Source organism: Sorghum bicolor, chromosome 3, assembly GCF_000003195.3.
Source record: "Sorghum bicolor cultivar BTx623 chromosome 3, Sorghum_bicolor_NCBIv3, whole genome shotgun sequence".
NCBI lineage: Eukaryota > Viridiplantae > Streptophyta > Magnoliopsida > Poales > Poaceae > Sorghum > Sorghum bicolor.
In genome coordinates, this window is record NC_012872.2 from 57,096,236 (window position 1) to 57,375,397 (window position 279,162).

The 279,162-nt window shown below is 44.2% G+C and overlaps 31 protein-coding genes, 2 long non-coding RNA genes and 1 pseudogene across 46 annotated transcripts in view; 21 read left to right on the top strand and 13 right to left on the bottom strand.

The window, feature by feature from the left end:
- LOC8058206 (protein RADIALIS-like 3) lies at window positions 13,108–14,618 on the top strand. Its single transcript, XM_021457808.1, has 2 exons — window positions 13,108–13,484; window positions 14,308–14,618. Exons 1-2 carry the CDS (start codon window positions 13,226–13,228, stop codon window positions 14,310–14,312), a joined length of 264 nt encoding a protein of 87 aa, XP_021313483.1. The 5' UTR covers window positions 13,108–13,225; the 3' UTR covers window positions 14,313–14,618.
- Window positions 25,835–26,678, top strand: LOC8058207 (protein RADIALIS-like 3). The gene is made up of 2 exons (XM_021456633.1): window positions 25,835–26,218; window positions 26,364–26,678. Exons 1-2 carry the CDS (start codon window positions 25,962–25,964, stop codon window positions 26,383–26,385), a joined length of 279 nt encoding a protein of 92 aa, XP_021312308.1. The 5' UTR covers window positions 25,835–25,961; the 3' UTR covers window positions 26,386–26,678.
- On the top strand, window positions 29,525–40,624 carry LOC8058208 (protein RAE1). Its single transcript, XM_002455976.2, has 11 exons — window positions 29,525–29,738; window positions 29,842–29,928; window positions 30,032–30,100; window positions 30,239–30,432; window positions 30,805–30,946; window positions 37,393–37,473; window positions 38,243–38,371; window positions 38,591–38,668; window positions 39,596–39,667; window positions 39,912–39,992; window positions 40,260–40,624. Exons 1-11 carry the CDS (start codon window positions 29,676–29,678, stop codon window positions 40,296–40,298), a joined length of 1,035 nt encoding a protein of 344 aa, XP_002456021.1. The 5' UTR covers window positions 29,525–29,675; the 3' UTR covers window positions 40,299–40,624.
- Window positions 34,349–35,357, bottom strand: LOC110433841. Its single transcript, XM_021456632.1, has 2 exons — window positions 34,775–35,357; window positions 34,349–34,523 (listed from the first exon to the last, which is right to left on the bottom strand). Exons 1-2 carry the CDS (start codon window positions 35,346–35,348, stop codon window positions 34,480–34,482), a joined length of 618 nt encoding a protein of 205 aa, XP_021312307.1. The 5' UTR covers window positions 35,349–35,357; the 3' UTR covers window positions 34,349–34,479.
- On the bottom strand, window positions 46,232–49,165 carry LOC110433840 (loricrin-like). Its single transcript, XM_021456631.1, has 3 exons — window positions 48,960–49,165; window positions 48,339–48,829; window positions 46,232–47,974 (listed from the first exon to the last, which is right to left on the bottom strand). Exons 1-3 carry the CDS (start codon window positions 49,100–49,102, stop codon window positions 46,503–46,505), a joined length of 2,106 nt encoding a protein of 701 aa, XP_021312306.1. The 5' UTR covers window positions 49,103–49,165; the 3' UTR covers window positions 46,232–46,502.
- Window positions 50,003–52,320, bottom strand: LOC8058209 (long-chain-fatty-acid--AMP ligase FadD26). Its single transcript, XM_002458163.2, has one exon. It carries the CDS (start codon window positions 52,266–52,268, stop codon window positions 50,193–50,195), a length of 2,076 nt encoding a protein of 691 aa, XP_002458208.1. The 5' UTR covers window positions 52,269–52,320; the 3' UTR covers window positions 50,003–50,192.
- LOC8054931 (epoxide hydrolase 3) lies at window positions 62,885–65,672 on the bottom strand. The gene is made up of 5 exons (XM_002458166.2): window positions 65,159–65,672; window positions 64,648–65,058; window positions 64,431–64,520; window positions 63,324–63,391; window positions 62,885–63,228 (listed from the first exon to the last, which is right to left on the bottom strand). Exons 1-5 carry the CDS (start codon window positions 65,420–65,422, stop codon window positions 63,090–63,092), a joined length of 972 nt encoding a protein of 323 aa, XP_002458211.1. The 5' UTR covers window positions 65,423–65,672; the 3' UTR covers window positions 62,885–63,089.
- Window positions 76,380–80,513, top strand: LOC8054932 (polygalacturonase At1g48100). The gene is made up of 7 exons (XM_002455977.2): window positions 76,380–77,109; window positions 78,346–78,477; window positions 78,656–78,832; window positions 78,926–78,967; window positions 79,046–79,253; window positions 79,546–79,736; window positions 79,963–80,513. Exons 1-7 carry the CDS (start codon window positions 76,657–76,659, stop codon window positions 80,356–80,358), a joined length of 1,599 nt encoding a protein of 532 aa, XP_002456022.1. The 5' UTR covers window positions 76,380–76,656; the 3' UTR covers window positions 80,359–80,513.
- LOC110433842 lies at window positions 77,417–80,301 on the bottom strand. The gene is made up of 5 exons (XR_002451225.1): window positions 80,171–80,301; window positions 79,408–79,456; window positions 79,037–79,204; window positions 78,907–78,962; window positions 77,417–77,765 (listed from the first exon to the last, which is right to left on the bottom strand). It is a non-coding gene; the product is annotated as an uncharacterized LOC110433842 (long non-coding RNA).
- Window positions 82,007–85,468, bottom strand: LOC8058210 (peptide deformylase 1B, chloroplastic). Its single transcript, XM_002458167.2, has 7 exons — window positions 85,178–85,468; window positions 84,911–85,049; window positions 84,378–84,570; window positions 83,992–84,102; window positions 82,825–82,887; window positions 82,409–82,519; window positions 82,007–82,316 (listed from the first exon to the last, which is right to left on the bottom strand). Exons 1-6 carry the CDS (start codon window positions 85,365–85,367, stop codon window positions 82,421–82,423), a joined length of 795 nt encoding a protein of 264 aa, XP_002458212.1. The 5' UTR covers window positions 85,368–85,468; the 3' UTR covers window positions 82,007–82,316; window positions 82,409–82,420.
- LOC8054933 (myb-related protein 305) lies at window positions 92,026–93,305 on the top strand. The gene is made up of 2 exons (XM_002455978.2): window positions 92,026–92,245; window positions 92,401–93,305. Exons 1-2 carry the CDS (start codon window positions 92,083–92,085, stop codon window positions 93,117–93,119), a joined length of 882 nt encoding a protein of 293 aa, XP_002456023.1. The 5' UTR covers window positions 92,026–92,082; the 3' UTR covers window positions 93,120–93,305.
- On the top strand, window positions 96,263–98,179 carry LOC8058211 (anthocyanin 3'-O-beta-glucosyltransferase). Its single transcript, XM_002455979.2, has one exon. It carries the CDS (start codon window positions 96,511–96,513, stop codon window positions 97,984–97,986), a length of 1,476 nt encoding a protein of 491 aa, XP_002456024.1. The 5' UTR covers window positions 96,263–96,510; the 3' UTR covers window positions 97,987–98,179.
- LOC8054934 (scopoletin glucosyltransferase) lies at window positions 110,560–112,371 on the top strand. Its single transcript, XM_002455980.2, has one exon. It carries the CDS (start codon window positions 110,677–110,679, stop codon window positions 112,150–112,152), a length of 1,476 nt encoding a protein of 491 aa, XP_002456025.1. The 5' UTR covers window positions 110,560–110,676; the 3' UTR covers window positions 112,153–112,371.
- LOC8058213 (scopoletin glucosyltransferase) lies at window positions 113,362–119,337 on the top strand. 6 transcript variants are annotated; one of them, XM_021455019.1, is made up of 2 exons: window positions 113,362–115,200; window positions 119,320–119,337. In XM_021455019.1, the coding sequence occupies exon 1, from the start codon at window positions 113,721–113,723 to the stop codon at window positions 115,194–115,196; it is 1,476 nt and encodes a 491-aa protein (XP_021310694.1). In that variant the 5' UTR covers window positions 113,362–113,720; the 3' UTR covers window positions 115,197–115,200; window positions 119,320–119,337. The 6 variants fall into 6 exon arrangements, with proteins under 6 accessions (XP_021310694.1, XP_021310693.1, XP_021310691.1 ...); XM_021455018.1 differs by lacking the exon at window positions 119,320–119,337 and adding an exon at window positions 118,165–118,183; XM_021455016.1 differs by lacking the exon at window positions 119,320–119,337 and adding an exon at window positions 115,493–118,163.
- Window positions 119,102–120,059, top strand: LOC8058214. The gene is made up of 2 exons (XM_002455982.2): window positions 119,102–119,194; window positions 119,317–120,059. The coding sequence occupies exon 2, from the start codon at window positions 119,422–119,424 to the stop codon at window positions 119,962–119,964; it is 543 nt and encodes a 180-aa protein (XP_002456027.1). The 5' UTR covers window positions 119,102–119,194; window positions 119,317–119,421; the 3' UTR covers window positions 119,965–120,059.
- LOC8058215 (cinnamoyl-CoA reductase-like SNL6) lies at window positions 120,072–128,281 on the bottom strand. The gene is made up of 5 exons (XM_002458169.2): window positions 127,269–128,281; window positions 124,463–124,638; window positions 121,120–121,320; window positions 120,816–120,969; window positions 120,072–120,725 (listed from the first exon to the last, which is right to left on the bottom strand). Exons 1-5 carry the CDS (start codon window positions 127,558–127,560, stop codon window positions 120,403–120,405), a joined length of 1,146 nt encoding a protein of 381 aa, XP_002458214.1. The 5' UTR covers window positions 127,561–128,281; the 3' UTR covers window positions 120,072–120,402.
- Window positions 136,091–147,333, top strand: LOC8054935 (MAG2-interacting protein 2). Of its 3 annotated transcripts, XM_021457269.1 has the most exons (11): window positions 136,091–136,474; window positions 136,854–136,938; window positions 137,036–137,224; window positions 138,253–138,448; window positions 138,555–138,781; window positions 138,897–139,857; window positions 140,407–141,595; window positions 142,428–142,787; window positions 142,874–144,092; window positions 144,242–144,507; window positions 144,620–147,333. In XM_021457269.1, the coding sequence occupies exons 1-11, from the start codon at window positions 136,403–136,405 to the stop codon at window positions 147,200–147,202; spliced, it is 7,347 nt and encodes a 2,448-aa protein (XP_021312944.1). In that variant the 5' UTR covers window positions 136,091–136,402; the 3' UTR covers window positions 147,203–147,333. The 3 variants fall into 3 exon arrangements, with proteins under 3 accessions (XP_021312944.1, XP_021312945.1, XP_021312946.1); XM_021457270.1 differs by lacking the exons at window positions 136,091–136,474; window positions 136,854–136,938 and having other exon boundaries at window positions 137,046–137,228; XM_021457271.1 differs by lacking the exons at window positions 136,091–136,474; window positions 136,854–136,938; window positions 137,036–137,224 and having other exon boundaries at window positions 138,278–138,448; window positions 138,560–138,781.
- Window positions 149,799–153,345, top strand: LOC8058216 (adenylate kinase 4). The gene is made up of 6 exons (XM_002455984.2): window positions 149,799–150,066; window positions 151,251–151,396; window positions 151,479–151,598; window positions 151,717–151,884; window positions 152,504–152,593; window positions 153,008–153,345. The coding sequence occupies exons 1-6, from the start codon at window positions 149,964–149,966 to the stop codon at window positions 153,104–153,106; spliced, it is 726 nt and encodes a 241-aa protein (XP_002456029.1). The 5' UTR covers window positions 149,799–149,963; the 3' UTR covers window positions 153,107–153,345.
- Window positions 153,824–158,418, bottom strand: LOC8058217 (probable aspartyl aminopeptidase). 2 transcript variants are annotated; one of them, XM_002458170.2, is made up of 12 exons: window positions 158,268–158,418; window positions 158,037–158,141; window positions 157,805–157,943; window positions 157,559–157,637; window positions 157,160–157,362; window positions 156,893–156,965; window positions 156,659–156,745; window positions 156,364–156,519; window positions 155,374–155,550; window positions 155,161–155,235; window positions 154,940–155,080; window positions 153,824–154,266 (listed from the first exon to the last, which is right to left on the bottom strand). In XM_002458170.2, exons 2-12 carry the CDS (start codon window positions 158,110–158,112, stop codon window positions 154,045–154,047), a joined length of 1,428 nt encoding a protein of 475 aa, XP_002458215.1. In that variant the 5' UTR covers window positions 158,113–158,141; window positions 158,268–158,418; the 3' UTR covers window positions 153,824–154,044. The 2 variants fall into 2 exon arrangements, with proteins under 2 accessions (XP_002458215.1, XP_021312467.1); XM_021456792.1 differs by lacking the exon at window positions 158,268–158,418 and having other exon boundaries at window positions 158,037–158,218.
- Window positions 160,900–166,656, top strand: LOC8054936 (fructose-bisphosphate aldolase-lysine N-methyltransferase, chloroplastic). The gene is made up of 13 exons (XM_002455985.2): window positions 160,900–161,373; window positions 161,462–161,537; window positions 162,551–162,756; window positions 162,879–162,965; window positions 163,053–163,145; window positions 164,075–164,229; window positions 164,368–164,452; window positions 164,527–164,613; window positions 164,687–164,806; window positions 165,546–165,647; window positions 165,736–165,904; window positions 165,982–166,153; window positions 166,272–166,656. The coding sequence occupies exons 1-11, from the start codon at window positions 161,014–161,016 to the stop codon at window positions 165,901–165,903; spliced, it is 1,539 nt and encodes a 512-aa protein (XP_002456030.1). The 5' UTR covers window positions 160,900–161,013; the 3' UTR covers window position 165,904; window positions 165,982–166,153; window positions 166,272–166,656.
- Window positions 169,958–173,428, bottom strand: LOC8058218 (proline-rich receptor-like protein kinase PERK12). Its single transcript, XM_021457020.1, has 8 exons — window positions 172,192–173,428; window positions 171,707–172,084; window positions 171,472–171,558; window positions 171,283–171,353; window positions 171,116–171,192; window positions 170,885–171,032; window positions 170,631–170,792; window positions 169,958–170,504 (listed from the first exon to the last, which is right to left on the bottom strand). Exons 1-8 carry the CDS (start codon window positions 173,138–173,140, stop codon window positions 170,277–170,279), a joined length of 2,100 nt encoding a protein of 699 aa, XP_021312695.1. The 5' UTR covers window positions 173,141–173,428; the 3' UTR covers window positions 169,958–170,276.
- LOC110433919 lies at window positions 187,091–189,809 on the bottom strand. The gene is made up of 7 exons (XR_002451353.1): window positions 189,204–189,809; window positions 188,764–188,811; window positions 188,562–188,675; window positions 187,880–188,041; window positions 187,500–187,686; window positions 187,280–187,396; window positions 187,091–187,203 (listed from the first exon to the last, which is right to left on the bottom strand). It is a non-coding gene; the product is annotated as an uncharacterized LOC110433919 (long non-coding RNA).
- On the top strand, window positions 191,153–192,704 carry LOC8058219. Its single transcript, XM_002455987.2, has one exon. It carries the CDS (start codon window positions 191,281–191,283, stop codon window positions 192,112–192,114), a length of 834 nt encoding a protein of 277 aa, XP_002456032.1. The 5' UTR covers window positions 191,153–191,280; the 3' UTR covers window positions 192,115–192,704.
- On the top strand, window positions 201,747–212,048 carry LOC110433917 (carbonic anhydrase, chloroplastic-like). Of its 2 annotated transcripts, XM_021457024.1 has the most exons (14): window positions 201,750–201,938; window positions 204,627–204,866; window positions 205,272–205,333; window positions 205,476–205,524; window positions 207,591–207,707; window positions 207,813–207,952; window positions 208,172–208,277; window positions 208,370–208,501; window positions 209,837–209,898; window positions 210,044–210,092; window positions 210,873–210,989; window positions 211,129–211,268; window positions 211,391–211,496; window positions 211,594–212,048. In XM_021457024.1, the coding sequence occupies exons 2-14, from the start codon at window positions 204,735–204,737 to the stop codon at window positions 211,726–211,728; spliced, it is 1,347 nt and encodes a 448-aa protein (XP_021312699.1). In that variant the 5' UTR covers window positions 201,750–201,938; window positions 204,627–204,734; the 3' UTR covers window positions 211,729–212,048. The 2 variants fall into 2 exon arrangements, with proteins under 2 accessions (XP_021312698.1, XP_021312699.1); XM_021457023.1 differs by lacking the exon at window positions 204,627–204,866 and having other exon boundaries at window positions 201,747–201,938.
- LOC110433918 lies at window positions 216,263–225,675 on the top strand (annotated as a pseudogene). The gene is made up of 13 exons (XR_002451352.1): window positions 216,263–216,416; window positions 216,805–216,869; window positions 217,034–217,082; window positions 219,541–219,657; window positions 219,769–219,908; window positions 220,043–220,148; window positions 220,247–220,383; window positions 223,247–223,303; window positions 223,431–223,479; window positions 224,452–224,568; window positions 224,654–224,793; window positions 224,963–225,068; window positions 225,238–225,675. The product of XR_002451352.1 is annotated as a carbonic anhydrase-like (transcript).
- Window positions 227,757–231,712, top strand: LOC8058220 (carbonic anhydrase, chloroplastic). The gene is made up of 8 exons (XM_002455988.2): window positions 227,757–228,189; window positions 228,287–228,348; window positions 228,440–228,488; window positions 229,811–229,927; window positions 230,039–230,092; window positions 230,555–230,640; window positions 230,887–230,992; window positions 231,145–231,712. Exons 1-8 carry the CDS (start codon window positions 228,028–228,030, stop codon window positions 231,277–231,279), a joined length of 771 nt encoding a protein of 256 aa, XP_002456033.2. The 5' UTR covers window positions 227,757–228,027; the 3' UTR covers window positions 231,280–231,712.
- Window positions 237,285–239,946, top strand: LOC8058221 (probable glycosyltransferase At5g03795). Of its 2 annotated transcripts, none has more exons than XM_021457021.1 (4): window positions 237,285–238,155; window positions 238,248–238,378; window positions 238,724–239,026; window positions 239,140–239,946. In XM_021457021.1, exons 1-4 carry the CDS (start codon window positions 237,510–237,512, stop codon window positions 239,824–239,826), a joined length of 1,767 nt encoding a protein of 588 aa, XP_021312696.1. In that variant the 5' UTR covers window positions 237,285–237,509; the 3' UTR covers window positions 239,827–239,946. The 2 variants fall into 2 exon arrangements, with proteins under 2 accessions (XP_021312696.1, XP_021312697.1); XM_021457022.1 differs by having other exon boundaries at window positions 237,825–238,155; window positions 238,678–239,026.
- Window positions 242,586–244,756, bottom strand: LOC8058222 (CASP-like protein 4U1). Its single transcript, XM_002458172.2, has 2 exons — window positions 243,333–244,756; window positions 242,586–243,141 (listed from the first exon to the last, which is right to left on the bottom strand). The coding sequence occupies exons 1-2, from the start codon at window positions 244,391–244,393 to the stop codon at window positions 242,817–242,819; spliced, it is 1,386 nt and encodes a 461-aa protein (XP_002458217.1). The 5' UTR covers window positions 244,394–244,756; the 3' UTR covers window positions 242,586–242,816.
- Window positions 246,597–250,195, bottom strand: LOC8054938 (dual-specificity RNA methyltransferase RlmN). Its single transcript, XM_002458173.2, has 8 exons — window positions 249,938–250,195; window positions 249,739–249,841; window positions 248,904–249,001; window positions 248,697–248,827; window positions 248,507–248,615; window positions 247,740–247,931; window positions 247,529–247,665; window positions 246,597–247,153 (listed from the first exon to the last, which is right to left on the bottom strand). The coding sequence occupies exons 1-8, from the start codon at window positions 250,112–250,114 to the stop codon at window positions 246,877–246,879; spliced, it is 1,224 nt and encodes a 407-aa protein (XP_002458218.1). The 5' UTR covers window positions 250,115–250,195; the 3' UTR covers window positions 246,597–246,876.
- Window positions 252,987–257,185, top strand: LOC8054939 (serine/threonine-protein kinase STY8). Its single transcript, XM_002455990.2, has 6 exons — window positions 252,987–253,299; window positions 254,664–254,785; window positions 255,446–255,642; window positions 255,753–255,927; window positions 256,365–256,499; window positions 256,591–257,185. Exons 1-6 carry the CDS (start codon window positions 252,987–252,989, stop codon window positions 256,798–256,800), a joined length of 1,152 nt encoding a protein of 383 aa, XP_002456035.1. The 3' UTR covers window positions 256,801–257,185.
- LOC8058223 (HD domain-containing protein 2 homolog) lies at window positions 257,351–260,897 on the top strand. The gene is made up of 8 exons (XM_002455991.2): window positions 257,351–257,786; window positions 258,079–258,203; window positions 258,308–258,345; window positions 258,528–258,638; window positions 258,734–258,813; window positions 259,524–259,560; window positions 260,331–260,372; window positions 260,474–260,897. The coding sequence occupies exons 1-8, from the start codon at window positions 257,523–257,525 to the stop codon at window positions 260,554–260,556; spliced, it is 780 nt and encodes a 259-aa protein (XP_002456036.1). The 5' UTR covers window positions 257,351–257,522; the 3' UTR covers window positions 260,557–260,897.
- Window positions 262,348–267,764, bottom strand: LOC8058224 (transmembrane protein 33 homolog). Of its 2 annotated transcripts, none has more exons than XM_002458174.2 (9): window positions 267,500–267,764; window positions 265,550–265,661; window positions 265,395–265,477; window positions 264,533–264,658; window positions 264,305–264,425; window positions 264,124–264,208; window positions 263,424–263,537; window positions 263,295–263,334; window positions 262,348–262,834 (listed from the first exon to the last, which is right to left on the bottom strand). In XM_002458174.2, the coding sequence occupies exons 1-9, from the start codon at window positions 267,671–267,673 to the stop codon at window positions 262,682–262,684; spliced, it is 1,008 nt and encodes a 335-aa protein (XP_002458219.1). In that variant the 5' UTR covers window positions 267,674–267,764; the 3' UTR covers window positions 262,348–262,681. The 2 variants fall into 2 exon arrangements, with proteins under 2 accessions (XP_002458219.1, XP_021312977.1); XM_021457302.1 differs by lacking the exon at window positions 267,500–267,764 and adding an exon at window positions 266,751–267,172.
- On the top strand, window positions 271,042–273,870 carry LOC8054940 (AAA-ATPase At3g50940). Its single transcript, XM_002455992.2, has 2 exons — window positions 271,042–272,420; window positions 273,115–273,870. Exons 1-2 carry the CDS (start codon window positions 271,443–271,445, stop codon window positions 273,640–273,642), a joined length of 1,506 nt encoding a protein of 501 aa, XP_002456037.1. The 5' UTR covers window positions 271,042–271,442; the 3' UTR covers window positions 273,643–273,870.
- The window catches only part of LOC8058225 (probable isoprenylcysteine alpha-carbonyl methylesterase ICMEL2), a 7,127-nt gene continuing 6,112 nt past the window's right edge, over window positions 278,148–279,162 (top strand). For both annotated transcript variants that reach the window (XM_002455993.2, XM_021457599.1), the window contains exon 1: window positions 278,148–278,748. In XM_002455993.2, coding sequence (XP_002456038.2) covers window positions 278,534–278,748 — 215 coding nt within the window. In that variant the 5' untranslated portion in view covers window positions 278,148–278,533. The remainder of the gene's footprint in view (window positions 278,749–279,162) is intronic.

The following is a 279,162-nucleotide window of genomic DNA, read 5'->3' on the forward strand; positions in this document are numbered from 1 at the left end:
GGGCAAATTTAATATTAATGCATCTCTTGTGGTACTAAGCAAATGCAGAAACCAAAGTAAAGGCGGAGGTCAGAAGCGGAGAAGGAATAAACCTTCAAATCCTCCCGCAATGAAGGATGGCTGAAGGAATGACGGAGGAGCGCCTGCGCCAGGGAACCTCCGGCGTGGCCGAGCCTAAGAACCTTCGGCGTAGAAGCGTCGAAGGTTCAGCAGCCTGGCGAAGAATTCAAGCCTTCAACAAGCTGAAGCCCTAGGCGAGGAGTGCGCGAGGAGCTCGTAGTGTGAAATTACATAAATGGCTTAGGGTTAGTAGACTGTAACATAAGAATATGTCGGGATATTTCTCCAACGTCACGGGACATTTTTGTAATTACCTCAGGTCGGTTTCCGAGCCCTATATAAAGGGAGTGAAGCCACCATTAAGTGAGGAGAGCATTTATTGTTTCCACCTACTGTTCAACTCACTGTTCGCTGTTGATTGAGTCTCTCACTGCATCGTGTGAGAAGGTTCTCAGTACATTGTGTCGCTGGGGAGTGCAGTGTGCATTTTCCAACAAAGGCCAATTTGCGTAGTGTTGTTTTTGGGAAAAAAAAAAAGATGGCCACTCCATTTAAAGACTGGGATCAGTGACGGACGGTGGAGGCATATGTTCTGAATTCCACTTGTGTTTTGGTGCATGCATGTGTTTTTCCTCAATCTAGGAGCCGGGTTTGACAAGTCGTCTAATGGAAAGGCAGGTCCAGTTTCATTTTACAATTCACCTGATAGGCTGAGACTAGATCTACAAAGTGTGCTGATGCTGTTCTTTGTGGTACAGAGGGTTTTTTTATATAAAAAAACTTAGCAAGAGATTTGCCGAACAACTTTATTAACTACTCCCTCCGTCACTATTTAGAAGGCGTAACTGTTGTTTCTAAGGCCTTATATAGATTCAAAAAGTTTTGGACTTTGACACAGTAGCACTTTTATTTTTATTTAACAAACATTGTCTAATTATGGAGTAACTAGGCTTAAAAAATTCGTCTCGCGATTTATAGTCAAACTGTGCAACTACTTTTGTTTTTATCTATATTAATGCTCTATACATATGCCGCAAGATTCGATGTGACGGAAAATCTTGAAAAGTTTAACTAAACAAGGCCTAAGTGTCCTGGCATACAGGGCGTCTCGCATGCAACATGCAGTGAATGACGCCGGCTGGACTCATGGTTGCCTTGTATGCAGCTACTACTCCAGGCACGGACCAGTACTAGTGCAACGCATTGGCTTGTACTCTTTGTTTACAACATGCAACTACTTTTTGCCACGATAAATGATGAGCCTATACTCATATTAAATGAGCTCCTTGGTCTCTGTCTTATATGGGAGTTGCGCCTTCTAAACTAGAACAGAAGAAGTATACTCACTAAGTGTGGAGCGCAAATTGACACTTTACACCTCGGAGAGATAGGCAAGAGTACATAATTTAATTTTAAAAGATATCATTTTTTAGGATTATTAAGACTATTTTTTGCATGGCCTAGGTACACTTTATTTTTGAACATGAAAGCATTATTTTATCTTCGTTCTCTCAACCCAAGTGGCATGGTGCTTTTTAACGACTCTCATTCACTCCTCTTTTGATCGCCATTTATGACCCTTCAAATATCCTCCTTGATCAAGAGCTTGAGTTATAGAGGTTGCAAGGAAGTGTGTTGAAATATCCTCTGGTTATGCTCTTTCTACACATTCCACCAAAAATAGATCATTGTGTCGTCAAAATCATCCTTTTGTGTTTCTTTCTACACCATGTCTCTCCCTTTCCTTCAATATTTATAGATGGAGCCCTTTCCTCCAACACTTATAGATGGAGCGTCAATAGATCCATGTGTTTGCAAATGCCTTAATCAAACCAAGAGAGAATTAGGTCAAGTGTGGTAGGGCTCTCTCTGTCTCTGGCTACCATGCTACCATATGAAAGAAGTCAAAGCTAGAGGAGCCACAAAATGTTGCTTCTTCGATCTCCCAGATTATAGAGAAAAAATAGCTCCTATGAACTGTTGTAGGTCAGGATGGCAACGGGGCCTCGATCCCCGATCCCTGCTGTGAATTTCATCCATTAGGGAATGAATTTGGGGTAAATTTGTCCCCCGTGGGGATGTTAATGGCTAAAAACAATACCCGTCGGGTGAGCCGGGGATGGGATCGTTCCCCACCTCCCCGTCCCCGTTATCCGCTAACACCCCTGAGTCCCTTAACATGCTTATAAGGCCCAAGGAGTCCAATTCAGCCTAGCCCATTACACTAACACATATAAGCTGCGAGTAACCATAGCCGCAATACCCAATTCCCCATCCCCATCTGTCATCCCATCCGCCTGTCCGCCGCTGCTCACACCGCTCCCACACTCAGCACTCCGCCACTCCCGCTCGGGCTCAGTGGCTTGGCCGCTCGCCCGAAGCCCTGGACACCCGTTCCGCAGGCCGCACCCACACCCGCATGTGGCTCCCAAACTCGCCGCACCTACCGTCACACCGCACAGACGCACACGCACCGCATTCCCACTCCCACGCGCACGTAGGCCATCAACGCGCAGCCACAGCCGCATGCCGCTGCTCACGGCGGCTCTGCGCCTCTGGACAGTGGACTCCAGTCCTCTGTGTCTGGTCCATGGGATGGCGTCAGAATTCGCTGATGTTATCGGCCAGTGAAGATCTCCTTCATCCTTCAACCTTAACCATCTTTTTGCAGTTTTCTGTGATCTATGCCTCTACTGACTGTGCATGTGCCACCCAAGAGACGCCGAAGACAACGCCTCCAAGCCACCGCAACCAGATCAAGCTAGATCAATCAAGGCTGCTACCAGACCGTGCGCACCAGTAGCTGCTGCTCCTCTGCCTGAGAAGAAGAAAGCTTCGCTGACATCATCCACCAAAGCCATCGTAGTAGCTGGTGACCTGAAGCGCCTTCCCCGACCACCTGGAGACAAAGGATCCAACCCAAAACGTCATTGCCCGAAGGGTGGACATGGACGCAACAATCTTCGATCTATTGGGTAAGTGCATAGAACACTTAAGTTTTGTTCTGTTTTCTTGGTTTGTTTCATTGCAGCTAGATGTTAGGTTTAGATGCATATATGTTCTAGAATCTAGATTTGTCATATACTAGCAGATTTGTGGTTGGCTTGTTGCTCAGATGAATAGAATATTTGAAGCTTTATTAGTAGATCTATACACTCTATTTTGAGTAGTATATTTTGTATTTACAAGTATATGGCAGCAGTATATTGCAAGTCTCTATTTTTAGTGATCTACAATTATATTACTTGGATAGGTTGCAAAAGATGTCTAGTGCAAGCAGTAGCCAAGCTCCAGCGTCTCATGGCTCATAGCCTGATTCTAAGTCACTCCCAGAATCTATTAATGAATCCGTTGCAATTGAAATAGAGGATGACGAAGAGGTGATTGAGGCACAAGAAGAGGAAGAAGATGGTGTTGAGGTAGGCTCAAAGAGGAAGCTTACATCGGTTGTTTGAAAGGAGTTTAAGAGAGTCATGTGGAATGGGCAAGTAAAGGCAAAATGCATGTACTGCTTTACCAAGCTTGGAGGAGAAACAAAAAGTGGAACTAAACACCTTCATGATCACTTGAAGAGTTGTTCACTTAGAAAAATCAAGTTGTCAAGAAACAAGACAATGTCACAGGCTTATTTAAGGTTTGCTGCCCTAGAAAAAGGCAAAGTGTCAGTGGAGAACTATACCTTTGACCAAGATATAGCTAGAAATGAACTTGGGGCTATGATGGTGCTGCATGAGTATCCTTTAAGCATGGTTGACCACGCTGGTTTTCGCAGATTTGTACATGCACTGCAGCCATTGTTCAGGATTGGCACCAGAAACACTCTAAGGTATATGGTGTGTATTGTACTATTATTTCCCTTGTTGTGTGCCATTAAATTCAGTTCTGAATTGTTGTTATATCATTGTAGGAAGCACATCATTGACCAATATGAGTTGGAGAAGAAGAAAGCCATTGAACACATGGCTGGAATTAAATATAGGGTGGCTATCACAAGTGACATGTGGACATCAGACAACCAAAAGAGAGGATATATGGCTGTCACAACTCACTTTATTGATGAATCATGGAACCTTAGGAACATTATCATGAGGTAGCAACTTATAGGTTATAACTTATGGATCAAGTGTTATTTGTGTCATATTGACTGCATTTATTATTGTCTGGTCTTAACATTTCCTATTCTTGTACACGATTATTTATGTTCCAAGTACTCATACTCATGAAGTCATTGGTGATGAACTTTATGAGGTACTAGTCGATTGGAATCTTGATGAGAAGGTATCTACTATCACTCTTGACAGCTGCACCACAAATGACTCAAAAATTCCTTATCTTATGAGAGATTGGCAAAACCAAGCTCATGTCTGGTGGAAAATTCTTGCATATGCGTTGTTGTGCTCATATCCTTAATTTGATAGTAAGGATGGATTAGAAAACCTAAAAGATGCTATTGAAAACCTTCATGATAGTGTAAGTTATTGGACAGCCACACCAAAAAGATATGAGAAGTTTGAGAAAATAGCTAAGTATGTAAATGTTACCATTACAAAGAAGATAGCACTTGATTGAAAAACAAGATGGAACTCAACTTATAAAATCCTTAGTACTGCATTGCCCTACAAATCTATTTTCATGAGAGCAAGTCGTGTAGATAAACAATACACTTGCTGCCCTACTGAGGAAGAATGGAATTTTGCTGCTGATGTTGTAGAAAGGCTTAAGATGTTTAGTGACATATCTGACATATTCTCTAGGACTGATTATGTGACTTCAAATATATTCTTCTACAAAGTTTGTGAGATTAGATGTAACATTAGGGAATGGTCAACCTGTGGTAACCCCTTGATAGAGGCAATGTCTTATGACATGGAAGCCTAGTTTAAGAAATACTAGACTGATATTCAGGGGCTGATGGGTATTGCTACTTTGCTTGAAACTCGATTCAAATATTACATGTTGCTTCATTGCTTTGAGGTGTTACTTGGTACAACTAGATCAGACTGTGAGTATGAGGTTGCAAAAGTAAAGGACTGTTTAAGTGATCTAATGAGTTAGTATCATTCTAATGAGGAGAAGGTAGCACTAGTAGCAGCAAAGCAACTACAGTACTCAATTCAAGTTTCTTGTCCTCCTTTAGTGCCCGTGTTGCAAGTACTGTATCATCAGCCATGAGGTTTAGGTCTGAATTAGATCAGTACTTAGAGGATGAGATGGTTGACATTCAAACCAAGGGATTTGATATCTTGGACTGGTGGAAGGTTGCTGGAACACGATATCCAACATTGAGAATGATAGCAAGGGATATTTTTGCAATTCCCATAACCACTGTTGCCTCTGAATCTGCATTCAACACCAGTGGTTGGGTCCTCAGTGAACATCGCAGCAAGCTGACTTAATTGTTGGAAGCTTTAATGTGCTCGTAGGACTGGATCCGCAACAGATACAAAGGTATAACTCATATGCAATTCATAGTTCATATTTCATACTTCACTCCAAATTTTAGCCAAAAATAATACTTCAAAAATGTAGGCATGGTTACTAATGAAGGGCGACCTGCAAGCTTCTGGTCTGCTCTCCAAGAAGTTCAAGAAGGCCTTCAGGTGAGTTATCGAACACCTAAACAGAGTTTAGATTTTGCTTTTGCCTTGTCACATAACAACAAATTTCTTATTTGTGTATCTATGTAGGAACTTACAATTTAGGAGTGCAGACTGTTAGCTGACTAGGATCAAGATGGCATGCTTGTGTAATGTGCTCATAACTCACTCAACATTAAATATTAACATAAATATTAACTATTTATGTAACCTTCTATTGTAATGATTGATGTGTGGTGACACCACTACCCTACTTTTGCTGATTTTGTCAGCTTGCTAGAAGCCGAGGCCGCCATAAATTTGATGTCGATTTCAAATCGTTGCTGGTTATTTTGTAGGACTGTAAAGTTCTAATCTATAGACTTTAGTGGTTCTAGAGAATTGAGGCCCTTGTTGTGAAGCCTGTGAATCTGTGATGTTACTGGAGATTTATGAACTAGCTAAACTATTAATTTGTAATGATTGAAGGTGAACTCTATTAATCTGCACTTGTGATGTGCTGCTGGAGAATTGAGACTATTTATTTGCTATTTATTTGTGTAGAATTTACATCTTAAAATGTACAATTCATGTTATACTTCTTGTTTAATTGTTGTTAGCTATATGTTTATTGGGGATTTATCGGGGATGGGAAACCCGACAGGTACAAATCCCCGTTGAGGACGGGGACAGGGATGGGGAACGGGGAGTTTTGAATCAGCCGGGGAGGAGAACGTTCCTTCAAAAGCCGGCGGGGATAGCCCCGTTGCCAATTTGAGTTGTAGCAGGAGCTAGAGCCATAAGAAGATGTACCAAAAAGATCTTTAATGTTCACACCGCTTTAGTATAAGACAAATTCTTGCACAGGTGTATGAGCAATACTTGTGGTGCAACTTGACTATCACATTTTTAGCTAATTGTTCTTTCGAGTTTCAATGGTAGATATTGTTGGTTGTTAGTGTTCTTAGAGGGAGTACTCAAAATTGAGTGTGCATGGGACACTTGAGCATCTATGTCCTTTTTCTCTCTATCTAAAATGGTTATAACGTCATCATCTATCCTCCACTTGGAGCTCACGCGGGTCCACCTCCTATCCGATTTTGATATGAAGATCGGATCCACGTGTTCGCATCTGAAAAGTCCTCTGAACTCACGCGTCTTCATCCGAAGGTTCACTCCAAGATGATGAGAGCCTCTCATGTCGTCTTCTTCGACAATCAATTTAGTAAGGTCTCATCCTTGTGAAACTATATCAATTTTTAAAAATTGATGATTAAAGTTAGAAATATTTAACTTTACTAACTAAAGTAAAAAGAAGGCGGATTTCGAAATAGTTTAGAGTTCTCAATATAAAATTATTTATTAGTTTTTTATTATTTTCTGCAAATCCTTTGTTATAGGCGTGGACAGAATTTTGTGACCCAGTGCAACGCACACAGACATATAACTAGTAGTTCTGAAAAAAAAATAAGAGGAGGAGAATTACTGGATTCCAGTGCGTAATTTTCTATGAAATCTGCAGTAGGGAAAAAAGAACTCCGTTACACATCAACTTGTGTCCTCCACACTCTCCCTTGATTGGGTGGGGGTGAAAGGAGAATCTAACAAATTCTATTGCATCAAGTTGTGTGTTTTCTAGCGAAAGGCAAGCATGCTAAAGTTTTGTCGTGTTAGCTAATCACGCCATTAGGTTAGGAATTTCTGGTGGAGCCCCCTGGCTGAGGGCAGGCAGGAACCCTTTCAAGTAGCCAGCTCTCGGAATCCCGAATTTCCGATACCTCGCGCACGCACACACGCTTTCCCTGATGCAATGCAAGGATTCGCTGCAGATGAGATTCTCGATCGCGGGGCGCCGGCCGCCTTTCTCCCCTGTCCCCGGAAGACACAGCTCTGTTCGCCGGTGGGCCGCAAAGAACCATTTCCACCACCAAGTTGGGCGTGGCATCTACCATCCGCGCAGTCCGCAGGACGGCGTCCAGGCCTTTTGAGGGGATTCCGATTTACCATATCTACCTGACTTGGAAAGCAGATGTATCCACTTGTGTGTCTTGTGTCTCCTAATAATGGATGAAAATCGTAATGGCATCTTGTGAGCGCAACAAGTTCACTGTGGAAATACTATACTTAATTCTCTCGGGAATTCGAAAAAGGAAAGAGTTGAGATGTAGTGACTGGGTAGTTTTTTTTGATAAGGGTAGTGAATGGATAGTTGGATATCATCCAATCCAACAACTAGAGCAGTGAACACTCTTCCTAGCAACAGTGGGCATGCAAGCTAACAAATGAAAGCATTCATGATTAGGCCACATATAATAGAATCGAAGAACTAATCCAAACTATTGAAAAGAATTATCTAGAAAGATTTCTAGAGAATTCAATTGAATCATGAAAATATGCCAAAAAAAGAAAAAAGTTCCAAAAAAATTAATGTAATTAAGATCAGAACTAAAGTAAACAAATAACCTCTATTAAGAGTATCTCCAAGAGTATCCTATTTTCTCCCGAAAAACACATTTAGTTTTGCAACTCCTAAAAAGGTATTGGGAGGAAAAAAGAAGATCATCTCCAAGAGTTTCCAATAATCCATTCCTAAAATATAGAAGATAATTTTACATCAAGAATCATATACTATTTCTAAATTATCATAACCACTTTTATATATTCTTTCTCTCTCGTACATTTGCATCAGGAACCCTTTCCTACTCTCTATTCTTTCTCACACCCTTTCACCTTTAGATTGACCAAAAAGACAACGTGAGGAGGAGCAATGCGCACAAGAAAGGCCACACATATTTTTACACACGATGCCGACCTATTTGCCAATTGCCAAAAGATGGGGAAGGGATATGAGTTACTCTTAGAGATGAATTTTTCTCTTTTTTCCCCCAAAAACATGGATGGAGAAGGGATATGGGGTACTCTTGGAGATGCTCTAATGTTGTCATTAGGACAAAAGAATTAAACTTAATCAAGGGAATATTTTTTAGATACCGACAAAAGATCTATAAAATCATGAGAATATATTAATCCTAGCATGCTAGAATATAAAAGGCCTATATGTATTATTTAAACCCATTACATCTGTTTACATAGCTCTAGAAGGCTAGAATATATCATAAGTCTTTTTGCAACTCACAAGGTCTATGTGATCTCACAAGGTCTATGTGATGAAATATCTATATATCTAGCTATTGTATAGTAAGACTATTGTTCAATTTAAGTCATTTTCAATGTGCAACCCATACCCTTTGTATTTTTTTAGTGTTTTTAACAGAAAAGGAGGGGTTGAAATGAAATAAACCATAAGAAAAACAATACAATAGAAATAACAATGGTTAAGACCTTCAAGCAACAAAGAAAGAACAAAAAGATGAACTTAGTTGGTTCTCACTTTAGATATTTCTATAATTTTTGTAGTGAAGATTTCATGAGTAAATGAGCAGTGCATGCAATGATGTTGCATAACATATTTTGTTGTGCACACGGTTTAATTAGTTTTCCTAGTTGTGCACATAGTTTATTTCTCTAGATCCAAGACATTCATGTGACCTTATTTGCATTCATAGTAATACATACTATTTGTATAGAGAAAATGTATTAATGGGGGAGAAATATCGTACCTTGGTTCCATCAGGGCAACTCTACTACTCCAATATGTTTGATGTGCTGAAGATGAAGAGAGAAAAAGTGAGTGAGATGCAATGTGGTGCAAAGGTACTATAGCTAGAATTGCTATGAAACTATGGTTTGTTTGGGCATCAGTGCAAAGAAGAAAAAAGTAACTGATATCAAAGTACGTAGTCAAGGTGGAGGAATGCTAAAAGTTAAGAAATGTAGGAGAGAGTTTTTTCTCTCACAACAAATTAGCATCAGCAGCGGCAACCGAAATTCAGCGAGATATTTCCATGCAAGCGGCCAGAACTTGTCCAATAGTTTGTGTTGGTTATAAAATTAGCTCCATATGTCTTTGCCACTAATGTTGTTTGGTAGTACCTCTCAGTGCTTCTAGTACTAGTTGTGTGCTATCCATTTGGACAGTTATATTTATAGATAAAGAAATTTTGCCAAAAAACAATTTTGCATATCCTTATGTAACCTAGCTAACTCATTATTCTCTAGCAAAACTAGTGACATGGCATCAATTTATGAGGGGAGAGAAGAGTTAGTGTTCATCAAGATGAAACCTGGTGTACACAATTACCAAGACTATAAAAACTAGAATGAAACTCTACTGAGAGCAACTTATTTCATCTCTAAACCTTTTTCATTGAACATCACTAACTTTAAATGTTTTTGGCTAGTCTATAAAACTATGAAATGAAATTTTTCATTGAGAGAGGTCATTTCTTTATTCATCATTATAAACCTCTAAAAATGATGTAGCAGTAGAAACCATGTCAAGAAACCCTCCACTCTCGTCTCATGATTACCAAATAGACAAGTTCATTTATTAGCATTATTGCACCAATTTTTCATAATTTACATTGTATGTATAGGGGATGAATAGGTTCAAATAGATTGAAGTTTCGAGAATATGAGCACAGATTATTGATTAAGAAGGCTCTAACTCAGTACCATATACTCCACTACTCCATCTTGATATGTTTGCATTTTCTAATCCCAGTGGTAATATCATACGCAACAAATGACTGGCACATAGGAATATTAGCTTACACAACAATCAAGTAATGTGGACAGAGAGAAAAATGTTATATCCTGGTTGTGATACAATTTGGGTATGAAATAATCAACCATTGGAAAACCGCATAGCAGCATTTGGGTTGAGTTGTTGCATTTGATACTATATTTAGGTCCATTTTTCATAGACACAACACATACAATAAATAGCTATCATGGTATCCTAAGAAACTACATCAAGACACTATGCATTGAAAGAATAGTATCATTTGTATACTCATATATGACATGGCGGCTTTAGAGAAAATGACATGTTACAAAAAAATAGAATTATAGCTTAAGAAATGTAAAGGTTATTTCTCATTGCTGCACATATACTAGAAGTTACGGTTCAAATGGGAGGCTGCCCCCAATGCTCCGTTCAATACACATCAGCTAAACCCGAAAAATATTAGCTATAAAATACAATCATCTTTGTGTGATGCGGTGGCATACGACTTTCTATGACGAATATTCCATGAGTGTACAGGTATACTAGTTGTACCCATAGTTGTCAAATATCGATTCTATGTGTGCGGTTTAGAATCTATAGTTTTACAATTCTAGTAGTTATCTATACCTAATAATAAATTGTGAAAATTTCAGTCTACCATATCTTTATATGTTCACTAGGCCTTTCATCAGTGTCCGTATTTATATGACTATATAGGACTATGTTTCTCTTTTTGGATCTGGTTTCTTATTATTTTTAACTTATTTTTTGTTTATGGCACAAGAACTTCTGGTCCCATAGGGTTAGCGGGAAAAAAAGAAAGTTATAAGCTGAATCTAACTCGGAAGCCTAACACGAGTTTAAACCAATTTTAAACCGAAACAAGCGAATAGTTAGACTCAACTAAAATCCAAAACAGAGTTCGACCAAAATTATCTTTATTCTTATAAGAAAAGATATAATTACTTCAAAGAAAAAAAAGTCACGGACACCACCGGGGGAGGGGGAGCGACTCTTTTAGACCCAAGGTACGCAACACCTATGAGCCGGAGAGAAAAAATAAAGTAAAGACAAAAACAAAAATAAAGATCCAATCCAAACTAAGGTAATCATGCTGAACTCGGACAGAACACTGGTGATTGGAAAAAAAAAGTGAAGACGAAAAAAAAGATCCAATCTAAACTCAGGCAATTATGGTGAACTCGGAGAGAACACTGGTGATTGGCCGCACGAAAAAAAATTAGGTGCCATAAATTTTGGCTTTCTATTATTAAGGAGGAATAGATTACGAATCTAGAGTTCAGTTCCTGATTCAATATGTTTTGGAATCGAACTCTATATCATGCTAGACAAAAGCTATTCTAACTTGTCGAAGTATGGGCTATATATATAAGTCTGGATAGAAGAAACTCTTCATTGTCCGGTAGCTAAAGAGAGACGTGCCAAAAAAAGATGGACGAAAAAAAACTTGAAATTTTGGTTCTTTATTATTAGGTATAGATATAAGAAGAAGAAGGAACTACAGATTAAGACTTTGATTTTTTTTGCCTCCGATTCACATCTAACTAAATAAAGAAAGCGGAGCAAAATAAAAAACACAATTCTTATCCTTTTCTATTTAACTATTAAGAGTTCTTTTTAAAATACTTAGTATGTGAGGAATCTATTTATATTGAGACTCCTACTCCATAATGGTTTAGACGCAAGTTATTCTAAGTTGTATGAGCACGGGTTATATATATAAGTTTAGATAAAAGAAACTCTCCATCGTTCGGTAGTTAGAGAAAGACAAACAAAAAAATAGATGGACAAAAAAAGCATAAATTTTTGCCTATTTATTATTAGATATAGATTATATATAATTAGATAATAGAGATATAAATATAGGTTTGATAGTTTTTTTTTCTCCCGTTGCAACGCACAGGCATTTTTGCTAGTAATTCTATAATTTTTGATACCATCATTCGAGTTCTGATCCAATTTAGGATCATGACTTTAACAACTTTGGTTCCACCATAAATAATCTCTTTTTTATTACACAGTACGCACAACACAGGTGTGCACACTTACCCTTATGAACGCACATACCATTATTGGTTTAGGATTGAGAAGATGTTTTCTCCAATTTTATTGCAACTATGTGTGTGCTCTCTTAAATTACCTAAACTACCTTTGACAATTTGGTTGTTAAACCTCCGGTCAAAAGAGCATTTATGACACTACTCTTTATACGGTTATAACGTTACAAAGATATAAATGACAGCCAAAGTGATATATACTATTTGAGGGCATGTTTTTTGGTGAATAGAGTGTAGATGTATCACGTACCATTATCGAAGAACAATACCTTTAGTTAAAAAAAACGAGCACACCAAGTCAATAAAGTATACCTAACCAATGGATGATCTATACTCAATTCACAATTATTAGTATTTTATATTGAAAAGAATATGAATATATTTATGCGTTCGACATGCATAGACTAACTTGTGGCTATTTTTTTTATAATATTTTTAATTTGCATTATTATATGGAATTTTAAAATAGAAGGGATACATTTACGCTGGATATAACAAGTCGACAAGCTGGTCCAAACAACAGTTATGACTTACAGTTAAGACAGTACAAAAATACAAATTAAAGACGTGTGACGGGTCAAAGTGACATATACTCTTTTCCTACGTAGTATATACTACGTCAAGGGGTCAGAAGGCCACCCTGACCATCCTTTGGAATGGTTAATTCCTTTGGCGCCAGTTGGAGACTGAAGAAGGCCACCTGGCGTTCTTAATTAAACCCAGCTCACGGATCCTATAAATTGGAACCCTCGCGGCTCGGTAGTGCTCCCACCGCAAACCATTTCAAAACCTTCCTTATTTCCTTGCGCCGGCCGGTTACATCATCACTCTTGACGCACAAACCGTCCGATCCGCCGTTCCAAACGCAAACAAACAGCGCCATGTCGTCCAACTCGTCGGCGTCGTCGTCTGAGTGGACGAAGCCGCAGCACAAGCTGTTCGAGCGCGCCCTGGCGGTGTACGACGCGGACACCCCGGACCGGTGGCACAACGTGGCGCGCTACATGGGCGGCGGCACGTCCGTCGAGGAGGTGCGCCGCCACTACCAGCAGCTCGTCGTCGACGTCGCGCGGATCGAGTCCGACGGAGTGCCCTTCCACTGGTACGCCACCGCCCCGCCGCCGTCGACGCTGCATCGAGGTATGCATGTAGTAACGACTGAACACTGCCGGCGTCGTCGTCCTCCCGTTAATTTCTTGCCCTTATTCGGCTATTAAGTACTCTTATTAGTTTTGGAGCATGCGACATGGCGTAATAAATTTAATCATTCATGACGTCAACTAGATGGACGCAGAGCAGTAGCTGCTGTGTGCCACTACCCACATGAGATCTGATCCTTGGACAGGAGTACAGGACAGATAGTTCGTGTGTGTGCATGCTTGAAACGGCAAAGTACCATGAGATTAGTCCTAATCAATTCGCGTTGCCTGCTTAAAAGACTCTGCATTGTGTCTGTCATCATGCATGCCACTGGCGTTGCTGCGATAATGTTTAAATACTGTTTAGATAACCGACCATGCTGTTAATTCCGATGGTAGATTGGTACGACATGTCAAGTTGCATTGGCAACTTTGGCTTTAAATTTGGCTGCTATAATTGACTAGATAGTACGTACTCATTACGCGTAAGTAGTAGATCCTGCCTCGACAGTCGGCAGACACATTTATTCCTGGTATATTTGGTAGTACTTCACAGAATATACAATGTTATCACCAGTCATCATGCTGGAAAATATGCATACTCGATTCAGTACTAGATTCGGTACGTTGTTCAATACAGAGACGCAAAATATGCATAAAGTTCCCTCGAAAAGAATATGAATATACTCCATGTGTTCATGAAAAATAAAAAGTTATGCGTAAGAAGACTGCTTTTTATGTACTGACTGAAGACAAAATGAGATTATGTATGCAAAGGAGAAGTGATCGAAATAATTCTCATGTCCCCTATAACTTGGTTGTAGGTTGAAATATCTGAATGAAGCTTCAATGAAGGGAAGGGTTAAACAGTGGCTAGCTGTGCTCTTTGAAGAAGATCTATAAATCATGCATGTAAATGTGCATGTGTGTATGCTGATTGCAAAATGTTATACCAAGAATCCAAGTTAAATACTGCAGCCTGCTGGTCTTTGATCTTGTATACCAAGTAGTTAGCTTTTCGAGATCTATGGAGCGATATGAATGCTTCATGTATAAGTTCTGGTCATGTACTGCTATCGAAATACTGTGAATCAACTAAGGAATTATTCCCATGAATCTCTCAGCATTTGCAAACTCCAAGAATGCCATATATACACTGTTTCAAACATTCCCCAATCCGGCCGCATTCTACTACGAATATATGGTGACTCTGGCAGGCTGGCGTATCGTGCCAACGATGTGGGGCCGAAAGCACCATTGCCAACACATAACCTCGCGTCCTCGCCTATTGCACCAACCAGATGAAAGCATTGAATACTTTTTTATTCTAGAGCTAGAGAGGCACCTAAACTAGAACTTACACTACTGAAAAAAAACTATGCTCTCTAAATTGTGCTCCCTATCTTTGCACAGGAGGTTCAAATTCCGGGCTGTGCTGATTATACGGCGAAGGCCGCCGGTCAAATGCCACATGTGTGGAAATGGAGTTCTTCCATATAGGCAATTCCTTAAGATATCCACCTGTGGTAACTCGCTGATAAGAATGACGACCTTAGTAAAGATCTGAGTATGATCAAGCTAGGAGAGAGGGAGTGAATTCAGTTACTGATGATAATTTTTCTACACTAGATAAATAAAATTACCAAATTAGTAAGATGTGCACCGAGGGTTTATAACACACAACCCAAAGCATAAGTGCAAACACATGGTGGATATGTGCCCATATGTGATTGTCAAGGTGGATCAAAGTTTTGGTTTAGTGTACGTGAGACTAACTATGGTATGAGTAAATTATTGTGTATGCAACATGTCTCTTTGGTATGTGATGTGCAGGTGTTGACCGTGAGACAGTCGCAGCAATAGAAGGTCAAGACATGAGTCCGTGCACGTTAGACTAGGAGCGGTCAAGGGGCGAACACGGTGGCTTGGACTGAGGGACCTAGGACTGGAGGATGGACCATGAATGACTATCACTTGGACACATAGATAAGCAAGTGTACGTGAAGGTATGGTGATGGAGACGATGTTGGCCAAAGTCAAGAAGACGACCAAACCAAGTCAAGGCAGACGCATTTGGTGATGGGATGGTTGAGGATGAGTAGGAGACACTTCCACATCGTGGAGAAGGCCTAGCGGCCAAGAGACTCCACATGGGTTTGGCAGTTTGGGCCTCAAAATAGCGGGTGACAGGTTTGCTAGGTTTGGGTCTCAAAACCCAAGGAGGATCTTGGGGCGGCATATGGCATCATGGCAGAGCTTGCATCAGGACAAAACAACTTCATGAAGCACACAGTCGTTCCCATGCTTGAAAACTAAATTGGACCATTTCATCGGTGACAAAGTGGCTTAAGACTAAACCTAAGGACACTCTTGAAATTGTATTTAATTGTCTTATAAATAAGGATAGTGGCTAAGTGGTTGAAGACTAAACCTAGGGGAGACTATGATTGGACAACATTTTCTATTTTCTTATCTTTTAAATTATTATGTCAGGGTCGTGACTTGGGTGGTCACCGGCGGCAGTGCTGGGGGCGGTGGCGCAGGGGAGCAGGGGCGGCGGTGTGTGACTAGGGCAGGGGTAGGAGCGGCGGCACGAGAGAGAGAGAGAGAGAGGAAGAGCTTTCACTCATTTATTTCTTGATTGATGCGGTTACATGTCCTTTATTTTTTATAATCCCTATTGGACTTGGCTCACAAGCAAAACAAGGAGATCCTTATCGAATATAGATTCTCCTTTTCATCAATCAACTCTTATACTTTCTATCTTAATAATCTATTTCTAAAATCAACTAAGACTAGATATGGCAACCGAACATGATACGGAAGGAAACAGCGGCAACGGCAGCGGTGGCAGCGCCTTGCCTAGGGCAGGCCACCAGGTCCCCAATGGCGCCATCAAGGGTGGTGGTGCCCCTTGTGGGTCTCTTATGGCCCGTTCTTGCCATTGACAGTCACAACCCGTATTGGGTGTGTGACATGACTCCCCCCTTGTCCACTCAGCGCGTCCTCATGGCAAAATACGACCTGGTCATCAACTCCATCAAGTGGCAGAGCTCCTTGGCCTAGATGAGGCATACGATGCTTCTAACGAGTGGATTGGCAAGGATTATATTTTCCCTTGTCTTGAGCAGTGCAAATTCGAAGGAGTACTGGAGGTTGTCGATATACAAGGTGGTAGCCAATTGTGCCCATATCAGAGCCTGTGTGAGAGTCCATGTGTGCAGCAAGTAGAAGAGGACATGGTACCGATGCAGTTATGTCAAGATGGAAAATCAATCATGGAGGAGCCATGAAGTTGTGAATGTGGTTGTTGATGTCATGGTTGATGGAGAATTGAATGTGGTGCCAAATAGTTGTCTCTGAGAGAGCTGGAGGAGAGGTCGTGAGATTGAGCATTGAGCCAAAGATGAAAGTTCCCAAATTGAAAGTGTCTGGTGACAACCGTTGAACGTCTATTCATGGAAGGAGGCCAATGTCGATGTTGTCAATATGGCTAAACAGATAGTGAAAGGTCCTAATATGGCTAGAAGGGGGTGAATAGCCTATTAAAAAAATCTACAAAGCACTAGAGCAAAGATTAGTACATCAAAAGGCATAATGGAATTTTGCTCTAGCTCTACAAGGGTTGCAAGCCACCTATCCAACAATTATAGTTTCTAAAATCACTAGGCACACAAGAGTTAGGTTACTAAAAGCTAAACTAGTGAACTAAGCTACACAAAGAAAAGTAAGCAATTAAAACTAATTACACTACTTTGTGGGAATGTAAGAGGAGAGGATGTGATCTTTATACTGTCTTGTAGGGGATGAACCAATCATCGATATGTGAACAAACAATCACCGGGAGAATGCCAATCAATGACAATTAAGACACCAACTTTTTCTTCTAAGGTTCATGTGTTTGCCGGCACGCTAGTCCCCATTGTCTCAAACAACACCTCGTGGTTCGACGGCTAATTGGGAATCCACACCCAAGCTCTCCAAGAGCATCGCAAGAACCTAACGCAAGTGAGGTAGTTCAATGACACAAGCAATTTACTAGAGTTGGTGCTTCGTCGGGGAAGGCACAAGAACCCCTCATGATCATCGGGAGATAGCCACGAACAATCACCAACTCATACCAATGCTCCTCCACTGCTCCAAGCCATCTAGGTGGCGGCAACCACCAAGAGTAACAAGAAAACCATAGCTCAAACGATCCCCAAGTGTCACTAAATGCAATCGCTCAAGCAAATGCATATGGAATCACTCCCAATCTCACAAAGATGGTTAATCTATGAAGGAGATGAGTGAGAGGTGTTTGCTTAGGCTCACAAGGATGTCAAGTATATCAAAGTGCCAAGAGGCACACCCAAGAGCTGGCCAACTAGTATTTGTAAGCCCTCTCTACTAGAGCCATTGGGCTCCTGAGGCTTGCCCTATTAGGGGCATCAGACATGGCCTCAGCATCCGACGGTCTCCTAATAGGCTCACTAATTGCTGCCACATGTCCTACGATGAATGTGACCCGTTGATCTCCAAGGTCACTTAAATATTTGAGTTCTCAGGTATAACATGTTGGATGCGTTAGGTGCAACACACTGGACGTGTCACTTACACACCGAACGCTACTCAGGGAGCCTTACAAATGTGTAGGGGTGTTGAGCGCATCCGACAGTCACTCATCGAACGCTCCTCAGCGTCCAACACGCTTAGTCAAAAACAGCTCTCTCACGCGCTCGGTGATGTCACCTACTATAGTGCGAGTACCGGAGTGTCCGATGGCAGAGCATCGAACGCTCTGACGCATGGTCCACTCACACACTGCGGCACTTGAATGCACCAGACGCTGGGTCAGCATCTAACGCTATCTAGTCTAGCATCTAGTGAGTGTTTCGCAGCGAGTTACTCTCGCAAATTCTCCGAGACTTTCCTTCGGCGCAATAGAAAATATGCATTTTATTTTCTCAAAAGTGTTGAATCCCTCTCTATCCTTCAAACTCCACCTCCTTCTCAAGGTGTGCCAACACCCTACCATGTGTGTACCAATGTGTGCACATGTGTTGGCATTTTCACAATCATTTTCTTCGAAGGAGTTAATTTAGCTCATTAGGTTCTAAATGCATACACATAAACGTCACCTAATGGCACTCGATAACCACTTAGCCAAAGATTTCCCCTCTTTATAGTATGACTATCTATCCTAAATATGACCACACCCTCCATGGTGTCTTGATTATCTAAACCAAAACCCTAAGCAAAACTTTTTTCTTGATCTCCATAGAGTTTTGTTTTTCTCTTTCTTCTTTTTCAAGTTGAGCACGTGATCATCTTGTGGTCGTCACCATGATCATCTCTACCAGCCTTATCTAATCTACACACTTAGCATGAAGGTTAGTACTTTGGCTTCATCAATTATCCATAATCAAACTTAGACTTTTAGATAGCCGAGGTTGTCAAGGAAGACTACTATGGCACTTGTAATGGATTGATGAAGTAACCATGGGTAGCCCATCAGGATGTGCATGGGCATCCCGTTGAGCTATCCTTTAGCTGATTGGGGACTATGCGCTCCCACAGCTAACAGCTCTATGTTGGCCAACCTACCGCATCGAAGACCTTGTAGAAGATCTAGAAGCTATGGTGACGCTGCTGGTAGGTAGAAACAATTCGTCGAAGAAGATAAGATCCCTCTACATGGACCAATCCTTGGTGGCCTGACCTTGTCCAATAGCTGTGGTGATGACACAGAGGTCGTGGTGATCCCTAACACCCTAATGCATATAGGTGAAGATGATGTCACCTAGGTTATCGATGTTGTCAAGGGCATTGGGTAGGTGAGCACATTGAGCCCTGTTCATCACAGTATGTGGAACATGTGTTGTAGATGTCCAGGATATACGTAGCATTGGTTGATGTGTTGGAAGTGCTAGGATTGTTGTCGGTGCTTGTCGACGAGGCATTGTGTGTAGTCTGTAGGGGTGCCCATTGCGGAAGTAGAGTAGCTCCATGGTGGTGAAGTCCCAAGTAATGCACCCAAGGCTAGTTAGCCAAGGCATGCTGAGCATGACGTAGAAGTTGTTGCCAATGTCAAGAAGGAGGACATCAATACGGAAGATGTCATTGCCAATGTGTATCGATATATTGAAAGAAGCACTATGACATGGTACCTCGTTCCCACTATCGACGATGAAGGTGGTGTAAATCTCATGCTCCTGGAGGCCATTGGAGTGAGCAAAATTGGTACCGATGATGTTGTACCAGTATGAGGATGCCTTCACCATGGAGCATCCTATCTAGATAGAAGGGTGGGGTGCCCTGTACCCCTGACTACTGCTTGCCAATGATCATCATGTACATTTGTTGTCAGATGGTGCCACAACATCTGCTGCTAGTAAGGGTGACGTCGATAGTGGTGGTGGAGGAAGGTTTGTTAATGTCAAGATAGCCATCTTGCTAGTCTCGATGATGTCTATCAGCCTCCGTTCGTATCCAACGCTTGATGAAGTCGCAACTGGCTTTCTCCATGGTGGCTCGTGTAGATATCTCTAGACTCGCAGTGAGGAGCTCCTTCTCTCATATCACTACAAGAAATTCTCTTATACATGACAGTTTACTTTCGTCACGGACAAGCAAAAATGCGTCATAGTTAACTCGTGATGACGATCGCAAAAAACGTCATGTATCCCGCGTCATACATTTTCAGGACCGAATCAAACCGTCACAGGTTGGTATTTCTATTCGTCATGGAATAACTGGTCAATGACAATAGATCTAGGCTATAGTGACGAAAAAGAACATCACAGACTAGTGCAAATCATCACTGCTTAACATACATCATGGCTCATAAGATACATCAGTCATATAAACAAACATTGATCATTCATGTATTAGCAAGCTCACTGTTGTACATTGTCACATTTTATGAAACAACAAACTGGCCTGGCACGGCTCACAATCATTTATCAAACAATGAACTAATTTAACTCATAACAACTAAGTTTGAACTTTATGACAATCATCTCTAGGGAGTCTAAAATAACTAAACATTCGTATCGCCGAGCACTTCAATTGGCTTGTTGTCCATAAGATGTGCTACGTGAAAGTCAAAATGCATATAAGATAAATCAGTTTTCAGCAAAAATTCTAAAGCAGTCCAATGCATATATTTTTAGAGCCCAATTAGTAGAGCACGAGAGTCTAAATATCAATTCATAACTAAGTTCATATTTATCAAAGGCTGCAGCTTACTGGTGCCTACAGCATGGTCGATTTGACAAGAGAAAGCACTGTGTAGTTCTATCAGTCCTCACCATCATTAATTTATGCAATTCAAATAACTGATTCCTCTGCATCGAAATCATACAACACAAAAAAGAAAAAATATCCAAGTGCTGCTGATGTTGTACCCTGTATTGTATCCTGACAAACTGACGTTGAACAAGCAGAATATGAGATTAGGAACACACTGCATGCATCATATACAAACCGTCATAGATTAGGACTTTCTATGACAGTTTTTTAAAACGTCATCCCTAAACCGTCACGTATAATGATTTTTCTTGCAGTGTATGATTTCCATGGTGGTGTCGAGCATCTAGCGATCCTCCACAAATTTGGAGAGGCGAGTGTTGATGTTAGTGAGCTTGTTGTAGACGTTGTTGAACTTGGAGTGGACATCCTCGAAGAAGTCATTGAAGAGCCGACGGATCTCCGTAGCGTTAGTCATGGCAATGATGAGTGAATCGAACTGGTCTCCGGATACTAGGTGTCAGGGCCGTGACCGGGATGGTCACCGGCGACGGTGCTCGGGGCGGTGGCGCTGACAAGGGGGTGGCGACGCAAGGTAACAGGGGCGGCGACGCGCGGCTAGGGTAGGGGCAGGGGGCAGTGACGGTAGGAGAGAGGGAGAGGAAGAGCTTTTGCCCGTTTATTTCTTGATGCGGTTACATGTCCCTTATTTTTATAGTTCATATTAGACTTGACTCACAAGCAAAACAAAGAGATCATTATCAAACACAGATTCTCCTTTCCATCAATCAACTCTTCTACTTTATATCTTAATAATCTATTTTCAAAATCAACTAAGACTAAATATGGCAACCGAAGATGATACGGAAGGAAATGGCAGTAACAGCGGCAGCAGTGACGGCGCCCTCCTGGTGGCCCCCCTGCCTAGGGCAAGCCATTAGACCCCCCAATGGCGCCATCAAGGGTGTTGGTGCCTCTCTTCCAGCCTGCTCTTGCCATCGACGGTCACAATCCATATTGGGTGTGTGATATATTTTCTTTTCAAAATTAAGGGCTCAGATTTATTAAGGTCTTACCAAGCAATCGGAGTACCATAGCAAATGAGAACACATGTAATGCGCAGCTGTTGATGGACGCAGTGCAGACACCAACAACACTAACCACAAATGATTATGATGCAATTGTAGTGGATGTTTTTTAATTGCAGAGATAAAGTCAGTGTGGTCTTGTTTTATTAGTTTTGAGTGCTCTTTTACGAGTAGGCGTTGTAACAAAGCCGCTTATGATCTGGCTGTGTTGGGTCATTTGTGTAATCCTGGCCTTAGGGAAGAACAAGTCACGAATCCCATCCCTAAAGTGTCCATGTAATTGTTGCTATCAATTTGTTAGCCGATGATAACGCAACTTGGCCTAAAAAAATGGAAAATGGAATAGAATCTGCAATTCTCATGGTCCATCGCATGGCCGCTCGCCCGCTCCAAGGATCATCAGGGCTCTGGACTGGACTGGCCGGCAGCAAGTTGTAACAAGCATTTGCCCCCAGGATTTTTGTTTATTTGTAGTGCCTTTCTCATAACTCGAGGCCCTATATGTACATTGGGTAAGGATCTAATAAGCTGATGATGTACATGTAGATGAAGCAAAAAATCTCTATGGCCATTTTCAGAAACGGTCATGATTAAAGCAAACCATTATACAGATGCGGATGAGCACCCAACCTCTAAAAATTGTTTTTGGCCACCTTTTCTGTAAAAAGATTTTCATAGTAGTGTCTACTAGCATGTAATGGGTAGAAATAAAAATGTTGATGTGTATAATGAATTGTCCGCATTCTGTCATTTTTAGCTTTTGTATTGAATTAGTCAATGCATGTGGCTAAATATGGTATCGGAGACAGAGGTATCTTGAATTCGATATATATAATTATAATAAGTTCTATTTGTACATTTTAGGTCTAAATGATGAGTGTCCTTGTACATTTTAGGTTTATCAAGCCCACATGAGTTCGATTTCCTTTGCTTAATTTTGAATAGTCTAAAAGGGAGAAATGGACACTATATTAGATTCAGGATAGCAGCGTAGAATCTAGAATACCGAGCTGAAAGTTTGGAAAAGGGTCAAAGAAAAAATTAAAACACCCGAATCCCTGATGGGCCTTCAATAGATATTATTCTATTTTGGACATAAAAAAGCAAGATATAGATTCTAATACACAAGAGCCCACTTTCTGGTTATGGAATATACTGTTCTGCAACTTGCTGTTTGGCCGGAGATTATTCCAACTCAGTGCATGGTGGACGGAATAATTAAAAATGTAGTTAAGTTAGTATAGCTATACATCTGTACGTGTTATCACACATTCACACGCCATAAGTGTGTGGTTGCGCACTCTAAACCTTGTACATATGCTCTACTGCTATGAAAAAGGCTGTTTTTTTCGTTGCCATTGATATCTACAGATTGTCACTACCAGAAAACTAAGTATCCTTGAGGGCCAGCAATTTCCTTGAGGGGTGAAATTAAACCCCCAAGGATATACAATTACCTTGAGGGTTGTATAAAACCTCCAAGAAAATACATATTATTGAGTGCTAAATCAAACCACCAAGTTAAATCTGTATTTCCTTATGTGCTAGTTGAAACCGCCAAGGTAATTCTATGTTTCCTTGAGTGTTATTATAAACCACCAAAGATAATTCACATTTCCTTGGGTGTAACTAGAAACCGCCAAGGAAGTTCTAGTTTCTTTAGGTGTAAACCCTCAAATAAATTATTGTAGCTGCCAAGAAAAAAACAATTTATAGTCATATTTCTCTTAACTACCGATATAGTGAACTCATTGCATTCTTGTTAGTTAGACATTGCATTTTATAGACATAAATGCTCCATTGACATGTTTGGAAAATGATATATATTTGTTGTTAGTAAATTAATCCAATAAAAGTTATAATTTTGTGTTGTTATGCATTAGAGAATGCATATACTAGCACTTAGCTTGAGATGCCTGCTTATTTTAAAGCTAAAATGTAACATACTAATATTGTATGGAGGCAAAGTTTATATCAAAGTATAGAGCCCGAAGAGATATACAACTTCTTAGTTGATGAAATTTTCATTTGAAATTATTTGAGGTCCATAAAATATGTTTTAAATTATTAGAATTTTGAACTTTAAATTTTTTGAATCTTTCAAATGACCTCAGATAGAGATACAACCTAAACCAAAGTTATAGTACTCGATGAGATACAAAACTTTATAATTCAAACTTTTTTCATTTGAAGTCATTTAGGTTCTCAAATATTTATTACAAGATCCACTAAAGTGAAAACAAAAAGAAAGAAACATTCACTTGGTCACAAAAGACTATGTGGTGTAGTGGTAAGTTAGTTTCACCTGGAATCTCAAGTCATGAGTTTGAATCTCAGCTACAACAAATATGAAATTGTTTCTCTTTTTTTTCCATGCATATCCTTGAGGGTTATCGGCACTCAAGAAAATATCTATCCTTGGTTGTTTTTACATTTTATTGGGTGCCATCAGCATTCAAGGAAACTTATATCCTTGGGTGTTCTTACATTTTCTTGAGTGTTATTGGCACTCAAGGAAACCTATATCCTTGGTTGCCGTTACATTTTCTTGATGATGCTAAAAATTTGACCACTGATTTATTTTTTTGACGGTTTAACCCTCAAGGAATTGATTTGTGGCGGCCGGCACTCAAGAAAATAGTATTTCCTTGTCTCTCTACCCTTGGCGGCCATTCCTTAAGTGCTAGCTGCCAATATTGATTTTCTTAGCGGTTTTAGAGGTTTTCTTGAGGGTTTTTGACCCCTATTCAGTTTTGTGTTAGTGGTTGGCATCGCATCCATCAAGAAAAGTCACTTGGACTAACTTGTATGGTAGTCTCGCTATCAATCTATCGTCAATACTAGTATCTATCTAAGAGAAGTACACACACGGCCGGCCAAATGGCCTTATATCTCAATATTCTCATGTTCAAAATTTGAGAGTCCATCACCACTAGTGGAAATTCACTCTAAATGGAAGTTATAGAAAACTAATCCAATTAGAAGTATCAATATGGGTAACACCTTTTCCCCGCCACGGCGTAGTGAGCGACTGGCGGCAAAGAGCAATAGCCGTGCATCCAACCCAACGGTGCAAGCACAAAACGTGTGACGATGTTGAAGTGAGGGTTCGATCAATCAGCGACCTGGCCAGGACGCTGCCGGAGACGATGATGCCTTCGATCGAGGAGTATCAGTCGTTGTTTGGAGCTAGCCCCCTGTCGGCGTCTAAACGCGAAGCCATTAGGAACCTATTCGCCGCTGGTACTGGGCTGGACAACATGGTGCTCGTCGATGGGGTGGAAGAGGAGCTTTAGTAGACAACCCTACATTCGCTCTTGTCTGCGCTATATAGTTTGTTTGCTATGTTCTTTTTGTTTTTGCGCTTGTCCTTCGTTTTTTCCCCCTGTGGTTTTGCTCCGGCTCTGGGCAACCTTTGGTTACCTATGAGCAGGACCATTTGTTGTTTGACTGTGATTGTCTACTCTCTCTTTAATGAAATATGTGCCCTCACGAAAAAAAATGGGTATGGTGATGCACCTCTAAAATGGATTTGGAATCCTGAACATTTCGTGGTTGTTTGGTTGGAGTCGGGGGCGACCTGCGGGAGTAGTTGATTAAACTAATTCCAGCGAGTATATTTCATTTTGTGATCAGCTACCTCGACGCTAGCCGGTCTGCAGAGGACTGAGGACCTCATGTCTATACACATGACTCTACACGAGTACGTGCCCTGACCAGAGAGACCAGTCACAAGTTGCCATGGATTTCAGTACAGTTGGGCAGGGGTTGGGTCACGACGTGACACGACCTGACTGTCCGGTGTCCAGTAGCCATCCATCCATGCATCTGCCTGGAAGAGATGAGGAGATATAAAGGACACAGATCTTTGTTCCTTGGCGACACTCGTTCTGGCTCTCCACGCTCCGGCTCACCGATGCCTTATTCTCCCTGCCCTGCTGCTTTTCCATGGCCCCACAGGGAACCTGGCACCGGCTGGGCGCATGACATTCACCGGCAGGGCCCCTATAAGTAGCGCTGCATCTCACGGTTCTCTTCTCAGAATGCAAACCAGAAACAAAGCCCCATAGCCAGCTGCAACAATCAAGAGCGAGCGAGGCTCCCTTCTTGTCCCCAGCACTCGCTAACAAAGCCAAGCCAAGCCGAGACAGACGACAGAGATGGCAACGATGTCGCTGAGCTCGACGAGGGCGCAGTGGACGGCGAAGCAGAACAAGCTGTTCGAGCAGGCGCTGGCGGTGTACGACAGGGACACGCCGGACCGGTGGCACAACATCGCGCGCGCCGTCGGGGGCGGCAAGTCGGCGGACGAGGTCAGGCGCTACTACGAGCTGCTGGTGAAGGACGTGGAGCACATCGAGGCCGGCAAGGTGCCCTTCCCGGCCTACAGGTGCCCCGCCGGCTACGACGCCGACAGGTACCCATTATTCCATTGGTTTTTCGCGTTACGACCACATCATTTCCAGTTAATTTGTACACTACTACTAGAATCGATCGATCTCCTGCGTAAGAGTTCTCAATCTGCATGTAGCTAGCTAATCCGGACTGTGCTTTCTCTGCAGGCTGAAGCACCTGAAGATCTAGGCGGCAAGAATCTCATGAGAACGACTGAACGAGTCCTACACCGCGCACCATGCATGTGAGTGTAGCAACGTGTGTGGCTACAAAAGGAAGGAAGCCAAGCAAGTGGGTCGGAGCATCTGTTCATGCACGCATGTGAATAACAACTACTAGCTAGCTATAGCCTATAGGATGTAGATCAATCGATCTCCCGCGTATTGTACTGTGTTCACCTTGTGTAAAATCTCAGTATTTGTAGCATATATATTTGGGAGAAGTGAAATAAAATATTCACTAGTTTGTGGTGTGGACCTTTATTTTTCATATTAAAGCTAGTTCAAATCTTAAAAGATATTCGCCTTGTTTTTCACTAACAATAAATCAGTATAAGCCAAAATTTAGCAAAGTAAATAAGATACCCTCTGACCAAGATTGTTTAGATATATTTTAATATATCCGAAAAAAATTAGATATCAAATACAAATATGGATATTTATTGCGAATACCAAATATAGTTTTAATTTAACCACTATCTGCCCCATATCTCATATCTGACAATTTAGTTGGATATATACGACCAATATCAAAAAAAAAATCTGACTAACATTATCTCGAACAAATATTATACATTATACAAGTACTAACATACAAATAGTTGTATTTAATAACCTACTATTGGTTTTTGTTTCATCGGCCAAGCTCTTTAGAGAAAAGAAATATCAAGTTTACGAATAGATATAGTCATACTACAAAGAGAGAAACTATTTGGCTAATATGGTTGTCTAAGTGCCACCGGAGCTTATTTTCTCCTATTCCTGTCGCTTCAATCATATTTGTTTCACTATTGACAATTATCAGAAAAGTTCGACGGTCTCTTATATAGCAATTGTTTTCCATATTAGGAGTATGATAAATTATTTGTTAGGGATGCTCTAAGGAAGCCCAACACACGCACACTAGAGATGAATACTACGACGTGCTGTATTCCTCCAATCCGTCTACTAGCTAGTCGGTCCACCGTCAACTTTTACATCTATGTTTATCTTTTTTTGTGACAATATATATAGTGTGACAAATTTAGACATTATTTGAAACAAAAACAATAAGATACTCATCGCAATATGTACATATGTAATCTTGTGTGTCAAATGACTAATAATGCTACTTTCATGTTAACGAACTTAATGATAGTATAAAAAGCAAAACAACATGAAAGGCTATAGAAGTACACCTATAGAAGAGAAGCATTGCTTCCACAGTTCAATATAGTGGGATGTTCGGTACAGCAATACAACACTTGACACAGTGTAGAAAAGATGTCGTATAGACATTCCACCAAAAGTGTTTTCTCGCCGTGTATCCGAACATCCATCAAATCTCTAGAAATGGGAATCATGAGAAGTCACGCCGAGCTCTCTCCAAAACCTAATCACACACTTACCTATGCAGCTGTCATAGTGGACGACTGGAGGCCCGTTCTTCCAAACACTTGTGCACATGGGAGCTTGGAATGGGAACACAGAAAGTGTAACAACAATAGAGAGTATTACTTAGCTTCATGGAAGTGATGGAGCTTATGTCCTCTTTGGTAGAGATTCTAGGAGCTCCAGCTCCTACTACAACATTTAATACAGCGTGACTGTTCACTAAGATTGATTTCCTCTCTCTTCCTTCTCCCTCTCACAGAGCTGATAGGAGCAAGTGAAGCTAAAATTTTTGGCTCCAATAGCTCTTGCGTGTTAGTGAGAGAGAAGAAGAGGAGAGAGAAAAATGGATTTCGTCTACAGTAATTCTACAATAGTAGTGTCAGTAGGAGCCAAATCCATGAAAATCCATACCGAATGAGCCCTTCGTCTCGCAACAAAAACCAAAAGGTGTAAGGTTGGTAGTAGGGCGAGTTCGGGGCGGATATCCGAAGATTTCAGGTCTACTGGTTTTGGTTTCGAGAAGAATTTTGCACCTACGATTTTTTGGGTTTAGATATCCAAGTAGAATTAGGTTTGGGCAAATCTGAGTTTCTCTCTCCCGAATCACTGTCAGATCTTCCAAATCATTAAGCCCACTAGCAGCCCATCTAATAACCTCAGAAATTCAACCCTCATACCCTCTCGCTCACCCCACCCAATTAGCCAACACCCACCCCATTCACTACACAACTCCGTGTCTGCCTGTCAGCCGCCAGCAGCAACAGAGCGTATGGGCTCGTGCCACCCACTAGACCCGCTCTCTCATTGGCGCACTCAACAAAGTTCGACATAGCTTACCAAATTTGCACTATAGTTCTACCAAAGAGGAGCAACTGAGCAAGGGGTTGAGACCAGTGCACTTAGTAGAGTCATGTGCCAGGGTTGTGGCTTCGTGCGTGCCCAGCAACAATAGGCGCCAGTTGCCAAGGGCTAAGCCAGGCTGGTGGCATGTCGCCTCGAGGCCTGAGCCGCAACACAGTTCGGCAAGACCAAGACCAAATGAAACGAGCAGGGTTGGGTGGTTGGCCGCCGACGCCACCCCACCGAGCGGGCAAGAGCTTCCTACCTACTCTCTCTGTCCCTAAATGTATTTTACATTTTTTGAATAACTTTGACTGAATATATTTAAAAATATTAATATATATGATATATAATTAGTATTATTGGAAAGATTTTAACTTTAATATTTTGATAAATTTATTATTTAGAAATATAAATATTGTATATATTTTTATATAAATCGAGTTAAATTTATAACATGTACATCGACGATGATTATTTAGGCCTTGTTTAGTTTGAGAAAAATTTTGGATTTATCTACTGTAGCACTTTCGTTTGTTTGTGGTAAATATTATCCAATCATAGACTAACTAGGATCAAAAGATTCGTCTCGCGATTTACAGGTAAACTACGTAATTAGTTTTTGTTTTCGTCTATATTTAATGCTTAATGCATGTGCCGCAAAATTCGATGTGACGGGAAATCTTGAAAAATTTTGGGAACTAAACAAGGCCTTAGTGACACAGGGAGTACGGATGAATCACACGCCATAGGCCTTAGCATAGTCCTACGTTCCCACCAGGCCCGCGACGTCCACTGCCAACCAGAGGCCCAACCGCTCTTCACACACACACAGCGTCCATCCCACGCGACCTGCTTTTGGCCCGCGGGCTGGCGCAGCCGCGCGGGGCGTCGATCTCACGCGACTCCGCCCCAAAACCCTCTCCCAAAACCTCCCAAATCCCCGCCTCCCCTCTCCACTCCCTCCCTCGCTCCCTCCTCCCGCCTCTCCGCTCCCAAATTCGTCGAACGCCACCCCACCCTACCCCACCCCACCTGCCGACCGCAATGGCGACCTTCGGTACCGCCGGCGCCAGCGCCGCCAACCAGAACCCCAACAAATCCGTCGAGGTGCGTGCGCGCGCTCCTGCGGCCGCCTTGCCGGGTTAAAAAAAAAAACAAAATACCCAGGGGTTCGATTTGACCGGGTGGTGGCTTCCGTTGTCTGTTACAGGTGACTCCGGCGCCCGGGGACTCGGTGTCCAGCCTCAGCTTCAGCCCCAAGGCGAACCACCTCGTTTCAACCTCATGGGACAACCAGGTGAGGTCGCCGCTGCTGTCAGAAGCCTGTATATGCGGAAATATACTTATTTTTAGTTATTATAAATGCGGTTGGCCTCTTTGGTGTTGGGACTTGGGCGCAGGTTCTGTGCTGGGAGGTCATGGCTGGTGGGGCATGCCAAGCGAAGGCCTCCATTTCGCACGATCAACCGGTATTGTGATTGTCCTGGCACCTTTTTCCCCAGAAGTGATTCGTCTTAGCATTTGCTTATATTAGCTGATTATGAATCTAGAGGTCTTAGTTCTGGGCCCTCTGTATGTGACCTACAGGCTGGTTTTGTTTCGTGCAGGTGCTGTGCTCGGCTTGGAAGGATGATGGGATGACTGTTTTCTCAGGAGGCTGTGATAAGCAGGTTAAAATGTGGCCTCTGCTCTCAGGTGGCCAGCCCACGGTTTTCTCAGGGCATGAGGCACCTATTAAAGAGCTCGCTTGGGTGCCACAGATGAATCTTCTTGTCAGTGGGAGCTGGGACAAGACTTTGAGGTGTGGGATTTTGACAAAAAAAAAAAACACTAGATTCATCCACATTTTCTTTCTTGAAATTTGGTATTCCTCTAGCTTGTGCATTAACATCTAGTCCTGTCCAATGTTTTATTGCTGGTGAATGGTGATATATTGCATAATAATAGAGGAGTGGTAATGCAATTTCTTCATAGATAATTTGCAGAGAACCTTAGCATTCGGCTTATCACCAAGAGCCACATAGTGTCGTAGGACTTGTAGTTGTAGGTCGGTAGTTTGTTTTTCCTAATTGCTTACATAATTACAAATGCAAAGAACCTTCTTGTCAGTCTGTCATTATCATAATGTTGGTCCTCATTTTTTGTCAACCATTTTTTTTTTTCATTTGCTAAGGTACTGGGACATTAGGCAACCCCAACCAGTGCATGTTCAGCAACTTCCTGACCGCTGCTATGCTCTATCGCTTTCTTATCCTCTCATGGTGGTTGGCACTGCTGATCGCAACGTAGTAGTCTTCAATCTGCAGAATCCACAGGTAATATTGCTCTCTTCTCCTGTGTGTCCCTTTAGATGTTTTGCCTTTATAAACTAGTCAAATATGTGACCAGGCCTTCTTTCATGAATACTGATTTATTATCTGTTAGGGTTACTGATGTATGAGAGCATAATTATAACTCAGGATTCGTTCTTGAGAATTTTGACTTTAAACTATCTGAAATTCTGAATATATCACGTTACAGTGAGACCAATTCATTAGTATAGTTTTACCTTGGTCAGAAGATAACAATTATAACCAAAGTTTTAAATAGCGGGTTAAGCCTTTTAGTGGCTGGCTTTCTCAAAAGCTAAGAAAGCGGGCTAAGCCATTTAGCGGCTGAGCAAAGCAATATAGAGCATTAAGTAATTTTACACGTTTCTAAAAAAAAGGTAATTTTACACATAATAAACATAGAAGACAAATACATTACAAATACCAATTACCATCTAACTAGTGATAGATAGTAATGTTACTAACCTTGGGATATGAGAGCATAACTATTCCAGAGGTAGAGCTCTAATTATATAGAGGCTAGAGAGCCTATATTTAGAATACTGGAGTTCCAGGAGACTAGCTCCAGGAGACTGGGCCATAAAGGCCTAATATAGAAGTCTTCATATCTTTAACACCCCCCTTCAAACTCAAGGTGGAAGCGGAGGATTGGAAGCATTGAGTTTGAGTAAGTGAAGCCGATGCTGCTCTCGAGTTTGTGGTTTAGTGAAGAAGTCAGCCAATTGCAACTCTGATGGCACATACTTGAGAGCTATAGTTTTCTGATTACAGTGAGACCGAGTAAAGAAAGCATCTACACCGATATGCTTTGTAAGTTCATGCTTCACATGATCATGAGCAATCTGTATGGCTCCAGTGCTATCACACAGAAGGGGTGTGGCGACATCACAAGAAATCCCAAAATCAGCCAACAACCATCGAAGCCATATAATTTCTGCAGTAGTAGTGGCAAGAGCTCGAAGCTCGGCTTCTGCACTAGAACGAGACACAGCAGCCTGTTTCTTGGACTTCCAAGCAATAGGGGAAGAACCCAGAAGAATACAATACCCTGTTATGGACTGACGATCTGTCGGGTCACTCGCCCAGGTGGAGTCTGAGTAAGCATGAAGCTGAAGCGGACTATTATGCGCATAGAATAAACTTTGAGATGATGTCCCCCGTAAGTAGCGTAGAACACGAAGTAAATGTCCAAAATGAACAGAAGTTGGGGCACAAACAAACTGGCTCAAAACATGAACTGCATGTGCAATATCGGGCCTGGTGACAGTGAGGTAAACAAGGCTGCCAACAATATGTCGATATCGAGAGGGATCCTTAAGAGGTACTCCATTAGTGGGACGAAGCTGCAAGTGAAGATCCATGGGTGTGGCAGCAGTTCGATTATCAGTGATGCCTGAACGAGCGATGAGGCTGTGTATGTACTTAGACTGAGAAATATAGTATCCCTCACTAGATTGCTTGACCTCAATGCCTAAGAAATAACTGAGAGGACCCAAATCAGACATCTGAAATTCAGCACTGAGTTGTTGCTTCACATGAGAAATGTGATCCTTATCATCACCCGTAATCAGCATATCATCAACATATAGGAGAAGCAAGGTACGACCACGCGGTGACAAATGTACAAATAAGGCCGGATCATGATCACTAGGTGAAAAGCCAGCAGCCCGTATCATAGACACAAAACGCTCATGCCAAGCACGAGGAGCCTGTTTAAGGCCGTATAGAGCACGACGAAGACGACAGACATATCCGGGAGGAGCAACAACACCGGAGGGTGGTTGCATATATACTTCTTCAGTCAAATCACCATTAAGAAAAGCATTCTTAACATCCAGTTGAGAGATGGACCAAGAGGAAGAAGCAGCCACTGCAAGTAAAGTGCGAACCGTTGTCATATGAGCAACAGGTGCAAATGTCTCATCATAATCTATACCTTGGGTCTGCTGAAAACCTCTAGCAACAAGACGAGCTTTATATCTCTCTATAGAGCCATCTGACTTGGTCTTAACCTTGTATACCCATTTAGATGTGATAGGCACAGCATGAGACGGTAATGGAACAAGATCCCATGTTCCTTGACGATCAAGGGCAGCAAGCTCCTCAGACATAGCCAACTGCCATTCTGGAATACCACATGCTTCTTGATAAGTGGATGGCTCAACAACAGTAGCATTCACCTGAGGAAAACCATACTTTTCTTCAGGATGGATAGTGCTGCGATCACGAAGATTATATCGCGGACCAACCTGTAACTCATTAGAAATAATAGGTGACTCATCATTAGTATTATTCGAATCATCAACAGGGAGGTCATCAGGACCGGCCAAAGTGGGAGAAGTAGGTGGAAGAGTATTTGGGTCTTTTGGACGACGGCAGAAGACTTGTGTGATAGGTGGTTTGGAAAAAGAATGAGATGGTGGAGGCGGCGGAGTAGGAATGGGTGTAACAGTAGGAGAAGGCGTGGGGATGTTATCATCTATAGAAATAGGAGGAAGACCCAAAAAGGATGTGGACTCTGTAGGTGAATATGATGGTTGAGTAGAGGGGTTGTAAAAGAAAGGACGATCCTCAACAAAGGTCACATCACGAGATATACGTATGCGACGAGAAGATGGATCATAACACCGATAACCTTTATGCTCAAGACTATACCCCAAAAAAACACACTCAACAGACTGTGCAGTCAACTTAGTACGCTCACGAGGTGCAAGTAAAACATAGCATGTGCACCCAAAAACTCGAAGATGATCATAGCAGGGAGGTGTACCAAAAAGTACCTCACCAGGACATTTGCCACACAGTTTGGAAGATGGTTGTCTATTGATGAGATAGACTGCAGTAGAAACAGCTTCACCCCAAAAATGAGAAGGAACAAAGGATGAAATCAATAGTGTGCGAGCTGTCTCTAGAAGATGACGGTGTTTACGTTCAGCAACACCGTTCTGAGCATGAGCGCCAGGACAAGAAAGCTGAGGAAGAGTACCTTCAAAAGACAAAAACTGGCGAAAAGCATCAGATAAATACTCACCACCAGAGTCTGAACGAAAAACTTTTATAGGAGTAGAAAATTGCGTGTGAACCATGCGAACAAAAGATTGGTAAATGGAACACAACTGGGAACGATGTTTCATAAAGTAGACCCACGTATAACGAGAATGATCATCAATAAAAATAACATAATATTTATGACCACCTTTTGAAGTGCAGGACCCCATACATCAGAATGAATAAGATCAAAAGGTCTAGCAGAAGAAGAAGCACTAGATAAATATGGAAGTTGTATTTGTTTTCCAAGTTTACATCCCTTACAGTGAAAGCTAGACTCAATAGATGTAGGACCTAAACACCCTTGATTTATTAATGAAGACAAATGTGATCCACAGAGATGACCAAGACGATGATGCCATTTAGCGAAGGAAGATGCAGATGACAATGTAGCAGATGACACAGAAGCTGGAGACCCAACAGAGGAAGGAAGGCACAAGGTGTCCAAAACGTAGAGGCTAGAAGCACCTTTACGGCGATGGCCAGTCCCAATCACTTGTCCGCTGCGACGGTCCTGAATAAAACAAGATGAGTCATCAAAACCAACAAAACAATTTTGGTCGGTAACCTGACCAACCGAAAGGAGATTCATAGACAACTGTGGCACATAAGAAACATTGGGTACAGCAAAATGAGTATTGCAAAGTGACCCTTTGTGAGTGATAGGACAAGATGTACCATCAGCTGTCTGAACACAAGCACCATCTGTGACAGGTTTGCAAGAAACCAAGCTAGAAGAATCAGATGTCACATGAAAAGATGCACCTGAATCAAGCACCCAAGACGACGAAGGAGCTGTAGTAGATGATGTAGCAGCAACAGAAACTGATCCAACAGATCCTGAACCTCCTGAACCTCGAGGAGTGGAAGAGGTACCACGACCACGAGCAGCACGGCGGGCACGAAATTCAGCCAATTTCTCTGGATACTTAGCAAAACAAGCATCTGAACTATGAGTGTTCTTGCCACAATGCTGACAGGGTTCTCTGGTGGTACTGGTCTTCCTACGAGAAGTGACCAAGACACTGTGAGGCTGAGACACAGAAGAGGACAGGGACTGTAGACGTGTCTCTTCAGCAAGTAATTCTGACAATGCTTGTGCCATAGTCAGAGTAGAAGAAGTATGAAGCAGCCTTGTACGGATAGAATCGAACTCTGCCCTAAGTCCCATGACAAATCTGTAAGTGAGAAACTGCTCAATAAAAGAAAGTGTTGTACAAGTCTGACCAGCTGTACATTGAGGTACCATGGAGATCAAAGAACCCATCAACCGATCAAAGGCAGAATAATAGTCATCAATAGACATGTCCCTCTGTTCAATGACATGAAGTTGCTGCATAAGAGTGTGCTGAAGAGCACCACTGTCCTGAACATAGCGTCCCTTCAAATAAGACTACATGGGTTTAGCCTGTCTAAACTTACGCAGACTCATGATCATGGTGGGTTTAACGCTGTTAACCATAGCAGCCATGACTTTACCATCACTGATTTCCCAGCTTTTGACTGCAGCAGCATTACTACCATCAGACTTGAGAGTTGGTGGATCATCAGTTAAGTGAGAATAAAGACCAACACCTCTCAATGCAGTTTCAACACAAAAGGACCATTCCAAATAATTCGGACCATCAAGAGTAATATTGATGACAATTGCATTAATCTTCTCAGACTGAGACATTGTTGATGTTAAAAAGAAGAGTTACCACCAGCACAGAGGATTGATGAAGATTTGCAGTCCCGGAGCACCACAAGTATCCTCTGTTTCCTGACAGAGGAGAATGACCAGCAGCAGAAGCAGGCAGACCCGAGCAGGAGCAGGAACAGAGGACCGGCGGCTGGGAGTTGTCGATCCGCTGGACTCCCGCGGAGGAAGAAGTGGCGCGTGATGTTCCGCGCGTGAAGACCCGTAGGCGCGCGTGTAGACCGATCGACGCGTGACGAACCGCCCGCGGGTGAAGTAGCGGACGGGAACGGCGCGGCGCGCGGTCGGTCGACAGGCCACCCGCGGATGCGGAACGAGGACGATCCACTGGAATCCCGACGCGCGGATCACAGGCGGACGGCGGACGGAGAAGGGCGCGGTGATGGGCCGCACGGAGGGACGGCGCGGCGACGGGCCACGCGAAGATGAAGTGGCGACGGGCCACGGGATGAATGGGCGGCAACGGCCGCAACGAAGAACAGCGGACGAATCCCAAGTAAAAAAAAAATGGATCGTGGGTGATTTAGAGGAGGCTAAACCTAACCCTAATCCATGGCTCTGGTACCATGTTACTAACCTTGGGATATGAGAGCATAACTATTCCAGAGGTAGAGCTCTAATTATATAGAGGCTAGAGAGCCTATATTTAGAATACTGGAGTTCCAGGAGACTAGCTCCAGGAGACTGGGCCATAAAGGCCTAATATAGAAGTCTTCATATCTTTAACAAGTAAGTCTTACTAACACATCAGAGCTTCATAGTTCGTACATGTCCAGACATTACACTTTACAAGTATTAAAAAAAGTAAAGAATAGAGAATGAACGGAACTTGGAAGCCACGCATGCAGCTGGAAAAGAAAGAAGCTAGCAACCAGCCAACCACCGTCGTTCATGGTCATCTGCCCGCTAGCACCTTTCTTCGCGACATTTGGAGAGGAATGGATAGGGTTACCCGCCACTGGCTCTATACAGCGTTGTGATGGACTGAATCCTTGCGATTTTGGGCCATGGGAGTTCGCACGAGCTGATTTGACCCAATAGCGGTGCTAAATAGAGGTCAGTTTAGTGGATTTAACGCACTATTAGCGGCTGAAAGATTCTAGCGCTAGAAACGTGAAAGCCTAGCGCCAGCCCTGCTCAGACGCTAAATCCTGCTAAAGCGTACGCTAAATCCCGCTATTTTGAACATAGATTATAACTCTTGGCCTTGCATTCAGTGCTTCAATCCATTTTATTTTTCAGTCAATTCAATTGTACTCCCTCCATTCCAAGTTATAAGTCATTTTGTATTTTTAGGTATAAGCTTTTGCTGTGCAACTAGATATATATTATGTCCAGATACATAGCAAAAACTATGTACCTAGAAAAGCCAAAACGAATTATAATTTGGAACAGAGGGAGTATATGAAACTGTCGAAGAAATTAGTCTGCCACTTGTTTGCTGAAAATTTTGTTAGTGCAAAACAGGAAAGTAATATATTCAATCTTAGTTAGTTTTTTTAATCACTAATGTGTTATGTTTTTTTTTAAAGCATGAGGATACATTTTCTGTTGGCAAAGATAAGCAAGTAATAAACTGATGTTGCCTTGTTTCATGTGACTGAAGTATGCAGGTTTATCCAATAAAATATTTTACTTATGTACATCTCGATCGTATTTGCACTTTTGACATTCTCTAACCTAGGCTGAATTCAAGAGGATTACATCACCTTTGAAGCTCCAGACAAGGTGTCTTGCTGCATTTCCTGATCAACAAGGTTTTTTGGTAATTCCCTACATTTGCATTTCTGCGTACATCTCTGCAATATGGTTTGACAAAATGAGAGCACAAAAATTACTATAATCTTAAGGAGGTAAATATTGAACGGTGTATTGTGGTTGTTCCGTAAAACAAGATACAAGTTACCATTGTAGGCATCACAACTAGTTTTTAATGGTGACTCCTGTGTTGATTTTTCATCATGCAATCCCAGAGTGCAAGGTCACTATTGCCATGCCATTGTTTTCTTTTAAAAAGTGTTGCAAAGAGATATTTATGTCCATCCTTTAGAATTGTTTAACACAAGGGCCATTAGAGCTTCTGTTGGTCGCCTCTTGAAACATATTCTCGGGCGCGCTTATATCCTAAGGATCAGAGTTAGGGGGGGGGGGGGGGGGTGAGTGTGTGTTTGTGCTGGGGGTGTGTTGTTTGGGTACTTCCCTATTTTTTCACTTAATAGAATTATGCACAGCTCTCCTGCGTTTTTCGAGAAAAAAAGGACCATTAGAAATTCATTTATTTTCTCATCAGTATGGTCTTTCAAATCCTTGTTGAAACAGTTTCTCCCAATGTGTCCGCCATGAATATAGCTTATTAACTCTGTGATCTATACATTATCCTTGTTCTTGTTTGTCTGTGCCTGTTGACTGTTATCGTCCTTTCTTTACTGTTTTAGTCTGGTATTGGAGTGATTGGATCCGTGATTTGTGGCAGAAGGAAAATGGTCAAATATTTTGCACATCTGATTGACCCTTAAACTTGTTTTGATTTGAAGATTGGGTCGATAGAAGGACGAGTTGGTGTTCATCACGTGGATGACTCTCAGCAAGGAAAAAACTTCACATTCAAGTGTCACCGTGATGGCAATGATATATACTCTGTTAACTCATTGAACTTCCATCCTGTAAGACCTCTTCCTTCTACAATATGTTATTCAAATGTCTTGTTTTAATCTGTTTATCATATTGAATAAAGTTTTGTGGGTAGAAACTTCACAATTCCTTGGATGTTCATGTAAACTATAACTACTGAATACTTGCTAACCAACTGAAGATCAGTTAACAACTACTTCATTGTCCATTCAAAGCAATTCTAATTGTCATGGTATGCATTCTACCCACAGGTGCATGGTACATTCGCTACTACAGGCTCTGATGGAGGTTTCAACTTTTGGGACAAGGACAGTAAGCAAAGGCTGAAGGTCGTGTTTCCCTTAATATTCTTCAAAAATACATTTGACACATTTTATATTGATCTGAGTACTTTTATTGTCATGTTTTTAACATATATATTTTTTAATGTAAACTCATTTTATGAAATTGAATAGGTAAATAATAATATAGGGTGACAATCACACAATGTGGCTGTTGTTCTTTTTGAGTTACTCCATCTAGTCAATTAACTTTTATCTTAGAATGCATGCTGTTAAACATTTTGTCTTTGACTATCTCACCAACATACTTTATGCATTTCTGGGAAGTGTTACATTGGAAACCCAAAATGATGCTCCCTCCATTCCAATTTATAGGTTGTTTTGGCCTTTTCTAGATACACAACTTTTATTATATATCTTGACATAGTATTAGGTGCATAGCAAAAACTATGTACCTAGAAAAGCCAAAATGACCTATGATCTGGGACAGAGGGTGGTGTATATTTGCGAAGTAAAATCAGTTTCCTGAAGCAATATCCATTTTTGGAATGTTGGCATTTGTTGAAAAGTCAGATTTACCTTATCAGAAAACATTTGAAGTTTTCCAGACTGAAGTTCTTTGTTCATGACAGTCAGCTGTAAAACTGCTCATGCCTGTCAAGGGTACTTTATTTTGTAACGAGTAGCAAAAAACCCACTAACACTCCATGAAATTCCTATTCTACTATGCTGTGTCTTCCTTTGTGCTTATTATTATGTTTATATTTCATTGCCTGGTGTTAAATATTACTGGCAAATAATGCACACCATTAAAAGATTGTTTTTAGTACTGTGTATCTGTATCATAGTGATTGGTCATTTAGAGGGAAAACGTGTGCCGATAATTGATATTGCCAAACAATTCAGAACCTTATTAAGGAAATTTCTATGCATTTGTTTAAAGATGTACCTCTGATGTGCCATTTTCTTTTACAGGCTTTTAATAAGTGTCCAGCACCCATCACATGCAGTACATTCAATCATGATGGCTCTATATTTGCTTATGCGGTAGGTCATTTGTTGTTGTCAGCATCTGTATACTGAGTGAAAATAACTTATCAGATACGCCTAGTTGCTTTTGGTGTTTTTGTTGTATAGGTAGAATTATAATCAGGAGTTGTCAACAAAAAAAAATACATGGCTTGAATTTTATTAGTCTGAAAATTTAATGATTTTTCATGCTTTAGTTTATTTCCTCTTGCTGAGACAGGTGGACTAGAAATCCAAATTTGCTGATCTCTCATTTGTTTAGGTATGCTATGATTGGAGCAAGGGTGCTGAGAAGCATAATCCTTCTGCTGCAAAGACAAATATCTTTCTACATAGTGTACAGGTTTGTTTTTTTTTACTAAATGCCTTGTATAATTTTATACGCTTATTTTCATCTGATTTTGTTTAGATAGTGCTATTGGATGATTAGAAGTTTTCGTTGGTTAATCTCTTGTGGATTTAGGTGTTTATAGTTAGATGTAAGAAAGGATATCTGTAGAATGTGTAAATTTAAAATATTACATATCCAGGCAGCCTTTATTCTTGGATGACGTTTGCTATCCTTTTGTCTAACAGTTTCTCCTTATATTGTCATTGTCTTCGTTCATAGGAATCTGATGTGAAAGGAAAGCCTCGTGGAAAGAAGTAGACATAGCAATGATAAGTTGGTGACTGGTGATCGTAGACAGATAGCAAATCAGCTCGCTGCTGCTGGTTACTTGCATGAGTGGTTCTTCTGATAGTTAGGGTATTTCTTGATACACTAGATCAAAAGCATGTCCTTTATCACAACAACTACATTTGCGTCGTTTGGCTGTAAGTAATTTCGGTGGCAGTGCACTAACGGCGGGTTATTTCTAAAATGGTTCTTTTAGTAGGTTTGTGAAAGTTATACGTAACAATGTTGTTCCTGTCTGGTCCAAATCTTTTTGGTCCTTTGGTAAACCACCTGAGCTAAACTGGGCATCTTCTGCACTAGGACCTGTTTGCTTCTAAGTTCTAACCCTCGTGCCTGGGCCAGGCAGCTCTCGGCTGGATCAACCTTCCTGGGTGAGCGCTACCACGCCACGCTGTGAACCATAACCTGGGCTGGGGGCATTGCTGCTCTTTGGAGCCGAGTCGCCTGATTGTTGATCTACCCGTCGCTTTTGAAGCTTTGGTTAGTCAATTTCTCGTCGTGCTCTCTTGTTGCTTGACTATCCGTCGAAACCTCCTTTGATTGTGGTGCAAGGTCATGTCCCTCCATGTATAATGTATTGGTGATTTGGCGTCTCCTTGCGCTTCGAGGCCCTCATCGAGGTTGCGTCGTTGTACTGTTGCTGCTTGCAACAATCATTTGTCTTTCCTCTTAATAAAATATAAAATATATGCTCGGGCATGTTCTCGAAAAATGTTTCTGGGTTATATGAACAAATTCCAGTCGTGCTGAGATGGGTAGTACAGTGAGCTAATGATCTCTATTGTTTTAGACAAGACTCCTTTTATCTGAGACATTTGACTTTTTAACCTCAAGTTTGATCATTTGTCTTATTCAAAAACTTTATGCAAACATACTCAAATTTAAGTTACTCTTGTTGAACTTTTATTAATAAACCAAGTCACGACAAAAAAATATTTTACAGAATTTTTTGAATAAGATGAGTGAGCAAACTTGGTGTTAAAAATATATTATAATTTGGAATGGATTGAGTATTAGCTATTGATCAAAGTAAAATTGGTTTTGCTAGCGTGCGGACGTCCGGACGGACGCACGTGTTCGGACGCTAGGTCTGCACTACATCTTTCCACGTGCGTCTGCATCCCGCACCCGCCCACATGGGCCCGCGCCGCTACATCTTTCCCCGTGCGTTTGCATCCCGCGCCCGCCCACATGGGCTCGCACTGCTTAGACCCAACCTTACTGCCCCGACTGCACCCCGGAGAGTCCTCGCTTCCACCACCTCCGTTGCTCACGCGCATGCACACGACTAGCAGCTACGACGGGTAGCTGCGGCAGGTGGCTAAGCCAGCATCCAGAGGAGGGGGAGAGGTGGCAGATGCCCAGTCAGTGCCAAAAGGATAGAAAGAGACAGAAGGTGAGGAAGGAAAAAAGCGAAGACACAATGCAACACCCGATCTACTTTTGAAACATTCGGATACAACATTTGCAACATACATCTGAACGCAGATAAAACATATGAAACATGCATCAAACACAGTATCTGCAACACTAGATATATTTTTGAAACATCTAGATGAAACATTTGCAATACAGCTAAAACACTCAAAACATACTTATGAAACACTTCAAAAAACACCATGCAGTATACAGCTCAAAACGTTTGCAACATGTTTGGAAAACAAATGAAACAATTTGGACAAATGTTTGCAACATATGACATGTGCAACATCCCACGATCTATTTTTGCAACATCCATATGAAAATTATTACAACATGCCTCTGAAACGTCTGAAACAATTGAAGCGTACGTTTGCAACATAGGGGGGAGACGCCTAGGCTGGTCGATTCCGACCTATGGGGTGGGAGCCAGCAGCGAGCGCACACGCCAGCGCCACCACCACCACCACTAACGGCACTGCCTTGGTTCGGCGACGATGGGGTGAGGGATGGGAGCGGGCAGCACCATGGCCACCGGGGTGGGGGAGCTCGGGCACCTCCATGGATCTCGCTCGTGCTCCATAGATCTCGCCGGGGTGAGGGAGAATGACACCAGATCCGCGGTCCTGGTGGGTGAGGACGTCGGGATCGAGGAAGGGCGTCGCTGGGTAGAGGGGAGAATCAGCCGCGCGGGGTGGGGGAGGAGGCCACTGGGCTCGAGGAGGTGGACACCAGGGTGGAGGAGGGACGCCACCGCTAGCCAGGGAGGCAGCCACGGCCGCATCGGGGTGGGATGAGACGCGAGAGCGGAAGAGATATGAATGGGGAGAAGAAAGGGAGGACGATTAGTGCGTGCGGCAGTGAGCGGTGGGAGGCCATCCGAATACCGATTAAACTATTTTGTTTGGGGCCACTCATGGGGAGTCGCGTCGGGATGTCCTCACACAAGCATTACCCAAGTAAAATAGTGCCACTAAATCCTCGGTGGCAACATTGGACTCTTGATTAATATACTGCTGCAGATAATTTCTTAGTTTGGGTACACAAATAGAAGACCATTCTCCCTTTGTACAGTTGCGCCTTGTCTCAAGTTTATCTTGATGAGCAACTTCAAAAGTAGCTTTCAAAACTAACCTTTTTTTTATTAAGCACTCTCCTTTTTAAGGTTCTATTTTCTGGGCTGCACTCCCGTGGTGAACCTTTTTTTTGAAACATAGTTATAGACGTAGATGCTTACAAACACGAGCACACACTCACCCATATGAACACACATATGCACATCCTATCCCTATGAGCACCTCCGAAGAACTAAGTTGGACCGATAAATCTCGAGATTGACGAAATCACCATAGACGTCTCGCTGTCGACGGGCACGCCACTTACCACTGAAAACATAGTGTCGTTAAATCTAGGAATAAATGTAGAAAAATGTGAGCACCCGTGTCAAGTCGGGGACTTGAACCCGGATGGATAGATTTCACCACTAGGAATCCAACCAGCTCATCTATGTTCAATTTGCCCGTAGTGACCCTTAAAATACAGGTCTCAAATTTATTTAAATGGAGAATGATAACAGGGACTTGCTTATCATTGACTTTCTCGGGGCAAATTGTGCACCTCGTTGGGAGAGGCTAAAACATTGTGAATTAGAGGAGTAAGAGCATCGGCTCATGCGCCTCATCGAGAGAGGGATGAAAATTGTCTCGTCGGGAGAGGGAAGGGGTTGTGCAAGGAAGGAATTCGTGCGTGGGAGATGCGGCGAGATATGGATTGCATGCTAATGATTGGGAAATCTAGGACTGCTTGTGGGGAGGGGAAGAAAGGGCGGGGTGGAATGATGGGGACCAAGCTCAACCATAATGGTGATTTCAGGGCCGACACAAGAGCCCTAGGAATGAGCACTAAAGGGGATATGAGGGACCTCTAGTTTTTATCTCAAGTACTAAATTTGAATTTGAGGGTTTAAGTAAAGATCCTACTAAAGTTGCTCAGGCTATTGTGGACCTTGTCTCCTCCTATTGTTAGTGCTACTACTATGGCGATCCGTTGCCTTCACCTTATTGTGCCTCCGTGAGTCTGTTCCGTGCACTGAGCGTCTAGTGCGTGCAGAACTAGATTGCATGTTCCTTCAAGAAGGCAAGCCGAACTTTCAGGAAACTAAAGACCCACTAAGCAGACGCATGGGCACTCGAGGTAATGCTCTAGTGGGCTTGAGGCCTAATTATGGAGTGAGGAGCCAATGCCTCTGTTGTTGGAATAGCAATGTCGTCCAGACCCCCACGCACTCAATTATGTGTGTGGAATAAGACGACACTGGCATCCCACTATATATATATATATATATATATATATATATATATATATGGTAAATTTTCTCTACTCCCTAGGAGTAGTTACTCTCACCACTAAACCAGATACATAAGGGTGTCGCACTCTCTTAGCGGGTCAGAAGTCGAACCCGCTAAATCACATATACGGTGGACCACATCATGTATTTCACCCACCGAGGAATTCTTTTTTAATCATTATTCATCTACGTGATCTTTATCCCGTGAAATATTCTCCATTCAACAAACCATATACCTCGTGCTCATCTATCCACAATTGCTTGCACAAGTCGACGAGCTGGCCCTTTGCACGGCACAGCGGCAGGGCGGCACGGCTGCTGGACACGCCTTTGTCCTACGGCGTTGGGCTTCATTGTGCAGTAGCTACGGCAGAGGAGAGATGCAGGTTTATTTTGTTGATTGAGAATTTGTATGTGTTAAGTATTGATCTCATTAGGTAGATCATGACTTGTTGCCTGTCTTCTACCCCCCGCCCCCTCAGTCCCCGGTGAGTAGGCCAGCAAGAGTTCTTTCATATGCATGGGCTCCCTCTCCTAGCGGTTTGAGCTCTCCTCCACGCAACAGACATCCTCTGTGCCGCGGTGGTGATGCGCTCTCCATGGCTGGATGACACTGGATCCCTTGGGTGACGGATGGTGGATCTCTTTTTTTTTATTCTTGATCTTTTGGTTCCAATCTACATATGCTAGTTTAATTTTTGAATTGAACTAACATGATTTTTTCCATGCATTTCTCGAGCTTCTTGTCTGGTGCCGGCGGCTCCGATGACGCACAGTGGTGAGTATCCAGTGATGCCTTCGACGGCGGACGTATCTATCCTGGCATGCATTCTCCATGGCATGAGCATCGAGCAGAGGAGAACAAATTGCCACATGCAGTAGAAAGGAATCTATGCGGATAGGGTGCCAGAATTGGCAACGAAGGCTTGTTGTATTATCTTTAGATTTTTATTAGTAATGCTTTGTTTTCTTGGTGTGAGTATTATATTGGTGTAGTTTTGTCAACATAAGTATATACACATACTCCATTCTTATAGAAGTATGCACATATATTTTATTCCCAAACAAAAAATATGAATACATACTCTCGTTCTTATATCTCCGTACGTGTTGTTTAAGTATGTATACATACTAGCTAAATCTGGGTGTATATATGCATACTAGAAAAGCTAGTATGTATACATACTTTTTTAAAAAAAGTATGAATAAATAATCCTCTCAAAAAGTATGTATATGTACTCTTATGCAAAAAGTATATGTGTTCATACTTTATTCATATACAAAAGCATACGTATATATAACAGGCCAAAGACGTACGTCCAAACATGCCTAATATATACACAAGCGATCCATTAAAAACCTTATCCATTTTTCACGGGAGTTATCCGGCCATCATTTTTCTAAAATAAAAATCACTTATATACGTCCAGATGAATACTACTCTATCCACCTCGAACTAAACGGATCGTGTTTGTCAACCCGTTAAACATCACCTAACTAGCTAGACACCAGGCGCTCTTCGTACTCTTGATGGAGTAATTACTCCTGGGAGTATAAAAAACCCATATATATATATATATATATATATATATATATATATATATATATATATATATATATATATATATATATATATATATATATATATATAGCTTGCCAGTTTCATCCTTGTTATGAGATCACATGGGTGGCCTTGATCATATTGCAGCAGTACAACATAGATCATTTTTCTAAAGACACAACCCCTTGTTGATATTCGGTGGTCGATTCTTACGTGCTTACCTATTGCTTCATCTAGAAGGCTGGTTGTATTCTTGCCAAGTTGGTAGTACCGTAGTACCCCCACCCATGTTTTTTTCCTTACGGTACTACATTCTTTTTCTTCTCTTAACTTGGTCCAAGTGAGGAACTCAAATTTTGTAGTATGCTAGGTTCTCTAATACAATACACTTAGTTGCTTTTCACACGATATATATATATATATATATATATATATATATATATATATATATATATAGAGAGAGAGAGAGAGAGAGAGAGAGAGAGAGTCTATCTGACTTTTTCGAGGTGGTGCGTTTGGGGTGATTGAAGAGGGTAGACGTTAGAAAACAATATCAACAAGAAAGCAATACCAAGATGAAGCCATGAAATTAGAAATGTCATATTTCTCATGAGAATCAGCCTCTCAGGCTGTTCTGGTTTACATGACAATGTCAATTAATAAGCAAAGAAAAATATACAAAAGGTTATTGGTATTGTCCAGTCAAGGGGAGTTACCATATTGCCTCCACACTATTGACCGGTGCATGGTAAAACAACACTTGGTTACAAAAATAATAGGAATAAATTCTTTGGGACCGAGCATACTGAATGCATCATTCTTACGGTGGCCAAAATTCCTTGCTCATCTATAATTCCTTGCTCGATGCACCATAGCCAAAATCCGACCCACCCCCAGATGATTTGCTCCCTCCAGCCTTAGCTTCTGCAGAAGTACTTGCAGCGGCATCACCACTTCCTCCTGCATCTCCTTTGACGCCACCACCAATTTTGGCGCCTCCGGAGACACCACCACCCACGGTACCACCAATATCAGCTTTGGCGCCACCAGACCCTCCACCGGAAACACTTGCATCCCCATCAGTTCCAGTATAGGCCTTGTCACTCCCTCCAGCATCTCCTTTGACGCCACCGCTAACTTTGGCACCTCCGGAGACACCACCACTCACGGCAGCATCGGCGCCACCAGATCCTCCACCGGAAACACTTGCATCGCCATCAGTTCCGGTATAGGCCTTGCCACTCCCTCCTGCATCTCCTTTGACGCCACCGCTAACTTTGGCACCTCCGGAGACACCACCACTCACGGCAGCATCGGCGCCACCGGATCCTCCACCGGAAACACTTGCATCGGCATCAGTTCCGGTATAGGCCTCGCCACTCCCTCCTGCATCTCCTTTGACGCCACCGCTAACTTTGGCACCTCCGGCGACACCACCACTCACGGTAGCATCGGCGCCGCCAGATCCTCCACCGGAAACACTTGCATCGGCACTAGTTCCAGCACTGCCTCCTGCATCTCCCTTGACGCCACCACCAATTTTGGCACCTCCAGAGACACCACCACCCACGGTACCACCAATATCAGCTTTGGCACCACCAGATCCTCCACCTGAAACACCTCCACCGGCGTCAGCTCCAGTATATGCCTTTTCTGCAGCGCCACCGCTAACTTTGGCGCCTCCAGAGACACCACCACCGACAGTAGCATCACCACCAGCCTTGGCACCAGCTTCAGCTTTGCCACTCGCATCAACATTTCCTGCAGTTTCTCCACCTACTGCAGCAGCACTCTTTGAGGTACTGCCACCAGCGGTAGCTTTAGCTTTGCCGCTTCCACCAGCTTTTCCTTTAACGCCACCACCAATTCTAGCACCTGCGGAGAAGTGGATGCCACCACTAATTTTAGCACCCCCTGAAGCACTAGCCTTTGCACTTCCAGCTGCTTTACCCTTAGCAACAGTTTTGGCTTTGGCATTGCCACCAGCTCCAGCTCCGGCACTGGCATCAGCTCCAGCACTGGCATCACCGCCGATTTTTGCACCTCCAGAAACACCACCAGAAACGCTCGCATCGCCACCAACTCCAGCATCTACTTTGCCGCTGCCCCCTGCCTTAGCACCACCAGAAGTTTTGCCACCTACATATCCTCCCGCACCGCCTTTAGTTTTTGCTGCAGCCGCAGCAACGACTTCATCTTCAGCTTTGTCCATAGCTTGAGCATCGGCAACGGCTTCAGCTTCTACTTTAGCCAGAGCTTTAGCCTCAACATCAGCACGAACTTTGATGTCGACACCAACTACTACCCGACCAGAAATTCCTACAATGTAAGCAAAAACATTATGTTACACATTTCATCATATGTACTTAAAAATCTGTAAACGTTAGTGGTGGGTGGTGTATTTGTAGCCATGCAAAAATGTGCTCAAGCACGATCGCAAAAAAAATTGTAGCCATGTTGCTCGCTTAATTGTGCCTGTTTGCATCCTCTATTTGTTTTTTTTTTTTGCTGTATAGATATGGTTAGGAGTATGTTATAGCAGTGTAATCAAGGCATGATTTATATTGATATAGTGTACCTTTCTCAGCTGATGTATTTCCATTTACTAGGACGGAGGCTATATCTAAACCTTGAGTTGACTATTGACAAGAGGCTGTATTAATTAAACATTATTATTAGTTACCTGCTGCACCCTCAGCTAGCGATGACATGCTGATGGCTATGTCTCCTGCAACGGCGCAGAGGTCCTTCGCCACGCCGTTGAGCATCTCAATCTTGGCCTTCTGTGCCATTGCAGCATCGGTGGCCGCAGCCTTGCAACGTTCCGTGGTCTTTTTAAGAACGTCCTGCTGAAGCCTGAGCGCTTTAATGGTGTCTTCGGCGGCAACAGTAGGGTGATGCTTGCAAACTAGTGTCATCTGCTCCGCGACCTGCCCGGCCATGGTCATCATGAACTCCGCCGACTTGATCAGCAGCATCACTTTCAGATGGAACGCGAATTTCACGTTTGCGACGATGCCCTCGATGTGCTTCACCATGCGCTTCGACATTTCTTGCTTGGCCTTGAGCAAAAGTGTAGCCTCACCTGCCGCCTTGACAAATTCCGGATCTGGCTTTGTTGGCGCGCTTGGCTTGTTCTCAGGCGTCGTGCTTGCCTTGTTCTCAGGCTTCACCCTGATCAATTCAACCCCGACAAAGAAAAAATGACAAGATTAGTTACTGCATATCTGAAGCAGAGACCAATGCCAGAGCAAAATCTACATGCATGGCAATGGCAATGGGGGGATTGATGGAGAATACGTACCGGCGTCCGGTGCTGGGTCCGTAGTCTAGCCCCGGCTCATCGGCTGGCTTGGTCGGCTTGGCATGGGACATCACCGGCGTCGTCCTCCATGCTGCGATGAGCAGCATTAGGAGAACCACGGCACTATTAGAAACCTTCGCCATTGCTGATCGATCTTTCGAGCTCCCCTCGGCGCTCTCCTGACTTATTGAGGATGTGATTGCTGTTGAATGAATATGATCGATGGAGCGGTTTCATTTATATAGGACGGACTTGCCTCCTATTTTGAGTTCTCTTTGACAAATATGAACGGATGGAATGGTTGTGGACGAGAACATTGGTCGGAGCAAGCGGGGAGTTGTCTTGCGCATCATGTGGACAAGCCATGCCATGCATCCATTCATCTGCCTGCCTTTCTTTATGAATGGACAGTAAAAATCGAAGCTGTAGCACAATTACTTTATTAACATACTTAAGAGCACCTCCAATGGTTTGGCAATTTTGGTTTGGCATTTGTTATTGTTTGCCAACTCCCAATTGCAAATGCAAAGGAAAAAATATGGCTATCCCCAATGGTTTGGCATTTTGGACTTGACAATTACCTAGTGGACCCAGCCAAATCTTTGTGCGCGTCTTTCTGTCGCACGCGCGTGTTTCCCTTCGCGCGAAGGGAGGCGCCGCCGCTCGCAGTCGCAGGTTCGTGTCCGTCGTCGCCTTCATCTTTCTCGTGATGCATACCGTTCCTAGTGGAAGTAGCCGCTACATGGACCTCATCCCCAGCTGCTGCCCATGTTCGCAGTCGCGTTCAGGGAGGAACGACGTAGCAGACTCGATCTGCGTCTTTGAGTCGCGGCAAACCAATGGCGGCGCGGACTCTATTTGGCGCGAGGACTCCCACCGACTAAGGAAACGGCGCCAAAGAGACCAGGCCGCGCACGGAATTGACGCAGGAAAACCGGCTGCAAGCATTTGCCAATCCAAAAGCCAACTCCCAAATATGCCAAGGGGAGCCTCTCAAATACCAAGTTTACTAAAATGGCAAACCCGTTTGCAAAACCGTTGGATGAGTAATTTTTAGCTTTTTGCCAAATAACACAAATGTCAAACTAGAATGACAAACCGTTCTCTGAGATTTTTCTACGCCGCATGCAAGAAAGCAAAAGGGTAAAATTAAAATGGCCGCACAATTCACATAGGACTACAGTCTCGTCAGTTGCTGCACAAGCAACTAAGCAAGCTAATGAGCTTCAGAGTTCAGAGAGATGATTGCAGACGCAGGCGGTGACTTGCATCCCCTGATCTGGCCATGATGACCATGCCTGCGGTGTCCCCTCCGGCGGCCTCTTCCGGCACCCAACTAGTGGTGCTCGTTCCACCCACCTCCGTCTCCTTGTCGTCGCCGCCCCGCCGTACCCACGTGGCGCGGCCATTGTTGGCATATTCGTCATAGTAGAGCACCTCGAAAACCTTGGGGATCATCGACAGTTTGCCGGCGAGCATATCCCTCGCGGAGCCTCGTCGGAGCTTCCCTGACGTAGTCTTGGGCACGCCACCGCTCTCGGCCAGCACGACGCACCCGACCTTCACACCTTCTTCTTTCCACACGGCTCGTCTGATGCCGTCGCAGATGCTACGAAGATGCACGTTGCCGCCGCCGCGTCTCCCCTTTTGCAGCTCTGCCACGACGACCACCACCACGGACGAGGAAGGCGACGGCGTCACGGCAAAGGCGGCGATGCAGCCACCTCGCAGCGAACCCGGCGAGCTGCCGAAAGCCGCCGTCTCAACGTAGTGCGCGTGCACGCGCCGCCGTTGCCCGTCGACGGCAATGGCGTCCGCGGTCCGGCCCAGTACGTACAGATACCGCTCCGTTCCGCGCACCACGCCGCAGTCGCCCGTGCGCACGAAGCTCTTGCCGGCGGCTCTCCCTGGCAACCTCGCGCGGAACACGTCGCGGCTCGCCGACGACGACGGGTGCCCAAGGTAGCCCGACGCGTTGCTCGGCGAGGAAACCCATATCTCCCCCTCGACGCCGTCCTCCACAGGCTCTCCGGTGTGTCCATCGACAATGACGATGTCAATCTCCGTCTCCTCGCTGGAACTGGAAGAAAGCCTCGCGGATGGCAGTAGCTTCTTGTACGACGGGAGGCTCAGCCGTCCACCGCCGCAAAGTTTCGGCTCCGTTCCGCGCCATGCGGTGGACACGAACGTGCAGTTCTCGGCCAGTCCGTACGACGGCGAGATGGACGACGCGTCCAGGCCGGCGCGGCCAAACTCTTCCACGAACTCGTCAACCGATGACTTGTAGATGGGTTCGTTTACGAGGATAAGGTTCCGTAGGCTCCCGAGCTCGAGTGGCCGCGTGCCGTGCTCGGAGCCGACCCCGCGCCCGCGCTTGAGCACCAGCGGCAGCGCGAAGGACGGGACGGGGGTGCACGTGGCCTGAAACTCGGCGACGAGCTCGAGCCAGAGGCGCGGGCGCCTGAGGAAGGCCGCGGGCGAGGCGAGCACGCAGGTGGCGCCGGCGACGACGGTGAGGAGGAGGAACATGAGGCCGCAGTCGTGGTACTGCGGCACCCACGACGCGATGACGCTGGCCGGGTGGAGCGCGTACGCCTTCCTGGCCGCGCGCACGTTGTGCGCCGCGGCGCCCGCGGTGACCACGACGGGCCTCGGGGCGCCGGTCGCGCCCGACGTGTACTGGATCAGGTACGTCTCGCCGGGCGCGCAGCCCCTATACGCCGCCGTCCGTGTCCGTGTCCGTCCCGGCGGCTCATCGTCGGCGGCCACGTCATCACCCGAAGAACCACGGCTCTCGCTCTCCCTCTCCAAGTGGGCGACCGACACCCACCGCAGACGCTTCAGCGCGGCGACCGGCGACGACTCCATGACCTTGGCAATGTACCCCGCGTCGGCGACAGCCGCGGCCGGCCTCGTCTGCGACACGGCGCGCAGAAGATGGCCGTGTGCGGTCGTGCCGAGCTTGGACGGGTCGGGCGGCACGATGGGCACGGCGACGAGGCCGGCGCGCTGGCACGCGAAGATGAGCTTGACGAGGCGGAGGCCCGGCGACCCGAGCAGGAGGACGGTGTCGCCCCTGCGTACGGTCTCGAGGAGGCCGAGAGCCATGCGTTGCACGGCGGCGTTCAGCTCGGAGTATGTCAGCGCGGTGTACGACGGCGTGCCACCACCGCCGGCACGCCGGTCATCGTCGTCGGCCCAGATGAAGGCGGGCTTGGGGCCGAACGCCGGCTGCCTGGCCCATACCGGGAGGTACTGGTCGACCACCGGCTGGTCGGGGTAGCAGGGGTCGTAGTTCTCCGTGGACATGGCCTCACACTCGCCGGACTGCTGGCGGTGTGCTTGTTGTTCGGGAGCATGTGTGATGATGGCTGTGGATGAGCCAATGCATCTCTGTCCTGTATTTATAGAGTTCAACATGATCGTGAGGAAAGCTGCACCGAAACTACCGTCGATACCTGTCAACTGTGTGATGCTGCCATTCAGAAGTGAACCAAAATATTGAACCGGAATTTCCGTGGGTAAAAAGTAGAGTGCCTTGCTCCACATTACATTACACCGTGGAAGCTGGCCACGTCATTAGTGCTGTGGGTGTACTACTACTGTAGGACACCGAGAACGTCACTCTTGATTGGACTTTAGGGGCGGATACGTGTTCAGCACAGCGAAAGGTCGCGTGGCAGCCTCACTCACAACGGTAAAATCTGTGAAGCCATAAAAAATGGCACCCTGCGTGCTCCTTTTTTTTTTTACTGAGGTGGAGAAAAGCGAGGGGGGAAGAAATTGACCTGCGCGGGACGAGGCAAAAAGTCCTCGTGTGGAACGAAGCTAACGGTGGACATTGAGGCGCATATCCGCAAGATGCCGTGTCATCAACGCTCGCTATGCATGATAGTGACAGCGCAGAGATGACGTCATGAGTCGAGTCTGAGCAGCGTGAACGAACTTGCTATTCCAAAGAAGAAGGATTTGTTAATTGGGTGTGTGTGCTCTGGATTGGTGATATTAGTGATGTGCTTTTGCTGGTGGGTAGCGTTTGAAAGATGTGTCAACGTTGATGCCGAGGGAAACGATGGTTAAATTAGTGGCCAAAAACGCTGGAAAAAAACAGTATTATTCCTGGAGGGCATCTAATGTTGGAGTGTGCTTGTGCTGTGTATGTAAAGACAAATGGGAGTGGCTGCGATAACGACCACAACCTCGTATGTGCTAACTTCTAAGCATATTCGTGGATCCAGCACGACATTCCTGATGGGTAGAACACATGCACTAGGCGTACGGCTCTAGTTCTTTTCTAAGAAAAAAAATGATCATGCTTGAAAATTTTACTCTATTGACTAGCGTACATGATCACGTACATGATCGCGTGGCACAGATATTATACGATTTTAATATGCATCATTAGCTAGATATCTTGTTGGATTTAAATGGGCTTGTCCAACCTTAACTCCTACTCCCTCCGTCTTCGTCATGGGTGGTTATGTTGAAGCATGTAGCTTTGTTATTCCACCTCATGTATCTTGTTTGTTGGTTTGTGTTTTCTTGTGTTGTGCTTGCGCCTACTATGTACCTTAGGGGATTGTCCCGTTTCAGGTGGGGGAGTATTGTCCCACTTGTTAAAAACAAAACCCCATCCCCTCTGTCATCGAGTATAAGAGCAACTCCAACAGATATGTTATCCATGTTATCTAGACTATTTTTACATTTTTAAAGTGAAAATTAAAGCCCAATAGGTATGGTATCCGGTTTGCTAGAATAACAAGTTTGCTATCTCTAAACTTTCGCTTGTCATATATAGCATGTCGTTCTCACTAGCTATCCAATGTAAAGGCTGTTGTGGAACTCTTTGTTTTGAGTGAGTTTTTTATTTTATACAATGGCTAAATCTTGTAGTTTAGAATATAATTTGACTTAGTCTCTTGGAGATGCTCTAAGGAATCCAAAGTTTAAAAATTGTAACAAAACCCCACTTTCTCTGTGCATGGGCACGTGACGGCGTGAGGGGAGGGGCTTGGCGGCGTCCGGGCGTCGGCGATCCAGCAGCAGAAAGCGAGCAGCAAGGGCCCTCACGTGATCAGTAGATCCTGATCGGCTGATCCGTAAGTTCCTCTTCCAATTTCTATCATCCCCGTTCGACTTTGCTGGCTTCTGGAGTTCAGTGAGGCGCCAGATAGGAATCTAAAATTTAGTTACTAATTGACTAATTATTTCTCAGAGATGTATCTTTCTAGCAATGATAAAAGAAAGAAGAAAAAGCGAATAGATGATTTGGTAGAATCAGATAGAGGGTTTTTTCATAAATTTTTTAAAAGTAATACAAATACTTTTAAAAAATCCAGATGCATTGGCAATAGTTGTTGTGGAAGAACTAACTAATGCTAATCTAGAAGATCAAGCCATATGGAAGACAATGTTGACAACGACATGGATGAACATAATGTGAGGTAATTTAATATGTATATAAATTATTTCTGATGAATAATGCTTTCGCATTCAGAGTAATGTTTTGTATATGTGTGTTTATATACTACCAATAGGTAGTACTAGTAATATTATCATGTTTATATAAGAAGTTCTAAAATTTTAGGTTAGTTCCAGATCCATAAATACGACCGCCCTGCATCTCGCGTTGCTTGCATGCGCGGCTGTGCCCATCTGGCCTCCACCGCCACTAAGGGCCTGTTTATCCAAAATCTTTACGTCCCAAAACTTTTGGCTGTAAACTTTACATTCAAGTAGGTGTTTAGATGCTTCCCAAATTTTTTGGTCTGCAAGACACATGACACGGGTCCCCAAGTAAGTTTACACGGTTTTGGAGCTCTAAGGTCCCAAATTCCAAATCTTTACAGCTAAGTTTACAAGCCCCTGTTTAGATCCATTCTTCCAAAAAGTGCTCATTTCTCCAAAAGTTTTGGTTGTTTGGCTGCATCTAAACAGGCCCTAAGAGAAGGAATTCATTGATAGAGATAGTGTTTTTTTTTCGAAAGATCCGTTACCGGCTTTCATTGATAAGAGCGATGGGAGAATATGTACATAGAGTTTAAAGATTACAACCTAGCTATTTACAGAACTAGGCACAAAGGAGTAAAAGGAAACAGCAAGCCACCAGCGAAACAAACTAGCTAAGGTTAAAAACTAAAAAACTATACAGAAGAATTAAGGGGCAGCAGGAACGCCCAAACTGGAAACCGAAGTCGCCATCTGGAGCAACTCAGCCAGCCCCTTGTTTCCTGCTCTGATCCACACCAAGGCCTCCTCCTGAATGGCCCGGAAGACCTGCACACATGAAGTATATTTTCGATTGAAAACCCGGTTGTTTCTCTCCTTCCAGATTTCCCATGAGGCCAGCATTATCACAGAGCGAACACCCTCACGCCTTAACGGCGATGCACCCCTGGATAGGTCAAGATACCAGAGTCTGAGCTCATGCGTCGTTCTCCAGTTCGCTGGTGCCATCAACGGCTCCCTAATCCAGGTGGCTACCCTATCCCAAACTTGTAAGGAGAAGTTGCATTCCATGAACAGGTGGTCTGCCGTTTCCAGGTTTCGAATACAAAGGGAGCAGAAGTAGTCATTTGGCCATCCTCTGATCTGTAGGCGAGCCGCTGTCCATATCCTATTCTGTAGCAGTAGCCAGGTGAAGAATCTGCACTTTGGGGGGGCTTTAGTGGACCAAGTACACTTGGCTGTCGGATCATCTGTCATTCCCACAAACTGCAACTTGTAGGCTGACCGCGCTGAATACTGACCATCCGCCGTGTGATTCCAAGTGATCTTGTCTTCCACCGCAGGCCTGAGGACAGTGCCCTGCAATCGCACCCAGCAAGCCGTGAACTCACATATGATCTGCTCAGTCATGCTGTAGTCAATATCAGCTATCCAGTTGTTGTCAGTGATTGCCTCTTTTACCGATCTGTTCTTCCTTTTTGAATGCTTGTAAAGGGCCAGGTAGGCTACTGCTAGGGCTTGCCCCTGATGCCACCGAGACAACCAGAAACTAGCCCGTTCGCTATTCCCCACAGACACAGAGGTCGCTGCATTGAAAAGTGCGATATCATCTTTGTCAACTGGAAGCTGTAGTCGTGCCCATGGCCTAGCTCTGCTGTCCCAAGCGTGCCAAAGCCAGCGAAGTCTGAGTGCTCGGCCAAATCTTTGTAGCTCAATAATACCTAGCCCTCCATTGGCGGTCGGCTTGCAGACATTGGTCCAAGCCACTTTACATTTTCCTCCTGTCAGCTCTTTGTCTCCTGCCCAGAGGAACCTTCTACGGAGTTTATCTAAGTCTATTAGGAACTTCTTTGGCAGTTTTAAGGCTGTCATGGCATAAACTGGGAGAGAGGTTAGAACAGATCTCACTAGTTCCCGCCTTCCTGCCATGTTTAGAAGACGACCCTGCCAGCCTGCAGTCCGCCCCTTTGCTCTGTCTTGGATGTACTGCAGGTGTACAGCCTTTTATCTTCCTAGCGTTAGCGGTAGCCCCAGGTACTGAGTTGGGAAATTTACTCGCGGTCCAGGGAAGTCTTGTAACACTTCATCCAAATCTATTCCTTGGCATCTGATCGGCGCTATGGAGCTTTTGTGGATGTTGATCTGCAGCCCCGAGGCATCACCGAAAGCTTTCATGATTGCCAAAATGCATGATATGTCCTCTCTTTTTGGATTTGTGAACACTACCGCATCATCAGCATACATCGAGATGCGTAGGCTGGCCTGCCTACCTCTGAGCGGAGTTAAGAACCCTTGTTCAGTTGCGAGGTTGAATATGTTATTTAGGGCGTCGATGGCAAGGATGAAGAGATACGGTGATAATGGGTCTCCTTGGCGAAGGCCTCTTCGGTGAGTTATGCTCTGTCCCGGGCATCCATTTAGCAAGATGGACAAAGAAGATGACCGGAGTAGGATTGCTAGCCAGTCATTCCATTTCTGCGGGAAACCTCTAATGGTGAGCAACTGCAGTATGTATTCCCAGGACACAGAGTCAAAGGCCTTAGTTATATCGAATTTGATGAGGCAGGCCGGTGTTTTTGATCGGTGGTAGTGCCTTGCCAATCCTCTGACATATAAGAAGTTATCCTGGATACACCTCCTCCGTATGAACGCACTCTGCGCCGAGGAAATAAGCTTGTCAATGTAAACAGATAGACGCCTCGCCAACACCTTGGTCAGTAGCTTAGCGAAAGAGTGAATAAGGCTAATTGGTCGATAGTCTTTTGGTTCAGTAGCCACTTCAAGCTTCGGGATGAGCACTATCTGCGCCCGATTTAGGCAGTCCAAAGCCCCGCAATGTTGGTTGTAAAAAGCTCAGAAAGCGCTGAGGACGTCATGTTTAATAATCGGCCAGCAGCTTTTATAGAAATCATTTGTGAATCCGTCTGGCCCCGGAGCCTTTTCATTAGGCAGGCTCTGAACTGCTTGTTCGATCTCCCCTTCAGTGAATTCTCTATCTAATTCCAGGCCCGGTATCTGCTGTAACGTTTTAGGTTGGATCTGCGGCCAGTTGAGATTCCGTGTTCTGGTGACCTTTTTGCCAAGTAAATTTTCAAAGAAGGACTGCATAATCTGTTGCTTGCCGTCATGGTCCCAAACCACGGATCCATCACTGTCGCGGAGCATTGGGATCTACTGTCTACGCTTTCTGGCCGCCATTTTCAGATGGAAAAACTTTGTACATGCATCCCCCGCTCGAATATAATTTATTCTTGCAGCCTGGCGTCTCCGGCTTCGTTCCAGAGCTGCAAGGCCAAGGATCCTTATCTTCAGGTCCAGCCTAAGGGTCGACTCTGGTGGTGACAATTGCCTGCAATCTTGGGCCATATCCAATCTGAGGATGATCTCATTTGCAATATGAAGTTGCAGCCTAGCATTGCTAAATAGCGGTTTACTCCAATCCCGCAGGGCACGCGCTGTCTCAGCTAATTTCTTGCTGAGAACAGTATGCGCCGACCCTGTCTGAGGCTTTCCCAGGCCGACAGGACTGTCTCCTTGAAACCATCAATCTTCAGCCAGTGGTTCTCAAATTTGAAACATTTCTTTCGAATCCTTCTGTCCTGCTGGTGAAGGAAGAGGGGGCAGTGATCAGAAGCTCCAGTTGACAGGGCGCTAAGGGCGAAATTTGGGAAGGAGACCTCCCATTCAGCATTGCAGAAAACACGGTCCAGCCTAACCAGAGTTGGGTTTGACCTCTCATTTGACCAGGTATACCTTCTGTTCTGCAAGGTGAGCTCAAACAGTTCACAGTCATCCAAAGCTCTTCTAAACTTGCCCATCATTCTCCTGTTTAGATTGAGGTTGTTTTTGTCATCAGCCTGATATATTAGGTTAAAGTCTCCAGCTATTAGCCAGGGAGATTGCGGCCCCGGGTTGCACTCGAGCAGTTCTGCAAGGAAGTCCTCTTTTCGTCCATCATCAGCAGGTCCATAGCAAGTAGTCAACAGGAAGGAGGTGCTGGATGATGGGACAGAGACGGTTGCTGATATAGTGAAGACTCGGCTTACAGGGTTTGAGATTGAGATCATATCCTTATTCCAGGCTAGCAGGATGCCTCCCCGGGTCCCCTGCGCCCCTAGCTCAGCGTAAGTGTTCAGCTGTTGGCCTACAGTTTGTGTTACCAGATTTGTTTTTATATGGGAGATCTTTGTCTCTTGGAGGCAGACAATTGTAGGCCTTGAGCAGGCAACCGTTTCTCGGACCAGCTCTCTGTGCGCCGCGTCGTTCAGACCACGGACATTCCAACACAAAACTGACAGACCAGAGCTATCCATAAGGGTACCCAGTTTCAACAACAAGGAAGGCCAGGATTACTAGAAGAAGGTGAAGATTACACGCAGCCATCCATACACAAGCATGGCGAAGGTACATCTTATAATCGACTGAGATCACCTTGCCACAAATTGGGATCCACAACAACATCTTGCTCATCCATTGAGCACTGGGTTCAACTAACACCTGAACTACCTGGGACTCCATGCAAGCACGGTCCTTGATTGACATGACACCATGACACTTGATGGTGGGGATGAAACCCCGAGCACACACACCGGGCAACACCAACACTAAGTAGCTACCACCAACCATAGAGAAACTTGATCATGCTGGCCACCCTGGACCCCACTATCACACTGCTGCTTGATCCATCTCTTCAGCCCCCACAGCGGCCGCCATCTGCGCCGAAGCTGCCATGATGCTTTCGCTGTCCAGGGAGGTGAGCTGCCTGACTGCCTCAATCTGCGCTGAGGTCATAGGGGTGTCAAAGGACTTTGCGAAGGCTGCAAGGGCCTCTTCTCCTATCGGCTCATTGGAGCCCACCATCCCGAAGGCCTTGATCAGACGATGTGTTGCTCTTTTGGAGACAGGCACCGAGCAGACCTTGGCCATCTGCCTAGTGCTCCTTCTCAGGGACACAGTTGCACCCTTAGCTGGCTTGGAGCGGCCTGTGCACTTGGTCTGTTGCTCCTGGACAGGAGTCCCCAGGATCGGCTGCTCACAGGGGACGAAGAGGCTGTCCACGACGCTGTTCCTGCGTTCCTCAAGAATCATTTCAGCAACTTGCTCAGTGATGGCCGTTGCGGCGGCTTGAGCTCCAAGGCCTTGCTGCACCCCCGGTCCAAAGTGGATGACTCCACTGCAGCCCAGGGCTGCCGCCTCTTCATTGAGTTCCGCAAGCTTGTCCCAGTTGGGGGTGTAGACCGGGGACTGCCTGATTGTCTCTCTGGGGGATCCGGCAGGGGAGAAGGAGAGGGGTCTGGTTACTGCCGCTGCACAAGCTGTCCATGCCTCCTCCACCATTGGGTCATACCCCCCGGCACTGGCTGAGAGGCCTGTCCAGATGTCGCCTGTGTACAGGCCCTTGTAGAGGTCCATCATTGGGTCAGGGTGCCCCGTCTGCAGCTGGGGAACCCCTGTAGGCGCTTGGACGCCACGTTCCCCCACGGCCCCCGGCGATCAGGACCGGCGGCGCTCCCAGTCCGAATGTTCGAGGCGCATTGGATCACGCCGGCGCGGTGAGGGGGTGTCTCTGGAGAGGCGCCTGCCCCTGTCTTCATTCCCCGTGCCGTCAACGGGCACGGAAGTCTCCCAGCGTCTGGAGGTCGAGGGAGAGCGGGAGCGGCACCTTGGCCCCACATTGCCGGAGGAGCCGGCGGCGCTCCTGATAGAGGCGAACGCCTGCTTGCCCCGCACCAGGAGGCTCCGCGGTGGCGGGCGGGGGGCATCATCATCTGGGCCGTGGTCGTCACGGTGCCCTGCGCGTGGATGAGGACGGCAGGTCTCCGGTGGCGGCCTATGGAGCTGGCGCACACCGTCCATCACCCCCGGCGTCCAGTCGCTGAAGTTGTAGATCCTGGGTAGTTCATCCTCCTCTGAAAAGACAGAGGATGGCACCCCACTTTGGCCAGTGCTTGGAGTGCGTTCCCGGGCCGGACTCCAGTCTTCAACGATGTCGAGGTGGATGAGGACGTTGTGGGAGTGGCCCAGAGGGGGCGGGGCCGCCTCGCGCGGGAGCGCAGAAGCAAGCAGAGGCGAAGCCTGGCCCGCACCCGGTCTGAAGAAGGTCACTGTCTTCGCCCGTGGAAGGAGATCAGGGAACCACATCCACGCCCAACAGTAGATGATGTCGGAGGCCTGCTGGCGAAACGTGGCACGGTCGATCTTGTCAATGAGGCAAACCTCCCCCAGCACTTCCTTGAGCGCTTCGAGGTTCCATGCGTGCGACGGGAGGTTCTCAATCGCCACGCGAACGTGGTACCACCAATGGACCTCCCCTCCATGGCTGTGCTCTGTCCAGGGGGTGATGGCGAAGGAGACCCCCTTGACTCGCACAGCACCGACACGGAGGGCGAGCGTCCTCTGCTGCGGGGAGTCAAAGATGATCATGAAGTCCTCAGGGCGGTGACGCGTCGTCCGCATCTCATTGGGCGGCATTCGGACGCACCCTGCAACGACGCGGCTGACGTCTCCAATGCCGATGTCGACGTGCTGCGGCCTGCCCCGCGCCACAAGCAGCACAGCACGCGTGCGCAGCCTGGTTGCCTCCTCAGCCATGGCGATGGACGAGATCACCACGGCACTGCCAGATGCTGGCCTGTTCTCCGGCATCCCCGGGTACCAGGTCATCTCCTTTTCTTGACTTGTCTCTTTGGGATCCGGGAGCGGCGGGAAGGTCAGCCGACTATGAATTGGAGGGGCTGAGGATTTGGGGGAGGCGAGGCGGGAGTGAATGGAGGTCTTGGGGAAATTGAGGCGGGAGTGTATTCCTGGGCGGCGAGCCCCTGCCCGCTTCTCTGGGCAATGGCGTGCCAAATGACCACTACGTCGGCAGGCCAGGCAGCACAGAGGGTCTCGGCACTCTGCTAGCTTGTGGTCGGTTGCTAGGCAGCGAAAGCAGCGGCCGGCGAATGGCGTTTTATAGACGGCCGGGGTTGCTTGGTTGCCACCAAGGAGCAAGGGTCGCCACTGCGCGCGTCTTCGAGGGGCATAAGGTCGAGCAGTTGGCGGGCGCGAGCGCGCGACCTCGCAATAACTACGTCCCTCCCGCACCTTGGCCCGAATCGGAACGTTCGGCGCCTTGGGATGGTAAAGCTCAGAGGCGAGGGAGGCATGCTTGGAGGGGTTTCGCCGTACCTTAGTAATGGCGTGGATGCGCGTGTACGCGTCTGTGTCCGCGCCTGCTGCCGGAGCGGCAGGCGAGTAACTACGCCTGGCCCGAGAGCCAGCCGCAGCAGCCACCACATCTCCCCGGCTAACCTCCTGCGTCGCAAAGGGTGCCGCCTGGGCCTTGGCGGCGTCGTGAAGCCGCTTTGGTGAAACCGGGGAAGCCGCCGGCAGCAGCACAGCGTCGCTCTGGTTACGCGTTCCGTCTTCGTCGTTGGGCGTCGCCGAGGCGCCACCCGCACCGCCTGAGAGCTCCCCCTCCCTAGGCGGAAAGAGAGGGTCAGATCTGAGCGGCAGGGAGGCAGCCCGCACTGCATCGCCATTGATGACATTGCCCCTTCCTGCTTCCTGGAGGTCTGGTGAAAACGGCACCCCCTCTTCAATCGTAGCAGCAGCGGTACTGAGTTGGCCGAAGGCACCATCCTCGTCGTGGATCGAGCCCCAATCCAGTTGCTCCATCGTGGGGTCGTCATTAGATTGGATCTCACCATTCGAGGTGGCCAGCGACGCAACAGGTTTGGGGGGCAGGGGGCAGATGAGGTGGGGTTGCGGGGTCTGGGCTTGGGTAGCGAGAGCTTGCCCCGGGGGGGTGGACGGCGGCGCCGTGGAGGGCGCCGGCGGCGGGTGGGGGTGGGGGGCGCGTTCGCCTGGTGCGTCTGGCCGCATGGTGGAACCCATTCCTAAAATATCTAACCGCATTGATAGATATAGTGGGCAAGCCGGATAGTTGTGAATAAGGCAGGGTTATTCAATCATTTCCTCTCCCATTCTTGTTTCATTATTTTTTATTTTAAAATTTAATATTTAAAGTTGCTCCATTATCTTGTATTACCCATGTGAAAATTGGCTGGAGATTGACCCATGACAGCCTTGGCTTCCAATTTTAGATTTTAGATCACAATTCCTCGAATAATCAAATCAATTATGAATGCAGGAAGAGAGATATTAAACACCTAGATGGTGATAGATCAGATATTATATTAGAGCATGTTTGGTAGAACTTAGGCTTTGTTTAGATCTTTTTTTGAATTTTGGTACTATAGTACTTTCGTTTGTGTTTGGCAATTATTATCTAACAATGAACTAAGTACGCTCAAAAGATTTATCTCGTAAATTAATTAGTTGTTATTTATTTATCTATATTTAAAGCTCTATACATGTTCCGCAAGATGTGATGAAAAATCTTGATTTTTTTTTTAAATTTTGAGTGCAACTAAACAAGGCCTAAAACAGCTAGGCTGAACTGCTGAACTCATAATTCTGCCGACAGTAGTATGTTGATCCTGAGCGACAAGACAGGGAGAAGCGTTGATTCTTGCTAGAAAAAATCTTTCTCAAACAACAATAGTACAATAGACATATTGGGTGGTGGCAGCCCGTTCTCTCTCGTTTTATTTCGACAGAGCAGAGCAGAGCAGAGTTGTGTTGATATTCATCAGAATTCGTGGCAAATGTAGGCGGCCAACTCGGCTCCAATTCCAGTCAATCCTTGGTGGTTTCAGCAGCCGTGACGGACGCCAGGAACTCCTTGAGGAGACGGTTGTAGACGCAGGGCCTCTCCAGGTGCACCAGGTGGCCTGCCTTGCTTATGCTCTGCAGCATCGTCTTCTCGCCGAGCTGCCTGAAAATGCAGATCCGGAGATGTTTCAGTCATCTTCGCTCATATATGATGTGCGCGCGGTTTGTTTGGTGGAATAATTATGGGTTCAGACTTACTCTTTCATGGTCTTGGCGAGCTCAATGTTGAAAATGTTGTCGTTCTCTCCCCACAGCAGAAGTATTTTCTGCAGAGCAAGCGGAGATTTCATCTTGTGACTTTGCGAGGGAGAAGTGGACAAAATGAAAAAGAAACTCGGATGTACTCTCCCCATTCCCATTCTTAGAATCTTGAAGATCTCAAATTTGACCAAATTTATATAATAAAATAATAATATTTATGGTACCAACTAAGCATCATTAGAATCTTAATAATTAATTATATTTTTATAGTATACCTATTTGATGTTATAAATCTTTTTAATATTTTATATAAATTTGGTCAAACTCGAGATGTTTGACCCTCTAAAATTATTAGAATGATTTATAGTTTAAAATGTAGGAAGTAACTTGGTGAAACGTAATTTGTCAACAAAAAATAACTTGGTGAAACGTAAACCACTTTAGATAGCGATTCATAATTGTATTTTTTTAAAAAAAACGGATGGAGTATATATAGGTCATTAATTTCTACTCCTGGCATGCCACTTGCAAGGAGTGATTGGGTCCGCTCGTTTCATGCCATCGCGAATCTGATTGCTTGGCAAGTGCAGTGCAGCCGAGGCCGGCGCAGTAGCCTTTCCAGATCTGTAGCAATCACTTCACTTGCGCAAATAAGGAAGGCACGCGGAAGCCATATTGGCGTTTACGCCGCAGACTGCACCGTGCACTTGCTGAGGAAAACTCCACTGTTCCGCGTACAGGGATTCGTTGGACACAATCAATGCTTACTTGATGAGCCTAGCCACTCGTAACTGCTGGCTACTTCCTTCATCCCATAAAGAAGGCAACTCTCGCATTCTTTTAGTTGTTAATACAAATTGCTAAAATTTGGTCAAACTTTAGCAAATTTGACTGGCACAAATCCTTTTTGGGACAGAGAGAGTACAAGCTAATCAAATGTTTTTCACTGTTCAGGCTAAGATTGTTAATGGAAACCCATGACCAATGCCATGAGTAGGGCATCCATGTTCCACCAATTTCGTGGAAAATATGACCGACGATGCGGGCGACATGGCCACACCCAGAGAGAGGTTAGTAGTAGTAGAACGGGAGCGGTGGCCAAACCTGAGACAGGACGGGCACGGTGGCGTCTTTGTTGCTGACCACCAAACCTTCCAGCAGCTCGGCTCTCTCCTTGCGGTTGGTGAACATCACCTGCGACGCCGATGCCGATGCGTGCACAAACCACCGCAGATACGATCGATCAGAGGCACAGCTTCACTACGTCACTCGCTGATCCGGGTGATTAATATAATCTCGGACACGACAAGAGTATATATACCTCGAGGAAATCCCTGTGAAGGCGGTCGGGGAACCAGAGCTTGCGGTAGGCAGCGACGGAGAGCAGCGCCTTGAGCCCCTTGACGGACTCCGGCAGCAGCAGCTCGGCCGACGACTTGACGCCGATCGCCTCCAGCGTGGTCTCGCTGAGGGAGTCGGTCATGGCGAGCACGGAGCCCGACACCACGAGCGACCGGACCAGGTCCGGGTGCGCCTCCGCCATCTTGAACGACACCATCCCGCCGTAGCTGAACCCGACCACCGTGCACGGGCCCACGCCCAGCTTCCGGAGCGCCGTCGCCAGGCACTCCGCCTGGAACCCCGGTGACCGGTCCGTCGACGGCGACGTCGACCCACCGAAGAAGAGCAGGTCCGGCACGTACACGTCGTAGTGCTTCGCCAGCACGCCCACCTGCGCATCGCATCGCATGCATGTATTGATGATTTTTGCAGTTTTGCACACAGCACGAATACAATGAACGCGAACAACGTAATGTACAGTAGTAGCGAACCTGGAACTGCCAGGTGACGATGCCCTCGGCGGCGAAGCCATGCACGAGCACGACGGCGGGCCTGCTGCCCTCCTTGGCCGCCGCCGGAGCCGCGGGCGTCTTGATGTCCTGCACGGTGCCCTTCTCCTTGGGGACCTTGTCCTTGGGCACCCAGAAGGTGATCACCGTGCCGGCGCCGTCGACGTCGACGGTGTGCTGCCGCAGCCCGGCCATCCTGACCAGGAAGTGCAGCAGCGGTTTCTGCGCCGCCACCAGGTTCACCATTGTAGTCCTTGACCTTGCAAGCTCGAACAATCGCAAGATCGTTCGAGAAGGGACGCTACCGGGGCGCAATCTCTTTGTGCGTGAAAACACAGAAAAATCTCTTGGGTCTTGGCAGAATGCTGCGCTGTGGTGTAGTATGTATGTGCCGGTGGCGATGTTGTTATATAGGCTAGGCTAGCTGCTTGGTGAGTGGGTGTCTGCGTCGGTGGACATGGCGAGGGAATGCTGCCGCCTGCCCGCCGCCCGCGTACTAGGATCAAGGGAGGAGTATTGAATTGTTCCGGGTGGTAGTTGCGAGTTGTTCAGCTCAGCTCTTCTACCGTTCCGTTTGAGCGGGAGAGTAAACATTTTCTATTTTTCTGCGTGCGGAACGTGAGCCTAAGGTCTAGCACTCGTAGCCTAGTTTGACTTTGACTACCGTGTTTAGTTGGCTTAAAAGTCACGACAGAAAGTTAATTTAGTGTGAGAGAAAAATATTATTAAATAACTAATAGCAAATTCGGTAGATAAACTCAAGAGATAATATCTAACATACAAGTTAACCTCTTCAATAATCTTACTCTATATCATCCTGTTATGGGTCTCAATCTTCTTTTTCCCTCCTACACAGCACATGCCCTACCACGGAGAAGGGAGAGAGAGAGGACAAGTGGGGACCATGCATGACCATGTAGTCTATGCGAGACTAGCACCACATGAAGAGATAGACTTTTCTGTCTTCTATCTTCTCTCTCCTCCACATAGGCAAAATGATGACATAGATTGCTATGAGTTAGCTGAAGTGGCACTGTTGGAGACGCCCTAAGGGCGCTCACAATGGTGTTTAAATCACTAGCTATTTGATCTCTAGAAAGAATGTTATTGGCTCTCAATGGCAATTTGCAAATAGCTAGCTTAAAAAGTCGCTAGCTATTAGAAAGTCACTAGCTATTGTGGAGAGTATTGTGAGAGAGTTATTTCTAGAAGATCGTGCTAGAGCTATTTATGAGTCGCTAGCTATTTGATCTCTCTCCTCGATAGCCAATGAGAGTGCTACTTTTTTATTATTTTTATACGTCATCTCGCTAGCTATTTGTAAAGTGCTATTGAGAGCCAATAGAATTCCTCCTAGCTAGCTATTTGATAACCATTGCGGATGACCTAAGAGTCGGCTACTAGATCTAAGCCAACTTCTTTAATAGTGTTAGCTTTTAGCAATGACTCATAGTATGATTAGGTCCACATGACACTCTCACATGTTCTTAAAATGTGTGTATGAGGCTAGCTCCTACTCAAGAGCTAGCTTTTCTCTCTCTTCTATTAAAATATAAAAAAAAGTTTAGAGCTAGCTTAGGAGTCACCTATTGCGGATGCCCTAAGTGTGATGGGGGTGCACGTCTAGCATATCAGTTGAGTACAAAAAAAACTGCTAAGTCGTCAGTATTAATTGGACAATGAGTGCTAACATGAGAGAAACAATGGCACAAGACTTGCACCTATTAATCATGGGGATTGTTTTGGATGGATTAGATAGCCCTTTAAACAAGTTTTTTAAAATATCTAAGATCATCAAAATCGAAGTTCAGATCTACGAGTTATGGTGTTTTAATTTCGTATAGTGGCCTATGTTGTTTTCAAAGCTATGGAAGTTTCGTGGCAAAGTTCCGCACTCTATAAGTCATAACGGCTAGTTTTTTAGTTCAAAAGGCTAATGTTCATGAGGTGGGTATATATATTCATTCCACACCTCTTCAAGATGTTGTTGGTGTGCTAGTGATCAAAGAGACGTTCTAAGCCATGTGAGAGCTCTATATAATCCTCTCTTTGTAAGAGAGAGAGTGATTAGCGTGTTATCTGAATGTTGAGTTAAGAGATTAAGAGTTAGAGAGCAATTGAGAGCAAGTCAAATATTGAGCACTTGCTGGGCTGTCATACTTCGTGAAGCATTTGTTACTCTTGGAGGGCCGGGGAAACCTCTTAAACGGCTAGGCGTCGCTCTGCAAGCTCCCGAGCTTGTGATGAGCTGCAAAAAAGTTTATGGGATCTGTGATTTTGTATCTGCAAGGGAAAAGTTTATATAGTAGAGATTAGTATAGTAGTCGAGAGGCCCAATGCAGCATAAGCTTTGTGAGTTGCTCACAGCCACCTCAATGGGGATGTAGGGTTTATGTGAGAACCGGAACTTCGGTAAAACAAACCTCTTGTCTCTCTTTGTGTTTTTTAATTGAAATATTTTCTTTTCACTTGATCTTTTTGGTTGTGTGTGTTTGTGAGTGGAGGTACTTCATAGACTTGCTACTAGACACCCTCAAACACATCTAAATGTTTGGTTTGAACTTGATAGTTCTATGTGTAGTTAACTTCGTTCTCTCTAATGATACTAATTATATATGATAAATACTAAATTTTTCTGTATATATTTAGTCAAAATTGAGTACATCTCTAGTTAAAAAGGGGTGGAGGGAGTATATATGTCCTATGTTTCAAAAGTATAGAAAAGAAACGGAGGAAAAACTTCGGCTTAGATCGATCAACATAGGAGGCTCATCCACCTCTTTCCTCTTCTTCCTATTCTTCTTCTTCAACCTCCCTCTTTTCTTTCTTTAATTTCTTCTACTTCACCTTTGTCTTAGGAGGTCTCGTTTGTATTTTATGCAGTTAGGGGAGCTGGAGCCCACCATGCATCCTCTAAATCTGCCGACGTACCGCCCCTTAACTTGGATGCCTATGTCACTGCATGCATCCTTAATAACAAAAAAAAAAGGCCATCTTTGGCATCATGGTACGTAAGATCCATGATCTCACAGCGTTGGAAGATTTCGACAGATGGATCGGTAAACTAACCACGCTCATGCATGAGGTCACATTCGCAACGAGTACACATGGGAATTCTGTGGGGGACTGCTGCCGGAAAGGAACGCGAGCAAGTTGTCCAGCTTAAAATTCCCCCACTGATATATCTATAATCCATGGACACAATAACGAGATTGGAGTGTATCATTGGACATGGAGTTTGGACTCGACTGCTGATGACTCAAGTTTTGTATACTGTCAAAAAGCTCAAAAGAATTTGTTTGGTAGCGCTAGCTAGCTACTACTGCTATCTGGCCGATAAATCGGGACACAGCTTCCACGTAGCATCAATCACGTCGTTGTGTCGTGTTATATTAGTAGTAGTAGTAGAGAATTAGTACTATAATTCAACCGTTGTGTGTCGAGTTAGATGAGCAGCTCCTGCCTACCCAAAAACTACCACTGGAACCGAGTGCTCACACGCCATCTCGGTAGCCTTTGCGTGCACTACTGAGCGCGTCCCCAGATAGAAAAAGGCCACGTCTCCGGCGGCACAAGGCAACCCTCGCGCGACATGGGTTTCAGGACCCTCCGGAGCTGACTCTCGGCGAGTGCGAGTAGATTATGGGTTTCAGGACCCTCCGGAGCTGATGACATGGATCTCCGGACCCTCCTCCGGTGGCGGATAACCGAGCCATATGAATTTTATAGAGATGAAACTCCTCTCTCATCTGATAAAACTTCTTTATTTAATGTCTCTACCAAGTCAGCAATTTTGTTTATGTGACACCCTATTTAATGTGCATGACACTCTCATGAAACATGCATTGAGACTGGTCTTACCATGTCGCAGTGAGGCCACAAATTAAACCTTCTAACTCTTCAAGTTCAAGGCGTTCAGGCCACAAAATTAAACCTTCCAACTCTTCAAGTTCAAGGCGTTCGAGCAGTTTTATTAGGTGTTTGGTTGGGGATGGTACTGTAGCATTTGTCTTATTTGGTAATTATTATCCAATCATGAACTAATTAAGTTTAAAAGATTTGTCTCACAAATTATTTTCTAGCTGTGTTTTTAGTTTCGTAAATAGTCTATATTTAGTACTCCATACATGTGTTCAAACATTCGATATGACGAGAGTTAAACTTTACTAGCACCATCCAAACCAAACATGTCAGCAGGAAGTCCGAAGAAGAACACGTCTGATCGGGGCTACGCGCGAGCCAGGTTAAGGCCTTGTTTAGTTCACCTCAAAAACAAAAAACTTTTCAAAATTCTCCGTCACATCGAATCTTATGGCACATGCATGAAGCATTAAATATAGATGAAAACAAAACTAATTATACAGTTTGTCTGTAAATCGCGAGACGAATCTTTTAAGCCTAATTACTCCATGATTGGACAATATTTGTCAAATAAAAACGAAAGAGCTAGAGTAGAGAGAGTTTTATGAAAATAAAACTCTTTTGCGCTGTTTTCAAAATACGGATATGTTGGAAACTGAATCATAAAACTCCCATTAAAAATAGCGTAATGATCAAGAGAAATAATATTTGTTTTTTGCACATAGAAATAATTCCTAATTAACAATAGAAAACTGTAAACTGTACCTGAGTGGCAACGCTACAATAAAATTTAACCGAGGCGTATAGGAAAAGGGCTTAGAGGTGGGCGGACATTTGAATCGCCTCGATTCATGCTTGTGATTTCACTGAGGTTGGAGGACATTTGAACCGCCTTGGTTCAAGCCTGGGATTCACGGAGGCTGTCATTTTTATTAACCGAGGTAATTAAAATCAACCGTCTCACAAAATCATTTACGCAACCATCTCCTGAGGTACGTCTGGAAAAATAGGGCTATTTTCAAAGGCGAACCTCTTAAGAGAGGCTCGCCTCTGTTAATAAGACTGAGCCCAATAGAAGCTCATCTTGACCCGGATATAAAGAGATGAAACCCTAGCTCTCTCACTCAGCCTCTCTCTCCCTCGCTCAGCCATCTCTCTCCCTCCCTTTCTCCCTAAGCACGACGTGGGCGAGGAGAGGCGGGCCACGCCGTGGCTGTGGATAGGGGCCCAGCCGAGGTGGTAGCTCCACTCGTCCTTTAGCGCTCCTACTCCACCTCTTCATCGACCCCGACGTTGGGAGGGGCAGATCCGGTGGGCGACAACGCTCCTCCTCCGGCGTTGTACTCCACCTCTTCGTCAACTCCGACATTGGGAGGGCAGATCCAATGGCAACGAGGCTAGATCCAGTGGTTGGGAGGCCGGGTCTAGCGAGCGATGATGGCGATGATGTTTGGATGGGCTCGGCGGGTCCGTGAGTGGGCTTGCTGAGCTTGTCCACGGGGTTTCAATTTTTTGTTTTTTATTTGATTTATCAAGGCAAGACCAATCACTTCTGTTAAGGTCGGATTAATCATAACCTTTGTGTGGAGGCGGATGAGATGCTTACCTCGGTTATCATTTTTTGCCTGTCTCGGTTAAGTTTAATGTAGTAGTAGTACAGATTAAGCTTTTTATGGAGTATGTATATGAGTGCGCAACTATGGTTTGTTAAAAAAAGTAACCAATTATTATATCATTTATCCAAAAAAGAAAACACAACTCATGTATGCTACTTCTTTTTTTCTAGAGAAATTATGTATGTTACTTCTTTATTTTTCTTGGAGACAGATTTGTGGAAAACACCCCCGCCCTCTTGCAAAAATGTACAGGAAAACGGCATCTGTATTTTCTGGCCAAATTCAAAGGGGACGCTGCTGCTCTCTCCGGTCCGTTGTTTTCTACTGTGCTTTAGTTTGGGTTGGACCGAAATCCCAGCCCGCCTAACTTTAACGGCCTGCATGCTAACTACTCGGAACTGGATTGGAATTTGGCCATTTGGGGGTTGGTAGAAGAATGGAGGACGGTGAGAGAAAGGGTCTTTGTTGTACAAACTTAAAATGCTTGTCCAGTTAAGTCACAAAAAACACAAACAAAAAAAAAAGCTTGTCGAGTTGTCCTCCACTCTTGTCCCCAATATATTCCCCTCCAGGCTCCAGCTAGTACTAACACACTGTGTTGTCACAAGGAAAGGGCTGAATTCATTCTGGACCTGAGAAACGCACATTGCTGGACCTGGGCCTTGATGTCCCTTCGTGGCCCATCTTTCGCCGAGCACATCATCATCGGTGTCCACCGTTTTGCGCCTGCTGGTAACAAACACTGCAATCGACAAAAAAAAAGACCATCAACCCACAACTAGTGCATTGTACAGTGACTTTGGCATGTCGCATGCCGTACGTAACAGCAGGATAAATAACGTTTTAATTAAAAGCTAATCGAGATCACGAACAGTCATCGAGGTCACACTGGGCTGCAAGAGACAAATTAAAGGGGTTAGTGCTGGTGACATCACACCGCTAGGCGTAGCAGCGCCATACCGCCGGCCAATCGAGACCAAAATGTGCTGCATCATATGTGCCGACGAGGGCCAGGACGACGACGTACGTGGGAATGAAGAGGACATAAAGCAAACGGGATCGAGCACGAGCAGAGCACGGCCGGCCGGGCCGGGCCGGGCCCCCTTGGGGCTTGGGCTTTTGAGGATCGAGTTCGTCACGAGCGTCCCTCTGCCGGTTCACGAGTGCGCGCAAGCGGACAGCGCTAGCTAACTAGGTGGAGCGGAGGCTTCACGCTAGACCACCACGCGCGCGCGCCCTTTTTTTTTTTTTCTCCTTCGATCTACTGGTAATCACCATCCCCAGAGGCCAGAGCAGCAACAGCGTTTTCCGTGTGGTTGCAATTTGCAAAGCACCAACAGCGCGCAGCAGCACCACGGGCCACGGGGGTCCAAGTTGCCTGCGCAGGGCTCGTGGCCGGCTATGCGTGAGGATGATGGAAGCTCTTTGTGATGATGAATGCATGAACTAGCTAGAGCGGACGACGTCTAGCTTTCAGCTTTCGCGGGTATGTGCTATACTCTTGTGTGACGAGCAGCTGGGGTATGCTAATCAGTGAGTGGCCCCGAGCCCGGAGAATGATACAAATATTTTTTGACTGTATTTGAGACCGAATTTGTTTAGAGAGATTCAGATTTATCCGTATCCGAGTCCAAATATTCAACATCCGATATCGTATCCATATCCGAATACTTAAATCTCATATTATGATGTCAACAGCCAATCGTATCTTATTTGACATAATTGACATTATTCGTATTCGAATACGACCAGAAATATGAAAACAAATATAATATCGGTGATATCCATCCGTATCCGATCTGTTTTTATCTCTAGCTGAAAGTATTATTCACTGATTTTTTATAAAAGAAGAACACTGCTATAAACAGGCTCAATATGGACTTATGGAGTGCTATAGTGAGAAAGGCTGTGACGACCAAACCACGGTAAGGAGATAAACATGCTGTCCACCTGCTCTTGATAACACACCTACGCTACACCGTAGATATCACGCGCTTTTGTGTGTACTTGTAGCAGGCGATTAATGTCAATGTCTTTGGAACAGATATGACATGAATACCTGTCGCTACTAGGGTCAAGGGAGATACTCCCCGTTTTAGGTTTTCATACCACGAGTTTGATCTAATTTGTAAAAAATACGTGTAATATTTGTATCTCTAAATAAATTTGTTAAAAAATTAGAGTCAAAGATCTTTCAAATGGCACTAATTATGTACAATAAGTATTAATATTTTGTAATATATATTTAGTCAAAGTTATTTCTCAGAAAACGCAAACAACACTTATTTAGGACGGATGGGGTACATTTTAGAGATGTTGTAGATGCTTTTTTAGAGGTGGATGTTATACCTATGTTACTAGAAATTAAATAAGCGATTAAAAGAGACAGTTGTCTCAACAAATCATTTTCTAAATCATAGAAACAAAAACCTAGCAAAAATATAATTTGTAAATTTGGAGATACCCTCCCCAGACAACACATATGATTTTTCGCTCCACGATAATGTCACTTGTGACTAGGCAAAAACATTTAAGGTCATTTGGAGAATTCAAATATCAATTGTAAAAAAAATCAAACATAATTTCTCTTCGGTAAATAATTTCAATAAAAAATTGCTACAAAAGGGAAAACAAATGGGTTGCTATATATAGGTGTCAACCCCTACTTTTGTGTTTGCTTCCTTCTAAGGTGGAACACTCCCCCCTCTACCGATGTGGTTTTGGCAGATCGCTTACCCTCATTCATCCTCGGCGCAACAGTGAGCTGTTACCGCTCTTTAAAGGGTGGTTGTATATGACTTATTTTCTCGCAAAAAAAATCATCAGGTACAGTAGAAATATAAGGTTGATCGAGAGAAAAATAAAATACTAGACACCTGTCTAGCGCCCGACAAGAATTGCATGCTGCAGCGCTGTCGAAGAAACCAGAATACGACGACACACGCGTGTCCAAATGGACAAAGTGGTGAGGCCGTGTCGTCTTATGATCTCTGCATTAATTCACATATAACTACGAGTCACATGCTAAAGCTGGTCACCATACGCCAAGGGCCTTAACCACCACCACACATTTTACGACCTAGATTTGGGGCCCCAAGCGATCTACCCGGCCGGACAGACTGACTGACACAAACGACGGGTTGGAGCCGCATCTGCATGCATGTTTTTGCTTGCCTAGTTGTATCTCACGACTACTGTCAGATTGATCCCAGTTGGAGGCATCCATGCATGCGCATGCGCTCGTGAGGCCTCGACAGACAGCTACCGAAACAACAGGGCGTAGAAGCGTACGTATACGTACGTACATAGTACTAGTGACCCTTGCAGATCGCGCTAGGCGGATCGTAGCAATTATTATGGAGTACGTACGTGCCAGTTGCGTTACTGCCTGTAGAAGCAAAAAATGTTCCTATCTGCCATGCCCTCAATTAATCCTTCGGACCTGTCGGTGTACTTGTTGCCTTTAATTTCACCGAGCAGATGCTGCTGCAACATGCCAATCTATTGTGACATTGTCAAATGCATAAGCTTGGATGGATCTCACAGTCACAGCAAGCATCTCGTGAGTGAAGCAGAGCATTATTTGTCGGACACACACAGTGCATATGTCTAAGGAGTATACTAGTGCCGAATGACAGCATTGTGTACTCGCAATATATATACTATCTGATTACTGCTGCATTCATGCACTTTTAAGACTTGTGACGGCACCTGATAACGAGTATAAAAAAAAAGCGATTATATCTTGCCGGATGCAATCATGCAGAAATAGTGGACCAACATGTTATGTGATGTACCACTACCACCGCGGGAGGAAGAAGCAGCAAAGTGTGGCTCAGCACGTACGTACGTACGTGTCAGCCTCTGCGACTGCGAGCAGGAGCATAGCTCTGCATCGCTTTTGTACTGCGCTGGCGTTTCAAGCTCTGACCTACGAACAGAACAGCGAGCTGGGTCCAGAGCCTCTTGATTTGGTCCCTGTCTCCTATCGTCACAAGACATTTACAATTCCTCGAACCTCGGTTCTGTTCCAGCATTCAAACGCCAATCATCATTTTCTTTTTTTTAAAAAAAAAAACTTATATCTCTTGTTTTGGCCGTAGCAGATCTGATCCTGGGAGTCTGAAGAGGTCGCGGTAGAATCTGAAGCCGCCCTCGATCTCCGGCGCAGCAGCAGCCACCCGTGTCTTGCGAGCCGTGACCGATGGAGTCAGGCTAGAACCGAGCGCCCGCCCTGCCTGATCTCATCTCATCTGGAACAAGGACGGTGACGACGGCGCGTGCAGGGCATGGGCGCATGGCCAGCCGCAGCCGGCCGGGCCGGCGGGGAGGCCGCCGCGCCTCCCGTGTCCCGTGGACGGACGGACGGACGGAGAGATTGGGGGGATCGACATCGATTCCAAGCGGATGGATGGGTGATTGGACGACGACCGGAGGACGCAGACTTGCAGAGCAGAGCGGGGTGGTGGCGTGGGGGCCCGGCGGGCTAGTCCGGTTGCGGCAGTTGGGTCCTCCGGCCGAGGTGCGGACAAGCACGACGCTTCCGCCCGTGACCGTTGCCATGTGACCCCGGGAGAGCACACATGCGGACACGCGTGATGCCCTCCCAGCATCGCCGGCCGGCCGGCCGGCCCCCGCGCGTGGACGCTTTGCTGGCTTTTGGCAAAATGACTGTCTGCCAGAGGTGCCAGGACTGACGGCAACGCATGCATGCGCCCATGCCGATGCCGATGCCGCTGCCACCGTGGTGGTGCGTGTGGTCATTCCTGGCCACGTATGAATGTGCCTGGCTTGCCGCGGGTATTCCACGCTCCGTCACTTCTTTCTAGCCACACATGCTCCCGGCTGCTGCATCAAACTGAGTTTTGCCTAGTGTATGTCATTCCACACATGAGCATTTTCAGTGACAGCGCCTAAAAAGCTCATAAACTGAGTTTTGCCTCGGTCATGCCATGGCCCAGGCTCACGGAGTCATGGACACAGTGAATAATCGAATCGGTCGCCCACATGCCTGCCTTTATTTGGTTCCTGCAACAAGATTGTGCGCTGGCCACATAGGCATGGCTGTACTGTACACGGTACAGCGTAGCCATGGCAATGCCAGGAGCGCAGTAATGCTCCTTACAATTGAAAAGAAAAGGCAGTGCTGGATGACCTATCTTGCGACCTCTGTACGGAGAATCATGCAAAGTAGTAGTAGTCCGTATATAACTATTGTAACATGGCACGTCTGCACATGCCAATGGATGCTAGTCCAGGGCTCCAGGCAACGTTACCCATGAGCCAGGCACCACTTGGACACCAGTAATTGTGGTCTTTCAAAGAATAAAAGATACCGGTAGTTGTAATTTGATTCGGTTTACCTCCTGTTTTGTTGGTGAACTCCACGAACTCCTCGTTCGGAAGTTGTAATAATCTCCTGGCTCTCAATGAAATTTCTACAGAGCCTCAATAGCCAGAAGTTCAGTACTCCTCCCGCACACTGCTTGTGGTACGCCATGCAAACACTGCAGTGGATAAGTGTGTACAATTATTTTGTTCTGGCTAACCTCTAACTACAATTTCAAACAAATGATCATCAATGCTACAAACAGGAATGTCCATAAAAAGAATGCCGGGCTAATCCCTCACCTAAAGGAAAAAGGCCACCGGCAGATTCTCGTGTAATAGCACAACAAAGGAAATAAAACAGCGCTACAAATGACTATGGTGATGAAGAAAAAGGTGAACACTGCAACTTCACTGTGCAGATGTAAGACTGATACACATGTCTCCCTTGCGTGCACGTGAGTTGGGGCCACATATCCCAATCATTTTCCATTTCACTTTCACCTAAAATCCTGACAAACGGGAGCATGGCCGGCTCTGGGGTTTGCTATTTAAAACCCCTTTCTCTCTTTCCCTCCTCACAATCACAGGCCTCCCGCTCTGTGTTCTCTATCTACTACCCAGCACACAATACACACTCTAATCTCCACACAGCCAGTAGATACGGACAGAAGGATGAAGCTGAGAGCAAAAGGCCTCGGCCTCCTGCTTCTCCTTGTCCTGCTTGCTATTTGCTCCACCATTGAAGTCAGCGAGGCGAGAAGAGGCAAGCATTGGCGGTCGTCGAGGAGCTCACCAGGCTCCTCTCAGCTCAAGAAAGGCAAAGGAAAGAAGAGCAGCTCCCGCCGGCAACACGGCAGCAACCGGCCAAGTCCGAAGCCACCGGTCAGCTCCACGCCAAGCTCTGGTGCTGGTAAAGGAAATCAGAATCCATACCAACCAAGCCCGAATGCCCCTCCAAGCCCTGCCAATGGCAGTAGGCATTCCACTCCCAAGCTGCCGCCGACTTCAAGCTGTGGGAAGGGTCATCAACAGCCATCGCAGCCGCCACCAGCAACCTCGCAGGGTGCAGTATTCAATGTGGTTGATTTTGGAGCCAAGGGTGACGGAGTTACAGATGATACTAAGGTCAATAGCTTCTTTGCCCTGCAAATGCTCTGTTTCAAACAAAATTCCATTATAAAATTGTCAAGCATCATGCACTATCTGAGCCAGAAATCTCAAAATTGCAATTTCTTCCGTGAGTTTGCGATTTAGATGCTCTGTTTCAAACTGATCTTTGCATGACTTTCATGAGGACACAATGATGTCGATCACCTCCATCCAGGGGAAATGTCGTCCCAATGACATCTTGAGATTTGAATTTGCCATGCATATTTTCCTCTCCCGAATGCTTAGAAATTGGAATTTAGCATGTAATGCTAGCCTGAATTCATTTTGCCATAATCACCACAGCTTATGATGGTGAGCTTTTCAATGTGCCTACGATCATACCAGTTTTACTCTCACTGTCTCACATGATCTGCAGTACAGAGCCTGAAAAGTTGTCACCAGCGCCCTATTTTTCTGGAGTCTTATTTGCATGTTTGCATGTGTTTCGATCTGTTCCCTGTTTGGCTTGTTCTTTCCTTCTCACATGATTGTTGCATATAGCAGCATAATCAGATCCATTTACACATCTAGCTGGCCAAGTTTTTTTTTAAGTCATGGTAGAGAACAAAGTACACCAAGCAAGTCAGGATATACAAATGCAGAACCTTTTCCACAGCTCTTACAAGACGTTTCTGTGTACAGAGAAAACAAACAAAACCAATTGTAATATGAGATACCCAGGCTTTACAAGATAAGAGAATAGCGAACTTTCTCTCTATGGCATTAACAGAGCACAATTTTCTTACTTTTGCAAGAACACACTGCATGAACCAATAACACCATTTTTTTTGTTTTTATTACAAAGCCAAAAAAACAAAAAAAACAAAAACTCATGGAAATTTTGTACCGGGTTAATAACAAGAAAATAAGCCATACTTAACAAAGTTTTCCAATATGCACCGTCTCATTGTCTGAAAGCTCTATCGATCCTATATAATTTTTTATATTTTGAGTAACTTCAATTTTTTTGAAAGGAAAATAACTTCATTTTTTACAGTTTATTTTGTTTTTGTGTGGTCATAAACTGGTTCTTGTTTTGGCACAGTGACCAAAAAGAAATAAGACATAGTGCAACAGCTGACTACCCTGCTTAGGGATCTGGATTACTGTGTTTTTACCCCCCCCTTCTCAGTTAATTTTGTGATGCTAGATTCCAGAGGACCGTCTTTTCAGAAATCTAGAGCTAATAATTGTACGTGCATTTGCATACAGGCTTTTGAAGGAGCGTGGGCTGCTGCCTGCAACCAGGGGGCATCTACAGTTCTCGTACCACCAGAACTAGAGTTCCTTGTTGGGCCAATCTCGTTCTCTGGACCTTACTGCAAACCGAATATTGTCTTTCAGGTAATCATGCTCTCCCAAATGATAAGATACTCAAAAGGGCTTTCTCAACATAGCTTGAATTGACCAACAAAAAGGTCAAAAAGTAGGACAGGACTGTATTTAATCTAATTTGAGATGCGCACCAATGGAAGACTAAGTTCATTGAGTAATGTCGTTTAATGTTGTACTCACTTTGCAGCTGGAAGGAACAATCCTAGCTCCAACCAGTGCTAAATCCTGGGGTTCTGGCTTGCTCCAGTGGCTGGAGTTCACCAAACTAAATGGAATAGTTATTCAAGGGAACGGCATTATAAATGGGAGAGGGCAACAGTGGTGGACCTACTTAGACCCAGAGGATGAGGATGATGATGACACGGTGAGAGCTGGCCACCAAGTGTATAATTTTCTATTAAGTACTCAAAAGAAAAGTTGGTCATGTTAAGTGCTTACTTTGGATGCTTTCCTGCAGTACGATGTGGAGTTTGAAAGAATGCCACAGATTAAACCTACAGTAAGAATCACTAATGCACACTATTATCATACCATACTGAAATGAAGTAATGAAACTCTGATTTCATACCTGATGCAGGCATTGAGGTTTTATGGTAGTTTCAACGTTGTAGTAGCTGGTATCACTATTGTCAACAGCTCACAGTGCCATCTTAAGTTTGACAACTGTCAAGGAGTGATGGTCCATGACGTGACTATATCCTCCCCTGAGAACAGTCTCAACACTGACGGAATACACCTGCAGAACTCCAAAGATGTCAGCATTCATCATACAAACCTGGCTTGTGGTAATTCCTTAAAACTTACTGTATATCTCAATTCAAGAGGCATCTAGGCTATATTCATGAAACTCAAAAGTTTTGTTTTGCAAAGCTTTGCAACAAAGACACATTTCCATCAAGAACACTAAATAAATAAGACAAAAAAAATACAAAGAATTACCTAGGGTCAACCGAAAGCCTGCATCTCAGTTCTGTTTCGCCTGTATACTCTGCACGTCAAAGGACATGTTTCAGAGTTAAAGAGTACACTGAAAAACTTCTGTAAAGTAGCATAATCCTTTTGTCCTATTCGATACAGGTGACGACTGCATCTCCATCCAGACAGGATGCAGCAACATAAATATACACAACGTGAATTGTGGACCAGGCCATGGAATCAGCATAGGTGGACTAGGTCGAGACAACACAAAAGCATGTGTATCAAATGTTACAGTAAGAGACGTCAACATGTTCAGAACCATGAATGGTGTCAGAATCAAGACCTGGCAGGTAAGCTTGAGAACATAAGTACAAAAAAAATTCTTATTCAACATCAGACATTAGTACATAATAATATCACAATAGAAAAAACTGAAAAAGGAAAGAATATGTATATGTCACCATTTGATATCTATACAAGCAATAACCTTGGAAAGTTCCAAGAAGAAAAATGATGATGCCAGCCAAAACAACAATTCCTACTGAGCTAAACAAAGTGAAATCTCATTTCTCGCAGGGTGGTGTAGGATTGGTTCAAGACATAAGGTTCTCAAATATACAAGTCTCAGAGGTTCAAACACCCATTATCATAGATCAGTTTTATTGTGACAGAAGCACTTGCAGAAATCAAACATCAGCAGTGGCAGTATCAGGAGTTCAATATGAGAATATCAGAGGAACATTTACAATCAAGCCTGTCCATTTTGCATGCAGTGACAGCTTACCTTGTTCAGGAATCTCTCTTACCGGTGTGCAACTCAGACCAGTGCAAGTACCCCACTACCACCTGAATAACCCATTCTGCTGGCAAGCTTTTGGGGAGCTCTACACTCCAACCGTCCCTCCCATAGCTTGCTTGCAGATTGGAAAACCTGCTGGCAATAACTTACAGTCATATGACGACATATGCTGAAAGTGCCTTTGTCTGTTGATTGGTGCTTATCCATGAGTGGTCGTTGTGATACATGCGACCCCATTTGCACCATTGCTTGTTGATGTGCACATATACAGATATTTTGAGGTCATCTTATTACAACATTTTAACTTTTTCATCAAAGTAAACATAAATATATTCATCCAAAATGGTCATATAGCAAGAGTATGTACTTGAGTTCTCCACAATGAGTAAACACAATGACAAAGATTGTTTGTTTAAATAAGTGTAAACAGGGCTACAGCAAAGGGCCGAAAGATAATTGATAAACAACAGTAAACTGCAGCCGTACATCTACAATATTGATACCTAATCCTGAAGAGTGAGATTAATAATTAGAAGTCGATTCCTAAAGGATACCAACCAGAAAAATCTCTTGGATCAAATACGAAAAGAAAATGATTGCTTGAAGAAACTAGAGAATGGTTAGAAAAATGAGTAAATGTAATATAGCCAGTTTCTAGTTAACCAATATGACATATTGCAATGCACAAATATGATATACCACTGTTAACACTTAGCAAAGGGGGTATTGATGGGTATAGCTGAAATAATTATGAAAAATGGAGATAAAAATGTTCTATAAATATGCAGAAAGAGGAAATAACTAATAAAAACGTGGTATTTAGAAATTAATTCTGATGTAGATAACATGCATATGCATACATATTCTTTGCTTTGTTTTCTAGAACCTCAGCTAAATAATAAAACAAATCAGTGTAAAAACAGTAAATATGTAAGGTCCTGCAATGGATTACTAACTTCACCATTCATTGACACATAATGAGGAAAAAGGAAACTGAAAGCAGCATTTAGAATTGTTAAATATATTATACCAGTTAAATAAAAGATAAACATAGCATATGTCTTTGATTTTCTTAAATTTTTTCAACTAAACATGGTATATCCTATGTGTCACCAGCTGTCTATTATCAGGAAAAAGTATGAATTGGTGGAGAATTTTCCTTCTATCAGACATATTATTGTCTCCATTCACACTGGTTGCAAAAATTCTTGAAGCTCTAATACATAAATCAATATTTAAAACTTAGATAATCATAGGTCTAGTGATCGAAGCGTTCCTATTGATTAATCTAAGATCACATTTGTTACGTGGAAGTTCTATATACCTTAAACTCCATAATTCAAAAGTTTTGGGAAGCTGGTGATGACCATTTGTTAATGAACTACACCATCTGCAGTCCATATTGCCCTTGCATGCTTGTCCAACAGTCAACCAGCCAATAAAATAGATGTGGCGTATGAAGATTATATCATACATACAAAAGTGTAACTGATCAGGTACAAAAATGCAAGCTCTCGGGATGAACTGGAACATGAAAATAAACCACATCCATTAACTATGATTCTGGGATACTAGAAATGCCAGTTTCACAAAGAACGTCACCCGCTGTTTGCATCCCATTAATCAAACAGATAATAAATCTTTATATGTTGATCCCAGGGAGGGGTGGGGTGATTTACCCTAGGTACACCCCCAGTAAAAGATGCAGCCTAACTAATCCAGTCACTGATACATGATGCATTGGCATGTTGTAAGGGCCAGCTACAGATTTATCTCACTGTTAGAAATTCTGCATGTCTCTGTGATACGTTTATTAAGAAATTTGGGAGACAAAGAACTCATTATATTATTAAAAATGGATAAAACAGGCGGTACACTATGTCCTTATCCTAAGAGTCACAAATATGAGAAAATATTATAGACATAAGCACCACACACAAAACCTCATTTGTAACTAATAAATTTGTTGTCTCTAGTTCCATTGATATTGCAAGAAATTAGAAATAGCAAGACTGCCAACACTGCAACTAAAGTATTGGGTGTGGTACTGGTATAACCAGCTGTCCCAGAAACTCTTCAGTCTAATGCTCAGCTAGATGATCTGTTCCAATATTTGCAAAATTTCCCGAGTCTGTCCACAAAACGGAAAAGAAATTTTTCTTAGAATCACCAAATAGAGCATGCAAAGTCAACAAAGTACAAAGGTATTGAGATGAAACAAACCTGCTACAGCCATCATCTTGAAAAACTAAAGACATCTTTTGCACCCTCGTAGTTCTCAACAGTTTCAGGACTCGCTAGTCCTGTTCTTTCCTCGTATTTCTTCTCTAGGTTCTTTTTTTGGTTAAAAAGAAAGTAAGTAAAAAGGAAAGAGCTATGAATTAATGTACCAAAATTTGTAAAATAAATATGAATTTTTGGTTATACGAAAGGCAGCTTAAGCTGACGTCATAATGAAATGGATGAGGTATACATGCAGACTAGGAATCTTATGAGTATTAGGTTGAAGGTTCAAAATCATGCACTTACATCCAAGGGGAATGATATATGCTAAAAATGTAAATTAGAACCCACAATGATAACAGCTAATACAAAATTAAAAAAACAACAACTTAAATGCACTCAAAACCACTGCTAACCTTCAGTTCCTCACGTACGGTTTCAAGAACATCCATTGTCATTCTATCAAAGAAAAGAATCCCCTGCAAATCCCAAACAATCATTAAGAATCATGGTGATAACCCACCGGTCAAATAGGCATAGCTTGATGACATATTCCCTTCATTTTGTTAATCTGCAATTACAGTATTGGCCCTTGCATGCAAGTTACAACTTAAACCACTAACTTCTATCATATTAAACCTATCATATTTTTGAACTTCCTTCTATGGCCCTCAAACGAACTTTCATTCATTCTATGGCCTTCCGTCCGATTTCAGCACTTAACGGTGTTAAGTGGAGGCTAAAAAGACCATAATGCCCCTGGCGTGAAAAAAAAATCGCAAACTTTGGTTTGTTTCTTGTATCTTTTGAGTAATAGTAAACAAATAAATTGACAATTTAGACATTATAACAGTACATATTTGGATCACAGTAAATATTTGGACAGCATAATAGTACAGTATGTGCTAAAAAATTTCATTTATACAAGAAACAAACAAAACTTTTGCGAAAAAAATTCACGCCAGGGGCATTACGGTCTTTTTACCCTCCACTTAACACCGTTAAGTGCTGAAAACGGACGGAAGGTCATAGAAGGAATGAAAATTCGTTTGAGGGCCATAGAAGGAAGTTAACAAAAAGGGCCATACAAGGAAGAGCCATTTTTTTTAGGGCCATACAAGTAAATCTCTCTATTAGATATTACAAAGCAACAGAAAAAATAAATTTCAGTAATATCAATTTTGCATGCCCAATCTAGGCGTCTTTTGTGTAATGCTGGTTAAATCTGAAAGTACCTGACAGGAAGGAACTCTAGGATGACTTAAATTTGCATCCAGAGTTAGTATGTAACAGCAAATGAAAATTAGCATATATGAATATCACAAGGATGTATTTCTTAAAAAACGTGTAGATTGATTATGATATTAAGTGTACTTCCATATTTCCGTTTGGCATCAACTAAAAGTCCATTGGGTTCTCATTTAAACAGAATGAACATATCCCTCCATCATGACAATCAACAAATCATGAATCATCAGTTTGTTGTGGACCATTGCATATGCTAGAGACAAAAGGATACCCTAACTCAAAGCGTTGCTGGAAAACCTATGTGCATGGACCTGACAATTCGCTCAGATACATACCAGCAAATGATCAAACTCATGCTGGAAAACTCTTGCAGGTAGACCAGATAATTTTACTTTGATCTTAGCCCCTGTAACATCTTGAGCTTCAATTTTCACGCTTTCTGGTCTCTGCAAGAGCACAATGGCCACTAAGTTAGCTTTGTTCATCAATTGTGCACTCTTCGGTTGGCATATATACGGAGGCTGACAATTGCAATACAAATTACCCAAATCACATACTAAGTTAGCATGTCAAAACCATGTAACAAGTGGCGAAATAAATCATAAATGTGACACAAATTACGCAAAATATTATTATAGTAAGCATCACACTAAGGTCAAATAAAGAACAGTTAAGGTCTTATACAATGTATAAAAGAATTTGTACGGCAAACTATTCTTACCAGCACATTGCCATATATTCCAGGAAACGATAAGCACCCTTCTTCAAACACAAGCAATCGTTTCGCGGACTTGTATACCACTGGGTTGACAAGAACAATCTCCTCTCCTTCCCCCTTCACCCCAGCAGGATTGAATACCATAAGCTGCACATTTACTCCAACTTGTGGTGCTGAGAGACCAATGCCATCGGTCCTGTACAAAATCCAACTATTTAACTGAACCAGTACAGCTTCTAATAAGTCCGGCATAGTTATATCTCAAATCACCACAGGCAGCCATATTATTGGGTGTCAATCGGCTTTTCATTAAATAAAGTTCTCATCAACGTAGCAACTACCCACCATTTCCTTACCCTCAATTCTCTAGTCATATGGGAATTCAGTGAAAATAACCCCTAGCTGAGTAAATTATAGCATGCATCCAATGAAAGCATAGGCACTCATATTTCTTTGAAACGGCAGAAAATTGAACTGTTGCAACACATTTACAAAGTGAAAACAGACGTGCTGCAAGGCTCAGAATCCGCACTCACTTGTACATAACGTCGAACATCTCATCGGCCAGGGCGCGGAGGTTGGCATCGAACGCGTTGATGCGCTTGTTGCGCGCGCGCAGGATGGGGTCGGGGTATTTGACTACCTCGAGTGGCGATTCGAACCGGAGGTCAGTAGCTACAAACCGTGAACAGAACATCAACGAAGTAATAATAACTAAGATAAGTCGAGAGAGAGCAAACGCGAAGTTGTCTAGTAGGCGGAGGGCTTGAGGTGAGGGGGAGAAGGCGGCGGCGGCGGCTAACCCGTGGCGAAGTCTTCGGCGAGCGGGTCCGCGGCGGTGGAGGAGCCTAAGCCGCGGCGTGCGCGTGCGACGAGGGGCATGGCCGGGCCAGCGCGGCGCAGGGGTAGGGGCAGCGCTCCGGAGCGCGCGGCCAGGAGCGGGCGAGAGGAGGCCAATAAGGTGCGGAGGCGCGGGCAGAGGCCAGCGGCCATGGGAGCGGCGCCTTCTCCCTTCGGCTTCGATTTTTTTGGGCGTCCGGCAAGAGGCGGTGAGGAGTGGCCGGAGCCGGGAGGGTGGGCTGAGCGAGGACGCCGCGAGAGGTAAGACGCCCTCGTGGGTTCGTGCGCGTGGCTCGCGCCTGACACCTCTGACTGCCGAACGATCGTCATCGGACGGCCACCAACTCGCCACAGTGTGACTGGGCAAGTGGGGCCCGGGCCCACTCCCAGTCGCTCGTCCTCGTCTGGCCGAAGTCCATTTTCGTTTCGTTGGGCTCTACAGATTTAGGAAATACAGCCTAATAAGATGTGGAACATGGCTGGGCCCAATATACTCCCGAAGGTGAATTTTCATTTGTTGGGCTCTACAAATTTACAGCCCAACATTTTCCATGTTCAGTTCAACAGAACAGCTCCTCGCAGTCGCAGGTGATAGACTGATAGATAGTACTCCCCTACATCCCAAAAAAAAGATGCAATTTTGTTCAAAAAAAAAGATGCAATTTTAAGTTCGAATGGATCAAATTCTCTTAAGTTTAACTAAATCTAAAAAATCAACATTTATGTATTTAAATAAATTTACTATGAAAACATATCTCATAATAACTAATTCAATATATACCTAATGTTAAAGAGCAAAAAAAACTATTCTGTTTTTTGTCCACCTCTTCTGTGACTAATAATTCGTTAATGGTAATATGATATGAAAAATACCCAAAGCTTTATGAGGTAACCTGAATAAGAATTTCTACACCAATCCTGTCATGTTGGGTTCTTGTCTTGAGTAGTCTGATGTAGGAGTACTAATCTAAATAAAATAATAATAATAAATAAAAATTAGGCTAATATAAATTAGACAAAGCCAATTTTTTTCTCAACGGGAGTGGTCTTCGGCTTTGTTTAGTTTCAAATTTTTTGGCAAAATGAGCACTGTCGCAATTTCGTTTGTATTTAACAAATATTGTCCAATTATTGATTAACTAAGTTTAAAAGATTTGTCTCACAAATTATAGGCAAATTGTGTAATTAATTATTGTTTTTATCTATATTTAATGCTCTATGCATGTACCGTAAGATTTCATGTGCATGAAATCTGGAAAATTTTGCAAAATTTAGGGGGTGTTTGGGACTGCTCTGCTCCACGTTTTTCAGCTCCGCTCCACGTTTTTTAGCCAAACGGTTTCAGCTCCACGCACTCAGTTCGAGGAAAAAGGGTGGAGTTGTGAGAGCACCTGAGGCTGTCTCCAACAGAGCAGCCAAAGCATGACCCAAACGCATTTTAGGTAGTGCATAGTGTTTTGGGTATCAAAAAATAGTCTCCAACAACATATGCAAATAGAACACCCATTTTGGGTAGCAGCTGAGCAAGAACGCAAATATGCGTCCTCTCTCTCCCGCGGATGCAATCCTGTTGCGCCAGTAGTGGTGGGCCCAGACGTCGAGATGGAGACAACGATGACAACACGCCGGAGGTTGGCCGCGCTGCAGCGGTGCCGGTGCTCCTCCGTGCGTCTCCGTTCGTCTCGGCGAAGCTCCTCCGTGCATCTCGGCGAAGCTCCCCACGCGCTCGCCTACGCCGGCCGCCCGAAGCTCCCCACGCGCCCGCCCGCGCGGCGGCCGGCCGGAGGTCACCCGCGTGGCGGCGGGCCGAAGCTCCTCCGTGTGGTCACAGCGAAGCTCTCCCATGCACTTGCTCGTGCGCTCAGGCCAAATCTGGCCCACACCTTCTTTCTCGGCGAGCTTGGTCGCAGTCGCTTCCTCTTCTCCAGCAAGCTCGTGGGCGAGGAGGGGGTGGGCGGCGCATGCAGTCGCTTCCTCTTCTCCAGCAAGCTCGTGGGCGAGGAGGGGGTGGGCGGCGCATGCAGAGAGGCGAGAAGCAGGAAGGGAGTTTTGCGGACCAGGGAGGAAGACGAGTGGACAGGGCTCTCTTTGCCTTCCGGCTGTTGGAAAATAAAGTTTTTGGGTCCGTAACCCATTCGCTGTGCAGGACCTAAATCCTGGAATGGGTCGCCATTTTGCCTTTTCGCTGTTGGAGTCAGTCTAAAAAGGTACTACACAAACTCCATTTTTTTGTGGAGCTGCTCTACAGTAGAGTTTGTGGAGCAGAGTTTGTGGAGCGGTCCCAAACACCCCCTTATTATAAACTAAACAAGGCCTTCGTCGTCGTCCATCCGTCTGTCGCTAAGTGTTTTGCGGCCAATTTCACACCCATTAATTCACATCACATTATTGCAGAATAGAGCTTTGGACGATGCTCGGAATCTACAATTGTCTCGGCTTTTTTACGCCCCGGGTTAAAAAGACCTTTAGTCCCGGCCCGTAACACGTGTTGGGACTAAAAAGACTTTTTTTGCACCTCAAGTAATTTTTTTATAAAAAAACTCCATGCACATAAAGCTACTCCGTACCGCTCTAATCTATCTCGACATGTGAAGTTGACCTACTATCTGTATCGAACTCCAATCTACCATGACATATGGAGTTGACTCACTATCATAGGCAAACAGGAAGGAAGACTAGCTATATATGTGTCGACGTAAGCAAGTTCGTATGGTTATGGAGACAAGTCAACGGTTACACTTACACCGAAGCTATATGGGTTTAATTAAATTTATGACATGTTCATCTACAGTCCATTTAGAACACTTGACGATAGTTTCAAACTTTCGATCAGTTCATAAATGAATTAGTCTATATTATATTTATATATTTATTATCTATTAAGCACATAGAGCATTTTATTAGTATGTTACTCACTCACATGCCTATATAAGTTAGAGCAATGTATCTAGATATAGCATGACAGTGCAAAGTACTATCCCAAAACGAATATGATTGTTAGATAAATCATTAATCCTCTTATGCTCATACAAGTTAGAGTGGCTAGAATAGTCGATGCATAGCAAAGAGTCCAGTTCGAAGATGAATTCGAACACATGACGTGATTATTAATAAATCGAAGCTATAAGTCGACAAGATGACCGTATAACATGTGTACTCCCTCCATATCATAATTAGATGACGTTTAGGATATAAGTACGATTACTAAGAGATGATTAATTAATTAAGGGTTAGTTTTCCTATTTTGCCCTTATTAATTACAGTGAAGGTGCCAATTATACAACAATCCATTCCTGAGGCATGAGCTCCATGGTTCCATCTCTAGCAGCCACGGTATTTTTTGTTGCCACAATTTTTGCATGGCGACTTCGGCACTACGCACCACCTCGTCCGAATCCTGCATGACGGAGAGCAGCGGCGGCAATCTCTTCAATCGAGGAGACCATTCATGCGAACGGGCGGCCATGCGAACATGTGGCGTGTGTGCGTGGCTAGGGGTAATCGTGTCCAAAGTTAACCTTGATTCTGTGAACGACATGTTTTGTCGCAAACAGTCTGACCTCCAGAACGTCATCAATTTAAGATACGGAGGGAGTACAATAGTAATTTTTTTTAATATATATTTAGTTAAATTTAAAATAGTTTGACTTAAAGAATCCCCATATTTTTAGGACGGAGGGCCGGGGTAGCGTTCATCCCTTTTTTTTCTGAAAAAATGATAATCGGTTTTCTTCCACCAACAAAACGTGCACTACACGTACGCCGGTAGCACCGCAGGGGCCCGCCAGGCAGCCACGTACGTTCTTCTTCGAGTCACAATCTCAGCACTCTCGGCGATGGATCATTCATCCCTTCTGGAACTGGAAACCCCTCCACCACGGATCGGGCTAGCTGGTGGTTGCCAGTAGCCTAACCGATATTATTACCAGTTCCATGAGTGGGGCTCGGTGGAATCACTTCCATTTTCAGGAAGCTACGGCACGACGAGGCAGGAGTAGGATGATGCGACGTGATCAAGCGATGCGAGGGTAAACACCCGGCTGGGAGAGCTACGCGTGTACTACAGGCTTGCTGTGCACGTGATGGAAACCGACTCGTGCCGTCGTCGCGCCGATCCGTCGCGCGGGCACCGATCGAAAGCGAGAGCCGGCCTACGACGCACCACGCTCTCGGCCGATGTGTGATCAGTGATCACTGGTGTGCTTACGCGATCGATCGATGCATGAGACTCCAGCTAGTGTTGAGTGTTCTACTTTCGCTGGTAAGCTGCGAGAAAGGAAAATACGTATTCAGCTTGATCGCTTAGTTAGTTATTATTTACTCATTCGTTCCTTCCGAGCAGTTCTGAGCTGGACTAGTTGTACGCGTCGGGAGCAGCGCCTCAAACGAAAGCAGCATTTATCTTTCTTTCTTTTTTTTTTCTGATTATTTATCGCCGGTTCGTCGTCGATGGTGAAATAGGACATGATGAAGCTTATCCTATCACTGTTTATTTTCACCGTGAAAAAGGGTAAAACTGACGGTGGAAGTGATTTTAGACTCAGTGGTGATGAACTTTGTGAAACAGTGGTTCCATCGTAACCAACCAATTTTAATTAGATTCTTTTTTTTTTTGGATTGCAGGTGCACGTCTCAGTCGACAATATATTCATCCATGCATGCGGCTGATCCGCCCGGAGCTGATATATGATGAGCTGTGGAGCTCGTCTCCCCTCTCCGCCTCCTGAATCCGGATCAGGCAGGTGGCCTAACCAGCTCCAAGGATTAGCTAGGCTAGGCGGCGCGCGTCACGCACTTCCGTAGGTATGCAATCGCACGAGGCTCCTCCCGCCCCCGCTAGTAAACATGCACAGTGCGTGGCCACATCATTCCAGGCACCAAGACGTGATCCAATCGAGCGATGCGATGCGATGCGAGGCTGGCTGGCTGGGACTGGGAGAGCTACGCCTATACGCAATTGTATGGGATATATAGGGCGCTATGCACGTGGCGACCATGGGAGCAGATGAGTCGTCGTCGCCGCGCGCGCGCCGATCCGTCGCGCACCGAATACGAGAGCCTCTACGCCGTGCTACTGTACTACTCTGCCGGGCCGTGCCAGCCCGTTGCTCATCTTTAGCTACGATCACTGATGTGCTGCGCTTGCATGAGCTAAGATTACAGGCTTACAGCTGTGTGCATGTGCTCTTCATTCCACTAGCATGCTGCGAGGAGAAGTGCTGATCTCAATCCGATGCTATCTACACTCTACAGTAGTTCTGAGTTTGCACAAAAATATTTGGACACTATACAATACTCCCTTCATCCACAAAAGAGTCAATTTCTAGAGTTGTTCTAAGTTATTTTTTTTTAAAAAAAAAATTGACCGAATTTATAGAAAAAATGCTAAGATTTATAGTATCAAATTAATATCATTAGATTCTTCATAGTTTGACTGACACAGATTCTAAGAATTGATTCTTTCGTGGACAAAGAGAGTATAAAATTATGACTTGTTTGGTCCTAATATAGAAAACTTGAATTGGCTGACCTGTTTTTTTTTTTTTTGGAGGATTGAATTGGATAGTTCACAGCTGATAGTTAGCTACCACAGTTAGCAGTTCAAGCTTTTCTGCAGTTGAATGTTGAATTGGCTGATTTTTTTTTTGAACTCTAAAAAAACTGGGGTTGGGACGATCTTGTAATTTTTCTCTATGTGATCCATGGTTTCGAGTTGACTTAGGCTATGTTTCGTACGTTCAACTTTCTGAAAAGTGTTTTTATATTGTAACGTTAACAAAATAGATAGAACCTAATGTTGCTTTTCGAAAAATGTATTTATGTAGTATAATTTTTCACATCTCCTTATACCTATGCTAGAAATAGCCCTATGCAACTAGTGATGCCAGAAACCAGGAAAAGAAGAGCGGCGCAAGTTGAGGATTCGCTTCCAATTCAATAAAGAATCATTGTTTGTTGTACCGCACAACAAATAGAACAGACGAGAGAAGTGGCATGCACGAGAGAACCGGGGGTAAAAAACAACCGTGTGTGGTGAGCTCCAAAATGATGCTTCCCATTGTGGCACTGAGAGCAGTTTCTATTTTTATAGTTGGGGCTCATTTTCTTCCTTTTGGCGTCACCATGTAGTGGAGAGCCTTGGACTCTATTTCTAGCTTTCAGCTTGTACCTTCTTTAGATGAGTGAAAATAAATACTTCATCAGTTCTATAAAAAGTGTCATTCTCACTTTCTAAAAAGTAAAAAAAAAAACTTAACCAAATACATATATAAGAAAATATTAATATTTATAATATATAATTAATATCATTAGATGATCAATCTTTGAATATATTTTCATAAAAATATTAAGATGTTGTTAAATCTAGCTAGACTTAAAAAGTTTGACCAACATGAATACTGTAGCGATATTTCTTTAGAGGCCGGAGGAATAGATGTTTCACAATTGTTTCAAGGGAGGTAAAGAAAGACGATAGATTTTATATATAGTTATTCAATCAAATAGTTTACAACGTTTTTCATAATATATACTGGCTCAATATATCATCGCTAAACCAAAATAGAATCAGACTTGTGTGCTTCCGCAAATGGAAGTGCCTCAAAACGAAAGCAGCCTTTCTCCTTTCCCAATCGAGACAAAGGCTTCGCACATCACAGGCCGCAAAGAGCTAGTGGTTCAAACAAGAGCATGTGCGTGACAACACGTACACGCGTACCGAGTACCGACCCACGCGCGCCACGTACACTAGCCCGGCCGGCTCGCCTATATATAACCACCGGCGCCGAACGATCTAATCCACGAATCGCGGCGTTGTTCAATTTCGATCGACATCACAAAATCCACGCACAAAACAAGGAGCCTATACTAGATGACGACTACGACTACGAGGGTGGCCAGCAGCAGGTCGTGCGGCGGCGACGATGAGCCGGCGGTGCGCAAGGGGCCGTGGACGCTGGAGGAGGACCTCATCCTCGTCAGCTACATCTCCCAGCACGGGGAGGGCTCCTGGGACAACCTCGCGCGCTCAGCTGGTAAAGCTAGCTAGCCCCAATCGTGACCCATGATGCATTCACCAATTTCAATCCTTTGCATGCACGCATGCTTTCGTTCATGAGCATAATGATTTGAAGCTTGGTTTTATTTGCAAATGGGCGCGCAACTGAATAGTTTGTGATTTCGACGACAGGTCTGAACAGGAACGGCAAGAGCTGCAGGCTGCGGTGGCTCAACTACCTTCGGCCAGGGGTGAGGCGGGGCAGCATCACGGCGGGGGAGGACACGGTGATCCGGGAGCTCCACGCGAGGTGGGGGAACAAGTGGTCCAAGATCTCCAAGCAACTCCCCGGCCGGACCGACAACGAGATCAAGAACTACTGGAGGACCAGGATCCAGAAGAAGAAGAAGCAGCATCAGGCACCCATGGCGACGACGACGTCGACGCAGCAGCAGCAGCAGGAGCAGGAGCCGTCGACGACGACCGTCAGCTCCGGCGGCGCCACCGGGGACTACTACTGGTGCACCAAACCCGCGGACCCCGATCTTCAGCAACAGCAAGCGTACTACTGCCAGAAAGCCGCCATGGCGGCAGCTGCGACGACGAACAACGTTAACGCGGTCGCCGTCAGCAGCGAGGGCGCGGGAGCGTCGTCGCCGGCGGCGCTGACGATGAGCCAGGACAGCTCCACGGCGGCCGGAGACTGGTACACGCAGCACCAGCAGACGACGACCTACCCCTACTACTGCTCCGAGCTGAGTTTGGTTGCCGGCGGCGGCCACGGTGAAACAACGGCCGGTCTGGACGCTCTGACGATGCAGTTCTTGTCGTCACACTTCACTGCCAGCTTTTGGACCAACGGTAGTGTGGACGATTTCTGGGAGACGAAACCGATTACTGATGCGTTCTGAAATACACTTATACATCCTACTTACTTCTGAAACTAGCTAGAACGGACAACAAAAGGGAAGAGAACATATGTATTGATCAATATATAGAACTATATAGAAGCGTTATATATATGTATATACCTTGTACTATAGTCTATAGAGAGTACTTTGTGTGTGATACTTGATATGACGATCTCACTTTATTTTTCATTATTGTGGTTCTTGCATTGGATGAGGTTAAGCTCCTCTGCATTCTGCATTTCTGAGTTCTTGCATTGAATGAAACTCCATATCATATATCCATGGTCATCGATTCATGGAACCACGATAAAATGATGCTCTTGGTGGCTTGTTGCTAGCATTTGTTGATTGAAAAAAAAAACTGAACATGGGATCTAATAACCAATACACATGCACGTACGTGTCACTTTCTAATTTCTGACCACTCTCTGAAATCGGCAACAATAGGGATCGAGAGATGGACCCTCGTGCCCACTGTCGTCTCAAACCGTGGTGGCTGAAGATAGAGCTGCCAGCTGCCCCAAGAATCTATGGCCGGCAGTAGCTGCTTCAATTCGATTGTTAGGCGAGCAGCGAGCTGAATGCTCATCTCTCTGATCGTTCTTTTCCTCGTCATGATGTGTCAATGTCACGTGCCTAGCTAGTCTTTTTCTATCCCAAGCTCTTCCCAGTAGGTGATGGAATGCACATCACATTTAGCCAGATGTAGAAGTGGGCATCCGGCATTTTCGGGAGCGATGCTTGAAACAGGAAACTCGGCACGAGGGGAAACTAGCTAGAGATGATCGAGTGAGTGGCTGAGGAGCTCTGTGATTGTATACGTGCTCGATCGAGCTGTCCGTCTCCAAGAACAAACGAGTGGGCGCACATGCGTCTGCCCTAGCTAGACCGGCCGCGTGCAGGAAAAGCAGACTAGCTTAGCTTGCAGTTGCAACGAGTGGAGGTGAGCGTTCGCGTCATCAGTTTTCTTTTTTCTCATCATCGGGGGCTTCAGTTCATCAGATCAGAGACCGCTACTGATATATTTTATAAATTCAGACTTCAGGGCCTCCAAATTAAAGAAGAGGTGGAAGCATAAGGCCACAGCACGGTCAAGAATCTACTACAGTAGTTCTCAGGATATAGAAGCATGTTGTGTTAGCTATCGGATACAGAGGAATTGGAAAACAGAGCAGGGACGGGGAACGGACGAGACCTACTTTAGCAAGTTTGTACATACAGTAGTAGTTTGATACCCCTCTCCCAATGGGAGAGACGTTTGATACCCCCGCTGGGCCTCACACGTTCACCCATTCCGGCCCAGACGGGGCTACTCTTGGTCACGGCCCGGGATGGTTTTCCATGCTGGGAGCCTGTTGTCGCCGCTTCCTGTAGCTCGTCGTGCTCGTCCGGCACTTGAGCTCTGCTTTCAGAGGCAGCCGATGGAGAAGCAGTAGTCGTGACATCTCCTCCATTTTGCGCGCCTAGATGAACCCAGACATCCACGCGAGGAAATTACTGTTGATAAGCCATGACATAAAGTACTATTAAATGATTTATTGTGAGAGAAAAACACTGTTAAATGATTAGCTGATTTGGTTGATAAGCTCAAGCGAACAACGTAGACGGTAATAGAAGAACAAGTCAAATTGAGTCTACTTTCCAGTTCACACAACGCTTGGCCACACCAACACCACAATATTACATGGGACATTTTTAAGTACGCTCTAACTGTCCATGACTCATGTAGAGTTGTTCGCTGGTCTGAAAAGCTATGATTAAAAGTACTGTTTGCTAATTTATTATGAGAAAAAAACACTCCTGGCTAGAAAAAAAGTGCAGCTTATAAGACAATTGAACGGAGACGTAGACTCCGTTTGGATGTTAGGGGGATGAAGTTTGGCACCGTCACATCAGATGTTTGATGCTAAAGTATGTCTCATATTTCAGGAACGTCTATGTTTCATAAACATAAATATTCTTGTTCCCATAATATAAAATCACACCCTAAGTTTTCTTTCCCATTGTGCGGGGACGAGAGCAGGAACATAGCTGCTAAGGGTTAATTATAAAACTAATCACATGAGAGTTAATTCGCGAGACAAATCTATTAAGTCTAATTAGCCACGACTTATACAATTAATTCTACAATTAACGCATGTTGAGCCTTCCTACTTAGTGCCTGTTTGGTTTCCTTGCTAAACTTTAGCTAGCTAAAATTATTTTAGCTATTTTTGGGTGACTAATGGGACTAAACTATTTTAGTTCCTTTTAGTCAATGTGTTTGAAACTTTAGCTACTAAAGTGACTAAAGTTTAGCTAGCTAAAATTTAGCAAGAGGAACCAAACAGGGCCTTAGCATCCGAACATAGCTAAGGATCAAAGGGGGTTCATGGAAAATTTTGCAAACAAATTTAAGATTTCCCGTCACATCGAATCTTGTGGCACATGTATAAATCATTAAATATAGATAAAAAAATAACTAATTGCATAGTTCGTCTGTAAATTTTGAGACGATTTTTTTAAACCTAGTTAGTATATAGTTAAATAATAACTATCAAATACAAACAAAAGTACTATAATAGTAAAAAAAATCACTAAGGGCACTCCCAATGCAAGACTTTATCATAGAGTCCAAGACAATTAATTACATAATATTTATGGTATTTTGCTGATGTGGCAGCATATTTATTGAAGAAAGAGGTAGAAAAAATAAGACTCCAAGTCTTAGACTAGTCTCAATGCATGTTTCATGATAGTGTCATGCACATTAAATAGGGTGCCACATAAGCAAAATTGCTGACTTGGCAAGATCATTAAATGAAGGAGTTTCATGAGATGAGAGAGGAGTTTCATCCCCATAAAACTCTTGTGGCTCGGTTACCTAGTTTATAGTCTTGGTAACATGTCTCATGAAACTATGCATTGAGACTGACCTTATTTAGACTCCAAGTCCACATTGTTCGAGGTAATAAATAACTTTAGACTTTATGATAGAGTCAGCATTGTTAGTGCCCTAACTAAACAGCCCAAGCACACCCGTAATCATGTTATCCGTTGCCGGAAACTACAGCGCTCGGCTGCAAAATTCGAGGTGACATGTTAGGTAAGCAATGACGAAACGGACGGATCGAGTCGCTTTCAAGTTCAAGGTCCTCGAACATTTCTTCGCCGCAGATGAATCGGAGTAACGAGGCAATTGGGGGTCATACAAGTAGTAGACGGCTATAAGTCTGTCCAATCATACTAGCGTTCTTCCTCGATGATTCGTCAGGTAGTACAATAGAAAACTGCAACTATAAGCCGGTCCAATCAGATTTCTTGCTACTCCGTTTTCTAGCTACGCTACGCCATTGCTTCCAAGGTCTACTCCCAAGAGCGCAGCTGCGCCGGCGCCGGCACGCAGCCAGCCATGGCCATCAAAGATGAGCAGCAGCCGCTGCACATCCTCTTCTTACCGTTCCTTGCACCGGGGCACCTCATCCCGGTCGCCGACATGGCCGCGCTCTTCGCCGCCCGAGGCGTCAAGTGCACCATCCTCACCACCCCGGTGAACGCCCAAGTCATCCGCTCGGCGGTGGACCACGCCAACGACGCCTCCCGCGGCACCGAGGGCGCCCTGGCCATCGACATCGCCGTCGTGCCTTTCCCCGACGTCGGGCTGCCCCCTGGCGTCGAGTGCGGCCCGGCCCTTAATTCCATGGAGGACCGCGAAAAGTTCTTCCACGCGGTGCAGTTACTCCGCGATCCATTCGTCCGGTTCTTGGCGGAGAATCGCCCCGACGCCGTGGTGAGCGACAGCTTCTTCGTCTGGTCCGCCGACGCCGCCGCGGAGCACGGCGTCCCGCGGATAGCGTTCCTCGGCAGTAGCTTGTTCTCGCGGGCCTGCAACGACACCACGGTGCGCAACAACCCCGTGGAGGCCGCCCCCGACGACCCCGACGCGCTCGTGCTGCTTCCGGGGCTGCCGCACCGCGTCGTGCTGAGGCGCAGCCAAATGTTTGAGCCCAAGAAGCGGCCGGAGCACTGGGCCTCCATGCAGCGCGGCAACGCCGCGGACCAGAGGAGCTACGGCGAGGTGTTCAACAGCTTCCACGAGCTGGAGCCGGACTACTTGGAGCACTACACCACGACGCTCGGGCGCCGCGCGTGGCTCGTCGGGCCGGTCGCGCTCGCCAGCAAGGACGCGGCGACGAGGGGCGCCAGCAACGGTCTCTCGCCGGACGCGAACGGCTGCCTGCAGTGGCTCGACACCAAGCAGGAGGGCTCGGTCGTGTACGTGTCCTTCGGCACGCTGTCCCATTTCTCGCCGCCTGAGCTGCGCGAGCTCGCACGCGGCCTCGACATGTCCGGCAAGAACTTCGTCTGGGTCATCGGCGGCGGAGCGGACACCGAGGAGTCGGAATGGATGCCCGACGGGTTCGCAGAGCTGATGGCGGGCGGTGACCGCGGCTTGATCATCCGGGGCTGGGCGCCGCAGATGCTGATCCTGACCCACCCGGCAGTGGGCGGGTTCGTGACGCACTGTGGGTGGAACTCGACGCTAGAGGCCATGAGCGCCGGCGTGCCTATGGTGACGTGGCCGCGCTTCGCCGACCAGTTCTACAACGAAAAGCTAGTGGTGGAGCTGCTCAAGGTCGGTGTTGGCGTGGGGTCCACGGACTACGCGTCGAAGGTGGAGACCCGTCGCGTGATCGGCGGCGAGGTGATCGCGGAGGCAATCGTGAGAGTGATGGGCGACGGCGAGGACGCGGTGGCAATACGGGAGAAGGCCAAGGAGCTCGCGGAGAAGGCCAGGCGCGCGGTGGCCAGGGGAGGGTCCTCTTACGATGATGTCGGACGCTTACTGGACGAGCTGATGGCTCGCAGGAGCTCCGTCAATGTCTGATTGAGAATACAATACTCCTCTCATAATGTTCATAGTCAAAATGGATGATCCTTTATCACGGGACCCTTCTTGTCACATAGATAGAACGTACATGTACATTGTCCCTTGCTCTTGCCTTTGAATTTTCCATTTTTTTAAACTTTTGTTGCTCTGGCCTTGTTCAGTTGCTAAAATTTTGGGATTTCGGGTACTATAGCACTTTCGTTTATATTTGATAAATATCGTCAAATTATGGACTAACTAGGCTCAAAAGATTCACCTCACAAATTACAGACAAACTGTGTAATTAGTTTTTATTTTTATCTATATTTAATATTTCATGTATATACCGTAAGATTCGATGTGACGGGGAATTTAAAATTTTTGGCAAATTTTTTTGAAAACTAAACAAGGCCATGTGAAATATAGTAAAAAATTTATCAGCTATGAACGAAGATTCCCAGTGGCGGATCCAGAAACAGACCACCGGGAGGGCTAAATAACAGAGACCAAAAAAATTTTGCTCGCTACACATAGTAGTCTAATATATATGTAGATTAATATTCATTTAAAAGATACATAGTACAATGACGAGGATAGAAAAATACCTAATACACAAGCCTTCTAAATTTAAAAGAACCATGTCTGATATCTTGGGTCTTCATGAATTCACACCACTTGGACCACCACGCTCAATGCTACATAATATAATTTTTAAAGTGTCATACTTCTTCGTAAATCAAGATAGCAGTATAAAATGAAATGTACTATAACAATACACACCTTGGGCCCTCGTGTGGCAAATTCATCCTACGGTTTCTTATGCCTTGAAAGCACTTTAAAATTTTTTCGTCATCTACCGATGCAAATAAATCCCGCTCAATATAGCATATCATGCTATTATTCATCCAATCATCATTCATTTTATTCCTTCGTTCATTCTTGATAATATTCATAGCGGAGAAGGCTCTTTCAACCGTTGCGGTTGCCACTGGCAAAATCAATGCAAGTTCAATGAGACGATACACCAAAGGAAAACTTGTATGTCTATCACTTTGAACCATCTTCTCAACAAGCTTACCAAGATCAGTACAGGTGCCAAAGTCTGTATCATTTTTAACTTCATCAATGAACACAAGAAGGTCACTCTTTAGCTTCACACATTCATAATCAGTGAAGTCATCTTTATAGATCTTAGCAAGCTGAACCAATTTGTTTATCTCAAAGTTGGCAAAAGAACCATTTGGATCAAGACAAGCAACACATCCCAAGAGTTCGGTTGATCTTTCTGGAAACCGATTATTTAACTCACAAAGAATCTGATCAACCACAACAACAAAAATCCCATGATGAAAATGATGGTAGTGTGTTACTAATTTGGCACCACGGAATTTTGAACGACCTCTAACTGGAATCATATCTTCCATATTAGGAATATCTATCTTCTTTTGGACACAAAAGCTTTTCACCTCTTCAAAAAGTTCATCCCAACCGTTTTCCCTCGTGGCATTCATATTTCTCATCACTGAACCAATCAATCCTATTTGCACGGACAATGTTCTGCTTTTTTCTTTGCAAACATTGTGACAATTCTTGAGTCACACCTAATACTCTAATCATGAGATGCAATATGAACACAAATTCAAATGACTCCATTTTTGTGATCAGCCTAGATGCAATTGTTTTCTTTTCCCCATCAGTTCCATCTTCACTGACATTCTCTAATACCTCAAGTACAGAACCCCACATGAGCATAAGACGTGCCAATGTCTTGTGATGTGTTCCCCACCGTGTATCACCAGGCCTAGCAAGACTAGTTTCTTGGTTTTTCCCTCTCCCAGGAAAAATAGCACCACTATCTAATTGCTGAACAAGATGGTCATGGTGATTTTGGCGGAGCTGATCTTTTCTTTTGCAAGAAGCACTAACAGTATTGACAACTGAAGTTACATAATTGAAGAAATCAAAAGTTGAAGTGCAACACTTGGCTACAGAAACTACCACAAGCTGCAGTTGATGAGCAAAACAGTGGATGTAAAAGGCAAATGGGTTTTCATTCAATACCAGCCTTTGCAATCCATGAAATTGTCCTCTCATGTTTGAAGCTCCATCATATCCTTGTCCTCTAATCTTGGAAATAGATAGACCATACCTTCTAAGTATAGTATCCAATGCTTCTTTCAGTGAATGTGACGTGGTGTTAGAAACATGTTCAATGCCAAGGAACCTCTCAATGACATTTCCTTTATCATTGACAAACCTATAAGAGAAAAGGAAAAATATAGTTACTTGACAGCAACAAGACAAGGTCAATGAAATACACAAATTAAGAGATGGTATATACCTCACAACCACAGCCATTTGTTCCTTAATAGATGCATCACGAGCCTCATCAACAAGCACCGCAAAGCAACGATCTCCTATTTCATTTTTAATTAACTCACTTGTCTCCTCTGCACAAGCCCTAACCAAATCTTTTTGAACTATTGGGCAACTCATTTGATTATTGCCTGGAGCATTTTCACCGGTCACAAGTGCAGCCTTCGGATCCTTCTTCATGTACCATTCAAGCATCTCCAAAAAATTCCCTTTGTTTCTTGATGTTTTAGACTCATCATGTCCACGGAAGGCTAGAGCTTGTAGAAGGAGAAATCTAGCAATGCCTAACATAATTTTTAAACGAGCTTTATATGCCTCCTCTTCTGCTGTGCTTGTCACGTGCCACACATGTTCAACACTTTGCCTCTGATTTTTAAAATCAAGTGCACGCTTCCTAGCATTATTATGAAAACCATCAATTGATTGAGCATGCTCTTTTAAAGAAGCCTTTGCATTCTTCCAATTTCTGAAACCAACTCTAGTAAATGTATCATTACTATTGAACTCAGTTTGTTGTGGCTTAAAGAGATAGCAATAAAAGCAATAGGCTGCATCCTTGGCTACACTATACTCTAACCAATCAAATTGATCAAACCATGATCTAACAAATCCTCTTGCTTGACCTGTACCATTGAATTTTATTTTTGGAAACTTATGATCAGCTGGCCTATATGGACCTTTCTGTAGATATGCTCTCCTAGCCTCATCCCTAATATCATGATGAAACTCATCAATTGGCTTCCTATTCCCTGGATCTTCCACTATCTCTCTCAAATCAAGTTCAATCTGTGGTCTTTTTTGCTCAACACTAATACTATTTGGTGCATCTTTCTTCTTGCCAAAGTACCTTTCCATCCTAACATATTGGATAATGGATACGAATTATAAGAAAAATAAATTACCAAATATTCAGAGTGCAAATAGTATAGGGAAAAGATTTCGATCTCGTTTATTTACCTGCAAGGTTGTCTGATCGCCGAACTGGACAGGAGGGGCCGAGGGGGCAAGGCCGGAGACCCAGAGTGGCAGAGTCGTCGAGTTCGGAGATGACCAAGACCAAGCGCGGGGCGCCGTTGGCCGTCGCATGTCACTGCTTCAAGATCGCGAGAGAAGAGAGGGAGTTGATGAGTCGCCGAGTCGCGGCGCGGAGGAAGGAAAAACGGCGGCCAATTAATTTCGCGAGCAGGCAATGCGACGCGCTAGGCAAAAAGCTGAGCAAGGCACGGAGGCTCCTGCTGTTCTGACTCCGGTGGGCTAATGGGCCTGATAGCCTTTTTATGTGTTTTTTATGAAACAATATTCTACTGCCCCTGAGCTTCACCCCGTGCTGCAGCCCGGGCAGCACGGGCCGTACGTCCGCCCCTGAAGATTCCTACGTCTTCTTCAAGGACTCTGCTCCTATGCAACTGTCTCATTGTACTCAAGACTAGTTTTTTTTTCAAAAAAAATGTTTATCATTAACTGCTTCCGCAATAGTGGTAGAGATGACGTCAATATGATGATCTTATCATTCTTTTTAATTTTCTCATTCCACTCACCAATTGTGTGATGTTTGCAAATTGTCTATGGATTCTACGTTTGCGAGTATCTGAAGAGGTGCACCAATTTTAGTAGCAGCCGGTGGTAGCTCAAGAAAGCATAAGGATAGTGAAGAAAAAAGAAGGTCGACCAAAACATCAAACAAACAGTAACACATATATAGATTTGTCAACGAGTCCATGCACGAAGGGCGAACGTCCTTCAACAAAGGAAACCGAATTAGCTCAGGATCCGAAGTTCGAGAGGATAAAAACTAAAGTAACAAGGAAAGAGGGTTAGAAATCAAGGATTAGTTGTTGCCGACCTTAGCTGATATGTAGAAGTGACCCTATTACCTGGTCATGTATAAATGATTTGTGTTTGTGAAACAATAATGATCACTAGTGTAATAATTTAATGTTGGTTCATCGAACAAGTATGAATGTAATATATGTTTGTCATCTGTTTTCTGCTTTATCTGTGTTTTTATTAGCAAAATTCAAATTCTGATTCAAATTTTAAAAAGTTTTTAAAAATCTAAAATAATTAACTGAGGCATTCAATTAATAACAAGTTAAATATTTAGAGTAACCACCTCAGTTAATATGTATTAACCGAGGTGATTGGCTTATGTACCTTGCCACGGTTAATCGATTAACTAAGATGGTTAGGATAACTGTCTTAGTTAAGTCACAATTAATCGTAACCTTTCGGTTCGAGGCGGTTAAAAAAACCGCCTTAATTAATTCTTTTCGCCCGCCACGATAAAAGTTCTGTGAATGGCTTGTCAAAGATGCTTACCGTCTCCATCAGATTGACTTTCCTATTTTCCTAAAAACTCTTCTAGAGCATTGAGAAAACTGAATTGCAAGTTATTGGCATAACTCAGCTTTATTAGTGAAGTTGTTTTTTGTAGAAGAGAGCTTTATGAGCAACTTTGTAAGTTGAGTTATTTTGAAAAAGTTATTTGACAAAATAGCTTCACTAGCAGCTTTATACATATATGAAAAAAGAAATAAGAGAGAGCTAGAATAAACTATTTTTTCAGCTTGATTCTAACTTATATCATTTTAAGGAAAAAAAGAAAAATAACTTTACCTATGAAGCTATTTTGAAAAAAAAGTTCGATAAAAAAACAACTGTGCCAAACAGACCCATAATATAATAGTGCGAGATTGAGAATACTTCATCTTCTTTATTACATGGACCGACGTGCCAGTCAAAAAAATATTTCTATTTCTCCTTCCTTTGGCCTTGTTTAATTTATAAACGAAAAAATTTTGCGACACTGTAGTACTTTCGTTTGTTTGTGGTAATTATTGTCTAACCATGGACTAATTATTCGTCTCGTCAATTCCAACCAAACTGTGTAATTAGTTTTTATTTTTGTTTATATTTAATACTCCATGTATGTGTCTAAAGATTCGATGTGACGGAGAATCTTGAAAAATTTTGGATTTTTGGGTGTAAACAAGGCCAAGTCTTCCTCCCAAGAGCATTTTACCTATATGCCATTATGAAAGATTGACCAAACCACTAGGCCATTAAAAAGTTGTTTCGCACCGCTGTACCCAACTTCATCTTCGACTATACCTGTGTGTCATTCCGTCTCTATTCCGTTCGTTTTTTCACGTTTAAAATGTCTGGCACATGGGTCCTGACTAGAAAAATGTCCTTTTTGCCCTTCTCCTCTCGGGCTGGACGGCAGCAGAGCGAAGGGTGATGGCTTGTTGTTGATAGCAATGCTTGCAAGTGCCTTCTTCTTGGATGCCTTGTCATCATCACTTGAATCATCATCCGAAGAAGCATCACTATCCCATGTCACAACATAGGATCCACCCTTCTTCTTCTTCTTGAAGACCATCTTCTTGTCCTTCTTTTCTTTCTTCTCCTTCTTGTTCTTCTTTTCATGCTCATCATGATCACTATTATATGGACAATCCGCCACAATATGATCGGGGCTCTTGCATTTGTAGCATAGCCTCACATATTCCTTGTTCTTGGAGTTGTCCCTTCTTTTTCTTGTATGGTAGCCCTTCTTCTTCATCATCTTGCCAAACTTGCGGACAAAGAGTGCTAATGCTTCATCATCACTATCATCATTGGAGCACTCCTCATCACTTGATTCTTCTTTCTTGGCCTTGCCCTTGTTCTTGCTCTTGGATGAAGAGCTAGCTTTGAATGCTACACTCTTCTTCTTCTTGTCATCCTCATCCTTCTTCATGACCTCATCATCATCACTATCATTGTATTGATCTTCGGTCATGACATCTCCAAGTACCTCATTAGGAGATACACCGGTCAATCCACCTCTAAAGATGATTGTTCTCAATGTCTTGAACCTCTTGGGCAAGCACATCAAGAACTTGTGAATGAAATCCTCATCCTTTACTTTCTCACCAAGGCCCTTGAGATCATTGATGATGACTTGGAGCCTATAGAACATCTCCGGTATGGACTCATCATCCTTCATCTTGAAGTTGGATAGCTTGTCCTTGAGCATGTACAACTTGGCACTTTTTACCGTTGTAGTGCCTTCATATGTTTCTTCTAGTCTTGTCCATACTTCACTTGCCTTCTCAAGATCTTTGACTTGTTCAAACAGTTTTGAATCAATGCCATTGTAAATTGTGTTGAGAGCCATAGTATTGCATTGTTTGTTGGCTCTCTCATTGTCGGTAGGGTTGGCGGGGTCAAGGATCACAAAATCATTCTCCGTGACTTCCCACACTCTATCATTGATTGATCCAAGGTATATTTTCATTTTTCTCTTCCAATAGTCAAAAGAACTTGTGCCATCAAAGAATGGTGGTTTGCCCCCAACATGGTTGAACACTATTTGAGCCATAATTTGAGCACCGAGGTTGTTAAGCCTTCACAAACGGTGACCACGGCTTTGATACCACTTGAAAGGTCCTAATATGGCTAGAGGGGGGTGAATAGCCTATTTAAAAATTCTACAAACTCACTAGAGCAAAAGGTTAGTAAATAATAAAGCGAAGCTTTTTGCTCTAGCTCTAAAGGGGTGTTTGCAAGCCACCTACCCAACAATTCTAGTTGCTAAGATCTCTATGCACACAAGAACTAAGTCTCTACACGTTACACTAGAGAACTAAGCTACACAAGTCAAAGTAAGCAACTAAACTAATTACACTAGTTTGCGGTAAGTAAAGATAAGATGAGATATTTACACCGCCGTGTAGGGGATGAACCAATCACCAATATAAACAATCAAGCACCGGGAGAATGCCAATCAAACACAATTGAGACACCGATTTTTCTCCCGAGGTTCACGTGCTTGCCGGCACACTACGTCCCCGTTGTGTCGACCAACACTTGGTGGTTCGGTGGCTAAGAGGTGTAGCACGAACCTCGTTCTCACTAGGACACCACAAGAACCTACCCACAAGTGAGGTAGCTCAATGACACGAGCAATCCACTAATGTTGCCTTTGGCTCTCCGCCGAGGTAGGCACAAATCTCTCACAATCACCGGGAGATGGCCACGAACAATCACCAACTCGTGCCAATCCTCCTCCGTTGCTCCAAGCCGTCTAGGTGGCGGCAACCACCAAGAGTAACAAGAAAACCGCAGCCAAATCGATCCCCAAGTGCCACTAGATGCAATCACTCAAGCAAATGCACTTGGAATCACTCCCAATCTCACAAAGATGTTTAATCTATGAAGGAGATGAGTGGGAGGAGTTTGCTTAGGCTCACAAGGATGTCAAGTATGTTAGAATGCCAAGAGTATAAGCCCCAAGCCGGCCAAACACGTATATATAGCCCCTCAAACAAATAGAGCCGTTGGCTCTTTCACTGGGCAAAACTCGGGGGCACCGGACGCTCACAGGGAGCCACCGGACGCTCAACACCCAGCGTCCGGTGCTCAGCTGACCGCCACGTGTCACTAGCCGTTTGAAGTCGACCGTTGCCGCCAACGGCTACTTCGCACGCGCGCCTGCACAGCACCACCGGACGATGGGCACCGGACGGTCCGGTGCTCACCGGACTCGTGCGCAGAGAGTTTGTCAAACTCACGACCTCACCGGACGCTAGGCACCGGACGGTCCGGTGCTCACCGGACTCGTGCGCAGAGAGGGTTGCAAAAACCCCTCACACCGGACGCTAACCACCGGACGCTCTCAGAGTGCGTCCGGTGCTTAACCCTAGCAGGGTCAAGCTCACCGGACGCTGAAGCCAGCGTCCGGTGCCTCCGCACACAGCGTCCGGTGAGTGTTTCTCAGTGAGAAAACACTCCCGCGACTTCTCTAAATTTCCCACCGGCGCAAATAGAAAAAATATGCACTTCATTTTCTCGAAAAGCGCCGAATCTTCAAACTTCAACTCCCTTCTCAAAGTGTGCCAACACCACAATGTGTAAACCAACATGTGCACGTGTGTTAGCATTTTCACAATCATTTTCTTCGAAGGAGTTAAGTTAGCTCACTAGGTTCTAAATGCATGCACAAGAACAATGACACCTAGTGGCACTTGATAACCGCTTAGCCAAAGAATTCCCCTCTTTATAGTACGGCTATCTATCCTAAATGTGATCACACCCTCTATGGTGTCTTGATCACTAAAACCAAAACCCTAAGCAATACCTTTGCCTTGATCTCCATAGGGTTTGTTTTTCTCTTTCTTCTTTTCCAAGTTGAGCACTTGATCATCTTGTGGTCATCACCATGATCATCACTTGCTCCATCACTTGGCATGTACCAACCTTATTAAGTCTACACACACTTAGTATAGAGGTTACTACTTAGGGTTTCATCAATTATCCAAAACCAAACTAGGGCTTTCAACAGGGAATCTGAAAATTTTTTGAAAACTAAACAAGGCCTAAATAAACAGGCCTTGTTTACTTCTACCCAAAACTTAAAATTTTTCAAGATTCCCCGTCATATCGAATCTTTAGACGTATGCATGGAGCATTAAATATAGATGAAAATAAAAACTAATTGCACAGTTTAGTTAAAATTTACGAGACGAATCATTTAAGTATAGCTAGTCTATGGTTGGACAATAATTATCATAAAGACACAAACAAACGAAAGTGCTATAATATCGTGAAATTTTTCTCTTCTAGAACTTAGGCCTTGTTTAGTTCCAAAAAAAATTTGTAAAACTTTTTAGATTTCTCGTCACATCAAATCTATAGACGCATGCATTGAGCATTAAATATAAATAAAAATAAAAACTAATTACACAGTTCACATGTAATTTGCGAGACAAAACTTTTGAACCTAATCAGTCCATAATTAGACAATATTTGTCAAATAAAAATAAAAATGCTACAACTATTTTATCAAAATTAAATTTTTGAACTAAACAACGCCTTAAACACGGCCACAACCATGCAAAGAAGCTAGGGAAGCAGCGTACTCCCTCAGTCCCAAAAAAAGTGAGGTTTTTTTATTTTTAGAAATCATGTTTGACCGTTCGTATTATTCAAAAATTTTATTTAAATTATAAAATAAATAAATTATTAGTAAAGTATCTCTAATGATAAAATACGTCTTTACAAAATATATAATATTTATGAAAAAATATAAATAAGACGGATGATCAAACAAGATGTCTGAAATTCTAAAACGACACTCTTTTGGACGGAGGAAGTACGCCCGAAGCCAGTTGAATGAAGCAATAATTGTTGTACGGACGTTGGTCGACGTAGGCGCCACGGTGTCATGATTAAGCGCTAAGCGTGTCCACATACGACATTATAGATGGGACCATCCTTTACCAATCTCCAAGCAGCGGGTGCACCCTCTACCACACGATCAAGGTGGGCACGTAACGCCGCTTGCAAAAAATTCACGTTGGCACAACGCATCTTCGTCAGTGGCACTGGGGACAAAAAATTTTTGTTCTCGAGACCAAGTGGTCCAGGGGCATTGAAGTCTATTGTCAGGCCAGTTAACTGACGTTAGGCTTCAAAATGGACGGAATGGCACACGGGTATAGTCGAAGATGAAGTTGGGCACAGCGGTGCGAAACAACTTTTTAGTGACTTGATGATTTGGTCAATCATTTATAATGTCATACAGGTAAAAAGCTCTCCTCCCAATCCCATTGCCCTCGATGCCAATGGAAGGGCTCAACAGTTGCAGAGCGGGACGCGTGATCACGAGCACACTGTGCGAACGTGAGACGCCTGGCAGGGCGGCGGATGCTCTACCACTCCGAGCGCACGACGGTGTGCGTGTGCGTGTGCGTGTGCGTGTGCGTAGCACGGTGGCTATCGTTGGCCGCCTGCCCTTCACGAGTGCGGGCTCGACGATGGCTGCGCTGACGACCTCAGTGTGGTGCACAACGATGGTGCCCAGAGCTGTGAGGACGAGCCCGGATGTCACTGATAGGAAGAAGAGGAAAGGGAATTAAAAAAAATTATGGAAGAACCTTCAAAAAAAAGAAAATAGGATCTGTTGGAGCTTGTATTTTGGCTTTAATCCCCTATATTGCGTGATATAGGAAAAACGGATGGGTTTAAATCAATCGGATGCTCTTAGATCCGTGGCTTAAAAAGTTGATACTTCGCAGATTTGTTAATGACTTTATCATGCAATATTTATATGTTTTCTCGGTGAAAAGACTTATCGAATTGGGCCTTGTTTACTTCCAAAATTTTTTATAAAATATAAACAATAGCATTTTCATTTATATTTAACAAATATTGTTCAATCATGGACTAACTAAATTCAAAAGATTCGACTCGCAAATTATAGATAAACTGTGTAATTAGTTATTTTTTTGAACGCAATAATTAGTTATTTTTAATCTATATTTAATGTTTTATGCATATGTCATAAGATTCGATGTGATAAAGAATATGAAGAATTTTACAAAATATTTTGGGAACTAAACAAAGCATAGGCCTTGTTTAATTCATTTCGAAAACCAAAAAGTTTTCAAGATTTCCTGTCATATCGAATCTTTCGACACATGAAAATAAAAACTAAATGTACAATTTACCTGTAAATTTCGAGACGAATCTTTTGATTCTAATTAGTCTATAATTAAATAATATTTATCACAAATAAACGAAAATACTATCGTAGCAAAATTCAAAACTTTTTCCATCTAAGGCCTTATTTAGTTCACAAAATTTTTGGTTTTTGACTACTGTAACACTTTCGTTTTTATTTGACAAACATTGTCTAATCATGGAGTAACTAGATTTAAAAGATTCATCTCACAAATTACAGATAAACCGTACAATTAATTTTTATTTTTATCTATATTTAATGCTCCATGCATACGACCAAAGATTCGATGTGATGGAAAATCTTGAAAATTTTTACGAACTCAACAACCGGAAGACCACGGCGCATGCGCGGCTGTTCGGTGGGCTGTGGGCAGTCGCGTTCATACAAAAGTCAAATTGGGCCTACTTTCTGGTTGACGTGGACGCTGACCCACACGGCCACACCACAATAACATGGGACTGGTGCAAGTACCCTCTAGAACTTGACTGCCTGCCCTGTCCCCAAGACTCGTGCTATTCGCGGTCCGTTGCCAGGAACTGCAGCAGATCGCCGGAAAAATTCGAGGTGACATGTTACGTAAGCAATGACGAAACGGACGGGTACTTTTTCGAGAGTCGCGTTCCTGGTTCCTGCGTGCAAAGTACGGTCTTTTGTTTCAAAATTTTTTAAAATTTTTCATCACATCGAATTTTGCAGTATATAATATTAAATATAGATAAAAACAAAAATTAAGTGTACAGTTTGTCTGTAAATTATGAGATAAATCTTTTGAACTTAGTTAGTTCATAAAAATTTAATTAGATAATATTTATCAAATAAAAACAAAAGTGCTACAATATAAAAAAAAATAAAAATTTTGAGAAGTGAACCAGGCCTACGTCGATCACCCCTATTTGCGGCTTTGCGCAGCAGTGCGAGCGCGAAGAATTTTTTTACTCTCTCGAGCATCCTCAACCGTTTTGCAAATAAGCTTTGCATTCATGTATTTGCAAAAAAGTCTTAAAAACACTTATCCAACGGTTTGGCATTTAGACTTTGCAATTTTGTTAACTTGGCAAAAAGAGATGAAGGATTGGCATATATGCCAAACCTGTTCACACTTGACATTGGTAAATTGGCGCGAAGTGATTAATGCCAAACCATTGGAGATTGTCTCTTTTCACCTTTGCCATATTTTTTGAGACTTAGCAAACTCCCTCATTTGCCAAACCAATTATGCAAAATGGTTGGGATGCTCTAACTGCAGATGAAGCGGAGTAACGAGGCGAGCTTAGCTTGGTGGGGGATCGGAAATCACGATCACGCACGGCACAGGAGCCAGTGGATGTTTATTATCTGAACTTCTGAAGCATCCCTTCACTGCAGCGCATTGCTCATTCGTGGAATACATGGAATTCAGCTGGTAGTTAAACTCTACGCTTACGAAAACACTGTAAAATCTACCACTTGCGTGCAGTCTTGCAGAGACTCTTAAACTCTTGCGAGTGAAGCTACACACTTGGAGGGCACCCCAAGTAATTGGATCATTGGAGGCTTTGCTGGGATGGAGATCACCAAGTCATACAAGAGCATTCTTCTCTTCCTGGATGACGTCAGGTAGTATAATAATTGATAATTCCGTCAGGTAGTACATTCAATAATCACTCCGTCCACAAAAACAATGCAATTCTCGCCACAATCATCTGGAATATGCATCCTATAAATACAGTAAGTGCAGGGCTATCTTCCGCCAAAACATTCCAGATTTCTTGCTAGTCCACTTTCTAGCTACGCACCCGTCCTTCCAATAGCGCAGCTTCGCCGGCGCCGGCACGCAGCTAGCCATGGCCATCAAAGATGAGCTGCAGCCGTTGCACATCCTCTTCTTCCCATTCCTCGCGCCAGGGCACCTCATCCCGATCGCCGACATGGCCGCGCTCTTCGCTGCCCGAGGCGTCAAGTGCACCATCCTCACCACCCCGGTGAACGCCCAAGTCATCCGCTCCGCGGTGGACCACGCCAACGACGCCTCCCGCGGCACCGATGGCGCCCTGGCCATCGACATCGCCGTCGTGCCTTTCCCTGACGTCGGGCTGCCACCCGGCGTCGAGAGCGGCCCGGCCCTTAATTCCATGGAGGACCGCGAAAAGTTCTCCCACGCCGCCCAGTTACTCCGCGACCCGTTCGACCGGTTCTTGGTGGAGAATCGCCCCGACGCCGTGGTGAGCGACAGCTTCTTCGACTGGTCAGTCGACGCCGCCGCGGAGCACGGCGTCCCGCGGATAGCGTTCCTCGGCATCAGCTTGTTCGCGCGGTCCTGCAGCGACACCATGTTGCGCAACAACCCAGTGGAGGCCGCCCCCGACGACCCGGACGCGCCCGTGCTGCTTCCGGGCCTGCCGCACCGCGTCGAGCTGAAGCGGAGCCAGATGATGGAGCCCAAGAAGCGGCCGGAGCACTGGGCCTTCTTCCAGCGCGTCAACGCCGCGGACCAGAGGAGCTACGGCGAGGTGTTCAACAGCTTCCACGAGCTGGAGCCGGACTACTTGGAGCACTACACCACGACGCTCGGGCGCCGCGCGTGGCTCGTCGGGCCGGTCGCGCTCGCCAGCAAGGACGCGGCGACGAGGGGCGCCGGCAACGGTCTCTCGCCGGACGCGGACGGCTGCCAGCAGTGGCTCGACACCAAGCCGGAGGGCTCGGTGCTGTACGTGTCCTTCGGCACGCTGTCCCATTTCTCGCCGCCCGAGCTGCGCGAGCTCGCACGCGGCCTCGACATGTCCGGCAAGAACTTCGTCTGGGTCATCAACGGCGGCGCGGAGACAGAGGAATCGGAATGGATGCCCGATGGGTTCGCGGAGCTGATGGCGTGCGGCGACCGTGGCTTCATCATCCGGGGCTGGGCGCCGCAGATGGTGATCCTGACCCACCCGGCAGTGGGCGGGTTCGTGACGCACTGCGGGTGGAACTCGACGCTGGAGGCCGTGAGCGCCGGCGTGCCTATGGTGACGTGGCCACGGTACGCCGACCAGTTCTACAACGAGAAGCTGGTGGTGGAGCTGCTCAAGGTCGGTGTCGGCGTGGGGTCCACGGACTACGCGTCGAAGCTGGAGACGCGGCGCGTGATCGGCGGCGAGGTGATCGCGGAGGCCATCGGAAGAGTGATGGGCGATGGCGAGGACGCGGAGGCAATACGGGAGAAGGCCCAGGAGCTCGGGGGGAAGGCCAGGCGCGCGGTGGCGAAGGGTGGGTCATCTTATGATGATGTCGGACGGTTAGTGGACGAGCTGATGGCTCGCAGGAGCTCCGTCAATGTCTGATTGGCCCATCAGTGGAAGCGAGCTTCGAGTGTCCAATGAATTGGGATAGCTTGGTGGGAAGAGTTGCCTCTCTTTGAAGGTGTCTCGGCCTGTGCGTCGGCAACTTTAGGCCAGGATTATCTTCCATCTTAATATAAACTCTCTCATTTTTTTTTATAAAAAAAAGTGAAATAGTACTGCTGGCTTGTTTGGCTCGGCGGAAGCGTATATTCCCGAAAAGCTGAGTGTTTGGTTGCTTGTTCCACTGTGCAAACTTGGCGACGCCGGTGCAGACATACGGTGGAATCCTGGCCAGGGAGTGAAGCGAATTCACTCCATAGCCTGGCCCGTCGGATGCAGTCCGCACCGCACTCGTCAAGCGTTAGGATTACTCGCGCACAAGAGTCCTCCCGTCCGCCCACCGCATAGGTTCGCCTCCGCCGCCCCTCGCCGTCTCGAAGCAGCACGCGCCGTCGTTCTCCGGCAAAATCAGCTATCTCCGTCGAGCTCACTTCGTTCCGGGTGAGTGCCTGGCAAGAATCCTCCTCCATCCGAATCCAGTCGATTTTTGAGAGCGAACACCTTCTCCGATTTTGCAACGTCAGCCTCTTCCTCTCTCTGCAGGTCGGCGACGCGGTGGCGGTGCTGCTTTCCTCTCCGCAGGCCTGCAAATCTGTTGTTGGCAAGGTTCCTCTGAATATTCATTGTTAAAAAGTAGCACAAAATTAGGAAAGCCCCAGATTTGCTAGTGTCATTAGTAATGGTAGTTATGCGTAGATGAAAAATCAAGCAATATTGCAGGTCTGAGGTCTGAACGTAGCTGATGCTCAATATTTTAATGTTCTTATTAATGGATAGCTGATATGCATGTACATATGCTCCTTACACAAGTCTCAACAATCAAATGAGGATGAGCTCTTGGCTATTGTTTCAAATTCATAAAAAATCCACAACAGCAAACCCAATATGAAGGGAGGTAAGCACACGAATCCACAAATGCAGAGTCACCATTTCCACCTAATACAACCAACCAAATTGTCAGCATATTGCGTCTGCTCATACAGCCTCAGATTCAGCCTACCAAACACAGATTCTGCACAGCTTGTATCCACAGCTGCAGCCTACAGGCAACCAAACACTCTTCTTTCACAAATAAGGCTTCGCTCATCCTATGTACCCCCCAACCAGGATATACGATACAGGCTTAATCAAACACACCCTAAGTAATTGGGTCACTGGAGGCTTGCTGGGATGGAGATCACCAGGCGTTCCTCGGTTGATTCCGTCAAGTAGTAAAAAATAGAAAACTGCAAATATAAGTCTGGAAACTGCAAATATAAAGTCTGTCCAACCATCACCTGCCACATGCAGTTTTCGCGAAAAGAGATTCCGTCAAGTAGTTCACAGTAGAAAACTGCGAATATAAGATTGTCCAATCATCCCCTGGCAGGCTGGCACATGTGTTCCAGATTTCTTGCTACTCCGCTTCCTAGAAAGCGATCGGGATTAGCCGCTCTTGCTTCCACCTGATCTAGATCTACTCCCGAGAGAGCAGCTGCGCCAGCGCCGGCGCCGGCACGCAGCCAGCCATGGCCATCAAAGATGAGCAGAAGCCGCTGCACATCCTCTTCTTCCCGTTCCTCGCGCCGGGGCACCTCATCCCGATCGCCGACATGGCCGCACTCTTCGCCGCCCGAGGCGTCAAGTGCACCATCCTCACCACCCCTGTGAACGCCCAAGTCATCCGCTCGGCGGTGGATCACGCCAACGACGCCTTCCGCGGCACTGAGGGCACCCTGGCCATCGACATCGCCGTCGTGCCTTTTCCCGACGTCGGGCTGCCTCCTGGCGTCGAGTGCGGCCCGGCCCTTAATTCCGTGGACGACCACGAAAAGTTCTTCCACGCCGCCCAGTTACTCCGCGAGCCGTTCGACCGGTTCTTGGCGGAGAATCGCCCCGATGCCGTCGTGGCCGACAGTTTCTTCGAGTGGGCGGCCGACGCCGCCGCGGAGCACGGCGTCCCGCGGATGGCGTTCCTCGGCAGCAGCTTGTTCTCGCGGACATGCATCGACAGCATGCTGCGCTACAACCCCGTGGAGGCCGCCCCCGACGACCCCGACGCGCTCGTGCTGCTTCCAGGGCTGCCGCACCGCGTCGAGCTGAGGCGCAGCCAGATGAAGGAGCCCAAGGAGCAGCCGGAGGACTGGGCCTTCCTCCAGCGCGTCAACGCCGCGGACCTGAGGAGCTACGGCGAGGTGTTCAACAGCTTCCACGACCTGGAGCGGGAGTCCTTGGAGCACTACACCACGACGCTAGGGTGCCGCGCGTGGCTCGTCGGGCCGGTCGCGCTCGCCAGCAAGAACCACGCGGCGAGGGGCGCCGGCGACGAGCCCTCGCCGGACGCGGACAGCTGCCAGCAGTGGCTCGACACCAAGGCGGAGGGCTCGGTGGTGTACGTGTCCTTCGGCACGCTGTCCCATTTCTCGCCGCCCGAGCTGCGCGAGCTCGCAAGCGGCCTGGACATGTCCGGCAAGAACTTCGTCTGGGTCATCGGCGGCGGCGCGGACACCAAGGAGTCGGAATGGATGCCCCACGGGTTCGCGGAGCTGATGGCGCGCGGCGACCGTGGCTTCATCATCCGGGGCTGGGCGCCGCAGAGGCTGATTCTGGCTCACCCGGCAATGGGCGGCTTCGTGACGCACTGCGGCTGGAACTCGACGCTGGAGGCGGTGAGCGCCGGCGTGCCTATGGTGACGTGGCCGCGCTTCGCCGACCAGTTCTACAACGAGAAGCTGGTGGTCGAGCTGCTCAAGGTCGGTGTCAGCGTGGGGTCCACGGACTACGCGTCGAAACTTGAGACACGGCGCGTGATCGGCGGCGAGGTGATTGCGGAGGCCATTGGGAGAGTGATGGGCGACGGCGAGGACGCAGAGGCAATACGAGAGAAGGCCAAGGAGCTCGGGGAGAAGGCCAGGCGTGCGGTGGCCAAGGGTGGGTCCTCTTACGATGACGTCGGACGCTTAATGGACGAGCTGATCGCTCGTAGGAGCTCCGTCGATGTCTGATTTGGTGAGGCGCTTTGTTTCTTTGTAATATAATTACCTCTACCGTGATGTCAGCGTGCCATTGATTATTTCTCTTGTTCTATGCTCCTCGAAGCGAAGTGATTTTATTAGAGCATCTCCAGCAGTACTACCTAAAATAGACTAGCTAAATGTCTGGTTAGGTAGCCACCTATTTTTATACTATCTATATTTTACTTCCAACTCCAACAGTACTACCTAAAATATGACTCCTAATTTTATTTTAGCAGTATATGACATTAAGAACCCACATGTCATCTTCTTCTTTGTTGCCATAGAAGAACTCAGCCATGAATAGCTTCCCGCAGGAAGCATATGGGGGCGGGATTTGCCAGAGGCCGAACGCCATCGGAATGGGGATGGAGGGGATTTGCCAGAGGCCGAACGCCATCGGAAAGGGGATGGAGAGCAGGTGTCGTCTGCCGGTTGGGATCTGAGGCCAAAGATGGGCGCCGTCGAGAGTATCAGAGATGGACAGTAGAGTAGCAAGGATAGGGAAGAGCGGAGCCACCGGGAAGAGCCACCGTGCCCACGCCATTGGGGAGGAGGCGTGCGACCGGTGGGAGAAGGCGTGCGGCGTTGGGTGCGAGTCGAGACGCAGGCAGCGGCGTCGGGTGCGAGTGCGTGCGGGAGGAGAATGGAGAAAGGAAAAAAATAGGTAGCCAGGTTTGTTGGCCCAACAGATTTAGGTAGTCAAGTAGGTAGTCTGTTCGAGTGAGTTTTTTGGCCTCCACTACCTAGATACCGGATAGGTAGTGGGTTTAGGTAGTGTGCTGAAGGTTTTGTCTTTTTTTTTATTTATTTGGTTGAATCTTTGAAATCATAGAGAAAAAATATAAAATATAAAATCTAATTTTGTTGGACTTCACATGAGTATATATACACACAATAAATATATAATATGGTAAGCTTTTAATTTGATTGAATATAGTTTAAAATATACTTATTTTAAAATACAACTGGTTGTTGGGTGTAAAGTTTTCTTATAGCCTTCTCTTAGTCCACTAATATACTCTCTTCATGCCAAATCATAAGACATTTTAGCATTTCATGTAGTTTTTGCTAGGGATATAAGTTGCCTCTAGCTACATAGTAGAAACTATATATATAGAAATATTAAAATATCTTATAATTTAGAAAGGAGGGAGCAGTAGTTAGCTCTCACTATTAATACATATCTGACTTGTCCCTCTCATAAAGTTACTTGGTTTTCGTGCCTAAGCCGATTGTGAGCTTACAACCCCTTGTCCTCTCTCCTCCACATCACCATTTAGCCAGCTTATGACCTGCTATTATACTTCTCTGATGGCTTTGTCACTTCGTCGGTGCCAACGGTTTCCCCCTTTATCTTAATATAAGCTCTCTCTCCTTTCAAAAACACTAGGTAAAGGGTACTATGCAATGACGCATGTCGTTCGCATGTAGATGAGCCACCAATGCTCCAATTGCTCTTGCGTGGGGAGAACAAAGTGGGTTTTAAACAACCTCGATGTGAAATAGTACTACTGTAGATCTGGAAAATTTTGTCGCCACCATGAGTGACAGTTTTTAGAGTTATCATATATGTTGTGAAAAGTACTTATAATTTAATTGAATTATAAAGAAATTATATTAAATCAGTATCATTATGTGCATCATAGAAATATTTTAAAATATACTTATTTTTTCTTCAAAAGAATTAGCCAAAGTTTTGGGTATAACTTAAAACAAGAAGGTTTTCTTTTGAAACTACTTATAAAATAATAAGTTGATTTAATTGGATCTGGAGAAAGTAATTCGGTTGCGTATACCAGTGTATGATCTTGAACAGTTATCTCATTGGGCACTAGCCCAATAGCCTAGTGTACGTGTGGAAGTGAAAGTATTCCATCGGAGTTGTTTGTAAAGTCTAACCGAGTTGCGAGTCTTTTTTTCCTAGGCTATGTTTTTAAAATAATTTTTCTAGCAAATTTGTTTCATATATAATACAACTTTCATCAAATCATAAAATAAAGATGTCAAAAAAGAAAAAGAAAAAACGAAATTCCGCGCAGCTAGAGTAAAACCTCCCCGCCTCCGCCCGGCAGTTCGCATACGTGCGTGCCGACACGTGGGCCCGGCGATCGCCCAGTACCAGAGTTTGCGGTTGGAGACGGCAGAAAGAGCGGGCGGACGCGCACGCGCAGATGGCCCGTCCGCTGCCACTGCCCCGCCGCCGCCGCCGCCGCCGCCTCACTACTCTCCGTCTCTCCCTCTCTCTCACACATCTGCTGCCGCTCTCCCTCTCCCCGCGCGTGCTACCATCCTCCGTTTCGTCTCCCACTACACCGGCGCCCCACCCTTCCTCTTCCCGTGCCGGCCTCCATTGACGGTGGCGCGCGCCGACCTCGTTGTGTGTGGTGCGCCCGTGCGTTGCAGCGCAGCGATGCGAGGGGACGTTGCCGCTTGGCGATGAGTTGGAGGCGCCGGGTCCAGATGACGCTGCCGCGTCCGTGAGGAGGATCGCCGCGGCGCTGTGCCGGGCGCATCCGCCGCCGCGGGAGTGCGGGAAAACGCGCGCGGCGACGGTTGCATCGGAGGTGAGCCTTTTTCTCGACTCGAGATCCATGCATCTGCGGTGTTGCTTTCTAGCAGGCGAGCTCTATTGCAGCAACGCACTGGCAATGGCAAGAGAAGATGGGCTCCATCGCTGAGCCTGCGGAACTTGTACGAGCTTGATGAGGATTTTCCTTGTTTGTTTCGCCAGTTGCATTTCCTACCCGGCCCGGCTATGCCGTCGCAACAGTGTTGTCCAGTGCTCTCTCTCTCTCAAAAAAAAAAAGTTGTTCAGTTCCTCAAACGGGGGTAGTTGTTCAGTTGACACAGAACAGTCCACTCTCTCTCTAGATATATAAACAGGGCGAACTGCTATCGTGAAGAGCCGTTCCTCAATATATATATTCATTCAAAGAACCCTTATTTATATCTGCAGTTGCCACTCGGTCTTCTCCTCCTCGGAGCCCCCACTATTCGACATTTCGATTGCTGTCATCCCATTTGGCCAATCTTGCTGAGAGCAGAGCCGACTATCCGGCGGCAGTCAGTCGTCGTCGTCATACGGTGGCTCCTCCCTGGTTTCTGGATCGGCATCCATCTCTACGCCGGCCGCCGCGCGCGCACCCGGCGTGATCGTCCGGCGAAGCGAGGAGGTTTTCGATCCACGGCTTTGTTGCCCCGGGTACGCGCCGTTCTTCTCTACGCATCGTTGTTGGCCATGCGTGTTCTCCTATAGATGTTAGTATATCATTCGTAGCGTTGAGTTTTCATGGAAGGTTGCATGCTAGGAACTAGACAGGTTCTCTATTCACCCGCGTCGCCTCGAATTCGAAAGGCCGCGGTGCCGTCGTCTGAATCGACCAGTTGCTCCCACCGCTTTTTCAGGAAACTAGTGCTAGTAGTCGGCAAAAAAAAAACAATAAAAACGAATGCTGGCCATTCATTTAAAAAGACAAAAAAAAAATGCATGAGATGATGTTCATAGGTACTAGGATATTGGAGATACAGAATCATGCTGTTTGTAGTCTGGAACCGATCCAACCGTCGTAGTCTAGTAGCAGGTGAGGGTTGCCATCACAAAATGCAATACCGTGTCTGACGTTTTAAAATTTAATTTACTGGATCAAAATTAAAGTATTAACGTTTGGTAATGATATTCGAAGACCATTTCCATTGCTGCAGTACCGTTACATATGGGAAGAGAAGGTGGAGTAGTGGATTAGTACTATACTGAATGCTAACTAATTCTTTTTCCAGTTCTGAGCCGCTTCCATAAATTTCGTAGGGAAGGTAAGGTCTGCCAGCCATCCGTTTGTAGTGTTCAAAATACTCCGTCTTCACGATTGGTTCTGAACTTTTGATCACCGTCTGCAGAGTGGTTGCGCTGCCATCAGCCATCCTAATTCCTGTCTGTTCTGATCCTGACGTGCGCACCTTAACTATCGCTAGAGCTGATACATTTTTGCGTGCGTGCCTTAACTTTTCTGTTTACTCAAACTAATCCTCCGGTATTAGTATATATCCACAAGACCATTTGGTCGCTAATGATGACTCAATTCCTGGATTCTTGATGCATGATTATGAACAGAAGACAGCAGAGGTTTGGCGGCAGCGGCATACCCCAGGAGTCGTCGCGCTAGTGCATTTGCATTTGGGGGGAGCGGACGGGACGGGACGGGAGGGGCCGTGGGCAATGGCGACGCCGGCGCGCCCGTACCGGTTCCCGGCGCTGCCGGAGAAGGAGGAAGACGAGCAGGTGGCGACGCGGTGCACGAGGCAGACGTGCGGGACGTGCAGCGCGTCGGCGGTGGCGAGCTGCGTGGCGCTGTGCTGCTGCCCGTGCGCCGTGGTGAGCTGCCTGACGCTGGCGCTCATCAAGGCGCCCTACGTGGCGGGGCGGCGGTGCGTGGCCAGGATCGCCAGGAGGCGGCTGCGGAAGGCGAGGACGAGGCGCGTCCGCGACGTGGACGAAGACGATGAGGAGGACAAGCAGCAGCAGGGCCCGCGGCGAAGCAAGGAGCTGTGGGGCATCGACCTGCCTCGTGCGGCCGTGGACGACGGCGCCGACGACGGCAGCGGCAGGGCGAAGGTGAGCTCCAGGATGGATGTGTCCGAGAAGGTGTGGGCGGACATGTACCAGGTCGGCCTCTGGGGGTTCGGCCGGCTGTCCTTCTCGGCGGCAGTCGGGGACAGAGGCGACTCCGAGAAGGACGGCGACAGTACTGCGCCTGAGTAAGACGGGCATTGGTTCACTCTAGAGCCGGCTCAATGTCGTCTTGTACAAACTTTAGCTTGTTTCTTTGGCAATTGCCTGCACAAACTTTTTTGTGATGTCGTGGATCGTTGTGATGCGCGCTGCCTTTGGTTGACTCACCTTTATTGTTGCATCAAAACTCTGTACAAAATTGCACCCGGTAGTACATCATTGGCATTGGACACACACTTGTTGGCTCTCCTTGCTCCTTCTCGTTCACAAGATGATTGTGATGCGGAGCTCTGCCATTGCTTCGCTTCCGGTGGCCACTTGTCAATGAGCCACCGGCTGCAGTTGGCAGTTGCAGGCTGGTGTAGTCAACCCTTGCTGCGATGATTGCTCGTCCCTTCGTCAGTGCCAGCGGTTTCCCCTTTCATGGCAATGCATCAGGCCCTGCAGAGCCTTCGCCGCCTGAGCTAGCTAGTCAAACGCGACGGAGTAGTAGGTGTCGTACGTGCACCTCCTCCTGGAGGACATGAGCCTGGACAGCTTCCGCTTGCAGAGCTCGAACCTGGCCGGCCGGTCGTCGTCCGAGCCCCGCGCGGCCGTGGCCCCTCCCGGCAGCCCCAGCTGCCGCTCCAGCTCGGCGAACTCCTCCGGCCGCTTGACCACGTGGTCGTAGCAGATGTACCTCCCGCCGGCGGTGTTGTCGCCCATCGCCTCGTACGCGTGGACGTGCGCCTCGGCCACCGTCTCCACGTTCGCCGTGGCGAGCAGGCCGTCGGCGAGCATGGCACGAGCCCCTGCGGCCGAATGTGCAAAAGGAGACGGTCAGACTCAGAGCGATCGATGAACAAACGCATATTGGCGCATCTGGGCGGCACGGCACGGACCTTTGAGGTAGGCGATGGACGCGGTGGAGTTGCGGCGCCGGAATCCAGGGCCGGTGACGAGCGCCGGGCAGATGGTGACCAGCTTCAGGTCTCGTCCCCGCGCTGCCCTCCAGGCAGCCTTCTCTGCTGCCGTTTTGCCAAGTGCAAACCACAGCTGAAAAACGATGCATCCCATTATTCACAGCTGAAAAACTTTATATGGATTTTTCTCGAAGATGGTTATGTGGCTTCTTCCTGATTAGAGTCTGTGTGATCAAAGGAAACAGAAATACAACTGCATTTGTGTTTTCTCCCAGTCACTCACCTTATTGTCGCGGCAGAAGCTCTCGTCGCTCCAGCAGCTCTCATCGATGATGGTAGGGCACCGCCGGTCATGAGGGTAGTTCTGCCTCCACACACATGCCAGCAAGGAAGAGGTGAAGACACATTTCCTGACGGACTCCGTCCTGACGCAGGCTTCAATCACCCGCTCCGCTGCTTGGGCTTCTAACGTTGCCATGTGTTTCTGTTCAAATCAGAGATTGGCATATGTTAGCCACAAATTTCTTCATCTTGTATGTCATTTTGATGTTTTTTTTTGTGAGGAATGCACCAAATTTGTTCAAATGTCTACTATAGTTTTATTCAAAATATGCTGCTAACATGTGAAACATTATTACTGTTAAAAAACTAAGAAAAGCCACTTTGTTACAATAGATAGATTGCAAATTAACCATGGATCTTGGCAAGCTGAAACTGCAGCAGCAGCGAGCTCAAGATTCGCTTAGCCACCTAACAAAAAATTTACAGAATTTAATACCGAATTTAACCATGGGATTTTACAGCTGAAATTGTAGGCCTTTCCGAACTTCAATCTCTCTGTCTCTATTCGGAGAGCCATTCGTATTTCTCTCGTGCCTCCAATGGACTCTATTTTTGTTCTCTGTGCTCCAATGTCGCATCACCATTTTGCTTGTGTGAAAAAAAATCATGAAAGAACTACTACTATATATTGAATTTAGGAGTGATATAGCCTCTCCAATCTCCATTAATAAAAAGAGAGAATGGTGGTTCTAGAGAGCGAAAAAATATATATAGGGATTTAGAGAATCTATTGGAGTCTGATTTTTTTTTCAAAATTTTGTGATAAGGATCCATACAGAGAGACTCTTGAATATAAAAGGCTATCCAGGGCACTGTTGAAGTGTTGGTTAACACAGCATGTGACAACGATATTTTGGCTGACTGGGCATTCGACAAAATAGTGAGCAGGTGAGAACTGAATCAGCATCGACTTCCTGAGGTGTTACCACCAATCAACGTAGCATCATCCTCGATTTCAGCCTGGAATTTGTATACTTCGAATGATAAGTGAGCTGCACCTGCTGCTGCTAACGACATCACGCAATATAGTACACAACCCATTCAGTGAAGGAGGTACGTATGACCTTCTGTTTTCTAATCACTTCTTGTTGTTATAAACCCATCGTGAGCGGTTGCACACTTGCAAGATATGTATGACCTTCTGTTTCCTAATCACCTCCATTAGTTGCTATATGTGAAATCTAAAATCAGAAGAAACGGACAAAGTGCAAAGGAGAGGAGACCTCTGGCACTAGATTAGGTGAGTTTAGTTGAAAGGCAAAGGCCTGCTCTTCTTTCTATGGATCTTATACAGCAAGTGTGCAACTCAGATTCAAATGAACAAAACTTGTAAATCTTGATATCGCTTATTAGTCAGCCATGTTGATTTCGGATCAGTTGGAACGCCAAAAATGTCAAAGGTTCAAGAAGCTGCACAGGTGCAGTACAGTTGGAGAAGGTCTGAATTAAGAAATTCTTTCTTCAGCAGCTACCCTTTGCTTTTGCATCCTCGTAACCTCGTTCCTCAACAGAAGTTGTACTTCCAGAGTCACGGGTTGTTGGATATCTTAAAATTAGCTAGGATATATTGATCCAATCCAAACATGTAATGCTAAATTGCTAATAGCCCCATCTTTTAACCTATGGTTCCATTAGTGCCTATTATTAGCAAGAGAGGATTACAAGCAGTTGCTAAAATTAGCATGCAACAATTGAAATATCCAAACAGGGACTATACTTGGGTGTAGCAGAAGCAGCTCAGCTTAGGCCCTATTTGGATCTGAGAGATTTCAATATTTGGGACTCAATCCATATGACTTGCACAATCTATCCTCAATTTTTATATTAGGGTGCATAGAATTCTCCCCTTCACACTTTCCGTAAATGCAATTTTAGATTTTGTCAAAGTCAAAGTTATCTTAACTTTGAACATCTATATTCTAAATAGATATACTACAAAAAAAATATATCTATAGATAATCTAATGATCATTATGTAGTATGATTATCAATTCTTTAAAGTTCAATTAATTTTAAGATAGTTTATCTGTCCTAGCTAGAATTGCATTCTTTCTGGAAAGGAGTGATGAGTAAGAAAGGACAACGTCTTACTCGCGGTAGGTTTATCCCCTACGCCCCCCCCCCCCCCAGCAGATTTCCTGGATCGTGTCTCCTTATCAGACTATCGTGCAATCCAGGCTCTCTCTTCTCTGGCTATCTGCGATACACACGTTACCATGTCCCCAACAGCAGGACCGCGGAGGAACGTCTCCGTGGCACGCGTGCCTCCACGTTAGTCCCAGTGTCCAGTGTCCTAAAACGCAGGGGGCATCAATACGGAGTGATGGTGACCTATCTTTTGTTGTTGCCTTAAAATTCCAGAAAGGTTGTTGTTCCTGTCAAAATCACGGTATACTTTAAGGGGTGTTTGGTTGGTATTGGTAAAATTTAACTGGTACGTTAATATTTTCGTTTTATTTGAAAATTATTGTCTAATTTTAGACTAATTATTAGGCTTAAAATATTCGTCTTGCAAATTATTCTCTAACTGTGTTTTTAGTTTCGTAAATAATCTATATTTAGTACTCCATGCATGTGTCCAAACATTCGATGTGACAGGATAGAATTTATTGGAGGAAACCAAACACCCCCTAAATCGCTTCATTACTGTAGTTGTTACTGACCATGGTACTTGCTCTGGTTTGTTGGGGATCCTAACCATCCGCTCAATAAAGCTGTCGTACATTGTGTCGGCCGGATCACGCTTTGTAACCCCTAGCTAGCCCTATGGCCTGCTGCCCTGCTTTGTGTTTTTGTATTCCTTTACTTTATCATTACTACTTTATTTAAATTTTTCGGACTTTAGAAACTTGTTTACTTTCCAAAAATATTTACAAAATATTCAAAAATTCTCTTCAAATTGAATCTTGCGGCACATGCATAAAGCATTAAATATAGATAAAAAATAACTAATTGCATAGTTCGTATATAATTTGCGAGAGAAATCTTTTGAGCCTAATTAGTCCATAATTAGACAATAATTGTCGAATCTAAACGAAAATGCTACAGTAATATTTTGCAAAATTTTCCAGAAAATAAACAAGGCCCAGGTCGATCAAGAAGAAAAAAAAAGGACTCGCAACATAATCATCGTCACTCATATGTGCAGTTGCGAAGCGCTTGCGTGTAGTTTCACGCGTGGTCTTCTCTTTAACCTACCGCTACCGACCGTGATGTGAGCTATATGAATTCACAGAGGAAGAAGTGCTCGCGATAAATAAAAGTTTGGTGTGCCTGACGACTCACCGTGTAGCCGGACATGCCCCCGGGGTCGACGAAGGCGGAGGTGTGGAACACGCCGGCGCATCCGTCGAAGGCGCGGTGCAGGCTCTCCGGGTCCATCACGTTGGCCATCACCGTCCACACCCCGTCCCTGCCGTCCTCGCCGAACATCTCCATCTCCCGCAGCTTGTCCATGTCCTCTGCCAACAACAGCACGCACAAAAAAAAAAAAACACTTTGAATGAAGAAAGCTGAATCGGGGCTATATTCGCACAGTGACAACACACAGCAAACACACACAAAAAAAGCTATCAATAATTAGCCTGACGTATCCCTTCGGATTCTATTCTACCTTTGCTTGTCCACGACGATCGATCAGCTCGCAGATCGCACAATGGGGGAACCTGTGAGATACATACCAAACCGCTAGAGGACACACGCGTCGATCTCGCGTGTCAGAGATGGGATAGGGATCGATCGATCGAGTTCTCCGGACAGCAAAGTTGTTTGGAGGTTGAGGTGAAGCTTTCAGAAACCTAAACCCTCGCCCCTGGTTTTCACCACAGTACCACTTGGGAGTACTCTGTTCATCCTAATGGCTGCCTGCTTTCTCGCAAACAGCATCAAGACTTTTTCGTTCATGGTGACACCGACAGTCTGTTGCTAGCCGATGTGACATATCCGATCTAGCTACGAACAAGGATCTGGTTCGACTACGAAAAGCACATGTGAGATGTGAGTGACCAATCGCCAAAGTTGGGTGATGGACGACTGATGGTAGTGCTGTGCTAACAAGAGCACCAGTCAAAAAACTACTTATCTTGACTCAGACTCGATCGATATATAAAAATAACTAATGCAATAATGCATGCGGTTGACCCCCAAAGTTAAAAGGTTTCTACGGTCGCGTCTCCGTCAGAAAACATGCGCGCGGCAGCCGTGGAAAACACGGCCTGATCAGACAGTGTTTGATTTGTGGACTACTACTAGCTAACAGTTAGTCATCAGCCACGAGCATCAACTATATATACCGGACGAATCACGTGGAGTTTCAGTAGTCCTCGTTTCATCGGTTTCAGGATCTAAATTTCAAAGCATCTGGTTGACCAAAAGGTGACACTCATGAGTGCATGGCATAATGCGGGTAGACGCTGGCTGTTGTCTAAAACCTGTGAAGAACTGGAGTACATGTTTGTTGTTTCAAAAATAAAAAAAAATATACATGTTTTGGCACTACTACATTATATATTGCCGATCAGTTTTACCAAGTCAAATAGCGCAACTTCCAGCGGACGTATGGTTCCGTCTTTGCCGTGCAAGTTGTAATATCCTATAGAAATAGAGTGCCTGCAACCGACTTACGAGCAATGCAAGTCAGATCGATCAAAAATTCATTCCGTCCTTCGTCGTGTTTCTTTCGGTCGTTTCAGCAGGTGAGTTGATCGGATCATTCAGGCGACGTAAGCAATGGGGAAGACTATTATATATAATATAGAATACTGCCGCCAGAACTATGTGCTGCATAGCCTATGCACAGGAAGTGGCTGTCAACTGTCATAGTTCTTTTTTAATCACAACCATGTCAGCTATGAGTTGTTTGGATCGGTAATCACCGATTACCATCGAAGCTCTGTATTATTAAATTCTACTTCTGTTTAATGGAAAATATGCTTCGACACGATCGTGAAAAAGAAAGAGATAAAGAAAAGAGAGAGAAAACGGTTTTATGCTCCCTCCGTTCTATTTTATCTGGGTTAGAATGACATGATTTATTAGATTACACTTATACCATTCATTTGCTTTATATTATATTATTTATGCTTATAAACTTATAATTATTGAGTAGTATAATTTCTTACAAATCTAACCACACAAAGTTTGTATTATAATAGTTACTCCCTCTATTTTTCTAAAAGATGTCGTTTTGGATAAGTTTTGGGTTAAATATTTTAGAAATATAAATCATGAATAACTTGTAAATTGTTGAGTTAAAAAATGTGAAAACCATATGAATATATTTGTCTTGAAATATACTTTCAAAACAATATACATATATTATTTTTTAATAAATATTTTTATAAAACAATAAGTTAGAGTTATATTTCGAAGACCGTGTCGCTATCCAAAACGATATGTTTTAGGAACTGGAGAGAATAAAAACTATTAATAATCTAATTATTGATTAAAATTTTTAAAGTTTAAATCTTGATACGTCGCATTAGCCTTTAGAAGAAACGGAGCAAGAGGCCATTGTCAGCCAGCCAGTCTGAAACTGAAACTCATCGTGGAGGGAAGAGAAGACAAGCTAGATGAAAACCCGGCCAGCGAGTCTTTGTCAAACGGGGGAATATAAATAATATAAGAAGAAACGGGCTAACAACAACAATAACACGCGGATAATAATTCCTAAACACGTGATAAGTTGCGGCGTGTATTTGGATTTTGGGACGTGGACGCATGGTGCACGCGTGGAACTTATAACGAGCGTGTCCGTCCGCTTTGTGTTTGCCTGTTTGATTCGAATTTGATGACCGCCCTCCAATCAAACGAGAGCGCGCTCGCTTTCGAGAGAATCGCCGGGGGATTGGCTGCCGGCCGCGAGTGGCGGCGTGACGACTGACGAGAGCAAATTAACGAACAGAAACCGACCTCCACGCGACGCGACGCGCAGCAACGAGTGGTGCGGAAAGCGTCACGACGCAAAACCGGACGGGGTCCACATGACAGAGAGCGAGCGAGCGAGAGAAGAAGCCGGGTAGGTTCCGAGGTACTAGTAATAGTGGTGGGGGGAGGACCGGAGGAGAGGACGGGACGGACGGCTGATGCTGACCTTGCGTTTCCAGCGCGAGGCGGACGGTGTAGCCGTGGCGGAGGAGGCGGTCGACGACGGCGAACCCGACGAAGGAGATGCCGCCCGTGACGCAGACGGCGCGCGCCGCGGCCCCGGCGCCGGCGTCGCCCCCGGGCGCGCGCTTGGCGTCCGCGTGGCCCCGGCCCGCCGAGCGGCGCCACCCGCCGCCCGCCGCTGCCTCGCCGTGCCCGCCGCCGCCTGACAGGCCGAGCGCGGCGCGCAGCTCGTCCACCTCCGCCTGAAGGCTCTGCGTGCTCCGAAGCACGCCCATGCTCGCCTACCTCTGCTGCCGCCGGGTGGTGGTGGTCCCTGCTCCCGCGCTGGTGCTACTGCCTGCTGCGGTAGTGGTGGTACGTGCCTCTGCGCGCGCGTTGGTGGAGCGGTTCCCCGAGTGAGTGGGGTGGGGTGGGTGCGCGCAGGCGGGGACGTGGATAAATAGCCACAGCCTCCTGGCCTCCTACTACAGGTGAGGAGGGAGGGGGGACACGCCTCATCTCGCTCCGTTGGGACGTTGGGTAGGTAGGCTTTTGTGTGCTGGGAGGGCGGCCCCCGCGTGGTCAGCCATTGTGTTGTGGACTCGCTGCTGCTGCGGCCTTGTCGTTGGACGGAGTGGGGAGCCCCAGGGACATGGGGGTAGTTGCGCTGGACGGCAGGGATCGCACGGCCGTTCCTATCGGACGGTGTAGCCTTGGGTTTCGGCGGAACTGAGCACGAGTTGCTGGATCAACTTCTGATTCTGTGGAGTGTTTAGTTGGGGGTGAACTATTCTCCTCCGCTACCTCCCAACTTCTGCTTGGTGTTAAATTATTGCGCTGGGGGTAGGGGTGGAGGAGCTTAAGTAGCCACGCTATGCATCGCAGGCCATTGATTTCGATGGAAACCGGTTTGATTATGAAGCTCAACAGTATACTAGCACAGCACCTCAGAAACAGACTCTTGTAATAACTGATTAACTGTCCAGATCCTGATGGAGAGTGGTGGAATATAAATAAGAGTCTTTTTTTTTATTATCTTTTTGTGTAGGGAATCATATCAAAACATATGATTCACTACAAATGAAGATACGATTTTTCTAAGACATATTAATCGTATCAAAACATATCTTGTTTTTGTACGGAATCGAATGAAAGATGACTTTTATATAGTTTTGGGTCTTTTTTTTTCATTTGAAGTTATTAAGATGCTCGAAAAAATCAATGGTATATTCAGACTTAAGGGTATTTTTGACTTTTTAAATCCGCAATTTAACACCACCAGAGCTAAATTTGACGAAAATGACATGGAGGGCAAAAAAAACTTTAGACCAATGGCAACAGTAATTATTCAACTTTTTTAATGGTCTATAGGAATTTTTTAGAATGGCACACAGAAAAAGCCTCTACACAGTAAATAAGCACGTCGTCCGATAATGATCTGAGGTATACAGCTCTAGGAAATTTGATGAGGCGCACCGTTGGCCCCGTGTATTGTTGGCACGGTGGAAACATATTTGACATCGCTTACATTATATCTTTTCTCTACACCTAAAAACATGGAATAGACCCGTCTACCGCCCTTGGTAGCCAAGCACCAAAGTTTCACCATGCTATACCTTTTTGCGCCGACATGTGGCCCCACGCCCACTAACCCTGCCCGACTCCCAGTCCTTGAATCCCCTTCCCCTGTCCCTCGCTCCTGATGCGCCGAGCACCCGCCCTAGCTTTCTCCTAAATTTAAAAATATATTAAATTCAAATTTGTTACAACAATACTAATCCGTTCTAATAGAAACTAATCACTAATAACATCCATTCAATACAATAGGTAACTGTTCCAGAGAGTTGTTAGAGCAGCTAAGAGCAGAGGCTACACCAAAATGGAGGCCAAGGTGTATTTTTGTGATTGCATAGCATTGAAAGTGATTTTGGAATACTAATAGATATAGTGATGTGATGGCTAACTGTGACCTAGCTAATGTTTCTCAAGGATCCATTATTTTGAAGGAAAGAAAAATCATCACTCCATATGTTTAGACCCCTCCACTAACCCTGGGCAAATTACCCGATACCCATTACCCGTACCCGAATTACCCGGATCCGAACCCGAATTACCCGAACCCGAGGTACCCGATCCTAAATTCGGATAGCGATTTTGATTACCCGAAATTAGTTTGGGTAATTCGGGTAATATCCCCCGGTACCCGAACTACCCGAATTACCCGAATATTTGTCTTTATCTTTGTATATATCATGTGTTGTTACCTAAATATTAGAACTTATCAATTTAATAGAACATAATTCTCTTTGTTTGAACAAGTGCTAGTAATATATTATTCTCTACAAAATGCTGTTGAAATTATATATAAATTGCTGCTGAAATTATATATAAATTGCTATTGAACTTTTGTATAGTGTGTTGTTTTTTGAAAATTCGAGTAAATCGGGAATACCCGAACCCGAACCCGAATTATCGGGTACCCGAAATTGCGGGTAGTGTTTTTTCGGGACTAATATCGGGTAACAATTTTCATTACCCGAATTTTGAATTACCCGAATTACCCGACCAGAAAAAATCGGGTAACCCGAATGCCCAGGGTTACCCTCCACTGTACTCATTGACTAAAATCTTAATATAGGTGGCCGTGTTTAGTTTGTGAAGGGAAAAATTTCGCGACATTATTGTCTAACCATAGACTAACTAGGCTCAAAAGATTCATCTCGTAAATTCCGACTAAACTGTGCAATTAGTTTTTATTTTCGTCTATATTTAATACTCTATGCATGCGTCTAAAGATTCGATGTAATAGGGAATGTTGAAAAATTTTGGGTTTTAGGGTGGAAGTAAACAAGGCCTAAAGACGTGTACAACGTGCTTGTTCTTCACTTCGTTATATACTGAACTTGGATCAGATTGCCCACAGAAAAAAGCCACCTGTAGCAGACGTGCAAAATGAATAGTAGGAGCTAGATGATAATGATGTTGGCTTATGACAATGAATTTTGTAGCTGTAGCTTTCTGGAGTGGGAACTGCATCACGAGTGTTGCTGCTTGGGCAATGGAGAAGTTTTTGGGTTCGGTATCAATTTGTTGCCGTAGCAACGTACCGACATGATCCTATAATATATGGCTATATCGGGAGTGTGTATTGATCCCAAGACAGCTTCTTGTACGCCACATATTGTGACCAAATCGCTGACTTTGTCATTTGTTATAAATACTAGTTGAGTACCCTGCGTTGGCACGGGTTTAAAAATCCATACTTTCTGGTTAGCACATATATAAGAAATGCATTATGTATGCGTCACGGTTTCAATTCAAGTACAAGTGACGTATTTTGTGAAACACTTATAATAATTCATAGCACAAAGCATTTTTTTTATAACAAAGTAGATAAGCGGGTTAAACTTTCCCTAATGAGCTCTTATCTTCGGTCAGTGGATTATATTAGGAGGCTGGAGTGCCGTCTAGCATCTTTTCTATGTCACCATAATTACTCGGTTTTCCGCTTCATTTGCTAGGCAGTAATGATCCGCGGCAACAGTTTGTTCCTTGTCCTCACACCTCACGAGAAAAATATACCAGAGATATGGGGTACTACGTACTATGACAAATAATCAGATGCCTGCTCCATTAGTTGACATGCCAAAATGATTAATATTAGCAAATGGATCATGCTAAGGCTCAGGGATAAGGCGACTGAAGAAGAGTGGGTCTAGGTTGTTGCTGGTTATGCAATAGTGGTAGGCACAAATGCAGAAGCGCCTTAATATGCATCAGCTCACAGCTATGATAACACAATGAAACAGAGGTTTTATGGGCTTATGCTTTCGCAGCAGTGGCACATAAACATGTCGAATTACAATTATGCTTGTCATATTGGTGTTTAGTGTCTTTTTTTCTACACAAATTTAATTTTGCTCAACGCAGAGACAATATATGTAACACCCCAGGCGCCACAAAAGGCCTAAGATGTCACTAACATCCCTTCCCTCAAACCAGAGTATAAAACTTGGCAACAAAAACCCAACATCAAAGTAAAGCGCGGAAGCAACAACAAGGACAAAACTTATATTAAGTAAAGTTTCCACTTAAACATTTTTATTAAATCGTGAAGGATCACCTTGATGGTACACTAAGTTTATTACAACAAGCCAAGAGCGATATTATTTAATCTAATTGTGGGTGAAACCGTGAAGATGTGCCGCTAATCCCATCCCTTCAAGCAAAGCATCCAAACAAAGCACCTGGAAAGATAGAGGGGTGAGAATAAATCTCAGCAAGCAAACTGCCTGAATATGTCATTCAATCTACAAGTTAATTAAGCATCGATTAAAAGTGGAAGATATGACAACATAAGAAATTAATAATTCATAGTCAAATTATTTATCAAGTGATAGCACCATAATGCATGTAGTAAACATCATCATGGTATTCAATAAATAAACTACCTCTTCAAATATAAAAAATGCCTCATATCCACATCCTCAATGCAAGTAAACCTCAAAGTGCAGATGCAATGCATATGCATGTCCACTACCTCCATACCCAATAAGGTATGAAGCTGCATCGTACCCCTCCTCGGGCAACGTACGATGCTGTACCGGTACGGTCGCGGCTAGCAAGCGGCGACATCCACGAATGCCATGCAATGCAATATGATGCAATGATATGATGCAACTGCAAGAGTAGTTGCCACATATGTCGTATACCTCCACAATCAAATATATCGCACTTACCTCATGAAGAAAGATAAATACTTACCACACATGCCATATGTTTCCACAATTATAAAACATACCACTTACCTTTCAGATGACATATGAGATTCAACAATTATGATCACAACAAATAGTATTATAAAGAATATGTTAATTCATAATAGGTAGATCATCTTAGTTCAGTTAATGTTATAACAAAGTGTATGTAGAACAAACAACAAGTCAGGCTGTAGCAACCACCGCTACGTTTACTTGCCTCAAAACAGCGATTGAAGAACATGAGCTTAGAATGATCCAAAGGCACACCACCTGTTTAAACATCATCACCTCAGAAAATAAACTCATTGAAATATTCACAGATGACAAACAAAACACTTCTATGGCCTGCAACATCACTCTCCTCAAAACAGCAACCAAACAACCAATCAACAGCAGCAACCCTACTTTAAATTTTTAGTGTGGATAGGTTACATGTTCAAAAATTATGAAATTTTTATAGAAGATATAAAACTCCATTATCTACAACTTTTATATAAATCAATCTGGCATATGAGATCTATAAGATAGCATAAATAGCCTCTGAACTTGACTGAACTTTTCTGACGACAAAAACAAGATAGCAAACTTCTAAAATTCATAACTAAAGTTATGCTTATCCAAAAATGATGGTCTTTATCAATATAGAAAACCAAATTAATATTCTACAACTTTCATGTTATAAGCTTTGCATTTTAAGGACTGAAAAATGCTCATAACGAGCCAAGAATCTCACTACACTTTTTCAGATAGCAGAACAACAACAGCTGTCTAAAACACACATAACTGGAGCTATACTAGTCGAAAATATATGATATTTAACAATCTGGAAAGCTTATGAAATTACAAACAAGTTTTATTTAGATCATTCCATGAGATTATGGACGTATGACAACATAAAACTGAATGTATTTAACTGTGTACAGATTTCAGACAGCGCAAATGCATCAACAAACAACGACCATATATCCTAAACCATAAGGGCTACAATGTTGATATTTACACCAAAAGAAAGATATTGAAGTCTGCTGCTTGAATATATTTTTTTATGATTTTTTAGATACATAAAAATATCCCAAAACAGCACACCATTTACAACTGCGCAATCTGAAAAACACAGTAGGGCCTAATTTCGAGATTAGAACCCTAACCTGTCAACTAATCCAAGGGAATTGACAAACCCTAGCATCGATTTCCCACAAAATAAAAGGGAAAAGAAGGATCTTACCCCCAATGAGTTTAGATGAGGAACGAACACGGCAGCGATCCACGAGCGAAACCCTAGATCCTCCCACCTTCTCCCTTCTCTCCTCTCCTTTCTCTTCTCCCCTCTCTTCTTTTCTTTTTCTGAATATGAACGGCTATGGATGACACCTAAAGGCCTTGGAGGGGGATATAAAAGGTCACCATGGGCACTGTAGCGGCACGCTACAATACATCTTTTCTGTTTATTTGTTTTTCTTAAAACTTCTAAAATTTATATCTCCATGACCCAAATTCCAAACAATGCATATGAGCAGTGCAACTGAAAACATTCGATGAGCTCTACACATTTGTGGTCTCTAATTGTTCATCCAAGCGACATAAAAAAATTATTTTTTTGCCACTCACTAGAACTCCTAATTATGTATTTACCATTTTATGCTTTCTAACATACAAAACGTATTTTGGGGTGTTACAATATAGGAAAAGTGCCTGCTCTAGTTACCACCATCAGTCAAGGCAAGTATCTCCTTGCAGAGATAATTTAAGTAACCGTGCATTGGAACGAAGGCAAACTTTGATCTATGTGTGACAAGCTAGAATCAATTGAATAATATTGTTTCTGCTTCGAGCAACAGACCAAGATATATGCCGCCCTATATATATACTGGTATGGAGTACCAACTTGTGCACATTTAGAATCAATCTAATACCAACAGAATCTTGTTTAAAAAAATCACCAACAGAATCAAGCTAGGTGTGCACAAAAATTCATCTAATTTTGGACCTGATAACTATAAGACCCTCTTAGAAAGAAGAACATACATCACATATATACACCTAGCAGCCATGTCTTCCCTCTAATATATATGCAAAAAACTAAATTAATACTTCAACCATAGTTGCATAACTTGCAGTATGAAGTAATCAGAGATGTACCACCATTCTAACTCTACACCTATTTAAAGATGCATTTTTTTACAACAAACAATTGATAGAATTTGCTATAGGAAATCTCTTCTGTACACAGAACTCTAAACTCATCCAAGATTCAGAGCTTCGTTCTTCTGGACAGTCATGTCCCTAATATACATTCATGGTACAAGAACACTTAGCAAGTTTGGATCCTCCCTCCTTGAATCCATCGGTCAATTCAATTCTGGCTAATGTATGTTGCACTATTGGTCCAACTCTTAGGCCCTGTTTGGTTCCACCAACTAAATTTTAGCTAGCTAAACTTTAGTCACTTTAGTAGCTAAAGTTCCAAACACATTGACTAAAAGGAGTTAAAATAGTTTAGTTCTATTAGTCATCCAAGAGTAGCTAAAATAATTTTAGCTAGCTAAAATTTAGCATGGGGAACCAAACAGGCCCTTACTCTAACGAAATGGTTCAAGCAAATAGTCATTTTACTCCCAGGCCAAACCACAAGGCATGAGTGAAACTAAAGGGAGTTCAGAGATATCAAGCAGGAAGTTAATGATCAGAACACCATAACATAGAGTTAGATCTAATAAGAAACACAAGCATCTATCTGCAAGCCTGTATGACACTTACATTGGAATCTAAAAAAAGAATTTAGGTCTCACTAGAACTGCATGAGACCAAACTCTGGGATTAAATTTGTTTATTATGGTGATTATTCTACGTTGTCCATAATAAAGGAGACACATGAGCGATATGCCGATATGCTCTTCTTCGGAAATGAAAAGGTTTTCTCAAACACATCAGTTTTCAAACTTTAAAGAAGGGATCATTATTTGTTTTGATGTTTTTGTTTAGATGCAAGGCAAGGGAGAAAAAACAACAGATTTTGTGCATCCTTTGAAAAAAGAAAATTCAAATCAAAACACTGAACATGGGGGAATAAATACTTCTACGCTTATGAGATCAAGGTCAGATTAGGCACAGAGCAAAGAAAAACTGAAATATGAAAAAGGGAAGGAAAGGAAAAGAAACCTGATACATAAGTGATGAAGAAGCTATGTACAAATTCCCTAGAAACAGAACGATAATTGAAGCTCATAAGTCCGGTTTAGAATAAGAAACATGCAGATATTTGTGATATTATTCAAAATCTAATCAGCAACTGAAAATGTAGCCAGAGCATACCAATTCAGTGGTCTGTGTCCATACCAATCAACAGATCAAACATTCAGAACTACTCTACATATCAGCAAACTGTCTTACTGCCTGTATCAGTGTATCATGCAATTCATTGATGCTATCTGTCAACAAAATGTCAATCGATAAGTTAGAGATCAGACTCTCGGAGGAGGCTTACCCAATCAAGTAGAGACAGTGAGGAGGCGAGATTGCAGACCGACAACACATGTGGTTTCCTGATCGATGGCGGGTGCATGATCGATCGACGGTGGTGGCTATCGTTGACTGGCCTCTACGCCTGTTTGATTCTTCGTGCGGGGGGCAGCGCTGATCGATCGACGGCGGTGTCTGTCGTTCCTCGGCCTCCGCCCCTGGTTGATTCTCCGAATCTCCGTGCAGGGGGCGGCGGGAGTTTCCGGCAGTTAGGGGAGATGGGTGTTAGCGGTACGGTGGTGACTGCCGGCGGGGGAGGGGCGGCGAAGCGGCGGGGTTAGGGCGGGAAGGCGGACGGGGGCGTGTGGGGCTGGGGCCGAGTCGGGTTTTTTTTTTTGGGTTAATTAACTGTAGATCATACCCACGCATTGCCGCATCTCCGCCCGCGGCAAAGCGCCGCTGCTCTCCCACGCCTCTCTGACCACCTCCGCCCGCAGCTCCGCCCTGCGCCGGCGCCTCTCCGGCCACCTCCACCCGCGGCCCCGCGCCGCTGCTCTCCTGCCCACTCACGCCGGCCGCCTCCGCCCGCAGCACAGCGCCGGTGCTCTCCTGCCCGCCCGCCCGCTCCTGACCAGGGCCCCACGCCGGAGCTCTCCGCCTGCCCGCGCCGGTGCTCGACCGTGCGTGCGCGCGCGAGAGAGAGAGAGACGGCGCTCGCCGCTTACTCGTTCTGGGGGAATATTGGAGAAAGGGGAGCGGGTCCATCCCTCTCCCTCAACCAAACGGAACCGCTCCGTCCCGTTTCCCCTCGCCCTCGCCCCCTTCGACCAAAGTCACCAAACGCATCGTAAACCAGCTCCTCGACTCGAGCTCGAGCTCAACTCGGCGGAGATCTCCGGCGAGGCGCCGGACGCCGGCGATGGCACCGGGGGCCGACGAAGCACTGTACGAGATCCACCGGCACGCGTCAGGATCCCACGTGATCCCTCATGTGAGTGCCCGGCCCCTCCATCTCTCCTCATTCTCCCATGCTTCCTCCCGCCTCGTAATCCAATCGCGGGCGGGTTGTGCGTGGGAGAGATGCGAAGCGGGTCATCGTAGATTCGCGCTCTTCAACACTATTTTCTTGATGTCTTTTTTCCGAATTCTATTTTCTGGTGAGAGTGTCGCCAGAGTTCATAGCAATAGCTCACAAGGATTTTTCGTTTTAGCCTGTCTATCGTTCTATGTGTGTGTGTGTGTTTTAATTTCGTGCAACGTTGCTGCAAGGGTGTTCATTTTGCTAAGTTTTTTTTGTAGTATTTTGGAAGCTAAATAGCTGTGAAATCTTGATGGTTATCTTCATTGCTATGTAATTTTTGCAAACACAGGAAGAAGAATACCAAGGTGCTGCGACAAGTAGTGGTAGCTCAGATGCTGGAGGAGGAGGCGTCCTCTCCTATCTCTCCTTGCAAGGTACAATTCCATCACTTAGAATTCTTAACAAATTCATCCATACAGGATGCGGCGCTGACCAGTTGCTTCTTCATGCTACCACCATCCACCCTTGAAGGTGTGAGCAAACTTAAGGAAAGGTGGGCTAGGTACAGTGTGCTGGGGAAGAGTAGGCAGAGGAAGAGGGGTGATGGCGTGGCACTGTTCGTCTCACCAAACGCGGAATATGTGTCTGTAACTGTTGGGAATCGCATCATCATCTTGAGGAAAGGTGATGGCTATGCATCACCTTGCGGTGTTTACACAAGTGAGTGAGTGCCCTGCTTGTTCCTGCATCACTTTGGTTCTTATAGTGTTATTCACTGATGTTGACTATTATGTGTATTATTATGCCTGAATGAACATTGCCTCTCAATTCTCATGCGTAGAGAGTATTAAGTTATATTTATTGGAATGAGTAAACCACATATTATTTGAACTTTGAAGTCCTTTCAGAAATGTGGCATCTGAGATCATCATAATTTGCATTGAATAAACAAAAAATGTTGTTTGTGGAAGATATCTTTATTTGGTCATGACAATAGCATTTCTGGCGTGTAATTTTAATATGCACTGCTGACACAGAAGTATTGTTGTGACTCTAGTTTCCTAGCTTGCTGCTCCCTTTGTCTGGGAAAGAATACGAGAGTCAAACCATTTTGAGTTTGGCCAAGTTTATTATTATAAAAAATATCTATATTTATAATACCAAATAAGTGTCATTTGAATGAAATATATTGTTAATATACATATTTTGTGTTGTAAAGATTGATACTTTTTCTATAATCTTGGTCAAACTTTAGAAAGTTTGACTAATGATAGAGGTAGAATTGCATGTTTTCCCAGACGTATGTAGTACTTCACATATAAATTGTCTATGTTAAAGTCTCCAATTTTATTTATCGAAATGTGGAGGATTTGGGTGCAGGATGCCATTTCCATGCTTCAAAGAAAAGTTGAACTGATTATTGGAAGGATTTCAGTCCATGCATCATTTGTTACCATTTGCATCAAGCATACATTTTTCACTGCTCATTATGTTTTCGTTCCTTAAGGAGACCAATTAAAAATTTTGGGAGATTAGGTGCCAGTTTTTGTTTATTTTGGCAGAAATATTGCACTATGCGTTTTGCTACAATCCCTAGACAGTAGTATCTGCATATTTCCATTTTATTTAGTTGCTTAAAAATGGTTTTATAATATGGAACATAGTTTCATGTGCATTTTCTGCAGTAGATGTCTGGGGGCATATTTTTTTTCCTGATTATACACTGTATTCTAATTATTTGTGGTCAGGTAATGACAGAATAACATTTTTCACAAATGGGGCTTGGCTGGAGGCTCAAGGCATTTTTGGTGTGGTGGATGACCTAAGCACACTTTACTTGATCAAAGAAAATGGGGAGTTATTAGCAAGGAGGACATGCGATCAGTTGAAGCTATCTTCTTCCATTATTGATCTGGTTTTGCAGGATGGTTCAAGCTTGCTTAGGTGATTCTCAGTTGTTTTCAGTTGGGAGCTTTCCCCTTAAATTATGTATGACATCATTTCATGGGATAATTTGGCAGTAACTAATAAATTCCATTACTATTTGTAGGCCAGGTTTCTACATTTTTACAAGTGACTGCTTGGTTCATAGATTTGATTACACTGAAGAACCTGAGGCCAGTCTATGCGAAGTTCCCATATCAACTAAAGATGTGATGTCAGCTAAGACTATCCAGTTACCTCGAAGTTTATCGTGCATTGATTACCATCAACGTCACTCACTATTTGTCCTAGTTGGAGATTCCAATGTTTCATTTAGCTCCAATAGTTATTCTGGTATGCTCATTCACTAGCCTGTTCTCAACTGCTACACTTGTCAATCTGCACTATACAGCTTGTTCATGAAATTCAAATGGTGCTGTTTCTAATCTTCTTTATTATCATATTTTAGGAACCTATTTTATGTATCTATTACACGTCAACAAAAAACTGGAACTTAGTCTTTCATTTCAAAGCCTGCAGTTGGAAGGGGTATTTTCCCCCCTAAAGGATCAAAGAACCTTTGTTTCATCCCCGAAAATCAGGATCTCGCCTCAGGGAAAGTATATTGCTACGTTGGATTTGACTGGTTTTGTAAACTTCTTTTCACTTGATGGTGACACGCGCACTGTTTCACTTCATACTCTTGGAAATGGTAGATGCCTAATTGATGTTAAGGACATCAGTTGGTGGACAGATAATGTTCTCATGTTGGTCAGAAAAGATGGTAGCATTAGCATGTACAGCATCACTGAAGACAAGATAGTTTCCAAAGATGATCCAGTTTTATCTACACCAGTATTGGAGAAGGCAAAGGCTACTGAAGGACATACTTTTGTTTTGCAATCTAAGAGATATGGAACAAACACTCCAGTTAATAAGCAGATGGATAATGACTCGGAACATAGACTGCTCAGTGGTTCTGGGGAGCACCAACAAACAGAAATGGCTGAAATGTCCTGGAGTCTGATATCATTCTCCAAAGTTACAGTAGCAGAAATGTACTCCGTTCTGATAAGAGAGAAACGATACAAGGAGGCTTTAGATTTTGCTTCAAGATATAATCTAGATAAGGATGAAGTTCTTAAAGCATGCTGGTTGCACTCTGATGGCGATACTCATGAGATAGACTTGTACTTAGCAAAAATTAAAGACCAAGTATTTGTATTATCAGAATGTGTAAACAAAGTTGGGCCTACAGAAGCAGCTTTAAGGGCTCTACTTTCTTTTGGACTTTGTATAACTGAAGATTACAAATTTTCTGAGTTGGATAACAGCAGTAAAGGTTCAACATGGGACAGTCGCATCATTAGGCTTCGTTTATTGCGGCACAGAGACATGTTAGAGACATTCTTGGGAATTAATATGGGAAGGTATGCCTTGCTATTCTTTCTCTAGATAAGAAAGCACAAGCAGGAAATTGTTAATTTCTTGGAAGCATTTACAACTATTTTACAGTTGTTGAGTCACATTAATCCTACACACAAATTAACACAATTCTTACGTGCATAGAGCATATCTGAGGCACAGTTCATCACTCAAGGTACTATAGAGGTTTCTGCACTGATATACTCCCCTTAGTAATTTGGTTTATAACTGAAATGAGCTTAACCCAATGGCAACCTGATCTTCTTAGTCAAAGGAATGTTTCTTGACTTGTTTCCATTTTATTGTTAACTTAACATTGCCAAGATTACATGTTGGCTTGTTTTTCATTTGTCTAACCTATTTGCTCATTCCAGTTTTTAAAATCACTTTCCTCTTTTTCTGCACTGTATGATGATGTTAGCTTTCTTAGAAAAATATATTGCAAAGTTGATTGCATGCACATGTGGTGCATGTGCAACTTGCTGCTTTATATTGGAGTTTGCTTGCTTGCTGCTTACTTTCTTTATGCTAAATGCAATGGTCTTGTTATGCAGGTACGCAGCAGGAGAATATAGCAAATTCCGTTCAATGCCATTGGTGGAAACAGCCATAGCATTAGCCGAAAGTGGCAAAATTGGGGCTTTAAATCTTATATTCAAGCGTCATCCATATACTATCTCTTCAGATATTTTACGTGTTTTGTCTGCTATCCCAGAAACTCTTGCTGTTCAGACTTATAGTCAGTTGCTACCAGGGAAATCCCCTCCCAGTGTTGTCATATTGAGAGATGGTGATTGGGTTGAATGTGAACAGATGGCTTCATATATAAACAATTGCCCTGCTGAGTTGGACAAGATTGGAGAGATCAAAACCGAAATACTTGTAAAGCACTCAAAAGGCTTTTCATGGCCTTCAGTTGCTGAACTTTGTGAGTGGTACAGGAACAGAGCAAGGGACATTGACTGCTTAAGTGGACAGCTTGAAAACTGTCTGGCCATAATAGAGCTTGCATGTCAGAAGGGCATCGTAGAGTTGCAGCCATTCTTTGATGATATTAAATGCCTCTACCAGGTTGTATATTCTAATGAGTTGAATGAGTTTACAATGAATCTTTTGACATGGGAAGATCTGCCTGATTATGAAAAGTTCAAAATCATCCTCAGAGGAGTCAAAGAAGATACAGTTGTTCAACGGCTAGAAGAAAATGCTATCCCTTTTATGAAGAAGGGATTATGCTCAACCTCCTCAAATAATGTGTGCAAACAAGCATCCTACCTGGTTAGATGGCTGAAAGAGGTAGCTGCTGAAAATGAGCTTTTGATTTGCTTAGCTGTCATTGAAAATGGTTGTGGGGAGTCACCAATATATGGGCTCTTCAAGGATCTTGCTGAGATGATAGAAACAGCTATTCACTGCATTTATATGTGCAGTGCAACTAACCAGTGGAATACCATGTCATCAATATTATCAAAGTTACTCTATAAAACAAAGAGAGAGAAATCTTTAGTGGCTAGTGAAGAAGACTGTAATCTGAAAGATGCTAAGCATGCTCTTGGTTCTTCTGTGGTTTCTTATGAGGAGATGCAATGTGTCTGTGCTGATATCTTATCTGGTCTGGGCAATGCTCCAGAAGATTTTCATCACTACGAACCTAATAATGTCAAATATCTTGATATATTGGAGAAGAGGCTAAAAGTTGCTGAAGGCCATGTAGAAGTAGGACGGCTCTTTGCTTATTATCAGGTATTGATGCCTCTTCAATAAAATTCCTGCTTCTATGTTTCTTTGGTGTTTTTGACATGTTGGATTGTAGTAAATCTACTTGGACTTCTTTAGCAGTGCTGCTCTGTATAGGGATACCTCATACCTGTGAGCATATGTGATGTGAGGGGGGGAAAAAAGAAAAAATTATCACATGCTTTTCCGTTTGTGCTGCAAAACATTGTCTATCTGCAAGATCAAACCGAACCAAAGTTAGGGCTTCCACCTCTTAATTCACAGAACCACTGCTTGACAGAACAATTGTCACTCTCAGAACCCCTTTGTTGTGTTTTAATTCTATGCCACTGAACCTTTCATGCTGCCAAACAGAATTTAAAGATCTTTCATTTTTTCAGCGAATAGTTACCCTTTATTTAATCAGTTTATAAGAAGCTTGAAGTATTAGAACCTTGAATTTTTTATCGGAAAGGAACATGACCTTCAATGATTTCAAGCTGTTCACAAGATTGAAGGAGAGTGCTTTGTAGCCATAGTTCTTTTCTTTCCTTTGGTGGGCTTGGCAGCACTGGTAAGTGGCGATAAGAGTGCACTGTGGGAGATGGTGGATTGATTGGAATCGGTGAACATGTAAGGCAGATGCTGTTTGTGAATAAGTTATAGCATTGTTCATGCATTTTCATTCTTTTGCATATTCATTTGCACTGATATACTCCCCTTAGTAATTTGGCATAGCGTTCCACTTATAACTTAAATGAGCTTGCTAGCAGTTATACCTTCAATTTTTCGTGGATTATTTACTTGTTTGCCAATGTTTTTCACTGTCAGTGCATCTCATAGCTGAATGTGGTTACAGGTCCCAAAACCAATGCATTTCTTCCTTAGTGCTCACTTAGACGAGAAGAATGTAAAGCAAATTATACGGCTGCTTCTATCGAAATTTGGCAGACGTCAACCTGTTCGATCAGACAATGAGTGGGCTAACATGTGGCGTGATTTGAAACTCTTCCAAGAAAAGGCATTTCCTTTTCTTGATTCAGAATATATGCTGGCAGAATTTATTAGAGGGCTTTTGAAAGCTGGTAAATTTTCACTAGCTAGGAATTATCTTGGAGGAACCAGTGCTGTTTCTTTATCTACAGAGAAGGCTGAAAATCTTGTGATACAAGCTGCAAGGGAGTATTTCTTCTCGGCTTCAACTTTGTCTGGGAATGAAGTGAGTTAATGTTACAAAATTTTTTCCATCCAATTATTGATCTGCCATTTCATTTCTGATTAATGCTAACTTGGATTCCTTTGTAGATTTGGAAGGCCAGGGAATGCCTAAATCTGTTGCCTAATAGCAAAAATGTTCAAGCAGAAACTGATATAATTGATGCTCTTACTGTTAGACTTCCTTATCTAGGGGTGACTATCCTTCCTGTTCAGTTCAGGCAGGTAAAGGATCCTATGGAGATCATCCGCATGGTGATAACAAGTCAAACAGGTGCATACCTTCATTTTGAAGAGATTATTGATGTTGCTAAACTTCTGGGATTAAGAAGTGAAGAGGAAGTAGCGGATGTGGAGGAGGCTATTGCCAGAGAAGCTGTGGTAAATGGTGATGTTCAACTTGCCCTTGATATCTGTTTAAATTTAACAAAAAAGAGTCATGGTGCAGTGTGGGATTTATGTGCGGCAATTGCTAGAGGCCCTCCACTTGACAATTTGGATACTGGTACCCGTGAAAAGCTATTGGGTTTCGCTCTCATCCATTGTGACGAAGATTCTGTTGGGGAATTGCTTAATGCTTGGAAGGAGCTTCATGCTCATGGTAAATTTGAGAAATTAATGATTACAACCGCAACAAATCCTCCCAATTTCTTGATTGATGGATCTTCAATCACACCACTTCCTGTACAAAGTGTGCAAGACATACTTGACCTGAGAGATGACAGTGGCCATGATAGAAATAGAGATCTTGTGGAAATTGTTAAAGACATGCTGTCAAAAGTTTGCTTGGACTTTTCAAATGGCGACACACATAATTGGGAGTCTATATTGGAAGAAAACCGGAAATTGTTGTTGTTCGGAGCACTGGAATTACCATGGCTTTTGAAATTGTTCAATAATGAAGTGTGTGATGGTGAAATAAGGGATCATCCCGCTAGGAGATGTCGATTTTCAACAAAAGTTGAAGCAGCAATCAGCATCATATATTGGTTAGCTGTAAATGGTTTGGCCCCCAACGATAATATAATCATGATTCTTGCAAAGTCTATAATGGAGCCTCCCGTTGATGAAGAGTTTGATGTACTTGGCTGCTCGGTTCTTTTGAATCTAATGGACCCTTTCAATGGAGTGAAAATAATAGAGGAAGAGCTAAAAAGACGAGAATGTTATCAAGAAATTAGCAGCATAATGAGTATAGGAATGTTATATAGTTCCCTCAATAATTCTAAGAAAGAGTGCTCCACTCCTGAGCAGAGGAGAAATCTGTTGCTTTACAAATTTCATGAGAAGTTCACCTCAGCCGATACGGGTAGGTGTACTAAAATTAACAAGTCATCAATATGGTCACTATTTTACCTTTGAATATTCTGCTGAGCTCAATACTTCTGCTGGGCTTTATATGAATTGTTTTTGTGCTAATATATACCATATTCATTTTGTTTCTACCAACTTTGACAGATGATTTAGACCAGATTGATATGGCAAATACAACCTTCTGGAGAGAATGGAAATCAAAGTTAGAAGAGGAGAAACAACTGGCTGATCAAGCGCGGATGCTCAAGCAGATATTACCTGATATAGACACATCTCGATTCTTGTCTGGTGATGTTAATTATATCAAAAGAGTAGTTTACTCCTTTGTTGGTTCTGTAAAGCTGGAGAAAAAACACATACTCAAGGAAGCAGTGAGGATAGCTGAGACATATGGCTTGCAACGAACTGAGGTCTCTCTCACACATCTGATCTTATATTTTTGTTTTCTTTAGATGTAAATTTCTCATCTGCAGTTTTGTCTCCTGATGTTTTACAATCTCATATTGTTGCTTGGATTTTTAGGTGCTTTTACGATTTCTTGCCTGCAGTCTTGTGTCTGAATACTGGGATAACAATGATATTCTGAACGAAATTTCTGAATTCCGGGAGGACATTGTCAGATCAGCTAAGGGTGTGATCGATATGATATATTCTGATGTCTATCCGGAGATAGATGGGTATAATAAACAGCGCCTTTCTTACATTTATGGCATTCTTTCAGCATGCCATTCATATCTGAAGAGGACCAATGAGATAGAATTGAGATACCCAGAGCATGTGCATACCCATAAGCTTGAACCATTTGAGTATTATAAGGTACTTGAGGAAGAGTGCAAGAAAGTCTGCTTCATTGATGGCTTGAACTATAAAAACATTGCTGGACTGGATAATCTGAACTTTGAGCATTTCAATGAAGAAGTATGCAAGAATATCCATGCCTCTACCGTTACTGCCCTAGCCGATATGGTACAATCTCTTGTGAGTATGTATGTTGATGTACAGGCCAAGGGACTCATATCACAACAAGGTGTTTACAAGCACTATGTTCTGGGGTTGCTGGCATCATTAGAAGGCCGCAGTGAAGCACAATCGAATTGCACAGATTATGAAAAGTTGCAGGCTGCCCTATGCGAAGTTGAATTGAACTATGATAGTTGCAGGGAGTACATCCAAGCTCTTCCAGCCACAGATATTTCATATATTGTAGGAAGGTATTGCACCCTCTGCTTTCCATCTAACTTAGCACGAAGCCTTCCACAGGAACCTTCGTGGAGGAAACCTCTTGCAACGCTACTAGCATTTTGGTCTAAACTTGTTGATGACATACCGGGGGATTCAATTGATGCTCGCTCATATGAAAGAACAGACTACTTAAATTCAAATAGGTTATCTCTGTGCATAGGAGCTTTCAGGCAGCTGTTGATAAATGATGAGATAGCACTGCACCAAGGTTGGGATGCCATCTCCATGTATGTAAAAGATTGCCTTAGAAGTGGAATGATGATGGAAACATCATGTTTTTGTAGAGCTATGATTCTATCAGGCTGTAGTTTTGAATCTGTAGTTGAAGTATACTATGGAGGACAAGGACAATTAGGGAGTGAGAATGCAGATCCAAGCAATTATTTGGATCTCTTAGAACTTTATAATGCTGCTACAGAAGAGTGTTTGTCAGATTTGAGTGAGGAATCTTGTGAATATCGAATATTGCTTCATCATTTGCTGTCATCTTTGAGCCGGTCAACAGGAAAACATGCTGGTACTCTAGAAATGATCAGATCTGGTGTTTGGGGGAAGTTAATCCGCTTTTCGGAAGACATGCAGCTAGAGAGCCAATTACGAGTCTATGCGCTACAGCTGATGCAATGTATCACAGGAAGAAACCTTAAAACTCTTCCAAATGAGATGGTGTGCCAGGTTGAGCCATGGGAATCATGGTATGAGCATGGAGCAGGTGCTGCCATGGCTGATGAGAGTATCAACTCCTCTAGCAGCATCACAGGGACTCTTGTGGCACTTAGATCTACTCAGATGGTCACTGCAGTTCTGCCTGATGCTAATATCACTCCAGAAAACCTAGCAACTCTTGATTCTGCAGTATCTTGTTTTTTAAACTTTTTAGAACATGCTTCTGCTGCGAACGTTGCTGTTCTGGAAGCAGTGTTAGAAGAGTGGGAGCAACTCTTCTTCCCCAAAGAAGAGCATGTTGTGCCTCATGAATCACCAAAAGAAACAAGTGACTGGAGTGATGGATGGGATGATGGCTGGGAGGCCCTACCGGAAGAGCTGGAGAGTCCAAAGAATAAACAAGAGGGTGTGTCGTTATCTGTCCATCCCCTCCACAGTTGTTGGATGGAGGTTATCAGAAAACGTGTTGAGCTTGGTGAGCTGCACAAGGTCGTTGAACTTCTGGACCGAGCATCTGCGAAACATAGCGTGTTCCTAGAGGAAGAAGAAGCACACAGCTTGGTTGAGCTTGTATCTGCTCTGGACTGCTTCATGGCTCTTAAAACTGTGCTGCTACTCCCATATGAAGCTCTGAGACTGCAGTGCCTGCAGATGGTGGAGGCGAAAATGAGGGAAGGAATCGTGTCCACCTCATCAAATGCTGATGATCATGAGCTCCTTGCCTTGGTTCTTTCCTCTGAAACTATGCAGAAGATCACCATAGAAGAGGCGTACTCCAAATTTTTCTCTTACATATGCCATCTTGTCGGGCACCTTGCAAGGTCATTCCAGACTGCTCTCCTCGTACAATGGAACGATGAAGCAACATCTAAGATCAACAGATCTTTACTGTTCGGTAGAGTTTTGTTTCCATGTTTTGTATCTGAACTGGTCCTCAGAGGGCAGTATCTTCTGGCTGGGTTCGTCATCTCGAGATGGATGCACACACATCCATCCCTGGGCCTGATGGATATCACTGAGACCAGTGTGCGACGCTTCCTTCAAGGCCAGGTTGCCCAAGCTGAGCTGGTGGGAGGAAGCGATGCTGCTTTCACTGACGGTGAAGTTTGTGTAAGGCACACAATCTCCAACCTACAGTCGAAACTTGTTTCTCTTCTGCAATCCGCATTGGCAGCCCTCCCGAACCAGGAGTTGTAAGCAGCATTAGTTTTGTGTACATTTATTTAACTTTACATTGTTGCTGTACTGCCAGTTTACCTGTAACATATAATGTTTACTTGAGATGATGGTAAAAGGAATAGTTGGAGATTGCAGAATGTTTTCACAAACCTACGAAGTTCTCTAGGTTCAGAAACACAACCACATCCCCCAATCCATGTCTTCTGATCACCAAGCCTGGCTTCAACCAAACAAACCACGCAAGCCCACAGAGGCTGCAGAGCATGTTCAGAAAGATGTTAAAGCGACTTAAACTACTTCATTACAGGCTATGGTCCGGCAAACAGCACATCCTTCCTTCGTGGCTTGATTGTGAATGGCTTGATTGTGAAAGAACAGCGTCGTCGTCTTCAAGTTTTTTGATCCCTGCACCATCTACTTTCGCTGAATAGACGAGGAAAGAACAGATCATACAGATGATCTCAATCAGGGATTTGACGCGTTTGTCTTCAAAGCATTCAGTTTCTTGTACGCCAGATTGCCTTACAAATAGCAGCAAGACCCACTGCATACACTGGTTACCATTGGGTAAGCTTATTGTAAGGGCAGTCCCAATGGTCGAAACTATGTGCAATATCCAAGATGACCACGTCAGCAAAATTTCATGTATAGAACTATTCCCTCCAATGCAGATTTCTTCACGTAATAAATACAAAACTTTTTTTTCCCTTATCCATTCCTCCTCCAATACTCTCTTTCCCGTTTTCGAACTCTCTCCCAACTGCACACTCTCGTTCTCTCAATCGCTGCCAACCAAGCACGAGTACACAAGGCATGAAACACTACGAGTACGGCGGGCGAGCGTTGTGGCAGCTAGCGCGGGCGAGCGAGCGTTGCGGCGAGGTGGGTGGGCACTCAAGGCAGCAAGCGAGCGTTGCGGCGGCGCAGGAGAGCGTGCGTTGCGGCTGCTGGGGAGCGTTGTGGCGGCGTGGCCGAGCGCACGGTGGGGCTGCCGGTGAGCTTTCGTGACGGCGTGGGCGAGTGTTGTGGCGGCCGGCGAGCGTAGTAACTAGGTGATGGAGCAGGCGAGCGCCCATGGTGGAGCTGACGAGGGCAGGCGGACGTACGACGCGAGAAGGGCGGGCGCGCTGCCGCAGCAGCGGCCGGCGAGCGCGAAGCCCGCGATGTGAGCCCACGCAGCAGCGCCGACGGGTGGCGCGAGCAGGGCGGGCGCGGCGCTGCCGAAGGCGAGCGGGACAGGCCGCGCGACGCAACAGGCGCGAGCGAGATGGACAGTTTCTTCCCAACGGCGATTTTGCCGTTTCTTTGTGCCTTGGGGCGAGCGTAGATGTCGTTTCTAGGTGAAGAAACGATTTCTACTATTTCTCTTCTCTTTCCTCATTAATTGATCTGCCATGTCAGCATTTTAACTTAGGTGGCACCTCATTTAAGAGAAATAGAAACCACAATTAATATACATTGGGACTGCCCTAACTTTACAAGGTCTGCAGACGGCTGCTGATTCCAAAAGCAAAGGCAAGGTAACAACGTACTCTCTCCATCCCAAAACAAAGTGCTCATCTTGTACTGCAAGAAGTCAATTAAACCTATATTTAACTAAATATATATAAAAATATACTGATATTTATAATACTAAATAAACATTAGATTAATCATGTCGTCTATTTTTGTTGTAAACTCATTGAGAGATAACTGAACCTGATTGACTCCTTGCGACAAAAAAGTTGATTGACTCTACAGCATGCAAGACGTGCACTTGTTTTGGGGATGGAGGGAATATTTGGTTGTTATACATCCAAAGATAAGATGTTCCAATGTTTAAAAGCTTATTTGGATGAATTAGAGCTAGTTACTAGTTAGGCTAAAAATTAGCTTAAATTAGCTAAGGTTGTATATCTAATTTGCTAGTAACTAGTTAAACACTTGCCTAAAAAACTAGCCCATCTATTAGCCCTTATATGATGCACTAGAGTCTATTCACTTACCTAAAAGGTATGGTTTAAAGTATTGTTTACTGAGAGAAAAACACTCCAAAAAACTCAAGCGAACAGACTCTAACCGTGTGTTTGGTTGGAGAGCGGGGCGAGCCGGATCGCAGCGAACCCGTTCCCATGACTATTTGGTTGGAGGATGTGAGGGTTGAGTTGGCTTCAGGGTGAAATATTCCTCTTAGAAGTGGGTTGGACTCGTCCGTCAAAATCTGTCAGACGGAGCCGCTCCAGCCGGGTTGACTCTCACCAAACATTGAATTTCTTTAACTAAACACTGAACGGAGCTGCTCTATCCCTAATCCTTCAACCAAACACTGAAACGGATTGGCTCCATTCCCAAAAGCAGAAGTATAACCAAACATTAGACGCGTTGGCTCTGCCTCCAAAACTTGGTTGGATGCAACCCAACCCAGCCAACCCCAACTAAACACACGGTAAGTGTGATTAGCCATGTATCAAAAACAGGCCCTTAGGTGGCGCTCGAAAAAACGATGCTGCTCCTGGTCCGAATTTCGTATCACGTTTGGCTCACACCTACGCTTTTCGTCCCACGTTTTGGATTTTTATATCATCTTATTCAAACCTTTTATATAAATATTTGAGGAACGGGGTAGCCAAAAGTCAAGGACAAAAGGAAACACGTACGCGCCGCTCAAGTACTATAGACACGAATCACACCTAAAACCATTGCGTCGTCGTCGTTCCAGCAGCAGCTCAGAGTTGGAACCCCCACGCACGCAGCATCGTCGTCGAACTCTTCGTCTCTTCCCGTTGCGGCGGCGGCGGAGATGGCGGCGAATCTAGAGGACGTGCCTTCTCTGGATCTGATGCACGAACTGCTCCGCCGCATGAAGTGCAGCTCCAAGCCCGACAAGCATCTCATCCTTATCGGTACGGGAGGCCCTCCCCTTCTTCCTCCCACCCGCAGGCGGCGGCGGCTCCGCGCTGTTCCTGGTGCTGCCGGGAGGGCAAGGCTGCGGCTTGCCGCGGTTCGCTCTCTGGATCCGCCGTACTTTCTTTGAAATCTTGGTTATTATTTCCTATTTCACTTCTTGCATTTGTGGCGAAGAAACCTGGCTTCGTTTTGGTTTGCATACTGGATTGTCTGCGATTTCTTAACATACCGAAATATTCACAATTGATCATGCGCTTGTAGATTAGTTCTGGACATTCAGGTCGCTGACTCCTCCTGCTGTTTGGTTTTGGTGATTTTGTTGTAATCTAGAATTCTTTAAGGATTCAAAGGATAATTGTAGTGTACTTGGCCTGGTGTGGAAGCCTTTTCTTCATGAGGATAAGATATGGGTGCAACTTTGTGCATGCGCGTGGAGATGTTGATCTCGAGTTCTCGACAAATGCTAGTCTGACCTGCCCCTTTTTAACATTGGGTCCACTCAATATTTATTGTCATCTAAACCTTATGCAACTATACTGTTAGTTTTTGTTGCTAATAATGATTATGCATTTAAATCGAAAAAAACTGCATTAGAGCATCTCCAAAGGTCTTTAAAAATTACTACTTGGTAAACCAATGATTATGTTAAGTGAATAAAATAAATAGGGAGCTCTATTTTTACCTTTCGTCCAATAGTTAGCTTTGCAAAACTCGGAAACCAGGCAGGACAGGAGAAAAATTGCAGCGGAGGGAGTGCCTCCGGACAACCGGACAGATAGCAAGCGGGAACTCACGCGTATATTTGTATGTTGAGAAGGTAGATTTACCAAGTGCTTATCTTTATGGAAGTTCAGATACAAAACTGTTGGAGGGCTGATTAGGGAGTTTTAAGGAGCTCTTGGAGATGCTTTTAACAAAATGATACTAAACTGTGATACCGAACACAAGTAAATTGCAATATATGGTGTGTCTACTATTTGGTGTTTTCTTTTCATGGTAGCCTTATTCCTTGTCATGCTATTTGACTTGATATATTATTCTTGTTGGGTAGTATTGTATAGGAAGAATTAATGTCATAGTGCCTTTTTGTTTCCTCATTCACAACATTTTGACTTTTGATTTCTTATTCTATAGTGCTCCTGATTTGGAGAGTTTGGCACCCCTTTCACTAATCTTGTAGGTCCACCTGGCTCTGGAAAGGGTACTCAGTCTCCCCTTATTAAGGATGAATATTGCCTGTGCCATTTAGCCACTGGTGATATGCTGAGGGCTGCTGTGGCGGCCAAGACACCTCTAGGTATCAAAGCTAAAGAAGCTATGGATAAGGTAATGTTAGCAGACCAAAACATATAAGAGAACTAACCAGCTGAAATGTTTCTTTGTGACTCCATTGTCCTTCCTGTTTTAGGGGGAGCTTGTTTCAGATGGCTTGGTTGTGGGGCTTATTGATGAAGCTATGAAGAAACCCTCATGCCAGAAAGGTTTCATTCTTGATGGCTTCCCTAGAACTGTCACTCAAGCACAGAAGGTCAGATGCTCGATCGATGCATCAGCGAAGAAACATTCCTATATCATATTCTTGTAGATTCTGTATTTGATTTAGTATAATTTCCCCCCACGCTGTTTTTTTTGAACATCCTGTACAGCTCGATGAGATGTTGGCAAAGCAAGGTGCTAATGTTGACAAGGTCCTGAACTTTGCAATTGATGATGCTATATTGGAAGAACGGATTACTGGTCGTTGGATCCACCCAGCCAGTGGTAGGACTTACCATACAAAATTTGCACCTCCAAAGTCTCCGGGAGTTGATGATGTAAGTCAAGTACGGAGCATTTAGTTTAGCCGCTTATTTTATGTTTGCGTGATCTTATTTGTATTGCTTCTACTTTCTTCTAGTCTTAGTGTGGATCGATTCAGTATTTTACCGTGTTTGTTGTTCTAGTTTTCCACTCAGCTTCATGTGGCATAACTTTTCCAATCTGTTAGATAATAAATTAGAGTAATCACATCTTGACAATTATGGCTGGGTGAATTTTTTTTCTCGAACACACAGGATAGCTACATGTCATTGTATTAAGAAGAAATGGCTGAGTCAATATTGGCATACTGTTATGGTCTGAGTCTGCTTGTGGACGCCATTATTTCTGCTTGTGGATGCTATTATTTCTCATTGCATGATATAGTTTGTTACTTTAAGCAGTGATGCAGCCTCTTTCTGCACCCTATTTCTCCCTCAAGGAAAACCATGCTCATGAAAAATGCACATAGATAAATTCAGTTGTTGCTATCTTTTTTGCAGCAAGGAAAAAAACCTGCATTATTGAAAGCACTTCCACTTTCTCTTGTATTCAGCTATTAATCGCGAAAGTTTATGTGATATATCCAGAATATATTTATCAGCTGTTGTGTATTTGCTCTTCTTTTTCACAAAGGTAACTGGAGAGCCATTGATTCAAAGGAGAGATGACACAGCCGAGGTTTTGAAGTCAAGGCTTGAAGCCTTCCACAGACAAACCGAGCCTGTATGTTATTCTTTAAAAAATTACTTTTCTGAAAAAATATCTTGTACCACTATATATGTATATATTAAAGTTATTTGTCTTACCTTCTAAAAATTGATTCTACTGTTTAAGAATTAATTTTGTTCATTGATGATATCCTTCCATTTAAATATTTATATCATCAATTATGCCATAGTAGTGCTGCATAAAGTTCAATGATTTGGTGGGCCCTGTTTGATGTGCATTTTTTATGCCCTTTATTATAGTTTTCACTCATATATGTTTTTTGTGATCACATAAGTCTTTTGGGCTCTCCACATTTTATTCATAGTTCTGATTTATGTCATGAGAATCAATTTGTGTATCTCTGTACTTAATGATGTATTTTTTTAGATCAGTATTATTCCTAATTTGAAAACAATTGGTTTGACCCAGGTGATTGACTATTACTCTAAGAAGGGCTTGGTGGCGAATCTGCCCGCAGAGAAACCACCAAAGGAAGTGACTGCTGAGGTGCTGAAAGCCCTCTCATGATGAAGTGTCCACTCTTTAGGTTAAGCATGAAATGTACCAGAATCCCTTTGTCTGGGTTTCTTCAAAATTTTACTTGCGCCAACATCATGCAGTGTCCTTTTTGTGCGAATGCACCATTTTGCCAACGCTTTGACAAGCTCGGGAACTGTCTGAATAATCTCTGTTTCGAATGAGAGAAGCTGTTTTTCAGTACAATGCTGAGATGATTACAGCAATTCGTCTTCGGCAAATTTTTCCTTGCTAACCTTGTTCCAGTGCTTTTCATCAATGCTATGTGACTGGCTATGATAATCGGGAAAAATACCTAGCTGTTCTGTTCGCCCAGCACCTTGCTCTGTTGAGTGGAGGTATCGCTGTGATGTCATATAAACGTTTCTAAGTTATATGATTCTGGGTATCTAGTGCGGTTGTACTCGTGCTTATGCTTATGCTTAGCTCTTCGTTAAAAGAACAGTTGGGCAGCCAGCGTGGGCCAGCAATGACAGAGGGCCGCCATCAAAGGCATTCCTGAGATTTCAAAGGGTCCAAGCTCCCAAGATCACAACACTATTGAACCCTTTTCTTTAATCCAGCAGTCGGGGAATCACTCATCGCATTGCGTTGGAGGCCTTATAGGGGCCAGCAAATTATACGAAAATTGCCTTAGATAAAACACAGCTGGTAAGAAAATGTTGCGTCAATCTCCACAAAGAACTGACTCTTTGTGAGGCTTGCATGTTGGAGCCATTTATAGTCATGCATTTTCATGATAGGAAACCGTTCACCAAAAGAATTCCAAACATGTGGGTACTTGGGTTAGATAAATAAAAAGATAAAATTTAGAACGTGGTATGGCAGAGCACACACTGCTACATTCTCCCAAATTTGTTCTCCACTTGTTTATCAAATTTGTATAGAAGTACAGCTTGTAACAAAGCTAATCTATTGTGCTAAATGCCTTAGTAATCCACCTTGACCTTGCTATCCAATTCAGTAAATTCTTCATAATATGCCTTGAAATGCTCATATGCATGGCTAATATCGTCAACGGCACACATTTCTCTGATGCTGTGCATTGATAATTGGGGTGCTCCAATATCAACAGTGCGAATACCAACACCACTAGCAAGTATTGGGCCAATTGTTGAACCACAAGCCATGTCATTGCGAACAACAAAATCCTGCATATTTGGAAAATGAATAAGATTCTGCCAATGCATCAAGCAAAATGAATAAAAACAAATACTAAAAACTTGAAAAAAAAATGAAGCAAAATTGATTTATTGACTAAAAAAATGAATAAAAACAAATACTAAAAACTTGAAACTCAGAGCATTGTCTGAATCCACATTATAAAGACAATGGTGTGAAACAAAATGTTTAGATGGAGCATAAAGTAGAAAAACATCCGTGGCCAATGTTCCTACAAGATACCAGTCTCTCATGAGAGAAGCATATATAGACAAATAAAACAAAACCTAAGAACCAATCTTCTAAAACCTAGTTCATTAGATCAGCCTAAGCTTAACAGCAAGGTCACCCAAAAAAGATGAAAAAGCTTAACGACAAAAGATAAACACTAGGAACACACATCATAATCATTAACTTTAGATGTGGATGGTATTGGATGCATTGAGAGCTCAGTTACATCTCTGACTGCAAAACTAGCTCATAGGGCTTATAAAATATGTTCATCCTTATAACAATTGTAGATCAATAAATGGATTCCTTATAACAAAAACAAATTAATATAAATCAGAACTATAAGGAAAAATGTCAGGGTACAAACCATAAGTTGGACTAACCATTAGTAATTCACAATTATTATATGGGGTCCTTTGTGTATCAACTAACCTGTACAGGTAGTTGGTGTCTCTCAGCGATTTCTCGGAAAATAAATGCTGTCACAGCATTTGTAGCATATCGTTGATTAGCGTTATGCTTGATTACAAGTCCTCCATGCAATTTTGGTTGGTGGTTCTCCTCATGCTTGTCCTGGAAAAGTATATCACAAAATGACTCAGAATTGTATTTATATCTTGATGCATATATGTAAAATGTTAGATAATTCTTACCATATAATTGGGGTGTAAAGCATGTGCCATGTCAGCAGACACCAGAAAGCTCCTCTGAATAGCCTTTTCTAGCAACTGAAAAGTATAAACAGATTAAAAAAAGCCATTTTCTATTCCAACTTGGAAACTAACTTATATAAAAACTGCAAATAATGTGGTAGGATAAAATAAAGGATAACAATTCTGAAAGGTTGAACACACATTACTAAGTACCTTGGAATTTGAAGAGTTAAAAGACCCAGTGATTCTTGATAAAGCATCCAACATGGCAGGGGAACCAGCTCCCTGAGCAGAATCAGAACCAACTTCTTCATGGTCAAATAGAGCTACCATTCGCACACCAGATTCATGGTCAAGAGAGTGTTCAACAGAACTGGAGTCGATTAGGGCCTGAAATAGTATTAGAGAAATAATTGTTATTATGATTTTATTGCAAAAAGGCATTAGTTAGGATTTTGTTACTAAAAATAAAATGCTCTTGGCGATACAGACTTGAAAGTCCATTAGATGTGAGAACACTCAGAATAATACAAGTACCATGGAACAGTTAATCTTATAGAGAGATTTGTTATCCAAACGAGAGGATATTACTAATAAGTATATATAAGTATTAAACTATGGCTAGCACATTTGATTAAACTCACAGTTAGAGCATCCCCAACCGTTTTGCATATTTCGTTTGGCAAATGAGGGAGTTTGCCAAGTCCCAAATAAATATGCCAAAGATAAAAAGAGTCAATCTCCAATGGTTTGGCATTTTTCACTTTCCAAAAAAAGGAATTTGTGGATCCACATAATTTTTCACTTTGCAAAAAAAGAAATTTGAGCACCGGAGCATGCACGGGGGCGACGCAAATCGCGCGGCTTGCATATATGCAAGTGCTTCCCTAGTATTTGCCAAGTTAATAAAAATGCAAAGCCCATTTGCCAAATCGTTGGATAGGTGTTTTTTAGACTTCTTTGCAAATACAAGAATGCAAAGGCCATATGCAAAACAGTTGGGGATGCTCTTAGTATTTTTTTTAAACAGAATGGCAGCTATAGGTATAAACCAAATATCTTCTATCCTACTACATGTAAGATTATATATTTTCATACCATTGGTGCAACTGCAAGTACCTAGCTCTAGACTTTATATAGAATAATGACACCAGGAAATCACAAGATGTGGTAGCTTAGGTAAATAAAATAGTAAAGACAAACCTTCAGTGAACAAAATGACATGCAAAGATTGTCGAGCCTTCCTGAAAAGATGAACTCTTTCATGGCACCTGCTACAGCACTTGGTTGAGTATCACATAGTTGCAGTTCAAAGTCACATATCTCATCAGGCTCACAGTTAGCCTCTTTAGCAATCAACTGCAACAAAAAAAAACATCAGTCAAAGTGGAAGTGGAAGTGTGGAACATACTTCAGAACCCAAGGACTCTTCGTATTTAGTTTTTATATTATATGTGAGAACCTCTAGTGATGTTGAACTACAATGTCAAAAAAGTACCTGCAATAGTAATGGATGATGCTTTGTGTTCACATTTTCGGATGTCTGCTTTGGGCCATTTTCTGCTACAAATTTCTGCATTTCATTCTGTAAAATGATGGTATGAGTTTACCTTCAGCATCAAAAGATGTGAGCTCAATTGATTTGTTGCAAATCAATTATTCAGGAAAAGTTGCTCATGCTATACAAAATTTGTCTTTTCAACCAACAAACAAATCAATGCATTCAAATCACCTTGATACATGTAGCCAGCACTGGAACAAGATGACTCTGATTGTTAACCTTGAGACCTTCTGAGTTGAGACTCCTGTACATAATGTATTAAATTATTTAGTGTCACTGTAACAGGCCACACTTTCAAGGGAGCCTACAACCTATAGGATTGATTGTACTATCACAAATGGCTGCAATAATAATAATATAATATAACAACAACAACAACAATAATAGTAAATAGTAACACAATGAGACATAGCAAATTGAAATTTACTGTGTCCCAACCTGTCTAGGTGAATAGCCAAAGTAGGTATCCTCATAATTGGTTCTTGTACCCGTACAAGCTTGTGTGCATAAGAGACCTCGCCATCCTTCTTCTCCCTTGTAATCACCCTACCAGCAACAGTAAGATCACGGTCGAACCATGTGTACCACAATCCACCACCATACGTTTGAACCCCAACCTCAAGGTAACCTCCTTTGGTTACCTGCAAAACAAGCAAGATAATATCAATAACTTATCAAAATGTGTATCATCAGCTACCACCTAAAACTCAATAACAACTTCTGTTCCTGGTTAAAACATGAATCACTGGTTACACAGACACCTGCTATCATATACAAAATTGAAATACAGGACACAAGGTACTCTGAAATCAGTGAGGGAGAGTTGAGGCTTGATACCTTGGATACAGGTTTGAGCTTGAGGCAAGGGCTGTCAGTGTGTGCACCGATGATGTGAAACCCATTGCCAGCAACGTATCTGTGAAATATCAACACACAAGCTAGCCAATTAATCCACATAACAAACAAGTCAACGCAATATGTACAGAATATTTTGTTAACTACTGTAGAAAGTATGGATTTAAGGCTCTCAAACCTAAGGCTGGTGAGAACAAGGAGGACGGGGAGCGGATCTGGCTCACTCACTTTGCGCCGATGGCGAAAGCGACGATGGTGGAATGGTTGCGTGTGAAGAAGTACTTGCGCCCAGGCTCGAGCCCCGCCCACTCCTCCCGCTCCGAGAGCTGCACGAACCCCGCCGCCTTCAGCCGCCGCTTCGCCTCGTCTTCTCCCGATGGAAGCAACAGCGCAACGGAGTCAGCTCAGATCAATTCCGCGAGGGGGAAAAAAAAGGGAAAGGGGAACAGATGATGCGTACCAACGGCGTGAAAGGCGGTGGGCGACACGTTGAGGAAGTCGACGAGGTCGGAGACGACGGGGGCGACGGCTGCCATGGGCGGTGGCGGCGATGATGCCGATGCGGCTGGGGAACAGCGAACGAGTACAGACGGAAGTGAGGTCGTGTTGAGAAATTTCCAAACTATAGGGGATGATCTCATCTCACCCTAGAAGGCAAGGAGAGAAAGGTTAAACAGAAACACGTGCTCACCTTCCGACCTCCCAGGCGATCTCGCTAGGCGCGATGGCGACACCGTGTTCTCCGAGTCCCGCGGCGACGTCCTGGACTCAGCGGTGTCGGGCGGCGGCGCGGCAGCGGAGTAGCTGGAAGAGAGTGGCAGATTGGGCCAAGCAATATGGTTTTTATAGTATCTCCAACAGTTATGCAATTGAAATTTGCTATTCGTTGAAATTTGCTAAGTCTTTAAACATTTTATCAAAGGAAAAATAAGTCTATCTCTAAGTATTTGGCATTTTTAACTTGCTATTTCCTAAAATAGTGGACCCAACTATTTTTATCCGGGATTTTTTTTTGTTTGGCGCACTTCACGCGAGATTTTTCCTCTGCGCGGGAATTTCCGTCGCCCGTCGCCGCCAGTCCACGAAGTCGCAAGTCACCGCCGTTTCTGTGACTGGCGGCCCCCCGGTCCGCCAGTCCACGAAGTCACAGTTCGCCAGAGTTCCGTCGCACGCCAATAGTCCACGAAGTCGCAGGTCGCAGAGTTCACGTCGCGCGGGAAAAAGAGTTCGTGCGGGGAGGAGTCCTCGCGTGAAACTACCGCAGCGCGTGGGGAGGTCGCGCACGATAAGGAGTCCAAGAAACTCAGGATATCAAAAATGCCAAGCTATTGTGCTTATGCAAAAATGCCAAGTTTAGTCCATCAAATGTCAAGTTTGCCAAAATGCATAAGTCAAATACATAACTATTGAAGAGCAATATTTAAGATTTTTAACAAATCTCTAGAATGCATAGTCCAATTACATAACTGTTGAAGATACTCTTAGTGAGAATATATATGAATCCTGCGAATCCAATTCACCCGCTGATCCGCTCCAACATGCCTAGGAAAATCCCGGACATCAAATAGAATATTGGAAGGACCCATATTCTACGAGCCTTAAGAGTTGGTTTATTTAAACTTATCAACCGAATTTATTAGTATTTAGCAATATTTTTTCTCTTATAACAAATCAGCGAACAGAATAACCTAAACTTAAAAATAGATTGTTTATGATACTTTTGCTGACCAAAACAACCTTCAACAGACTAGGCAAACGAGCCACACATTTTGGTTTAGTGCCAATGTGCGATGCAAACATGCATCCTCTCTCCGTCCTTCTAAGTCTCCACTCAGGCTCTGTTTGGTTGTTTTGGATATTTTTAACATTTATCGCATCAAATGTTTGACACATACATGGAGTTTAATAAATATATACTATTTAGAAAACTAAAAACACAACTAGAGAATAATTTGCGAGATGAATCTTTTGAGTCTAATTAGCCTATGATTGAACACTAATTATCAAATAAAACAAAAATACTATAGCACTTGATAAATTTTAACACCCCAACCACCACCCCCATAGACACGTCGCGTCAGAGCAAAACACGATGTATAGTCGTTATAGGCCCATCACCGAAAAGAGTCTTATTGGCAAAGCCACCGCTAGTGGTGGAGTGATCGTAGATCGGTTGGTTAGATTCTTATAGCGGAACTTATCTATCTAGATTCAAGTTCTCGATTTAGCATATGTATTCGTATTTTTTGGATTTAATCAATGATTTAACGGCGCCATGCTTTATGTGGTAGGTGACGTTCCCGTCGACAGTGAAACATCAGTGATAACTTTATGATTTTCAAGATTTACTGGCTCAATCATTTGAAGGTGCTCATAGAGATAGGTTTACATACATGTATTAATAGAGCTAAGTGTGCGTATATATTATAGACCACATGGTTATTTAGGCTCATCGATGAAGTGTAAAGGTTCTTTGTTTGTGTTAAGAAACACTATTTTTAGATAAATAATTCTATAAAATATAGAATTATTTATCTAAAAATAGTGTTTTAACGATACTATGTTTTTAGTGGTAGGCGAAGTCTTCATCAACGACGAGGCGTTTGTGGTGACTTCTAGAATTTCAAAATCTGCCAGCTCAGTTCTTCATAGATGTTCATAAAGATAGAATTCAGGTATATATATTTATGGAATTAAGTATACATATGTGTTATGGGTGTCTATATTGTACCGTGTAATTTTAAAAAACCAGTTGTTTGTATAAAGAGAAACACTATGTTTTTAGATAAATGATTTTACAATTTACGTAATAGCAATTGTCTGAATTCCTAAAAATTTTTGAGTGATAATGGATTGCTGTGCTTGATAGTGGAGTCGAGGAGGTTGGCTGTGAGGCGAGGGGGGGAATGTGCGATGGCAAAGTATTTCATAAAGCCATGTTATTTCAAAATCAGTAAACATACTTTACATTTAAACGGTGCCCAAACCTATAAAGATTACGTGGCATTTTAAAAAACTTTGTATCATTTGAAGAGTCATTTGTATAAATATTAATTTTTATATTTTTAATTCTCCAACAGTTTTTCTATATCCCTATTATTGATTAGCAAAAATTCAAAAATAGAAAATAGTTGAATAAGCATTCAGAGAAGCTGTTGAAGGAGAAATGCTCTTACGAAACAAAAAATGGTCGCCAAGAGCGCCTAATTCATTCTGAGCAAATCAAAATGAAAATAAAAATCCAAATAAAAATCATTTTGAGACGAAAATGATATGAAACCTACGGCATAGTATCTGTCCACCTGGGCCAATAATCGCACTCCTCTCATCCACACCACCAAACCTCCGCCGCTCTTCGCCGTCAGCCCGCCACTCCCCTCCCCGTCCCAACCGTCGCCTCGCTTGTCCCCGCCCGATTGCCCGGATCTCTAACGCCAATGGCCTCCGTCTCCCCCGCGGCGGCCGCCGCCGCGGTCTCGGGCTCTCACCACGGTCGACTCCTCCTCCCATCCTCCCCGCGCCGCCTCCCCAGGCCCCGCCCGCGCCCTCGTCCGCGCCTCCGCCTCGCCGCCTGCCACGCCGACACCCTCCTCCCTTCCTCATCATCGGAGGCCCGCGCGCCGCCGGCCCCCGCGGTGGACCCTTCCTCCGAATCTGCCACCGACTGCTTCGTCGACTGGCTGCGTGCGCGCGGCCTTCCCCCAGGCAAAGTGGACATCCGGGAGCGGCCAGTGCCCTGCTTGCTCAACGGCAAGGACCTGCCGCTGCGCTACGTCGCCGCCGGCGTCGACCTTCAGGTTGGTGTGGCAGCACGTGATTTTTGTTTCCTGCAGTAATGACGGGACTATGACCTGGATTTTGTTGGCTGGCTCGTTTGTGGCGCAGGCCGGGGATGTCGCGTTCGAGGTGCCAATGTCCCTTGTCGTCACGCTGGAGCGGGTGCTCGGGGACGAATCAATCGGTGAGATAGCCTCTGGCTCTAGTAATCTATAATTCTATGTGTGCTTGTATTGACTACTCAGTTCTATCACTCATAGGAATTGCCAAAATGGGGAGTTTGGGCTATAATAAATTGATTTAGTATCTGAATAAGTCAGTAACCGAGCTGTTCGACATTTTTCTGCTAAATTGGCAAGCATACTTTGCTCTGAGATTATGTGGCCTGCTCATTCCTGTCTTGACTCTTGAGTAGATGTCCTAACCACGGGTCTGTTGCATTTTTCAACATTTAGAGGCATGTTTGCAATAATCAAGATATAAGAGGGATTGCTTTAGACATTTAGGGCTTTCCCCAAAATATAGGCTGCCTGTCCAATTTTCATGTTTTGCATCACTATGTCCAAGCTTTTTTGGGCATGCCTTGTGTTATTTAGCATTCTAGTTTGCAGCCATTGGCATCATTCATGCACACTTTTTGGTCAGATTCCAGTGCTTGCACAAAATAAGAAAGAGGAGGGCAGTAGGCATTAGGTCCTATCTTGGCGTTCGTGGAAACATCTATCATGTTTCAAAATGTTGTACCTTGACTTGGAACTTGGAAGCTGACTAGAAATGCAAAATGGCTTTACCTCTTTTTTCCTGCTTCAGTTTTCATTACATTGCATTTGGGTCTGCGTTTTTCGTTAGGTTGTTTTGTTATTAGTCAAGATCGCAGGTAGTCGAAGCATGAGTGCATTAAATTTTTTTGTGATATTTCTGTTTCATCCTTGTAAATGCATTTGTGCTTGCTGCATATTTTGCTTGTGTGATTTGTGCAGTCCACTTCAAATTCTGGTTCAGTAGTTCTTCTCTGTCCTTTATGTTAACTATATTTCTCTTTTATAACTTTTTATCCCTTAAGGGAATAACTACTTAATGGTAACACTTACCCACCTGCGACACAACAATTTTGTGCCATTTGCACAAAGATAAAAGTAACTGATTTATATGTCACAGATATGTTTCTCAGTTTGTTGATATTTTTGAACCATGCAGCTGAGTTGTTAACAAACAACAAGTTATCTGAGCTGGCATGCTTGGCATTGTATCTCATGTATGAGAAAAAGCAAGGAAAGGATTCATTTTGGTACCCCTACATTAAGGAACTTGACCGACATCGAGGAAGGGGGCAGCTAGCTGTTGAATCACCACTTCTATGGACTGAAAGTGAACTGGATTACCTTACTGGAAGCCCCTTGAAGGTTAGTGGTTTTACTCTGTTGTATCTCAATTCTCAATATAACATTATTTCTTTTTGATGTTGAAGGATTACTCAATATTCTGTAAGAACATTAATATCCTAACGCAGATGATATGTTTGCAGGATGAAGTTGTTGCTAGAGATGAGGCAATAAGGAGAGAGTATAATGAGCTTGACACATTGTGGTTTATGGCAGGTTCACTATTTCAGGTATTCCTTGATCCTCCAAGCATATTTTCTTTCTAGGAACTATATCGTCAACTGATCCTCTTTCTCACAGTTATTATTGTTTTGCAGCAATATCCTTTTGACATACCTACAGAGGCTTTTCCATTTGAAATATTCAAGCAGGCTTTTGTGGCAGTACAGTCTTGTGTGGTTCATTTGCAGGTAATGTGTTGTGATGGATTTATGTTTAATCAAGTATGATTCTATAATCTGTTGCTTGTACATTCGTTGTATTTCTTCCTTCTTTGTGAAACTCGATGCTTATAATTTGTTCTGCATTTAGCATGAAGTGTAGAAAAATTTAGTGCTGAAGTGTTTAACATCGCCATACTCATCACTTGTAAAAACCTGACAATGTTTTTTTGCCACCAAACATGCTTCTCTGAATTTTGTAGATTTTGTTCTTTTGCACATATTCTATTTAGGCCTTGTTTAGTTCCCAATGGAAAATATTTCGTGACACTGTAGCACTTTCGTTTGTTTGTGGTAATTATTATCCAATCATGGACTAACTAGGCTCAAAAGATTCGTCTTATCAATTTCGACTAAATTGTGTAATTAGTTTTTATTTTCGTCTATATTTAATACTCCATGCATACGTTTAAAGATTCGATGTGACGGGAAATCTTGAAAAATTTTAGGTTTTTGGGTGGAAGTAAACAAGGCCTTAGACTTCCAGATTCTAAAGAATGTGAACATAGTTCATTTAGTTTTGCCCCCAGAAATTATGGTCCAGCACACAATGACCTGGTGTGGTGGTGCTATTTGTTTTCAAAATTTATCTCCTTTACTTTTACATATGTCAATATGTGTTGGAAGAATGGAGCCTCGGAAGATGCCTCATCTGTTGTCATTGTATTCAGTCATGTAACTAGTGTCCGATAGGAAGAAGTAAGCTGATGCACTGCAAAGGGTAGAGCGACCTACATGTGGAGAAGAATTTATAGGACTTAAACAGACTTTAACAGAAGAAAGTATTACTATGTTATCATCTCTTGTGTGAGACCAACAGTGCTTAGTCTGCTAAGTGTTTGGTTGTTAGAGAAGTACTGAAATGCTCCCAATTGACTCGGTTTCTTATTCAAGAGCAGAAAGTTAGTTTAGCTCGAAGGTTCGCGCTAGTTCCCTTGGGGCCACCACTATTGACTTACAAGAGCAACTGCAAAGCGATGTTGACAGCTGATGGTGATTCTGTTCGATTGGTGGTGGATCGGCCATATAAAGCCGGAGAACCAATAATCATCTGGTACTATGTTTTCTTCAGTTGCAGCAACATTCTTGTCCTTCATCATATTTTGCAATCTGATGCTGATCACTTAGTGCAGTTTTTGTGCATTATTTTGGTACATACGTTCAAGAACCTCAAATTATGTAGATTATACAGGTGTGGACCCCAAACGAACTCCAGGCTTGTTCTGAATTATGGTTTTGTTGATGAAGACAATCCCTTTGATCGCATAGCAATTGAGGTAGACAATCTTTATTATGCAGCAATCTTCTTTACTGTGTGGTTGGTGTAACTCTGTTTGAATCTTTGTTACAGGCATCTTTAAATTCAGAAGATCCTCAATACCAAGAAAAGAGAATGGTTGCTCAGAGGAATGGAAAGCTTGCTATCCAAAATTTTAATGTGAGAACTTTTCCCCCTTCCTTTTGTAGTGAAAATTGTAAATGTTATACGTTCATATGTCTCGTTGAATCAGGTCTATGTAGGTAAAGAGAAACAAACTGTTGCAGAAATGCTGCCTTATTTGAGATTAGGATACATATCAGATCCAGATGAAATGCAGTCTATACTCTCATCTGAAGGGGATACATGTCCAGTAAGTCTGCCTACTCTTCCTTGATGTTGCTACCTATTTCTTCATTGATTTGGTTGGGTGCTTCTAAAATATGATGGATACATGCACAAAAGCACTTGCTCTGATAATTATTTAACATATTTTTCCTTTTCAGAATTGCGATTAGTACCTGTTTGAATTTTTATTTGTTTCTGTATGGTCCAGTTTCGTGGTTTCTGGGCATAAACCTAGCCATTCAATTTAGATTCAATTGTTGTGGTTCTGTATGTCTGCAGAACTTTTTATCATCAGCTTATTGATTGACCCTAAAACGAAAAACATGCCACCTATTTGTGCCCTATCATTGCATGTAAATCCATAGGTTGAAGCTAGCTAGATAAACAGGCCTATATCTTGACAGTTCTCAGTTACACTGAAATGTTAATTTTTGCATGGACTTGTAACGGAAGGCAGAATATGTAATTTTGAGAATTTGATTGCATTAGAGATTTTCCTCAGGCATTCCATTCGTATTTTCCTATGTTTGGGATCATAGCCAAGTATATTTTGGGTTGTGATCCAACTGAAATTGCTCGTATTTGAGTACCTGCATGCCATTACTTGCTGTAGGCATTAGCTTGGGTATAAAACTGCTGATAACCTAGGGTATTATTTTTCTTAAAACTACAGAAAGATGTGAAATGTAAATTTTAGCATAGTAACAGCATGGTGTTTTAATCTATGATTTAACATTTTGTTTACATTTGCTGTACTTCTCTAGCTTAGCCCATGTACAGAGCGAGCTGTACTTGATCAACTTGTTGGTTACCTGGAATCTCGGTTGGCTGGTTATCCAACAACTTTGGATGAAGATGAAGCTATGGTAATAAGCTTTGTGTTTTTTTATGAGTTGTTTCTTGATCACTCTATGGACTTGCTGAATGGTATACCATTGCTTTGGTCATTGCCAGTTGGCAGATGGCAGTTTGGAACCAAAGAAGGAAGTTGCTACTAGGCTTGTAAGGTTAGAGAAGAAGATGATCCATGCCTGTCTACAGGCCACAAATGAGTTTATAAACGACTTGCCAGACCACACAGTATCTCCTTGCCCTGCTCCATATGCCCCTGAACTGAAATGAGGTACCAGCGATGATCTACATTTTATCAATTTGTGAACTATAATGCTGTAGCATGTAATTTGTTCTTTTTTCTTGCAGATTGCATGTTGTTTTCCTTTCCCAGATGGTCATACCATTAAGAATGTCAAAATTTGATCAATGTGCATCTCTATATGAAGACCATATATGCTGCAAGGTGGATATAGCATTTGAAAGAATCTGCTGCTTGTTTCCTTCAGAGATTACAGATATGTTAATTGCATGCTAGAAGGTAAATGAGGCAGACTGAAGTTTATTAAATTGTCTCATGCCAAAAAGCACACTACATAATACAATTTTACTGTTCATCGATACGAACACTGCTTATGGTTTCAACTTGCATGTTCCAGGAAATCGCATCTCTTGCTGTTCAACTTAATAAGGATAGCAATGGTCTCGAGCGGGATATGGTAATGGTCTCCAACAGGATATGGTCATGTTGTAGGTAGTTGCAATGCACGGAAGTGTGCATGTATCTCTTTTGTTAACCTAGTTGGTGTTGTATCTGCAACCTCCATTTGCTGATAATCATGGGCTAGGAATGCCAATCAACAATCATAATTCATGTATATGATTGCTGACTGATCACTTCTTTTTTCCCAGGACATGTGGTCATGGCTGTAGTTGTCGTTAGCATTACTTACAAAAGTGAATTCGGTGCATAACTGGATTCACTTAACCATGCCTGGCATTTTGAAAAATCTTTGCCTGAACCCAAGTCGAAAATTCCATTTATATTATGCTCTATTTGACTCATGACCTTAAGCTACGTAACGGAAAACAAAACATTACGGCTTGAGTGACTCTGGCGAGACACAGGTCAGGCGTACAAAACGTTACGGCTTCAGTGACTCTGGCGAGACAAATGTTAGCCGTAGTGGAGATCGAGAGGAAGAACTTGGCTAGGGCGATCACTAATTTGGGAGAAAGGATTGTCTTAAAATTTGGACTTCATACAATATTATTGTTCATATCCCTCGACCCTCATCCTCTCTGCATATTATTTATGAGCACATCCTTCATCTGTTGCCAACTCTTTTGTACAGTGTGTTTTATTTATCAGCACATCCTTGGTAGATTGTGTTTGGTTCGAAGAATCAGTGACAACACAATAAAGACTGTTGTATGCTTGAGAAACATTTGGTTTATAATTACACATGGTAGCACCGAGATAGTAAACATACCATATTTATTTATATACATATATAATTTTTGCCATACCATCATAACCAATAACAATAAAGTCACAACAAACTGGGATTAGACAACTCTGTCTACAATTTTTTTTTTTGCGTTCTTATGTAATTTAGTTTCCAGCAACACATCAATTCGTAAAGTCATCAGTAAGATGAAATACTATTTCATGTAACGACAGTACACAAAACTTAGTTTAAGCAAGCCATGAGACAATGAGTACACAAATCTAATATCCCTGTTCAAGGGGGGCACACCGTACAAGCGGGAGCCGTTCAAACCTCCACAGAATAGTACGAGAGCCTACAACCTTCCCTACAAGATATAAAAGCAGAATGAGTAGTGTTTCGGTAAGGCTAGCCCAGACATATATAAGTATCCTTTTTTACGCGAGTTGAAAAGACGTATAATGGAGAGATCATCAAAAGAACAGAAACCATAGCCTCATGCATATCTTGTGCCATAGTAGGCACTATCGAGCAAGAAAACCCTGTGTTCCCCTAAAGCATTTGCATTTACAGACCAATCAGCAACACTTGAGGTCTATGTTTTTTTGCCTGAAGCACATGTTTATTCTATTGAAGAAAACACCTAAACAAACCATTCTTACTCAGTATCAAGCAAGAAAACCCTAAACCCTAAATGTTCCCCTGAAGCATTTGCATTTACAGATCAATCACCAGCACGGCAGCACCTGAGGTCTATGTTTTTTTTTTGCCTGAAGCACATGCTTATTCTATTGAAGAAAACACCTAAACAAACCATTATTAATCAGAATATTGAAGTGCCTGACCCAGTTAACTGCACAGGTAGAAACATCCACAACATCTAGGAAAAGAAACAATCATGGCCTATTGTAAGTATAGTTGAGCACATGACTGGAAACAATAGCAAAAAGCTACATGCAAAGTCTCTGAACTATGTAGTCTTAAGAGAAACTCACTCACAGGGGTATCCCATTTTGATAAATCAAACAATTATATGCTATGTGTCATTAGATTTGCCTTGTATACATAACTTAAACAAGAAAGCTAGTTCTGGATAATATTATTAGTATCTTCCATTGGCAATTAGTACAAAGCCACACATTTGAGCACGTAAAAATTATGCGTTCTCACAACCTAGAAATTACTAACACATACACAAGCAAGAAGCAGCAACGCTTTATCAACTTCAGACCACCACATTAACATGTAAAGATGGATGTCAACATTTTAGCAACAAGCATCATCGGTTCACACTACCCAATAGACGAAGACTGTAAGATTTCCACAATCTCAGGTCACTGACGCCATCTGCTGGGAAGTTCACACGACAAGAAACCAGCCCACCAACAAAGATCATTACAACAGGCAACAAGTAATAACACACATAATAAATCTAGAGTGTCTTACGATTGGGGCAAACTGGCTGTCCAGATATGACGAGTAGTGAGAAAGAGGAAAGGTCAGGGCAATGGATATAAGGAGAGAGTCTCCAGGTGGCCCGGCAAATAAGGGGAAGGAACGACTCACCAGCAGAGGGGGCCGCCTTCGATTTTCCAAGATGAGATGGCAGGGCCGCCATACACTGTTCACCAGGTACAACTCTGTTAGTCGTAGAGGCATGGCCGAGCATACGCGGGTACGGCGCACGACCAGCGCCGTCCTTGGACGCGACACGTCTATCTAGAGAAAGGGGAGCCCGACCCCGGGGTAGGTAGATGCACTTGAGGACCTATATCCTCCTATCGCCCTCCCATCTAGATCTAGTGTGCCAACACCCACCCCAAACCAACGCGTGATGGAGTCTGCCTATGGGGCCAAGCGTAGAAGACCCCATCCGTCATGCACATCGGGGATCACTGCTCAACTCACCTGCTTCCCCGAGCGGCTGTCGCGAAGGCTAAGGCGAGCAGCGCGAGGAGGGGCAACCGGGCGAGCAAGGAGGTTTGAAGACGTGCCTGCTCCCACGTTAACCCATCACTGCTAACAGGCCCAATCACAGCAGGAGGCCATCGGTCACCGACGGCGAGGGAGCGGAGTGTTGAGGTGGGCGACGCATGGATTTGCGAGCAAGGAAGAAGAACAGTCGCGAGCGAGGCACTGACCGCCGAGCCAGGGCATGAGATGCGGCGTGAGATGGGAGTGCGAGAGAGATGAGTTGGGACCCATGTACCGTTCATTTTCCCCTTTCTGCGTGAGTTTTTTTAGGTCGCGTCCTTGCGGGCCGAGAAGCAGGTGCAGGCCGTGGTCAATGAACAACAAGCATGCACGACACAGGTGTCAAGCCTAGGAAAGAACACCGAGGCTTCAATTGTTGTGGATGCAGCAAAAGGCGGGGTCTTTAAATAACACTGATGAGGTAATACATCATGAGTTCATTTCTTAAATTTTGTTGAATGACTTTGTTTCTCGTACTAGTGCTAATTATTAGCTTACGAGAAATGAGATGGTAATGAATTAATCATTCAAGGAATAAGGTGATGATGTATTAACTCTGCACTTGTTGTTTCCAACCCGAAATAGTTGTAGGCATACAATGCCTCAAAAGGTGTAGTGCCCAATTTAGAATGAAAACTACTAGGATGCAAATAGGAGACCTAGTGGATGATATGTTTCCCCGTGTGGCAAAAAGGTTATGAACCTAGCTAGTAAAGATGTGGATGCGTTTATGGTCCTAAATACATTATTCAAGAGAAGATATGCAACAGGCAGCCCCACAAAACATCTCTTAGACAGCTCGCGTTGCAAGATCATATGCCTTAGATACTCCTCGGTGGACGTGGCGTGACTTTCTGATGAAATCACTGCAGAGTGTTAGCCGCGGTTGGCCCTGCCCTAACCAGATGGACGTGTTACCGTATATGCCAAGCGGTTTTCTTTTCTTATTAGCGACAAGAATGCACGGCTGTACACACAAAAACAAGAGCAGGGAATAGCAACGTACACAGACACCGTGCTAGCTAGCTCAAACGAAGCTGCATGCCACCTGCTGCCTCGCTCACGTCAGCTTCTCCTCTGCGATCCATCCTCCGCTACTACGTCCCCCGTGCACAGCCGCCGTGGCACTGTTTTGGTCCTTTAATTTGCGCCATTCGATCGAGCTGCCCCGACGTACACGCAGCACATCACACGTTTGTTCACGCACGCACGCACGCGTGTACGTAGGTGTTTGAATCACTACTTGTGCCGCCTGGAACCGGAACCGGCTTTGCTGCTGCTGCTGTGGTGGTCGTCCTCGTCCAAGACGCCCAACTCGGCGGTGGAGAGGTCGTTGGCGAACGCCATTCGCCGGAACAGCTCGATGTCCGCCGAGTACCGGCCCGAGTCGTACGCCATGCTCTGCCCCAGCTTCACGCCGTTGGTCAGGTCCGACGAGCACTCGTCCACGTCCAGCGATCGCCACACCTTCCGATCGATAGAGAGAGAGAGAGAGGGAACAGATACAGCAGCGAGATGATCAAGAGTTAGCTAGTACTCCCGTACGTGTTTTGGTCCAAGAAGTGTGTGTGTGCTCGTTATATATATATTTACCTGCACCATCCTGGGTCTCTTGGCGGCGGAGTGGCGCACGCAGGCGGCGGCCGCCTCCACCATCCTCCGCATCTCGGTCTTGGAGAACCTGCACTCCAACGCGGGGTCGGCGACCTCCCGGAAGTCGTCCGTCTCCAAGGCGTCCACCAGGAGAAGCCGAGCCTGCGGGCGTAGTACGTGATCGATCATCAGTCAACAGCTAGCGACCCTGTAGACACAAATTAAAGGAAAAGAGGATTATATTCGCGTAGTACCCATTCAACCAGGCTCTCTTCTCCCAGCGGTTGAGATGCGTCGACGGGCTTCCGCCCGGTGATGAGCTCCAGGAGCACCACCCCGAAGGAGAACACGTCGGATCTGTCCGTCAGCTTCCCGCTCTGTGCGTACTCAGGTGCCATGTACCTGTGGATTCAGAGACAGAATAATGTGACTGGGATTAATTCAGAGACGAGAGATAGGCTGTGCTCTGAACGCTGCTAACTTACCCGAACGTGCCCATCACGCGCGTCGAGATGTGAGTCAGCGAGTCGTTTGTCAGTTTAGCAAGGCCGAAATCTGCAACCTGTTCGCCCCAGATTAATCATGATCAGTACAGAATCAAGTGTTTGGGTAGTGCATTAGTATATCCTGTACGTGCTGCAAATTAATTAACCTTGGCCTCGAAGGCGTCGTCCAGGAGAATGTTGGCCGACTTGATGTCCCTGTGTATGATCCTAGGATGGCCTGCGTGTACAAGCAGAGGCAGCTCTTAGCCGGACTGACGACAAGCAAGCTACAGTAGCTACCAACAAGGACGGGCAGGTGCATCGCAAGATGAGGTAGCTGTCCTCTCCTCACTTACAGTCTTCGTGGAGGTACGTCAACCCACGCGCCGCTCCGATGGCAATCTTCATCCGCTTCGGCCAATCCATCACGGGTAGCCCTTTTCCTGCAGATCAATATATACAATGTATACAACATATTTCACACATTATTCATGCATAATACGTATGTATGTGCCAATGCAATGCAAGAGGAATATTATTAAGGTGATCAATGCATATGTGCATATATAATGTGCTCTGCTCACGGCTCACCGTGCAGGTGATGCTCGAGCGTGTTGTTGGCCACGAACTCGTAGACGAGGAGGCGGTGGTTCTCGGTGACGCAGTAGCCGACGAGCGTGACGAGGTGGCGGTGGTGGATGCGGCTGATGATGTCCACCTCGGCGCGGAACTCCTTCTCCCCCTGGCCGCTGCCCACCTTGAGCTGCTTCACCGCCACGCGCCGCCCGTCGCCCAGCGCCCCCATGTACACCTTCCCGAACCCTCCTTCCCCGATCACGTTCGCCGCCGAGAACCCGCCCGTGATCCCCACCAGCTCGTCGTACGTGAACCACGACTTGGTCCCCGACAGCTCGTACGAGTTCGTCCCGCTCGGCGACGCCTGGTACGCTGCGTCCGGCGAGACCGCCGCTGCACATCCATTAATTCATGACGACGACAAAACCGTGTGAATTCGTTACACATCGCTTGCATGGTGGCAGCAGAGAGCAACGCAAACAGGGCGGCCGGGCACTCACGTTCCGGCACGACGACGAGGTTGTGCCTCCGCGACGGCGACGGTTGCGCGCGCCGCTTCCTCTTCCCCCGGTTGCTGTTGACGCACACGATGATCAGCAGCGAGGCCAGTGCCAGGAGGAGCCCGGCGACGGAGATGCCGATGATGATCACCTCGTTCTTCATGTTGCCGCCTGAGCCTGAGCCACCTGCGGGGGGACTCAGTGCCGGGCCAGGCGGGCCCCTCCACCTGCCGCTTGCAGGTGGGCCGCCGGAGGCACCCGGCACGATCACCGTCACCGCCATCGGAGGAGGCAGCATCTGCGTGGGCGAGGATGGTGTCCCCGACGACGCTGGAGGTGGCTGGCGACCGGCGGTGTTGTCCGAGGACGTCGACGGTGTCCCGCGCGGCGGCGGCTGTGATTTTGATCCGGAGTCTGACGACGCATTTGGGGGAGGTGAGGCTGCTCCGGGCGTCTTCTCTGACGACGAGGGTGGCGGCGACTTGGTTAATTCCTGTTTCGGAGGCGATTTCTGCGACGTCGACGATGGTGGCGTCGATGTCGATGTCGATGCCGCGGGCGGCGGCGGCGGCGAAGAACGCGGAGGTGGTGACGACGGAGGCGTCGACGACGGGGAAGGAGGAGGAGGAGGAGAGGACTTGCTCGATGGCGGCGGCGAGGCCGGAGGAGGCGGGGACGCCGTCGGCGACTTCTGCGGCGGAGTCGCTGGTGTCTTCGACGAAGGTGCCGGAGGAGGCGGGGACTGCTTCGACGGTGGCGGCGGCGGTGAGTGCTGTGGAGGCGACGGTGTCGGCGGCGGGGGAGACGACGAGGAAGCCTTCGGTGGAGGTGGCGGCGGAGACGACGAGGAAGCCTTCGGCGGGGGTGCCTGTGCCTTCGGCGCTGGCGGCCCTCCCGCGGGGGACGTGGCCAGATGCTCGGTTGACGCTGCCATGAGGGCGCGCGGCATCACAGGGCCGCCGCGCGCTCGGCGGTGTCGTCGTCGTTTTCGGCCGGGAGAGGGAGAGTGGTTAGGAGCCGCGCATCGATCGGCAGGTGGGGGAGGACCGGAGGGGGGCAGCGGCCGGCCGGATTCCGCCTCTCACATAGGCATGGATGGGTAAACGAATGTCCGTCCGGCGGCACGGCAGGCCCCGATCGAGGTAGCCGGCACGGCAGCGTTGGTGGAGACACGGAATGCGCCTCGCCTTGGCGACAACACGGCCGCGGCGTAATGTGCTCGTGCCCCTTTTCGGTTTTCCTCCGTAATTTTTCTTTTTTTTTTTCCCCCCCGCTGTTTTTCCTTGCCTTGCTTTTCTTGGATGGGTGGAGGGGAGCATCGAGAAATCTGGGCGGCCGCAGGAAGAAACCGGCGCTAACTTGAATGTGTTTGATTGAGTTCCTGACGACGAAGCAACGCGCGGGCAGTGATTGACACGTCACTTGGCTGTTCACCTCTCTGCAAGATTTCATACACATGCTAAATTTAGCTACATGCAGGTGCAAGAGCTGCATAGGATTGAGCTTTATCATATTGCAAGAGTATGCCTATCTTTCATTCTAGTGTTTGAGAGGCCGGGAACACTCGATTTTTTTTCTTGTACTCGTCTTCTTCCTCCTCCCGCCGCCCCTGCCGCAGGCGTGGTAGGGTCTCTTCAGAGCTCCGGTGAGACCCTAGCATGCCTGCGTGGCCACCCTCTTCTCCTCTCATCGCCGCTTTCTTTTCCAACTCTAGCGAGCTCAGTCGTCACCATCTTCTCCAACTCTTTCGAGACTCCCCTGCCCCATCCTGGCCTGGCCACCGCTACCATCGTCAGGGTCCCTAAACCGTCCGGCCACCATCCCCACTGCCTGGCCTACCTGCCTCCCCCTGATCGCCTTCTTCTATAGCCACCGCCGCCATCATCTTCATCTTCGGTGGGCACAAACCAGGAGGAGGAGGGGAGCCCGCCTACCTCATTGGCGCCGGCGCTACCGGAACCTGCCGCTACCGCCGGAGGGGAGAGAGAGAGGAGCCACGTGGGGGCATGGGCACGGGCGTGGTGGGAGCAGTTGCATGCTGTGGAGAATCGTGTGTTGGATTTGTCCAAAACACGCAGATGCCATATAGAATTTATGTTTTGCAAAGGGTTATATACATATCAATACATGTGTTAGTGAAAACTAGTGAGGATCCAACACCTTTGCCCCCAATTCAAGAGCATAAGAGCATCTCCACCAGGTCTCCTTTTCTCTTCCCCTTAAAACCACCTATAGGGGATTGAGAAAACTAACTTTATGTTATTAGGGGGACTATGCAATAGATTGAGAAAACATATCCTTTTTAGGTAGGACCCACGTGTCAATGTCTAAACCACCTTCTTCTTCCACTGTTTCCTCTCTGCATCTCTCTCATTCATGGCATGCCTGCTCACCATGGCAGCGGTAGCATGGCCTATGCTCTTGCCTAGTGCGACGATGTGGCTCGCGCTTGCCCGACACAACAGCGGCATGGCTTGCGCTTGCTCGACACGACGACAACTTCCCACATGCTTGCTCAATGTCATGACAGTGATGGCCAGTGTGGGCCTAAGATGACATAAAGAGGAGGAAAAGGGATTGGCAAAAAAAGTCTATTGGATCCCCTCCATTTGAGGAACTGAGGGGAGATTTTGAGGGATTGTAAAAGAATATAGGGAAAAGGGATTAAGAAAAGGGGATCTAATGGAGCTATTTTTCAATTTATTGCCCTGTATGATAGATTTTAGAAAAAGGCGACTTTTTTTCTCGGTCTAGTGTAGATGCTCGATCTTAAGTGAAGTGATATTTGACAAGAGTAATTCCCTCTCTATTTGAAATATTAGCACAAATCTTGTTGAGATGGCTTTGTGGCCCCGGCTAATGAAGCGCAACAAGTCTTGGAGTTTTTTAAAGTCAACTAAAAAAATCTCATGATTGACGAAGTCACCACATGTGTCTCGTTGTCGACGGGCACGTCATCTAGCACTGAAAGCATAGCGCCGTTAACTCTGAGAATAAATTCAAAAAAAATACGAGCACAAGTCAATGACTTAACCTGGGTGGGTAGGTTCCACCACAAGGAACCCAATCAACTGATCTATGATCACAACTCAGTTCTTCGAAGGTACTCATACGGGTAGGGTGTGCGTGTGTGCGTTTATAGGAGTAAGTATGCGCTCGTGTAGGTGAGCGTAACTGGGTCTCACAAAAAAAGTTAATTAAAAAAAAATCACCTGTATCTATGTTTTTCTTTAGAACCGGGCTATCAAAGTGAACATGCTAAGATGGGCTGCTGTAGTCATAACGGCCCATGACATTTTCATGAGTTGCTTAATCCTTCTTCAAACCAAGATCAACCTTTTAAAACCCCACGCAAAAATGAAAGGAAAATATAGCTACGAATGCCGAGTTTAGGTACTCGCAAGTTTCTACTATAACTTTTGAGAAAACATGCAAGGTATAAGGGAGTGTTTAGTTGGGGTATTGAAGTTTAACAGATACTATAGCATTTTTGTTTTATTTGGTAACTAGTGTCCAATCATGAACTAATTAGTTTTAAAAGATTCGTCTTGCAAATTATTCTCTAGTCATATTTTTAATTTTATAAATAATATATATTTAGTACTTCATACATATATCCCAACATATGGAATGAAAGTTAAAGTTTAACTACGCGAACCAAACAGGGCCTAAATCATACTACTAGTGTGCAGATACTCGTGCAACCTTCTTTTTCTTGGGACCATCATCATCAATTCCTCAGCCGGCTTTGGATATTTCCAAAGTTCCATGGAAGAGATATGCCAATTTGTGCAGCGTCCGGGCTGTGACCAGCCCAACTCCCGCTGGACCTGTGAAGAGTGGGCTCGCTAGGCGGCCCAGCCCAAAGTAGTGCGCGTTGCGTGTTTCACTCGCTCTCTGTTGCCTGCATGCGTACCCATGCAATAAAAAATTCAGCTTGCTCAAAAACAAAAAACAAAAAATTAATTAAATTTAGTGATGTTAAGGCCTTGTTTAAATCAAAAAGGTTTTGGATGTTGATACTGTAGCATCTTCGTTTTTATTTGACAAACGTTGTCCAATCATAGAGTAACTAGGTTTAAAAGATTCGTCTCGTGATTTACAGTTAAACTGTGTAATTAGTTTTTATTTTCATCTATATTTAATGCTTCATGCATATGTCATAAGATTCAATGTAACAAGAAATTTTAAAAAAAATAGTTTTTGAGTGAGCTAAACAAGACCTAAATCCTGTCCTCGCCGACCTTCTCGCCCACGTCTCGTTCATCCCCCTTCCTCCGTGCTGCTCACACAGTTGTACGAAGTTCCAGTATATATTAATTAAATTAAAATCCATGTCGCAGTCGTACCTTGGATGCTTATCATAAATCTGATCACGTGTTCTCAGCAGCATTCATGTGGTTTGCCTTTTGCTTCAACGGTGCTAATCAATCTAGAATGTCACCCCTCCTTTTTCATGTTATAGAAATAGACGTCTCTAATGTCAAAAGTCAATAAATAAATAAACCTAACTCAGACACCATCTCACCGGTAGCAGATCAACGTCCGAGCACCCTGTCTAATCCATTGAGATTATGGAGAAATAGTAAAACCACTGTGTGGGTCCCTGAGCTTGGAAGGTCTAGGACATGGCGACTGACGCACACTCGACTTTCGAACTTTTCACGAGCAAGTCACGGTCGGTCCTGGTCCAAATCTAATTTTCAAAGAGAATCCTTAACGAAATATAGTACGTAATTGTCATCAACGGATTTTATATAGAAAACAAATGTTTTAGGAAAATAATATTATGGCATTATATATTTGCTTGCACAGCTCCGCTACTGCGTGCCCAAGCTTAATTAGCTGGTGCCCACCAACAGCTATCGATGCCGGCAACGGCAAGCCTCCCACGTCAGAAGCTTCCTCGTGCTGCTGCTTGTGCTTGGTCCCCAAGCCGGTCTGGTCTCCGTCTCCCGTCTTCATCTAGAAGGAATACGCTCCGTTGCTTGGAGTTGGAGTACTTGAGGATCGTTTAGTTTCTAAAAAAAAAGAAAAATTTTCTGTTACATCAAATTATTAGACGTATATATATTGTATTAAATATAGATAAAAAATAATTAATTATACAGTTTACTTGTAATATACGATACAATTTTTTAAACCTAATTAGTTTATAGTTGAATAATAATTATTAAATACAAACAAAAATATTATAATAGTTAAACTTAAAAAATTTCGCGAACTAAATAATGTCTTACTCAAGCAACGAGGGATGGACCCACGGTAGGTTCCATGTGGGCCCGTTCATTTAGTCAAGGCCTGCCTGCTTATCCACTCTGTTGACGCGCTTGATGAGGATTTTGTCTGCTCTGTTCATCCAGAGCTCTCCTTGCTCCTGTTCCTACCCTGAAGCTGCAGGTCAACCCACAAGCTTGTCATTGTTGATAGGAAAAGAGAGGTTGTACTAGCCTGTTTGGACGGATCGGTAGGTACATGCAACGGAGTGGAGGCAATTAATCTGGAAGCGCTCCTAGTGACCCAAAAAAAAAAAAGCGAGTAACGACCGTGTGGAACAAAGCTGGCACTGTCCATTCGACCACTTCTCACTTTTTAATAGTCCGGAATATAGAGTCCACGTGAGAGAAAAAAAAATAAAATTCTGTTCTAGAAATCGCGACCACAGCACTGAACCGCCAATGCCTTTTGCTCCCTCCTCCCGTCTGCTTTCATCCGTGCACGAGTGTTTTCCAACTTTCTGCGAGGAATGAGCACAGTTTCCATAGCAGTTTTTTCCCCTTTCGAGACCGAGAGAAGTCAGCCGGCAGCAGGTGCACTGCATTGTTGTGAAAAGTGGGGCTGGACCTGGAAGTCTGGAACAGAACGTTCCATGATGTGTGCTGGAAAAGCGGGGTCAAATGTTCTACCACGACGGGTGGAATAGAAGGCTAAAAAGTGATTGTGAATTTTTTTTTTACTGAAGATAAGTTTAAGCGAACAAGTTAAGCCCCGTTCGTTTAGGGTGAAATGGGATCAGAAATTGTTCCACCTGATGATGAATCTTATACAAATTTGTGAACCAATCCAGCTAGGAATTATTCCAGACCTTCAATCCTGAAAACACGAACAAGGCCTTAATCTTCACAAAAAGATGACTGGCTGGACAAGTGGTCAAAGTAAAATTAAACTGAGGCAACGCCGGTGCTGAAGCATCAACCTTCAGGCCTAGCCCACCCACCACCGCGACGGAGCAACGCCGGTGCCTCGGTGCTGGCGGCGGCGCTGGCGCACGGTGGCCTCGATCTTTTATCCGGCACGTACCCATGTGATGAGAGCTTGGACAGGCACAACACAAGCGATCGTTCCATGCCTTGATTAGCAGCAGACAAGGCGATGTCTAATTGGTCTCTTTGGATTGTGTGTACGTTGCCTTGCAAGTTTCCTACTCTGGCACAAAAGTCAGATCTCATTAATCACCGACTACGTCGATAGATCAAGATGATCATCATGTTGGGAATTACCGGTCTAGTTTTGTCGATTAACGCACGGTTGAGAAACGATCAAGTAACGTACGTACACTCCTTTGTGGTGATTGTGGTTGCGTAAACAACGACGACGGACTGACGGATCCACTGATGCCATATATATATATAAGACGACACTACGTGTTGGGCACATGTGTCGTGCTCGCGGTCGCGGCGTTACCCTGCTTACAGCGTGTCTGCTACGACATAAGTTCATGCCTATAATACTCTTATGGAACAGAAGAAGAGTTGAGACAGACAACGAACATTACATGATACCAGGACATTGACTTGCGCTCAAACAAGTTGCAGCAAGGAATTCAGGCCTTGTTTAGTTCGTGAAATTTTTTGGCTTTAACTGCTGTAGCACTTGTGTTTGTATTTAATAATTATTCTAATCATGGACTAACTAGGTTCAAAAAATTTGTCTCGTAAATTACAAATAAATTATATAATTAGTTTTTATTTTCGTCTATATTTAATAATCCATACGTACGTCTAAAGATTCAATGTAATGGAGAATCTTGATATTTTTTGAAAACTAAACCAGGCCTCAGCTAAACAACACATATTGCTCACTTTGATACCAAGACAACCTCGGAGTTCTTCGGTAGTCGATACCATAGGTCCACCTAGACAGGTGCCACCACACCGTCTTGTTCGTTTGGTTGATAAACTCTGGCAGAAACACTGTTGAATAGCTGATTAATTTAGCTGATAAGTTCAAACAAACAAGGCGAAAACAAAAACAAAATTAGAATCAAAATATACTTTTTGTTAGGAGAAAAACAAATAGGCATTCGAAAGGTCAAGCTCGTGATGCTCATAATCGCAAAAGGCGAAGCACGTGCAGCATGATAACTTTTTTTTTATCATGCAGCACAATATACTCTTGGACATGAAACTCAGGCATGTGTTTAGATCGATTTATTAACTACTCCTAGTTTATAGGTAGCAGTTGCTCGTTGTTAGGTACTACTCTTTATTAGTTTATATATAGTTATTTAGATCCATTAGTATATGGCTAGATAGTTCATTACAGAGATGTATATGAACTACTCCTTCCATATTAAAATGTAACATATATATCTTCCCAAAAAAATATAAGGTATATTTAAACATTCACATTTTATCTAAATTATAAGACATTTTAGGTGATAGGCCTCATCCCAATTTTTTAAAAAGCAGCATCTTCATGTGTATCTACTAATAGTGTCCATCACACCAATCCAAATGTGGTAATCAAAATATTTATCCTGTGATTAATGAAGGATTAAACGTGTTATGTGATCTATCCTTTACCCTTAAAGCTGTATATCGCAGCCCCTCTCACACATCACTGTATATCAACGTATCCAGTAAAAAGTACGTCCCTGTTATGCTGAACAGTAGACCAGTAAACAATGTGTACCCGTTATGTTGAACAGTAACAGATCCAGTGAATAGTGCGTACCTGTCATGTTGTGAACAGTATCAGATCCGTGAATAGCGACGAACCCAATGAACAGTAAAAAATCCAAGCTCTACCTGTTAGAGCAACTCCAACAGATATGCTATCCATGTTGTCTAGGCTATTTTTACATTTTTAAAGCAAAAGTTAAACTCCAACAGATGTGCTATCTGGTTTGCTAAAATAGCAAGTTTGCTATTCCTAAACTTTCGCTTGTCATATATAGCATGTCGTCCTCACTAGCTATCCTATACAAAGGCTGTTGTGGAACTCTATGCTTTGAGTGAGTTTTTTATTTTACACAATGGCTAAATCTTGTAATTTAGAATATAATTTTAGCTAGTCTCTTGGAGATGCTCTTAGGTTGTGAACAGTAACGGATCCGGTAAACAATAACCGTCCACTAGCTTATGAACAGATCCAGTAAACATCACACACCCATTACAAAATTGTCCATACCCGTTATGACAGTCCAAACCGTAACAAACTATACAAATCCGTTGTACATTAATACCCGCCACCATCATTACAAATCTGGTACTACACCAAACAAACCCATTACTGCTCCAAACCTTAATTTTTTTTCCTTTTTTCTCCACTTCTCTTTCCACGCTGGATAACGAACTAATTCTCCCTCTCCTTCCCCGCACAAACCACGGGGTCTCCCACTATTTCTCAATGATTGCTAGCCCGCGCAACTGACAGGGATCCATGCTAGTTTATCTTATAACTAGAAGATACCCCGTGCATTACTAAGCATTTGGAATGAAATTAATAAGTGGAGATGATATGGATAGCTTGCAATAAAAATATTAGAAATTAGTGGTAGATGACATGGATAGTTAGGCACTGTTTAGTTTTCCACCAAAAATTTTTCATCCATCCCATCGAATCTTTGGACACATACATGAAACATTAAATGTACATAAAAAATAAACTAATTACACAATTTGGTTGAAAATCGCGAGACGAATCTTTTAAGCCTAATTACTCCATGATTAGCCTTAAGTGCTAGAGTAACCCAAATATGCTAATGACAGATTAATTATGCTTAATAGATTTGTCTTGCAGTTTCCTAACGAGTTATGTAATTTATTTTTTTATTAGTTTCTAAAAACCCCTCCCGACATCCTTCCGACACATCGGATGTGACACCTAAAAATTTTCATCTTCAATCTAAACAAGGCCTAAGGAGGAGGATATGGATAGCTTGCATGTTGACTTGTTGAGAAAGACTTGTAGTGGGGATTAACTTTATAAGAGATATAGATATGTCATAAAATCCTGAGATACCTTGTACTTTATGATGGAAGTAGCACCAGTCCAAGGCAATGCCAAATTATTAGAGCATCTCCAAGACTTTTCAAAATCCACTCTCAATTTAGATTTGTTCGCAAGATTGGAAAAAAATGCTTTCCAATAACTCCTTTATCTCAACTCCTAATCTTTTAGCACATGGGACAAATAATTGACTCTTGACTCACGTGAAAGTATCCACGTGTGTATCGATATGACAATCTAGAGGTGAAAGGCCATAGAATGAATAAGAAAAGGACATGGTTTCCAATGCAAATGCATAAGGAAGAAGAATGTATAAAAGTGGTTGGGGCCGGTGATCTATAAACAGTATGAGATTTCTAATGTAAAATTATCTTCTATATATTTTTGGAGTGATATTTTAAAAATTATTGAAGGAACCCAACAAATATGCTCCCAACATTTTTAGCCACTTTGAAAACTCATTGATTTGTTCCAAAAAAACTCATTGATTTACCAATTATTATTTGGGAAACTATTTGAGATGAACTAGTAATTATTAAGAGCTCCACCATGTATTAGATAGGAAGCATATTTGGATTTCACCCGCTAATTTTAACTTTTTTAGTTGTTACTCCCTCACTCATGAGATACAAGGTACCCTAGGAATTTTAGAACAGATTATGGTATAAAAACAAATATACCATATTTTGATTTTGGTGGTAGACACTAATGGCAAGTATGCATGTGATTGGTGTATTGGGAGGAGTTAATTCACCTAGAATATTTTATAATTTAGAATAAAATTTGAATGTTTCAATACTTTATTTATATTTTAGGACAAAATAGAACTACTATCACTATAGAATAATTAAACCTGTCCTTGTTGTGCATTTATGCTTAAAGTTATTATTATAGGAAAATGAAGCCTGTCATTTGAATCGTTATGCTCACGCAAACCAAATTCACAGAAAGTAGTATGGTCCTTGATTATCATCTCAAACAAAAGAGTGAAGAAAGACCCAGTGCTCATAGAATAATTATTAGCTAGATGAATTAGGGGTTGTATACGTACACAAGCAGCCAGTATGGACTACGGAGTAGCTAGAGATGCTTACCCGACTATCCGAGACTGCAAACTACTCGAAACTTCTATTTTTACAAATTTTCATTTCCAAAATTTTCTATTTTCGATTAAAAATTGCAAATGTATATGTACTACATTATATTGTCTAGACTTGTTTAAAGAACTTTATTAAGCGTGTATGTTTCTTCCAATCAAAGCGCGCACTCAGCATAATTTTCACGCGAACATTGTCTCTAGACTTGTTTAAAGAAACGTATATTATGGAAAATTTATAGATAACTTGTACATACAAGTTTTCTTGTTAACTTATTTGCGGAAACTTTTATTTTTTAAAATCCCTAAATCAATGCCATCGCACAGGCACAGTAGCGTTTTGTTGGGAGGATCGGAGGTGAAAAACAAAATGTACGTACACGCCGGACGCGTTCCCTTCGTTCAGAAGCTTAATTGACATCTCAAATTCTTAATTAACCTAGTTTTCAAGAGATCGATTGAACATGATTTGCTCGTTTAATAGACTTGCGAAGAAATGAAAGCCATGCAAGAGAGCATAAACCGAGTTGCCGCTCATAATGACGAAAGATCAAGCACGTGCAGCATGAAAGCTCTTCCTAACGCGGAGATGGAACTTTTATGCATTTATTATATGCTTGACAATAATAGGAAAATCGAAACCCATCATCGGATCTTTATGCTTACGCGAACCAAATTTTCACCGGTCCCTAAATTAATTTATTCGGGTGTATCATCCCGATTCCTAAACTCACAAAACGACTATTTAGATATCTAAATTTGTTCGGTTATATCATCTTGGTCCCTAAGCTTGAAAATCTCCCATATAGGTCCTTAAACTTGCTCAATTGTGTCATCTCGGTCCCTAAACTTGTTTTTAAGTCTCATCTGGATCAAAACGGAGCGAATCTAAAAACTCTATTCAAAACATAATTCATAACTTTTCATATGAACTGAAATGAAGATAAACTTTATATCAAAATTGTAGCCAACAATACGATTTACAACTTTGTAGTTAAAAAGATTTTAAATTAAAATCATTTAGGGTTCCCAAAATATTTTTTTAAGTTTATAGACTTTGAAATTTAAAACTTAAAAATTAAATTCTATGACACTAAATGTTTTAAATAAAAATTTTCAACTACAAAGTTGTAGATCGCGTTGAGCACTATAACTTTAGTATAAAATTTGTCACCATTCAAGTTTGAGACGTCTCCAATATAGGCTTGTTTAGTTCCAAAAATTTTTAGAAAATCGACAATGTAACACTTTCGTTTGTATTTAACAAATATTGTCCAATCATAGACTAACTAGGCTTAAAAGATTTGTCTCATCAATTCCGACCAAACTGTGCAATTAATTTTTATTTTTATCTATATTTAATACTTCATGCAATTGTCTAAAGATTCGATGTGACGAGAAATCTAAAAAATTTTGCAAATTTTTTTGGGAACTAAACAAGGCCTAGAGGGAAGAAATACTCACTGCTCGTAGGACACTATCCTTGTTTACTTCCCTAAATATTTTGCAAAATGTTTCAGATTCTCCGTCACATCAAATCTTGTGATACATATATGAAGCACTAAATATAGGTAAAAAAGATAACTAATTACACAATTGCATGTAATTTGTGAAATGAATCTTTTGAGCCTAGTTAGTCTATAATTGGATAATATTTGTCAAATACAAACGAAATTGCTACTGTTCACATTTTGAAAAAAAAAATTTGTAAGTAAACAAAACGGGGCAAGCGCTATATGTACAGTCAAGCAGCCTGCACGGAATAGAGACGCTAGTCCGATATGATAAGATAGCAAGCTCAAACTTAAAGCTATTTGGACATGGCCACACAATCTCGAAAGTCTCTATTTTTAGGAATTTTTATTTCCAAAATTTTTCTATTTTAAAGATTATAAAAACCACATTTGGTCCAGTTTGCAAAATTTTTTTGTATAAGACAAAAGTCAAACTTGATATTCTTCCACCAACTATTTAGCTAATAATTTTAAATTATTGTAGAAGTTTGATACTATAGACTTGTAATCAAATATACTATCTACTGGTCAAAGTGAAATAATATCTTCCGGAGTATATTATATTTGATTACAAACAATATAAGTTTATAACCATAAACAACATACTATCCTCGGAGGATAGTATATTATAAGTCAAAGTAATATAGTATCTTCCGGAGTAGATACTATATATTTGATTATAAACAATATAAGTTTATATTATATTTATATTAGTATATTATATTTGATTTATAAGTCAAAGTATATACTATCTATTGGTCAAACAATATAAGTTTGTAATCATAAACAATATAAGTTTATAGTATCTTTAGTTTGATATACAACTTAATTACTTTGACTTGTAATCAAATATACTATTATATTGAGTATGAATTTATATTGTGTATGTTTATAATAATACTATAGACTAGTAATATTTATAAATATATAACCATAAATAATATGATATAAAATAAATAACTTATCAAAGTGTAATTTAGTAGACCATGTCATGATGGAAGATGCCTTATAAACTAGATCGAGGGTTGTACATAACTATATGTATAATTAAGTTGTATCCACAACGTTTTCTAGACAAAGCTCCCATCATAACTTTTAAAAAGCATTGCCACTTGACCCATTTAAAGAAATATTATGAGAAATTTTATGGATGACCTGTATACATAAGTTTTGTTGCTAAGTTATGTGAGACAACTTTTACTTTTTGAAATACGAACAATTATACACAATTTTTCATTGCTAGCATGTTCTTAAAATATCTTGTTTAAAGTAAGTTTTCAAAGCAACTATTTCAGCTATGTGTTTTTAATTTGTTTATTTATTGTATATAAATCTTTTTATTTTTTGCAAGTGCCACCGGCAACCCAATGACAACACTTGTGGCTTCTACACTGCACATCACATGACCTTAGCAATGGCGGCTTCAACTTGTGAAGATCCTTTGGTATAAACTTGTGTGAACTCCTGGAGCTAGAAATGGCTCCTTCTAGTGCTAATTTATTTGTAGTGTTATCCTGAAATGTTGTGTTTGAATGCAAGGATTTTGAGGTGCCAACAGTAGAACTGGAATTAAGTGTGCTCTGGGAAACCCGAGAAGCTATTTCCTCATTCCTGATATCGCAAGTGGTGAAATCGGCTGCAAACTCTTGTGAAGATCATTCATAAAGTGTTTGTGGGAACCCTAGCTAGAACTAGAACTCTTATCATTTGATTTTGCTGGGGCTAGATAAACTTGCGTGTGCTTATCTAATTCTACACCTTTTTTGTATACTTTTGTTTAAACCACTAATGTGTGACTTACATCCACTAATTTGAGACGGCGGTTCAGAAAATGCGTCTTTTTGGTTTTGGCACATTTTTTCTGAGACGGGTTGCTAGTAACCACCAGAGACGGTTGTGTAGCCGTGTGTAATATATGTATAACTGAGACGGGGGTACGCCCATTGCATTTATATAAAAATTGAGACGGTTTATAATCGTACCCCGTCGATGGCTGTTTCATTATTGAGACGGTCGTTAGTTTAGCCAGCCGTCTGTGACCCTTATTACCAGAGACAGTTGTAAAGACGTCTGTGTTATATTTACAACTGAGACGGGGTACACCCGTCGTCATTCTACAGGTCCTGAGACGCTTTATAAATGATACCTGTCGCTGGCTCTTCATTACTGAGACAGTTGGTAGCTGTCTGTAGCCTAAATTATCACAGACGGGTGTTCATAAAATCTGTCTCTTATAACAAATAATCTGAGACGGTTGTTTACCCGTCACTAGGTCTGGCATATCAGAGACGCAAATTTTCAGACGCATGGCCTATCCGTCTCTAAGAAGCGTTGACAACCGTCTGAAAAGTTTTTTTCTGCAGTAGTGATAGGGTCTAAGGACAGCCCCAACTGATGGTGAAGTTGCTACAACGTTGGGCTTAGATCGACGTGAACATATGAGAGAAAGTAGAGAAAAACCAACTAGCGACTGTTTTTTTCAGTAGTCAGATAAAGGAGTATATATGTTGTGCTTCTCTCTCCTAGCACAGTAACCTCTTACATCAGCCATGGTGTTCTCCACCTCTCTCTCTCCTTCTCGCTACATCTTGGGAGCCCGCATTGGCATAGCCAGATAGGGAAGCAGTTGCATTGCCGATAGGGCAATACAACTCATAAGTGAGACCCATAAGATAACCGTGGCATCAAATTGTCAGCAGCTTACTAAGCTACATTCCTACATACTAGTATAATGTCCGTGCTAACGCTACGGTTTTATCTCAGGAATGTACATAAAAACATTCAATGATTTTATTTCATAGTTTAACTTTTACACAATCATATTTAAACATGTATACAATCTAGAAACACTTTTGTATAAAGGAAGCCTCCGAATCTCGTGGAGAAGAGCATTTGTTTATTTATTGTATATAAATCAAATGACTATTTTGTGATAATAAAGATGAAATGTATTCCAAGTGATTACCAGTCTTTATTTGATGAAACTTTTATAACACAAGTAGGGAATCTTCTCTTCATGGCGAGACAGAACCTTTTAGCAATAGTGTGAAATGTATAACCCTTGAAACATACTTCATTTAGAAGTGGATCCATAATGTACATAGTTTTGTTTTGCATGTTCATTATGAATAAAATGTATAGCCCATCTCGATAATATGGTAGTAGAATCTAAAAACAAACACAAACTATAAGTGATAAATAAAATATAATAAGCTTTTAAAGGAGTATACTGAACATATCTTACATTGTTGCAATCTTTAATTTTGTACTCCATATCAGGCCAGCACTCAAGTACTTTTGCGAGTTTCTTGTTGTCTAGCTTGTCACAACATCGCGGATCTCGTCCAAACTGAGTTATGGACTTTCCAGTTTGCAAAATTCAAATTTTTTTTGATTAATTATACAATTGTATATATTATAGTAGAGATTGATGAATTATACAATTAAGACTTGGATGAACTTACAGCAAACTGGAGGTCCATGAAGTGGTATTTTTGCTTCTTCAACAACAAGGATTCATTTGACGCAGCTATCCTAACAACCATGTTGAAGCAATCATGATCCAACTCTCTATTGTCATCTAAAATTTCTCTAATTTTTCTAGGACTTAAAGAAATTGTGTATAGTTGTGTGCTTCGAACCCACTCTTTGCTACAAAACAATGACAAGGAACAAATTACTTATTGTAGCAATTCAATCATGGATATTGGAAAATCTAATTTAGAACAAAATAATTCTCAGTAAAAAATGACTTACTCCAAAGGTTCAGCATCGACACATTCTCCTATACTGACATAATAAACTGAAAACAAAACTTCGATCAGGTTGTTGCAGAGCAATGTACCTGTAAGCTAGCAACGACGCGAGCGCCGTGTCTGCGCCGGCGTGATCATCATGACGGCGGCAGAGGCGGGCGATCGTCGTTGCCAGGCACCGCGCGGCTTTGTCGTTACCTCGTCAAAGTGCGTGGGTGTGGGCGTTGACATGATACTGATCGTCGCGGCGGCTGCTCGACATGTACAAGTTAGAAAAATATTTATAAGTAAGAATCATGTATAATCACAACCAGAAAACCCTTGATACCGCCTAATGCAAATAAGTTTAAAAATAAATTACTTGAGATTTCAATTTTATTTTCTTCCTTGTCATCCGAATGTGCAATTATGTGTTTACCCACGCCACTTCATTCGTTGTTGTTTTTGGATATCTATTGGTCATGTCCTTTGCTTGGAGATATTCTGGTTTTGTGACAATTTACACGATCATAACTGAAGCAGTAAAGAGCAATTATGAAGAAATAATCTAGGGACGGAAGTTCGACTGCAGGATTTGAGAAGATGTGGACCATCACATACAACAGAAGTGAACCTTAGAAGTGATAGGTCTACTGTAGTTCACAATATCGAGTTGCCTCCATTATCCCAAGGGAGAATTACAAGGTCGTATGGACACCTTCAATAGTGATAAGGGCAAGGGAAATAGTTCAAAATCTCTTGCTCTACCAGCAGTTACATGTGATTCAGTACCTGATGATGCAAAGCTTGAAGGATACAGAGACCACAAAGACTCCATGCATTCAGAGGAGGAACATACTAAGGTGAGGATTGTCACTGCTTCATGCTCAAGAGCTAGTGCATTAGCTGAGAAAACAACAAAAAGTGTTACACAGCTTGATTTGATGCCTGATTCGCTAAGCCAGACGACCTCTAACAGTTCTGCACAAATTACCTGAGAATGTGAAGTCTGATTTGTTTAGTGCACTTCCATCAGGAGATCCTGCATGCAGCACTTGTAATGTATCTGAAAGTAAATCACTTAATGTTGCTAGAGCTGAAAAGAGATCTCCTAATGATGGTGGAGCTGATGATCCAGAAAATCCAAGGACTTTTCTCCCACCAGAAAGTTCTCAAAAATAGATTGAACAGTTTAGAGTTAGCAGTTGCCTAATTTTGAATGTAATTGCAGAGCAACATACAGATTTGAGCTGTCCGATAGTAGAATTATCAGGATATTTTTCCCATCAAATAAAACAGTGACCATGTAATCATGTTGTGTTACTACTTGCATCTCTACTTCATGATAAATAAATCGAACATGCATCCATATTTAATTTAAATAATTATACAAGTCTTATAGAAGCTGTAGACGTGGGAATAAATGAAAGACACCTGCGTGCTTGGCGTATGGATCCGCAGAACAAGGTGATCGTCATGTGCGTGACCGCGGCCTCCCCTCTGCCACGCGTGCGTGATCGTCGTGGCCGCTGCACGGGCTCGGGTGTGGCTTCCTCCCGGCGAGCAATCAGAAGGCTCGTCGAGGCTGCTGCTTGGCGCGACGACTGCACGGGCTTAGGCGTGCGTCCTCACGAGGCCGGCTTCCTCCTGCCGCGGTCGCAGGCGATCGACGCGGCGACTGCGCGGGCTCGGGCGTGCGTCCTGGTGAGGCCGGCTTCGTCCTGGCGCGGGCGCAGGCGATCGGCGCGGCGGCTACTCGGAGCCAGGCGTGATCCCGTGAGGCTAGCTTCCTCCTGGCGCGGGCGTAGGCGATCGGCGCGGCCTCCACAGCTGGGTGATCGGAGGCCGGTTTTTCTTTTTTTTTCTTCGATTCGATGATGCTTGGAGGTTCGGCGCCGGGTGCGGCCTGAGAAGTCACGGGTGAGAGAAGCCTGGCTTCCCACATTCAATCGTGGCCATTAGATTTGATAGATGTGTTTTTTTAGCCATTGATTTTAATGGTGTAGGACTATTGTGTACAATTTCCTGGATACATAATGGTTGGAGACTCCCCGTGGGGGACGATTTGCTGGGTGGACCAAGTATAATTAAAGAATTCCATTATAGTAGAAGAAGAAGATACACGCGTGAATGAACTACTGGCGCAGCGTCGTGGCCTCGTGGGGCTATGGCGCACACCGCAGGGTTAGTGTTGCGCCCGAGCGTTGGCATTTTTTCTCCCGGGCTGGGTGCTGTCTATTGGCACATGCGGAAACTGAAATCATTGTCTAATAAATCGATCGTTGCAAAGTTGAAGTGCATGGCACGCACGGACGACGCACCTCTCCATGGGTCGACAAATAGGATATAGTACAGCAGCGGCGCAATTTCCATGTGGGACGTTGCTTCTCTTGGGTTCGCTACGGTGGCTCATGATTATAGAAGGGGCCGCGCGTGCTCCCATGCGTTAGTAATGCGAAATGGCGGGTTAATGACTGTACTGTCCAGGCAGCCATCATCAGAGGAAAAAAGTGCCTGTAGGGCTTAATTATGTGTAGGAATGAAGTTTCCCATAGTCACGTAGAACTACTTCTGTTCACACTGTCCGGTATCAGATCACAGTCATCCCCAGTTCCCCTTAAAAAAAAGGTTCCCCTTCACCGTCTTACAAAAAAGTGCGATGACGTGTACTCGGAGCCAGCTGACTCGGCGGCTAATCTTTTTTTTTTTCCGACACCCAGTTACGGATGCAACGTTCATAAACACAAGCGCACATTTACTCCGAAAAACCGAGTTGGACCAACAAATCTCGAGATTGACGAAGTCTCCACATGTGCCTCGCTGTCGACAGGCACATCGCCTACCAGTAAAAGTATAACGCCATTACATAATGTAAATAAATTCAGAAAAATATGATCACCCATATCATCGGGAACTTAAAACCGAATAGGAAGGTTCCACCAAAAAAAACAAACCCAAACGAGCTAATAATTTGCCGGCGGCCAATCTACACCCGACTCCCGACCGGATTAACAATAACAGCTGCTTGTCTCTCAAGCAAGCGCGATCTCGGCAAATCCCACGGACCCAGGCAATTTCCCAAAATCATGTGTAAACACCCAGGAAAAGTAACAAGAACTCGCCACACGCACACGCACACGCACACGCACACGGAACGCAGACGGAACCCAAGCGGCAAGAAACGAACCCCGCGTCCGCGTGCATCACGACTGACGTGTAGCGCATCACGACTGACGACGACGTGCATCGCCGGAAGGAAGGCTCCCAGCGCAGACGGGCGCCGCGAGGCGACGCAGAGCAGGCAGAGAGCCCCGCCCTTCCAGAAGGTCGCCGCCTCGCCTCCTCCCTCCCGCTACCCACCCGGTTTGCCCCTATATAAACGCCGCTCCCATCTCGCTAACCGACTAGCAGTAGCAGTTGCTTCCCACCCTTTCCGGCCTCTCCATCCCCACGCCGACCGCACCACCCGACCCGATCGCACGCACACAAACACAAACCGAGCAGCAGAAACATGCGAGACATGGAGGACAGATCGGTCGTCAGCCGCCGCCATGAACCCACCACCGTCGCCAGGACGGCGGACGACGACGACGACGACGTGGCTTCCGGCGACGAGGACTCCGACTCGGACGCCGAGTTCGAGTTCCCCTTCGTGAGCCGGGAGTCCGAGGCGGCGGCCGACGAGCTCTTCGCGGGCGGCCGCATCCGGGCCTTCTACCCGGTGTTCGGCCGAGTCCTGGACGACGAGGCGCCAGCCCCAGCGCCGAGGTCGCCGCTAGGGCGGCTGTTCCAGCTGGAGCAGGCGCGGACCTCGTCCGTCGCGTCCACGTCCTCCTCCTCCTCCTCCTCGACGGCGGGCGCAGGCGCGGCGGGCCTCGACGGCGCGTCCCCGGACAGCTACTGCCTCTGGACGCCCGGGTCGGCGTCGGCGGCGTCCTCGCCCTCGCGGTCGCCGCGGAAGAGCGGGTCCACGGGCTCCATCCCGCGGTGGCGCCGCATCGGGGAGCTCGTCGTCGGGCGCAGCCACAGCGACGGGAAAGAGAAGTTCCTCTTCCTCTCCGCGCCGCCGTCCCCGGCCAGGGACAGGGAGAGGGAGCACTCCTCCCCCGCCTCCAAGTCCAAGTCCAAGCCAAAGCAGCCTCAGCCGAAAGGAAGTAAAACCGCCGCCGCCGCCGCCGCCACCGAGCTCGACACGGTCGCCGCGGGGCGCCGGGTGTCCTACGGTGGCGCCAACGCCAAGGCCTCCACCGGAGGTGCGCGGCGCACGTTCCTGCCGTACCGGCAGGACCTCGTGGGGCTGTTCGCCAACGTGCGCGGGCTCAGCCGGAGCCACCACCCGTTCTGAAGCGGATCCGGTGAGCCACGACGCGCCGTGGAAGCGGACCCGTTCCAAGCAGTGCCGACTTCAAGTTTGAAATCGGGATTTGAAATTTCAGACGTTTTGACTTGGAGATCCCCTGCAAAGATGCTCTGTGAAGATTACTACTGTTATTAGTATTACCAATACGTGTGGGATCAAAGCAATTACGCAAGTGAAAAAGACAAGGTGTGAAGTCAGAGAAAAACAGGGGAAATGTGAGGCCTCCATTTCAGGATTCGGCTCGGAATCGTGGTCTCGAGTCGGTGGCTAACCACCTGCCTGCCCTGCGATTTGTCAAGGTGGTCTAGGCGGGTACACATATACGCACATGTTGGTGTTGGACAAGAAGTTTACATTCTGTATATGCTGGTATATATAGTAGCTTTGTACATATACATACAATCTATAATGTATAGAGTAGTTAGAAGTAGGTGGGTTTGTTTGCGAGGAATTTGGGTTTCCTTGTTTGCAATCTGCAGTTTTGTGTTGTCGCATCTCTAATCTAATTTTTTACTTAATTAGCAAGTTTCTGTTGTGCGGTCTCCAATCTTATAAATAATATGACGTTTTAATTATTAGGATATACAGCCACGTAAAGTCTTCTGGGCTGGAGTCAGTAACGTGGAGAACCTCATGCTCATCTAATCTATCTCTAGCCACAGGCCACCAATTGTGGATTACAAATCTCAACGTGATCCAACTGGAAGCAAGAATGTTTAAGTTTTGGCCAGTGTTTGATGCATGAGTACGAGATAGCATTTCAGTTCTCAACTTTCAGTTCTCAACTTGATAATCTGGCATTTCAACTTTGTTTCCGCGTGATCCTAGCTGCAAAGCTTGAGTGAGGGTCCATCATGAGATTTAGATTGAAAAAAAAAATTAGATTTAGATTGACTTAAATTTTCTAAAGTTTGACAGAAAACATTATTAATATTTATAACTTCAATTAGGTATACTATGAAAAAATATTTTATAATTAATTTAAGTGTGTTTGTTCGGTATTGTAAAGGCGCTCTATATGTTCCAAATCATAAGATATTTTAGTTTTTCTCTAGATTCATATAGCTTTTACAATATGGGTGTATACACCAGGTATTCCTGGTATTCCCAGGAATATCCAACTTTCTTATGCACTAAGTATATATATATATATATATATATATATATATATATATATATATATATATATATATATATATATATATATATTAGCATTTCTATATTTAGCAAATAAAATTACTCTCTTATTTTTTTAATCTATTCTTGTATTTATTTTTCGACACATGTTCTATGTTAGCTCAATTACCAAAATTATTCTATTTTGTTGTTTCTGCAAATGAGAATTTAATTATTTATCTTTAGACCATGTACATATTGACTCATGCCACCAAATATTAGTACAAATCATATCTTATTTCTAAACTCTTTTCCAAGATAAGGCCTTGTTTAGTCATCCCCAAAACCACAAACTTTTTAAGATTTCTCGTCACATCAAATCTTGCAGTACATGCATAGAGCATTAAATATAGATGAAAATAAAAACTAATTGCACAGTTTACTTGTAAATTGCGAAAGGAATCTTTTAAGCCTAGTTACTCCATGATTGGACAATGTTTGTCAAACAAAAACAAAAGTGCTACAGTGTTAAAATTCAAAAACTTTTTCGGTCTAAACAAGGGAATATGCACATGGCAGCATGTATAATAAAAGTATTTTTTTCATGTGAGTGAACGAGGCATGAGTGGGAGGCAATTCCATAATCCTCGTTCTTAAATCTCTAACCCTAGCCGAGCAGATATGACGTGGTGGCGGCACTGCTGGTTCCCAGTGTCCTAAGCTTCTGGCAGCGCAGGACATACAGCGTGGGCATGGCCTCTATCTTTATACTATGCCTACAAGGCGACTAGAGAGGGTGCACGTCGGTCATGAGGCAGCTAGATGATGACTCACCAGATACTAGCAACGGAATACCCAAAATTTAAATCCTGGCTCCACCACTGTTTTACAATGTATTAGGTATATATTATGTCTAAATACATATTAGAAGCAATGCATTTAGATAAAGGTCAAAACTTCTTATAATCCTAGAACATAGAAAATAGTACCTTTTATATATTTTCAATGGAAATTTAAAACTAATTGACTTCAGGCAAACAAAAACGCAGGTCGTTATTTTTTTTTTCCTTTTGAATCGGGAGGGAGTGTATGACACGTTGATACAGCATCCCAGAGCCCAGGTAGACACATCAGGCCTTGTTCATTTCTCCAGGAATGAAGGTCTAGAATAATTCCTAGCTGAATTCACAAATTTGTATAACCAACGGGGCCTCAAGCATTTCGCCGGCACAGCGAAGCCACCACCACGCATCCGGTGGCTGCGAATTCCTCGCAACCGAAGCCTAGTACGGTCGCAACAACGAGCCGAACGCTGAAGCGTACTCCTACTATGCAAGATTTGGAAAACACACGATGTGGCCATGTTCGACTAAGGCCTTGTTTAGTTCCGAAAAAAATCGAATTTCGGTACTGTAGTATTTTCGTTTTTATTTAACAAATATTATTCAATCATACACTAACTAGGTTCAAAAGATTTATTTTATGATTTATAGATAAACTGTGTAATTAGTTTTTATTTTCGTCTATATCTAATACTTCATACATGTGCTCCAAGATTTGATATGACATGGAATCTTGAAAAATTTTTGTTTTTAGGATGAACTAAACAATGCCTAATTAACGCCCCAACTGCCCACGCCCGTGATTCTCGGCTCATCGATCGCAGGCATCCCCCCATCCCTCTTGACCCGTTGACCGCCAGCCCGGCCGCAGACCGCCAAGTTGCAAATTGCAAACTTGGCCTGAGGGAAGACCGACTGGAAGAGTGTCAATGCTTTTTGCCGGTGCAGCGCCACTTGCAATTTGCAAACAAAGTAGTACGGAGTACTACCATTAGTATTTAATCACCCCACTAGTCAGACACGACCGGCTCGTACAAGTGGTTTCTGGAACCTTAGCTTAACTGCGTGCATGCTGGCTTTTTGCAGATGTGCGCACGTACGTACTGTAGACGTTGGACTTGGACCGGTCAGCAGCTTACGCTACCACTCTTCTTCCCTATCCATCTGCAGAGCAGACCCTGTCCCCGGGTCTGTACATGTTTCCTCTAGTGTCAGATACAGGTTAATTAGGTCTGTGGCTAGGTTTACGTTGTAGCTGCACGCTGGTAGGAACTCCAAAATGACGGAAAGGGCCGGCCGGGCGCGCGCGGTTTACAAGTCGAATCAAAATAGTACTCCGTAGAAAAAAGAGCTGCACCAGATTTACCAGAACTTGTCAACAGAGGGAACAGGAGGATTTTACACGAGAGATCGGGTATAGTGTGACAGAAAGCACCGGCGAGTGTAACGCCTTTTCTCGCGCGCGCGCGTACGTCAGACTCATGTCGCGGATGGATGGATTCAACGGCGGAGACCTGTGCACTGTGCTCCGTCCGACCTCCCATCCACGCGTTCGCACAGTGCCGATCGACCCGAGTCGTCTCCTGCTTTTACACCGGGCACGGGCAGGCAGCAACACGTTAATTAGAGAGTTGATAGGCCTCTCGTCGTGCCAGTTAGTTCCCTTCTGGTGCGGTAACTTGCTCATCAAGCAGGCAGCACACACGCACGTAGTACTCCGACTTGCTGCCATGTAGGACTAAATAAATGTGAGGGTTTTGTTCAGCTTTCAGTCACACCTAACAGACAGACAGACAGCCAATTTCTTTCTGGCGATGTAGACGTGAGAGATTAGTTTTTGCGAGTTGTAGCATAGCATATCTGAGCGACATAATAAGAGTCAGAGTCAGCCCTTATTGTTTTATTAACCTCTGAATCGGAGTCGGAGACACACAGCTAGTGGGGACGATCGAGCAACACGGTCGTTGGGAGCAATCAACTAAACAAATGCAGGGGGAGTGAGCATTCGATTCCCCACATCTTGACCCGTCTGATGATGATCTGTGGAAGTGGGTTGGAGAAAGAGCATCGTTTCACGGTTTCACCTACTACTTCCTACTGCGATTTGTAATTTTTGAGGAATAGATCGAACGGCACACACATCCTTCAACTTGTTACTTGTCCTCAACTGCGTAGCAGACGTGCGTAAATCCTGAACATCGGTTGTTGGTGAAGGAGCATTTGGTGGGAAACTGCCGGACAAGAAGTGACCGTGCTGAATTTTTCAACTTCTCGATGTTACGGAGTACTAAATCGTTTATGCCTTGAGGGTTAGCGTTTCTCATGAACATTTGAACTGTACGTAAAAGTACTCGAGCACACCATGTCACATCAACACAAGTTGAGCTCTTTTTTTAATATAATAAAGAGAAGGTAGGTAGAGGAAACAGAAGAACGGATGAGTAGAGACTCAAAAGGAAACAAGCTTAGAGCAACCTCAATATATATGGTTGAGTAGCCCATATAAACAGCTTTTGTGTCAGCAGTCCATAACTATTTTTTGTGTTACAATGTTGAAGGCTGAATGGACTAAAAGTGTGGGCTCATTGACACATAAAAAAAATCATCAAAAGCCCAACCAGCTACCTCTCCATCCTTCCCCTCTCTCTTTCTAGCGAAGCAGATCGGACATTGGAGGCATCGCGGCACCCGCGGATGGGCGGTTCCGCGGCCTCGACGCACACAGAAGCTCACGACCATGGCCTCCGGCTGGCCGTTGACCAGGACCGCACTGGATCTGCGTCGCTAGCACTGTGGTCGCCAGAAGAAACGATGCCGGTGACTTGGGGACCACCTCCAGCCAGGGATGGTGTGCTCCGCCGCAGCCTCACGAGTGCGCGGGGCGGGGCAGTGACCTTGCCGGCGCGTGGAAGCTCGGTGGCGCCATGGCGGCCTCACGCAGATCCACCGTCCTCCGACTCCCAAGGCGCAAGGACATCCTTCGCCATCAGTGCGAGAGGCAAGAGAGAGAGCCGATAGAGAGGATAATTAATTTTTTATTTCTTATGGGTAGTCCATAGCACTATGGATACCTTTAGCTATGGACTACTCTATAGACTACTTGTACAATGTTTCAGGTAACTGATAGATAATATTTTAATGGCTATGGACTACTTCTCTGCAACATTGTGGTTGCTCTTAGGCCTGGTTTGTTTTGGCCTGGAACCGCACAAAATGCGGCCTATTCTGCCCAAACCAATTTGGCCTGACTCCAAGTCAGGTCAGATTAGAAATGACCATTCAGTTAGATACGGCTCGGAATGAAAACTGGTCGATCCGGACTTCTTTTTTTCCCTTCTATGGCCAGAATGGAAACGGGTCATGATATGTCTAGAATAGAAACGGGCAGAACCAGTAGGAACCACTTGATTCGGGCCAGGAATAAGCAGACCCGTTTTTAACCAAAGACAACCGAAGAAGGCCTTAAGTAGCTGAAAAGTAAGAAAAGGTAGAGACCAAGGGAAACAAAGACCAAGCCCAGATGCAGAGTAGTAGAAAATAAGACCAGTAGGGAATAGGGACGATGTTACAACACATTAAAACAGACAACACAAGAAACAGAGAGAAAGTGACATTCTTGTTCCATTTTTAAGTTGAACTATAAGCTTTCCTTTCCTGGGCCTCCACTGGGCTACTACCAAATGAGCGGTGGGGGTTGGGGGGAGGGGGGGGGTTGTACTTTGAATGTAGAAACTATCATAGTTTCTATAGATATTAATTACAGTGTCAACTAAGCATTTTGCTGATGTGGCAAGATAGTTATTGAAGAGAGAAAGCAAAAATCATAGAAACCGGATCTAAGTTAGAAACCATGTCTACACGAGATTCAAGACATGAAGTGATATGATTGGTTGAGAATGGAGAGAGAATGAATGTGATTGGATAAAAAAAATTATTCTATAGAAATTATCCATTGGGACCATAGTTTCTATATATAGTGTCTATAAAAATTAAAAGATATAGAAACTACATGTAATTTCTAGCATTGGGAGTGCCCTTGTACTGTACTCCTATATATACAGTACACACAACCGCCATATCTTGAAGTACTCCCTCTGTTTTTATTTACATGTTACTTGGATAATTAACTAAGTCAAACGGTTGAATCTTTGATCATTTAAGAAACTTATATAAATTTATGACATAAGATTTATGTTTTTAGAATTACTAGTAGAAATACTTTCATAATCTATAATTCATATGTTGTGAAACTATAAGAGTATTTTTTTGAAACAGATGGTCAAAGATACAAATGTGACATGGAATAAAAAAAACGGAGAGAGTAAACGAGAAGTCACAATAGTCATCTGTACGTTGTTGTCAGCTACATCCCAGAATTAACAATGCTCCTTGCTCTCAAAATTAAATCCATCTCAAAATAAAATCCATAAATACTCGAATGGCATTTGCTTTTCCCTTGGCTTGCGTTGCCGTACGTAGTAATCATGTGCTGTCTAGACCTGGAGACAAAAAGGAAAATATCATGTGTTTATGATGTCGCCAAAATGAGCACATCCTGGCAGCATGTCAAGGCTCAAGTGTGTCAACCCTAGCTTGCACGTACTTGTACGTCGTCGTTCGTTCTCGTTCCGTCCACCGGCCGCGGCCGGGCAGCATATGGCATTATGGCCCGTACGCAGGTTACTCTTCAGGTGGAGGAGCTTCTTTCAGCGCTGCGGCGGGCGGCGCCGTGCAAGCCTACCGGCATCGGCATCGGCATCGGCATCGGCATAATTGGAGTTCTATCGGCAGCGTGGGGCATTATTGGAGAGTTGGAGCAGCCACACGCATAGGCAAAACTTGGCCCCGGACCGGAGTCCCCTGCAAGAAACTAACGGGGGGGCATGGACAAAGGTAAGTTATTTATGCATCGCTGATCGCTCCTATCCGTGTGTTCATTAATTCACTGCTTTCTGACAGCTCTAGCAATGGCACACAAAGCATTATCTATGATCATGTTTTATGTATGTAGTCTATAAATTGGTGAATATTTATTGATCTATATTAGTCCCAGTAGTTTCTGCTCATTTCGGTTTACATCCCCAGCTAATTAAGCTCCATTCTTGTGTCCGTCATCGAGGTAATTCCTTCAGCACTTGAGCACTTGTTCAGTTGTTTGAAGATTTTCGAACGACATTTTTGAAACTCAATTATGAAAGTTGGAGTTAATTTATTTGAAGCAAACGATATTTGACAGCAACCTTTACCAAGTACCCACCCGTGACCCACTGGGTCTGCGCATAATATGCCCATCTACTGCCAAAATGTGGCCGCATTCGCTGCAGAGAGCAATCCTGCACGCACATGATGATTTATTTATTATGATCTAGCAGATGGCCAGATGCTGTAGGAAAGTTGCGCACAGGCTAAGGGCCTGGCCCATATCAGGTACTCCAAGGCTTTGGACGTTGCCCAACCAGCTCATGGGCTGAATTGTAACACGTTCGGACACACATGTTCCTCCTCACTCGAAAGCATATGAATTCTGAACCAGAGACTCTAGCAGCCAGCATTTCGCCGACGTGTCTCAGCTCTCAACCTCCAGTCCAGCACGTACGTGGCTGCCTTGCCAGTTGCCACTGGGCACGGGCCCACTGCAACCAGGACCATGCGTTAATTAAATGTGACAGCACCAATTAACCACCGAACCATCCGTCCCGGTGATCAATAAACGGCAGCCACATCTTGCACCGACCCTGACCCTGATGACTGGTGGCCACAATATAGATAGATGATATCTCTTCGGGGCCAAGAAAAGCTCCAATTGCACACAGAGATGTCAATTTCTTCGGGAACGAGAATGAGATAGTAATTAGATCAATTTTATCCTCACGAAGGACTTAAAGATAGCCCCATCAGGTATGACGAGGATGGGAGCCATTTCCCGTCCCCATTTCCCGCGGGGATCAAACTCCCCAAAATCACAGCAGCTTACCGAAGTTCCCAACCCATTATAACATCTGATCACTGTGGAAAGAGCGTTGTAGAAGAACTTTTGACAACAGAACGTAAACAACCGCACTCATCACAAGTTAGCAAGCTTAATTCAATAAGACATTCTACTGTATAGAGCGATATCATGTAGATAACTAATCTGTATGTAAAGGCAAAGTGCTGACTGCAATTGTGGTGCAGTTTTTTCCATCGCCATTTTTCCTCTTTTTTTTTTCTGTTTTTCTGGGAACTTTTAAACGCCGTGTAAATTTCGTTGTAGCCTTCTCCTCCCCCTCCCCCCCCCTTTTTTTTTCTCAAGTGTTGTTGTAGCCTTTTTCACATGCAAAAGCCAAAAGGCAGAGAGCACCTGCTGTTTTCCTGCTAAAGAAAAAGAAACAGCCGATCACTAGCAAGCCCACAGTCACTAGCCCACGGCCCACCAACTGTAACGGTAGGCGTCCCTGCCTGCCAAGTCATATAGTTTCTATACTCATTAAATTTTATGGTCCTAATGGATAGTTTCTATAGAATATTTTTATATCCAATCACATTCATTCTCTCTTTATTCTTAGCCAATCATATCACTTCATGTCTTGGATTTTGTGTAGACATAGTTTCTAATTTAGACCCAGTTTCTATGATTTTTACTCTCTCTCTTCAATAACTACATTGACACTTGAGCAAAATGCTTAGGTGGCACTACAATTAATGTCTATAGAAATTATGATAGTTTCTGCATTGGGAGTGTTCTAATCCCGCCGCCGGCCGCCGCACACCGCACAGGGAGACCGGAGAAGGAAGGATGAGGGGCAACGCAACGGTGATGATGCACAGAGGATTCAGATTCGCGTGCCGCTGGCGACAGCGGGATGACACGCACGGCGAACGGATGGATTCGATCGACTGTCAGCCATTTATCATAATAAATTAGAGAATAGTACCTTCTCTCGTGACTTATCAGCCAGAAATGTACATTCGTGCTTCTTCATTTTCTTACCATCAATTCACGCGCAGTAGAGTAATTCAAGCTAGCCCGTCTCTCTCATAGCCAAGAACAACAGTCACTAGCTTGATTCCGCCGCTCTTGTCTCGGCACTCCGGCAAGCAAACAACTGACAGCAAAGCTCCCTCGTTTTCTTCTGCCTGCGTTCTTCTTCCAAGTCTCCATCTCTCGTGCCACCGCGCACAACGGTCCAAACGGCTCCCTCGCCGCAGCAGCATCGCGTCCACACAAACTGCACATCCACCAGATACGGCGGTGGTGATCCGATCCAGCGTCGTTTCTCGACGACGACGCCGCCGCGCGTTTCTGCACCCACGCACCCCGACCCGGCCGCGCGCGCGCCTGACCGCCCGTGTGGTCCAGGGGACGCCGATCGGCGCGCGGCCGTCGGCCACACGGTGCCCGGCGCGCGTTATCCTGGGTGCCGCGCGCGGCGAGGGAATCGAAGCGAGTGGCGCGCTGGCGGATGAGGCGGCGAGTGGCCCGGATGCACCGGCGCAGGCGAGCCGCACGCCGCCGCCCGCCGCGGCGCTCGCGCGCGGACCGCTGCCGCCTGCCGCCACACAATGCGAGCGCGCGCGCACACACACACACACCACCCGGGCGGGGGGGCTGTAGTAGTAACGGCCTTGTCTTGTCGGCACGCGCGCGTCCGTGTGTATAAGGAGGCAGGCCCGCAGCACAGGGGGCAAGTGGCACTCGCGCACACAGCACAATTGATGTCCGCCTTCCCCGTCCGCGGCTCCACGTCCAGCAGCAGCATCGTCGCCAGCCTCGGCAGCAGCCGCGCCCCCGCCCCCGCGCCGTCCTCCGTCCGCCGGCGCCCCAGCCTCATCAGGAACGCCCCCGTCGTCGCCGTCCCCGCCACCCTCGTGGTACGTACGGAGTACATGCATACACCAATGCGTGCATGGCTCACTGCACCACTGAGCGCATGCATGCATGTCGTCGTCGTCGCTTCTGCTATCTGTCCACTCACTCGCTTCATCTAGCTCTCGGCGTCTCCACGAAATGCTGCACCATGCAAAAGTGCTTGCTCCAATTACACCTAGGAGGTTGGTAGTATGGACCATGCATGCAGGATATTAATTCTAGAAAAAACCAAACAAAATCCGAGTCCAACGCAAGGATTATTTCAACCAAAAGTAATAATGCACCTCGCCACGTCTATATAGTTTTGCTGCTTCGTTGCGCTCCTCAATCATCAATAGGGAAAAAAAAAAAGTGCGTGCCAGCCACGTATAGTATGTCCTCCATAAGAGTATGGTACGGTGGAGGGGCACCGCACCCTTCCGGGTCTACCAAGAGCTACTAACGCCAGGTCTGCAAATGCGGCATACCATGCATGTATATATATAGTATAATCTCATGCATGTTCTCCACTTATTTTGGACCAAAAATCATGGAATACTATACCACTTCCGCCCATCTTGAAAAGATGTCATTCTTCTTAACTCTAACTATCATTTATCACATCAAAATGGATATGCTATTAAAATATACTTCATGGTGAATCTGATTATGTAGTATAAACTTTGGTATTCTTTTATATCCAATTTGTCAAATTTAAATCACTTTCCCATCATCTAGTAGCCAGCTATGCAAGTCAACCATCTCCAATAGAATATTCCGGAAGGGAGGTGTTTCCAAAGAGATCGATGGCCAATGATAGTGCTAGTTTGAAGAAGGCAACCACTAGATGCTTGCTTTCAATATAACAGAATTTCCACAAAAAAGTCTCGAGTGTGGAAAGAAGAAAAAAGCTCCAAGTACACTTGTTTAGTGATATCGCGAGCGTATAAAAAAATAATATAGGGCTGGCTTTTCCCTAAAGCGATAAGACCAGTACATGATAGCTACAGTTAGCTAGGAAGATGTCGAAGTCTCGAAGAGCTAATCCGCGCGCGTCTTTTGGCTTTTGAGTTCCGTTTGATCCATGGCACATCCAGGTAGAGGTATAGTTCAATAACCGACCATCAATAAAGCGCTACTAGTGCCCATCAACGTCAATTTACTTTTTTTTATAACGCCCATAATTTCCTGGTTTGCTTTAATTTGGTCACTGTTGGGTCTTTTAGGCTAGCAGGAGAAAAAAACTTCTTTTTCTTTGTTTTGGAGGAACAAAATTTTTGCAGCATATTGAATCATCAGGGACACGAGTTAATTAACGGTTTTTCTGTAGTAAACTTTGGTAGTGATAATCCGCAAACTTGTGAGGCTATAGCAGTATGTACGAGGAGCGAGGCCAGATTTTCGTTGCGCGACGCGACATCTGACACTGATCTGATGCGCGCAAGCATGACACCGACCGCAGTACCGGACCACGGCGCTCTGTGGTACAGACTGTACAGTACAGTACAGTACAAAACCCGTAGCTGCCATCAGATAACGCACTAGATAATTAGATGTGCGGAAAAGGGAAGAAATAGTAAAAGGAGCTAGCACATCATTAAATCGAAATAAGAAACAAATACTGTACTCCAAAAGGGTCGTTCCGGCATCCATCGATGGTTCAAGTAGCAGCAACCATACTGTACATGTATATTCATATTTATATATAGGAGTGCATGATTAGCCGCGCGCGGTTCCTCATTAGCACACCAACATGATGGGGTAAGCAACAAATTAAGCACGGCAGCGAATGCCCGGATTAGGAACGCACATCAGGGAATTGAACAGCAAGCTTTCGTCTTGGCTGGCATGATGATTTGATCAGCCCGCTCCAATAATTTAGGAAGAGAAGTGGCACGATCCTGACGGTTGGTATGGGTGTGAAGGGACTAATTTAAGCGCGCCGCGATAAGCAAGATTCCCAGGGCCGTGTGCCATCGCCTGTTGGCGTCCGATCCGAAGCTGGCAGAATTTGCTACTAGTCGACAGTCCAGACTCCAGAGGGCGGACCGCACGTAGCCAGCCTATCTATACTAGTGCAGATCTGAATGATCAGCGTGCCAGCGTCCTTGGATCTGGGAACCGATCGAAACCCCTGCGAGGGACCTCCTTTTCTTCGGTCCAGTTGCAGAATTCGTTAATCTTGTCTGGGAACGAGAACCCTCTTGGGGAAATACTAACGTTTTCTTGCGGTGTCGGGAGGAGCTAGCTAGGGAGCAAAAGGGAAGGATCGCGCTCGCGCAGATAGATGGCCACTTGTTTGTTTGTGCTTGGTGTCCCGTACGGTACCCACTGCACCGCACAGATCGTCAGAAGATTGCTGCCTCCCAGTCTCGGCCTCAAACGATTACGAGTACGGAGTACATGCATATAGTACCACCTCCGTTTAATTTATGGCCCAACATTACACCTGGTGGGTTGGTATGCCAATGAACGTCAGCACTCCTGATTGTTGCATATAATCCACTAACTAAATAGACTTAAAATAAAAGTTTAGCACGAGCGTTCATCCAATTCATAAAAAAGAAAAGAAAAACTAGGATGGCGACCTCACATTGTATATGCGTCGTCCACAAAAGCCGCTCTCAGCCGTTACCGATTTTTTCTGAACGCGCGCGTTGCATGGTGCCTTTTTCTCTTCACTGACACAATTGCACACGTCATGTTGCTAGTAAGCGGGAGGACGAGCAGCTCATCAAAAGTCAAACGAGAGAGAAAGGGAGAGAGGGCCACACCACATCCATTGATACGGGAGGAGAGACGAAAGAAAACACAAGGAGATGAGCAGTTGCCTTTGCCTCCCTAAAAAGAAGGAGGGCCAGGGGGCGGCAGCGAAGCCGTCCATAGATTCAACCACCTCGACAGTCGTTCAGAACCCGAAGCCTACCCAACCTCCACCTCCTCCCTCCAAGGTCCGTCCTCTCCTTCTCCTCCTTCCTCATCTCCTCCCGCACCCTCCACACCATCCTCCAATCAGCACACACAACAAATCTCCTCATCCATTCCTCTATTTTCTTTTTCACCATTGGCATCAGTAGCCACTACATGCAACTTCCACTTTCTCTCTACGTAGTTATTGTGTTTGTGCAAAGAAAGATCCATGTTCCTTTTTTTTTAAAAAAAAATCACCTTTGTGCATTCTTTTCGTGTGTTCAGTGGGCCGGCAAGGAGGGCAAAATTGCATCATGCCCCCTCCTCTCTCTCTCTCTCTCTCTACCCCTTATGCTGCATCACAATCACGAGCATGCAAGTCAGTCTTTCTGAGGATGGCGAACTCTGACCGATCGACGATGTTTCTCTGTTGATACATAATGCAGGGCATGGACGCCGTCGAGCGCTTGAAGGTCGGGTTCCAGAAGTTCAAGACCGAGGTCTATGAGTAAGTCATTCTGAGCTGTTTTCTGCACAGCACCCGCGTCTGATTTAATCGTTTCAGTTTCAGCCTCATGGTGCTTGATTTCTTTTGTGAATTCTGCGAGCTCCAACTGATCCCGTGCCCCCTTTGATTTATTTTTTCGCAGCAAAAAGCCAGAGCTGTTCGAGCCTCTCAAGGCTGGCCAGGCCCCCAAGGTATGTGCTACTACCATACTGCTTTCTCTTCCCGGCTCCCTTGTACGTTTTTTTTTTTTTGTCTCTAGCTAGCCACTCGCAACCCCTGCTGCACTATTCATCATCCACCCTGACATGTCCCTGGGTGCGCAGCGCAGGCAGCATTATTTTCGCCGGCCAGTAACGAGGTCAAAGCTGCACTAGACAAAAGCAAACGGATTGTCCTATAATTGCACGGCTTGTCGGCATTAGCGGCCAATTGGCTAGCAGTACGTAGTCTTGTTGGATAATAACTAGTCCTGTAATTGTGTTTGTACAATTCTGCTCCATGCATGGGTCCCGTCGAGGCCATGGCGCAAAGAAAATGGTGTAGTGGGATGCATGCATAATCCTTCGCAGCTCCCACCCGGCCGGCCGCCACTGCGCGCGGAACACTAACGACATGCGCGCTGCCAGTGCATCCCCATGTGCAAAGCCATACGCCCTGCATGCATGCTAGGTGGTGATTTGCATTTGGTTGGTAAATTATTGAGATGCCGCCGTCCCTCCGTATATAGGCTCACTTTGCAGATGGCGGATATAGTTATGTTATTATATTGATTTTTCCTTGAGTTTCCTAGTAGTATAACGTGGTACCAGAATCTTGCAAGTACACAGTTTATTGTTTTTTATGGGAGTTTTGAGCTGGCATCGATCGATCCCATGCGCCTAATTTTATGCATTCATGCATGATGATGTAACTAGCTGGGGTTCTACTAGTTTTCTTTACCCATAAAAGTTCGGTTACTAGTGGTCAAATATTCATTGTAGTAAAGGAGCGAAGATAAAACATACATTAATTTGAACTACTCCTATAGTATGATGGTCAATTCCACCTTCTAGCCGTGTTGAATTCTTTTTTGAACTGTACGTAATGGTCACTTCCATCATTACTACATTTGAACGCCCATTTCAGATGTCTCATCATTTTGATTTTTGTTTGACACTCACATACACAACACAAAGAGACGTGAACCCCAAGTGTAGGTGTGTATTAGCGTTCATCATTCCATGCCTAATGTGTGTGTGGTCCACCCATGATTGAGCACAGGCCCCCCACCACTGCTGTGATACATTATTGCTGAAACTATCGTCGACCGACCGGTGCTGTACCTGTACGTCCTGTGGTTGTGAAGCACTGGTCCGTCGCTCACCGCACGCACGGGATTCTTTCTTCATCGTGACTTATGCCTTGTTCAAGTTCCCACCGAAATCCAAAATTTTTTCAAGATTCCCTGTCACATCGAATCTTACGGCACATGCATGAAGCATTAGATATAGACGAAAACAAAAACTAATTACATAGTTTGCCTGTAAATCACGAGATGAATCTTTTAAGCCTAGTTAGTCCATGAATAGATAATATTTGTCAAATAAAAACTAATAGTTGGATTGAACTGTCTTCTCTCCTGTCCTCTCACACACCCCTTGCAAAAGCAGTTAGGCGCATAAATGTTGGGCAGGGCCAGGTGGCCAGCTTTAGCATTCGCATCCTCGAGGAATATATGCTCTACTACTCCACGTCTACAGTACAGATGTCTCAAAGTTAGTGGAAGGTGATTGCATTACGCCATGCGTCTTAATCGCATTTGTAGCATGGATTTGGACACCCACATCTCAGGGCCGGCTAGATAAACCCGTCACGTGAAATTCGTTCTCGGTTCATTCATTCTTTCATGCATGCATGCATATATGCTAGCCTAGCTAGCTCACTTCGCGTGCCAACTTGCCCGGAAATATTCCTGCTTGGCCGCGCGCCGGGAATGGGATAGATGATAGTAGATCAGCGTGTTGTTTTTCTTGGCCGCTGATCGCCCCCAAGAACCACACGGAAACTAGCGTAGAATATCCTTGTCGCAACGCAACTACTCAAAAGACGTACCAGCTGGCGGGTCAAACCTCAAAAGTTGCCGCCTTTTGGTTTTATTTTAGGTCTAGTCCTCCACTGATCTGCCTACCTGCTTATCGATAAGAGAGAGCCACGGGAAACCGGCCTGATGGTGATTTCCCTCTTTTCGGCGAGACCTGACGGTGATTTTCCTCTGCAGTACATGGTGTTCGCCTGCTCCGACTCCCGTGTGTGCCCGTCGGTGACCCTGGGCCTGCAGCCCGGCGAGGCCTTCACCGTCCGCAACATCGCCTCCATGGTGCCACCCTACGACAAGGTATGCATACACAGACGACGTCCAATACAATACGTTCTTTTTGTTCTCACAATCTCACGCTCACGCGCTCGTTCGATCGCCTTTCGTTTTGTCGTCAATCTGCAGACCAAGTACAGCGGCACCGGGTCCGCCATCGAGTACGCCGTGTGCGCCCTCAAGGTGCAGGTGCTCGTCGTCATTGGCCACAGCTGCTGCGGTGGCATCAGGGCGCTCCTCTCCCTCAAGGACGGTGCACCTCACAACTTGTAAGTCATCACTTTTTTTTTATTTATTTATTTCACGGACACACTTAGCTTGAAGCGTGTGTTGTATTTCATTAAACCGAAATGTATGTAATAATCAACGTAAAATGTACGTACAAGCAGCTAAGTTTCATTCGGAACCTCTTTGTGTGCCTCGTGTCATGATTTTTTTTTTGACCCTAGCATGATGTCTCTGTTTGGTTTGGTGGTGTATGTATCCAGCCACTTCGTTGAGGACTGGGTCAGGATCGGCTCCCCTGCCAAGGCGAAGGTGCACAAAGAGCATGCCTCAGTGCCGTTCGATGACCAGTGCTCCATCCTGGAGAAGGTACGTACACCGTATGTACACGCATTGCATGAATGCAATGAGTTGATTTTGCTCACAAAAGGGACCTTGTATTTTTCTGAATGTTTCTGCAGGAGGCCGTGAACGTGTCCCTCGCCAACCTCAAGACTTACCCCTTCGTCAAGGAACGGCTGGCCAAAGGGACCCTCAAGCTGGTCGGCGCCCACTACGACTTCGTGTCCGGGAAGTTCCTCACATGGGAGCCTGTAGGGTTCATAACCTTCATCCTTACATTTTCAATTGTACATACTGTATCTGAGACCACATGGTTTTACCTCCTGGCACACTCCAGATCCAAACTTCCTATCCATTTTCTCTCCTTCCTTGCCATCGCAATTAATTTCTTTCTAAGAAGAACAAAATCACCACCAAATCCAACCACAACACTTGAAATCCGCCCCATGCATAGCACTTGAAACCAGCCCCAACATCTTAATTGACCTACTTCTCATCTTCTTCGGATATAAGAAGATTGAACCCTATCTCCACCGCAAATACATATATCGCGTTCACCCGCTACAAACTTCTAGTCCAGTTGTCGCCTGGTCCTCTATCCGCTTCAATTAGGCTTGCCGTTGCATCGAATTTCTAACCTCGTTGGTGCACCAGGCTCGTCTGTGGTGATGGATATGAGGCCATGGCCATCGAGGTCCATCTACCACAAAGATGCCACTGCCTTTTTCCATGGCCACCATGGTTTGCCGAATCAGTTGTCCCCCGAGGAAGCAATCATCATGTTGGAGTCGTTCTTCTCTACAAAACGTGCTCAAGTAGCCATCGACATTCCGCTTAAGCGATATATATTGTCCACAAAAGCTGTGCTTGACCGTTACTCATTTTTCATCAAATCCCGCGTTGTGCGGTGTCTCTTTCTCTCACTAAAACGATTGCACATGTCATCATGTTGATGTTGCTAGTAATCTAGACAATGGGGCAGCTCAAAAGGTGAACGAGAGAGATATAGAGAGAAAGGGAGGGAGGGAGGGCCACACCGCATCTATCCATCTGACTATAAGGGGGCAAAAGAAGAAAAGAGGAGAAGATGAGAAGTTGCATTTGCCTCCCTGTTATATATCAAAGGAGGGTCAATGAAGCCGTCCATAGATTCCCACACCTCGTCACTCCTTGAGAACCAGAAGCCCACCCCATCCAGTCCAAGGTCCGTTCCCTCATCCTCCTCCCTCACCCTCGCCATCATCCTTCACATAGCACACACAGTAATCTTTGTCCGTCCCTCTGTTTTCTTTTCCTCTATTGCCATCATGAGCCTGCAACTTCTGCTTTCTCCCTATGTTGTATTGTGTTGGTGCAAAGAAGATCCATCTTCCCCTTTTTGATCATATTTTATGCATGCTTTCCTTATGGTCCGTGGCAAGGAGGCCAAGCATTGGCATCATGCCCCTTCTATCTCTCTCTACCCCCTCATGCCCCTTCTCTTTCTCTCTCTACCCCCGTCATGCTGCATCACGATCATGAGTATGCAAGTTGGTCTTTCCGGGATGGCAAAATGACCGATGGTTTTCTGGTTGTTGGTCTTGTAGGTGATGGACGCCGTTGACCGCTTGAAGAGCGGGTTCGAGCAGTTCAAGATCGAGGTCTATGAGTAAGTCATCTCTCTACTTAGAGCTGTTGTTTTTTTAATTTGTAGCACCCATGTTTGGTTTAATATTTTCAGTTTCAACCACTTGATTTATTTTGGGAATTCTGAGAGCTCCGACTGATACTGCCATGTTGTCTTTTTTCTGCAGCAAGAAGCCAGAGCTTTTTGAGCCTCTCAAATCTGGCCAGGCCCCCAGGGTATGTGTAGGGATGAAAATGGATCAAATTTGTATAGAATCAAATCCATATATCACCTCTTAACACATTTTTATTCAAATTCAGTTATTGGATACATATACTTTTGAATACAAATATAAAACAAATGTCTTGAATCTGTATTTCTATTCAAAGATTTACTCAATTCAACTCAAATTGTATATTGCTAAATTCAACGTACATGTATACAATTTTACTACTAAATTCATCGATAAACCTTTTTTGCTTTATCAATTTTTTAGGTTTACAAACTATTATATTGAAACATTTGTGTATATAATTTAAAATGAATGGTGACAGCTTGTCGCCATTAGCGGCCAATTGGCAAGTACTAGTAGTAGTCTGTTGGATATAATCCCTCCATCCTAAATATATGCAGAAATCATCTATTGAGGAGTAATTCTTTTTTTCAGTTTAACTAAAAGTATAATTTATTTCGAAAAAATACTAAATGCTCAATCTAATGATATTTATTATACACTATAAACATTAATATATTTTTAATATAAATATAATTAAAATTTAAAAATTTGAAGTTTCATAAAGCGAGATGTACAGTTATTTTGGGACAAAAGAAATAGTCCTATAATTATTTTGTACTACAAAAGTCTGCTCCATAGGGCACAAGCTTCAACTTTGGCACTACTAGTCATAGGCTCATTGCGCAAAGAAATGGTGGTGGGAGTGGGATACATACATGCTCCTTCTTTTCCCGATCGATCGACCTGATGCTGATTATTTTCCTCTGCTGCATGCATGCAGTACATGGTGTTCGCCTGCGCTGACTCCCGTGTGTGCCCGTCGGTGACCCTGGGCCTGATGCCCGGCGAGGCCTTCACCGTCCGCAACATCGCCGCCCTGGTCCCAGGCTACGACAAGGTACGTACACACTGACCGTCGTCGCCGACGACACAAAATGGCCGTCTATTTCTCCTCGGCCCGGCCGGCCGCCGCCGGCCGGGCATGACAGAGGATCGAGGACTGACACGGCCGCGCCTTTCGTATTCGTCACCTGCAGACCAAGTACACCGGCATCGGGTCCGCCATCGAGTACGCCGTGTGCGCCCTCAAGGTGCAGGTGCTCGTCGTCATTGGCCATAGCTGCTGCGGTGGCATCAGGGCGCTCCTCTCCCTCCAGGACGGTGCACCTGACAACTTGTAAGACGCCACCGTAAAATATACAAAGTTTCATTAAGATAAAACAAAAATTCTTTTGTACCTCTATGATGATTTTGATCCCAGCGCATTTTTATCTGTTGTTTTTTTTGTGGTGTATCCAGCCACTTTGTTGAGGACTGGGTCAAGATTGGCTTCCCTGCCAAGATGAAGGTGAAGAAAGAGAACGCTTCGGTGCCGTTCGATGACCAATGCTACATTCTAGAGAAGGTATGTACACCGTACATGCACGAGCAGTTAGTTGCTGCATGAATGGATTAATTTTTGCTCACCGGAGAACCTTGTATTTCTGAAAATGTTTCTGCAGGAGGCCGTGAATGTGTCCTTGGAGAACCTCAAGACCTACCCATTCGTCAAGGAAGGGCTGGCCAACGGTACCTTAAAGCTGGTCGGCGGCCACTATGACTTCGTGAAAGGAGAGTTCCTCACATGGAAAGTCTAGAGCTAAGGCACCCGGACGGCCCAACTCCTACATCATCATAAATTTATACCACATATATACCTACCGATATGCACCCGATCGATGCGAATGCGCGGAGTACTACATGCATGTTTTCAGCAACTACATATATACATACCGGATCGCCCCAATGTGAATGTAATAAGCAATAGCATTTTCAACCGCTTTCATTTCTAACGCCGAGCTTTTATGTACTATATATATAATATGATGCATAATTGACCGGCTTGTGGTCAAAAGACATCAACTATAATCCTTTTTTCATAATATTGTTATGAAGAGTTTACCTCTTTTTTTTGTCATTAACGGATCCAGAGAAACAGGCCAGGAGGGCAACACGCCAACACCCTCCGTCCTAAAATAGAGTGCATTCTGACATTTAAGATGTGTCCCAAAATATAGTACATTCAAGGAACATGAAGATAATATTTACTTAAATAAAGTTACGGAAGAGGAAAGTAATTGAGTGCTTACTATATTTTCTATAAGAAAACTTAGATTGCAACCTTTAATCATACGAATAAGATCATATTTCAATATATTAGAAAGTTAAGTGAGTAGTACATGCGTCTATTGTTTTTTCTCTCTCTCTCTTATTTTGTCTTAAATAGCCATAACGCACTGTATTGCAGAGCGGAGGGAGTACTTTGGAAGCATCAAGAGCAAAATCCAAGGATGGAAAGCCCCATATGAACAACTAAGATGATAACTAGAAATCATACTCGCCATACACGAGTACTTTGGAAGCAAGAAGAGCAAAAATCCAAGGATAGAAAGCCCCATATAAACAACTAAGATGATAACCAGAATTCATACTCGCCATACACCAATAGATCTAACAAACAGCACTCAATTCAAAATGCTTAATTAGACAATACATCATTAATGATAGAAAGGTACTTAATAAATAGCTTCCGATAATTAAATGATCAAATATGTTTCACAATTTCACACCACTTGAACAAGCATCCTCCAATCTACATACAAAATAAAATATCATGGTTCTTCAAACAACATGATAATATTATGGATTGAAATGAACTTATACAACACACACCTTGGTCCCTTGTGTGGCAAATTTATCTACAAATTCTTAAGACCTGTAAGCGGTTACACACTGTCCACACATGTTCTACGCTTTAATCAATTTGATTGGTTATCAAACCATTATTGAACAAAACCTCTTGATTAACTTTTAGTTTTACTCTCTTTTGTTGTTCTTTTAGTTTTACCCTCTTTCGTCTAGAGACGACGACTCCTTTCCCTATTTCTCGCGAGGATTCCTCTATTAGGGGACAGAGATAAGACCAAATTAACCCCCATAGGTAACTAAACAGAACCAAATCTATCCACTTGTATCTACTGGGGCTGGGGCCGGGAAGCTTTCCTCGTACCTGCTCCTTGTCAAGCCCTCTTTAGCCGACTCTTCATCTAGCTATCAATCTGACACAATTGCATCCATCCATCTTTGATTCTTATCTTATACTAGATAATGGCTCGTGTATTGTTGTGCACACACAAAATTTTAATCGAATAACTTTTTTTACCAAAATGAACTAAAATAAACTTTTATATAGGTATAAAATTTAAATTCAGCATGACATAGAATTACCTATATTTCAAGTTTTGAGATCCTTTGCAATTGAAAAAAAAGGTATTACACTTTAATAAACCGTACGTATCCACATATTGTGTTTTGGTGGGGTTCGAAGCAGAATCCATGGTGACCTTTGTGTTACAAGCATTTTAACACCGACCTAGATATCAAAAATCAAGTCCAAAATAGTAAAATTGACCATAACAGTTGGAATAAAAACGCAGCTTTAGCTTGAAATAACTTGCAGGTATTCATGATCAGATTGATCAAGATATTCATGATCAAGGAACGCACAAGGAAAATGCTGAGTACAACCAAACTTGTACAGTTGTACTTAAGTAACAATGACCTATACAATTGACTTATACCATTGACTTTTACCTGTACAGTTGCAATCAAGTATGGTACTTATTTGAAAACATAGCAATCCATTTCAATGTAAATGTATTGAACCTTGAAAAATAATTTCGAGGATTACATAGTACAACATAGACGTCTACAACATGCACGCATACTCACACTAATGAATACACATACGCAAACCATACTCATATGAGCATCTCCGAAGAATTAAGCTGACAGATCATCTCGAGATTCACAAAGTCATTAAAGGCGTCTCGTTCTCGACGGGGACGTCACCTACCACTGGAAACATAGCGTCGTTAAATCTTGAAATAAATTTAGAAAAACATGAGCACCCATGCTAAGTCGACGAGGTGTTTGGGACTGCTCTGCTCCACTTTTTTCAGCTCCGCTCCACGTTTTTTAGCCAAACGGTTTCAGCTCCACGCACTGAGTTCGAGAAAAAAAAGTGGAGTTGTGAGAGCACCTAAAGAGGTACTCCACGAACTCCAGTTTTTTGTAGAGCTACTTCATAGTGGAGTTTGTGAAGCAGAGTTCGTGGAGCAGTGCCAAACACCCCCTTAAACCTAGATGGACAAGTTAACGTGAAAAAATAGTTTAATTTGCACTCCAGTCTTATAGATTTTTTTTGCGAGGACCAATCTTATAGATCTATAGTAATTGATTTTATCTAGACAATGTCTAATATTGCCACGTAGAACAAATTAGCACCACCAGCAGAGAAACTTTAGAAAGAAGATATATAAATCATAAGTTATTCTAACTTTTTAAGTCAAAGCATATTAGTTGACCAATTTTATAGAAAAATCTTAAAAGTTTTATGATATTAAATAGGTATATTATAAAAATATAATTAATAAAAATTTTAATAATACTTATTTAATATTATAAAGGTTTTATATTATATAATAAATTTTGTTAGATTTGAGGTGAGTTGGAATAAGTTATAATTTAGAATGGATATTGTAGCTAGTAGAAGTACTCCCTCTATTCTTGAAAGATACAATTTCTAGAGTTGTCTTAAATCAAACTTTTAAAACTTTAACCGAATTTCTAGAAAAAAGGTTAAGATTTATAGTAGTAAATTGATACCATTAGATCTATCATAGAATATATTTTTATAAAATACTTATTTTATGATATAAATATTGATGCTTTTTTGTAAAGATCATTAAATTTTAAAAAAATTAACCAACACGAATTCTAGAAGTTGAAACTTTCAATAAGGTCTTGTTTAGTTCACCCCAAAAACCAAAATCTTTTCAAGATTCCCCGTCACATCGAATCTTATGGTACATGCATGGAGTATTAAATATAGATAAAAATAAAAACTAATTGTACAGTTTACCTGTAAATCACGAGATGAATCTTTTAAGCCTAGTTACTCTACGATTGGATAATGTTTGTCAAATAAAAACGAAAATACTACAGTTCCGAAAATTTTTCAGTTTTCGAAACTAAACAAGGGCTAAAGAGTAGTGTTTATGACAAAAGGAAAAAAAAAAAGATCGGCACTTGGCACCCGGCCACCCGCCCTCCACCCTAGGCCCGACGCGACCCGACCCCCACCTAGACCGGTCTCGGTCGGACTCTCGGCGTCTCTCGCCACGCGCGGGCGCGCCGCAAACAGTCCTCCGCCCGCCGTCGTACCACCCCCACCCGTGCTTCCTCCGTCGGTTGGCTGCAACAAGTCGGCAGCGCCGCGCCCGCCTCCCGACGCCCCAAGCCCCCAATCGCTCCTCCTCCATTTCCCACCCATCCAGAAGTCCGCCGGCGCAGAGGGACCAGGGTTCGCCGCCAGCAGATGCAGTTGCAGGAGCAGGGTTCGCCGCCAGCGCCAGTAGACGCAGGAGCTCGGCGGATCCACATCGGAGGCGAGCTGATCCTCTACAGAAGGTGCCCCGCTGCTCCTCCCGTAGTCCTGCTGCTCCCGTATTTGATTAATTTCTCCGGCTGCGAATCGACTCATGGGGGAAGAAACAGTTTTAGACGACAACGCCCTGGCTTTCTCGGCGGGTACGTAATCCCCGTCCAGGGACGGGGATGGGGATGGGGTGAAAGTGAAAAACCCTCCCCTGCGAGGTTTTACGGGGACGAGGACGGGGATGGGGAAGCGTTCCCCGACGGCGAATTTCCCGTTGCCATCCGCTCGTCTGTGATGCTGGATACGACGAGGCCATGGCCATCGAGGCCCATCTACCACAACGACGACGGCACTGCCTTTCTTCCATGGCCACCCGTGGTTTCGCTGAATCAGTGGTCCCAAACTGTCATTTTGGAGTCGTTATTTCTCCTCCTCCAAAACGCGAGGAGTAGCCATCGACATTCCGCTCGCTCAGGCGTTTAATTTTGTCCACAAAAGCCGGGATCAGCCGTTACTGGGCGTCTCTTTCTCTCGCTGAAACGATTGCACGTGTCCTGTTGCTAGTAATAAACTGGACAACGAGCGGGGCAGCTCAACAAGAGGCACAGCCAAACGAGAGAGAGAGAGAGGAGAGGAGAAAGGGAGGGAGGGCCGCCGCGCATCCATCCGTCCGGAGATAAGAGGGGAGTGGAAGAAAAGAGGAGAAGATGAGCAGCTGACTTTGCCTCCCCCGTTATAAAAGGGAGGAGGGGGCAGGGAGGAAGCCGTCCATAGATTCCTCCGCCTCGTCACTCCACTCCTTGAGATTTGAGAACCACAAGGGCCACCCCCCACCCACCCTCCAAGGTCCGTCCCCTCCTCCTCCTCCTCCTCCCTCACCTTCAGCACCATCCTCTCCATTCCTCCACACAGCAATATCTGTCAATCCCCCCCGTTTTGTTTTCCTCTGTTGCAATCAGTAGCGTGTACCCTGTAGCTGTAGCTTCCACTTTCTTGCTGTGTCGTACTGTGATGGTGCAAAGAAGATTCCTGTTCCCCCTTTTAGATCACCTTTGTGCATGCCTTTTCTTGTGGTCCGTGGGCAAGGAAGGAGGCCGAAAATTGCATCAATGCCCCTCCCTTCTCTCTCTGTCTATACCCCCTCATACTGCATCACGATCAAGAGCATGTATGCAAGTTGGTCTTTCTAGGGATGGCGAACTGACCGGCGATTTTCTGGTTATTCGTCCTGCAGGACATGGCGGACGCCGTCGACCGCTTGAAGACCGGGTTCAACAAGTTCAAGACCGAGGTCTATGAGTAAGTCATCTCTCTACTCGATCAGAGAGCTGTTGCTTTCTGCAGCCCCGGCGTTTGGTTTAATCGTTTCAGTTTCAACCCCATGGTGCTTGCTTTTTTTTTTGGGGGGAACTCTGAGAGCTCCGACTGATCCTGTGCCTGCTTGATTTTTGTTTTTTTCGCAGCAAGAAGCCGGAGCTGTTCGAGCCTCTCAAGGCCGGCCAGTCCCCCAAGGTATGTGCTACTGCCATACTTCGCTCTCTTCTCACCTCCCTTGTACGCCGCTAAGTTTTTCGTCTCTAGCGACTCCGGCCGGCCAGTTTTCGGTTATCTGTCGTACTCGTAGGTGCTGCTGCTCCCGTGATCCTCAGCACAGATCCTGGATGGTTAATTAGACAAAACCGTGTTCAGTAAATTCGGATTTTCCGTGGGCCTCTGGGCAACGTCCGACTGGCCCACAGATTTGGTGCTACTCTTGCTTGCTGGTTGCCCATCTGCCTCAGAGAACCGCGTCGCTGCTAGTACTAGGCTCTGTAGCTCATCAGTATCCCTGCATTGCAATGCACTATTCATCGTCCACCCTGTCGTGTCCCTGGGTGCGCACGCAGCCACGCCGGTAAGGTGAGGTCAAAGTTGCAGTAGACAAAAGGAAACCTTTGTGCCGGTACCGAGGTCAAAGTTGCAGTAGACAAAAGGAAACGGATTGTCCTAATTGCACGGCTTAAAACTGAGGTGACAGCTTGTCGCCATTATATTAGCGGCCAATTGGCAAGTAGTTCTGTTTGGATATACTACATAACTAGTCCTATAATTGCTTTGTGCAACAGTGCAAGTCTGCACCATAGGGCACAAGCTTCAGCTTTGGCACTACCAGTCATAGCGCAAAAGAAATGGTGTAGTGGGATATACATGCATGCTTGCAAAGCAAAATCCTTCACAGCTCCCACCGGCCACCACTGTGCCGGGCACTAACCCCATGTGCGGCATGCTAGCTGGTGATTTGCATTTGTTTGGTAAATTATTGAGATGTCGCCGTCCCTATATAGGCTCACTTTGCAGATGACGGATATAGTAGTACGTTAGTATTAGTATATTGATTTTCCTTCAGTTGACTAGTATAAACCTGGTGCAAGAATCTTGCAAGTACAGAGTTTATTGTTTTAATTTATAGGAGTTTTGAGCTGGCATCGATCCCATGCGCCTAATTAGTAAATACTTCATGAAATGCATGCATGCATGGTATAGCTAGCTGGTTCTACTGGTTTTTCCTACCCATGAAAATTACTAGTAGTCAAATATTCTTTGTAGTAAAGGAGAAGATAAAAGCAGTCTAATTTGGCGTACTCAGTCTGTGGAAAACAAAGAACTACTCTGCACATTGTTTGAATTATAATGGTCACTTCCACCTACTAGCCGTGTTGAATTCTTTTTTTGAACATATGGTCACTTTCATCATTACATTTGAAGGGGCAGCAACAGATGGTGGTGACCAGCCATTTCAGATGTCTCATCATTTCGATTTTTTTGTTTGACACTCACATACACAACACAAACACAAAGAGACGTGAACCCCAAGTCTCCTTTACCTTATATGATAGAACAGAAATAATGCAAGGGGAGCCATGTACTAGATAAGAACAGGTGTGTATTAGCATTCATCATTCCATGGCTAATGTGTGGTCCAGCCATGATTGAGCACAGGCCCCACCATTCACCTCACGGGATTCTTCTTTCTTCATCGTCAGTATAGAAGAGGAGTAGTTGGTTTGGACGTGTCCTCTCCCCTCTCCTCTCACACCCCTTGCAAAAAAGTTAGGCGCATAATTGTTGGGCAGCAGGGCCTATTGGCGGTTGCTTTAGCATTGAGAACACTGTGTATTCGCATCCATATCTCACTGGACATGCCGATCCTCGAGAAAATATGCTTTACTACACTACAGATGTATGTCTCAGAGTATATATACACAAAAAATAGTGGAAGATGATTGCATTACGCCATGGGTCCTAATCACCTTTGTATCCCCGGGTCCCTTTCCAAATCATGGCCTCCCAAGTCCCAAGTGTGAGCTAATCCAAGCCAGAACAAATATTCCAGCGTCCTGCCTCCCGAAGACTCCTGATGGCTGATGCTGCTCTTTGCCGTCAAATTAAAGCTTAATCTGCACTATTGATTTGGACACCCACATCCCAGGGCCACATAAACCCGTCACATGAAATTCGTTATCTGTTCATTCACTTATATGCATATATGCAGCCTCCCTTTTGCCTACCAACTTGGCCGGAAATATTCTTGCTTGGCAGCCGGGAATAGGATAGATAAGCGTGTTTTTCCTTGGCCGCTGATCTGCCCCGGGAGCACACGGAAACCAGCTTAGAATATCCTCGTCGCAACTTGTACTAGTAGCACGGAAGGAACCTTCCTGCAGCCTGGATTTTGTCCATCCTGCCCCTGTAAAAAAAAGAGCATTGGAACAACAAAGACAGGCGGGTCAAAACTCACAAAAGCTGCCGCCTTTTGGCTTTGGTTGCCAGCTTGCAAATCCACCACAGCCAGAATCGTGTAGTACTCCACTGATCAGGACCGATCTGCCTACCTGCTTATCGATAAGAGCCGTGGGAACTGGACTGAATTTTGCCGGCTCTCCCTCTTTTCACCGACCTCTGATGGTGATCTTCCTCTGCTAACACGCAGTACATGGTGTTTGCGTGCTCCGACTCCCGTGTGTGCCCGTCGGTGACCCTGGGTCTGCAGCCCGGTGAGGCCTTCACCGTCCGCAACATCGCCGCCATGGTCCCAGCCTACGACAAGGTACGCGTCCACACTGACCGACGCATTGGACGTCTAATTTTTTCAAGCCCGGCCGCCGTGGAACATTGACGGACGACTAACATGGTTGCCTTTCGTTTTTGTCACCTGCAGACCAAGTACACCGGCATTGGGTCTGCCATTGAGTACGCCGTGTGCGCCCTCAAGGTGCAGGTCCTCGTCGTCATTGGCCACAGCTGCTGTGGTGGCATCAGGGCGCTCCTCTCCCTCCAGGATGGCGCACCTGACACCTTGTAAGTCATCATCCCTAGAATATATACAAATTTCATTTAGGTTAAGAAACAAGACTCGTGTGCCTCGATCGATCTCGTGTCATGAATTTGATCCTAGCATTGTTGTCCGTTTGTTTGGTGGTGTATGTACGCAGCCACTTCGTTGAGGACTGGGTCAGGATCGGCTTCCCTGCCAAGATCAAGGTGAAGAAAGAGCACGCTTCGGTGCCGTTCGATGACCAGTGTTCCATCCTGGAGAAGGTACGTACACCGTACACGCACGAGCTGTTAGTTATTGGATGAATAATGGATTGGTTTTGCTCACCAAAGGACCTTGTATTTTCTGAATATTTGTGCAGGAGGCCGTGAACGTGTCCCTCGACAACCTCAAGACGTACCCCTTCGTCAAGGAAGGGCTGGCCAACGGGACCCTCAGGCTGGTCGGCGGCCACTACAACTTCGTGTCAGGGGAGTTCGACACATGGGAAATTAAGAGCTAAGCTGCCCGGCCGGCCGCTTAACAACTCCTACCATCATCATAAATATATATACTACATACCTACCGATATGCACCCGATCGATGTGAATGCGTGGAGTATTACTCATGTTTTCTGCATGCAGCGACATATATATATATATACCGGATCGCCCAATGTGAATGTAATAAGTAATAGCATTTTCTACCGCTTTTATTTCTAACGCCGAGCTTTCATGTACTATATAATGTGTTATATGATGAGTAATTTGACCGCCCTGTGGTCAAAAGACATCAGCTATAATCCTTTTTTCGCAATATTTATTATGAAGCGTTTACCTCTTGTACTGCCTTTACTGTTCATCTTTTCTGTCTCTCTATGAAATGCTGATATATGACACCATTTATGTGAGGTCGATTCAAATTTTTTCTTCATATGTTTTTTTAATGTGTATGCACCATATACTCCTCAACGGAGCAAGTATTATCAACAAATAACAGGACTCAAAGGAACAAGAAAAAAAATGATTCTCAACAATGAGGAAAAGCTCAATCTCCAGCAAATTAACAACATACTAGTGGGTGTATTTTGCTTACAAAAGGAAGGCGAACAAACTGTAATAATTCTTCAAAAGCTCAGATCGGCTCCATGCTAGGCACCCACGACGCCGGAGAAGGTGAGGAGTGGTGTAGGAGAGAGGGGGGGCATTGAGGGCCGTCGCCACCGCCCGCCAAAGAGTCAGGGGAGGGCTAGTGGCGCCGGCAGCGACCCCTGAGTCGCACCTTAGGGGAGCGCTAGGGGGAAGAAGAGTAAGAAATGGGACAAAGGGATGCCTCATGCTGCCGCGTTGCCGTTCACTATAGTGTTATTGTAACAAATGTTTTTCTCATCTTAAATGCATCTAAAACGAAATAAAACTAAGTAATACCCCTCCAAGTGGCCTAGACCTTTGCCTAGATAGTTTTCCTACAAAAGTTGCATGTCCGCAGTGCACTTCAATCATGCCCCTCATAACTACTGTGGAAACAATTTCTAGGAACGGTAAAAAAAAGATCATAAAACTAACACTACGTTATTTATAACTCTTATAAAGCAAAACTTCATTGTCTATTCTCTTGATATGCAAGACGTTCATTTCAGTAGTCCACATCGACAATCCACTAAAACTTGCAATTATAGTCAACTCTTATAAAACTAAACCCCACTAGAGATTTCTCTCAACATGCAAGCTATCCACATCAACAATCCACTAAAACTTGCAATTATAGCCAACTAGCATATGTAATTATGATACTCATCTCTTCATCTACTAACATGCATTTAGCTATTCATATCGATGTGTCAAATCATTCAACAAAATTAATTTAAGATGATTTCATTCATATAACTATAAATATAAATAGTCTAATTTCTTTTTAAATCATCTGAGATTCCCGTAGCAACGCGCGGGGTATTCTCCTAGTTAATTATAAAAAAATAACCTTTTATAGTGTGGTCATTCAATTGTTCCTTAGAAAATTATTTCTAGGTGCGGCTTTGTAAATAAATCTATATTTTTTTTTTGAACGTACGACACATCGTCACCGCTACCGCGCCTTGGCTTTCCCTTGACCTTCAAGAATTCAGTGAGTTAGCGGTGTATCTATATCTATATCTATATCTATATCTATATCTAATATTAAAGGGCAAAATGATTCTTCTATCTTTTTTTTATATTTTCCATAATGCCCTCACGTCTCTCTCTGTGTGACGATCGCCGAATAAATCTCTAAACAACAAATTATCCAAATGATTGTGTAACGAGCTTTGTGTTTGCTAGTATCTTCCCTATATATAGTCCTAATATAGCACAATACATACTCCCTCTGTCGTGAATGAACTATAGTATACTTTTATTTATTCTAAGTGGATTTTGTCTTAAATTTGACTAAATTTATAGGAAAAAACAGTAAATATCTTTGACATCATACCTTTCTATGGAAAATTATAACTTACCTTTTTGATGTGGTAGAAGTTAATAATATGACTTACCCTTTTGACGTGGTAGAAGGTTAATCAATACCCTTTTGACGTGGTCGAAGTTAATACGTTTTCTATAATTTAAATTAAATATGAAATGGATTGACTCAATAACAAGACAAATATAAATACGCTGTGTATATATATATTTGAAGACGGAGGGACCGAGAGAGGGAGTATATACTACACACGAGAAACGTCTCGGTCTGGACAGCTTGGCCGTTTACCGCGTCCATCCATCCCATCCTGTTGCTGTCACACACGGCCGGAGTGGGGAGGAGCAAAACAAGCTAGGCCGCTCCTTTCTCAGTTTCTCCTGCCTCCCCCCTCCTATAAAAACACACGCCCGGCCCCCCATCGCAAGGTACCTCTACAGGCTACAGCAGCCAAGCAGCAGCAGCAGTCCGCAGACTCCTCCTCCGTTCCCTCCCCTCCTCTCTTCGTCATCCTCCAGAAACCCAGCAGCAGCTCGATCTCTTCCTCTCCGACCGCGTGTAAGGTCCGTCGTCCTCCTCCTCCTCCTCCTCCTCCTCCCATCCATGCATCCACCGTCGTCCCCGTCCCATACATGATCCGTTCATCTTCCAGCTGCGCCCTTTCGCTTTCTTTTTGTTGCGAAGAAAAAAAATTAAAAGAGGCAGATCCTGTATCCACTTTACATATCACCTGCTTCCTGCTCTGCATGCTTTTTCCTTGTGGCAGGATCGAACAAGAAAAGCCAAAAATTCGAACGATCCCTCACAAGAAACCCGCTGCTGATGCATCGAAGATTCAAGAATATACCCAAACACACACGCTCTTGTTGTGGATGTGGAGAGAGAGGTTGTTGACGATTAATTAATTTGCTGTTGCGCAGGACATGGCGGACGCCGTCGAGCGCTTGAAGACCGGGTTCGAGCAGTTCAAGGCCGATGTCTACGAGTAAGTACTTCAAATCCTGTACTCGATCGATTGGTAAATGGAGTCGATGTTATGCATGCGAATCGACTAATTCACGTGAACTGATCGATTTTGTGATCTGCTTAATTCCTCCCGTTCGTTTTGGCAGCAAGAAGCCGGAGCTGTTCGAGCCACTCAAGGCGCACCAGTCACCCAAGGTATGACGGATCGTTCGTCGGATCTTCCTCTTGGAGCTGCGAAATGCTATTTCCCTGTGATTCCGCGAGTTTTGCGTCGAAATTTTTATTTCCAAGCCGTACCGCGTATTCTCGGTGAATTTGGAATTCCGCGGGGATTCGTCAACACTCCACACCTTCTTGGTCCACGTACGACAGTTCACATCCGGGCCGGCCGGGATCACGGGTCCCCCGTTGGGATGTTGCCAATAATGTGCTTTTTTATGAGAAAATTAATGATTGTAGATATATTGCATAGATAGATCATAGATAGATAGAGACTACTCCCTCGTTTCCAAAACAAACCAACCTCCCAAAGTCAAACTATTTTGAATTTGGTCTAATAATTTATATAAAAAAAGTGGAATAATATTTATGCCTATTTTTTTTTATCAAGAGAATGATGGTCAAAGCTAGGAAAATATATAACTTAGATATAGAATAACTTAAATGGACAAATGTATACTCGCGATGACAGGTACGGTAGCAGCAGCTTCTATCTCTCTTGAATTTCTTCCTTGCTCATGAAGTAATAAATACTGATTTTGATATCGACGTATTTAAGGTTGGCTGACGTTTGCCGTTGAAAATGGCTAGCGCGAGCTATAATACACATACGTGCCGATGGCGCGAACACAAAAAAGATTCCATACGTTTTCCAAGCCATATGCGCGCTGTTTTCACCCTGTACGTCACTCACCCGGCCTGTAGCTTTACCTTTTACTAGTTCCTACTCCCCCAGCTTTTTTTTTTCCCTCTCTAGAGAGCCTGAGAGCCGAGAACAAAAGGATCAAAGAGACACAGCTGTTTTTTCTCCAAAGTGTACAACAGTAGCAGCTTTTTTCTTTGATTCTTGTAGTATCGGAATCGGAAGAGTACATACATACCATACTCCACCGGCCACCAGCTAGCTGTTGACTGTTTCTCTGAATTATTGGGTGCATATGCATGCAGTACATGGTGTTCGCCTGCTCCGACTCCCGCGTGTGCCCGTCGGTGACCCTGGGCCTGCACCCCGGCGAGGCCTTCGCCGTCCGCAACATCGCCAGCATGGTGCCACCCTACGACAAGGTAACAAAGCATGTCCTCCTGCATGACCATGACCTGCTGCAGGTGCCATTGATGCGACTCGATCACACGCTCGCTCTTGTTGCAGACCAAGTACGCCGGCGTCGGGTCCGCCATCGAGTACGCCGTGTGCGCCCTCAAGGTGGAGGTCATCGTCGTCATCGGCCACAGCCGCTGCGGCGGGATCAAGGCGCTCCTCTCCCTCGAGGACGGCGCGCCCGACAAGTTGTAAGCACCGTACCGTCTTCCACCATCACCACTGGCTGTTTCTTCTTGCATCACTTTGTTATTGTTGTTGTTGTCGTCGTTGTTGTCGTTGTTGACGAGATCGAGCCGGCCTGTGTGTGCTGGCTGTTGTCTGATTGCCTTGCCTTGCCTTTGTCGTACGTACGTGCAGCCACTTCGTGGAGGAATGGGTCAGGATCGGCGGTCCGGCCAAGACTAAGGTGAAGACCGACCACGCCTCGGTGCCGTTCGAAGACCAATGCTCCATCCTCGAGAAGGTACGGTATATACACACGCTACACATGCACATACGTACGGTTTCTCTTTGACCACACCACACATTGTACGTACACACACGTACGCTTATTGGCGTCTCTTTGACCGCGACATGCATTTCGATATCTCTGAATACGACGACTTTTTCGATCATCGATCTTTGCATTGCAGGAGGCCGTGAACGTGTCCCTTGAGAACCTCAAGACGTACCCGTTCGTCAAGGAAGGGGTGGAGAAAGGGACCCTCAAGCTGGTCGGCGGCCACTACGACTTCGTCAATGGAAAGTTCGAGACATGGGAGCCCTAAGCCGCGCGCGGCCGGCCAAATTAACAGCCGCAGCAAGGCTTCATCATATAACTCCAACAAGGCTACACCATATATACATGCATATTATATACAAACGCTCCCGAACCTATTTGCCGCGTGGAGTACTTATTTGCCGCTATATACTAGCTATACACATACCGGAATTGACGTACCGGTGAGAACAACTATACTGTAATAAGCAATACCTGCGTGCTTTGACTTCTAACGCGGAGTTGTTTTTTTTTTATGATAATATGATGCATATATAATTTGATTAATCTGTGGTCCTCACTGTTCTTTGTCTTTCTGACTCTCTCTGAAATGCTTACTCATACCCTCAAAGAAAACAACCGCTATTGAGTGCTGTTTTTTTTTTTTTTTTGAAAAAGGTCATCTCCATCGGTGAAAAGTGGGCATTTGGCATGACTTGATCTTGGGCCGCAGGCCCTATGATGTAGGCCTGCTAATGTTTCTTACACCGTTAGATGTTTTGTTTAGAGAATACTTTTCTTAATAATGGAAGGCTTTATTAAAACCTCTCCAAGGATAATACATTAAGTTGATATGGAGTCAAATAAAGACACACTTTAATAGCTATGTGGAAAATCCATAAACTAGACCACCACACATGTGCGCATGGGGAAAAGCCTGAGGCCACCTGCACAAATTGTTAGGACCTCCACAACCAAAACCTGTATGAGTCCGGCTTAGAGCAAGCTCAATGTATATGGTTGACTACAGTCCATAGAGATGGGACCCACAGCAGGTGGCAATAGTTAAAATCCAGGCCACAATGTATATAGATCATCTAGGCTATAGGAGTGGGTCCCAGGCTGAAATAAAAAAAATCTCATATGAACATCCCATGTATGGAAGAACTTCATCTTCAACCTCTCCACCACCGCATGTGTACAGTAAATTATTTTTTATTGTCTTATGGGCAGCCCATAGTGCTATGGGTAGCTTTTGCTATTGACCATTCTATAGACTGCCCTTACAATGTATCAGGTAGCTGGTAGATAATTTTTTAATCACTATGGACTACTTTTGCCACACATTGTGGTTGCTCTTATGGTTGGATCAGGCATGACGTTTGCAGAAAACTACAGAAGTAAACTGAAAAAAGTAGTTTTTTTGGACTAAATCTATTTTTAGCTCCTCAACTTTTATCTTTTTCTATTCGCAACCCCCAAGTACAAAACCATCTAACTTTGGCACCTCAAATATCAAAACCATTTAAGTTTGACCCGAAAGCCATGTCAAAACCACTCAAAAACAGCCTTGGGGATCAAAATTGATCAGTTTTTATAGTTGAGGTGCTAAAGTTAGACAAAGACAATAGTTGAGAGGCTAAAAATAGATTTAAAATACAATACTTTAGTTTTTTTAGATATTCATAAAATTTATATATATCAAATTTATTTATTAGTAACTATTTATATATGGATTAAAATTATCTAGAATTTATTGGATTTTTTAATAGAAAAGTTTCAAAATTATCATAAATTAAACTTTGGTACAAAATTTTTCAAAAAAAAAAAATCTATCTCATCGATTTCTACAAGTTTTTATTTCTCATCCGAGTTTGTCTGAACAATTTAAAATTTTTGAATTTCATAATATGAGAAGTTCAAACAGAATTTTGAGATCATAATTAATTTCAAATGAAAAGTTGCCAATTATAAAGTTGTATATCTCATGAGAATCTACAAGTTTGATTTTGTTCATTTCTCCATCTGAGTCGTTCAACAATTTAAACATTTGAATTTTAAAATATGAGAATTTTAAAATTTTAGGACTGTAAATAATTATAAATGATATAGTTGTCAACTATAAAGTTATATATCTTATTAGGATCTAGAAGTTTGATTTTGGCATTTCTCTATCCGAATTTGTTTGAAAAATTAAAAAAAATCTCAAAAAATGAGGTAGTGCATCATAAGTGGATTTACTAGTACTAATATTAGTTTGCGAAGAATAAGATAATGATGCATATTCTATTTTACAAGCCAAACAAAAAAACAAGAAATAAGTAGACGATGGACCACCTTATTTTCCAAACCAAAGAAGTCCCTCGCTCTTGTTCATTGGCACCAAAACCTTCTCCTAAAACGGGCCTTCTAAGGCCCACTAAGGCCTTGTTCGGTTTTACATGACCGTTTAGGATTAAGTTTTCACTCGGGCGAGGAATTAATCTGGATGATAGAGGATTCTGTTTCATTTCGAGGCATGGAGACTAGAAAAAAAGAAGCCAGTTTTAGTTTTGGGTCAGTTTTTGTTATAGGTCAGCCCGAAACAAACGTATATTTTAGTTCACATCTTAATCTACCTGTGAATCTATTTCATAAAACGGTTCTGAAGCCGGTGTAGAAATTCTGCCAAAGTCTGCCTTAAAATTGCCGCGGGAGCTATAGGACGATCCTGAGACCTGAACAGAATCTCTTTGAGCTTAGTGGCTCCCCGTTCAAATCGGAGGAAGCCTATTGCCCTAATCAAATCCCCTACTGCTAACGAATAGTATCCCTCACCGACCTCAATTCCATCCCGACCAAAATCTGCAAAACCCTCCTCTCCTTCACCTTCCCCTTCCCTTCGGTTCGCGGACAGTCCAAAAATCCCCTCCATCGATCTCTCCCTCCTCGAGCGGGATCGGCGATGGGGGGCTGCTGCTGCGGCTGCGGCTGCGGCTGCGGCTGCTTCCTCGACCGAAAGCCTCCGCGGGAAAACCCGATGGCGGTGCATCGGGAACAGCCCATCCGGCGCGGGTCGAGCGCTGCCGACTACCCCTCCCCAGCACATATGGTCACGTACAGCGAGGTCAGTCTCCGGTTCCTGCGATTTTCTCTTCACCTGCCCGCATTGTGTTGTTTCAAGTTTTACCCTCGGGGCTGACGGCTGCTGCCGATGTTTGCAGGGGCTGGGTGCTGCGGAGAGATTGAACGCTGGGTTCCGGACGTTTAAAAAGAACGTCTACGAGTGAGTTTGCTCTTACGGTCAAGGAATTCTTCACCTGAATTTGAGTTTGTTCCTGATTCAGTTCGTTCTTCTGATTGGGCCGTCGTTGCAGTCAGAACCCAAAGTTGTTCGGCAAGCTCAAGTCTGCCCAGTCTCCGAAGGTATTTTGGCACCCATTGATGCCTGAAAAAAAAAACCCTGTTCGTTCAACTGTATTCAGGATGTGTTCATTCATCAATGTGTGAATTTGTTAAGCATAACTACATACCGATAGTTCAGCCAAATAGAACATTCTCAAATAAACTAAAAACCGAACAAAATGTCTGGTTATTCTGTTGCTGCTTCTGCTTTCTCTAGTCCTAGATAGAAATCGAAATTCTGGTCTCATAGTTTTGGAAACCTTATAGGATACTAAATGAAATCCCACAAACAAGAATTAACCTGCAGTTCTTCAGTTCAGAAGTAGGTCTTTGAAACAAAAGGTTAAAGGTAATATGTAGCTTTAGTTTTGAAGCAGTTTGTGCTGGATCACAGACCAGCATTAGCTTCTCCTCCTCATGATACTACAATGGGTGCCTTGTTGGTCGCACGGGGTCAAATTTTAAACATGGCAATCTGTGTGTTGCTCACATTACAAGAATAAGCTGATGATAACTTCAAAATGCAATTACACCCATCCAAAACTGGTTATATAACATAAAAACTGCAATCATGCCCACCTTCCCGCTTCACCCTGCATACAAATTCTTGATGGGACAACAAACCTTGTTGTCTGGAAGGTCGCTTTTGTGGTTGGAGCATTTTGCCAAAGGTGGAACTCCAACAATAATTAATACACAAGAAAATTGTGCATGTGGTGGTGTCTGATACTCTGATTGCCTGTTAAACAGGTGTTGTGCATGTGGTGGTGTCTGATACTCTGATTGCCTGTTAAACAGATGACGCAAATGAGTCTTTTCACCCAAATCATGACATATTGTCTATTTGGCAATTGGTCTTGTCCTTCGTGTTTTAGTTTATTTTACACTTCACAGTTCATATGATTTCATACATTCTGTGAGTTTCTGTAACATAGTATCTGCAGATGATCAGTTTGGTCAGCTTGAGATAAGCAAGTAACCTACCTGCTGCGTCAGGTGGGACTTGGAACCTGGAGCTCCACCAAAACAATTAGCGCCTCCTACCAAGTTGTAGTGTTTATGGTCTGATTAGTGTTTGTAATATGTTCATTCACATCATCATTCATTTGATGAGAAGGAGATACATAAAGCATACATGAACAACTTTCACTCATCTTCTGGATGTTAGGCAGGAGTGGATGTGAATCATTCAATGTCTATTTACTTCCTTGCTGTGTTGCGAAGGTCCCCGAGAAATCTATAGTCAAAACCATTCCATTCGGAAATCTTTGATCTCTATAAGGTTCATGTTGTGCCTTTTTTTCTCCTCTCTGATTTGATGGTTACTCTGTTATTTCTCGCAGTACATGGTGTTTGCATGCTCTGACTCGCGTGTTTGTCCATCAGTGACCCTTGACCTAAAGCCAGGAGAAGCCTTTACTGTCCGTAATATTGCCAGCCTAGTCCCAACCTACAAGCAGGTTCATGCTTATGGAGATTATTTTTCATATTTTATTTTCAATAAGTAATAATTCTGGCCATTGCTTTTGGAGATACAATCAACTAACCTGGGCATTCATGTATGACAACAGAATGTGCACTGCAATATCGGTTCAGCCATCGAGTATGCTGTGACCATCCTCAAGGTGAGCTTCTCCCTGTTGTTTTTAAAATGCCTAACACTAAAACACCCATTTCGCATTCATGTGTTTGGGTTCATTTGTCAATGAATGTGACAGTCTTGTAAGAAAAAAAAAAAATAAAGACGATAAAAATACAGTGCCACCAGACTACTTGTGCTACAGGATGCTGTTGCACTCCTCCCTAATTTTTAGCATGATTTGGGAAGTTTTTTTTTTCATGTGTCATTTATCTAATACTTTATGAATAAACCTAAATTTATAGTTCTCTATGTTAGAACCGCGGTGGTAACTATACTTCCATTAGCTATATCAAAATCACTGAAATTTGTGCAGAGGAATAAAATCTACAATGGAATGATACTGGCAGTTATACTGTATATAGTCACATAAATTGCCCTATTATGAATTATAAGAGATTTATTCTTCTGTCCATGGAAAACAAGTTGATGGACACCCTATTTGCAGGTTGAGTGTATTGTGGTTATTGGTCACAGCTGCTGTGGTGGAATCAGGGCACTCCTCTCTTTGAAGGAAGATAGACCACACACCTAGTAAGTAGTCATCTTAATCTTGCTCCAAATTGTCTGTCTCCACTATGTTTGGTGATAAAGAAAACCATGCATAATTGTATGTTACAAAGAGGCGTAGAAAAAACATGCATAATTGTATATTTCCTATAAACATATGTGAGCTTTGAGTTGGCTTGAGTAATTAGGTACTGTGCTAATATATATTATCTAAGCATCTTTGATACTCTCTTTTATTCTAAGTTGTATTCTGTTCATTTGATGTCTTAGCCACTTCATTGAAAACTGGGTTAAGATCGGTCTGGATATCAAGAAGAAGGTGGAGAGAATACATGCCTTTCTGCCTTTTGATGAACAATGCACCAAGTTGGAAATTGTGAGTGTACTAAAAGTTTGTTTTCAGTGCTTCAGTTTGCTGATTTATTTCTCATTGCTAACCAAGTTAGTGAAACCCCAGTGCTAACTGCTAGTTGTTTCTCAATTGGATTACATGCTGATCATTTTTTGCACTTTTTGAATGGCATGCAGGAGGCCGTCAATTTGTCCCTTAGAAACCTGAAGACCTATCCATTTGTCATGGATAGATTGGCCAAGGGAACACTCAAACTCATTGGTGCTCGCTACGACTTTGTTTGTGGCACCTTCCAGACTTGGAATGCCTGACAGCTGAAATTCTGAAAATTGTGGTAAGATGTGTCTGTATATACAACCCTCAGTACGCATACAACGGTGTGCTGTTTTAAGTTAAATAGCAACAAATACAACGGTGGCATTTGTACCCTGCAGTGTGCATTGGGTACTTATACGGGTGCACCAATTGCCAGAGACATGTATTTTAGGCTTTTAGCTGCTGTAGAAGTGTAGATATTACAATTCGTGCTGCAGATAGAAACTTGGCAGATGGCAGATATGAAAAAGGAAAGGATGAAAGGTTCCACGTGGAGTTTATAAATTTGGAACGGGTGTAATTTTTAGGCTGATCTATTTCTGAGAGGCTGAGATGAACTTTTGTGCCTGTCCAATTTGAATCAAAAGAACTGTATATGATCTAATACCACCGTAGCAACAGAAACTTGTGATCAATGTTGTGTTTATAGCATACCGATGGGATGCGTGTCCAAATCCTAGTTGTTGAACTGACTGCGATTGGTGCCGGTATCAGTTGACATTTTGGTAACCAAATGTTGTTTAAATAGAATTTTGCAGCTCATAATCCTGGAGCTGCTGCTCTCGTTGCCTCGTGGTACTTTCGTTAACTCTGCTTCTAGCAGGCTTGCAGCGGGTCGCAACTCGCAGTGCGAAGGCGGATAAGATGAGTGGGCAGCGGGTCGGCTGTGTGCCATATTGACATACTCTCTCCATATTTGAAATTGTTGACGTTCTAGGCAACCACCCAAATTTTGCAAAGCTTGACGTTCTGTACTGGATAGGAGCAAATTTGACGCAACTGCCCCCACGAGCTCACCATATGAACTGACAAACTTTTTTAGATAGAGTGCACCCGTATCCTATTTTAATAAGAGTAAAGCAGGAAAAATACTCCCTAATTAATCACTCCTTGGTTACCACAATCATATCCTAAACGTCAAGAATTTCGGATCTGGAGGGAGTATTGTCATGTCGTGATCGTGCTGGCGTCGTGCTGGAACTCCGAGTCACGATCAATTGGCCTGAAAATTTTTTGTCACATCAAATCTTATAACATACTAATATGCATGAAGCAATAATCTCTACACCTAAAAAGATGAGAGTGGAGACGTCAACCACAGTCTTCAACGTGCCTTCTCCCCATGCCACCCCACCCACAGTCTTCAACGTGCCTCCTCCCCTTGCCACTCTCTCAGCAGTCAGCTTTTTAAAAACCAAAGACTTCTGCTGTGGGGAAATGGATGTGGAGTCTGTTTGTTTGCGTTTTTTTCAAAAACCCAAAATCTTGAACAGCCCCCCAAAAATTTTTTAGTTTTGGTGTTTACTTTTCAAAAAATTTTGCAAAATTTTTCAGATTTTCTGTCATATTGAATCTTGCCGTTTTCTATTGTGTAGAGATAGTAATTTTGACGTTTTGGGATATGAAAGTATACAATAATGGTAGCTCAACTCTTAGTTGTTTTGATTGTATAAAGCATTAAATATAGATAAAAATTAACTAATTGCATAGTTTATATATAATTTACGAGATGAATCTTTTGAGCCTAATTATTCTATTATTGGGTAATATTTGTCGAATACAAATGAAAGTGCTACCGTGTCCATTTTATAAAAAAATTGAAACTAAACAAGGCTATTTAATTTTACAAAAAGTTTAGGGCCAAAATATTTTGAACATGATTACTTCCCAAATACAAAATAGCAAAAAATTTTGCATTTGACTCAAAATATTTTGGAACTAAACAAGGCCTAAACAAAGGCCTGGTGAGACGACATGATGGCGTAATAGTGTACTTCCTCCGTCCAAAGAGAGTGTCGTTTTAGGTTTTTGTGCTACAAGTTTGACTCGATTTATAGAAAATACGTGTAATATTTATTTCTCTAAATAAATTTGTTAAAAAATCAGACTTAAAGATCTTTCCAATGTTACTAATTATATACTATAAATATTAATATTTTTTACTATATATTTAGTTAAAGTTATTTTTCGAAAAGCGCAAGCGACACTTATTTTAGGACGGAGGGAGTATTCCACAAGCAATCTGGTCCCAGTCTCCTCGAGCATAGAATCGATATCGAGATATATATATATATATATATATATATATATATATATATATATATATATATATATATATATATATAAAGTATAATTTTTTTTGAAAAATTTTCGCGTGGTAAGATCTAGAGTATCTTAATATGAGTATATAAACATACTCAAACCGATAAACAAGTATGAATACATACACAATGTAGTTTATTGAAGATGAGAGTAACTACACGTACGTGTAAAAAGGAATCTCTCTCTCTCTCTATATATATATATATATATATATATATATATGGTCCTAGATGCATATTGGCAACACCCTCCAAAACCAACGGTTGTATAATATTCAGCGCGTGGACATGGCGCCCACCGATGTGTTTGGTGGCGCTGCGTTGCTTGTACCAAGATGTGTCTATATGTAGTTCGTAGGTGACATTCGTACATCATTTGATTTAGGATGTAGTTCTTAGCTGACATTCACACATCGGTGTATTTTCTATTTTTTGTAGAGCTAAAAGAATTAACAATTACCACAAGCAAGTTTAGTTCTTGATACTAATAGTTGTAGTATGAGGGTTGAATTTTTCTACTCACCTAGAGATATTTTTCTTCGCAATTATATTAAACATATATTTACGGTTTGCTGCAGGTTTAGGTGGTGAGGAGAAATCGATGTGGAGAAACATGCTTCCAAGAGGCATGATTTCTTTGTGTCTTTGATTGGGGAAAAAGTCTAATAAGAAATGCCTATTCATTGCGAGCACCAGCAGTTCTCTAAATTTAGGTAAGAAAATTTATAATAGGAGTTGAGTGGTTGCTGTGCACTGGGTGTATTTTTACAAGAGGTCCAAATATGAGGTTGTTATAGCACACAAAAAAAAATGAAGCTAGGACAGCATACTATGGTCAAGATGGATAAGTTGATCTGAAAATGGCTGACACTTCATGGAGAAAGTGTGCTTTCAACTGGATGTATGCAATACTATGTTATAATTATTGTTCAGGCACAGAGGCACTAATCTTTGTTTTAGCCAATGAAATTCTATTGTGTAGAGATAGTAATTTTGCCGTTTTGGGATATGAAAGTATACAATAATGGTAGATCAATTCTTAGTTGTTTTGATTGTATAAAGCATTAAATATAGATAAAAATTAACTAATTGCATAGTTTATATATAATTTACGAGATGAATCTTTTGAGCCTAATTATTTTATTATTGGGCAATATTTGTCAAATACAAACAAAAAGTGCTACAGTGTCCATTTTATATAAAAAAAATTAAAACTAAACAAGGCTATTTAATTTTACAAAAAGTTTAGGGCCAAAATATTTTGGACATGATTACTTCCAAAATGCAAAATAGCAAAAAAATTTGCATTTGACTCAAAATATTTTGGAACTAAACAAGGCCTAAACAAGGCCTGGTGAGACGACATGATGGCGTAGTAGTGTACTTCCTCCATCCAAAGAGAGTGTCGTTTTAGGTTTTTGTGCTAAAAGTTTGACTCGATTTATAGAAAATGCGTGCAATATTTATTTCTCTAAATAAATTTGTTAAAAACTAGACTTAAAGATCTTTCCAATGATACTAATTATGTACTATAAATATTAATATTTTTCACTATATATTTAGTTAAAGTTATTTTTCAGAAAGCGCAAGCGACACTTATTTTAGGACGGAGGGAGTATTCCACAAGCAACCTGGTACCAGTCTCCTCGAGCATAGTATCGATATATATATATATATATATATTTTATATATATATATATATATATATATATAGAGAGAGAGAGAGAGAGAGAGAGAGAGTTTTTTTTTACACGTACGAGTATCTACTCCGACGTGAGATACACGCACGCACGCAAGGGTCGGTGTCGCGGACGTAGCTAACGGAGAGATCGGGAGGTGCGGCCACGAGATGTCGGGCCCGTTACCTCCCTTAACGGGTATCAGGTTAATGGATATCTAAAATATTCAACTGACCCCATATAATCTAATATATTTGTCGCGGTGATTCAAGGCTTCGAGGATCAAGCTAGCAAACAGAGTATGGCGGCGCATATATGTCTATACAATAGTTTTCACCTGTATGAGCTGAGAGTACACGAGTACATATGTATACATATATCAGAGTATGCGTATATACGTATTATACCTATTTGAAGGAAGTATGCATATAAATTGTTAGTAGCATTTTCCCATCGAGTATGCATGCCAAGGCAAGTATATACATATATGTATTAATTTTTAAATGGCCCTTTTTTATTAGTATATACTCCATACGGAGTACGTGGAAAATTTTCTAATTTAGCTACTTTAGATTTAAAAATAAAGTACGTGTATATGGTTACATATACTTAAAAGACAAAAAGGAGCATCAGTGCATACACTTACTGATGAATGTATGATTAGATATTATATACAACTATACAAGGTAAAAAGGAGTATCCGTGTATACATGTCCATAATGGGTATGCTTACGAGCTCATACAGGTGTGGTACGGTGGCCTCATCGTTTATAATTGAAATTAACAACCCGAGTATGTATTCATACTAGATTCGAGGACGTACATGCGTTCCTATTTGAAGTACATGTATATACTTTTTTAATCGTAACAAGTATGAACTGATACTCGATATTGTAGCAAGTATCAACTGGTACTCTAATGTGTGTACTTTCCTTGGCATTTAAAAATTAATAAAAAAGGGGAAAATGTATATACTTTCCTTGGCATGCATACTCGATGGGAAAATGCTACTAACAATTTATATTTTATATGCATACTTCTTTCAAATAGGTATAATACGTATATGTGCATGTATACATATATATGTACTCATACTCTCAGCTCATACACGTGAAAACTATAGTATAAACATATATGCGCCGCCATACTTTGTTTGCTAGCTTGATCCTCGAAGCCTTGAATCACCGCGACAAATATATTAGATTATATGGGATCAGTTGAATATTTTAGATATCCATTAACCTGATACCCGTTAGGGGAGGTAACGGGCCCGACATCTCCAGGCCGCAGCTCCCGATCAATTTCCATATATATATATATATATATATATATATATAGTCCTGGATGCATATTGGCAACACCCTCCAAAACCAACGGTTGTATAATGGGATCTTTAATTCAGCGCGTGGACATGGCGCCCACCGATGTGTTTGGTGGCGCTGCGTTGCTTGTACCAAGATATGTCTATATGTAGTTCGTAGGTGACATTCGTGCATCATTTGATTTAGGATATAGTTCTTAGCTGACATTCACACATCGGTATATTTTCTATTTTTTGTAGAGCTAAAAGAATTAACAATTACCACAAGCGAGTTTAGTTCTTGATACTAATAGTTGTAGTATGAGGGTTGAATTTTTCTACTCACCTAGAGATATTTTTCTTCGCAATTACATTAAACATATATTTACGGTTTGCTGCAGGTTTAGGTGGTGAGGAGAAATCGATGTGGAGAAACATGCTTCCAAGAGGCATGATTTCTTTGTGTCTTCGAATGGGGAAAAAGTCTAATAAGAAATGTCTTTTCATCGCGAGCACCAGCAGTTCTCTAAATTTAGGTAAGAAAATTTACAATAGGAGTTGAGTGGTTGCTATGCATTGGGTGTATTTTTACAAGAGGTCCAAATATGAGGTTGTTATAGCACACAACAAAAAAATAAAGCTAGGACAGCATACTATGGTCAAGATGGATAAGCCAACCAATTAGTAGCGTTGTAGCGTGGCTGCAAACCAAACATAAAGTTTTAGATCACTCCGCCTGCAAGGACTACAATAGCCACGGTTTAGGAGCTTGAGAAGGCCGCATTTCTTGGAATATTGATTAGTGCTATTGTTGGTTTGTTGTTGCAGCAAAGCGGTGCAGCGAACTGTAATAGAGTTTGGCTGATGTTCATTTTGGTGGATTTCGATAAGGTGCATTTAACATTTTATTTCCACATACCAGTAATGCAAATCAATATATCATGTGTTTTTTAACTTCATTATTGGTGCCAATATTGTTTCAAAAACTCTTCTTATGGGAGCAACAAATCAAATTAACATATGTTTTTCATCCGTAGCAACGCACGGGCATTGGCTAGTATAGATAAAAAAATAATTAATTACACAACGCCAAACAAGGTCAAACGCTTCCAGTTCCAGAGTTCCAATTGGGAATTGGGAGCGTCATGCCGGACCGGGCCAGAATCCGCGCCGCCTCCCCAGTCGCGGCGCGCCCTTGGCTCGCCTGGCGTCGGCGTCGCGGCTCCCGAAGTCCGCATGCGCCATGCGCACGGCCCAAATGGACACCAACCAGAGAACACCGCCGCACATCCCGCGGCGTTTCCTTTCTTCGGATGGCGCGTCACGGCGTTTTTTTTTCCCCATCAGAAATCAGAAAATTTATATATATACAAACACCGGACATGCGCCCGGGCGCTCTTCCCTCCTCGCCGCCCGCGTCGCGTCCTCCTCCTCTCCACACCGATGCGGCCACCACCGCACGTCGCCACCTCCCCGTCGGCCGCCTACCACGCCGGGTCGTCCCGGCGCCGGCCCCGCCACCGCGGCGGAATCGGGAGCGGGATGACGATGACCGTCTCCTTCTGCCGCGTCGCGGCGCTCGTGTCCCTCCTCGCGGCGGGCGCGGCCACGGCGCTGCTCACCTTCTCCCTACCTTCTTCCCCCGGCGTGTCCACCACGAGGAGAACCGACTTCGCCGGAGCGTTGCCAGTCGCGAACGAGACGCCGCCACTGCCGCACTTGTCGGCACCCGCCACGCCGCCCCCTGCTCCGCTGCTGCCCCCGCCCGCCGTCAGGCCTCGAAAACGAGAGGTGAGTCAGGGCCCTGTGCTGTGTCCGTCCCCGTGGTTTCCTCGATCTCGTAGTGGCCTGAAATCCGTCTGCACGTGTCTGTTTGTGATCAGCCGTCGTACTGGAGGATGGCGCCGGAGGTGGCGCTGCGCTACGCCAAGAAGGAGATACGGAACGCCGAGCCGGTGGTCGACGACCCCGACCTTTACGCGCCTCTGTTCAAGAACGTCTCCCAGTTCAAGAGGTAACCGACGGTTCCTGTCCAAGTAATGGTGGATGCATGCCATGCGTGGTTTCTTTCCATCCTCCCAGCATGGAGATGGAGGAGGAGTTTCCAAGTTTTCCGCGTGCGTTTTGGCATGTTTCCCTGCATCATGTTGCCGTTTTTTGCTTTGGTGAATTGTCCCCGAAATTTGAAACAATCGCGATTCTAATCTTGGTGTGACGAACATCACATTTTATGCTCATTTTATTTACTACCGAAAGTGATCCCGTGCATTGACTAAACGCATCATAATTGTAGCAAATGTGATCATCATCCAGGAGCTATGAACTGATGGAACGGATACTCAAAGTTTACATTTACCAGGACGGCCGGAGGCCCATCTTCCACACGCCTCCCCTCAGCGGCATCTACGCCTCCGAGGGCTGGTTCATGAAGCTCCTCAAGGAGAGCCGCCGGCACGTCGTCGCCGACGCCGGCAAGGCGCACCTCTTCTACCTGCCCTACAGCTCCCAGCAGCTGAGGCTCACGCTCTACCAGGCCGACTCCCACAACCTCAGGCCACTGGCCGCGTATCTCAGGAACTTCGTCAGAGGCCTCGCCAACAAGTACCCGTTCTGGAACCGCACCAGAGGAGCCGACCATTTCCTTGTCGCCTGCCATGATTGGGTAAGCTAGCTCGCTCTTTAATTTGAGTCTTGTCTCGATCCATATATACAGAGAAATCGTCAATCGAGCTCAAGATCGAATGGATCGTCATGGTCCTTGCTTGGTTCTTGCAGGGACCTTACACGACGGCCGCGCACCGCGACCTCCGCAAGAACGCCATCAAGGCGCTGTGCAACGCCGACAGCTCGGAGGGTATCTTCACCCCAGGGAAGGACGTCTCCCTGCCCGAAACGACCATCAGGAACCCGAGGCGGCCGCTCCGGTACGTCGGCGGCCTGCCGGTGTCCCGCCGGAGCATCCTGGCGTTCTTCGCCGGCAACGTGCACGGCAGGGTCCGGCCGGTGCTCCTCAGGCACTGGGGCGACGGGCAGGACGACGAGATGCGGGTGTACAGCCTGCTGCCGAACCGGGTGTCCCGGCGGATGAACTACATCCAGCACATGAAGAACAGCCGGTTCTGCCTCTGCCCCATGGGGTACGAGGTGAACAGCCCACGCATCGTGGAGGCGTTCTACTACGAGTGCGTGCCCGTGATCATCGCCGACAACTTCGTGCTGCCCTTGAGCGAGGTGCTGGACTGGAGCGCCTTCTCGGTGGTGGTCGCCGAGAAGGACATACCGGACCTCAAGAAGATCCTGCAGGGGATCTCGCCGCGGAGGTACGTGGCCATGCACAGCTGCGTCAAGCGCCTGCAGCGGCACTTCCTGTGGCACGCCAGGCCAATCAAGTACGACCTCTTCCACATGATCCTGCACTCCATTTGGTTGAGCAGAGTGAACCAGGTTGAGCTCGAGGGTTGAAATTAATGTAGTGTCAAGCTTGCTTCATCTTGTCTTACGGCAGCTTGCCTACTATGTTGTATAATACTGTATAATATATACAAACCAGTAAGGTTCGTCAGATGTTTGAGATCGAATTGAGATGGTTTTGTCAAGATCGCTTTAGGAATCGTGCAACTGTTCTTGGTTCGGTACAAGCCTTCGTGGTGTCTTTTATAGATGGTCACCGGGCCGGGCCTGTGTCGTGCTCTTGCTTGACCTTCAACCCAAGGCACGGTCTATGGGCTGTTTGACCGTGCCGTGCTGTCCATTGGGCACAACCATTTTCACCGGGCCGTGCCGGGCCATGGCCCGTGTGGCAAAAAAAACTTAGAAAATACATAATGCTCAACTTTAATTCACATTCACACAGACACAGTTCACAACTTCAAATCTACAATCACACAACTCATAGCACAACTCCCAGCTCACAAAATCATATTGAATTTCACATTCACATAATCACAACACAAGATAAAAGGAGACAAGATTATATGAAAAGGAGACAAGACAAAATGATATTCAAGAAGAGGGTGAGGAAAGAGACAGGCGAGGTCAGGAGCGGTAAATGGTGGCGAGGTCACCGGAGTCGGATGCGAGTGGCGGTGGCAGACCGAGATCAAGACCAGGGAGGCGAGGATTGGGGATTTTGCGATTAGGGTTAGAGGAACGAGGGGACTTATAAATGGAGCAGCGGACGACGGTGAGGTCACCGGAGATGGAGACGACGACCGCAGAGGATTGTCGGAGTCGGATGCGAGTGTGAGCGACGGATCGAGGAGAGCGAGACCGGGACGCCAGGTAAGAGCAAGAGTGAGACCGGGAGCGGAGCTGCGGAAGCGATTAGGGTTAGGGTTACAGGGGGCTTATATATAGATGGGTGTCGCGGCTTCTCCCTTCGTGGGCTGGGTCGTTGGCGTCGTGCCTAACCGGGCTGGCCGTTGGCGCTGTGCCATGCCCGGGCCGTGCCACGGGCCTGGGGTGCGGCCCAGGCACCTCCCCACCGGGCCAGGCCGTGCTTGGGCCAAGCCAAAACGCCGTGCTTTGGGTCAGGCTAGCAGGCCTCGGGTTGCATGGCGCTATATAGCGTCTCCTAGTGTGTCGTTGCTCACCACGACAGTGGATTTCCTCATGCATCAAAAAGGAGTGTCACGACTCACAAGCACATGGACACATGGTGTCTGCTATTGTGAGCACGTACATACTACTACGAGCATAGGTTGTCATCAAATCTGTAAATAGGTTTAATTTTTGCAGGTTATTACCATATAACCCACCAAATATATAAGACTATTCCTATATTGGTATTTTAGATTTCAGAACTTTTATTTATTATTAGCTCTAGTTGGTCGAGGACTAGAGAAGCTTTCTAGTTATGAATCGGGTATAAACAACTGGGAGTAGGGGTGTCTAGTTATAATTCTAAATACGCTATTTCATGTATGTGCTAAATTGTTATGTTTTATGTGGAAACAATCTTTCTCTAGCCTTTGGCATTGAGTTCTGATGTATTGGGTGTATCCATTTTTATCAAAGCTTCCACTTTTATGCTTATCCTAATTGTTGGTTAGTTTATGCATGATGAAAAAGAGCCTTATAATGATCTTAGTTGAATATTTGGATAAAAAGAAGAATAAGATTCCATCGAGGCAACTATGAATTTGATTGAGTTTCCATTTGTTGTGGATTTGTAACCACGACTAGTGATTAGTGGTCGGCTTGTGGGACTTTGATGGTTAACACCCAAGGCACGACAAGAGGGTTTATCCTAGTTTGGACGTCAAGCGCTACACCCATAAGAGAGTTACTTCGTGTTAGAATGCTCAAGAGAGTTTATGATTAGTGGCAGCAAAGTGAATCATTAGATTGATTTAGGGTTTGATGGATTAATCGTTTTGGCTTTTAAAAGGTCTCTTGGCCATCTTTATATCTTCAAAGGACAAGGAAAGTACAAGAATTAGGTTTCGTAGCTTCTGTGATCATCAAGAAAGCGCTAGGGTTCTATCATCCTAATCTTCGAGGCGTTTGGTGTGTTACCAATTCATCCGTGGTTGTGGTTGACAATGTAGAACCGCTAGTGTGGCCACTTTTGTAGATAACAGAGGTAGGCTTTTGTCATGTTCGGATCACATCGTTCCACCATTCCTTGGTTCACCCACATGCTAGCATCCCTCACACACCAAGGGAGACGAAGCCCTGGAGGATGTTGACGCGTGGGTCTAATGTGCCCCTTGTCATGTCCCGTTATATCTTGGCCGAGAGTGACCCCTCATCGAGATAGGCGGGCAACCCCTCACTAGGATGGGAAACAATATCCTAACAAGGTATTTCCTCGAGACCTTCTACTAAATCTCTTTGGTCGTACAAGACCCCCGGGTGCCGGGGATTTAAACATGCCCGACTCTAGCCACGTTCCTAGTGTAGCTTTTATTTTTTTGAGAATCTTCTAGGCTAGCTTTTCTCGGTCAGAGCTCCCTAGCGATGAAGGGCCGAGCCCCATGAGTTGTGGTTTGTATCCAATGGTGGCACGCAAGTGCACCCACTGGGTGTGGCCCTCGACTAATTATTAGAATTAGTCTTGGAGTTAATTACGTCATGATGGTATTAGGGATTTGTGTAACCTTAATGTTAGGTATTCGTCCTTGTTGCTCGACCAAACAATCTTTCGAATTGGTCGAGACACAAGATTATGGTCCCTTTACGGGTTCACCATTGGATTTGAGATGATTAGTACTAATGACTAGTCAAGAAAAAAATAGACATTTGAGATGATTAGTACTCCTATATATAAAAAAAACAAAAGAAAAACATTCTATTAGCCCTTTGATAATAAAATCATAAAAGTGTGGTCCTGATGTACCAGTACTAAAAATAGCGCGTGTGTTCCGACTAATTCGCGGCTATAGTTACTCCAAAATTTACAACTAGTACTGGATTCCAACAATAATAATGTCAGGACAAGCGTGTCAGGCTCAGAGCATGCTGAAGAGATTAGCCGTGGAGATGAGCGCGTTGAGAGCGAGCATCAGGAACGCAATGAAGGACAGCCACAGGGCGCTGGTGATCTTCCTGTTGAAGGCGTCCGTGCCGAACCTGGACACCCACAGGTCGTTGCGCGACGCCGCCGCCGACGACGCCGACATGAGCAGATACGCCAGAGCCTGGTCCAGGAACAGGCTGCAGTAGTAGCTCGACATGCTCCGGAATATAAACCTTGGTGAGATCAGGCGCCGGATTTCGCCGAACGATTGCGCGATCGAGTAGGCGCACACGATCACGTTCACCGCCACGGCGTACCTGCCATACATTCGCCAAATAGACGGATTTTTTTCGTTATTTATTTTGAAATTTCGTTTCAAAAAAAAAAATACTCGTTTTAAAATGTTCTTGTAACAACTCCTGTTGCCGTCAGGAACGGACCCGAGGACACGTCCGAAGGAAATGTGCAAAACGCGTGTTCAAGCTAGTGGCGATCACTGATGACTGACCTGTACTGCAGGTGGTGGGCGTAGTAGTCGCCGGCCCATCCGGACGTGCGGGCGCTGGCGATCACCGAGAAGGCCGCGAGGCTGAGCACCGCCGTGGCCAGGCGCAGCGTGACCGACAGCTCCCTCCGCTCGCCGACCGCGACCGCGGCCGCCACATCGGGGGGCACGGATCCCCCGTTCTCCACCGCCGCCGCCGCCGCGTGCTGCTCCTGACGCTGCTGGTGCTGGTGCTGGTGGTGGTCGAGCCGCTGCGCCTTGCCGATGCCGAGGTGCAGCGGCGACGTGACGGCCTCCTCGACCGGGTTGAAGTGCTGCACCGCGATCGTAGCCGTGGCAGCCGGCGACGACAGCGGCAGCTTCGTCTCTGCCGCGCGCTTGGGCGTGCTCTGGCCGCTCCTGTTGTTCTTGTTGTTGCTGTTGTTGTTGACCACGGGCGCGGCCGCGGGAGTCAGCGGTGACGGCGGCGTCGGCGAGGGAGACGGAGAAGGGGAGGAGTTGGTGGTGGCGAGCGACCTCTGCGACGACGGCGACCGGGCGAGGCCCGTCAGGCGGAGCTGCTGGCGTGCCGGCGCCGCCGTTCCCGTTCCCGTTCCCGCTCCCGCCGCCGCGGCCTTAGCGCCCCCTTCTTGTTCTTCCTGCCCGTTTTGCCCGGTGGGGGTGCGGGGGCTGGGCGGCGGCAGCAGGAGGCGTGGCGCGGCGAGGCGCATGGGCGAGAGCTGCGGGCTCTTGGGCGGCGCTGGCGCTCCTCCTCCTTCCCTCCCGTCGCTGGGGAAGCTGGCCTCCTCCTCCCGCGGCGACCCGTCCGCCAGAGACGGCGCCGGCGTGTGGTACTCGTCCCCCGGCTGTGACGATGACGGCGACGGCGGCGGGGGCGTCTCCAGAGGCGGCGGAGGAGTGCGCACGCGCCGCGGCGGGGGCGTCTCCAGAGCCGGAGGAGGAGTTGACACGGGCAGCGGCGGCTGCGGCGTCTCCAGAGGCGGAGGAGGAGGAGTAGGATGAGTAGGAGTAGGCACGGGCGGCGGCGACCTCACCGGAGCCGGCGTCCGTGGCGTGGACGCCATGGTGTGTGTGCCGCTGCCGCGCGTGGCGGAAGAATGCAAGGAAAGGAAGGGAAGGGATCGGGGAGGAAAGGAGTTTGCCGGGTTTTGTAGTATGGGAGGTTACGTGTAGCTTTCCCTGTTTCATGCGCTTCTTCTTTCCTTTTCCTTTGGTTTCCTCGTCGCATTCCATTTTGCTCTGTGGAACTCACTCTCCTCTCCATCTGTTGTGCTGCCTCTACGCAGAGCACAGTGGCAACTCCATTCTAAACACAGCGGCCGCCGTTACGGTTTTGTGATTAGGGCTACGAATTCACGATGATTCCGCTTTCATTGATTTGGTTTGGCGGCAAAAACGGGCGTTCGTTTCGCTTTGGGATTATTCGAAATTCGAAAATGAGGAGAGTGGCCACGCCATACCTACAGAAGAAGACGCTCTGGCGGTTCCGTTTCTGATCCTGGCCTCGTCGGTCGTCCTGCAACAAGGTGACACGCATAGATCCAGACACGTACGTAAGCGTGCGATGCACGTCAATCACAAACGTTGGACATCATGCCTGGGCTGGCATGGCACCTGCAAATCATCTCGTGATGCAATCCTAAAATAATTGCTGGCGTCCACGTCGCCGGTAGGCGACTGGGAACCGTCTCCTTCGATGGACGGGCAGAAATGGGGGCAGCAGTCAACTTTTCATATTCTTTAAGGCCTTGTTTAGTTCCTCAAAAATTTTGTAAAATTTTTCAGATTTCCTGTCACATCGAATCTTTAGACGTATGTATGAAGTATTAAATGTAGATAAAAATAAAAACTAATTGCACAGTTTGGTCGGAATTGACGAGACTAATCTTTTGAGCCTAGTTAGTCTATAATTGGATAATATTTGTCAAATACAAACAAAAGTGTTACTATTCATATTTTGCAAAAAAAAATTTGGAACTAAACAAGGCCTTGATCCTCGATCTTGTTTTGTTTGCACAACTTGGATATAGGAGTAGGGGCAGAGGTCCGAAGAAGACTCGTCTAGAAATACAGACGCCAGACCCCAGTCCACCACCATGCGTGATGATTATTCGATGATCATGCATGTGGGTTTAATCCAACCACGTAACCAACAATGATGCTTGTCGATGTCCTTTGCTGGTTTGACATGTACGTCCTGGATTCCGATAACAATCTTTGCCTCCTACTATTACACAGAATCCACTGGAAGAACATATTATCTGCAGAAACAGCATATATACTACGAAGGAGGAATAGGAAGCACGTATAGCTACGTGCCTCGCATAATAAGATTTTGAGGTGCTTTGTTCCCTAAGAGGGCCATGACAAAGGATGGTCTACATAAATTTTAGGCACAAGAAAAGAATTTGCTTCAAAGTGGGACCTGACAACAGAACGTCGCAACGCATTGTGGTGGCGACTGGCAAGCAGCGCATATTCCTGCTACTCATGTCAGTCAATCAGTCTACAACGCGAGAAGTTGCCATGTTTTTTTTTTAAGAGCTCATTACGCCTCAACAACTGTCCATCAAACGGCCCTAAAATTTGCCATAACAGCGGCGTGTATACATATACTGTACGTTCCAGTCTTCTACACTTGAGCAAGACATGTCCCTCACCAAAGAGGATTACTACACGATATAAAGACCGAAAGGTAGCATCGATCAGCTCATCCTGCAATCAGGCAGTGCTTCTGTGGAAACATGGAATATCCGGGCCTCCTCCCTAAAGCAAGACGCCAAGGCGCAACCGTGTATCGCGTGTCTACGTATTCTGCGGCAGATCAGTGCTAAAGACGCCCATAATGTGCAGCGTGATGGACTTGCTTTTGGAAAAGATAAGAGGAACTTTGATCCGGTGGGGGCGCCTGTGCTAGATTTTTCCGCTTTTTCTTTCCACCATTTGGTGTTGGAGTGATCAGGTGTGTAGGTGGCTGGCTAGGTGCCATGCACACCTTAATGGTTAAGGTATCTCGCTCAGGCAAGCCAGCCTTGTAGTCCTTCAGATTCTTTTCTCTCATTCCTCCTGATCGCCGATAGGTTCATTCCAAACTTTTCGAATCATCACCCAGTAACAACAGAGTTGAGCTTTGGCGACTCAGACCGCAGAACGCCAACTGTCACGCGGTTGCACGTTGCACCGCTTTTTAGCCCACTTCAGTCTGGACGACGCTAAAAAGTTTGGCACGATATCACAGTGTCAAGTGAAAGCATGTTACACTGTTAATGTCTAACAGAGACGATTTGCAAGAAAATACCCATTTTATATATTCTTATCGAATTTAGTTTGGTTACACCACGCATTAGCAGAAGCAACACCATGTCAAAATGTGCTGTCACATAAGTACCCAGGTTCAGATTTGCACGATATTGCAGAGTTCCAGGCAATCTTCAGGAGGGCGGTAGAACTTACTAAGATTTGCACGATCGAACCGTCGTTCCAAGCCAATTACTCCGTGTGATCGTCAAGCTGCTCAGGACCAGTTTACTGTATGCGCTGTTTATCATCACAAGGCAACCTGAAATTTCTCGGGTACACGGAGCAGAGGCAGCTGGTAGTCTCCAGGCTCTCCTAGCTGCCCGCAGGCAGCCATCTGATCATCCCCTCTGCTGAGCCGAACAAAAACAGTGAGGCCACCTTGAATTAAAACGTTGCGGAACTCAATTATCTTATCGTCTGGTGTGGGCTTGAATTGGGAACCGCCATGAGGATTGAAAGAGATGAGGTTTATCTTGCATGGGATCCCTTGGACTAGCTCTATAAGCCTCTTGGCATCATCCATGCTGCAAGCACAGTAAATCAAACAAAAATACACAGTTCAGGGTGAAAGCAGGTGTTAGTTAACCGTGATAGCTTCGGAAAGGTTAATACTGAAAAGGATTCAGGATTCAGTTTGCCTACAGATTAGAAAGGAAAAAGAAGATTCAATGTTCCAATTCGGCTACTGGGCTAATGATTAGTTGATTACAATAACAACATCAACTATAGACTGTTGCTAGTAGGCCTACATGTATGCTGCAAGACCAAATAGGAAAAGATAAGCCTTATGAATATAGGGGAGAAAGTTATCTTTTGCAAGGAGATTTATATGCAACCTATGCCAAGAGATTAATAATATACAAAAACAGTCAGCAAAGACACCAAAGCAGATATCTGACCTGTCGTTCACTCCAGAAAGCATGACATATTCAAATAGCACTATCTGTTTTTTTCTGAGGTTAAGTTCCTCCCTTAAAGTGCCAAGAAGCAAGTTAAGGTTGTACTTTCTGTTTATGGGCATTATCCAGTTTCTAACCTGCAAAACAAGTTATTAGTTTACAAAACAGTGAAATAACGCAAAAAAAATCACAGGAACAGAATAACCACTACCTCATCTGTCGTTGCATTAAGACTGACGGCCAGGGAGCAATTGGATTCCTGGAGGAAGCGTTTTAACTGAGGGACAAGACCGCTTGTGGAGACAGTAACCTTGCGAGGGCTAAATTGAAGGCCTTGCCCATCAACCATTATTGCTGAGGCTTTTATTACATTGTCAATATTGTGAAATGGTTCACCCATGCCCTGGATAAATTAGACATTAATGAAAGAGTGTACCATCTAATCAACAAAAACAACATAACTTTTAAAATCTTGTAGGCTACACGATGAGATGTTATTAAGAGTCAACTGCAGAAAGCAAACATAAAAAGATGGCCAAACGACATATACATGTTGTTGCTATAGCTAGACTTTCATTTTTGTTAACACAGTACTCCAAAACCAACATCAGGAAGCCTAACAACTGAACAAGAAACAGAGTTCAGTAATACTGCTGATACGGGCAAGGGCAACTGATAAAGATGTAACCATATATATAGGTCAAGGCATTCTAAAATGGAATCAAATAATTGACTATGGCATCAAAGCAAATGCAAGGACAACATCACAAATTCAATGTACTGTTAGGAAAAAAAGAGAGCTATTTGAATCCACAGCAATATTTGTTGATGTCACTTTAGGAAGAACAGCATAGATGGGAATGAAATCAGGATTGAAAAAAAAAGTAACTACAAATCGTATGCTGCTAGTTAAACAAGATGCCCAGTTAACCATCATAACACAATCAAAGCCCTAAATTACTTGAAGCAAATGCTTACCATAAATACAACATTATTAATTGATCCAAATTCATCTGAGAATAGTCTACGAGCAAACACAGCCTGCTCAACAATTTCAGCTGTCGAGAGATGTTTTCTCAAACCCATCCTATATATAAAAGAATCCAAGCAAACATAGAATCAGTACTGGCCAAGAGAAGAAAAATGCCTTGTAACAGAAGTAAACAACCTTCCAGTGAAGCAAAACTGACAGTTCATGGCACAACCAACTTGACTTGAAACACAGACAGTTGTCCTGCCCCTAGCGCAAGGAATGATAACTGTTTCAATCACTGAACCATCTTCAAGAGAGAACAGTATCTGTAACATCCTGTGTTCAAAAATCAATCATATCCAGTAAATCACTTCACAACATAACAGCAACACTGAAAACTACCTTACGGGTACCATCCGATGCAGTATGAATGTCCTTCACAGTTAATGCCTTGAGATCAGCATGCTCAGTTATCATCTTCCTGAAATCCTTGTTTAAACCTGAAGGATTTTAGAGGTAAATAGGTGGCTTCCATTTAACTGACACCTTGACAACACATCAAATGGCATACATTGAGAAGAATCAGCACATTTGTAGGTTCTCCAACTGAAAAGCAATAGACCCCATTGGACAATAGCAAATGTTGTGAACTTAGTGAGAGAAACATGACATGCAACTAGTAACTCTTACAAGGGTAGATGTACTTGTAAGGTTATTCAGTTTCCTTACCAGTAAACAAATATACTTGATAGTGCAACAACAATATTGTGGATAAGACATGACTTTCTTTGAATGCCAATGAAAATTGACCAATTGGAAACGCGGCATCCTGCTGCTGCAATTGTTAACTAATAGTCTAATACCCAAACATGGTTGGGCAGGTGATGTATAACTTGACCTTGTGTATTTCTAAACCATGGTCCTTGTTACTCCCACCATTCCATATTATAGTTCACTCTAACTTTGTCCTACTTCAAGCTTCTCTAACTTTGACCAGTTAGTAGAAAAATTGTATCGACATCTACAGTATGAAATTAGTTTCATTATTTTTTCATTAAATATGTCTTGATAATGACTTTATTTGAACTGGTAGATGTTAATAGTTTTCAGTTAGAGACGTTTGAGTTAGGATAAAGCTAAATTGAACTGTAATTTGAAAAAGAGGGATTAGTTAATAGCATATACTAATACTAAATAGATGGATTCCACTTGACACAGCCAAAGTCTAGTAGTTTACCCGTCAGCTCGTCGTAACAATGAGCCCAAACGTTGTTCCCGTACAGGCATTTCCACAGCATCATGGCCTGGCCTGGCCGAAACCCCTGCGCCTGCACCCAATTCTGAAAGGAACCCGCACTAAATCATCTCACGCGTGCACGTAACGCAAACCAACGAACTACTTAAAACCCACACATGTCTTGAGCCAAAGCCCTTACCTCGAGTTCCGAGTAGTCCATCCCCTTGAGCATGGCCTTGGAGCCGGCCTCGCAGCGGGCAGCAGCAGCGGGGCGGCGGAGGGCGGAGAAGAGGCGGCGAGGCGAGGCGCATAGGAAGGAGGCGCTCCGGCTCCACCGGAGGAGAGGCAGGACCTGCGCCTGCGCCGGCGCCGCCATGGTGAAATTGTCCGTCTGGTACAGTCTCGGGAGTTTGCGGCCTCTGGCTGGCTGTGTGAAATTTTCTGGCGACCAAGGCTGCCGAATGCCGATGGATAGACAAGGGCTGGGCTACTTTTCTTTCTGGGCTGTTCCACGGAAAGTGGGCCGAATACGTGGACGCCGGACAAAGGCACAAAACCGATCTCAAGTTCCATTTCCCTCTTGTCGCAAAAATAAATAAATAAATAAATAAATAAATAAATAATAATAATAATAATAATAATAATAATAATAATAATAATAATAATAATAATAATAATAATAATAATAATACTTGAACTTTAAATTTGTTTAAGCAACACAAAGATATAGGAATTTGAGCAACACAAAGTAAAGCACGAGAATGAGTGAACAAATGAGATACTACACACAAGGGATAACACAAAGATATATCCCTATGGTTCGATGACTTTGTTGGTCACCTATGTCGAGCTCGTTCGCTTGTCTTATCAGCCGTACTTTTTCTGCCAGTCAACAATATTTTTCTCTCATGATAAATCAACGAACAGTATTTTCAGCCATGACTTTTCAGACCACTTCTATCAAGTCAACAAACCCACAAAGGTTGGCTCTCACATGAGGACTTGACTTGAGTCGGCTTAGTCACAAGGTGTTATCTAAGCCCCTTTTTTACTAGAGTGGTTCTTTGTCTTCTTTGGCAGGGATATGAACCCAATAGCCCCTAAAAATCACCTCCAGAGCACCTCACGATCTTTAATTGAATGCTTCGGTGTAGTCATGCTGCACCAAGCCATCAAGGTAGCGGTAAGCACCAAGAGTAGCAAACAAACCACACAGCCAACACGATCGCTAATGTCATTCTAATTAACAGATAGTTTTGTTATTCCAATGGCTAGCTTTCATCTATTCTAGAAGGTCTATACTTTGACAAATATATAACAACTAGTTTGCGGGTATGAGGTTCCTGGAATGATGAACATGTTCAATTTTGAAAGCATATCTTGAGGCAAAACTTGTTACATTGTAGATAAACATTTTTTTAATCTAGTGTGTCTATACGATATTTACACAAATAAACCATAGAATCTAAATGCATGATGAGAACACACCACCGCTTCATTCCTTTGATCTAGATCACGTTTTCGCTGTGTTTGGATCAATGGTCCCGTTTCTCATTTGGAAAGGAAGTTCTTTTCAAACGTGGAACACGACCGAATTCCTCGTTCCAGGTTGATAAGAGTCAAAATCACCTTTCACTTGCTAAGTTAAATTCCAAATGACTTTGTTTGCTTGAGATTAGACATAGGACCTATTTGGATACATAGCTAGTTAATGGCTAGGGTTAAAAACTAGTTTGAATTAACTGTTAATTGGCTAAAAACTAGTCGAAGAATTAGATAAAAATAGCTTACTTACTAGTCCTACTACTTAGATATACTAAAGTTAATTTTAAACTAACTACCAATTAATTTTAATATCCATAGACGCCCTTAATTAGGCCTTGTTTAGATTCAAAAACTTTTTGAAATTTAACACTGTAGCACTTTTGTTTTTATTTGACAAACATTGTCCAATCATAGAGTAACTAGGCTTAAAAGATTTGTCTCGTGATTTACAGGTAAACTATGCAATTAGTTATCTTTTTTTATCTATATTTAATATTCCATACATGTACCGTAAGATTCGATGTGACGAGAAATCTTGTAAAATTTTGGGTTTTTGAGTACATCTAAACAAGGCCTTAATTGGCGCAGCAAGCATTCTCAGGGTCTGATTTTAAACACGCGAGGTTAAGATGTATGCCCGGTGGGCAAGCTGCTGACAGGCCACAAGCAAACAGCGAGGCCGGGTTTACTTCCATCAAAAAAACTCAAAATTATTAAAGATTTCATGTCACATCGAATCTTTATACATTGAGTATTAAATAATAAAAACTAATTAGGTCAGAATTGACGAGACAAATTTTTTAAATTTAATTAGTTTATGGTTAGATAATAATTACTACAAACAAATAAAAATACTATAGTATCGTGAAATTTTTCAGCTGGCGAACTAAGGCTTTGTTTAGATGTGAAAAAATTTTAGATTTCGATACTGTAGCACTTTCGTTTGTTTGTGGCAAATATTGTCCAATCATAGACTAACTAAGATCAAAAGATTCGTCTCACGATTTACAGTTAAACTGTGTAATTAATTTTTATTTTTATCTATATTTAATACCATGCATGTGTCAAAAGATTTGATGTGACAAGTAATCTTGAAAACTTTTTAGTTTTCACAACTAGCCTTGTTTAGTTTCCAAAAAAATTTGCAAAATTTTTCAGATTCCCCGTCACATCGAATCTTTAGACGCATGCATGGAATATTAAATATAGATGAAAATAAAAACTAATTGCACAGTTTGATCGAAATTGACGAGACGAATCTTTTAAGCCTAGTTAATCTATGATTGGACAATTTTTATTAAATACAAACAAAATTGCTACAGTGTCGATTTTGTAAAATTTTTTGAACTAAACAAGCACCTAAACACGCCCCGAGTGTAACCTTCCTGACGGCCCCTGGTGGAGCCCGCAACCGCAACACGGGTCCTGGCCTCCTGGCCTCCTGCCGTCACTTGCCTTCCCGTACCCCGTGCCTACTTCGGCAACCCGCTGTCCCATGCGCTCACATGGAGACTCCCGCAGGAGCTCGAACCACCTCCGCCTCGCCACCTCTTCCTCTTCGTCTTCCCCAGTAGCAGCCGCCGCCGCCACCCACTGCGGCAGCCAAACCACGTGAGGCCTTCCACGCCGCTCAACCCCCACAGCATCCGCTGCCACCGCCGCTCATCACCTCCCCGGCGCTCCCGGCTCCAACTACTGCAAGCATGAGGCAGCCCACCAGCGCGGGCGGCGACGCTGGGTTCGTGCGCGCGGACCAGATCGACCTCAAGAGCCTGGACGAGCAGCTCGAGCGCCACCTCGGACGCCCGGCGGAGCGGGGAGTCGGCCTAGCCTCCGGGACGGGGAGCCGCCGCGGCGAGTCCGCGAGGCTGCAGGGCCCGGAGGAGCTGACGCCGCTGCGGCGGTGCCGTGAGGACTGGGAGATCGACCCCGCCAAGCTCGTCATCAAGGGCGTCATCGCGCGCGGCACCTTTGGCACCGTGCACCGCGGCGTCTACGACGGCCAGGACGTCGCCGGTATCGTCCCAGCATCCACACTACTTACTTTTTGCACAGCTAACGCTTACGCGTGCAATAGCCATGATGAGCCAGTTTTCATTGCCCATGAACTGTTCGACGAAATAGCCACGCTAGTTATCTCTAGCTTCTTCTTCTTCCTCTTCTGTGCGCTAGAATTTGGTTCCAAATCTGATCGATTCCTACGCAAGTCCTTACGGTACTTCGATGCATGCTTCATTTTCCGTTCCCTGCTTAGAGTGGTGAGGAGAATTGATCGTTAGATAGCAACGTCATTTGCTATAGGTGGTTGTTCTAGATGGTTTGGCGAGTTCTTTTCGCCTGTCGTGTCATCTGTGCTTTTCCTTGTCAGCAAATTGCTAAAGTTGATACCTCTGCTTTTCTCGGTTCCTTGGTGTATTCCGTGACTTCTGTTAGATAAGTCCCCTTATAGCTTTTTGGTGTGTAACCCCCTCATGTGATCCGAGCCAACCAACAGTTAAAGTTTTTGGTAGGCATGATCCATGTGTTCATCTTATGATGAGCCCCTACAAGTCAGGAGGGTACAGAATAAAGCTGCCGATTTTTCAGGCGAAAAGTCGCAACATGCCATTGCTGTTGCACTTTTCAGGGTCAGGGGAACAGGGAAATTGGAAAGCATCTGAACCAGGTCAATGTTTCAAAAAAGATAACGAATACACTGAAGTTTGCAGCCAGAATTTTAAGTTAACATTTTGGCATTGTCCCGCTAAAGCAAATCACATGACTCATGAAAAAGCAGATGCAATTTGTATGTCCAGAACTTTATCGCCCTTTGCATGCTGCCCTCTCAATATGTTTGTTCACCATCTAATGGATTCATTATTCTTAAAGTGTGATTAGAATATTATATCAAATGTGTCTTAGGCATTCATAAGCTCACTGAAGTTGTTGATTGGCTTGCTTTGCAATTATTCACCACTTTGACTGTGTGATGATACCAGTTTCCTCAATGTCCTCCATAAAGTGCCTCTCAGGTGTCACACTTTACTTCCCTGTGTATTTCATGATCATGCTAGACCCTTAATAGGTGTCTCACTGTTCCATTTTAGACACCATGCTTAATAGGATTGTAAGTTTGAACCTTTACAGATTGTTGTTTGACATGCACAACAAAGTGCATCTTATTTGTTAAGAATGTGCTACCTGCCTACCTTTGGTCCTCATCACGCTAACCTACACTTTTGAGATTTGGATTGTGCTTTGTCCATCCTTTGGCAGTCATGCTGTAATTCATAAATTATTACAGATATGGAGTAAAATGCACGTTCAGCATGATAAACTTTATGTTTACCATCGTAACTTCCAATTTTCCACACTGATTGTCAAATGTTACCATCTTCTAGTAAAAATGCTTGACTGGGGCGAGGATGGTCATAGATCAGAACAAGAAATTGCTGCACTAAGAGCAGCGTTTGCACAAGAGGTCGCTGTGTGGCATAAGCTTGACCATCCAAATGTTACTAAGGTAATCATTGCCTGAAGAAGCCCTTTTCCTCCCCCTTCTAATTTCTTAGGTTAAGTACTCTGCTGATATAAGACACTTCTTCAGTTATTGTTTATCTTTGTTTCATAGGACAAAGTCTAGAATTGCTGTCTGATATTATTAGTCTCAAACCTATGGTTAAACTTTACTATTTCAACGTACCGAAATATGCATCCAATCATCCATATGCTGTTGGTCTTCACATTGTTCCCCATGTCTGGGTATCTGACAGCATAGTGAGGGGCATATGCAGCACTACTGCACTACCATCTCTCTTGATGCTTCAATGTGCCCTAATTTGTTCCAAAGCATGCAATATATCCCAAAGTTAGTCTTGTAACCACTGGTAATGGACACTAAAATCTTTCTTTTACCATTTGATACATGACAAATTTTAAGAACAATAGAAATTTGGAGGTTTTATGTCATTCATTTAGTTGCATATGCTATGTTACTTGATTTCAACATGATAGCAAATTTACCTAGAAATATGTAGGAGCTTTATTTTCTTTTACATCTTTAAAATTCAATATAGATCATCATCTACTATTATTACCTGTTCTTGTTTCTTGCTGCTGAATATTGATATGTTTCCAAGCGCGACTAGCTATCCTAACAACAACTTGAACTTTTACCTGACAGTTTATTGGGGCTATAATGGGTGCAAGAGATTTAAATATACAGACGGAAAATGGACATCTTGGCATGCCAAGTAATATTTGCTGTGTTGTTGTTGAGTACCTTCCTGGAGGTGCACTGAAAAATTTTCTGATAAAGAACAGGAGAAGGAAGCTTGCCTTTAAAGTTGTGGTCCAAATAGCTCTTGACCTTGCCAGGGGGTAAGAAATGGATTGCTTTTCTTTCTTGATCTTTGCCTGAAACTTAGTTGTTATTTGTGTTCACTCTTTAGTCTTGGAAGATATGATTGTGATATCTGTTGTTTCAATAGATTATGCTATCTCCACTCAAAGAAGATAGTGCATCGTGATGTCAAGACTGAAAATATGCTTCTGGACAAAACGAGAACTGTAAAAATTGCTGATTTTGGTGTTGCTCGAGTCGAGGCTTCAAATCCTAGCGATATGACGGGTGAAACAGGGACACTTGGTTACATGGCTCCTGAGGTATTTGATTTTAACTGTCTGCTCCTAACTCTAAAAATGCTCACCTGGAGAAGTTATCCTTTATATCAATAGGTATTTGCACGGAAACTACTTAACTATAAGCAGAAACATGCCTGCATCATACAGCAAAAGTATCTTAAAGATCATGCAGATTGCGTGGCATCTAATCTCTTCAGTAGTTTGGTCAACGATAAGCAGGAAACATGCTTGCATCATACAGAAAAAGTATCTTAAAGACGACAACAGATTGCGTGGCCTCTAATCTCTTCAGTAGTTCGGTCAACCATTTCGTTTTTCTCTTCCCGAAGCTTTGTTATCCATTGTTTCGCCACCGATGTATCATCTGCAAGGCAGCAGGATTTTCCCATTGATTTGAAATTTGGTTCTTGAAAGAGTGTACTTGTGGCTTACATAATCACATTGGCATATGCACGCAGGTTCTCAATGGCCATGCTTACAACAGGAAGTGTGACGTGTACAGCTTTGGGATCTGCCTGTGGGAGATATACTGCTGTGACATGCCGTACCCTGATCTTAGCTTTTCTGAAGTCACCTCTGCCGTGGTTCGCCAGGTGAAAATAAGACATTGCCTCTGTCCCGTTCCTTGCTGCCATGTTGTCACTGAAAGCCTGAGCTGAAAATGATTTTATTTTTTTCCCACAGAACCTGAGGCCTGAGATACCACGATGCTGCCCGAGCTCGCTAGCGAACGTGATGAAGCGGTGCTGGGACGCGAACCCGGACAAGCGCCCCGAGATGGCGGAGGTGGTGTCCATGCTGGAGGCGATCGACACGTCCAAGGGTGGCGGCATGATCCCCAAGGACCAGTCGCAGGGCTGCCTCTCGTGCTTCCGCCGGCACCGAGGCCCCTAACGCAGACGCAGGCCCAGGTTGCTTATACCCGGTGAAATGAAATGATGACAGTGGTATCTACAACTTCATTTGTAATCTAATCGCAGAACTGGCTATAACGGAGAAGCTTCCCATTGCTTGTCATGGGTGTAAATGGATGGGGTGGTTGACGATTGATGTCCTTGTATGCTCGCTTCGAGTTCTAATGCTTGCTGTAAGTTAAGGTCAGGTGTAGAGAGAGTTGCTGCGGCCGTTTGCTCACATCGTTAATTTCATTCATGGCCGTGACGTGAAGCAGGGTTATTATGTACTGTTGGATTAACCATCTCTTTACATATAATGTTATTAATTATTAAATAACACATGAATTATCTTCAGTAAATCCGATTTTGGAGCGAAGATAAAATTTCTGCTGTTTTTGATCGGATAATTTTCTGCTGTTATATGTGTGTGAAATGGCCAATGGCAATGAATCTTCCAGTGGTCTGTATACGGTCGTACGGACGGTCGGATGATCGCAAGAGGTACTGCGTGCAAGGACGGGCGTCCGATCCGATCCCACCTCGCCTCGCTCCTGCCTACCCGGCGGGCGGCCTGTCCGCCTGTTCCCCAGAAGCAAGGAGAGGCGCAGAGTGAAACAGGGAGGCCAAGCCGCCGCCGGACACCGCCGTTGATCTCTCTCTGAGACTCTGACCTTTCCGATCCAGAGCCTAGCCCTCCGCCGTCTACCGGAGCTCTCCCGGATGGCGGTGAGCTCGCGGTTTCCCTCCCAACCAGCCGCGCGCGGCCTCCTGCGCCGCACCCCGCCGCGCATCCTCCCCGTCGAGCGCACGCCGCGCCGCCTCGCCCTGGTCGTCCCCGCCGTCTGCGGGGGGCCTGGACCGGGCGGATCGCCCGTTCCCAGGCGGCCGCCACCGCCGGCGGACGCCGCGACCGTGGCGCCGACCTCCGCGCCGTCGTCGGCCGCCTCGGCCATCGATTTCCTCACCCTGTGTCATCGCCTCAAGGTACAAGATACAAATCGTGCTCGTCCTAATCAGCCGCGCCCCCCTGATATGTCGTTCCAAGGCCGCTCTCTATGAATGTCGGGTTTTCCTGTAACGCGTAGGATCAGACCGGAGATGCTCACAATATTTGTAAGAAATTCTAAAATGCACAGAGAAAGTAAAAGTAAGCTGCACTGCCCTGTGCATGTGCAATGATTTGGATTAATTCGTTCGTGGTGCCCCTCAGTTCTTTGATGCTTAGGTCCATCATGTCACATGATTCTGGTGCTTATTCCTTTTGTTTATTCTGCAGACCACCAAAAGGAAAGGATGGATAAACCATAGCATCAAGGGCCCTGAGTCTATTGCTGATCACATGTACCGAATGGCCTTGATGGCTCTGATTGCTGGTGATCTGCCTTCTGTCGATCGAGAAAGGTCCATCTCTTCAAATTATTGTTTTGTCTTTCTCGTTTCGTTACATTTTAGCCTTTGTCATATCTTGGTTTTCTGCTTGGTGTTGACGACCATTTTTTAAACAGGTGTATCAAAATTGCTATTGTGCATGACATTGCTGAAGGTAGGTCATATGTACCATGCAATACACAAACTGTTGGTGTGTTGTATGTTCAATGCACTTATCTGATCACGAAAACTACACTTCATCTGCCAATACTTTATTAGCTTAAATGCCTAATTCATCCACAAAGCCCACCTTCGGTAAATTACTCAATCAAATATTCACAATTCTTTGCTTAACAGCTATTGTTGGTGACATTACCCCATCGGACGGTATACCTAAGGCTGAAAAAAGCCGGCGTGAACAAGCAGCTCTAGATGAAATGTGTGAAGTTCTTGGTGGTGGGCCAAATGGTGGGTGCACATTTTTTTATGTTAAGTGTCAGATCATGTAGAAACTTCCATCACCAAAAGACTAACTATTTATCTATAATATGTTTGTTTTGCAGCTGATGAGATTAAAGAGCTGTGGGAAGAATATGAAAACAATTCTTCTATTGAAGCCAATCTTGTAAAAGATTTTGATAAAGTAAGAAGGCAGTTGTTTTTCTAATGTCTTTTCATTATTGTTATCTGACTCTCTCCACTGTGAGATATTAATTTTCATCATGATTCATGACCATAGTCACATAAAATGGGTTCACCACCCTCGCCCCGGGTTTGTCAACCCCGACTCGGGTTTGAGGGTTCATTTTCGAACTGAAGTGTAAAAATCTCTCAGAAGTAGCGTACCACGTACCTCAACCCCATCAACCCAGAAACTTTGTGACTATGTTCATGACTGCTAGCTGTAGCAATGTATAAGTTTGCTTTTACTTACCAGATCCGACAGATTTACTAACCTTGGTAGATTATGAACTTTTAGAGCAAGTTCATCGCAAGTACTTAGTTTGTTTTGAATTGAATTGGTGATTGATGAGTTGCTTACATGTTTGTATGACATGACATAATAGACTTCTTGTTCTTCATGGCCTTCTTTACAAGTTGCAACTTGTGTAATTTGTTAGTCTTAATTCCAAAGAATGCTAGTAAAGCTACTTTTTGAGGTTTCTTCCTCATATGCCATAGTTTTTATTCTTCAAAGCATGCAAATTAGTTTTTTTGGTTACATGATTAATATTTCGTGTATATTTTTATTTATATTTAGCAATACAGTTACTTTCATGCATTTTATTTTGTTTTTTCTTCGTTATTATCATCTGTTTGGCGTGTTGGGTTTTACATTTCGCCTTTTTTCAGGTGGAAATGATTCTTCAAGCATTGGAATATGAGAAAGGTAATAACTTTCTTGTAATGGCAAATTTGTGTACATTCAAAACATAAGCCACCTTTCATTATCCTTAACTATAGTTGTCTATGCCGTATATTCAGTTAAAGTATTCCCGTTGAATATTGTGAACACTCCAAGGAGTAAACTGCCTTGTTGGTATCAAATGATTTGCTCCTATTATGAAGTATGGATGATAGATTATCTAGTTTTTTTGTGATGTTATTCTTGATAAATCAATATGATTTATGAGGTTATGCAAAACACATGTAACCTGGCTCGCTGAACTAGCGTCACATCTTAGGGCCTGTTTAGATTGGGGATGAAAATTTTTTGGGTGTCATATCGAATGTGTCGGAAAGATGTCTGGAGGGGTTTTTAGAAACTAATAAAAAAAACAAATTACATAGCTCATCAGGAAACTGCAAGATAAATTTATTAAGCATAATTAATCTATCATTAGCATATATGGGTTACTGTAGCACTTAAGGCTAATCATGGAGGAACTAGTCTTAAAAGATTCGTCTCGCGATTCTCAACTAAACTGTGTAACTAGTTTATTTTTTTATCTACATTTAATGTTCCATGCATGTGTCCAAAGATTCGATGGGATGGATGAAAAATTTTTGGGTGGGGAACTAAACAGGGCCTTAGAATTGTCAGTATTGATTGCATTATAAGGTGTAATATAACCAAACTAATTGCACTCTTTTACGAAACTTTGTAAGACTATCTTAATGCATTTATCCGTCTAACTTGATGCATATTGAAATTTACAGAACATGGCAAAGTGCTAGATGAGTTCTTTCTCTCCACTGCTGGTAATTTGATCCGTCTCTGTTTCCTAACTCACTATGTCCAAAGTGGGGTTCGTTTCCAGCTGGCCCCTTTTCACCAAACATTTTCTTAACATGTGTTTCAGGCAAGTTCCAGACAGAGATCGGTAAGAGCTGGGCTGCTGAAGTAAACGCGAGGAGAAAGGAGGGATGCGGAAAGCAGAAGTAGGAGCCTTCTTCCACATAAGCATGCTGTGACGCGAGGGGCGGTGTGGCCAACTAGGCACTGGCAAGTTTAAGCGGGCCTGGAGTCGCAATCTCCATAAGCCAATTTCAATGGTGGCAGTTCACCGATTGCCACGGTCGTTCAGCCTTCCTAAGGAATAACGGGAGGGTTATGAAATGAACACTAGATTTTAGCTGAAAGGTTCGAAGTTGCTCGAAGACCAAGGGGTAGGTAAAACTGTAGTGTTTCGTTGTAGCCTGGGATCCAGCGAGGGATAAGGTACTTTTTTTTTTGGGTTCAACCCCGTGAATAATGAAAGGGCGATGGTGTTTGCCCTTCTCATCTTCCCTGCCCATTTTTATTTTGGGCGAAATCTCTCCCCCAGCTAACTTATTTGAACTTCGCAATTAGTCTTGTTTTATATAGGCCTGCGCTGCGGTATTCTCAATTTCTGATGGAAGGTTTTCAGCTGCCCTGCTCTAGGGATTTTAATTTTTAATGTTGGCTTTCTTTTATAATTGAAAAGTTTAATGATAAAATGCGCATAACTTCTAATAACTAGCTCTTTTGGACATGCCAATAAATTTTGCGGGACTGACCAAGGGGGCTTGGCATTTGTCCTAAATAAGTTGTTTTGATTTTTTTTAAAAAAATTCCAGGGAGTGCAATTTTGAGAGTCTGTTTGGAGCGGAAAAAAAACCTACTTGAAAACTTGACTTAGGCTTGACTTAGGCTTTGTTTAGATGTGAAAACTTTTTGGATTTTGCTACTGTAGTACTTTCGTTTGTTTGTGACAAATATTGTCCAATCATGGACTAACTAGGATCAAAAGATTTGTCTCTCGATTTACAGGTAAACTGTGTATTAGTTTTTATTTTTGTCTATATTTAATGCTTCATGCAAGTGCTGAAAGATTCGATGTGATGAAGAATCTTGAAAAATTTTTAGTTTTCGAGATGAACTAAACAATACCTTATACATGTGCTACTATGTTACTATTGACGTTTAGATGAAAAAGCTAAAATAAAAAAGTATTCTTCCCGGTTCCCTTTGCGTGCCAGCATCTTGGCCCACGCTTAGCTGCTCTGCCCTTTAAGGCAACTTGTGTGTATAATTTTGAGATAAGGTACAGAGGTTGCTATGCCAGAAGGTGCTAGATTAGCAAAAATAGCTCCAATGTTTGATAAGTTTGAGAACTTTGAAAGAGGGTCCATCAAGAATAAAATACTCTCTCCAGCTTTCCCAACCATCCCGTCTCTACAACTTTTTAAAGGAAATTATTTGTTTAATGTTGTTAGTTTGGCTGATAAACCATGTCAGAAAAACTGGCGCAGGTCGCTTGGCTTCCTTCTTAGACTTTACTCTGACGGCTGAGACTAGGGAGGAGTCAAGCCAGGTCTTGCGGCATGTTGTCGAGAAGAGAAGGAAGCTGATGATGTCTTACGTCCTCCAGGGTCCAGAATTGATCTTGCCTAATGCCTAGTCGAGGTAATAGGATCTGTCGCATATGTTTGGAGGGACTCCTCCGGGCTCTAGCTCCTCCCTATGCGGCTCCTCCATTTCGTAGTTCATTTTGGGCAGACCAAATAGGGCCTTGTTTACTTCCACCTAAAAACCCAAAAATTTTCAAGATTCCCCGTCACATCGAATCTTTAGACGCATACATGAAGTATTAAATATAGACAAAAATAAAAACTAATTGCACAGTTTGGTCGAAATTGACGAGATGAATCTTTTAAGCCTAGTTAGTCCATGATTAGACAATATTTACCACAAACAAACGAAAGTACTACAAACGCTGGTAGAATAGTAACATCCTTTTGATAACACTGATATGTGGCTCGCAATAGTCAAAATCAAAACATAATTCGGTCACAACAATAACCTACCCATCTAACTTCAGTACATGCCTAACAGGCCAAGATCTCTACTAGCTCTAGTTACAAGAGTTACAGAGTTACTGATCATACTAACTACTAAGAATTAACATCAGCTCAAAGCCACACAAGGGACTAATAACATCACTCCCAAGCAGCAATTTTCTCAAAGATTCTCTTTGGATCAAATGTGAAATAATACCATAAACATACTTGCATCTCTTTACATGACTAACGGTGCTGCATTCAAACTACCTAAACCACCATCTCATGCCAGCATTTATCGGGTCATGAAGAAAAGGGGTGTAATGCTGGATATATGGGTTAATTGTCCGACCAATTTTAAGCCAGATAGCTCTATGATAAGCGGCAGTGAAGGGAGAATGGTACATGAGCTTCAGCAACTGCACCACCAGGAAAAGAGAGTGAGATTAGAATTTAATGAACCATCAATATTATAAAGGCTATTGGTACAGTCCTGACATTCTAAATGTGGTGGATGTAACAGAGTTCAGCCATGCAGAAGCAAAGATTGTTGCTTAGGTTCCCTTCTAATTGCTAATGGGCATGGTTATATTAGACAATTTGGCATGGTTATATTCGACCTTCTGATAATTGATTACAAAATTATAATATTCATTATACTAGAGGTCTATGGAGAGGAGATTTGCAGCAAGTGAAATATCATTATACTAGAGGTCAAAGGTATGCCAGCAAGGGCCAGCCATGTAGAGCATACACATACACACCTAATGTGTGATGACAAATTAAAATATCAGTATTATATCCAAGACAGCATAGTGATAATCTTTGGGTTAGGTTTCTTGCGCTGTTTATAAAGCAGGTAGATCTCCATTAACTAACCTGCCAATACATGAATGTTTGCATAACATTTCGCTGTCGCCTGCAAGGTAGTAATAGGAATTTGAAGTTAAGGACTAATAGAAGAGAGGGAGGGGTGAAAAATAAAGGAAAAGACTAGGATTAACTCACGAGAACAGGGATAGGATCAAAAGAAAGCCCAACAAAATCTCTGAATTTGAACGTAGAAAGTGGACTGCAGTTGTGTTTGTCTCAACCCATGTACAAGGTTGCTCCAAGTATGTCCTGCAAATTAACACACTCATATCATATGTGATAACAATTTTACCAACAGATCAAAAGGACAACTATTATTTTTATTCAATAAAAGGGAACAGGTATTTTTTACAAGCCATAAAAAGTTAAAAACTAATGTTTGCGTCTTATAGCTCATTATGTAGTGGCCATTCTTTACATGCCCTGAAGTAATGCCTGATGGACACACCACAAGGCAAGGAAAAAGGAGTCTCCTATACGAACCTTGATCTATTTCTTGCTTAACAAAAGAGATATATATCGAAATTCAATCCTAGAGCTGGCGTGAACAATAAAATGAGTTTATTGTTTGTGTGAACAGAGAGCATGGCCTGGGGCTGCTCCATCTCATGGCCCCTAATGGGCTGCATATGACACATTAACATCCAAGTCCCAACATATAAAGCATTTATGTTTTGTGTTTTACAAGGGACAAAGGGTGTTCAACTATTGCAACTGTCAAGAGAATCAAGTGCATCACCAGTGTAGGAACAGCATGCCTAATCTATAGTTATTTAATCCTGAAACAATGATTAGGATGAACTACATAACTCCAGAAATCCATCAAGTAATTTACCTGTACAAAGATGAGCTAGTAAAATGTCGCCGTAGAAATCGAGCGACATGTTCAAGTGCCCAACAAATTACAGGTACCAAAACAACTGCCAGAAAAGAGTATCTCATTATGCACAAGGTAACTCAGATGGTTAGGTAATAATGTGACTGAGCTTCATGTCAAGTGAACAGCTTATGCTTACGCTTCAAGTGCAGTTTAGATGTAGCAAACATAAGGCAGTACATGAATGGTATAAAATCCTTTGATGAAGTTACATGGTGACACCACGCCTGAACAGCCTGCAGGTTCCCTGCTCGGGGTAGCTGATGGGAAGGGAATGGTTTATTAGTAGAAAACATTTAAATAGTAAAGGCATCTAAGTTGAGGAGGATCAAATATTAATTTAAAAAATCAATTCCGTGTCACATACCCTGTACAAAGCAAACAAAGCATAGCCTGTAGTACATGTTGTGCCAAGAAGTGACAACCTATATCCCTTGTACTGGAGGGCATGTGGTGCCAATGGAAAGATGCCAATCAAGGCAACAATAAGAACCTATTAGAAAAAGAAGAATAAAAATTAATGGTATGTGATCCAGATAAGATGGCTATTTAGTAACCACATATTCTAGACAGATCAACACAAAAGGTCGTTATTGCTCTTCACTCATATATGGAAGCGATTAGCCAAGAAGCACTCATAAATCAAGCTACCGCATGTTGGCGCACTGATACTAATAAACTGTAGATACTGAGGGTACAGAATTGATAATACATTGATAACATAATAAATCCCAGAGAAGCATGTACAGTAGCTTGCTAAGAGTAGAAAAGAAAAATTACTAGGCAGACATGATGTATATTCAGTCATTATGTCCATGGTCACGTGAGAAAAGTTTATTGCTCTAATAACATGATTAATGAATCCTGACCATCCATTCACTTATGAGAATTCTAAATACAGTTTGCTACCAGTGAAGAGGGCTTCAGCCTTCAGATGAAGATATTTTCCCATAAGAAGACTGGCTGAACTGGCTAAAATAAAACATGCTTGAGTTGGTTTAGATAAGATCTTAAATCCACAATCCAACTGTTGTTCACAAACCTTTCAACTAAGCCTCAATTTCTTTTAGTAATATCCTTTACCTAACTGAGAATGGTCCACTACTCCCAATAGACATACCAATCGACAGACCAACTGGACTTCGGAGACGAATTGCTTAAAACATATAGAAAAATTCTATGAAACAACAGCTGTTGTCAAAAACAACTTTTTTTGCAAGAATTAGTACCCAAGCACTAACGGAAAAATGTAATGACCGCTGGTCCAACTGTAGAGACAGTATGCTTCGTGCTGGTCCAGAAGAATTAGTGCCTACAAAACCCATTCTCAGATGAGGACTTAAGAATAACTCATAATAAGGTGAAGCAGTATGCTCCTTATTACCTGAATCAGGAGGCCTTGCATTCTCATCAGCTGAAGTAGATGCACCACCTGAAGATGCTGAGGGCTGGGTAGATGTGGTTGAGGACATTCCTTTAACAGAGAAATCTGGATCCTGCATCCAAATTCAGCAGATAAACCATCATAGAACCATGTTATGTGTATGAAAGAGTGTCACTTAAACACTAAATGCCAATCAGGCGGTCACCATCGTGCAGAAAATTGTCAGACAATATGGCAGGTTAATCATACATCAAATACATATATATCACCAAAACGAGGTAGACAAAATATATTAAATTATTCATGACAACTGTTCAGTAATCTCATGCTACAGAGTTTGGTTGAAGGGGAAAAAATGTTGATACACACTCCTAAACAGATGAGCAGAAGTCACCAAATCAAATTGTTGCTGACTCAGCCTGTGAATCGACCAATGAGGCTCAATATAGCACTCGAGAGAGAGCAGCATCAGGTACTCTGATCTGTTGCTGAAATCTTATCCTAAATCAACAGTTGACTGAATTATCAAGACAGCATTCAGTCATATTTCATCAGAGATGATTTCAACAGTCCATAGCAAGATTGTACAGTCCCAGAGTAACATGCGGAGCTAACCGAATGTCTGGACCAGTTAGAAGGAAACAGGTACCAAACTAAAATAGAACCGGAAAAAAAAACATTTCACGAATGTCTGCGTGGTGTCACCTGCTACAGTTGAGCAGAGAGGATGACTCTGAAAGATACCCATAACGAGGCAAGAATACGCGGATTTCAAGCTTTATTTCCTCCATCCTTACTATGAAGTGAAAGATGAATGGGCTCCATGTCCACAAGCTTGGAACCGGCCAAGGAGGACGGGGCATCGCCACAACCACAAGCCCACAACAAAACGAGAGCATGATGCCTGCCAGACCAAATTTCCTCTGAAACTAAGCCTGCCTCAGCCTTGCAGGCTTGTAACTTGTAAGCACTCGATCTTTACACTCTCGCTCAAGATCCCGCTCACGCATCACCGTCCCCATCTTTGTTGCAGAAAAAAAAAACGGCTAAACAAACTCAGGCTTATGCGGCGGCAGTGGGAGCAGCGGCGGCATTTGTGCGCAATGCGGGGAGCCAAATCAGATTTGGGGATTTGCACCAGCCAAATACAAATAAGCCATACAGAAGCGCGGAAGGGAGATAAGCAAGCAGCAAACCTAACCTGCGTAAAATAATTTCCGGCCTGCAGCACTGTAGGGCAGAGGGCGCCAATCCCAGCTTCCGATGCAGGCCAGGCCAGGCAAGGAGAGAGAGAGAGAGAGAGAGAGAGAGAGAGAGAGAGAGAGAGCCCTCTCCTCGAATCTAGACTTGGCAAGACTCCGAAGCAAAGGCGCAGCACGGGGACAGAGGAAGACGACTGACCCCTCCCTGTCTCCCTTCCCTCCCTCCTCGCCTACTACTACTACTATCTCAATTCCGCCTCTGAAATTTCCTTGGCAATGGAGGCTGTTTATTATTCGTTGTGATGGCCAAGTAGCCCCACAGGGTATCATCATCATCATCCATCCGAAAGCAACAGCAGCGCCCGGGGGAGCCCGTGATTACGGACAGTTCAGGGGGCGGGATCGCAAAATGGATGGTTCCAGCCATTGCTCCAAGATTCCTCTTTATTTTCGCTTCTTTTTTTTTCGTGGTGGAAAAGAAACGAAGGGAATTCGAGCGGCCGAGCGGGACGGAGCGACGAAAGCAACCGCGCCAGATGCCCCAGATCTCGAAAATCCCCGGGCGAGTGCAGCAGCAGGGCAGGCGCTCGGGCAGTGCGACGCTGACGGAACTGCCGGCACACGAGCACGCCCTATCGGAAATGCAGATCGCAAAGCTACTGGGGGGAGCACAGCACGGGGACGAGAGAACTACGGCGTGGTGGAGTGGAGTGGAGTGGAGTGGAGTAGGAGTAGGAGTAGTACGTACGACGAAGCGGCGGTAGAACTTCTGCTGGAGGTGCGCGCGGACGTAGGGGTGGGAGAAGAGGTGCGGCGGCACGGCGGAGCTCGCACGGTACTCCGCCCACCGCGGATCGCGCTCGTAGTCGTAGGCCGCCGCGGCGCCCGTGGATGGCCAGGACGACGAAGACGCGTCGCCCATCCGCTCCCAAGCCCCAAGTCGCGGTCCCGGGCACTCGGGCAGCCCGCTGGGGGAATGATGCGGCCTGCGGCGAATTTTTGTGTGCACCACCCGGGAGCCGCGCCCCTCGAGGTGCCCATATTCAAGGCTGACTGTGAGGGATAACCTCTTCCGAACGTTTCTGCCTGCTGACAATAATCTCTTTCTGTCCCATTTTAATTTCTATACAAGAAAATCCTTTTTCAAATAATCCAGCATTTATTAATGCCTGTTTATTTATTTAATGGGAGTTTAATTAATTTCAATAATCCATCCAGCCCTTTTTATGCAACTGCTACATTTTTTTTCACGTGTCTTTGGGCCATTTGGAAGGACTTCTAGAGGCTGGGGCTCTTTGCACTATTTTCATGTTTTCACCTCTGCTTTATATTTATTAGCCAAACATATTTAGCTCCAGGCAACTCTATTTTAGAGAAAAAAAATAGAATTGCGAGAGCACCTAAACGACTACTCCACAAACTATAAATTTTTTATAAAACCTCTCCACGGTGGAGTTTATAAAAGAAAGTTTGTGGAGCAATTTTAAACACCCCCTTATACTACAATTAGGCCTTGTTTAGATTTAAAAAGTCTTTGAATTTTGACATTACAACACTTTTATTTTTATTTGATAAACATTGTCCAATCATGAAGTAACTAGGCTTAAAACATTCGTCTCGCGATTTACAGCTGTGCAATTAGTTTTTTCATCTATATTTAATTCTCCACGCATGTGCCGCAAGATTCGATATGACGGAGAATCTTGAAAAGATTTTGGTTTTGGGGTGAACTAAACAATGTCTTTAATTGAAGTTGTTTTTCTCTCTTCTCTAGATAAACTAAGAGCTGAGAGAAGCCACTATTTTTTTCTCCTCTGCCTCTAGCTCCTTGGTCACTATAACATGATTTGCATGAAGCTAGACTCGAGAGGAGCCCAACCAAACAAGCTCTTTGTTTTTCTTTTCCCTCTCCATCGAGCACTTTCCATCTCCTCTGCAAAAGGTTCAACTTAACCGAAGTCACTGCATCCAAAAAAACATGAGGACGATGAGGGGGTGAACAAGAAAAGGCAAAAATGCTAGCAAACACATTTAAAGTATTGTTTGTGCCACATGTTATCTTTGCCAAAAGACACAACAAATGAGTATAGGATACTAGAGTTCAAGAAATACCTCCACCCATATTTGATTGCTAGAGATTGCATTTTTTTGTGAGATTGGAGTGATAACATGTGGCACAAACAATACTTTCATGTTTTTACCTCTGCTTTATATTTATTAGCCAAACATATTTAGCTCCAGGCAACTCTATTTTAGAAAAAAGAATAGAATTACGAGAGCACCTAAACGAATACTCCACAAACTATAAGATTTTTATAAAACCTCTCCACGGTGGAGTTTATAAAAGAAAGTTTGTGGAGCAATTTTAAACACCCCCTCATACTACAATTAGGCCTTGTTTAGATTTAAAAAAAATTGAATTTTGACACTACAACACTTTTATTTTTATTTGATAAACATTGTTCAATCATGAAGTAACTAGGCTTAAAAAATTCGTCTCGCGATTTACAGATAAACTGTGCAATTAGTTTTCTTTTATCTATATTTTAATGCTCCATGCATGTACCGTAAGATTCGATATAACTCAAGATGGCAACGGGTACCCGAAACCCGAGTACCCGACGGGTTTTACCCGATAAAGAGACGGGTATAGAATAAATTTTCTACCTGTGGGTATGTTATTGGGCAAAATCCTATACCCATCGGGTATGACGGGTACGGGTGTGGGTGTGTACTACCCATACCCGTCTACCCGCGGGTAAAAAATACCCATCAAAATAACTAGCCACCCTTGTCATTTTAGCCTATATAGCACATGAATTTGGTCTAAATCCAACTAAACTCTCCTAATATATATGTATATGAATTTGATGTTGTCATATGAATATTAGTTTGTAACTTGTTGGAGGTTTAGTATGTTTTTCTTTGTGTAAATATATGATATTTATATGTAATTCTCGGGTATACTAGCGGGTGCGGGTATGGAATTATTTTCCTACCCGTGTGCGGGTACAGGTAACCCGACAGGTAAAATTTAGACTTCATGGGTGCAGGTACGGGTGGCCACTACCCGTCGGGTACGTACCCGTTGCCATCTCTAGATGTAACGGAGAATCTTGAAAAGATTTTGGTTTTGGGGTGAACTAAACAAGGCTTTAATTGAAATTGTTTTTCTCTCTTTTCTAGTTTCTAGATAAACTAAGAGCTGAGACAAGCCACTATTTTTTCTCCTCTAGCTCTAGCTCCTTGGTCACTATAACATGATTTGTATGAAGCTAGACTCGAGAGGAGCCCAACCAAACAAGCTATTTGTTTTTCTTTTCCCTCATAGCACTTTCCATCTCCTCTGCAAAAGGTTCAACTTAACCGAAGTCACTACATCCAAAAAAACATGAGGACGATGAGGGGGTGAACAAGAAAAGGCAAAATTGCTAGCAAACACATTTAAAGTATTGTTTGTGCCACATGTTATCTTTTGCCAAAAGACACAACAAATGAGTATAGGATACTAGATTTCAAGAAATACCTCCACTCATATTTGATTGCTAGAGATTACATTTTTTGTGAGATTGGAGTGATCTAGTGTATTTGCTTTTGGAGATAACATCTAGTGGCATTAATGATTGGTGTCAGTTGTAGTTTTCTTCTTACTCGTAGTGGTTGCCACCACCTAGATAGCTTAGAGAAGTGATACTTAGAGAAGCGATAATTTGACGCACAAAATTGAAGATCGAGAGGTGCTCACAGAGGTGATTGTGAGGGGCTATTGTGTCGGTTTTCCGCAGGAGAGGCGAAGACCACTCTAGTAGATTGAGGCTTGGAGAAGCAGCACCTAGTGGTCAAGTAGGCTCAAGATCAAGCGCTCACGTCGAAGTCAACCTTGCAGGTTTGTTGAGCTTGATAGAGGAGCAACGATCTTTGGACTTATCTTAAGACGTAGGTGATTAGGGCACTCACAATGCAGACTCTATCATAGAGTCTAAAGTTATTTTTTACCTCGAATAATGTGGACTTAGAGTCTAAATAAGACTTGGAGTCTTATTTTTTCTACCTCTTTCTTCAATAAATATGCTGCCACATCAGCAAAATACCATAAATAATATATAATTAATTGTCTTGGACTCTATGATAGAGTCTTGCATTGTGAGTGCCCTTACCAGGTTAGCGAACCATAGAGATATATATCTTGGGCGCTTATGTCTTCTCCTTGTAGTATTGATTGCCCACTCTACTCTCACTATTACCAGAAACACTATCAGAGATGGTCATAAAACAATTTTAGAGGCGGGCAACATGTTTGCCTCCGATGCCAGCATCACTGTTAATCACAATTAACAAAAAAAGGGGCTATTGAGCCCGCTGATCACCATGACCGTACCTGGTTCGGTGACTGATTGAAGTGCTTTACACGGTTGTTCATGGAAAAAAAAAGGCACAGAAACTAGTCAGCAGGTCAACTAGTCAACACTAATTAGCCACCTTTGTAATGCAAACACAATCAACTCCACTAAATAATTGCGATAGCGAGTGATCGAGCACCAACCCTCATTAAACCGACTCCGCACACGTTGACGAATCGGGGTCTCCCTTTCGTCCTTAGTGCAAAGTGCATTCAATCCTCAGACTCCACGCAAAAAGATCAATCGGAGAGCCACGGAGAAATCGGTGATCATCGGTGCTACGCCGCGCAAATGGCATCGCCAACGAACGGAGCGCTTGAACGGTACAAGAGCGCCATCACGACCGCCACGTCCGTCGTGGGCGCGGCCATGCTGCTGCGCCGGCTCGTCGCCGACGTCCTCCCGGCCGGCACGCCGCCGCTGGTGGGCGCGCTGCTCCTCCTGCCGCCGCCCTCCGCCCGGCGCCACGCCGTGGTGATCGAGGAGTTCGACGGCGCCTTGTACAACCGCGTCTTCCTCGCGGCCAGGGCGTACGTCTCCGCGCTCCTCGCCTCGGCGCCGGCCGCGACCGGCGCGCCGCGCGTGGTCAAGGCCAGCCTGCCGCGCGGCGCCGGCGCGGAGCAGATCACGCTCGCCATGCGCCCCGGCACGGCCGTCGTCGACGTGTTCCGCGGCGCTGAGCTCACGTGGCGCCTGAGCAGCCACGGCAGCAGCGGCGGCGCGGGGGGCGAGGCGTTCAGGCTCAGCTTCGACGGGGAGCACAGGGAATTGGTGCTCGGCGCGTACCTGCCGTTCGTCATGGCCCGCGTGGAGGCCATGGCGCGGGACCGGAGGCAGGCGAAGCTGTACAGCAACGAGTGGGGGAAGTGGCGGCCCGTCAGTCTCCGCAACGCGTCCACGTTCGCGACGCTGGCCATGGACGCGGCGCTGCGGCAGGACGTGCTGGAGGACCTGGACAGGTTCCTGGGCCAGAAGGAGTACTACGAGCGCACGGGGAGGGCGTGGAAGCGAGGCTACCTCGTCCACGGGCCGCCCGGGACCGGCAAGTCCAGCCTCGTGGCCGCGATCTCCAACCACCTCCACTTCGACGTGTATGACCTCGACCTCGGCGCCGTCCGGTCCAACACCGAGCTGAGGAAACTGCTGATCCGGATGAAGAACAGGTCTATACTGCTGATCGAGGATGTCGACTGCGCGTCGGTAGCAGCGCAGAGGAGAGAAGCCGACGGAGGCTCCGATGGGAGCAGCCCGGCGCCCAAGCATCAAAAGGTGAGTCAATCTGAATTCTAACTTCTAAGCAAGTTTTCGCAAGGCATCGTTGAGTTCGCGAAAATTTCTGGCTTTCACTAGCACTTTCGTTTATATTTAACAATTATTATTTAATTATAGACTAACTAATCTTAAAAAAATTATCTCGTAAATTACAGTCAAACTGTATAATTATTTTTGTTTTTATCTATATTTAATGTTTCATAAATACATCAAAGATTTGATGTGATACGGAATTTTGAAAAATTTTAGAAACTAAATAAGGCCAAAGGGTTGCTCCTCGAGGCTTTCACAGTTAGCACGATAAGACATTTTTTTGTTTGAAAAAAAAAACTATGTAGAAAAGGATGCAGATAGGAGGCAGGAGCTTATTTTAAGACAGAACTTTGTTTGAAAGATAGAATTAAATAAGATAAAGCCAAAACACTTAACCTGTGGCCGTGGCGCTCGCATGTGTCGCTTGCCTTTATGAAAGAATAAGGTCTTGTTTCACCTAAAAAAATCCAAAACTTTACAAAATTCGATGTGATGAAAAATTTAAAAAAAAAATTAGTTTTTAAGTGAACTAAACAGGACCAAAATCGGGGTTGGTACTCTCGGTCTTCAACCAAACACGCCTCTCGAAACAATTGCGGAGTCGCTTTACCTACCGTGCGTTGTCTTGCCAACAATGACGTGTGCCGCATGAATACAGGTCACCCTGTCCGGACTCCTGAACATGGTGGACGGGCTCTGGTCGAGCAGCGGGCACGAGCGCATCCTCATCTTCACCACCAACCACGTGGACCGGCTGGACCCGGCGCTGATCCGGCCGGGCCGGATGGACAAGCACATCCACATGGGCTACTGCGGCTTCGGCGCGTTCAAGGAGCTCACGGCCATCTACCACGGCGTCGTCGACGGCCACCCCCTGTTCCCGGAGATCCAAGCGCTGCTGCGGGAGGTGGACGTGGCGCCCGCGGAGCTTGCGGAGAAGCTGCTGGCGACGGACGACGCCGACGCCGCGCTCGAGGTGGCCGCGAAGCTGCTCAGAGATAGGAAGGCGGGGGTCGAGGAGGATGGCGGCGGCGGGTACGTCAGACAGAAGCTGCACGTGGAGGCAAGCCGCCCCCGCCGCCGGTCAGTGCCGGCGCCGGTGCCTGGACGGGGCGTGGGTGCTGCGAGACGGGTGGTGTTTGGCCGAAGTGGAATGCGCGGAAGGGGAAGGGGAGGACGGCGATAGGACTCAACGCCTCAGCCTAGGTGCCAGTGCTAAGTTGAAGAAAAACGTTGAAATGGTTGTGCTTAAAGTCTCGTGAGTGAGATACTAGCATGTCAGCGTAATTGTTTTTTTTTTTCTTGTATATAACACCAGCACGTTTGAATAGGACCAAGGACCCATATTGTTTTCTTTTGGGCCGGGGGAGAAGGAACAACGCACACGAATGGACATATGAATTTTAGTTTAGCATTAGAGCTTTGGCTTTGAGTTAGGGTGTTAGGGCAGTCCTTATGGTTGAAACTACGCACGTTTTTCATAGTGCCACGTCAACAACAAATCATCTATAGAAACTATTCCACACAATGGAAGTTTCTTTCCCTAATAAATATTGCATTTATTTTTTGTGTTTCTCTCTCCTAAGTCACATCATCTTCTTCCTGGCACTATGCGCAAGTTCGTGCTTAGCCAACGAGAAAAACATGGACGAGCCTCGCCCGCCCTCCACCTCGCCATGCAGCGCCGCGTCCTTGCACCTATCAATGTCATGGAGCCAAGCCTCGGCTGGAGAGCAGTGGTGCAGGCGAACGAGCGTGACAGTCGGCCGGCGAGCGTGGCGACGAGGGCGAACGAGCACAGCTGTGCAGGTGAGCAAGCACGCCGATCGGCAAGCAAGCGCAGCGATGCGGGCGACAAAGAAACTGCTCGGCACGGCAGCATGCACGACAGCGTGCGGCCTTCACGGCAGTGGCGGTGGCGGTAGCTTGCTGCATGGAGGCTCGGCCTTCGCGACAGCGAGTGCAATAGCAACGCAACCTTCGCGGCGACCTGCATGGTCTTGCTGCAACAGATCAGCCTGCTGCATGGACGGGCGATGGCCTACTGCATCGACGGTGCGACCTTCCCAACGGCGGCATGCAGCCCTATCATGGGCCCCACCAGTAGACACGACTCGTTTCTTTTCAACGGGAAAGTTGCGATTTCTTGCTGCATCGTTTAACGAATAGACCTGGTTTCTTGGTTAGGAAACGGTTTCCTCAATTTTTTTTTCTCTTTCTTCATTAACTAGAATGTCATGTCAGCTTTTTGCTTAGTTGGCAAGATATTTATTAGGAATAGAAACTACTATTAATATTCTATTGGAACTGCCCTTAGAACCATCTCAATTCAGAAAGACACATAACACATACTCCCTCAGGTGCGCCTGTAGCGCAGTGGCAACACGTACTCCAGTGATGGGAGCTCGTTCTGCACCGCTTGCTTCATGCAAGCAAATAGTTTCACGTTGCCTCAATGTTCCACGGTAGTTAGGGTGACATGCTCGTCATGCTCGAAGCTTGTTGACTTCGGGTACTTCTTAGGCCACCCAAAAATAAAAAAAATCAAGATTTCCGTCACATCGAATCTTACAGCACATGCATAGAGTATTAAATATAGATGAAAACAAAAATTAATTATACAGTTTGCCTGTAAATCACGAGACGAATCTTTTAAGCCTAGTTACTCCATAATTGAACAATGTTTGTCAAATAAAAACGAAAATGCTACAATGTCAAAATCTAAAAAAATTTCGGATCTAAACAAGGCCTTAGCCACATGAGTTCCCTAGGTATAGGTTGTAGAATCTAGCTCGTGTTCGGGATGGTGTGTGTGGTATGCGTGCGTGAGGTGTGAGGTGTGTTGGTGCGTAAGTTTAGATATTACAGGCTTACAGCTTGTACTTGAAGAAATGAGGTAAATAATATCAGTCATTTTAGAGTTTAAATTTTGTTTCTCAAAGAGTGTCTTCCAACATAACACCGTACTAGTCCCAGTGCCTAGCCAGTTAGGCACACTAGCCTTTGTCCCCCCCACAGTCCATTTTTAATGATAAATGTCTCCATGCATATGTGGCCATTCTTATCCACAGGTAGCTTAAGCAGTTAATGCATCCACTCAATGATTACAAGCATAAGAGCAAGTATTATAGTAGGCTGAGAGAAGGAAGGAGAAAGAAGAGAAGCTGACTGTAAGTTTACAGCCAGCTTAGACACGAAAACCAAGAAACTTTGTGAGAGAGATAAGTGGAACATATATTAATAGTGAATAATTAATTATTGTATGGGTGGGCTGAGAGAAGAGAAATCATACAGCCAGCAAGTGGGCTGCATTATTAAACTTGCTCTAAGGGCATGCAGGTCATTGGTTCACTCCCTTGGTAGTCTCACTCATCCTACAATGATACTCACGCCATCATGCTCCATCAAATTCAAATTATAGTTCATCTTTTTTTTTGCCCAAGTTAAACTTTTCTAGTTTTGATAGATGTTACTAAAAATTATGAAATCTATAGATTAAAAGCATGCAAATGGCTATCATGACATATCTTATACTCTTATAAAGCTAAACTCCACTAGATGAATTCTCTCTTCATGCAAGGTATCCACATCATTCCCCACTAAGTGACCCACTAAATGTTCTATCTCTTCATGCAAGGTGTCCACATCATTCCTCACTAAGTCCATGTCATCACATACTAATTACAAAAATTGACCATATCATCTATATCATGTGAAATACTTTAAATCTTTATTCTATTAACATACAAGTCATGTACATACACTATTTGTTTCATCACCAATTCCTCTATAGTGTAATTAAATAATAGTTTTTCTTCTATTAGCTTAGCAATTTTTTACTAGATCTAATACAATAAAATACATACAAGTCAAATTCATATATATGTATACATATATAATATACTTAATATCATATATTAATGCTATGTATCAAATAATTTCCTTTAAGAAAATCCCGCAGCAACGCGCGGGGAATTCACCTAGTTATTCCATAAATATAAAAGCCAATTTGATGTTATAAATGTTGGCGTTTTTTTTATAAAGTCAATCAAATCTAGAGAGATTTAACTTGAGATAAAGTTAGAGTTAATTATACTCTGAAACGGAGTGGGCACTTGATGTATGAAACACATGTACTAAACAATGTATTTGATAAATTAATCAAGATGCGGCTCGATAATAACTAGCACCAACAAATATGATACGCAATGGGAGTTGATGGTTAGATAATCTAACTTAGATTAGAATAGGCATCTTTGAATAATATGCTGCACAGATTGCAAAGTACCATGTGTTTGTGCATATAGCTTTTGATCGAAAGCAAGCATGAAAATCATTGAAAACAGATGCACTCGTAGTATTTTTAACGGGGAAAAAAAACCGGGCGTCCAACCAGTTGCCAATCCAAGCCGGCCCGGTAATACACCCTGCCAGGCCAGGCCAGCCCACCCAACCCAACCTGGCACGGGCTGTAGTTCTCCGCTCAGCACGTTGTTGCTCTGCTCTGCCCAGCTGTGCCCTCTGCAAGACTCGTTCGTGGTCCGTCACCACACGACCCAGCAGCCACATGATTCGGTCCGTCGAAATCACTCTGGACCCGACGTCCCGACGTGTGGCGCGGCCGAGATGGGTCATGGGAGAATGGCCCCACCTTATGTCTTGTTTGGATGTTGTCGGATTCATCTCAATCCACATGTGTTGGAGTGGATTGGGGTGGAATTTAGTTCAATTTCCATTCCAACCCACCTCAACACATATGGATTGATACGAATACGACTGCATACAAACAAATCCTTACAGAGCTGGATGCGGACCGCAAATCGAGTCCACCGCCGCGCGCATCCTATGGCCAGCTAATTTCTCGCAGGCCTGAGCAGCCAGCTCTAGAACCTGCAAGATTCTCTCATCCTGTCGATGCCGCAGCTACACCGGCGGGATTTTGGCAGCATGCCGGCCTACTCCTTCCACCAACCATTCTCGCCCATACACAGAATTTCATGGCAACTGGAGTAGGCAAACACCATTTTCCATTCGAGTTTGGTCCATCAATCCAGTTTATTTTTTCTCCCAAGAAGAATTGGTACATGAATTTTACGAGAAAACAGAGAATCGAAACGCAATTTCGTGTGCTGGTGGTGCACAGGTCCACGGCCTCCTGCCTCTGGTTTACTACCGCTTGCAAGCTTGTCTTGTTCTTTTGTCTGACAAGCCATGACAGAAAGCACTGTGGACTGATTTATTGTGAGAGAAAAACACTGTTGAATGACTTACAGATTTGGTTGATAAACTCAAACAAACAACTAAAATTTACCGCCCAACGTATCTTGAGCCTTGTTTACTTGCAAAATATTTTGCAAAATGTGTAGTACCAATTTCGTTTGTATTTAATAAATATTGTCCAATCATGGACTAATTAGGCTCAAAAGATTCGTCTCGTCAATTCTTTCGTCTATATTTAATACTTCATGCATACGTCTAAAGATTCGATATGACGGAGAATCTAAAAAATTTTGCAAATTTTTTTTGAAACTAAACAAGACCAAATTCAACCACATCACGAAATACAGAGTATCAGAGTCCTAAGCTTGTTTTCAAGGTGCGGCAGGGCTTTTTTGAACGAAAAAACGCAAGCGCCGAAAGCCCCGCCCCGCTCCAATATGGCCGTGCAGGGACAGGATTCGGACGCGGATGCCGGAAGCAACAAGCAACACAAAACTTTGGATCGCCCATCTGTCGTGTGCTCGCACCTCGCCGCGCTCGCGAGTGCCTCCCACGCGTGACGCGTCGCACTCCCACGTCGTGCACGCACTCGCGCAGTCGCGCTCCCCCAGCGCTCACACGCCACCGCGCCGCCTCGCCCCCCTATTTAGGCCCCACCGCCGCCTCACGAGTCACGACTCACGAGCACGCCACCGTCGATTCGCCCGCCCGCGGCCCGCTTCCCCGCTCCATCGCTGCTCCCTTGCACGCACGCACGGCACCCGCGCCCCGGCCAAAAGCCAATTCGAATCTCCCCGCTTCTCTGCGCGGCCGGCCGCGGCGGGGGCGGGGGCGGGGGGCTCTGCTTCGCATTCGCAATGCGGGCCTCCGTCGAGGAGGCGGGCGCGCTCCTGGCGCGGACCGACTCGGCCGGCCGCCGCCGCCGCCGCTCCTCGTCGCCGGTGCGGACCGCGTCCCCGAGGCCCGGTAGCCTTAGGCGCCACTCCTCGTCGTTCCGCGAGGACGTCGGGCACGCCGCCTCCGAGACGTACCTCGTCTCGCGCCTCACCTTCACCCTCCTCCAGTACCTCGGGTAATACGAACTTCCTCACTAGCTCGTCCTCGCCTCGATGAATCCCAAGCGCTTAGTCCGTCTCGTGTATCAACCTTGACGAAGCAGCTGATTAACTAGTAAATGCGTGCGACGGATTGCACGATGCTATCCCGCGCTGCGGCGTTGGATTCGATGCTCTGGAGCGACGGCCGAATGAACTTGCTACTATTTTAGGGAAGTCGCTTACGGTTGGTGGTTCTACAGTACTCATATGCGGTTTGGGTCGAGAAGGCAGCTTTCGCGGAGAAGCAAAATGGGGCTTATAATTGAGGGTACCCTATAATTGATAAAAACGCCTGATTGCGTATGGAACGGCTGATTTGCGTATGGAACTTTCTCGGCTGATAAGTGATAAGGTCAACCACACGGGTGCAGACTGCAGAGTGCCCGACG

Coding starts and splice junctions, on each gene's coding strand:
- LOC8058206 (XM_021457808.1), top strand. CDS start 13,226: ATGTCGTCCAACTCGTCGGCGTCGTCGTCTGAGTGGACGAAGCCGCAG.
- LOC8058207 (XM_021456633.1), top strand. CDS start 25,962: ATGGCAACGATGTCGCTGAGCTCGACGAGGGCGCAGTGGACGGCGAAG. Junction 26,219..26,363: donor GCCGGCTACGACGCCGACAG/GTACCCATTATT, acceptor CTTTCTCTGCAG/GCTGAAGCACCTGAAGATCT.
- LOC8058208 (XM_002455976.2), top strand. CDS start 29,676: ATGGCGACCTTCGGTACCGCCGGCGCCAGCGCCGCCAACCAGAACCCC. Junction 30,101..30,238: donor CCATTTCGCACGATCAACCG/GTATTGTGATTG, acceptor TGTTTCGTGCAG/GTGCTGTGCTCGGCTTGGAA. Junction 39,993..40,259: donor TCTTTCTACATAGTGTACAG/GTTTGTTTTTTT, acceptor CTTCGTTCATAG/GAATCTGATGTGAAAGGAAA.
- LOC110433841 (XM_021456632.1), bottom strand. CDS start 35,348: ATGCAGCAACTTCATGTCATTGAACAGAGGGACATGTCTATTGATGAC. Junction 34,524..34,774: donor GTCTTGGGTGCTTGATTCAG/GTGCATCTTTTC, acceptor TGTTTTATTCAG/GACCGTCGCAGCGGACAAGT.
- LOC110433840 (XM_021456631.1), bottom strand. CDS start 49,102: ATGGCGAAGGTTTCTAATAGTGCCGTGGTTCTCCTAATGCTGCTCATC. Junction 48,830..48,959: donor GGACCCAGCACCGGACGCCG/GTACGTATTCTC, acceptor TGAATTGATCAG/GGTGAAGCCTGAGAACAAGG. Junction 47,975..48,338: donor GCTAGCTGAGGGTGCAGCAG/GTAACTAATAAT, acceptor CTTACATTGTAG/GAATTTCTGGTCGGGTAGTA.
- LOC8058209 (XM_002458163.2), bottom strand. CDS start 52,268: ATGTCCACGGAGAACTACGACCCCTGCTACCCCGACCAGCCGGTGGTC.
- LOC8054931 (XM_002458166.2), bottom strand. CDS start 65,422: ATGGTGAACCTGGTGGCGGCGCAGAAACCGCTGCTGCACTTCCTGGTC. Junction 64,521..64,647: donor TTCACAGGGATTTCCTCGAG/GTATATATACTC, acceptor TCGGCGTCGCAG/GTGATGTTCACCAACCGCAA. Junction 63,392..64,430: donor CCGTGCCCGTCCTGTCTCAG/GTTTGGCCACCG, acceptor CTTGCTCTGCAG/AAAATACTTCTGCTGTGGGG.
- LOC8054932 (XM_002455977.2), top strand. CDS start 76,657: ATGAAGCTGAGAGCAAAAGGCCTCGGCCTCCTGCTTCTCCTTGTCCTG. Junction 79,254..79,545: donor TCATACAAACCTGGCTTGTG/GTAATTCCTTAA, acceptor TATTCGATACAG/GTGACGACTGCATCTCCATC. Junction 79,737..79,962: donor TCAGAATCAAGACCTGGCAG/GTAAGCTTGAGA, acceptor CATTTCTCGCAG/GGTGGTGTAGGATTGGTTCA.
- LOC8058210 (XM_002458167.2), bottom strand. CDS start 85,367: ATGGCCGCTGGCCTCTGCCCGCGCCTCCGCACCTTATTGGCCTCCTCT. Junction 85,050..85,177: donor CGCCGAAGACTTCGCCACGG/GTTAGCCGCCGC, acceptor CACGGTTTGTAG/CTACTGACCTCCGGTTCGAA. Junction 84,103..84,377: donor GAATATATGGCAATGTGCTG/GTAAGAATAGTT, acceptor GTGCTCTTGCAG/AGACCAGAAAGCGTGAAAAT.
- LOC8054933 (XM_002455978.2), top strand. CDS start 92,083: ATGACGACTACGACTACGAGGGTGGCCAGCAGCAGGTCGTGCGGCGGC. Junction 92,246..92,400: donor CAACCTCGCGCGCTCAGCTG/GTAAAGCTAGCT, acceptor TTTCGACGACAG/GTCTGAACAGGAACGGCAAG.
- LOC8058211 (XM_002455979.2), top strand. CDS start 96,511: ATGGCCATCAAAGATGAGCAGCAGCCGCTGCACATCCTCTTCTTACCG.
- LOC8054934 (XM_002455980.2), top strand. CDS start 110,677: ATGGCCATCAAAGATGAGCTGCAGCCGTTGCACATCCTCTTCTTCCCA.
- LOC8058213 (XM_021455019.1), top strand. CDS start 113,721: ATGGCCATCAAAGATGAGCAGAAGCCGCTGCACATCCTCTTCTTCCCG.
- LOC8058214 (XM_002455982.2), top strand. CDS start 119,422: ATGGCGACGCCGGCGCGCCCGTACCGGTTCCCGGCGCTGCCGGAGAAG.
- LOC8058215 (XM_002458169.2), bottom strand. CDS start 127,560: ATGGGCGTGCTTCGGAGCACGCAGAGCCTTCAGGCGGAGGTGGACGAG. Junction 124,639..127,268: donor CCTCGCGCTGGAAACGCAAG/GTCAGCATCAGC, acceptor TGTTGTTGGCAG/AGGACATGGACAAGCTGCGG. Junction 120,726..120,815: donor GTCCATCGCCTACCTCAAAG/GTCCGTGCCGTG, acceptor ATTCGGCCGCAG/GGGCTCGTGCCATGCTCGCC.
- LOC8054935 (XM_021457269.1), top strand. CDS start 136,403: ATGGCACCGGGGGCCGACGAAGCACTGTACGAGATCCACCGGCACGCG. Junction 138,449..138,554: donor GATGGTTCAAGCTTGCTTAG/GTGATTCTCAGT, acceptor TACTATTTGTAG/GCCAGGTTTCTACATTTTTA. Junction 144,093..144,241: donor GTTCACCTCAGCCGATACGG/GTAGGTGTACTA, acceptor CAACTTTGACAG/ATGATTTAGACCAGATTGAT.
- LOC8058216 (XM_002455984.2), top strand. CDS start 149,964: ATGGCGGCGAATCTAGAGGACGTGCCTTCTCTGGATCTGATGCACGAA. Junction 150,067..151,250: donor CAAGCATCTCATCCTTATCG/GTACGGGAGGCC, acceptor CTAATCTTGTAG/GTCCACCTGGCTCTGGAAAG. Junction 152,594..153,007: donor TCCACAGACAAACCGAGCCT/GTATGTTATTCT, acceptor GGTTTGACCCAG/GTGATTGACTATTACTCTAA.
- LOC8058217 (XM_021456792.1), bottom strand. CDS start 158,217: ATGAGATCATCCCCTATAGTTTGGAAATTTCTCAACACGACCTCACTT. Junction 156,520..156,658: donor ATCATCCATTACTATTGCAG/GTACTTTTTTGA, acceptor TTTTTGTTGCAG/TTGATTGCTAAAGAGGCTAA. Junction 154,267..154,939: donor GACACCAACTACCTGTACAG/GTTAGTTGATAC, acceptor CCAAATATGCAG/GATTTTGTTGTTCGCAATGA.
- LOC8054936 (XM_002455985.2), top strand. CDS start 161,014: ATGGCCTCCGTCTCCCCCGCGGCGGCCGCCGCCGCGGTCTCGGGCTCT. Junction 162,966..163,052: donor TGGCAGGTTCACTATTTCAG/GTATTCCTTGAT, acceptor ATTGTTTTGCAG/CAATATCCTTTTGACATACC. Junction 164,807..165,545: donor CTGAAGGGGATACATGTCCA/GTAAGTCTGCCT, acceptor GTACTTCTCTAG/CTTAGCCCATGTACAGAGCG.
- LOC8058218 (XM_021457020.1), bottom strand. CDS start 173,140: ATGCCGCGCGCCCTCATGGCAGCGTCAACCGAGCATCTGGCCACGTCC. Junction 172,085..172,191: donor CCTCGTCGTCGTGCCGGAAC/GTGAGTGCCCGG, acceptor ATGGATGTGCAG/CGGCGGTCTCGCCGGACGCA. Junction 171,559..171,706: donor GCTCGAGCATCACCTGCACG/GTGAGCCGTGAG, acceptor ATTGATCTGCAG/GAAAAGGGCTACCCGTGATG.
- LOC8058219 (XM_002455987.2), top strand. CDS start 191,281: ATGCGAGACATGGAGGACAGATCGGTCGTCAGCCGCCGCCATGAACCC.
- LOC110433917 (XM_021457023.1), top strand. CDS start 201,783: ATGTCCGCCTTCCCCGTCCGCGGCTCCACGTCCAGCAGCAGCATCGTC. Junction 205,525..207,590: donor AGGCTGGCCAGGCCCCCAAG/GTATGTGCTACT, acceptor TTTCCTCTGCAG/TACATGGTGTTCGCCTGCTC. Junction 211,269..211,390: donor GACGGTGCACCTGACAACTT/GTAAGACGCCAC, acceptor TGGTGTATCCAG/CCACTTTGTTGAGGACTGGG.
- LOC8058220 (XM_002455988.2), top strand. CDS start 228,028: ATGGGGGGCTGCTGCTGCGGCTGCGGCTGCGGCTGCGGCTGCTTCCTC. Junction 228,349..228,439: donor TTTAAAAAGAACGTCTACGA/GTGAGTTTGCTC, acceptor CCGTCGTTGCAG/TCAGAACCCAAAGTTGTTCG. Junction 230,641..230,886: donor GAAGATAGACCACACACCTA/GTAAGTAGTCAT, acceptor TTGATGTCTTAG/CCACTTCATTGAAAACTGGG.
- LOC8058221 (XM_021457021.1), top strand. CDS start 237,510: ATGCCGGACCGGGCCAGAATCCGCGCCGCCTCCCCAGTCGCGGCGCGC. Junction 238,156..238,247: donor TCAGGCCTCGAAAACGAGAG/GTGAGTCAGGGC, acceptor GTTTGTGATCAG/CCGTCGTACTGGAGGATGGC. Junction 238,379..238,723: donor AACGTCTCCCAGTTCAAGAG/GTAACCGACGGT, acceptor TACATTTACCAG/GACGGCCGGAGGCCCATCTT.
- LOC8058222 (XM_002458172.2), bottom strand. CDS start 244,393: ATGGCGTCCACGCCACGGACGCCGGCTCCGGTGAGGTCGCCGCCGCCC. Junction 243,142..243,332: donor GCCCACCACCTGCAGTACAG/GTCAGTCATCAG, acceptor AATGTATGGCAG/GTACGCCGTGGCGGTGAACG.
- LOC8054938 (XM_002458173.2), bottom strand. CDS start 250,114: ATGGCGGCGCCGGCGCAGGCGCAGGTCCTGCCTCTCCTCCGGTGGAGC. Junction 248,828..248,903: donor CATCGGATGGTACCCGTAAG/GTAGTTTTCAGT, acceptor AGGATGTTACAG/ATACTGTTCTCTCTTGAAGA. Junction 247,154..247,528: donor CTTTCTGGAGTGAACGACAG/GTCAGATATCTG, acceptor CTGTGCTTGCAG/CATGGATGATGCCAAGAGGC.
- LOC8054939 (XM_002455990.2), top strand. CDS start 252,987: ATGAGGCAGCCCACCAGCGCGGGCGGCGACGCTGGGTTCGTGCGCGCG. Junction 254,786..255,445: donor ACCATCCAAATGTTACTAAG/GTAATCATTGCC, acceptor TTTACCTGACAG/TTTATTGGGGCTATAATGGG. Junction 256,500..256,590: donor CCTCTGCCGTGGTTCGCCAG/GTGAAAATAAGA, acceptor TTTTTCCCACAG/AACCTGAGGCCTGAGATACC.
- LOC8058223 (XM_002455991.2), top strand. CDS start 257,523: ATGGCGGTGAGCTCGCGGTTTCCCTCCCAACCAGCCGCGCGCGGCCTC. Junction 258,346..258,527: donor TGTGCATGACATTGCTGAAG/GTAGGTCATATG, acceptor TTTGCTTAACAG/CTATTGTTGGTGACATTACC. Junction 258,639..258,733: donor TCTTGGTGGTGGGCCAAATG/GTGGGTGCACAT, acceptor TTTGTTTTGCAG/CTGATGAGATTAAAGAGCTG.
- LOC8058224 (XM_002458174.2), bottom strand. CDS start 267,673: ATGGGCGACGCGTCTTCGTCGTCCTGGCCATCCACGGGCGCCGCGGCG. Junction 265,478..265,549: donor TGCAAGGCCTCCTGATTCAG/GTAATAAGGAGC, acceptor TGGGTTTTGTAG/GCACTAATTCTTCTGGACCA. Junction 264,659..265,394: donor ATTTTTCCGTTAGTGCTTGG/GTACTAATTCTT, acceptor TTTTTCTAATAG/GTTCTTATTGTTGCCTTGAT.
- LOC8054940 (XM_002455992.2), top strand. CDS start 271,443: ATGGCATCGCCAACGAACGGAGCGCTTGAACGGTACAAGAGCGCCATC. Junction 272,421..273,114: donor CGGCGCCCAAGCATCAAAAG/GTGAGTCAATCT, acceptor GCATGAATACAG/GTCACCCTGTCCGGACTCCT.